The 276,083-nt window shown below is 37.9% G+C and overlaps 3 protein-coding genes across 3 annotated transcripts; all 3 read left to right on the top strand.

Annotated features, from left to right (window-relative positions):
• Window positions 1-77,181: 77,181 nt before the first annotated feature.
• LOC134841733 (telomerase protein component 1-like) lies at window positions 77,182-203,549 on the top strand. Its single transcript, XM_063857769.1, has 35 exons — window positions 77,182-77,224; window positions 79,849-79,909; window positions 79,973-80,137; window positions 85,049-85,288; window positions 85,347-85,689; window positions 85,859-85,996; window positions 87,469-87,630; window positions 88,040-88,219; window positions 88,432-88,594; window positions 89,339-89,547; window positions 89,810-89,906; window positions 90,073-90,347; window positions 90,708-90,977; window positions 92,449-92,900; window positions 93,594-93,767; window positions 95,177-95,410; window positions 100,912-100,998; window positions 101,074-101,155; window positions 101,231-101,488; window positions 129,952-130,130; window positions 138,499-138,679; window positions 141,238-141,507; window positions 148,338-148,470; window positions 156,142-156,462; window positions 156,819-156,934; window positions 183,089-183,203; window positions 184,757-184,871; window positions 191,288-191,465; window positions 191,910-192,005; window positions 192,256-192,380; window positions 192,585-192,846; window positions 197,185-197,365; window positions 202,270-202,519; window positions 202,757-203,152; window positions 203,312-203,549. The coding sequence occupies exons 1-35, from the start codon at window positions 77,197-77,199 to the stop codon at window positions 203,547-203,549; spliced, it is 6,774 nt and encodes a 2,257-aa protein (XP_063713839.1). The 5' UTR covers window positions 77,182-77,196.
• LOC134841400 (alpha-1A adrenergic receptor-like) lies at window positions 113,497-122,385 on the top strand. The gene is made up of 4 exons (XM_063857364.1): window positions 113,497-114,595; window positions 116,451-117,204; window positions 121,163-121,505; window positions 121,710-122,385. Exons 2-4 carry the CDS (start codon window positions 116,786-116,788, stop codon window positions 122,295-122,297), a joined length of 1,350 nt encoding a protein of 449 aa, XP_063713434.1. The 5' UTR covers window positions 113,497-114,595; window positions 116,451-116,785; the 3' UTR covers window positions 122,298-122,385.
• A 5,620-nt stretch (window positions 203,550-209,169) lies between the features above and the next one.
• LOC134841399 (uncharacterized) lies at window positions 209,170-223,398 on the top strand. The gene is made up of 11 exons (XM_063857363.1): window positions 209,170-209,415; window positions 209,653-210,048; window positions 210,209-210,341; window positions 214,047-214,328; window positions 219,357-219,540; window positions 219,866-220,149; window positions 220,427-220,746; window positions 221,090-221,412; window positions 222,416-222,600; window positions 222,752-222,886; window positions 223,129-223,398. The coding sequence occupies exons 1-11, from the start codon at window positions 209,174-209,176 to the stop codon at window positions 223,261-223,263; spliced, it is 2,619 nt and encodes an 872-aa protein (XP_063713433.1). The 5' UTR covers window positions 209,170-209,173; the 3' UTR covers window positions 223,264-223,398.
• Window positions 223,399-276,083: the final 52,685 nt, after the last annotated feature.

The raw sequence follows: 276,083 nt of genomic DNA, 5'->3' as shown, positions 1-276,083 counted from the left end.
AAAATTGAGGTTCAAAATAGTAGTTTATCCAGTTTTAATCTGGGTTTAATCTGGTTTGGGTATCATGAGATTTTTCTGTACATGCGGCTGTTTTGGCGGTTTAAGTAAGCTTGGTTAGCTTAAGCTTAATTTTAATTCCTTCCAACAAGGTTCAGGGAAAAGTTGATAACGCGTGAAAGGAAGTTAGAGTTGTTATCAGTTAATTTGCCAAACTAGAAACTCCTTTCTAAAACAATTCTAAAGTGGCGAGTTCCTTTGAATTATGCGGAAAAATGGCTTGGAATGTGAGCCAATAATACAACAAAGCAAAAATTACAAAAATGAACTTACATAAAAATGTTAGTGTTATTCAGTTTTTGCTACTTAATAATTTAGTGCTTCGTATTGGTATTTGACAGCAATTTTATTACTTCCTTGCTATTTATCAATCTTATTGCAATTATAGAATTTATAACAAATAGTTAGAATTTTGGATTGAAAGTGTTTTTAGATTTTTTTCATTAATTTTCAGAGAATTTGCTGGTGAAATCTCAAAAGAAATGGTGGAATACATGTGTACAAATAGTAAGTGATATATTGATAATTAACAAGTAAGTTAAAAAATTCATATTTACTGTGGGTCGGGTTCTAAAATTCATTGGGAAAGTAATTCTTTAATGTGGGTCATAGTTGTAAAAGGTTAGCTAGCATTAAGATTACATTTTTAAAGCGTAAAAAGTAGCCAAAAAAGTTCGAGAGTGCGGATGATGTTAACTTGAGTTCTTATTTAAATGAGTTCTTATTTAAGTTTTATATTTTGTGATTGAACTTAAAAATTGTCAATGTTTTCTGAAAGGGTATCTTCAACTGGTTGGATTGTTTTATGCGCGATTATTTTGGTGCCGAAGTCTTCATGTTGGAAATTTTTAGTAAAGGGGCAGAAGATATACTTTTGTCGAACGGTATCATAGTTGCGGAGGATGCCGTGAAGGTTAGCCGTTTTTATGTAATAAGTAAAGAGAAGAAAGTATGGTGATGTGTATTTAGAATTGATGAATATGTATCATTGATGGGTGTTTCTAGATGTTGAAAAGTGAAGGAAATGGCGCTGAATAAATCTGTAACAAGTAAAAGTATGTGTGAGTGTAGTTGAAAGTTGAATAAATTTGAATGTTAGTTGAAACTGTTCAATTTTGATTAAATAAGATTCAGGAGCCTTTGTGCTTTGGATTCCATGGTCAATTAAATGGTCAACTTTTTTGTTATGCTGTCTAGATCGAAGATGTAGTCAGTTCTGATGAAGAACTTTTCGGTTAGTTGGAAATTAATTGCGGAGTCAGTCTCAAACGGTGAGTTTTCTTATGTATCAGATGACTGTGGGGTCATAGTGCGTTTTTGTAAACTGATTTGATTTCCGTGCAATGAAACGGTTATGTGCTTGTGATAAGCCAATGTTAGTGAATTGATTTAAGTAAGTGCAGTGGCGAGTTGATGAATGATGTGGTCTCGAACTTCATTATCGTCAGCTGTTTTTTTAATTGAATTTTAAGTGGGTTGGTAAAACTTTTAATGAGATCAAACAAAGGGTGGGGGAAAGGAAAAGTCGTCAATGTACTGGGCTCGTTTGGCTTGGTTTTCTGCGTTATTATACGCGCACTGGGGGAAGAAGGGAGGTTTTTAACTAAAAGCGACGGTGTATTTTTTTAACGGGTTTGAATATTTCAAAGGAATCAGGATGACGCTGGGCGATTAATCAAAAACTGAGGTGGTTTGTTGGTGAGTTTTTGCTTCATAAAGTAACGTTATGCGCGAATGGGGGCATTGTGGATAGATGATGGAGATGACTCGGAGGTTGAAGTGGAGTGAGTTAGTTGGTGAATTGTTAGTGGATTCTTAGTGTTGTGGATTTGCTGTTGGTAGTAATGAAATCGTCAAGATCATGCTCAAGCTGGTAATCAGTAATTGGGCTAGGGACATCGGGTGCATGGCTGGAAACAGGAGAAGAATGGTAGCGTCAGTGTGTGAAGAGTTGGAAGCGGAATTTATAAAAGGGTGCGGGGAGCTTTTGGTTGGAAAATTGGTTGTGAAAAATTAGTTGGAATTGACACGGAATCTAAAAATTCATCGGGTGTGCCATATGCTGGTTTATTAAAATTGGAGTTAGTGTCAAATACAGTTTGGATTAAGTCATCAGAGTTCATGTGTGGTGAGTTAGATGAAAAATTGGGGCTAAAAAGGATAGGGGGAAGAGATAAGGTCTGAGATGGAAGCAATAGATTTTTTTTGGTTGAGACTGTAGGGACATGAAAGTGAACGATTGAGGGATCCAATCTGGCGGCTCACTGTGGGCTTAAAAGATGATTGTTCTGAGAACGATTTTTTTTGTGGTTGTTCCATTAATTTTCGTATGTTTCATCAGTATTTTGTGGCTGAAAATTATATATGATATGCGGCTTTGTTGAATATCGTTATTTTGGTGAATACGTTCTGCTACGCAGGTTGCATTTCTATAACTTTTTGATACTATTTGTAGGGGCGATGATTTGATGAATTAAATAAATGTGATGGTGCTGTGGGTGTAGTAGTTGTGTTGCCTAGTGGAGTGTCGTATGTGTTTGGTTTTGTTGATAGTTTCTTATTATATTCGCTAATTTGTGCATTGAAAAAACTGATCTGAAGAAAACTCCAAAAAATCCTGCGAATTTTGTCCTTGCTAAAAAATCCTGCGAGTAATGTCCTCTTTACGCTGGCTTGTCCTTTTGTGAGTATTGCGCATGTGTTATAGATTCCTTTAAGTAGTGAGAATAGAAATCCTATCAAAATAAACATCGCCTATAAGATAGTCAATATTTTAATATGTAGTTCCCGAACTTTTTGTGTGCTGTTGTGATGTTCTATACCTAATTTTGTGTTTATATTTATAGATTCTAGATATACATTGGGAATAGAAGCTATTTCTCGGATGCTTTTGGGTTAAATTTTTTTTATAGGTGGAATTAAAGTGGGGTATGGTGTGAGAAGATAATGTTTATCTTTGTCTGGATTTAGCTGTACTACATTGTGGCTATTTTTTGATCCACATGGGACAGCTGTATCGCAAATTTTTGATTTTCGTGATAAGGTGGTTACAAAATGTAATTAATTTGATTGAAACTTTGGTAATCTTTGGTAGCATCTTTTGTCTTCAAAAACATATAGTGGTGAAATTTTTTAGTTCAAGTATATTAGAAAAGGATGTTTTTTTTGTTACCGATGAAAATTGAGCAATTTCTTGATAGTAGGTATCCTGCATAGGGTACTTTTAGAAATGGTAATACGAGAGAGGGATCCCAACAAGTGTTTCCAATTGATTTGTATTCGTTCTAGTTCACGTAAATGATGAGGTGTTTCGAGTTCAGATAGTGACATTTCCTGTATAATCCTGCTGATTGTATAATCAAGCTTCATATCAAGAAGAATGTCATTGTGAATTGCGCCACAGTATGTTATGGGATAACCTGTGATTAATGCCAATCAGTTAGGAAAAACTTTTTGCTCAGGGAATGTGAACGAAAATAATTATCTTCAGATTGTTCATTTTGACGTAGAATTTCTCCTTATCACCATTTTCCACACGTATAAAAGGTTTCCGAAAAATCTAATAACCTAAAAGACTAGTTTTTGATTGGTTTGATGCTCAATTGCACCAATATTGCCAAAAATTAACCTTTAAAGTACTGCCAATAAATAATATTTACAACAGTGAAAAATTTCAAATAAGTCACATAAGATTTGCGGCAGCAACTCGAGAGAGAGCGCTCTAGAAACTAATGCAATCAATTTTATGGAATTGAAGGAGAAGAAACCGAATTACTGAAATGTAACAGATCGTAGCCAATTTGTTGGAGTTAACAACGAATTTTCTTGGGAAAATAAAGTAACAAGTGTCCGAATACCGTTCACTGTTTTTTTTTTTAAATTTTCTGATGAAAAATTTTTTTGAGCTGCAGACGTTGTTGATTTAAATTTGAATGTTAAAGGAATCAAATATCAAGTTGTATGCATTTTACGATTGCGATTATTAAGACATTTTTTTTTCGGTGTAACAACAAAAATCAATTGATATTCTTATGATCCTGCTATGCCGCTGAAGTTCTCATTTTCGTGGCAATTGAATTTAAACTACTTGCTACTAGTTAACACTGAATGCTCAATTTTAAACTCAAAAGGTTGCTTGTATGACTTTAGTTTGTTGATAGTATTTTTCTACTGAGTGTTTTTCGGCTTCACGGAGGTTGACCTAAGCTTTTTTGGCTTAGTTTCTAAGATATGTAGTCTTCTTTGGACACACTAATAAGGTAACTGTCTTGGATCCTATGTGGGGTTGGTTGTTAATGGTTTGCTTAATACAAATTTTTGTCTCCGTTTCTGCTTATTGCACGTCCGCAACCATTTTCTCGGATCATCTCGTCCTCCGCCTTAATACATAAGTAATAAAAAAATCAGTTCCAATTTGAATATAACTGTGAGTATTATACGTGTGGAAGTTCAGTTTTTTAATGCTCAAGTTCAAACTCAACAGGATTTTTTTGGAAAACTTAAGTAAATTCAAATACAAAAAACATAGTTTTTTTTGTTTTTTATTTTACAGAACGATCAAAGATCTGAAAATCAGAAACATGTCTAAAAATGCTCTAAAACTTTTTGACCAATCAAATTTAAACAACTGTAATTACATAATAAAGTACGCAATCATTAATAACATTTTCTTGTAAAATTCTGAGATTTTTAAATTTTTTGTTCTTTCATGGTTACGAATTTTCTGTTTGGGAATATTTTTGAATCTGACATGTTTTACATAGGCTGTAATTTTAGTGTAAATTACCGGCCCCTGAATGCATCGCGTGTTTTGTTCCACGACCTTTCCCTCCAAATATGCAAAGCCTCTAGTGTGAGTACCTTATGAGTGTTGGCTGTTTGGTCTATAATCTCTGACTTCAGCTCAGCAGTACCGCCTACCTCCTTATTACATTCTAACAACTATTGCCCTACTGGGGAGTCCCCTTAGCGGTGTTCATCGACCCTCGTGGCTAAATATCGGACTGTATGGTCGACATAAGTGGAGTTACATCCCCTACACGTAAGCTTATACACCACTTTGGATCTCAGTTCACCAGCAAAGAAAGATTTGAGGGATGGCAAGCAAGTTTTCAAATTTCTTGTTGTAAAAACTATTTGTGCCCCGGATATTTGCTGAACCCGTGCAGCTAACAGTTGAGATGGCTTGCCTCGATATTGCATTGTAAGGGGGGCTGAGTCTTTTAACCATTTATTGTTTCTCGGTTCTGATACTTTCGTCTCTAAATGTTCTTTCCCTCAGTGATTTTGTTTTTGGTACCACCCACATGTGACAGTTTTTTGAAAAGCTAAAAGCTTCTACTTTAGAAAACTTTAACAACATTCTCAGTCCAATCTGATTCCTGTTGCTTTTTGCAAGTAATTCAATACCATAATGTGTTTCAGCGATTTCTGCGCGTTCGGATTCCGATATGTTACCACACCCTAAATGGTACCAATTCAAACAAGCTTCGCATTCAACCCTTTTTGTCCGATATGTCACCTTTTTCTGACATCCAGGGCAGACCTTCTTTGGAAGTCAATTTTGTTTCTTGTACTTCTTTCTCTAATGCAGGTTCGTATTCTTTGAGCCACAAATTGGCCAGTATTACTACAAGGGAGGCGCCCATTGCTAAACCGTCTTTTTTTATACCACAAACCCGGAGGGTTGACTTGCTCATGTAATCTCCTCAGGGTTGTTTCAACCGCTTCCTTGAGTGGGACCTTAGCTTAAAAACTCTTTAAACCAAGGGAGATTATACTCTCATCAGAGTCCAATTCAGTTTTCCCCAAGATTTCCCTGGCCAATTGAGTGTTCGTTTCTATGTTTGCCCCCTCAATGTCATCAAAGTACTTCGCCAATGTCTTTGTAAATGTCGCCTTCTTAAGTCGCAGATGAAGTTAAAGAAAAATAGACCCTATAACCATTGGCTCAAGAGTCGGGGACACTATTTCTTGTGTTTTTCTACCTCAAACGGTCGGAGCCAATTCGGTTCACTTGCTACATGAGACTACAAACCGCGTAAGGGCTTAAAAGCTACTACCAAAATACCCCCATCACTCTAGAAATAAGAAACCCCACATGCTCAGGTCTCAAAATGCAAAAAACAAACGAGCACCGTTAAAACAGCGCCGGAACCTTACGTATACAGTTACTTTTTATTAGACAGTGGACCTTTGATGCATTTCAGATGGATTAACCTAAAACTCTCCTTAACTCAACATAATAATATTAAGAACACTAAAGAAATTTAAATTGGGTACTTAAACACCGACACGACTTTTAGAATTGAGTAACCTAAATAATAAGCAACTCTAGAATTAATGCGGTAATCAAGTTTAACTCAAGAAGTTTGAAATGAAGAAGTTTTAACTCAAGACACAAGTTTTCTGTTTGGACCATTGGGTAGCTTCAGCTGTCCACCTTTCCACCGAAGGTTCACTCTGGTCCACTCGATCTTTTTTGTTTGTTCCCGTCACGATTTTTTCCTTCTCTAAGAACAAGACTGCTCTACTCTCGTTCGATTTATACGGCAAAATTGCGAATAGCAATTTCACGCTCCTATTTTTTGGACTACTTTCCGGCGATTGTAGTTCGATTTTTCTGATCCTTTTTTTCTCGTATTTTCAGTTGTCGCGAGAAACCCAAGCATGACAGGCTCAACTTGATTTTTTGAAAAAATGAATTTCACCCCAGAATCAAGACTAAACGTTGCTCAAGGTCAAACTTCCAAACTTGACCGACTTGTACATTATCCCCGGACTCAAGATCGATGTCCTCATCGCGTCTTGTCGTCTGTCAGTGAGCCCCCAGAAAGTTGAGTGCGTCTCAAGATACAGTGCCAGTGGTCATTTACAGAAGTTTGCAGCAGATTCATTTTTAACTACACCCCAAAATTCACAGCCATGCAAAATTGTCTCATTATCGCTAAAAATCTGCATTCACTTGCACGCTGAATTTCTGCTTTGAAGCTATCATTAAATTTTTTTTTTGTTTTGCCCGTTCAGAAAATTGTCATGCAGCATTTTGATTTATATAGTAGATATAGTATACTAATAACAATAACTCTTTTTTCAAAAATTTCTTTTCCATGCCCTCAGATTTCATCTGAGTTCATACTCAAGCCCCTTTTTCTTTCCCCTGCTCCCGACTCAAGAATCAATCCCTGAACACTCTCTTTAGTTCGTGCCCCTTTTCGTCGAGGAACTGGGTCCTGACTCAATCGACATCGTAATCTGCCTTGCCAGTTCTTCTGCATCATTGGAACTGATCACGATTTCTTCCCATGCCTTCAGCTGATCCTGGCCTCGCATCCATTCCTTCTGATCTTGGAGTCTTTTCGCTTGAGTCGGTAGACCCTTCACTTTTGAATCCCTATTCAAGCAAAAGTAGTTGTGCAAGTCCTCCTCCAATATCGACTCCCTCGCCTTGGTTTTATCTCTAGACACTCTACCAACCCTTTTCCAACCCGTGGCTATTGCGTTAAGATGAGTTAGCAAGGGTCTCCTGGAGGGCTCTGGCCCGATTTTGGCCAAGAACTGTCGATATTGTTGTTTCTGATGCTTCTTCATTTGATTCTTCGTCACCGTGTACAGCCAAGACGTCAGCGTCGCCCAAAACCATGAAAAGAATCTTATGCGACTCCACACGTGCGTCACCTCCTTCGGCACAGCTAATACTTTACACGCAGTCTCGAACAACTCAAGCCTCCGGTTGTAGTCGATGGCATGTTTTGACTGCACTATTGGTGCCCTCGACTCTCGATATTTCGTCACGCTCTACTCGATCCATAGGGGTAGCCCTATTGACCAAATTTCTTCCACATCCCATATCAGGCATTCCCCGTGTGTCAAGTTGATGCTCCAGAGGTTGCGCTCTCTCCCAAAGCCTTCAACAGAGGTTCAAACTCCATCATCTTCTCATGCGTCACGTCGTTTTCTTCCATGGCTGAGGCACAATTTATCGCTTTCTCAATCGTATTCTGCCTTTCAAAGTCACTCGTATTTTTTTTTACACACCAGAGTTCTTCCCCAGATCTCACTCAAGTCCTCTCTTCGATCTCCAGGCACTGCTCCTAGTATTTTCCGCAACAGCCGATGCGAGTGATGCGATATTTGTGCCAATTGCACACACTTAGGAACCGAAAAAATTTATCGATTAACACCCTCTGACTAAATGCTTCCACCATTGCCATGTGTATTGGATGATGGCTTCCACACAGGTTGGCCATGACCGATCCCATCAGAGACTTCGCAATTGTTGGTAAACTGTAGGCCTCGCTCACGGGAAATCCCATCTCCGCCTCAACACCGATCTTTCATCCCCTGATTTGCTTCTGCATCATTTGCAACGCACCTGGCCAAGACTCCACGCTTAACGCTGTCACCAAATGGTGTTCGGACTCTAGCATCTTATGAAATTGTAAACTGCACATCCTCGAGAACAATGCCAATGCTGTCGCTACATTTACAGTGGTGCTCGCGTAACACTCAGCCACTATCTGCACCTCGCTCTTCTCCTCCTCCGTGATGTCACCGAACCAAGTGGCTAAATCCTTCCTCCGGAAGGATTGTATTCTGACACAGGACTGCCCATCACAAGAGTGCTCTCCTCCTCCACATATCAGGTCCAGACAACTGCCCGGATCCATATTCTTCACTAGCTTATCCAGCTTGATCGTTGCTCTCTCCGATTCCCCTTCTTCTCTAGTCTTTGCACTTCCTTCTTCCCCTGTCAAATGCCGGTTCTGCATCAAGAGATACTGCACCAGTAGTCCAAGAAAGGGTTGTAAGCTATCCCCATCACTCCAGACACATATTGATATTCTCCTTGTTTCGTGGGCCTTGAGTAGTATTCTGCCAGAGCCAGGTTGCGATGCACGTCATGATACTCGCCGAATTTCTTGTTGGAGAACCTCCGTTTTTCATCAAGTTTTCCATGGTTCTCTAGAGACAGCCTTGAGCCATCTCCCCAGGCAATCCAATGTTCTGAAACACATTCAGGATGGCGGTGGAGACTCTCCTCTCCATTGTCTTGTTTCCTATTGCTCTCTGGTGGCACGTCTGGACGGTGGTGTTAGACATCACTGACATGATCCATCTCAAGAAACAGCTGGCATCTTTCCTCCTCGCAAGACTCAATCCCGAGTTATCTCGAGCAATATGCTGCACCAAAATCTGGTACACATGCAAACCCTGATCGCCCAGTTTGAGTTTGTCGTACAAAGTCAACGCTTCTAACGCCACTCCAGCCAAGCTCCATGAGAACAGCAAATGACCTGCTGTTCTGACAAAAGGATTCGCCATTATTGATGGTGCCGAGGAGGGTGCTCTCATCGCATCTTCAAATTACTCCAGCAGCGTGTTTTCCCAAGTTCACCCGAGCTGGCTCTGCAACTCTAGTTTGTTAATTTCAGCCCTCTGTTGGGTAGCCCAATTTCTGCGCTTCCGGGATGCTCCGCGATCAAGTCCTTTCAGGCAATTCTCCCGTTTGTGGTCTCCAGGGCTATCAACCCAGGACGAGCGGTGTTCCTCGTCGCATCTCTCTCAAGACGGTCACTTGCCATTCGCTTCCCAGTATCCTGGTATTGTGTCGAGATCAATTCTTTACGGACATCCACTTCCCACAATTGTCCACTGGTGGAGCCCCTCTTCGCATTCACCTTCTGAGGTTTGAAGTTTTCTTCCTTGCCTGGAGTCGTTGAGGCCTCCACTTCGACCAACACCGCAGTCAACCTCCTGGCTGCCTCCTGGGGTTCCCACTGACAGAAGTGAAGGTGTCGTTGGATCCGCTAAATTATATTCAAAGGGTGGTACGTACAAAACTCCTGCTGCATCTAACTTCCGTCCCTCCTGTTGCAACTCCACTTCTTGCAATCCATAAGGTGCCAGATGTTTTCTCGTGCTGAGCTTCTTTTCATCCTTCAGGGCTAAGTGACATTCCTCCACGATCATCCTTCAGTCGTCATAGATGGGCAACCTACTCTCGAACCCTGCCTTCTCAAGTTTCTTCAGAACTTCTCGAACCTCATACTTTGGAGGCATCGAACCCTGCATCTTTTTTGCTTGCATAGTCTACGAAGTTATTTTTATTTCACAGGTACGGAAATATACTGCTGCCGAAAAGCCGATGAACAAGGGGTACCAGCTGTCCGTGAACATATTCTGCTACTATTCCACCGTCGCTCTCGCTTGTAGGGAAGGGACTACCATGGGGCTATTCATTCCCAACGTCATCCGCCTCACCGTCGGGAACTCGGGAATCGCGGCGGGTAACACGTCCCGCTCGAGTAATGTTTCCAGCTCGCTCTTTGCGATCTCGAAGCTCTTTGTCACGTCGGGATCCCTCGTGTCTCTTGCTACTAGATTCTAGTTCTAGAATGTCGGATATACTTCGATGGAAAACTCTCGTTTCTCCCCATCATGCATTGCAATTGATCCCTGAAGTTCAGCAGTAGTAGCTCTGGGTACTTTATTTTCCCGAAAAGAACTGTTTCACTCATTCGCGCTCTCAAGTCCTCCTGTCTTCACCAGTTCAGTTCTGTTCGATCCAGAACGCTGATTTAACTCATGTGCACTACTGAGTGTCGGTACGCTGCCGCAAGCGGGTCCGGGAAGGCTTACGTCACAGCTGGCCCGTAGACACAGGTCGCCACCTCTCCCAGCCCCATGTTCATCGACAAGGGATCAGATCTCACGGCCAAGCACAAGATGTTTTGGAGAGGTATGCCTAAATTTGCTTCCCTCACTTCTTCTCTAGTCTTTGCACTTCCTTCTTCCCCTGTCAAATGCCGGTTGTGCATCAAGAGATACTTCGCCAGTAGTCCAAGAAAGTGTTGTAAGCTATCCCCATCACTCCAGACACATAATGATATTCTCTTTGTTTCGTGGGCCTTGAGTAGTCTTCTGCCAGAGCCAGGTTGCGATGCACGTCATGATACTCGCCGAATTTCTTGTTGGAGAACCTCCGTTTTTCATCAAGTTTTCCATGATTCTCTAGAGACAGCCTTGAGCCATCTCCCCTGGCAATCCCAGTGCTCTGAAACACATTCAGGATGGCGGTGGAGACTCTCCTCTCCATTTTCTTGCTTCCTATTGCTCTCTGGTGGCACGTCTGGACGGTGGTGTTAGACAGCTGGCATCTTTCCTCCTCGCAAGACTCAATCCCGAGTTATCTCGAGCAATATGCTGCACCAAAATCTGGTACACATGCAAACCCTGATCGCCCAGTTTGAGTTTGTCGTACAAAGTCAACGCTTCTAACGCCACTCCAGCCAAGCTCCATGAGAACAGCAAATGACCTGCTGTTCTGACAAAAGGATTCGCCATTATTGATGGTGCCGAGGAGGGTGCTCTCATCGCATCTTCAAATTACTCCAGCAGCGTGTTTTCCCAAGTTCACCCGAGCTGGCTCTGCAACTCTAGTTTGTTAATTTCAGCCCTCTGTTGGGTAGCCCAATTTCTGCGCTTCCGGGATGCTCCGCGATCAAGTCCTTTCAGGCAATTCTCCCGTTTGTGGTCTCCAGGGCTATCAACCCAGGACGAGCGGTGTTCCTCGTTGCATCTCTCTCAAGACGGTCACTTGCCATTCGCTTCCCAGTATCCTGGTATTGTGTCGAGATCAATTCTTTACGGACATCCACTTCCCACAATTGTCCACTGGTGGAGCCCCTCTTCGCATTCACCTTCTGAGGTTTGAAGTTTTCTTCCTTGCCTGGAGTCGTTGAGGCCTCCACTTCGACCAACACCGCAGTCAACCTCCTGGCTGTCTCCTGGGGTTCCCACTGACAGAAGTGAAGGTGTCGTTGGATCCGCTAAATTATATTCAAAGGGTGGTACGTACAAAACTCCTGCTGCATCCAACTTCCGTCCCTCCTGTTGCAACTCCACTTCTTGCAATCCATAAGGTGCCAGATGTTTTTTCGTGCTGAGCTTCTTTTCATCCTTCAGGGCTAAGTGACATTCCTCCACGATCATCCTTCAGTCGTCATAGATGGGCAACCTACTCTCGAACCCTGCCTTCTCAAGTTTCTTCAAAACTTCTCGAACCTCTTACTTTGGAGGCATCGAACCCTGCATCTTCTTTGCTTGCATAGTCTACGAAGTTATTTTCATTTCACAGGTACGGAAATATACTGCTGCCGAAAAGCCGATGAACAAGGGGTACCAGCTGTCCGTGAACATCTTCTGCTACTGCTCCACCGTCGCTCTCGCTTGTAGGGAAGGGACTACCATGGGGCTATTCATTCTCAACGTCATCCGCCTCACCGTCGGGAACTCGGGAATCGCGGCGGGTAACACGTCCCGCTCGAGTAATGTTTCCAGCTCGCTCTTTGCGATCTCGAAGCTCTTCGTCCACGCCGGGATCCCTCGTGTCTCTTGCTACTAGATTCTAGTTCTAGAATGTCGGATATACTTCGATGGGAACCTCTCGTTTCTCCCCATCATGCATTGCAATTGATCCCTGAAGTTCAGCAGTAGTAGCTCTGGGTACTTTATTTTCCCGAAAATTACTGTTTCACTCATTCAAGCTCTCAAGTCCTCCTGTCTTCGCCAGTTCAATTCCGTTCAATCTAGAACGCTGATTAAACTCACGTGCACTACTGAGTGTCGGTACGCTGCCACAAGCGGATCCGGGAAGGCGTACGTCACAGCTGGCCCGTAGACACAGGTCACCACCCCTCCCAGCCCCATGTTCATCGACAAGGGATCAGATCTCACGGCCAAGCACAAGATGTTTTGGAGAGGTATGCCTCCATTTGCCTCCCTCACTTCTTCTGTAGTCTTTGCACTTCCTTCTTCCCCTGTCAAATGCCGGTTCTGCATCAAGAGATACTGCACCAGTAGTCCAAGAAAGGGTTGTAAGCTATCCCCATCACTCCAGACACATATTGATATTCTCCTTGTTTCGTGGGCCTTGAGTAGTCTTCTGCCAGAGCCAGGTTGCGATGCACGTCATGATACTCGCCGAATTTCTTGTTGGAGAACCTCCGTTTTTCATCAAGTTTTCCATGGTTCTCTAGAGACAGCCTTGAGCCATCTCCCCTGGCAATCCCAGTGCTCAGGATGAAGGTGGAGGCTCTCCTCTCCACTGTTCTCTTCCTATCGCTCTCTGGTGGCACGTCTGGACGGTGGTGGTGTCAGACATCACTGACATGATCCATCTCAAGAAACAGGTGGTATCTTTCCTCCTCGCTAGACTCAATCCCGAGTTATCTCGAGCAATTTGGGCACCAAAATTTGGTACACATGCAAACCCTGATTGCCCAGTTTGAGTTTGTCATACGAAGTCAACGCTTCTAACGCCACTCCAGCCAAGCTCCATGAGAACAGCACCTGTCCTGCTGTTCTGACAGAAGGATTTGCCATTAATGATGGTGCCGAGGAGGGTGCTCTCATCGCATCTTCAAAATACTCCAGCAGCATGTTTTCCCAAGTTCGCCCGAGTTTGTTAACTGCAGCCCTTTGTTGGGTAGCTCAATTTCGGCGCTTCCGGGATGCTCTACGATCGAGTCCTTTCAAGTTTGTGGTCTCCAAGGCTATCCATCCAGGACGAGCGGTGATCCTCGTCTCACTTCTCTCAAGATGGTCGTTTGTGTCTTGCTTCCCAGTAGCCTGGTGGTGTGTCGAGATCCATTCTTTACGGATATCCACTTCCCACAATTGTCCACTGGTGGAGCCCCTCTTCGCGTTCGCCTTCTGAGGTTTGAATTCTTCTTCCTTCCTTGGAGTCGTTGAGGCCTCCACTTCGACTAACACCTCAGTCAACCTCCTGGCTGCCGAGCCGCCCTTGTAGGCCGCTGTCTTCCATCGCGCCAGAATCATGGGAGCCATTTACTTCAAGTTCTTTTCTGAAACCACTTCCGCCGAAGGACTTGCCTCTGCTGCTTCCCGTTTTCTCTTCCTAGACCTTACTCTTCTACTCGGGAGCGTCGTGACTACCATTACAGACTCGACTGCTTTGTCCAGATCTCCTCTCTCCGACTCTTGCCTCCTCTTTCTCTAGCTACAAGAATATTAGTATCTTTAATTGTATTATTAGTTTTGTTTTTATCATCAATTTCGACACTAACTTTTTTAGCATCAAATTTTTTTGTTCAGAGTTGAGCTATCTTTACATGGTCGGCCCCTGTATTCGGCCGATCATCTTCTCAAGCAGCTCTTTCCTCACTTTCTGATCCAGTCCAGTGCCTATCAGGACAGGTTCTCCAAACTTCACCACTATGTCCCTCAGTTCTTCCTTGAATTTGTCCACTTTAGCCTTGTTCTCCACTCTCTGGTTGAACTCGCTCAAGAAACTATGCCACGCCTCCTCGTCTAGCGTGCTCAAGAACGTTTTTTATTGCCTTCAAAGGTATTCTTCTCCCTTACATCGGTCAGGAGCACTATTTCCATGTTGGATGGTTCACTCGCTAGTGGCAGCTCAAGATTCTTCCGGGCAGACCCCAAATGGGGTGGCCATGTTCGCCCAGTCATCCCCACTCAAATCTTGCAGTAGCTCATGTGCAGTGCCGGGACTGAAATCCATGTTCGTTGCCCCTTCCTCGGGCGTAGTGTCCTTTTACATTTCTTCTCCAGCCTCGCTGAAGGTTTCGTCCATGCTTTCTCCCTCTCCTGACTCGGCTTGATGCCTCTCAGGTGCTTCTGTGAATCTGTGAAGATTTTTCTTGTCTCCTGGGGTTCCCACTGACAGGAATAAAGGTGTTGTTGGATCCGCTACCTTATATTCAGTGAGGAGTACGTACAAAACTCCTGCTGCATCCAATTTCCGTCCCTCCTGTCGCAACTCCACTTCTTGCAATCCATAAGGTGCCAGATGTTTTCTCGTGCTGAGCTTCATTTCATCCTTCATTCTTCCGTCGTCATAGATTGGCAACCTACTCTCGAACCCTGCCTTCTCAAGCTTCTTCAGAACTTCTCGAACCTCATACTTTGGAGGCATCGAACACTGCAACTTCTTTGCTTGCATATTCCACGAATTTATCTTGATTTCACAGGTACGGAAATATACTGCTGCCGAAAAGCCGATTAACAAGGGGTACCAGCTGTCCGTGAACATCTTCTGCTGCTGCTCCACCGTTGCTCTCGCATATAGGGAAGGGACTACCATGGTACTATTCAATCCCAACGTCATCCACCTCACCGTCGGGAACTCGGGAATCGCGGCGAGTAACACGTCCCGCTCGAGTAATGTTTCCAGCCCGCTCTTTGCGGTTTCGAAGCTCTTCGTCCACGCCGGGATTCCTCGTGTCTCTTGCTACTAGATTCCAGTTCCAGAATTTCGGATATACTTCGATGGGAATTTCTCGTTTCCCCCCATCATGCATTGCGATTGACCTCTGAAAGTCAGCAGTAGTAGCTCTGGGTACTTTATTTTACCGAAAAGTACTGTTTCACTCATTCGCGCTCTCAAGTCATCCTGTCTTCACCAGTTCAGTGCCGTTCTATCCAGAACGCTGATTAAACTCACGTGCACTACTGAGTGTCGGTACGCTGCCACAAGCGGATCCGGGAAGGCGTACGTCACAGCTGGCCCGTAGACACAGGTCACCACCTCTCCCAGCTCCATGTTCATCGACATAGGATCAGATCTCACGGCCACGCACAAGATGTTTAGGAGAAGTATGTCTCCATTTGCCTCCATCACTTCTTCTCTAGTCTTTGCACTTCCTTCTTCTCCTGTCAAATGCCGCTTCTGCATCAAGAGATACTCCACCAGTAGCGTCTTCAGTCCGGCAGAACACTTGTAGGAGTAAGTCTCTGCACTAGGGTGGCCTTCCTCGCCGATAGGGGTTCCCCATATTTCATTAGTCGAGTACCCGTCGACTCGGAGCGTCTCCACATCTTTGCTAAATATATATGCCGGGCCCATGTTGAACAAGTACCTGGGGTATACCAGGTACAAGCTCAGTAAGAGGTTGTTTGGCATACTCAAGAGTTCTCGAACAAACGCCTCGAAAATCGTATTTCCCGCATAGAACACTTTGTCCATGTACTTCATCTGCCAACATGGACTCAAGAATCTCAAGATCTCGTGCGACAGACGGGTCCCCAGTTCGCCTTTCGCATACTCCCTTCAGAAGCCTCCGATAGCGACCTCATTTGCTGCCGTGACGAATTTCCTCACCGTCATCTCTCTCTTTTCTGCCACTTCCAGCTGTTCCTCCAGAAACTCCCATCTTTTCTTCTTCACCAGCGGTGGAGCACTCTCTCTCGTTTTGTCCGTTACGTTCTCAAGTTTCGGGGTCAGGAAGGGCCATCTCCCTCTCTCTTGCGTTAGACGATATGCCATCGACTCCACTTGCTTTTCGGCTGCAGCCACATTCGTCCTCTCGTTGTTTGGTCCCCCTCACCCTACTAGTGGAGCTCGTAATTGTCAGGTCCATACTCCGAAACAACAGGCTGGCTGTCAGATGAACTATCACAGGATGGTCATCCCCTACCTCTGGGTTGAAGGTTCGACACCTTCAGACAAAGGACCTCATCCAAAACGATCAAGATATCCGCAAGCTCGTAAAAGCCCCTTAGAGCGTGGGACACATCCGCCCACGCTGCTGCCACCTCCGACTTTAGAAGTCTCAAGTTCACTGGCTCTAGCTCACGATTCCGGGCCGCCATCAGTATCTGCCATCCATTTCCCTCCGCAATCAGAATCAACTTGGCATATACGAACTGCAAAGCAGGTGGCATGCCTGCTTAGCCTGGTGGTGACGCGAATACCACTTTTGTTTTCCATCCCAATCGGGACGCTACCAGTTCCTGCACCTCATTCATTGCTGCAAACGGTTCAACTCTGCTCCCGGCAGTAAGTACACCAAGTTCTCTGGTCAAAGCAACTTCGGTGACGACTCCTCGAAGTCCGATCCCGCCACAATGATTGCTCTCGCAGCTCCACGATCCGATTGATCATAAACTGTCAACATCTTGCCCAGCTGTGAAGTTCCACAGGGTGTCCCATACCTTGGGTCTTCCACAAGTTTTGCACCCATGTACGCCGTGTCAGGAAGCCCCATGCTCATCGGCTCAAGAAGCTTGTCCACCGCCCTCAGCTGCGCGGGAATCGCCACTCTGATACTGGATATACTGGTTCGATGCTTGGGAGGCTCCACTATGAGGCCTGGACTTTCCAGTTCCTTGAGAGGTCTGTAATTGATTGGTCCCATTTTAGATTTTTGGGGAATCTCCGTCAAGTCCGTCGTCTCCAGTGACTTGGCTCGAGATAAGTGCGCCTTCAGCCAATCCACACAATACCGATTACTCAAGTCCTCGTGTGACAGACTCTTGAGCCCCAAGACCTCCGTAAACTCTTGCCTGCAGGCCAGATCCTCGAGGTCCAGATCCTTCACTCGTTCCAAGTATCGGGTTCTGCCTGCTTCCACTTTCTTCTTGTTGTCCATCTTCACTACTGACGACACAACCGAGCTCTGGGGTGTATAAGACTCCGCCTCGTCTTCCTCCATGGGTGTCGACCTCAACTGTCTGGTTTTGCTGCTGGTTGAGTTCCCTCTAGAGTCAATCCTTCTCCCCAAGCGATCAGCCACGGACCTGGCTGAGAAGAAGGAAGATATCGGGGTGGACCAAAGTTGAATTGACAAGTCTCCACCAGATCCGACTCAAGGAAATCTATGTGTCTCTGGAAGACGCCGTTCAGCCACTCCGAGCCTCAAGGCCTATCGAAGTGGATGCCATCCGAGGATGATTTCTCCGGAAGGGATTCTTTCATCACTCTTGCTACGTCAAGCACTCTCATGGGCAGTACACTTCTCTGTTGAGTTTGCCTGATTATCTCATTGATATTCCGCACTCTTTCAATCATCTCCCTCGCGTTCTGGTCGGCCATCATGTTGTAGGGGACGGTGCATATGGTATGTACTGCTGGTTCCAGATAAATTCTCAGCTCCTCAAGAATGCAACTCACTTTGTCTTGTAGCCTCATCATTTTTCTTGACTCGCCCCTGGACACGTCGATGGTTCCCATCATCACTATGACCGTGTACATCTTTCCCATCTCCAGCATCTCTAGGGACGCCAAAATCTGGGGCATCGCTGCGCCCGAGAAACTCAAGACTCCCACTTGCCAATGGGCCTGGATCCTCGTCAAGACCTGGACGAGACTGTCCACTATAATCAAGTGCACTGTGCATTCGGGTATTCTCGCCTGCACGAAGTATTCTGTCCAAGCGGCGTCGTGGAAGGCATCCCTTCTCTCTCGTTTCTCTCTCCCTTCTCTCTCTGGAAGGCGTCCAGTCCTCCCGATTATGTCGGTGGTATGCGCCATCAGTGTTCTTCTTGTATTTCGAGATCATGACGCTCCTCACTGGATTTTCTCTCCAGGTGATTGGTTGTTCCTCACGCGCTGCGTTCTCAAGAGCCTCCCTTAGTGGTCTGATTTGACATGCCTCTGGAATCCTCATGGAAGGGACAGGCTCCTTGCCTCCAGAACTTCATTCATATGATCTTGGGCCACGCTCTTGGGCATATGCTCATGGTCACTACTGTCTCAGTCGTCGTCCTCTTCTTCTCCTTGCCACTCGCGACTGCTTGCTGCCTTCTTTGTAGTCGTTCAATTTCCGACTTTATCTGATCGCAATTTGCCATACTTTCTTGTAGTCTCTGCTTTTGCTCTCGTTCTGCCCTCAGCAGGTCCCGGTCAAGAATGGCCTTGTATCGCTCAAGTATTGCCTGGTCGCGGCCAAGCTTGGCTTGATCCCTATCGAGAACCGCTTGGTCTTTATCCAGATTTGCCTTTTCCCGTTCCCTTTGGGCCCTTTCTAACTCTCTTTTCATGCTGCTGAGATCTGGGTATGACTCTTCCGTTTGTTGTGACCGGAACATCGATGTTGGTTTGCTGGTGGATTGGGTCCCTGCCCCTGCTGGTGGTCTGGTTGGAAGGGGAAATTCCCCCGCTCCTTACTCCGTAGTGTTACTCAAGCCAGGACTTCTCGCAAAGTCAAATCCTCTCAGGCCTCCATCCACAATCCAGGATAGCCATCTGGTCTGCTCCTGGTTCGAGACTCCATCCGAGGTGTAACCCGCCATTAACACGGCTTCAGTCGCTGATTCCCTGCACTCCCCTTGCGCCTCCAGTTGCAGGATGGCATTAAGCATAACCGCTAGCCTCTCATCCACCTGCGTGTAAACGAGGTCTCTCAAGCGCTTGTACAACTCGTCGAGTGCGGGTTTCCTGAACGCTGCTGGCACAGACTTCGAAGCGATCTGTCATTGCTGCTTTTCTTCATCCCACAAACCACCAACTCAAGAAGTACCTTACCTAGTCAAACTCAAGAGATACATTACCTAGTCAAACTCAAGAAGTGCCTGACCTAGTCAAACTCAAGAAGTACCTTCCTCTGGCACCAACAATGAAGAACTGTGTGAAGTTTCTTCTTTCCCTTACTCGTCCAACTGTGATTTAGAATTCAGTTTTAAACCAAGATATCTCCCACTCGTGTCTAATCCTAAACCTCCCCCCTCAATACCTTTAAAACATTATCCTAATAACTCCAAAAAATTGTTCAATTTAGACGTGAAAAACATGCAGATTTATATTACGTTTTAGCACCATCAATCCTTTATAAGATTCAATTGTCATGCTAATCACATTAAAACCCATCTGCCTGACTCGTGTTCCCCTCTTACCTAGCTCAAGACCCTTACGTCTATCCAAAGCTCAGGTGATACTCAAGTAGTACTTCTTGTGTAGATGTACCATTATTTCCGTTTCCGCGAAGACCACGTGAAGGATAGCGTATAGCTCCCTAGGATTCAATCTGCCCATGTTCGGATTGTAGACCGGCATTGAAACCTCTCGTATCCCTCTTTCGACCAGGAAGTCTCTCAACCTTGTTAGTGCTAATATCACGTGCTCGGGGTCTATCATGTTTCTTTCACTGACTGTCGTCACCAAAAAGTACAGGTATTTACCGGGAACTTGTGAAACTGAAGGACGGTGTGCTGCCATTCCCCCAACCCCGGTCTATGTCTGAACAGAAACTCCATGTTCTGGTATGCTCTTTTGAAGTCGGCAAACAGTCTAGTATTGAAGCTCATGTCCGCTGTTATGCGGATCGCGCTGGTCTTATCTGACAAGATGAAGTCGCTGTCTGTGATCAGGATGTTCTCCGAATACTCATTTCGAATCTCGAACTAAGTCTTGAAAATTCTTCCAATGGTAGGCTCAGCCCCCTCCTGATCCAGCTCCAGGCCGTTGGTCTCTCTCATTTCTCTGAGCTTCTTTATCATTAAATTTTCGGCGTGGGTAAGTCCTACCCCCACTCCCCGGACAAAAATATTTATCGACGTCCCCGTCGATGGTACTTGACTCAAGTTATCCGGTAGTATTTCCAATGGCCGGTCAGTGGCTGTCCAACCGATCAATGGTTTCTACGATTTGACATCTTTCTTTACGAATACGTCGACTTGCTGGATGCTTTGCGCCTCATGATCATCAGCCTCAAGGTTATGCATCCACTCCAGTATCCTCAGGTTGGTGTTTTCCCTTCTTTCAGTCTCGCTTTGTTCTAGGTCCACTTCCCTTTCTGGCGTGGTGTAATTTTCTTGCAAGGAGTGCTCACTGTCGTTTATGATCTACCATTCCTCATTGGCTACCAGCTCACCCATATTCACCAACTCTTCTCCTATCTCGTCCGGCTGTATCTTGTCGATCAAGAAGTCATCACCATATCTGTTGTATCTCATGACTGTCTTCTTACGCCCACCTTTTCTGGTTTCTTTCGTCATTTGTAAATCCGGTTCCGTCCATTTTGGTACCTCGTTTTGCTCTGGTTCATTTCAATTTTGATCGGCAAAAGCTCTTTCGTCCGAATCCAACTCTATTTTTTTGTTGTCATCCATGCTCACGTTCTCATTGACATCATTCTTTTCTCTGGTGCGTTTCTCGTTTACCTCACATGCTGGTTCTACCAGTAGATACTCGAGTCTTTCCATGTACTGTGGTACGCACCAGTCTTCCGGTGATGGGACGGGAAGTTTCAGGTTTTCGTAGTGCGCCGCACGCCCAGTACTCAAGCGAAGGAACCGACCCTGCTGGTGCACTTCCGTTATCATAAACAGCCCACTCCATTTCTTCAATAGTTTTTTTGTCCCTTTTAGAGGTACGATGTTCTTGAGCACCCAGACGTATTGTCCCACAGCATGCGGCTCTGCTTGAAATATTTTTTAGTCGTACTTTTTCCGCTGTCTCATCTGTGCCTGTGCTGTGTTCCTTCTGCACAGCTCGTTCAATTCCTGTTGTCTCCTGACTGCTTCCTTCACATAAGCCTGAGGCGACGTTTTCTTTCCCTCATATTCCGGATAGAAGAAGGTCAGGGGCATCGCTCTCTTTCTTTCTCTCTCTCTCTCTCTCTCTCTCTCTCTCTCTCTCTCTCTACCTGTTAACATCATGAAGGGACTGATCCCCGTTGTCGAATGTTGCGTGCTTTTATACGCTCCTAACACATGCGGCAGATATTTCTCCCAGTCGGTCATATATCTCGAGCAATACACCCGGAGCATTTTAACTAGTGTCCTGTTCTGTCTCTCAACTAATCCATTCATTTGTGGAAGGTAGGTCGTTGAATGATCCTGTGCAATGTGGGATCTTCTCATTGGTTCTTTTTTCAGGTCCTCCACGAATGCCTTCCCATTGTCCGATTGGAATGTCATCGGACAACCATATCGTGATATCCAGTGCGTTATCAAGAAATCATAAGTGTTTTCCGCCGAGCCCGTGTGACATGGTACAGCTTTTGCCAGTTTCGTAAAATGATTTATAGTTGCTAGTATCTGGTTATATCCCGAGTCGGTCATGCAGATCTTTTGATGGTCTATCTGCACGACCTCATTAAACTTCGAGCTTTCCACAGACTCAAGAGGGAACTTCATTTTGCTAGGATCCTTCACCTGCAAGCACGACAGAAATGCCTTCACCCATCTTTCACAAGTCTTTCTCAGCCCTGGCCAATCAAGACTGTGTAGTATTCTTTGTTGTACCTGGTTTATCTCCTGATGTCCCATTTGGTCATGCGATCTGAACAACACTTCTGTTTGGTATAGATGAGGTAGAATGATGAGGTTATGATTGTGTAGAATTTTTCTTCGTCTTTTCTCCTACAGGCTACCACGCCATCAGCTGTGTGATAGAGTAATTCCTTTCTCTTTGTAGAACTGGCTCAAGATCTTGTAACTATCCTCCTCCAGGTCTCCCTTCTCTTTCACTCCCTCTGTAATCCATTTTGAGAGGTTACTCGTCAATTTATTAATCTCCTGGGCTCGTATCAGATCCGACAGCCTGTGTCTCGTTTTGACGTGTTCCTTTAATCCCATCATTTGACCATTCAGCTCTCCCGGATTGTGGATGTCGTCATTAAGCTTCACACAAACTATCCTTCTCAAGACCTCCCTGTCGTCCTCTGGTTCTAGATTCGTCCTGATGCTCAAATTGCAGGATAGCTCCCTGAATGGTTTTCTTTACACTGCTATCTTCTCAAGCTCTAACCCTCCATACGCGTCATCATGTTCCAGGTTGTACGTCCCCGACGAGGGGTCTGTTTGCAACTCCCTGTCGTGGTACCTCATTTTTTCTTCAGCTAATATTGTGCAAAAACTGTCTTGCTCATCGTCACTCTCCTCCGAACCATCATCCCATACGTCCGGCTCCCCGCACAAATTCTCTTCCTCGCCATCTCTTCCTGGTTTTGGTCACTCCCCAGACTCTTGATCTAGTCCACGGTGTTCAACTTCCTCCTTGAACGACACTCTCTTTTTTCTTATCGTCGTCCGCCTGAGTACTTCTTCCGTAATTCTCTCGACTATTGTCCGCACGACCTCCTTATTCTCTGGCTCCCTGCCTTTAATCGTGTCTCCGTCGTATTTCACTTCCCCTCTTTTCAATATGGTGACTTCCGGTCTGTCATTACCACTTTCCGAGACCAGAGGATTGTCGTCTGCTAGTCTCTCGAGTAGTCTCCTTAGATCATCTCCTACCGTCACTTTTCCTGCTTCCACTTCGTCGAGGTCGTAGCCTTTTGTCTTCAGCGTTTCCATCTTGGACTTGAGGTATTATTTCCATCGGCACCCCCAAATTTATTTTGATAATTTGTTTTTTGCTTTGTGTTCAGTTGGTAACTCGGGATGGTTCTCTTTTGGTTTTCCTGACTTATTTAACCATCTCGTGAGCGGTAGGCTGTCACATGTTTCCTTGTCCACAAAAGAGAAGCCATCTTTGATCTCCGGTCTATCAGCCTCCCTTTGCTCCTGTCTCTTGTAGAATTCCGTCTTCTTGCTCAAGCTGTCAGCATTTTGGTGCTTGTCCCTTGTTCTGTGTTCAATGATCATGTTGTAACCATCCAGCCGCACTATCCATCTCCCGATGTAACTCTGGTTCATTGAACAAGTTTTCAACCAACTAAGTGATCTGTTGTCAACCCGTTGCTTGAATGGTTCGCTACCCAGGTATGTCCTGTATTTTTCCTCAAAACTGACGACCGCAAACATCTCCGCTTTGAGTGCTCTGTACTTCATTTATTTCGGTATCACTCAAGACTTTTCTCCCGTAGGTGATCGGTCTCAACACTGTCTTTCCGTTCCACTCTCGTTCTTGATGGAGTATGCCAGAGATCGCTACTACTGATAGATCGGTATCCCACACGTACATTCCTTTTTTTGTCAGCATGCCTAGCACAGGTGCTTCACACAGTTCTTTCTTTATTCCTTGAAATGACTCTTCTGCCGTGTTATTCCACGTGAATTTTTTCCCTTGTGCCTCATGAGTTGTTGCATTGGATATTCTTTGTCTGCATAGCATTTGATGGACTCCCTGTAGTAATTCGCAAAACCCAAGAAGCTCATCAACTGGTGTTCTGTTTTTAGCGATTTCCAAGGTAGTACTGCATCTACCGCGTCCGGGTCTGGTCTTATGCCATATTTATCCACCATTCTCCCCAGGTATTTAATCGAGCCCTTCAGAATCTCACACTTCGATGGCTTGCATTTGAGTTCTGCTGTCTTCATGCAAGCAAAAACCTCGTCTAGTCGTTCAATGTGGCCCTCCAGGGTAGGTGTTGCAATCACCACGTCATCTACGTAGCACATTACCAAATTGCCGTTTTTCTTTGTTACGCTTGTCAGTGCTTGTGCCATCAGTCGTTGGAAGGTGGCTGCCGCATTGCAAAGGCCAAAGGGCGTCCTTTTTTCTTGAAACAATCCCAGCTCGCATGCGAAACCCGTCTTGTCCCTGTCCTGTTTCCTCAATGGTACCTGCCAAAAAGTCGACCCTAGAAAATTGTTTAAAAAATTTGGCGTCACTTATTTTTGAAAGAATCTCATCTATCCTAGGTATGGGATAGGCATCCTTCACCGTGACGGAGTTCAGATATCGAAAATCACAACAAAACCTAAGTTTGTCTTCTTTCTTATTAGCCATCTCTGCTCCACTTCTCCACGGTGATTTGGATGGTTCTATCATGACATACTCTAGTAGGGTCTCTATCTCTTTTCTACATGCATCCGATTTGTTGCGGGTCATATGCCTCATCCGATGTCTGCCTTATGTACCATACCAAAAAAACATCCTGAATCGTACCTAAAACATCCTTGATGGCTTCGAGCTGTTCGTCTGTTAGTTTTCCCTTTAGGTGTCAATTTTCTGGTAATACTGGTTTATCCATTTCCGATTCCTCTAGTGTGGGTCTTTCTGGAAAATTAGAATAGCTCGAAAGTCCATCGTCTGCCGCTGACTTAAGTGACTTCTCAAGACCTGATGAATATTTTATTTTCTTCAATCTTCTCAAGATACAAATTTTATCCCTATGATTTGGGCAATCAAGAACTTCATTTTCTTTCACATTTTCAGTCCTTTTATGTCTGGTTTTCACGGGAAATGCGTATTCCAGCTTCCTCCCCCTCTGGATTGTGATTGGTATAACAAGGGTATTCAACAAGACACTGACGCAGAGGACACTCTTGGTTATCGAGAAGGATCTTCTTAAAATAGCAGCACTTTGACTGTTTGGGTTCGGTACCTTAAATACTTGTTTATTGTCACTTAGTTCATTATAGTTTTTCATACGCAAACTTACTATTGACGCCTCATTCGCTTTCAGCCTTACTCTCCTACTCAACAAAACTGGAGCCTTATTTTCATTCGCCATTATCAAATTTAGCGGTTTAATTACGTACTTCCTTTCCGGGTTTCGAATCCTGAACATCGCATTGTTAAGATCAATTGGTACATCGAAATTCCTGATAAAATCTCTGCCTAAAAAGAATTGGTCAGACTCATTTAGATTCTCCACCACCAGAAAGCTCATCCACAAAGTGCTTTCCCCCAGATTTAGGGCTATTATTAGTGTGCTGCCTTACCCTTGTTTGATGCTGACAGCAGTATTCTTGAGTCAATCAAGTCGTCTTTGTCGAATCCCATTTTTCTCCAAGTTTCAATTGGTATTACATTCAAGACGGCTCCCGTGTCCAACGACCCACGCAGTTGCGTCTTCTTCCCGCTTATGTCCAAAACATGTGCAGATACGTCTGCTTTCGTTCCCAGATGCATGGCATCCTCTTCCAGCATAGCACAGTGCCCAATAGATCTCACGTTTAGTTCCTCTCTGCCAACATAGATTTGTCCGGCTAGATCTTCGTCACATGTTATCATCGTCTTCGTAAAGATGTTTATTCCATCTAACATCTATGTTCAACATGACCTCATGCGGACCATAGGCTTCTGTGTATTTGTTGTCCTCAGCGTTTCCATCTTGGACTTTTGCATTATTTCCATCGGCATCCCTAAATTAAATTTCAAATTTTTTTTTGCTTTGTGTTCAGTTGGTAACTCGGGATGGTCCTCTTTTGGTTTTTCTGACTTATCTAGCCATCTCGTGAGTGGTAGGCTGTCATATGTTTCCTTGTCCATAAAAGAAAAACCATCTTTGATCTCCGGTCTATCAGCCTCCTGTCTCTCGTAGAGTTCCGTCTTCTTGCTCAGGCTGTCAGCATTTTGCTGCTCGTCCCTCGTTCTGTGTTCAATGATCATGTTGTAACCATCCATCCGCACTATCCATCTCCCGATGTAACTCTGGTTCATTGAGTACGTTTTCAACCAACTAAGTGATCTGTTGTCGACCCGTAGCTTGAATGGTTTGCTACCCAGGTATGCCCTGTGTTTTTCCACAATACTGACGACCGCAAACATCTCCGCTTTGGGTGCTCTGTACTTCATTTCCGTATCACTCAATACTTTTCTCCCGTAGGTGATCGGTCTCAACACTGTCTTTCCGTTCCAATCTCGTTCTTGATGCAGTATGCCAGAGATCGCTACTACCGATAGATCGGTATCCCACACGTACATTTTTTTGTCGGCATGCCTAGCACAGGTGCTTCACACAGTTCTTTCTTTATTCTTTGAATAGATTCTTCTGCCGTGTTATTCCACGTGAATTTTTTTCCCTTGTGCCTCAAGGGTTGTTGCATTGGATATTCTTTGTCCGCATAGCATCTGATGGACTCCCTGTAGTAATTCGCAAAACCCAAGAAACTCATCAACTGGTGTTCTGTTTTTAGCGATTTCCAAGTCAGTACTGCCTCTACCGCGTCCGGGTCTGGTCTAATGCCATATTTATCCACCATTTTCCCCAGGTATTTAATCGAGCCCTTCAGAATCTCACACTTCGATGGCTTGCATTTGAGTTCTGCTCTCTTCATGCGAGCGAAAACCTCGTCTAGTCATTCAATGTGGTCCTCCAGTATAGGTGTTGCAATCACCACGTCATCTACGTAGCACATTACCAAATTGCCGTATTTCTTTGTTACGCTTGTCAGTGCTTGTGCCATCAGTCGTTGGAAGGTGGCTGCCGCATTGCAAAGGCCAAAGATGGTCCTTTTTTCTTGCAACAATCCCAGCTCGCATGCGAAACCCGGCTTGTCCCTGTCCTGTTTCCTCAATGGTACCTGCCAAAAGCCGACCCTAAAAAATTGTAAAAAATTTGGCGTCACCTAATTTTGAAAGACTCTCATCTATCCTAGGTATGGGATAGGCATCCTTCACCGTGACGGAGTTCAGATATCGAAAATTACAACAAAATCTAAGTTTGTCTTCTTTCTTATTAGCCATATCTACTCCACATGTCCACGGTGATTTGGATGGTTCTATCATGACATACTCTAGTAGGGTCTCTATCTCTTTTCTACATGCATCCAATTTGTTTGGGGTCATACGCTTCATCTGATTTCTGCCTATGTACCAAAAAAACATCCTGAATCGTATCTAGAACATCCTTGATGGCTTTGAGCTGTTCGTCTGTTAGTTTTCCCCTTAGGTGTCAATTTTCTGGTAATACTGGTTTATCCATTTCCAATTCCTCTAGTGTGCGTCTTTCTGGAAAATTAGAATAGCTCGAAAGTCCATCGTCTGTCTCTGACTTAAGTGACTTCTCAAGACCTGATGAATATTTTATTTTCTTCAATCTTCTCAAGATACAAATTTTATCCCTATGATTCGGGCAATCAAGAACTTCATTTTCTTTCACATTATCAGTCCTTTTATGTCTGGTTTTCACGGGAAATGCGTATTCCAGCTTCCTCCCCCTCTGGATTGTGATTGGTATATCAAGAGTATTCAACATGACACTGACGCAGAGGACACTCTTGGTTATCGAGAAGGATTTTCCTAAAATAGCAGCACTTTGACTGTTTGGGTTCGGTACCATAAATACTTGTTTATTGTCACTTAGTTCATTATAGTTTTTCATCCGCAAACCTACTATTGACGCCTCATTCGCTTTCAGCCTTACCCTCCTACTCAACAAAACTGGAGCCTTATTTTTATTCGCCATTATCAAATTTACCGGTTTAATTACGTACTTCCTTTCCGGGTTTCGAATCCTGAACATCGCATTGTTAAGATCAATTGGTACATCGAAATTCCTGATAAAATCTCTGCCTAAAAAGAATTGGTCACACTCATTTAGATTCTCCACCACCAGAAAGCTCATCCACAAAGTGCTTTCCCCCAGATTTAGAGCTATTATTAGTGTGCTGCCTTACCCTTGTTTGATGCTGACAGCAGTATTCTTGAGTCAATCAAGTCGTCTTTGTCGAACCTTTTTTTTCTCCAAGTTTCAATTGGTATTACACTCAAGACGGCTCCCGTGTCCAACGACCCACGCAGTTATGTCTTCTTCCCGCTTCTATCCAAAACATGTGCAGATACGTCTGCTTCCGTTCCCAGATGCATGGCATCTTCTTCCAGCATAGCAGTGTACAATGGATCTCACTTTTAGTTCCTCTCTGCCAACATAGATTTGTCCGGCTAGAGCCTCGTCACATGTTATCATCGTCTTCATAAAGATATTTATGCCGTCTATGTTCAACATGACCTCATGCGGACCATAGGCTTCTGTGTATCTGTTTTCTATGCGAATTGATTTGCCACTATCTCTCGTGCTGATGCTCTTAGTTAGTTCTCTAAAAGGGCTTTGCGGGGTTATTGTTCTCAAGTAATCCGCATATACGTCAATGTGCATCAATGTTTGATCACTCGGTTCACTCAAGTTCCTCATTACTTCATGACCGCCCATTGTGATTTTTGACATGATTCTCGCTCCAATCTTCGTGATACTAAATGGTTTGCCGGTTACAATCTTCAAGGTGTTGGAATTACTCCTGTTCACTAAGTTTGCTCCTGTCCCTAGTTCTGGCCTCGTCATCAAGAGTGTCTCATTCATGTTTTAACCGTTGCTCAATCTCTTTGGTCGCCAAGTCTTGCTTACTTCTATTGATAGCATCTGCAGCTGCTTTCTCATAGTTTATCACAAGTGGGCTCCTTGTTTCTGCCCCTGCAGCATCGTTGACTTGTGCTACGGCCTTTACTGTCTTCGTTGGTAACTCACCACTGGCTGCCTCTTTGCTCTGCAAGTTATTTTCAGCTTCTCTGTTCCTTGTGTTCTACACCGCTGCCAATGCCAATTTAAGTTTCGGGTGACCTTGATTCTATTTTCTATCCCCCAACCGAACCGGTCAGGTTACCTAACTTAATTTTATTTCGCTATCGAGTACCTTCGCGTTGCTACTCTTGTTGTGAGTCTTCAACTCAGTTGTTCTAAGGTAACTAAATCGACGATGTTGATTGTTTAGTTACTATAAAAAAGCCCTCTTTTTACAATTTTCAACCACCAACCTCTATCTTAACCAGCCCCCCTGCTAATCTCCACCCTGACTAGCCCCCCACTTAAACCGAAAAATACCCTAAGCGCGATGGGTGCTAAACCTCTCGAGAAAAATACGTAAAACCTGTTTCCAAGCTCTGCTCAAGAAAAAACGTTTCCTCAAAACAGTGGGTATTCGCTTATTCAATTTTACACTTATCTCCTATAATGTAAAATGGATTTTAACGATACCCGTTTAACCAAACAGAACACCTCCGTAAACTTTCCTCTGTTTGCTCTGTTCTGCTTTGATCACACTGCTGGATGTCTCTTTCCCAGTAGGGTGTGCTCTGTCTCTGAGGTCTCTATCTCGAGTACCACTTTCCCACTTGGCTGGTCACCTGTTCCAGTCAAGTCTCCCAGTGGACCGCTTTTGTCACAAGCTATCTGAAAACCCTTTCAACGCCCCTAGCTCGGGCACCTGTTCAATGTTGCTGGTTTGATCGAGACGATCGGTCTTTTTGAAAACAGTATACGTACACTATTTTAATTAAAGTTAAGGTTTGATCCACCTTACCTGAAATTCGAAGCCACTGGACTTTTTGTATTTTATATCGTTTTTTGTTTCTACTTCTAATCTTTTTTTTGGTTTTTTGTTTCGATTTTTGTCTTTTACCCGTTTTTCCCCCAAATGGCCCCCTTTACTCGGTTAGCTACGCTCCGTTGCGTAAAGCGTACTGGTAATTTTCCTCGAAATTTCTTAAAAAGTTATCACGGTACAACCAGAAGGTGAATACGTTCCCGTTGAACCGTACCACTGGTATTCTAGAATGGGCATGCATCCCGAAGCTGCGTCAAGTGGAATCGATCATGTAGTCATCTAGTCGTGAAAACACCCAGGAGCGCCATATAAACACTATGTAACAGTCGCCTACTTAGGTCACATTTGAGATTAAAGAGAAATAGGCCCTATAATTATTGGCTCAAGAGTCAGGGACGCGATCTCATGAGTTTTTCTACCTAAAACGGTCGGAGCCAATTCGGTTCACTTGCGACATGAGACTACAAACCGCGTAACGGCTTAAAGGCTACTACCAAAATACCCCCCTTCACTCTAGAAATGAGAACGCCCCCATGTTCAGGTCTCAAAATGCCCAAAACTCACGAACGCCGTTAAAAACAGCGCCGGAACCTTACGTATACAGTTACTTTCTATTAGACAGTGGATTTTTGATGCATTTCAGATGGATCAACCTAAAACTATCCTTAAATCAAAATAATATTGAAGAACACTCTAACGAAATTTAAATTGGGTACTTACATAACGACACGACTTCTAGAATCGAGTAACTAAATTAGAGAGCAACTCTAGAACTAATCCGGTTATCCAGTTTAACTCAAGAAGTTTTAAAGTTTAAAGTTTACAAATAAGTGCTAAGTGAGGGTAACAAGGAAGTGTGCCCCAGATGTCAGAAAAAGGTGACATATCGGACAAAAGGAATAGAATGCGAAGCTTGTTTCAATTGGTACCACTTAGGGTGTGGTAACATATTGGAATTCGTATACGCAGACATCGCTGAAACAGTATGGTTTTGCATGACTTGCAAAAAACAACAGGAAGCAGATCGGACTGTTATTGGCGTTAAAGTCTTTCTAAGATATGTGGACGACATAGTTAGAACGGTCAAGGGCGATCCTGGTGTAGTTTTCGAGGCTGCCAAAAAGTTGCATCCAAACTTGCAGTTAACCATAGAAGAACTCGATAGTAACGGTAATTTGGCCTTTTTGGACTTAAATGTCAACGTGGATTCGGCAAAAAAGGTCACATGTGGTTGGTACCAAAAACCCACTGATACCGGCACCATTCTAAATTTCAGAGGCTGTGCACCTTTGCAGTACAAAAGAAACGTTATTGAAGGGAGGGTTCATAGGGTTTTCAGAAGTACCTCAACATGGGAGTATTTTGACCAGGCATTGGATAAAAATCGGAAACAATGGATTGAAAATCAATATCCCAAAAATTGGTCTGACAGGGTAGTGTTTGAAACTCTTAACAAGATCATTGAGGGAAAGAAAAATTTAGAGGTGAAGGCATTAGAACCGAGAAATGACAAATGGTTGAAAGACTCACCACCCCTTCTTACAATGCAAAATCGAGGCAATCCATCTCAACTGTTAGCTGCAAAGGTTCGGCTAATATCCGGGGCACAAATAATTTTTACAACAAGAAAATTGAAAACATGCTTGCCATCCCTCAAAACTTCCTTTGCTCGTGAACTGATATCCAAAGGGGTGTACAAGCTTACATGTAGTGGATGTAACTCCACCTATGTTGGTCAGACAGTCCGACATTTAGCCACGAGGGTCGATGAAAACCGCAAAGGGGACTCCCCAGTAGGACAACACTTGTTAGAATGTAATAAGGAGGTAGGCGGTACTGCTGAACGAAAGTCAGAGGTTATAGACCAAACAGCCAACACTCAAAAGCTACTGACACTAAAGGCTTTGCTTATTTGGAGGGAGAGGCCGAAGATCAACACACGCGATGAATTCAGGAGCCGGGAATTAACACTAAAATTATAGAATATGGCTAAAAGTTAAAAAACTGACATGTCAGAATCAAAAATGTTCCCAAATCGAAATTTTATAACCAGAAAGGAAAAAAAACTAAAAAAAATCTCAGAAATTTACAGGAATATGTTATTCATGATTACGTAATTATATTATGTAATTACAGTTGTTCGAATTTGATTGGTTAAAAATTTTTAGAGCTTTTTAGACACGTTTCTCATTTTTCAGATCTTTGATCGTTTTGTAAATTTTGTAAAAAAATTTTGAATCCTGATGATGAGAATGTGCGAAAACGTTTGAATTAACATTTAAAACTTCTTATTTCCACCGAAGGTTCACTCTGGTCGACTTGATCTTCTTTGTTTGTTCCCGTCACAATGTGTTCTTTCTCTAAGAATAAGACAGCTCTATGCTCTACTCTTTTTCAATTATACGGCGAAATTGCGAATAGCAATTTCAGGCTCCTATTTTTCGGACTACTTTCCCGCGATTGAAGTTCGCTTCTTCTGGTCTTATTTTCTCTTATTTCCAGTTGTCGCGAGAAACCCGAGCATGACAGGCTCAATTTGATTTTTTGCGAAAACGTATTTCACGCCAAAATCAAGACCAAACGTTGCTCAAGTTCAAGCTTCCAAACATGAACGACTGGCACCTTTATTTAGGTTGTCATGTGAGTTACCAGGTAAAGAAAGGACGGGAAGAAGTGGTGTGACTTGTTTGTGTTCTTTTGCTAATCCATACAGCCTAGCCGGCTGCACCCCCGTTGATCTCAACCTAGTATTCAGCTGCTTTTTGAGGGAAATCAGCAGCTGTGCCAACTTCAGCAATGCACCTTCAGCAATGCCAACTTGAGGGAAATAGTGCAGATCTTAATTGGGAAATTATAGATAGGTCAAACAACCAAACAAAGTTGCTAACACTAGAGGCAATACATATCAGGAAAGAGAAACCGGGCTTGAACACGCGCGATGAGTTTAGGAGCAGGGAGTTAACACTGAAAATTTAGTCCCACAATATTTTTGATTTTTTATTCAAAACGTACATGTCTAAATCAAAATTATGACTCAGAAACTTCCAGACAAATTAATTTTAAAATTTTAAATTAATTTCAGTGGTTAAAAGTATTTTAATCTTAATAGTAATTTAGAGGTCAACTGTGATTGGCTAATTTTTTATCATGATAGTTTGGAACCAAATTGTATGTGATTCATTGTAAATAACATTTGTAAATTGATGTTTTATTGTCATTTAGAGTAGTTTATTGTAAAAATCCTAACGATGCACATAGTTGCGAAAACGTTTGAAATTTAATTTTTAGCGAAAATTTCTTGTAGTATACAGCGCTTCGCTAATCTCGTCCTTCTTTTTCATGGCGAGAAATTCTTTGTTTGTCTTTTTCAATTTTTGTTGATCACGCTGTCTGAACCGGGATTTTCTTTTATGCCCAGTTTATATAATTGCCTAGTTATTTTATGTTTTGACTATTTTGGTATCTCTTTTTCGTTATGCTAGTTTCCCGGTTTCTTACAAATTTAGATAAAAGGAAATCAGTTCAAAAAAACATTTTCATGTGTAACATTCTCCGGGAACTTATACAGTGACTTGTTGTTGTTGTTGTTGTTGTTGTTGTTGTTGGGGATTCACAGCACTGCTGTTGGGATTCTTGGTCCCGGCGTCTTCTCTAAAACAATGTCCACTTGTTTCTGCACGTGATACAATCACAGAATAATTGCCACGTGCACGTTGTCATTTCTGAAAATCTCTCGTTTACAAATTTCCACATCGTGTTTAAAATTCTCGTCTTGAGGCCGATTCGTTTATCAAAATGAATATATGGTTCTAATCGATATACAATCCTACTGGTTCTGAAAACAAATTCGTTTCTCGCTTTTTCCGTTCTCACTTTTCGCATCTCAAAAATTTCTGTATTTCTAGCCCGTGTGGTTCGCATGTTTAACACTATTTCATTTCGTTCATTAGAATCAAGACTGGCAAGAAGTAAGATGTTATTTAGCTGGATGAACATGGGCAGGGGTAAAATGTTTAGCAAGCGTAGTTCGTTGATGTACACTCCCGTTTTATTTCCAGTGATCCAACGGATTACTTTCTTTTGAAATCGCTCCAACTGCAATTGATCCCCCCTCGATATATATGTACATGAGAGTCCGTATAATAACACTGGGAGTATTAGTGACTTATACAGGGCTAACTTTACAAACGTATTTATCTTTGCTGATAGGTTTCTTCTCAGGAGGTACAGTACTTGGTTTGCCTTCTTTAATCTTGTTTCAATGTGTACCTTCCAACTTAAATCGCCCGACACAAAAATTCCCAGATCTTTCACAACCATCGATGTTCCAAGCACTACACCAAAAAGCATAGAGTTAGCGTCTCCGCCCCTAAAACTTACTTTTGCACATTTATCTAGTGCTAATTCCATTTTGTTTTCAGTTACCCACTGCTGAATTTTGTCCAGATCTTCTTGAATTTCAATTGATGTTTTTTTGATGGAAAGTATTTTAAGATCATCCGCAAAAATATATGGTTCAGAGAATTTGAGTACTTCAGGTAGGTCGTTAATAAAAATGCAAAAGAGCAGTGGTCCTAAAAGTGATCCTTGGGGAACACCACTAGTGACTTCTAAAACTTTTGAGCTGATATTGTCTACTCGTACAAACTGTTTCCTGTTTTTCAAATAGTCATAGAGTACCTCTAACATGCAGCCTCCTATTCCTATAAGTGCAACTTTCTTAAGTAGATCAAAATGCGGAACTTTATCAAAAGCTTTTGCAAAGTCAGTGTAGAATGCTACAATTTCTGCGTTTGAGTCATTGTCAAGCGCTTCATATATTTCTTTCAGGAAAGAGAGCATGTTTGTCAAAACTGATCTACCTTTAGTAAAACCGTGTTGATATTTCGTCAAATACCAGGCAAAGTAAGGGTACAGGTCTTTGTATATACATTTTTCAAGGACTTTGCTGTCAATATTTAATAGCGATACTGGTCGATAGTTGTTCACCATTTTTCGGTCACCTTTTTTGTGAACAGGAGTAACTGCAGCTGTTTTCCATGAATCAGGTATTTTTCGTAGGCGTTTTACATTTCTCAAAAGTTTGTTCATCGGTTTGCATATATTGCGGTTCGTTTTCTGAAAAAAGCTAGGTGGCAACCCATTTGGGCCGCGTGACTTTGTTACGTCCAGAGTTGATAAAATCTCACTTACTGTCTTTTTCGATATATCAAAATTCGTTAACAAGGGATTTTCAAATTGAATATCTCTAATACTAAAACTTTCTTTAGGATTAAAAACTGAATGAAAGAAGTCGTTTAGCATGTTGACTTGTTCGTTTGGATTTGTGCTTTCAACTTCATCTTTTATGAGTAACTTAGGAAGACTTGTATGTTTATTCAAGTTCTTTAGGTGTTTAAAAATTACATTAGTGTTCCGTGTTCTAAACAATTCCTCTTGGTAGGCTTTCCTGTCCAATTCCGATGATTCAGTTACTAAATTTTCAAACAGTTTAACTTGTTGTCTTCTGTAGTTGGTCGGTTTGAGTAGACATGATTGCCGTTTTGTTTGTAACTTTTTGATCAAATTTGAAGTGCTACTTGTTATCCAAGGTGGAAGTGATTTCCTATGTCTTGTTCTGAGAGGCACAAAACTCTTAATGATTTCATCCAAATATTGGGTGTACTCCTCATGCATTTTGTTAATGTTTGTGTGGCATACTGGTTCAAATGGGTTCTCGTTTATAAAATTGGTTTTTCCTTCAAAATCGGCATTTCCAAAACTTCTAAAATTTTCCAAGTATGGTTTCGGCTCTGATACCGTGCATTCAATAGACAACATTACGGCATTGTGATCTGAGCAGTCATAAATCTTGGAAACGTTAGAATCTTGTTCGGCACTTGTATAGCAATTCCGATAAAAGGCTACGTCTAGTATGTTCTTCACACATGTTGGGAAATCTATCGCCTGCCTAAAGAGTCCATTTTCAAAAATTTGCAGTATTTGGTTTTCTTCCTCGTCAGTACTGGTGAGGGTGTTCCAGTTTGTTTCTGGGAAATTTAAATCCCCACATAAGAGAAGCGGTTTGTTTTTAGGAATGGCTTTGATCAGTTGTTCAAATTCATGCACTTTGTATCTGTAATTACTGTTTTTTGGCGGATTGTAGAATGAGCCAATTGTCATTTCAGTTTGATGAAGTTTTATACTACATAGCACACATGAATTAGGAATGTCATGTTTGGTGGATAAGTCCTCGGTAATTAGACTATTCTTGACAGCTATTAGGCTGCCTCCGTGACAGTTTTTACCACTCACAATAGCTCTATCAGATCTATAGATGTTATATTTACTTAGAAAAAGCTCTGATGATTGAATATTCTCGTTAAGCCAAGTTTTGCTTAAGCATATGACATTAAAATTTCCAACTGCAATTGCATTTGCTAGCTTAGTTCTTCTCTCTATGTTGATTAGGCTTCGAGTATTTAGTTGCAGAATGTTGAGGAATCCTAGTCAATGCTGGGGTTCCTGAACTTCAGTGTCAATAGTTACTTTCACACCATCATTGAACAATTCTAGATTCCTTATTTTCAGCTTTTCGCGAGGAACGCCTTCATCTAGTAGTTGTCTTCGTTTCTTAAGGATTTCGTTCTCTTTAATTGCACTCTCTTTGGTCAATGCTGGTAGCAGGTAGACCTCTTTTTCGACCAATTGATCTCGCTTTTCTCGGCTTTTTGCTAGTACTAGTCGTGCTTCATGTTCACTAGGTACAGTTACCAGCAGTGTTCTTGGCTTCATTCGATTACGATCAAATTTTCCCAGTCGTTTTAGTTCTATTATTTTCGGCTTCACTCCAATTATGTCTAGTATTTCGTTTACTTCGTCATTTGTTGGGACAAGGTTTTCTCCTTTTCTTTTCTCAGGGTCCTCTTTGACCCCTTGTATCCTAAAACTTTGATTTATGTTGTGATCAGAGTTAGATCTGGCAGCATGTTGAGTGGTTTGAGCTTGATTTATCCGGGTGGTGGTTTCAGCAGCTACAACGGCTGTGCCATTCTGCCAGATGACACAGCACAACCTTCCGGCGACGTAAAAAAGGACGGCTAAAGGCCTTATGAACGAAAAAGTGTTGTGAGGGAGGGTCAGAATGTTCTAGAATTTTTAATTTTAAAATTTCGATTGAAGAGTGAACATTTCTGAGAAATAGAAAAAAGCGGCCATTTTGACTGAAAATGTGACGAAAAAGAAGAACGACGCCAAATATTGTGAAAAACAGTCGTACCAGAGACAGAAAATTACGAAGCCTCTTATCGTGGCAATAACACACGATAAGAACCTTGGCGACGGATATTTGTGGAGAAGGAGGCTTCAGTGGGGGAAGAAATATACCACGGGACCCTCCCGGGACACGAATTATAAGAGATAAGAGTGTTATCTCAAGAATATTACGGGAACGGAGGCTTGGTCCCCCAGAGACTGTCTATGTGAAGGGACTATATAGACTGACTATATAGCTGCTATAATGTCATAGATCTTAATTAACACCGTTATTATTTAATATTTCAGAGCATGAGTAGCTAAGAAAGGGAAAGGGTCAATCCATCTCCAATGGATTTAATATAGAACTGTCACATAAAAACATATAAAAATAGGTTGTTCGAGCCGTGTTTTTAATGACAATCATGTAGTCTGAGGATCCGAGACTCAGCTATGTGGTTGTGTTCGCATGTAAACGAAAGCTGATCAAAAGTCGTTTGACTGATGGCCTAAAAATGGTAACTTTTTACCTTGCCCTAAACAGACCAGAAAATCAACTGGCAAGGTCGAGACGGTGAAAAACGAGTAGGATTAAGGTAACTGACGCCTGCCAGTCGTTAATAGGTACTTTTTCTACGCTCCGTCGCTGTGTGATATTTGGGCGAATGTTACATAGACGTTTTTATGGCGCTCCTGGGTGGGCCTGTTAAAGGCATGAAACCATCATGATCAGCAATCGTTTCAGCGACGTACCCTCCGCTCCGAGCGTATGCCCGAGTTAGAGGCCTTAATGACCGTTATTGTACTAGGGGGAAGGTGCGTACCCTCCGTCTAGTGCAATTTAGTTTTTTAACTTAGTTAACACCGAAAATTCCGGGGGCCGGAGGGTTAGGTGGGAAATCTAGAGCCCGCTTGTCCTGAGGTCCCAGGACCAAAAACAATTAAAGAGAAAGCGTAAAACCAAACAAAAATAGTGTATAACCAAGAAAAAGCAAAAAATAAATTTATTTGAAAACAAAAAAGTACAAAAAACAGTAAAAAATCCAAGAAAGACCAAAAACAGTAAAAAACGTAAAGTGACAGTTTATATGTTTTTTCCGGACGAGATGTGATCTGACCTTCCTTCTTGTTGTTGTTTCAGATTGATTTATATCGTTTCTGATAGAAAGATTGTGTGTTTTGGCGAAGGGTTGGATACCCTCCCTCGAGTGTAATTTGAGTGTTTAAGCACGTTAATGCTGATTTTGCCGGTGGCCGGAGGGTAGAGTGGCAAGCTGATTAACGTGTTCCACACTCAACAGGGACATCAAGGACAACATCCGCAACGACTGTTGGGTATCGTTGAAGCAATTTTAGTATCGTTCGGGTACTATTTCATTAAAACTTGAGTGGTGGGGGGCACGATTGGCGCGGTCCGATTGTACCCTCCATCGATTACAAATTTCCGAGTTAAGGGTCTTAATTCGGATATTTTGGTGCAAAGGAGGGTATAGTACTATTCATTAACGACTATTAATAGATTATTATCCTTATTATATATTACTTATCTCCTATTTAGACCCAAGAAACACCCATTTTTTGTCGAAAATTACCAATTTTCGACCAAACCCGACACCCCGGACACCTGAAAGTGGACGGACATTATATCGATGTCCATGGCCCTTACCCGATCCTGATGAATGTGGATGGCATCAATATCTACACGAAAGCTCACATAACTGATGCGAACGATCAGGTTGGCCGGATATACATTGGTCAAGAGGAGCTGAAGGTCAGACGAATCGGACACAACGCGATGCTCGAACAAGATGCGGTGCATATTGGTTGCGAGGCCGATCTGGCCGCACACGTTCTGGACGTGCAAGGCAGACAACTTTCAGTAAAGGGACTGCTAGACACGGGAGCAGTGGTTAGTGTCATGCCAGTCAAAACTTGGACCGACATGGGTTTCGAAAGGTCGGATCTCATACCGACAAACATCAGGTTGGCAGCTGCCTATCAGGGAGCGATCTATGTCGCCGGACGAACCCCGATCATCTCACTGCAGCTCGGAGGAAGACATCTTTGGATGAGCTTCCTAGTAGTAGAGAATTTGGACGAATCCGACCAGTTCATCCTAGGAAGGGATTTCGTTCGCAACTTTGACGTCAGGATCGATCTCAATGACGGATTGATTAGGATCAAGGATCCTGAGAGAAAGTATGAGAAAAGACCCCTTAATAAGATCTTAATTAATCAGGCCAAGGTGCCGATTTTTCTGGATCGAAAAGTTAGATTAAAACCGAACCAAGCCGTAGTAGCGACGTTTAGGATGAGGAACTTGAATGAACTCAGCAATGACAGACAGGTGTGTCTGGTACCAAATCCAAACAGTAAAAGCTCGGCTATTTTAGGAAGAAGCTTCTCACTCACTCAGAGCAGACTGTGTGTGAGTGTGTTATTGAACACAGAAGCAACAACAGTGACAATACAGAGGGGAAAGAAACTTGGCTACGCTTTGCCTCTGAACACAGACTTTCTGAGTGTGGAGAACTTGAAGAAGTTTGATGTCACTAAATGTCCATTGCATGCGAACCAAGAATGTATAATGAAAAGAGTAAATGAATTGAAGTCTTCTAGGAAATTGTTTTCAATGAAGTCGGAAACAGATGATGGGCTGTCTAGTTGTTCCAACTTTCCTGGGAGGCCGACGGAGGCAGAGTTAGCAGCGAATAAGCCTGTCCTACCTGAGATAGAACATCTGAAGGGTAAAATATCAGACAAGGAACTAGATTCGCTCAGGGCGGTGCTAAATTGGAACGCAGACGTTTTTTCGAAACATAAGGCCGACATAGGTTGTTGCAATTTTGTAGAGCACGAGATTGAGATAGAAGAGGGCTCGGTACCTCATAGGGAAGGGGCGAGAAGAATGACCCCAAACAAGTCAGAAGCGTGTAGGAAGGAAATCGAGATGTTAATGGAGTACGACATGATCGAGCCGTCGAAGTCCCCATGGGCTTGTGGCGTGGTCATGGCGAAAAAGAATGGGGCCAACTCAGATTTTGTTGTGATTTCCGTTATCTGAACGCAGTGACTATAAAGGACGCATACCCGATTCCCCGCATCGATGAGAGCCTATCCAAGCTGGGAGACGCTAAGTTCTTCACGACATTGGATTTGGGCTCCGCATTCTGGCAAGTGCCACTCAGAAAGCAAGATCGAGAGAAAACAGGTTTCGCGTGTGAGCTGGGACTGTTCCAGTGGAAGAGGATGCCATTCGGATTGTGCAACGCGACGGCCACATTCCAGCGACTGATGGCCCAGGCACTCACGAGCGTCACTAAGAAATATGGGAATCTCATCATGTGTTATGTCGATGATGTCGTGATTGCAACACCAAACTTAGAAGACCACATAGAGAGGTTGGAGGAGGTGTTTTCTTGCATGAAGCAGGCGGGTCTGAAATGCAAACCCTCTAAGTGTGAAATCCTCAGGGATTCCATAAAGTATCTGGGCCGCCTGGTTGACAAACATGGAGTGAGACCAGATCCCGAAGCGGTTGAAGCGGTGCTGACCTGGAAGGCACCTAAAACAGACACACAGCTGATGAGTTTTCTGGGATTCGCAAATTATTATCGAGAGTTCATCATGGGGTATGCTGATAAAATATACCCCATGCAGAGGTTGATGAGAAACAAGGGCAAAAAGTTCACCTGGACTGATGAGGCACAAGTCTCATTTGAAAATATCAAACGTGAACTTTGCGAGGCACCGGTCCTCGGCATGCCAACGGAGAAGGGAATGTTCGTGCTGGACACGGATGCATCAGTGGTTGCGATATCGGGCATACTTCACCAGGAGCAGGAGTGGAACGGGAGAACGGTTCTTCGTCCGATAGCCTACGGGAGTAAAGTCCTGAGTGATACTGAAATGAAGTACGGCGCACCAAAAGCGGAGATGTTTGCGGTGATCACTTTCGTGGAAAAATACAGGGCCTACTTGGGGAGTGCTCCCTTCAAGTTACGTGTGGATAATCGTGCCCTTGCCTGGCTGAAAACCTATTCGATGGACCAAAGCTATATTGGTCGTTGGATTGTGCGCCTGGATGGATACCACATGATCATAGAGCACCGTACCCGTGACAAGCACCAGAACGCAGATAGCCTCAGTAAAAAGACAGAATTTTTGTGAGCGCCTCGAGGAGAAGCAAGCTAACCAATCAGAGATCAAAGACGGGTTTTCCTTTCTGGACAAAGAAACCTACGACAAGCTGCCACTAGGTGGTTAGACAAATCAGGACATCCTATACCTGGACACCCTGACCTTCCAGTGGAGACGGCCGCGGAGATAAAGCTGCTAGTCCGATCCAACTTGGTACAGCAAGAACTAACCAGGCTGGGTATAAACAGTGTGGCTCTATTGAACAGGACGGTGAACGTGGCGCCGGACGTCATGGGAAAACTCCGTGACTTGTTGGACAGGGAAGTGGATAGGCATGATCGTGAATGGATGGAGACCATGCAGCGCTTGACTGTCACCGAGAGAACAGAGAAGAGGCCAGTGTCCATTCGCAGCCGAGGCGTTGAACGGGATTGCAGGTCGATCGTCAACCAGCTGGTGACCTCGATGCCGAAAGAAGTCTTGTTGAGAACTTCGTTCACTGAATATGGAACATTGAACCAGAACCAAACTACTGAGGAAGTCAGGATCAGATCGAAATCTAGCTTCACGAGGAGAGTGCACTTCACGGATGCAAAAGAGGAATACGAGCCAAGCCCAGATTGTTCGTCCGTGGACGAGACAATGTCCGGGGAGTCTGACACCTTCGAGCCAGTCAAGGACGTCTCCTCTGAGGAGTCAGACACCTTTGAGCCCGTTCAGGACGACTTGTCCGGGGAGAGGTTGACTAGACCACCTAGGGGCAGAATTTTGTCCGGGGAGTCGGGTTCAAAGCAACCGATGGACAGAGTTTTGTCCGGGGAGTCAAGAAACATCTCAGACAACTTGGAATATGATGTTGAGGAATCAGTCGACTCAAGAGTTGACTCGAGACCCCAGTCCTGGGACAACACGTCTGAAACAGCTTCCAACTCCAATATTTCAGAGATCGCAATCCACTCCTTATTGGTAGACTGGAAGCAGCGTGGGCTGGACCGAGAAACACATCAGGACCCAGACAGGGACAGATACACCTCAGATGAAGAGGGCACTGTGGTAGATAATGCCGCAGACGAGCTCGAGCTGATAGCAGTTTCGAAGCGCCCAACCAGATTGCTGCCACATGGTACGGTCGTCTGTACCAATCTGGAACCATCTGTGCAGGAAGCGACGCCTTTGAAAAAGATATGGTGTGTCAAGTTGATGGACGATGCTCATGCTCCGGAGATAATGAGTGGGCAAATGAACGTGGTGAAGACGTATTTGAAAGCCAGGTACAAGCTGTCGGATCTCCTAAGGGCTCAACGAAATGATAGGATGACGAGCAGTCTCAAGAGATGGATTGAGAATGGAGCACCTGACAAGGGAGACTTGGAAGAAGACAGCTACAAAATCCTGAAGCAATTTTACCTGAAGCGAAACGATTTGTTGTACCTGAATAAGGACGGAATAGTAGCCTGTAAGCGCAAGGAGGAGGACAAGGTCCTTTATAAATACAATTCAATAGTGCTACCACAGTTGTACCAGACCGAATTGCTCTTTCGTTCACATGATCAGATGGGTCATCAAGGCGTGGACAAAGTGTATAACAGGATACAGAAACGATTTGAATGGCCGGGATTGAAGAAGGCTTGTGAGAAGTGGATCGCAGCATGCCTGTCATGTCAGCAAGCGAAGGATCCCAGGAAGCTAAGGTTCCCCCTACAGTCAATAGAGTCGTCAGGTTTCAACGAAGTGGTGCAAATTGATCATCAGAAAATCTGTATGACAGCAACGGGCTATAATCAGGTGCTGGTAATGATCGACCATTTTACGAAGTATGTGGAGGCAGCACCGTGCATAACAGCATCGGCAGAAGAAACATGCGATCATTTGATAAATGTGTGGATAGCAAGGCATGGCTGCCCCATCACGTTCCAATCGGACAATGGCAAAGCATTCGTAGGTGATCTCACGAAAGAGTTAATGAAAAGGTCGCAGGTAGCGCAGGCCCACTCGACCACTTATCACCCGCAAACGAATGGCCTAGTCGAGAGGCAGAATCGCACACTGGTATCCATGTTGAGAGTCTACTGCTCACGCTACATGGATGACTGGGACAAGCACTTGCCGCAAGTGATGGGTGCTTACAACAGCACGGAGCATTCCACCACGGGAATAAGTCCGCATATGATGCTGACGGGTCACGAAAAAGCACTCCCGTTAACGTTCTTCTAACCCCTGAATATGAAGGGAAGAGGACAGCACCGCAAACGTACGTGCGGGACGTTATTAGAAGACAACAGGACCTCAATGACTTATGCAGGAGGAACACGCAACAGGCGCAAATTAGACAAAAAAGGAGGTTTGATAAAAGGACAGCCGATGCAAAAGCCTACTCAGTTGGCGATTACGTCTGGGTGTTCCAGGAAGTGGTTCCACCAAAAGGAACCAAGAAACTATTAAAGAAATGGCGTGGTCCATTTCAGATAACAGAGGTGCACCAAGGAGGTCGTTTTTATCGACTGAGCACTGGAAGAGCGTCTCATTACGAGAACATCAAACCACACAATGCCTCGTCAGAGGATTGGTGCATCCCAGCGGACATGCAAGAGGGAGATTATTTAATAGTGGATCCTGCTTGTGAAGTGAATGAAAGGGGTACTCGCGACAAGAACGACGGGAATGAGGTGGTGGACGATTGCGATCTACCACTGGATCTCGAGTTGACTGAGCGAGTAGAGGTGGACGATGAAACTCTACCCTATGCCGAAGAAGACTGGGATTGCCCGGAACCAACCGAAATTGACAAAGGAATAAAGCCTGACTTTCCTCTCACTATGGAAAAACGCCAAAGCAAGAGAGGAAAAAACCAGAAGAAATACAATCCGTATGGCGAGGACTTCGTTGTAGACAGGATAGTAGTGAGTGACGTCATAGACTCGCTGGTGGGACTGGACGAAGTGGCGATGAAGAAGAAATCGACCTTGTGAACGATATGGATCGAGATTGGATCGACGATCGATCAGAACCGGAAGTGGAGTTCGAACCAGAAGCGGAACAGACTCATGAGCAAGAACTAACAAACTTGCGCGTGCTCGAATGGCTCCAAAAGAGACGATCCTGACGATTCAGGACGTCGATAGAGACGGCGTCAAATACATCAGTCATGACAATACCGAGTCCAACTGGGTCGCCCCAGATGGTCCTCTACGTGTTCCACAATCCAACCTCGGTCTCCTAGACTTTGGGCGATCGACGGGGACGTCGATGGATATTTTTGTCCGGGGAGTGGGGGTAGGACTCACCCACACCGAAAACCTCATAATAAAAAAATTGAAATCGGCAAGAGAAACCGGAGAACTAGAGACAGAGGGCGAGAATGCTAAGAAACCACCTTTTGGACGAATCTTTGAATCGTATTTTGATCTACCGAACCATTATTCGAACAATATCGTCATAACGGACAGCGATTTCATACTCACGGAACGCACGTGCGCCATAGCGATAACGGCGGATGTGAGCTTCAAAACAGCACTAGCAGCTGACTTTAAAAGAGAGTACAAGAATATAGAGTTTTTGTGGAAACAGAGGCCTGGTGTAGGAGGAATGATAGCGTTGCCCCCTTTTGCATCACAGATACCAGGGAAATATTTGTGTTTTTTGGTTACGAAAGCTACTGATAGGCAACACGTGAATCCGGAGAGCTTGGTATTGGCCTTGACTCGACTCAGGGATTTCCTGGTTGAGAGAGGTGTGACCTCTCTCTCGTTACCAGTTTATGATCCCAATAGAGGGAAGCTACACCCGAGAGAGTTGTACGCTCTTGTGCATGTGATATTTTCAGAGACTGACATAGAAGTCTACTTACATAAAAAATACTATCTGAGTATATGCTAGGATTGCGCTCGGTGATAAGTGGTTTTTATTAGGTAACTTGACAGAGATTAGGATTAAGTTTAGATTAGGATTAAGTTTTTATTAGGGATTATGTTTTTATATGATAGTACAGATGTGTGATGTTCATGTGTCTATGTTATGCTATTGTTATGATAGGTTTTATGTTTGTGTCATAAAAGACCTGGGGCACTCCAGGTCATCAAGGTGACAGCGCACATTCGTGCTACTCTGACAAAGGCAAAGGTGGACGATCCACCTTGGTGCTAAAATTTTAAATCAGAATTGAAAAAAGAATTTCAATGGAGAATTTTAAAGAATTGATTGATGTTGTATCCAAAAATGATGGTTCTAAGTCGCGACTTGTTTTTTAGATCTTGATTGATCAGAAATTGTTTATTGAATCCATTGAATCGAAACGACACAAGAAGACACTACACGACAGCAAGAATCAACACGATAAGAAATGGGTGACACGAACGAACTCATGGAATTCCTCTCAGCGAGTCTAGGAGCGACTCTAGACGAGATCTATCAGCGGCTGATCGATTGTGATTTCACACGAGAAGACCCGGGGTTGGCGATGTTTGTGGTCGCGCTCCTTAATGCACTAGGACGAGAGGGTCGAGGGAATCGCCCTACGGAAGTGTTGATGTTGGCCTTCGGTGAGTCCGGGACCGCCGAGAGAGGCCGAAACCGAGTGATGAGATGGAGGCGTGGAGAAATGTCTGGCCACGACCTGGCTCGTGAGCCAGGACTAGGTGAGCAGAGGGACCACCGGCTAGGTGAGATGCCCTTACCAGTCCAACCGGCGCAGCCACTCATCGGAGCGAAGAGACAACGTGATGGGCCAGGCCCGTCACATTCGGTCGACTCTCCTACAGCTGCTCCTCCTTTGAAGAAAGTGAGAGTGAGCGAGATAGAGATCCAGATGTCAGAGACGATCGAGACGCTGGAAAAGAAGGAGAAAGATCAGAGCGAGCTGTGTGCCAAACTCCAGGAGTATAGGGCAATAGCTCGAGAGAGGGACGAATGGAAGAAGAAATACGAAGATCTTCAGGTGGCTTATAAGGAGGATGAAATAAAGCACCTGAAGGAGCTGTATATGGCGAAGGTGAGCCAAGTGTCACCGGAAGTCCTGGCGAGCATGAGATCCTCGGAGGGATCCAACGACACACGCCCCAGGACAACAGCGCAGGAGCTATGCGCATCGAGAGGACCTGAGGTTCTGGATTTGCGTGCATCAAGGGGGCCCGAGGCTCCTCAGCAGACACGACCGTCTGCTTCGAGTCAGAGGTTCACGATACCAGACCCTTCTGACACCTATCTAGCTCCTCAATTTCAGGAATCATTTAACCAAGTGGCCAGAGCCGCGATGGATGAGATCAACAGAGGCACTGAGCGGACACTGGTTAGGATCGTTCCTTCCCAACGTCGTGATCATTCATCAAATAGCTCGGAGCGAACAACCCGCACGATAGCGTGTTCTGCGCCTGGTGGAGTCTTTGAGAAGTCTCGCGTGGTAGACATCAGGAAGAATCTGATGGCACGTCATCAGTTCACGCAAGTGCCAGCCGAGCATCCTCGAGCCTGCCTGAATGACATGAGCTGGAACCCCGCCACGAACGACCAGGTAATTCCCCCAGGGAGTCGCCATTTGATCATTGGAGACAGTTTGGTGAGAGATCTGAATGAGATCTTCGTCTATGGTCAGACTACCATTCTGTCCTTTGGAGGAGCCTCAGTGGCTCAGGTCATCAAAATTCCAGAGCGAGGATCATTTGGATACATTAATAATAATGCTGGGGACCAATGACGTCTCGAGAGCCCCCGTGACTCCGGAGAACAAGTGGGAACCTCTATTGGTGTGTCTCTTGAACGAATTGAAAGAAAATTACAGACCCAAGCTCGTGATCCTGTGCACGATACCACCAAATCCTTTGGTGGGCACCATAGCTGCAGATTTCATGAATAGTATGGGACGTGGAGGAGTTGTACTCCACGGGGTTGCCCGATCAGAATCAACAAGTGTCAATCGTGGTGGTTAGCGCCATGCTAGCAGTGAGATGGCTGGAGGCTAACGCGGACACAAGTCAGCAGGAGACGGCCGTGCCGACTCCTGAGCAGCTGAGCAACGTGAAGATGAGTCATGAATTGGATCTTTTGAGAACCACCTGCAAGGTTCTGAGGATACCTAAAGCCCTTGAGAGAATATGGTCAAGGCAAAGATTGATGCCTTGGTTCCGTGCAGTGATGACATCTTGGATGTATGAACGCGCGAAGCGTCACATGTCAAGGAACACGGAAGCCTATCAATCTTTCCAGCTAGATATAGGACCAGGAGCCTATAAACGAGCATTCCTGACGCACAGAAACGCGGTCACCACAGCGGTGAAGCGGGTAGCTGGAGCGCCTTGTGTTACTGAAGAGGAGAAGAAAGAGGTCTTAAGAGCTGACCTAGAACGAAACGTGAGCCTATGTCTTCACAACAGCTTTTGCAGGAACCGGGAGCAGAAGGTGAATGTGGACTTGCTACCTTGCTGCAAACCGAGGCTGTTGGAACAGGAGAATTGGGGCACGGCCCGCAACTCCATGGACATGCTGGAGAAAGTGTTGGAAGACAGCGAAGATCAAGATGGAGAAGTGATGGAATGAAGATGACCAAAGAAGAGAAGAGAAGGAGATAAAACTTGATTGTCTTTGTGTGTAAAAACTTGAACAAATCAACCAAGTTTTGATTATTGAACTTGTGAAACTTTTTGTTTTGATCTAGTTTGGTCAGACCAAACTATAATGTTGCAATTGTTAAAATTGTTGAAATTGTTGATTTTAGTTATGGCTATTTATGTGTGTATATGAGGAACCTAGGTGAGTATATTTACCTATTTATTCACGACTGAAGTTTTAAACCTGTGTAAGACACAATTTCACTGTGTGGCGACATGATAAGTTTGAGTAAACTCGCTCTGGAAGGGTGGGTAACTCAAGAACTTTCCTAGCCACAGAGTTTCTTAGTTTTAATATTGAAAGGGCCGCATAAATGACTGATTATACTTGGTGAGTAATGTGAAGTTAATTTTAACGGGTGCGTGGCCGTGCCACGTCCCACTTTTTAATCACAAAGAGCGAAAAGAAGTTTTATGGCAAGACGAAGTAATTAGTCAGAAAAGAAATTTTATCTAGGACACTCCTCATGGTGCAAATTTTGTGAAAATGTTGAAAGGCAGTGAGATGTAGTACAATGCCATTTGTGAACACGTAGTGAGTTGAGGTGGAGTAGATAAATTTCATTTTCTTATGCAATTTGTAAGATTGATTACAGAAAACTGGATAACTACTTGATGATAACCCGGTGTTATGCGATCAATAGGGACATTGATGGAGACTTGTCCGGGGAGTATGTGCCATTCTGCCAGATGACACAGCACAACCTTCCGGCGACGTAAAAAAGGACGGCTAAAGGCCTTATGAACGAAAAAGTGTTGCGAAGGAGGGTCAGAATGTTCTAGAATTTTTAATTTTAAAATTTCGATTGGAGAGTGAACATTTCTTAGAAATAGAAAAAAGCGGCCCTTTTGACTGAAAATGTGACGAAAAAGAAGAACGACGCCAAATATTGAGAAAAACAGTCGTACCAGAGACAGAAAATTACGAAGCCTCTTATCGTGGCAATAACACACGATAAGAACCTTGGCGACGGATATTTGTGGAGAAGGAGGCTTCAGTGGGGGAAGAAATATACCACGGGACCCTCCCGGGACACGAATTATAAGAGATAAGAGTGTTATCTCAAGAATATTTGTGCCAGTCGGTCATATTCGGAAGTTTGACCTTGAGAGAAGCAAAAAACACTTGATTTTGGAGTGAAATTTAATTTTTCTAAATTTCGAATGGAACCTGTCATGCACGATTTTCTCGCGATAACTGAAAATCAGAAAAGAGAAGTCAGAACGTTCGAGTGAAAAACGCGGGAAAGTTGCAAGAGAAATCGGTAGGAAATTGCTATTCGCAATTTCCATCATAGTGAACAAGAGTAGAGCTGTCCCATCTGAAATAGAAGACAGAGTATTCCCGAGAGAACGATTATTTGAGCTGGACCAGAGTGAACCTTCGACGGAAAGGTGGACAACTTGAGTGTCCCAATGGTTCACGAGAAACTATATCCTAGAGTTAAGACTTGTCCTCGTTATTGAAACTGATAAACATTAAAACTCATTTAGTTACATTATTTAATTCTTGAGTTAATTACCGACTGAAGTACTTCCCCTTCTTGAGTGTGCTACAATGTGAGTACTAATTTAAATTTCTAGAGTGTGTTTTATAACTGTTATGTTGAGGTAAGGCGAGTTTTAGGTTGATCCATCTGAAATGGATCAAAGTTACACTGTCTAATAAAAAGTAACTTAACGGATTGTTCCAACCCGGTTTTTAACGGCGTTCATGTATTTTGGGTATCTAGAGACCTAAGTATGGGGACGTTTCTAATTCTAGAGTGGGGGGATATTTTAGTAGTAGCCTTTAAGCTGTAACGGGTCGTAGTCTCATGTCACAAACGAACCGAACTGGCTCCGACCGTTCTTGAGGTAGAAAAACACAAGAGATGGTGTCCCTGACCCTTGAGCCAGTGGTTATAGGGCCTATTTTTCTTAAGCCTCATGTGTGACTGCAGTAGACGAATGTTACATAGTGTTTTTATGGCGCTCCTGGGTGTTTACGACATCAAGACTACGGAGTCGAACCCACTTGAGACAGCTTCGGGCTGAATGCCCATTCTAGAGTACCGGCGGTACGGTTCGACAGGAATGTGCAAACCTTCCGGTTGTACCGTGATAGCTTTTTAAGAAAACTCAAGAAAACTTCCTGGTACGCTCTCCGAACGAGGCTTAGCTAACCGAGTAAAGAGGGAAACTAGGGGGACAAAAACACGAGCAAAAAGACAAAAAGCGAAACAAAAACCATAAAACGAAAAAAGACAGTGACTTTGACACCAGATTAGTTGGATCAAACCTTTATATTAATTAAATAGTATACCCATACTGTTTTACAAGTTCGATCGTTTCGATCAATCTAGCAATTTAACCCAGTAACCTCAATAAAGAGCCCGAGTGTGGGGCGTTGTCAAGGGTTTTTAGATAGCTTGGAACTTAGCTGGACAACAAGGAGACTTGACTGGAAGAGGTGACCAGCCGAGTGGGAAAGTGGTTCAGGAGCACTTGAGCTGAACCAATAGGAGACTTGACTGGAAGAGGTGACCAGCCGAGTGGGAAAGTGGTTCAGGAGCACTTGAGCTGAACCAATAGGAGACTGGACTGGAACAGGTGACCAGTCGAGTGGGAAAGCAGCCAAGAAGGATTTGGCAATTCTCGAGTTCTCAAGTTGGGCAGAACGGGTATCGTTAAAATCCACATTACATTATAGGAGATAAGTGTAAAATAGGATAAGCGACATCCCCCGGTTTTGAGGAACGTTTTTACTTGAGCAGGTCTGGAGACAGGTCTACGGTTTTCTCTTGAGAGGTTTAGCACCCGGAGCTTAAGGTAATTTTAGGCTTAAGAAGGGGGGCTAAAAAAGGGGGAGGTTAGAAGGGGGGCTGGTTAAGTTAGAGGTTGGCGGTTGTAAATTGTAAAAAGGGGGAAATTAGAGTAACTAACTAGTCGACATCGTTGACTTATTTACATTAGACATTAACACGCGTTGGTAATATTAGGTGGATATCGAAATTTGAACCCGAGTTAAGGAAGGTACCCTGGTCGGATAGGTAGGGGGGAAGGGACATAGACAGTTTTTGTAATATCCCATAAGATCGCTAGCAGGGGGGAAGGAAACGCGTGACAATTAGGTACCAGACATTTTTTTAGATAGGAGGTAGACATTTGTCACCTTTAAATTTTAGGTGGGCTCATCTTTCTGTTTTTATTACTTTTTCTTGCTTAGATTTTTGTTGCATTTTGGTGAGGATTTGTGTTAAAATTTTGTACGAACAGGTGATCACAAGTTCTGCGCACAGGTTTTGGTCTCAAGTTACTTGGAACATTGAAATAGAGGTAGCCAAAAAGAGAAATAAGAAAAAGGGGGGTCAGCATTTGGCTTTTAAGAGAGGATTTTGGGAAAATTTTACTAGAGCTTGAGTGGTGGTACAAGGTACGGCGAATCAAGAAGTCCCCATAACGAAGAGGAAAGAAGTCCCACCACCCAGACACTTGTCAACAGTCTTGGGACAGTGCCGAAGAAGTCTTAGGACAGAGCAGTCTGGGGACAGTCTTGGGACAGTACAGTCTTGGGACAGTGGTCTTGGGACAGAGTCTTGGGACAGGGTCTTGGGACAAGGTCTTGGGACAAGGTCTTGGGACAGGGTCTTGGGACAAGGTCTTGGGACAAGGTCTTGGGACAAGGGTCTTGGGACAGGGTCTTGGGACAGGGTCTTGGGACAGGGTCTTGGGACAGGAGTCTTGGGACAAGGGTCTTGGGACAGTAGTCTTGGGACACTAGTCTTGGGACACTAGTCTTGGGACACTAGTCTTGGGACAGTAGTCTTGGGACACTAGCCTTGGGACAGTAGTCTTGGACAAGAGTCTTGGGACACTGCCGGAAAGTACTGGGACGGTACCGAACAGTCTTGGGACAGGAGAAAGAAGCCTGGGACGGTACAAAGAAGAGTATGGACGGCAATTGGAAGTCTTGGGACAGTATAAAAATTGAAGTAAAATTACAAGAAGTGTTTTAAGACAGAATTAAGATAGAACAAGACTAATTGGAACCAGGTACGGTTGGGACCACAAATAAGGAAAGTTTCTCGAAAAGTTAATAAAGAGAACTGAAACAAGGTTTTCACCACGTTGTATATTTTTTTTTAAGAATTTTTTTTTTCTCGAAAGATTTTATTTTTAGAATAGGATTGTGTATATAGTAAAATTGTAAATAAGAGCAATTGTAAATAGAAATAATGAGGCGGAGCAGGGTACCGGTAGCTGAAAAAAGACCTACCGAAGCAAAGTATAATTCGTCGCTACGCAAAACAACATCAATGGGCCCAAAGATAACAAAGAAGAACTTTTCAGTTAACATGGTCAGCACAAGGAGTACAACGGAGAGAGCAAGAGAGGGCATGGAAGGGGAACGAGTAGAACCCACCATCGAGATTGATCTAGAGACACCTGATCAAAGTGTTGATGAAACAAGGAAAATAGCGACGGAGTCAACTCCAATGCCCAATGCAGAAGAACCAAACTCGAAACCCATAGAATTCTCACCAATAGACAACGTGGAAGATGCAATAGGCAACACCGAAGAAACGGTGAAAGAAGACTCTCAAGTAAAAAAGACATCTTTTACAGAAAGGTTGGCGATGATGGTCGGAATAAAAACGAAAGAGAACGTGACTGAAGAACCAAAAGCTGAAAGAGCACGAACATTTGGAACAGTGAGCACGAAGAAGACAGAAGCCAATCCGAGAGAGGAGCAAACTAGAGCAGAAGCGACGGCCGAAGAAAGACCGACGGCTGACCATGAAGAGGCTACTCTTGAGCTAGGTGACTTGATGGCGAAACTGAATCAGATCGACAAAAAGCTGAAGCACAGCGAAGAGGACAGAGAAGTGATAAGAAAAGAATTAAGATACAACAAAAACGAGTATCTGGATAGTTATTTTAACCTGGCCAAGGCAACAGAAGAGAGACTCAAGGAGATGTCAGATAATGTAGAAACCACCAATGAAGAACGAGATAAGAACAGTTAAAAAACCGATATGATGATGTCAACAGCCAATTAGGTAGCCTGGAAAAGAGAATGGACACAATGAGCAAAAATCAGGCCGAGAGTTCGTGTGCAATACAGGCGAAATTGGATGCAATCTTGAGTAATTCTACCTCACAAGAAAGACCGGCAGCGGATCGCACGCAAGGCACCAGAGTTGACTTTGTGGAACCACAAAGGAACAAACGGCAATCGACACCGTTGCCCTTAACCCGGGATACGGTGAGCATAGCACCAACAGCTGCTAAAACAATCATGAAGAATGGAATGTCAAGTACAACGACTGGTCCGGGGGACTCAACAGCTAACAGCAACGCAGGTCCGGATGCTATGACATGGGCAAACACTTGGGAGATGATGAACAGGACTCTAGAGGCCTTCGCCACGAGGAACACTAACTCGAGCGATAGGAGAGATGGGAAATCAAGAAAAACATTCAAGAAGCCAAAAGAATTCAAAGACGACTCAGATGGATGCATTGACACGTGGGTGGAAGTGATGAGATTACATCTAGAGCAAGACAACTTGAACGATGAAAGACAAGCATGCACAGCCATACTCAGCAATTTAGAAGGCACAGCATTAAAATGCGTGGTTGCGAAGAAAGAAGAAGAACGCGATACCGCGGACAAGATCTTCGAGATATTGCTGAATCGATTCGGGTCAGGCATGAAGGGTCACCAAGCGATGATGCGATTTGAAAAGAGAAGGCAGAGGGACGAGGAGTCAATAGATCGGTTCCTAGATGATCTCGAGAGCTTGAGAAGAAGGAGTGACCCAGAGGAGTCGACAAACAGAAGAAACTTTAGCATTGCCTCGAAGTTCATTGATGGGGTAAAAAGTGACGACTTAAGGACAATGTTAGCAACATACTACACATTGTCGAAAGACAGCGCACCAACCCCAGAAGAAATGAGACAGAAATCAAGGGAATACATGCTGATGAAACTCAAGAAATACTCGTATTCAGAAAACAGGAACACGCAAGGGGGAAGTCAACCGCAGAGGTCGTCATGGTACAAACCTAGAGATGACATGGACAAGCGCAGATCATGCGCGAACTGCGGGTCGGCGGATCACCACGTGGCTGACTGCACAACATACAAACAAGGCATGAAGAGTCTAGGATATGCACCAGATGAGGAGGACATGAGCCAGATGGAGGAACACGAGTACTATAGTGGCTTAATCATCAAGATAGGCGCAAGATGCTTCTTCTGTAACCAGGAGGGGCACTTCCGAATGGATTGTCCCTTGTTCTGGGAAGCGGTCAAGGACCAGAGTCACCCTAAACATAAGTTGGCATTAGCGGCGGTGCAGAATCAGCGGAACAGGCAAAACGAATTTGAATCGAGGAACTTAGGAGCACCAAGCACGGAATTGCCGACGAAGACAGTGAAAGCTGTATCACATGTTAATGATGCCATAGAATCCGCGGCAGGGAACTCTCTAGAGATAAATTATGAGAAAGCGGCCACGGAAGCAATTGCCAAAGTGAAACAGGATCTGGCTGCGAAAGAAATAGAGCAACGACTAAAGCTGGAGATAGAAAGACAGAATTTTAACGAAGCATTAACCGGATCAAAACAAATACCAGAGGCTGTACCGGGCTCAACAAAGACCGGGAATTGCAATACTGTGAAAATGGTGACAGGTAAGCCTTTTGGCATATCGAAAATCGGCGCAAGGATAATGTCGATAATCACAGTGGGCGGCCACGAGGTAACCAGAAACTTGAGCGAGCCGAGCGACCAGACAATAATGCACATTGACGTGTATGCAGACTATTTGAGTGGTATAAGCCCACAAACGACTTCCAGAGCACTGAGAGCACTACTCATGAGAGGGGGCAGCAAGTCGGTACGTGTTGATAGCAGATATACTGAAGCTTACGGTCCACACGAGGTGATGCTAAATATAGATGGGATTAACATCTATACCAAGACGATGATAACATGTGACGAAGACCTGATTGGACAAATCTACGTAGGGAAAGAAGAATTGAAAGTGAGATCGATTGGACACTGCGCCATGCTTGAGGAAGATGCAATGCACATCGGGACGGAGGCAGATGTGACAGGGCACGTGCTGGATATAAGTGGCAAAAAGACTCAGTTGCGTGGGTTGCTTGACACGGGAGCAGTCTTGAGCGTTATACCAATCGAAACTTGGGAGAAGATGGGCTTTGACAAAGGTGACTTGATAGACTCGAGAATACGGCTGTCAGCTGCAAACAAAGGGGCCCTACGGGTGCTGGGCAGGACGCCGATAATAGCCCTCAATTTGGGGGAACGTAACCTGTGGATGAGCTTTATCGTGGTAGAAAACCTAGATGAATCTGACCAATTCATTTTGGGCAGAGACTTCATCAGGAATTTCGACGTAACGATTGATTTAAATAACGCAATGTTCAGGATACGGAACCCGGATAGGAGGTACGCAATCAAACCGGTAAATTTAATAATGGCAAATGAAAACAAAGCACCGGTATTCTTGAGTAGGAGGGTGAGGCTAAAAGCTAATGAAGCGGCAATCGTAAGTTTGAGGATGAAAAATTACAATGAACTAAGTGACAACAAGCAAGCGTGCATAGTTCCGAATCCTAATAGTCAAAGTGCTGCTGTTTTAGGAAGATCATTTTCGATAACGAAGAGCGGCCTCTGCGTCAGTGTCTTGTTGAATACCCTTGATATACCGATCACGATACAAAGAGGGAGGAAACTGGGATATGCTTTACCGGTTAAAACTCGATATGAAACAATTGAGAATTCAAAACAAAATGAAGTTGTTGATTGCCCCAATCACAGGGACAAAATTTGTATCTTGAGACGATTGCAGAAAATAAAAGATTCTTCAGGTCTTATTAAATCACTTAAGTCAGAAACGGATGATGGTCTTTCGAGCTGTTCGAACTTTCCAGAGCGACCCACACTAGATGAAATGCAAAATGAAAAACCGGTCCTGCCGGAGATTGAACATTTGAGGGGCAAACTGAAAGATGAACAGCTCGAAGCCATCAAGGACTTACTAGAGCGGAACGAGGAAGTTTTTTCGAGGCATAAGGCGGATATCGGGTGTTGTAATTTCGTTGAGCATGAAATAGAACTTGAGGAAAACGCGGTACCACACAGGGAGGGGGCGAGGCGCATAACCCCACACAAATCGGACGCGTGTAGAAAAGAGATCGAGACGTTACTAGAGTATGACATGATAGAACCATCCAAGTCACCGTGGGCGTGTGGAGTAGTAATGGCCAAAAAGAAAGGCGACCAGTTGAGGTTTTGTTGTGACTTTCGATACCTGAACTCCGTCACGGTGAAGGATGCCTATCCCATACCTAGGATTGATGAGAGCCTCTCGAAGTTAGGTGATGCAAAATTTTTTACGACTCTTGATTTAGGCTCGGCCTTTTGGCAAGTACCACTAAGGAAGCAGGACAGGGACAAGACAGGGTTTGCCTGCGAGTTGGGTCTGTTTCAATAGAAACGGATGCCGTTTGGACTTTGCAATGCCACAGCCACATTTCAGCGGTTGATGGCACACGCGCTGATAGGCGTAACGAAGAAGTATGGCAATCTGGTAATGTGCTACGTGGATGACGTGGTAATAGCGACGCCAACACTGGAAGACCACATTGAGAGACTAGACGAAGTGTTTGCATGCATGAAGAGGTCGGGGCTAAAGTGTAAACCATCAAAGTGCGAGATACTCAAGGACTCAATAAAATACTTGGGCAGGATGGTAGACAAGCACGGCATCAGACCTGATACGGACGCCGTGGAAGCAGTCCTGACCTGGAAATCACCGAAGACAGAGCACCAGTTGATGAGCTTCCTGGGTTTCGCTAACTATTATAGAGAGTTCATCAAAGGCTATGCAGACAAGGTATACCCGATGCAACAATTAATGAGACACAAGGGCAAGAAGTTCACGTGGAACAACGCAGCAGAAGAGTCATTCCAGAGGATAAAGAAAGAGCTATGTGAGGCACCAGTACTGGGTATGCCGACTGAGAAAGGGATGTACGTGCTAGACACGGATGCGTCGGTAGTCGCGATTTCTGGGATTCTCCACCAAGAACAAGAATGGAATGGGAAGACAGTCTTGAGACCAATAGCGTACGGGAGCAAAGTCCTGAGTGACACGGAAATGAAGTACGGAGCACCGAAAGCTGAGATGTTCGCGGTGGTTACCTTTGTCGAGAAATACAGGGCGTACCTGGGCAGTGAGCCATTCAAGTTGCGAGTCGACAACAGAGCACTGAGCTGGCTGAAAACGTACTCAATGGACCAAAGTTACATTGGGAGGTGGATAGTTCGCCTGGACGGATACAACATGATAATTGAGCATAGAACGCGAGATAAACATCAGAATGCCGACAGCTTGAGTAAGAAGACGGAGTTCTATGAGAGACAAGAGCAAAGAGAAGCAGACAGACCTGAAATCAAAGATGGCTTCTCATTCATGAACAAGGAAACGTACGACAGTCTTCCACTCACGAGATGGCTGGACAAGTCAGGCAAACCGATAGAAGATCATCCTGAATTGCCTAAAGAGCCTCCAGAGAAGACCATCTTGAGGAAGAGCAAGAGGATTCCGATTGAGATTATACTCAAGTCGAAGATCGTGAAGGAGACGCTCAAGGCAAAAGGCTATGATCTTAGCCAGGTGGAAGCAGGAACTGCACAGATAGATGATGACTTAATGAGGTTGCTCGAGAAACTATCAGATGATAAGCCAGTGATCCACACGAAGGGTAAAGAGAAACCGGAATTCACTATACTTCGGAGAAAAGAGACAGTGAACGATACTGACTCATCAAGAGGAAGCGTCACTGACAGCAAAGATGTCGTGCGGTCACTAGTTGACAAAATCCCCGAAGACATTCTGGAGCAGACCAAGGTTAGGAAAAAGAAAGTGACGTTCAAGGAAGATACTGAACACCTGGGACTAGGTCAAGAGTCCGGGGAGTGTTCCAGGTTCACGGAAGAAGGAACCGGAGAAGGAAAATTGTCCGGGGAGCGTGAAGGATAGGATGAAGACTCGGATGAGAGCAGCGAAAACCAGGACAGTCTGTGCATGATACTGGCGGAAGAGAAGACAAGGCACCACGACAGGGAGTTACAGACGGATCCATCTTCAGGAACATACAACATGGACATACAGGAGATGCGAGGTGGTGAGGAACTTGAGAAAATTGCGGTCGCAAGGAAACCATTCAGGGAACTATCATGCAACTCAAACATCAGAACGAATCTGGTGCCAGAAGATGATATGAAAATCGTGAAAAGGATGATATGCGTGAAACTGAGTGATGACATCCACAACCCTGGTGAGATGAATGGACAGATCATGGCGCTAAAGGAGCATGTCAAGGCAAGATATAGGCTGTCAGACCTAATAAGAGCCCAGAAGAATGACAAAATGACAAGTAACCTCTCCAAATGGATCCAGTCGGGGGTCAAGGAGAAGGGGGAACTTGAGGAAGACAGCTACAAGATCTTGAGCCAGTTCTACAAAGAAAAGAAAGACTTACTTTATCACACAGCTGATGGAGTGGTAGCGTGCAAGAGGAGAGATGAGGAAAAGATATTACACAAACACAACCTCATCATACTACCACAATTGTACCAGACAGAGGTGCTTTTCAGATCACACGACCAGATGGGTCACCAGGGGATAGATAAAGTACAACAAAGGATACTTCACAGATTTGATTGGCCAGGAATGAGAAAAGCTTGCGAGAGATGGGTGAATGCCTGCCTGGCATGTCTCCAGGTAAAAGACCCAAGGAAGATGAAGTTTCCCCTCAAGTCCGTTGAGAGCTCGGAGTTCAATGAAGTGGTGCAGATAGACCATCAAAAAATCTGCATGACAGAGTCGGGATACAACCAGATACTGGTTATAATAGATCACTTCACAAAGTTGGCGGAAGCGGTTCCGTGCCAGACAGCCTCGGCCGAAGAGACATGTGATCATCTGATAACGCATTGGATATCGCGGTATGGTTGTCCAATGACTTTCCAGTCGGACAACGGCAAAGCTTTTGTGGGGGACTTGACAAAAGAATTGATGAAGAGATCGCACATTGCTCAAGCACACTCGACGACCTATCACCCGCAGACCAATGGGTTGGTAGAGAGACAAAACAGGACACTGGTCAACATGTTAAGGGTGTACTGCTCAAGATACATGACGGACTGGGACAAATACCTGCCACAGGTAGTAGGAGCCTACAACAGTACACAGCACTCAACTACGGGCATCAGTCCTTTCATGATGTTGACGGGCAGGGAGAGAGCAATGCCTCTGACATTCTTTTACCCGGAATACGAGGGGAAAAGGACGTCGCCTCAGGCATACGTGAAAGAAGCGATCAAAAGACAACAGGAGTTGAACGAGCTATGCAGGAGGAACACGGCGCAAGCGCAAATGAGGCAACGCAGGAAATACGACGAAAAAATATTAAGAGCAAAGCCATATGAAGTGGGCCAATACGTGTGGGTCTTCCAAAATGTAATACCGCCCAAGGGAACAAAGAAACTACTCAAGAAGTGGAGGGGACCATTCATGATAACGGAGGTTCATCAACAAGGACGGTTCTATCGCTTGAGTACTGGGCGAGCGGCACATTATGAGAATCTGAAGCCTCACGTCCCGTCCCCAGAGGATTGGTGCATACCGAAGGACATGGAGGGTCTTGAGTACCTGGTGGTAGAGCCAGCGTGTGAAGTGAATGAGAAAGGTACTCGAGAGAAAAATGATGGTAATGAGAACTTGAGTTTGGACGACAATGAAAAGATAGGAGTGGGGTCTGATGCAGGATCATTTGTAGAAGAAGACTGGAACGACCCGGAGCAAGACGAGGTGCCGAAGTGGATGGAGCCGGATCGACCAACACCACCGGAAACCAGGACTGGCAATCGTAAACGCACCGGCATGAGGTACAACAGGTACGGGGATGACTTCTTGATCGATAAGATACAGCCAGACAATTTGGGCGAGGAATTACTGAAAGCAGGCGAACTGGAAGCCGGAGAGGAATGGCAGGTCATTGACGATGGTGGTCATTATCCGCAGGATGATTACTCGACGCCAGAAGTAGAAACGGATCTCGAACAGAGTGAGATAGAGAGGAGGGAGAACACGAACTTGAGGATTCTAGAGTGGATGCGTGATGTCAAAGACGAGAGCCGCGAAGGACAAAGCATTCAGCAAGTCGATGTATCAGCAGCAAATTACATGAAGACAGAGGACCCTCTTTTCGGATGGACGGCAACAGACAGGCCACTGGACATTCCTCAGGACAATTCAGACCCGACAACATCGACGGGGACGTCGATAAATATTTTTGTCCGGGGAGTGGGGGTAGGACTTACCCACACCGAAAATTTGATGATAAAGAAGCTCAAGGAAGTGAGAGAAACGAGCGAATTGGAACTGGAGGAAGAAGAGCCCGAGCCTACTATAGGTCGGAATTTCAAAACGAAATTCGAAATACCCAATGAATACTCGGAGAACATCATGATAACAGATAGCGACTTCATCCTGTCAAACAGGACCAGCGCGATCTGCATCACGGCGGACATGAATTTCAAATCAAGATTGGAAGCTCACTTCAAAAGAGAGTACCAGAATAAAGAGTTTCTGTTCAGACAGAGACCAGGACTGGGAGGGATGGCAGCGCTTCCACCCTCAGTGGCACAAGTCCCGGGCAAATATCTGTGCTTCCTAGTAACGAGGGTCAATGACAGGAACACAATCGATCCCGAACACGTGATATTGGCACTAACAAGATTACGAGACTTCATGATTGAAAGAGGGATAACAGAAGTCTCAATGCCGGTGTATGACCCGAACAGGGGCAAACTGAGCCCGAGGGAATTGTACGCTATCCTACATGTGGTCTTTGCAGAAACTGAGATAATGGTGTATCTTCATAAGAAGTACTACTTGAGCATCGCCTGAGTCGGGTACATGGGGGTATCGAGTCGGGTGTGAGGGAGGAGTCTTGAGTTAGGTACTGGGGTGCGGCGCAGGTAAAGGGATCTTAAGATATGATTGGCATGACAATTAAATTTTAAAACGAGTTAACGGTGCTAAAACATAAAATGAATCTGCATGCTTTTAAGGGAATTCCAATTGAATTGTTTTAAGTGATACGAAAATGATAAGATTTTAACCATACTGGTAAAAGGGGGGTCTCTAGGTTAGGAACATGACATGTCAAGTTTCAATATGCTTTCTGTTTTCAGATCAAGTTTGAAAAACAAAGTTGAAAATCCAACTATACTCAAGCGAGAAACAGAGAGAGAAACCTTGATTGAACTCGCGATAATTGGCACTTACGACAAGTATTTGCAAGGGAACATTTCGAGAGAATTCTTGAGTTGGGTAATACTTGAGTCGGTAAGGTAATTCTTGAGCTGGTAAGGTAATTCTTGAGCTGGTAAGGTAATTCTTGAGCTGGTTAACACATACCTGTATACATCCCGAAGTCACGAAGAATGGCAGACCGATTATGGAAATCCGTGCCCGTGGCCCTGAAGAAGCCCACTCTTGATGAGCTGTACAGACGCCTGAGGGACTTGGACTACACCCAAATAGACGAGAGAATGGCGGTGATGCTGAATGCCATCCTCCAGTTGGAGGACCAGGGTGAGTGCAGGGAGTCTGCAACGGAGGCTGTCTTGATGATTGGCTACACCACCGAGGGAATATCGAACCAAGAACAGACCAGATGGTTGTCTTGGAATGTGGATGGAGGAGTAAGGGGTTTTGACTTGGCAAGGAATCCTGGCCTGAATAACAATACCGAATATGGCGCAGGGGAATTCCCACTACCGACTAGGCCAACTGTAAGATCCACAAGCCAGAGCTCGAGTAGGGTGCCATCGATGTCACGAACGCAACAGACGACCGAGGCATATCCGGATCTAGGTGTTCTAAAGAAAGAGCTCGAGAAGACGCAGAAAGAAAAGAATAAGGCGAACCTCGATCGGGATCAGGCAAAGCTGGATCGGGAGAAGGTTCAGCTGGAAAGGGACCAGGCGGTCAACGAGCGAGACCAGGCTCTGAGGTTGCTTGAGATGCAAAAAGCTGAACATCAACAGGAGTTAAGGGTGCGGGAGAACGCCGCAAATCGTGATCAACTGAGGTCGGAATTGGACAGAATAGAACAACGACAACGCGAGCTTGATGCACAGAAGGGAGCCAGGCCGAAGGAGCGAGTGGCCACCAGCTCGAGGCCAGAGTCACGTATGGAGGTGGATGAAGCCCCCAGAGCAAGAGCACGGTTCAACCTTGACCGCGAGGCCCGAGAACACATGAGTGAAGGGTTGGAAGTTTGGATACCGAATGACGCAACGTCTTCCTTGCGTAGCCTAGAGACGCAACCCATACGCCCACTGATGGATGTGGAGCTGCCGGGATATACCCCAACCTCGACCTCAAGTGACAGTCAGGTGAGCGGCGGCTCATCGCGTCTGAGAGAACTGGGCGAGAGATTGCGACAAAAGAGTCGTGAGAGTTCGGCAAGACCGGAGCTTCCCCCGACGTGGAGGGAACAGCCGGTTAGAGTGTCGTGATCTCGAGTTATAAGAAGAATACAGAGGGGAGGTACCACAGGCATAATCGGCTGGACTGGAGTGCGGAGCAGAAAGCTAGGAGAGACTGCTTTCATGATGCGGCCTGGGTGCAGTACTTGGCGCCACCCCGGGTACCAGAAGGTGCGGTTCACCTAATCGTAGGGGACAGCCTGGTGCGGGTGTTGAACCGGATCCGATCGCACTGGCAGACGGGAATCTTGAGTTTCGCTGGAGCTGCCACGCCACAGATGTTGGCAACGCTTGACATGCTGGGGATGACCAAAGTATACACGGTGACCCTGATGGTCGGGCCAACGATGTATCAAGGGGTGAAGCGAGGAAAATAACAAGGCTGCACGATAAGGTGAGCTGCCTTCTTGAGGAACTGAGGATTCAGATGGACCCCATCCTGTTGACGATATGTACTGTCCCCTACAACATGATGTTTGATCAGCACGCCTTGGAGATGAACGAGAAGGTGCGGAACCTAAACAAGGTGATAAGAGACATCCACCGGAAGAGTGTGCTCCCTGTCAGACTGTTGGACGTGGCAGAGCGCATGGAGAAAGAGGGATTCCCTGAAGACACCTCCACTGATGGAATCCATTTTGATAGACCGAGGGGAGCAGAGTGGCTAAACGACGTCTTCCAAGAACACATAAACGCGCTGGAGGCGGATCTGCTAGAGACAGCCCAATTCACATTAGGACCACCTCCGAACCCACCATTCCTTGCCTCAAGGGCCTTGTCTGGTCGCTTGGGACCGAGAGTTGACACTAGAGACAGTTCAAGGAGCAGCCAGACCAGATTGCAGAGTGCCACGCCAATGGAGTCTGAGGAGGTGACATCATCAACACCTCCAGGCTCGGCGATATCCTCAGTGGTAGTGGCAGAGAGCAAACGGGAAAAGAAGTCTATGGAGACCGCTCGCTTGAGATATCCTGAGAAGGTGAAAGAACTGGATCTAGAGAGTTTGGAATGCAGGCGAGAATTGGCGGAAACCCTGGGGATCGAACGAGTGTCACACGAGGATTTGAATAGGCATCATTGCGTGGACTGGTTGAAAGCTCATGAGGCGCACTTCTCGAGAGCGAAGTTGATGGAGACCACAGACCTGACTGGAATTCCCACAAAAGCGATCATGGGACCCATTAACTACAGACCTCTCAAGCTGCTGGGGAGTCCTGGACTTATAGCAGAACCTCCCAAGCACCGAACTAGCATCGCCAGGATCAGGTTGGCAACCCCGGCACAGTTAAAGGTGGTAGACAAGCTACTCAATCCGGGAGGAACGGGATTGCCAGATGCCGCTTACGAAGGCTCGAAATTGGCGGAAGATCCCAGGTACGGGAAGCCCTGTGGGAGTACCCAGCTGGCCAAAACCCTGACAGTTTATGATAGAGCAGATCCAGCTGCTGCGAGAGTAGTCATTGTGGCGGGATCAGACTTCGCAGGAACGTCTCCCAAGTTGTTCTGGCCGGAGACTTTGATATACTCTTTGCCAGGAGCTGAATTAAATCAGATGTTAACTCTGGTGGTGGCAATAAAGTCGGAGATGCCCTGTGAACCTGAGCTGCTGTTGTTTGCAGGAATGAATGATCACCTGCACGCGATGGGACTTCTTGAGCAACTAAAGGGCGATGAAATTCCGACATCGAGGAAGATATGGGAAGCCATTCAAGCGTTGTTTGCGGCGATGAATGAAGTGCAAGAGAATGTTGTCTCGAGATTCGGGTCCAAGACGAAGGTGGTGTTTACCACATCCCCTGGATACGCGAATATGCCACCCGCCCTACAGTTCGTGTACGCGGTCTTGATCCTGATAGCAGAAGGGAATGAATGGCGGATTCTAATGGCAGCTCCCAATCGGGAGTTGGAGCCATCGAACCTGAGGCTTCGCAAGTCAGAATTGGCGGCGGCATGGGCGGACATATCTCATGCACTGAGGGGCTTTTATGGACTAGCCGACATCCTGATCGTATTAGACGAGGTGCTCTTGCTAGAGATATCGAACTTTGCCAGGCAACTCAAGTTCAGCCCAGTCATCGGGGACGATCACCCGGCGATAAGCAAATTAACGGCCAGCCTGTGGTTTCGGAGTATGGATGTGAAGATCACAAACTCCACCAGCAAGTCTAGAGGTCCCAGTAACGAGAGAAGAAATGTGGCCGAGACGGAAAAGCAATTAGAATCGATGAAATATCGTTTGACTCAAGAGAATGGCTGGTGGCCATTTTTGACACCAAGGCTGGAGAACGCCACGAACAAGACAAGGGAGGAAGCACCACCCCTCGTGAAACAAGTCTGGAGTTTTCTGGAGAAACAACTGGAGCTGGCCGAAACAAGAGACATGACGGTGGCTAGATTTGTCTCGGCCGCCAATGAAGTGACGATTGGAGGGTTCTGGAGAGAGCACGCCAAAGGCAAGTTAAAGACTAGGAGGGATTACGAGATTCTCAAGTTCTTGAGTCCTTGCTGGGAGAAGGAATTCTTGGCAGGAATATTCGGTACCACGGCGACTATCTTTGGAGCCTTCGTGCAGGAGATACTGGGCATGCCCATCAGCCTGCTCTTGGCCCTGTATTTGGTCTACCCCAGATACTTGTTCAACATGGGCCCAGCATACATGTTTAGTCGGGGAGTGGAGACACTTCGAGTTGATGGGTACCTGGCACTAGTACTCTTGACCCATGGGGAATTGGTGTCGTTTCATCGATTAATGGAATATGGAGAGCCTCTGTCTATGGGGAGAGTCCACACGAGCATTGAAACCAGCTCCTACAAGTGTGCCGCAGGGTTGAAGACGTTGCTAGTACAATACCTCATGATGCAAAATCGGCACATGACGGGTGAAGATGAGAATCCAACTTCGAGAGAAGAATGGAAGAAGACGAACAGAGGGATGCCTCTGCTGACGGACCTATGCCTGGCAATGAGGTCGGACCCAATGGGGATAATCCGGGGCCTAGAGGAGGTGGTGACCTGCATTTATGGTCCAGCAGTGACGTACGCGTTCCCAGACCCCCTGGTGACAACGTATCGTCACTCTGTAACGCACTTGAGTCTTATCAGTATACTGGATGGGACGGCGTTAAATTGGTGTCAGCAGGAGGTGCTCAGAGGGCGAATGAGCAACACGGTACTCTTTGGAAAGGTGAAAGATGCCGAGCTAATAGTGTACAACTTCAGGGGGCAAATGCAATGTAGAATGGGAGGCAAGCGAGAGGGTCCCATCGAAATGTATACCAAATTCTGGAACTTGAACCCATTGACGGCGGACGGACGAGAAATCTTGAGAATTCCTGCCTGGAAGGAGTGCTTCGCACTGGTGAAGAGGGAGCTGGAGACCATAATGGAGAAAGAAATCCTCCCAGCCACCATGCCTGAGTTCCCAATAGTCAGGAGGATGACCTTAGGAATGAATAGTCCCTTGGTAGTTCCCTCCATAATGGCGAGGATGACGACGGAGGAAATGCAGAAGGATTTCACTGATGGCTGGGACCCCCTGTTCATTGGCTACACGGCGGCGGTCTACTTCCATACCAGCGAGATGAAGGTAAATTCGTGGACGACGCAAGCGAAAAAGAGTAGAGGTTCGCAGCCCCCAGGGTATGAGGCGCGGAAGGTCTTGAGAACTCTAGAGAAGGAGGGACTTGAGAACATGTTACCCATATGGGATGATGGCAGGATGATCGTGATGGAGGGGCACGTCGCATTGGTGGACGACATGAAATTTGCCACGAGAAAATATAAGGCACCCTATGGCTTGGAACAGGTGGAAATAAGACAGGAGGGAACAGAACTAGATGCAGCAGGTCAACTGCATGTAGCACTGACGGAATACAAAAAGCTGGATCCTACGACACCATCACCACTGTCCGTGGACACGCCTGGAGACAAGAGGAGTGGACCCGTCGAGGACCGATTTAAGAAAATTCTCGAGAGAAGGAGACATGAGTCAGAAGAAGAGAGTATGGATGAAACTCTCAGTGAAGCCGGTGAAGACATGGAAGTGGGGAATACGCCTGAACCAGGGCCATCAGGGGAGGAGCTCACCACTCAAGAGCTGTTGAAAGACTTGAGCGAGGAGAATTGGGCAGATACTGCCACACCACCCCTGATTCCGTCCCCCCGGAAGGATCTGGAATTGCCATTGGCAAGTGAGACCTTCAATATGGGGATGATACTCTTGAGCTCGGAGGAAAGGGAAAAGAACACTTTCGAAGGGAACAGGGACATATTCCTGGGATCACTGAAGGACGATGCTTGGCAGGAGTTCTTGGAAGAATTCAATCAAGAAGTGGGCAGCGAGACGACGCTGGACAAATTCAAGGAGGAACTGTGGGACACAGTCGTAAGATTTGGAGAACCGCTTCTGATAGGGACGGGCCTGGATGAGAAGGCGAGAAAAGAGCTACTGAGCAAGCTGGTAGAGCTGAGGAATTCACGATCGAAGACTAGAGAAGAAAAATGTGAGGACAGCTCTACTCGGAGACAAAAAACTGTAGATAAAATGGTTGATGATATAAAAAGGGATAAGGTTGGGACTAGTAATATGATTAAAAGTACTAATATCCTTAAGGCTCGAGCAGGGGGGAGGCAAGAGTTGGAAGGAGTGGATGGAGAGGTCGAATCAGTGATGGTAGCCACAACACCCTCAAGTAGAGATGTGAAGACTCGCAAGAGGAAGAGAGAAGTGGAAGGATTGGGTAGTCCTTCAGTGGATGCTGTTTCGGAAGGAAACTTGAGAGAGACGGCGCCCATGGTTTTGGCTCGATGCAAGACGGCGGCATACAAGAGCAGCTCGGAGCTCAGAAGACCACTTGAAGTAGAGAGGGAAATAGAGGTTTCCACCAGTTCGACATCGGGGGAAGACTTCAAGCCTCAGAAGATAAACGTGAAGAGAGGTTCAACGAACGGACAGACATGGGAAGTAGATGTCGGCAAAGAATGGATCTCGAAGGCACACCAGGCCACGGGCAAGCGAGTGACAAGTGATCCATTGGAAAGGAACAAGACGAGGAACACCTCCCGGACGTGGTGGGTGGCCCTTGAAACATTGAAAGAAATGGAGGACTGCTGGAAGAAGTTGGACAGTGGAGTAGCTCGCAAGCGACGTAATTGGGCCACCCAGCAAAAGGCCGAGGTTAATAGAATAGAAATGGCAAATCATCTGAAGAGGTCCTAGCAGAGTTTGTTGAAGGATCATTTTGAAGAAGCAATGAGGACACCCTCATCAGCACCACCATTAATGGCGAATCCCTTCGTTAGAACTGCAGGACAATTAATGTTCACCTGGAGTCTGGTGGGGATAGAGTTGGAAACACTGACCTCGTATGACAGGCTGAAGTTGGGAAGCAAGAAGCTAGATGTGTATCAGGCACTGATGCAACACGTAGCCAGGGACAACTCAGGCTTGAGCCTGGCCAGAAGAAAGGATGCCACGTGTTTCTTGAGATGGATAAGGTCGATGATGTCTGATAGCACCATCCTGGCATGCCAACAGAGAGCAAGCGTAAGCAAAACCATGGAAAAAAGAGTCTCAACGGTCATCTTGAACGTGTATCAGAGCACAGGAATAGAAAAGGAAGAGGGTTCCAGACTATCCCTACAGAACCATAGGAAGCTAGACGAGGTACGGAGGTTTTATAATAAGAAGTTCGAAGAAGAACATGATGTTCACCGTAACCTGGCCTCGTCAGAGCAGTACTCGAGAATCAGCGAGAAGGGGGAATACCAATATGTGTCTGGAGTGATGGGAATGGCCTACAACCCCTTCTTAGACTCGGAAGCTGGAGGCGCCCACAGGAACCATGAGGTAGCGGAGCTACTGAAGTTTTGGACAGAAAGAATGATGGAAATAGACGCGGTGGAAACAGAGGGGCCGAGCCTGGGCCTGATTCTTGAGAAAACACCAGAGGTGGTGAGCATACCGCATTCAAACAAGAGAGTTGAAGTGAACATGGGCGATGGAAATGGCTTGTTAACCACGAACTTGGGAGTGGTATGGAAGCTATTAAGACCCTCCTGGTGTCCACATCCCCACGCGAGTCTGATCGAAGAAACCACCGAGCGAGTGAGGTTAGCACCAACGGAAGATGAAGATCTGGCAAAGTTGAGTGTGCTGCATAAGCTAATTTCACCTCAGATGCAAGAGCCAGGCGAAAAGACTAGTAATCCCGGGTCAGCAAAGAAATTGGAGCCGGGTAGCTGTCTGGATTCGACGTGTGGAAACGGAGAGCACACCTGCGATGGACGGTCATGCGTTAGAATACTGTCATTTCAAAAAGAAGACCTGGTCACTTGGTTCGAAGACATAACAGAAAGGGAGAAAAGTGAAGTGCAAATAGTAGCGGAGTGTTACGCGAGAACCATGGTGAATATAGCGACAGCTCTCGGATTCTTCTCGAGAATGTGTAGTCTGCAGTCACTGGAAAGACTAGAATCTGAACATCATTTAGTGACGGCGTTGAGCGTAGAATCATGGCCCGGGGTGTTGCAGGTGACTCAAAAACACATCCGGAGCTGGAAGGTTGGTCTCGAGGCGGAAATGGGATTTCCCATGAGCGAAGCTTATGGCTTGCCATTGAACGCGAAATCGCTGATAGGGTCAATGATGGCCAACTTGTGCGGAAGTCACTACCCACTGCACATGGTGATGGTGGAAGCATCCAGCCAGAGAGTACTGGTGGACAAGGCCTTCTCAGTGCCCAAGTGCGTGAGGTTGGCTCGGATATCGCATCACTCGCACAAGTTGTTGAGAAAAATCAGAGGGACAGTACCAAAAGAATTGAGAGATGACTTGAGTGAAATCTGGGGAGAAGAACTTTTGAAGTTGGAGAGAGAGAACACAAGCGATCACGAGAGACAAAACGTGATCGGAAAACCTGTGGGAAGTGCTCCAAACCTGGAAGATAACGACACGATGCATGAGAAAATGATGGAGCTTGAGCCTCTCTTGGAAGCCTCGGGGGAGCGTAACCTCAGGAGCATTGAAATCACCCATGGAGAATGCCCATGCCACTGTTTAGCGCAAACGGTGTGGTATCCAGATCACAAGAACCTTTGCCTGGTGTGGGATATGGAAGAAATCCGGTCGATCGGACTACCGGATCACCGACAGAAGGTGACGATCTTGGTAGTGAGTACGATCTTGGCTCTGAGATGGATAGAAGAGAATATAACGAAGTATCGGGAAGCGGGGACGCCAACGGCAGAGTCAATATACGCGATAGACTACAGTAGGAGACTCGAGTTGTTTGAGACTGCGTGCAAGGTATTCGCCATACCAACGGAAGTCAGACATGTCTGGAGCCGTTTGAGGTACTTCCCATGGTTTCGGGCGACGCTGACGTCCTGGTTGTACATGACAACGAAAGATCACATGAGAAAACATCAAAAGGAGTATCGACAGTTCCAGGCCGAGATTGGGCCGGAAGCTTTCAAGAGACCCCTGTTAACCCATCGTAATGCAATCACGACAGGATGGAAGAGAGTGGGTAAAATGTCTAGAGACAATACCAAGGCGAGGGAATCGATACTAGAGGAGGACCTGGCGAAGAACGTGAGCTTGAGCCTGCACAACTCCTTTTGTTTGAACCGGGAATCTAGGGTGAAGGCACTACCCAACCAAGCAAAGAGGTTGCAAGAGCAAAGAGAATGGATGCGATCCTACGAGCAGCTGAAGGCTTGGGAGGAGATTGTGATTAGCTCCGATGATGAAGAGGAGCTGTTGAGACAGTTTGCCGTATCTAGTACTTCAGGGTGTAGTACCTCCAAGGCGAAGAGTGCGAGATGAGTGGGTGGCTCGTATGGATCTTGAGTCTTGAGAGGGGAAAGGGGGCTTGAGCGTGGATCCGGGTGAAACTTGGATTCACGAAAAAGAAGTTTTAACAAAGCAAATATTGTTATTAATATACTATATTTATTATATGAATCAAAATGCTGCATGACAATTTCCTGATTGAATAGGACAAAAGAAATTTTAAATGATTGGCTTGGAAAGCAAGAATTCAAGGGTGCAGGTGTGTGCAGATTTTGATTGCTGTTTAGCGATAGTGTGAAAATTTTACATGGCTGTGAATTTTGGGGTGTAGATAAGCTTAAGTCTGCTGCAAACTTCTGTAAATGACCACTGGCACTGTATCTTGAGTAACACTCGGTTTTCTGGGACTCACTGGCAGAAGACAGCACGCGATGAGGACATCGATCTCGAGTCCGGGGAGTATGTGCCAGTCGGTCATATTCGGAAGTTTGACCTTGAGAGAAGCAAAAAACACTTGATTTTGGAGTGAAATTTAATTTTTCTAAATTTCGAATGGAACCTGTCATGCACGATTTTCTCGCGATAACTGAAAATCAGAAAAGAGAAGTCAGAACGTTCGAGTGAAAAACGCGGGAAAGTTGCAAGAGAAATCGGTAGGAAATTGCTATTCGCAATTTCCATCATAGTGAACAAGAGTAGAGCTGTCCCATCTGAAATAGAAGACAGAGTATTCCCGAGAGAACGATTATTTGAGCTGGACCAGAGTGAACCTTCGACGGAAAGGTGGACAACTTGAGTGTCCCAATGGTTTAGGAGAAACTATATCCTAGAGTTAAGACTTGTCCTCGTTATTGAAACTGATAAACATTAAAACTCATTTAGTTACATTATTTAATTCTTGAGTTAATTACCGACTGAAGTACTTCCCCTTCTTGAGTGTGCTACAATGTGAGTACTAATTTAAATTTCTAGAGTGTGTTTTATAATTGTTATGTTGAGGTAAGGCGAGTTTTAGGTTGATCCATCTGAAATGGATCAAAGTTACACTGTCTAATAAAAAGTAACTTAACGGATTGTTCCAACCCGGTTTTTAACGGCGTTCATGTATTTTGGGTATCTAGAGACCTAAGTATGGGGACGTTTCTAATTCTAGAGTGGGGGGATATTTTAGTAGTAGCCTTTAAGCTGTAACGGGTCGTAGTCTCATGTCACAAACGAACCGAACTGGCTCCGACCGTTCTTGAGGTAGAAAAACACAAGAGATGGTGTCCCTGACCCTTGAGCCAGTGGTTATAGGGCCTATTTTTCTTAAGCCTCATGTGTGACTGCAGTAGACGAATGTTACAATTACGGGAACGGAGGCTTGGTCCCCCAGAGACTGTCTATGTGAAGGGACTATATAGACTGACTATATAGCTGCTATAATGTCATAGATCTTAATTAACACCGTTATTATTTATTATTTCAGAGCATGAGTAGCTAAGAAAGGGAAAGGGTCAATCCATCTCCAATGGATTTAATATAGAACTGTCACACAAAAACATATAAAAATAGGTTGTTCGAGCCGTGTTTTTAATGACAATCATGTAGTCTGAGGATCCGAGACTCAGCTATGTGGTTGTGTTCGCATGTAAACGAAAGCTGATCAAAAGTCGTTTGACTGATGGCCTAAAAATGGTAACTTTTTACCTTGCCCTAAACAGACCAGAAAATCAACTAGCAAGGTCGAGACGGTGAAAAACGAGTAGGATTAAGGTAACTGACGCCTGCCAGTCGTTAATAGGTACTTTTTCTACGCTCCGTCGCTGTGTGATATTTGGGCGAAAGTTACAGGCACTATAAGTTTTTTCCACTTTATCGCATGTCGTTTTCATTGCATTTCCAATTTTTTGATCTACTAAATCGGCAAGTCTTCTTTCCATGCTTTTAAGGCTTTCAGTTACATCAATGTTTGAGAGCTTTTCGTCTATGTTGGCCAGGGTTTTGCATCTTATAAAGTTGTCTCGTTCATTATTTTGCACACAAGTATTACAAAGCAACATGGCATTCGGCCCTAGTTCTTTTATTCCATTTATGGCCACTAGAGACAACCCAACACAAGTTGGTTCCAAATGCATTTGAGCGCTGCATGCGGCACAAGTGTATGTTTTCTCGTTGCCGGCAAAGCCTCTTTTACATGTTTTGCAGTTTTTGCCCATTTTTGCTTATACTATGGCTAGAAAAACAGTTAAACCTGGTGGTTCCCGAAAAGGGGAGGCCTGTGGCTCACTCAGGGGAAAAAGAAAAAATAGACAAACCTGGTGGTTCCCGAAAAGGGGAGGCCTGCGGTTCACTATTTCTACTTACGTTAATAGGGGCACTGACAGTTCTTGAAACGACACTCGTAATATACCAGATGTCCTTCTGTATTGCAGATGTTCGAATGTTTATCGTATAAGATTTTATTCTTGAGAATACTTTTAATGCCCTTCAGACCTTCTTCACTGAGGTGCACTTCGTCAGTTTTCAAATGATATGAGCTGTGGATTTTTTCACTCACTCCTCTAAACTTCCAAGTTCCTTTTATCTTTCTTATGAATTCGTTTATTTTTGCAGATCGAGCTCGGTTCTCACTACGATGAGGGATTCCGATGACGAAAACTTTTTTGGCTCGTTCACACAGCTCCTCGGCTAGCTTCGACAGTTCTTCAGCAATGTCGGCTGCAGGTATACTGGAGGGGTCTTTTCCGTTGAAGGCGTCGTTTCCGCCGATGAGCAGAGCGATGATGTTGAATTTGTCTTTCTCGGGTAAGAAGTTTTGGACCGCACTAATCCGGGCCCCAGGTAGGGACAAGATATTGAAATTTGGAAAATCAAGATGGCGTGCTTGAGAATCCGCAATCAGGAGATTTTTTGAAGATGATGTCTTGAGCAAGTGATATCTTCTGTCGGACATTTTATCGCGGGGCAACCATTGCTACCCCGGTAAACATTTCAAGTATCTGAAACTATTTAATACTTTGACTGAAGGCGAAACAATTTCATTTGATAAACGTCAAATAACTTTAGTCCTTATCTTTTTCACTATCTCGACCTATTGAGATACTTTTGGGATACAAAGGACAAAAATTGTGTAGGAACTGCCGAACGTTTTTTTTCTAGCTTTCGTGTACATTCAGAATAACTGCATGGCTGGGGCTCGATTTCCCTAGACCACTTGGTTTTCTACTAAAAACAGACTGAATAGCATCATTACGATTGCGATAGTAAGTGTCTTGTAATCAGGAACTAGACTTTGTTTTTCCCCTAAACAAAATATCTTACAAATGTTACTTGCTTTTTTGACTTGTTCATTTTTAAAGCTCAAGAATTTAGTTTAATGCTCGGTTTGTGCATTGATGTAAAATTAATGAAGCAAAAGCGTGAGGTTCGCAAAATTCTATTTTTAAAATATGTTTTCTGTTGAAAAAAGTGACCTGTTGATTATTGAAGCCTAAAAATTTCTAAGTTAGATTGCTATTGGTTTTGAGTTAACGTTGTTGCCTTTGCTCTCTAATTGGCGGACCTTCGTTTGTCCTCTCAATTCCAGTCAGCTCAATTGCTTTATTGTGGATTTTGCCTGTGCTGTAAGCAATTATCAATGTAGTTGCAAGTACACGTGTTCAAGGTAGTTTCAGGGGGGCTTGAAAATTTAGAAAAGAATATATTTATTTAATTTTTTTTTCGGCAATACGGATTTTTCTTATTCTGTAACAAAACTCTCATTGAATACAGTGCAAGTACATGAAAATATTTTTAAACAATTGCAAGTGTTGTTCAATGTAATGTTTGTGGGGACTTGAATATTTAAAAATTTTTCCAAAAAAAGCTCCCCTCGTAAATTTTGTTCTGCTGTTATTTTAATCTTCATTGATCCAAATCAAATTCTTCAGAAGAAAGAAAAACAAATTCTTGCAACTTTTTAATTTGTTTCAGATTAAAATTGCAGATACTTTGGATTGAATAGCCCTTTCTAAGAAGGGATTTCAGAGGCCGGCATTTGTGTTTTTTTTGTATGAGAGCAAGCTTACTGAAAGGCACAGTCAAGTCTTTTCGTATTTTGATATGCGAGAGTTACTAAGACGAAAATTGGCCTTAGCTTCAACGCCAACCAAGAACTTCCTTAAAATCCCTCAGAACCTGCTGGTAAGCGGGTAAACGGGAGACGTGAAAAAATTAGAAAGATTACTATCGGAAGAACTAGCACGACGTCATTAATAACTCAATAAAGAGACATCAAAATATCATTTTGCTCCCTATATAAGCTGAAAATATTCTCTGTCGGTTTGAAGAAACAATAAAAAAACTTCAAAGAAGGAGAGACTACGTAGACAGAAACAACCGTTTTCAAATTTTCTCTAATTTTTGCAACTAAATCTGGTGCCTTCTAAATCCCTTATTTGTAAAATGGGCTGAATTGTGCGTGGATTCTATTTTGCGAGGAAACAGAAACCAACACCATATTTGAATTTATATTTTGCTGCTAAATCAAACCAATTTTTAAACTCTGTTTGCTGCAACTCCAAATTTTGTCAAGTCAAGTTTTTTTATGACCGTTAGGCAGTGCCTCTTGTGGTCATTTCAAATGTTCTTTCCTATCTCCGTTCGAATTCGTACATGTCAATTCCAATCGCTTTCCAATGTTTGTCCAGTTTCCACTTGAATTCGTCGATGGTCTTGCTTTGCACTGTTTCCTGTGGCAGATTAATCCAGTCGAGAGGTGCTCTTACCGTGAAGAAATTTTTTCGCATTTCTAGATTTGCTTTACGTACTACTACTTTACATGCGTTACCTCTAGAATCCCTATCATTCCGCTCGAATAGTCCCGCAGTGGCATTCCTATCATAAAAACCCTAGCAGATTTTATACATTTCTATCATTGTCCCTCTTTTCCTTCTGTATTCCAGCGATGATATATTCAGTTCTTTAAGGCGTTCGTAATAGGATAGATTTTTTATACCACTAACTAGACGCTTTGCTCTTCTTTGTACGTTTTCCAAGATCTTTTGATACTTGATCAACCTTGGGTGCCAGATTAAGTTCGCAAATTCGAGGTGTGGCCGTATCAAGCATTTGTAGATGTTTAAAAATACTTGTTTCGTGACTTTAGTGAAGCTTTTCTTAATTACTGCTATCATGCCGTTTGGCTTATTGGCTTTTTTAGTGATGTGTGTTTCGAATGTCAGTTTGTTGTCAAGCCAGATACCCAGGTCTTTTTCGAGTTGCACTTCTTAAATGTTTTCGCCATTGATTTTATAGTTCCTCTCCTTATCCAATTTCTTGGTTCCTATTGTCATATGAACACATTTGTCGATATTAACAGACAAAAGACTTTGGCCAAACCAAGTTTCTAGTGACTGTAAATCTTCATGTTTGCGTTTATCCGATTTGTCTTCAATTTGACGGTATAGTTTCGCATCGTCAGCAAATAGATATATTTTTGTCGCTATTTTGTCCGGCATTGTGTTGATGTATATTAAAAACAGTACAGGGCGGAGTACTGAACCCTGGGGTATCCCACTTTTTACTGGCTACCATGAGGATCTTGAATCGTTAATTACCACTCTCTGTTGTCGTCCCGAAAGAAAGTCTGTTACCCAGTTCAAGGTTCTTCCAATTACTCCATACTGTCTAAGAACTCCGATCAGTCTTTTGCGTGGTACCGAATCGAAGGCTTTCTTGAAGTCTAAGTATATCACGTCGACAATTTCATGTTTGTCTATTGCCCTGGTGAAGTCATCAATTACTTCCAGGCCAGGAGTTGTAAGTTCAGTGAACGTTCAGATCGAAAACCGTATTGTGCATTTGTTATTAGCCCTTCTTCATTGAAATGATCCATTAAATGCTTTCGAACAACTTGCAACATATTGATGTTAAACTGATTGGTCTGTAGTTATCTGCCATCGATTTTTTTTTACCTTTTTTTGAATATTGCAGAAAAGTTAGCCAACTTCCAGTCTTCGGCTAATTTGCTTGTCTCCCAAGAGGTTTGGAAAATAATCAAAAGTGGTTTTAAGATGAACTCTGGTAATTCAAATAGGACCTTAGGATGAACTCCATCTGGTCCAGGCGACTTTGAGGTGTCTAACTGATTGAGTTCTTCTCAGGTGTCATTCATTGTTAGCTCCAGGTTGTCATCAATGCTGGCGGTTGGTGGAGGGCTGATCTCCCAGTTACCTGGGGGTTCGTCAGTGAAAACCGATGCAAAGAAGTCTGAGAGTACTTCTGCCCTTTAGTCGTCTGTGTCAGCTAGCATACCATTTGGTTTTATTAAAGCGGGGATTGATTCTCTTATGGTAGTTTTTTTGGCGTACGTAACTCCAGAACTTTTTCGGATAGTAGGGGTCAAATTTTGAGCATTTTCTAAATCTTCCTAGGGCGAGAAAAACAAGACGTCACTCAACAAAGTACCCCTAGAGGGAATGTGGGCAGAATGTGGAGAAGTTCAAATGTAATGAAGTTCAAATTTTATTTACACGGTGCGTGGAACAGTTGGTCGACTCGAATAACGAAAAACTATTAACGATCAAGAGGAAAATAAATGAGTTTCACTTCGTAACACACGAATCCTTTTGAGCCTATAAAGATGATTGAAGTTTGTAGATTTTGTTCATCGCAACAAATGTAAAAGCCTGTTGAAATTACTGAAATTGAGCTCAATTATCAAATTGAAAAAGGCTGATGTTGACTTATTTTAATATAGATATACACAAGTAGACCAACTGCAAACGAAATATCGTGTGATGTTGATGTGGTGGTTGTAGTTAAAACGCCAAACAAACTTGAAATTTTGAACATCCATTCGCCGTTGGAATCTGTCGAATCTTGATTTTGAATCCTTAAAAAATGTGATTCAAACCATATTGCATTTTTCTACAATCAACCATCAGGCAGTCTATGCAGAATAACTCAATCAGATATGAAAAACAATTTCAAATGTCTAAAAGGGGTTCAACCCTGTGAACCTAATATTGGCCAGGAATTTTAACTTAGCCGAAATCGAATGGGACACACATGGAACGATTAGCGAGAAAAACGAAGAGTGAGTTTCCTCATTTTTTTTTTTCAAATTAATCTGACTGTTAACTTTTTGACTGTTTTGGACTACTAAACCCTCAAAATTTGACCTCATCTTACCATCAGATGAAACTCTTAGTCCATATGAGGCTTCTCAAGTCTTTTACTATATCTTTTCACATTATAACAAACCAACTAATTGCTAGGAACCAGTTAGAGAATTATTGCAGCTCTTTCAAGTGCAACTACCATGAAATGTTGTCACAAATGAGCAGTCACAAGTTTCAATCTTGCTGCTAAATTAATATCGATGTTACCACACAGGTGTGGTATGACTAAATAATCGAACTTTTTGAAAGGCACACACCGAAGAGGACAAAGAAATGTCAAAAAACAATCAACCGTGGATAACTCCCCCAACATTGCACTTAATAAACAAGATTTCGACAAACCATAGAAAAGTACAAAAAGTGGTATTAACCCAAATTAAGATGAAAAGTGATTACATTTTGAAACCTATTGTGACAAAAGGCAGTAAACTGATAAAAACAGAGTAGAAAAAACTCTGTGGGACAAAACATGAATGTTAGCTTCAAATATCCTAAAATTCTTCAAAAAAGTAACCTTCTTTTCAAAATGCATCACAAAGAAACCCACAGAGAAGCAATTACGGATGAGACTAAAGCGGATCTGATAAAGAACTACTTTATATTGACTGTTAGCGAAGACGTTTTTGACAAAAAGAAAGTCAAATAATCGATGACACAGAAAAAGAAATTTTATCTAATTGAGAGTTAAAGTCGAAAACGTGACGAATTGCCAAAGTTCCGTTAAAACGAGCCTAGACAATCGCCTCATGTTCCTTGAAAAATCTGTTTCTCAATATTAGAAGGCCCAGAAAACTTCCAACCAAAAAATTGAGAGGTATTGTTTTGCCAATGGCTTAAGACAGAGATAGAAACGAAGTATCGGATTCAAAACCAAACATTCTCCTAATTTAAACATCGATTTTTTAAAAAGAAAAATTCATGTTACACGCAATAACTAACCGTTTTTAGAAACAGTGTCTGTTTACCAGCTTGGTTTTCTGCCAAAAAAGTCTGTAAATGTAAAATTTTTGTTAACATAAACGAAGATAAAGGTGCAAAAAATCAGCACTGTCTTCTATTATTTTTTGATTTCTCCAAGTTTTTCGATTGGCTAAAACATAACAAGCTCCACAGTAAACCCTTCAACCTGACCGGTAAAGAAAACTTTTGAATTCTGTTGAAAACTATTTTTATGGGGACAACGCAACCAGAAAGAAAGATAGCTGGTCACTGTGCAAGGAGCACAGAATGTTCCAACCATGGTTTAGAAAACTACGTTTTAGAAGTTTTTTTTTTCCAAAATAGTGTAGTTTCTTCTGCTTGATGTGATAAAAAAGATCTCACATAGAATTATTTTTAGGCATATTAGACAATCAGAGTAATATAGGCAAATTGGACAAAAACTTTTTTTTAAAAATCACTAGAAAAACAAAATTTTTTATAGAAAATTTCTGGTTCCCAAAATGAAGCTAAAAAAACTCTAAAACTAGTTTTTTTGCTCAAATTTAAGTTTTAAGGCCTTAAATTAGACATAATTCAGCTGTTGTAAGCCTGATTGCTTGATTTATTTGCTCGAATTAAGACGAAAAATCAAAAATTTGTTCGAATCACATCAAAAATTTGTTCGAATCACAATGTTCGAATTCCAACTGAAGTGGCTTTGATGTGATATATCTTTCGCACCAGTCCGATGATTATTTGTGGTACTTGATTTTCCGTGGTAATTAAAAAGAAAATGAAACTAAAACACACCCGAATACAAAGTTCCTCACCTTTTTTCAAATGGTCGGAACAAAAAGTAAATCGAGTGAAAGAGCTATCGAATCAGGTGTTTTGCAAGGTTCCGTCATGATAACAGTCCTGTTTCCTTTTTACGTTAACGGCCTCCCGATTTTTTCATCGCTAGCGTTTTTTTGCAGACGACCTGGAGCTTGTTTTCCGAAGCAAGGAAAAGATTTTGGGAAACTTAAGTGCGACCTCAACTATCTACCTAGCTGGACTGTGCAAAAATGCATTACTATTCAGCCTCAAAGAATGTTTTTCCTTTCCAAATTAAAAACAGAAAGCAAAAAAATAACCTTGAAAACCTAGTTTTTGAAATTCCAATTGTTTTTTGACTGGGTGAAATGATGAAGGACTCGTGAAGTAACCCCAGTTACAACGATAATCTTTTATACATTCTTTTTTTTATTAAAAAATTTCTCAAACATCTCACTGAAATTTCTACAAAAAAAAAGAAAAGAAACATTATTTTATTCATTAAAAATCATAGGTTGAAAAGGAAGTGTAAGTACATTGCTACATTGTGCGTACATTGCTAACTTCCTTTGGCTTCTAAACTTCCTTTTCCTTCTAGAGCCATTTTCTCTCGAATTTTCAGATCACGCTCTCTCTTCTTTGTCAATTTTTGCTCTGAACCGCTTCTGTTCGTTATTTTCGGGCATGTCAATTCTAACACATTGACACAATGACTATTCAAGTTTTTAAACAAAACTTAATGTTAAAACTGAAACACATGTTAAGACCAAACCAGTTCTTTTAATGTAAATGTATTTTCCAGAAAATCCAATGGTAGTCCTGACGCAGTCAAACTTGCAACTGAGCAACCCATCTCTCAGAAAGTATGAATCTTTAATCTATTGATTTGCCTAGGAAGTGTTTAAATATATTTTTTTTAAATTTAGAAATCTGACCTGTGATCCCAATATCTGCACGGAATCAAAATTGAGTAATGCCAAAGTATTGCTGACTGCAAATACAAACATTGGCTCAAAGATTCTGACAAAAACAAACCCGCTGAAAGCTACCTTAGATTATCCTATTGGACGAAGTTATACACTGAACCACAGGTGAGTCTTGGGAAGAAGCCCTTATTAATATTGTGACCGAGAATAGCTCAGTCACAATTGAAAGTTGGGAAATCCTAAATTCATTTTTCGTACTGATTCTGTTTTCCCAAAATAACTAAGTTAGCGGAAGTAGCGTGGTCATTTTACAAAACGACTAAATATTTTTTGGAGGAAAGTGGCAAAGGTACAGTTATCATGTAATTTAGCTGCCCAATTTATTATACCTCGAACTGAATAACTTCAATTCGTTGTCAGAATTACAGTTGCTGTATCGTTGTCAGTTGCTGTATCGATTGAGCGATATTATGAAAAAAAGCTGTTTATCATTTCAATTAGCAAAGGTCTTGCAACGCGTTATTAGAGGTTTTTTCCCGGAACAAATCTGCTCTCAGGGTGACTTTGTTGAATTTCCAAATTTGTTATTTCGGCAGCCAACAGATATAATTTGAACATGTCTGCATTTTAATAGTAAAATCACAGTGCGGAGGGGATATATTTTTTTTACTACCAGGCAGGCGGGGCCAGCTATAATTAATCCAGTCAATAGTTTTACCCGAGAGATTAGTTCATTAGCATATCACGAAAATTGGTGTGAAGTTGCTATGTTTGTGATACTAGGCTGGGGGATGTAATGGTAAAGATCCGATCCAGCTGCGAATTTTGCCATGGATATAGAGGTATCGCACATGCTTGGGTCAACAAAATTTAAATGTCGGACTATCGATTCTTTGCTTATATTTTATCGGCATAGTTAATGCAGCAAATGCAGCACGGATTTTGTCATCTTCTGGCTGAAGCAATTTTAATCTACGATCTAAGAATGATTTTTTCTGAAATAACATTTGTTTTCTTATATTATCTGCCTTACAGCCGTTTTCATATTGTTACACTTGCGAAATCAACAGTCCTGTAACCGTGAACTAGGCTGTAACCGTAAACTAGGTCCTGTAACCGGAAACTAGGAAATCAACAGTCCTGTAACCGGAAACTAGGCTGTAACCGGAAACTGTTAAGCTCAATTTCTTAAAATTTCAAATAAAACTAATGGTAGTAGTTTTTTAAGTAGTAAAGATTTATTAGGTAATTACCATATTAAGCAGAAATCAATATTTTGAGAAAAATTTTTGAATAATTTCTGAATGAAGTTTTTTGTCCTAATTTCCGTCGTCTCATTCTCCGTTCCTCTCCGTACGGTAATTTGTAAAATCATCAACTCTGATTTTGCATCATTCTCTCACTTTTTACAAAGAAAATTTTGTTTGAAAAACGCTTAAGTCAACTAGTATGGCGTAGTTCAGAGCGCAGAATAATTTCTTACGTTTGTAGCGATTCAAGAGGGATTAGTTTAAAATTATATATAAGAACAACTTTTTTTCGGCTTAACGGGAGTCGACCCAAGTTTTGTGGACTTGATTGCCGCTTACTAAATGATTATCAATGGCCACTTAATTTGAGAAATCAAAATAATTAATCAGAAAGTCCCGGTATCTGTTAACCTATGTCAGGCAACAATCAGTGGGCAAACAAAAATGATAAACTAGCCACAGTAAGATAAAAAAAATGGGCATAATTAATGTCAGTATATGTAAATATTTAAATCTATTTTTTTGCAGATGTATCAACGTAACTAAAATAAACTTATGCTTCACAACGCAATTAAAATAAATTTATGCAAAGAAAGTTAAGATATCGGAAGACACAGGGGTGTTGAGTCGATAGATATTGTGTATTTCAGCCACATGTTTGTTTGAGGTGGGGATAGCCTGCGTCATTACAGCCTTCTCTCATCGACCTCTGTTCTTATTGATGAGTCAAATGTATAAGAGTTTTATTTTAGGGATCATGATCCTCTGATACATATAATTGTACTTTTTAAGAGTGCAAAACTTATTTTGGTTCTGATGAAGGTGATTGCATTTGCGTAGGAGTCATCTCTCTTGGCGCTTAATTTAGATGCAATTCTTCTTAAAACTTTGATGGCAGAAGGCCCCGTTCCATCAGTGCATGCAAAAATTAATGGGTCGAAGGTGGCATTGTCGACTTTGATGATTCTTTGTTCTTATTTTCAGATTTTCATCATTTTTTCAGATTTTCATCATAACTAAATGAATCTTTTATTGTTTTCGGAGAACTTTTTGCTAGGGGATTGAATTCTTCAACATCAAAAAATGCTTGTTAAATCTGGACTCTCATAGACCGTTCGATTTGATGTCTAATCTTGCCTCATCTTCAGTGATCGTTGATTTTTAGTCGTAGTGCTCACCTTGTAACGGCTGAAGACTGGGCTCGATTTCAACATCATAACATTCATCATCTAATAAATTGCAAATGTGTCTCATATCTCGTTGTGCCTGATGATGGAGTAGCCCTCTTTTCGACATTGAAGTGATTGTGCGATTGTGAACTGTTCGCCGCATGCACATGCCATTGTCATATTCTTAGGTTCCCATCCGTATCTGAAAGATATACCATATCTGAATTCAGATTTGGTCAGATTCAAGTTCTAACGTTTCAGTGGGAGTGCATTAGGTCAACTCGATGATGCTTTCTTCGAGGCTAAGCGAGTATATATATATCTCTTTGTCAGTTAATTTGGCTCTTAGTTGCTAATTCTTTTATTTCAACATCTTCGCTTTTTCATTTTTTAATTACCTATCAATTTTTCTTGTATACTCGTAGTTGGTTTGCAAACAGCCTGATATCGCGAGTTTTCATATTCACGATCTTTAGGTAACAGCAGATTCAGGCCGCCGTCTCTAACTGGACGGGAAAAGATTTACGGTATTTCATGTCGTATGCGGAGTGGTCTAGTAAGTTGGACATTATCTCTTTTGATAGTATATAATCAGGAGTCTCCAAGAGATTGTTGCAGTTTGAAGTATTTCTTCATATAAATTTTAGGTTATTACCGATGTTTTGCATGTTCCGCTAATTTCGTCTAAATATTGGAATGTTATTCAGCTTATTCATATATGAAGCTTTCATGCGAATCTTCAGAGCCTATAATGCGAATGCTTTCTTGCGAATCTTCAGAGAATCCTCGGAGCCCAGAACACAATTATCGTTAATTTCATTGACGTCAAGATTATCAAAAGGTTTTTAAAGTTGTTTCTAAAGCAACGTTTTGTTTTTTAGCGCGAGGTCGCGGTTTAAACGGTTAAAAACGTTTTTTTTTTGCATCCATTAAAAGCATTGCGTGTGATTCCTCCGTATTGAAAATTTTTGAGTGAATGAATTGCATATTCGATACCCGATTTTTACTTAAGCAGAGCTCAGTGTTTCTGCAAAGTAGACTGAGATTTTTTGTAAGCATTGTATAATACTGCGCGCAATTGTTCGTCGAATCACCTACCCGACACTAATTGGTCGTACTCCGCGTTTTTTGTCAAGCGCTGTAAAGCGGCATGCGTTATAGCAGTATAGGAATTCAAAATTTTCCTTGGCAATTCTGATTGATAACTATGCAATAGTTTCGCAGAGGTCACTAGTAGATGTTGTAAAGCTCGTTAAAATGTCTCTGTTCATTTGCATCTAATCCGTATCTAATGCATGTTTTTGTCGTATCGCAAGTGATGCGAAGATTCGCTTGGTCTCTGTGTCTAAAAGTGTGCATTTATTTGTTACAAAAGTCCGATTTTTTTGGTTGCTTACGCTATATAGGGCCTTTTTCCGGTTAGCGTATTAACTCAGTTGAATCCCCTGCTGACCATGCAGCTGATTTCTTTTCACTTCTCTTCTTTTCTCTTTACATCTTTCAGGTTGCTTCCCCCTTGGCACGGAGGTAAAGCAGTTGCCTTTGCACCCTGAGGTCTGGGGTTCGAGTTATGGCCGGACCTTGTTTTTTTTTCAGTATCAAGGAAAATGAAGAAAAAAAGTCGGAGAAAAGGGAAATTTTGGTTGTTCGTTTGTTCGCTTAATTTTTTTGCCTACATTGCCACAACGGATTTTGCTTGTGCTGTAGACAGTTTTCATTGTAGTTGCATGTGCAAGTGTTGTTTATTCTATTTCAGGGGGGACTTGAAAGATTTGTGAAAAACCTTAAAAAATATTGTTTTCGGTTTAAGTGGTTTCAGCTCAAATATTGTTGGCTGAGTTGCCCCATCACTGATTTGGCTCGTGCTGTAAAAATTTTTCCTTTTACTTGCAGTTGCAACCGTTGTCCATTGTTGTTCAAGATGATTTGTTTAAATCATAATTTAAATTATAATCGGATCAAAGATTGTCGGCTTAGTTTCTTATACGTAAATTTTGTTCCGTTGTTGCTGATTTAAATTTCAAATGTCCGGCGTGTTTGCTTGGTATTGAATACAAACTTATTTGCTAAAAGGAAGGCAGGTTCCGCTCTGGCAGAATGGTGCACAAAAATTGTTGGGTTCAAATTTTTTTTTATGAGAAACCCCAGCGGAATGAAAAGTTGTGCATTGACCCAGCTTTCTCTAAGATAATTGTCTGAAAGAAGTTTCAATCATAAAAGATTTTTGAAATTGAAAGAGCTGTAATGTGAGGTATTTCATCATCATTGAATATGGTTAAAAAAAGTCAATCATTTTTTATCTCGGTTGCCCTGAACTCATTAACTTATCCATTTACTTGTTGGCTATAATTTGAAAGGTATATTGCAATTTTTCAAATCATTTGATTGTTTTTAAATAGCATATAGTTTTGTTATGAAAGTGATGCGATGACGTGCTGCGCCTCTGCGCACACTAGATTGCTTCGCATAGGTTGAATTTAAATGAGCTATTATGAAATTCTCTTGTTAAATGGTTCGGTTGTTGTTGGTCTTAAAAACAGCAAAAGTTAACTGAAAAATAGGAAAGATCTTTCATTTTTCTCCGTTAGTTTTTTGTTTTTACTTTGTTTTTTTTTCACATAGCTTATCTTTTTATGTCTTAGTTTTGTCTTTTTTAGGCTATCTGGAGGCCTATCATCCAACTTGCCTGGAAAATTTTCAGTTAAAAACAGTACAGTACTGAGCAGCGGGGATAGTGGCTTGAAGCATCAACTCGAGAATCCTTTGCTTTCCAGCAGCAAAGCGGCTCCCGGACTAGCTGGGATTGAGAACAGTTCAAATAAACTGAAATCGAACTTGAACTCGAATTTGAAACCAGAGTTAAAGTGTTTTCAATGCCGATCAGCCTTAGAGACAAGGTAAAGTTTTTATACACTAATTGATTCGAGCTGCTGCTTATTATACGCTCTATTTTAGATTGAAAACGAGGGCTCTCGAAACGCGTGTAGGTATCGAAGTAGTAACTCATAGCTCTCTGGTCTCAGGGAACCTACAGGGTTCCAATCTTTCCGATGGGAAAACCACTACTCAGAATCTGCCGACGTCGGTCTTGTCGCATGAGAAACTGATAGAGAAACCTCGCGTGTCATTCGGTGGTCCTAAAGATGCTCCCGTGTTAGTGGATTTAGATGATTTTTCATCGGATGCTGTTCAAATAGACGAGGAACGCAGGTTCCAATTTGAGAAACCGATCTTCCCTCCTTTGAATGAGTCGAGGGACGCAGATGAATCACCGATACAGGCTCTTGATAAAATCAAGGTAAAGACAACTTTATCATTGGTTGGCTGCATTTCAAGCCGAGCTATGATTGTTACCGTATTGCATATAAATAGGTGAAATGAAGGATATTTCCAAGTGAAGGAATTAAAGGGATTTTCAATTTTTTTTGTTCTAATAAATTGTTGAATGAAGTAGTGTAACATTTTAGAAAACGCTGATAAACACAATCAGCGGAGCTCTCATTGCTGCTCCAAACTTCACAAACCCAGCTGATGAGGCTGTGATCAATATAACACAGCAGTTGAACAAAATTGCGAGAAGTCAAGACCCTGAATTTATCCTCAAGGTTCGTCACCACAAAAGGAAAAGACCGTTTTCAAGAAAAATTAACCAGAGCGATTTGCGTGGAAAACCGAAAAAGTCCTATAATTGATAACCGAACCAAGTTTTTTGATCGGTTTTGGTTATCATAACGCATTTTAATACACATCTTGTTTCTCTGATTTGTGAAGATGTTTCAAAACTGTAAGATTTAAGTCCTAATCAACTAAAAACTATCAATTTTTAAACTACTTTTAAGAGTAATGAACGTAGTCTTAAAAAGTCTTAAAATTTGTTCACGCTCAGTTTTGATTTTTCGCGGTTTGACTTGTTTTTTTTCAGTTCAGTGCATTTCTATTGTTGAAAGGAAGGCATACTCCACTATCGAATAGCAAAATTGTAAAGGTCACGAAAAACGTGATCAACTTCTATTTTCGAAAATGGGAATTAATTATCAGATTTCCCAGCGAAATAAAAGTTTTACCTATTGATCCAGTTTTCTCAAATTGGGGAAATTTTAACAAAAAGGTGTCCATTATAAACTGTTCTACGAATTCAAAGAGTTTTAAGGCCATCTAATTTTTACTTCGAAGTTCAAAAGTTGAAGATTTTTGATAAAAAAACAAGCGTTTTTTTTTTGTTTTCTTGCGTTCATTACCATTTGCCAACTGTAAGTTGGCTATGTTTTGAAAGTCTAATTTTGTTTATAGTCATGAGCGTAGTGAATACTCTGATTTCTGTGTTGGTGATTTTTTTTTACACTAGCGACCTAGTACGAACCTTCTTTTTTTTAACTCGCAAATTAAAGTGTTCACTTATTTGGCACTTTTGCTATAATCACGATATGTAGCATTGAAAGTTTCATAGCATCTGTTCTCAGCTTTTTTTGGCTAGTGTTTGTGATCAGTTAAGCAACAGTGGCTGAGTGGTTAGTGTGTTTTACTTATAATCTATAGGTCACAGGATCGAGCCCGAAACTGAAAAGAATTTTGAAAACTAATTCGAGGCTTGTTTCAACTTTTTTATTGCTATTTATTGAGATACTTTTTGCCGTGTTCTCGCTGTTTTTTATTTTGAAAAACATATAAAATTAATCACGCTAAAATTTGAATTTTCGCGGTTTGACTTTTGATTTCTTTTTAGTTCATTTCTTTTGTTAAAAGGAAGCTAAACTGCACTGTCGAACAGAAAAAGTTTAAAGATCCCTAAAAACGTGATTTACTTCAAGTTTCGAAAGTGGACTTTAATTTTTGGATTTCACATCGGAATAAAAAAAATCAACCTTTGAATCCAGTTTTCTCAAATTGAGTTAATTTTATCAAAAAAAGTTAATTTTATTTTTGTTCATTAATTTCAAAGTGCTCTAGGGGCCTATATTTTTTCTTTGAAATTCGAAAGTTGAAGTTTTTTTTCCCAAAAACAAGTCAGTTTTTTGTTCTATTTCCTTGCGCTCATGACTCTTTTCCAACTGTCTGCTGGCTACGTTTTAATTTTCAGCTTGCTTTGTACTCGAGACAGCAGTTGAATCTGAGGACTGTGAGCAACTTCTTGCTTGCCTACAGTTCCTACGAACCAGCATGCAGACCCTACCTGAAGAGATACTTCAAGAAAAGTATCGTCCTACCAACAGACTGGATTGAAGTGGCAGAACTGTACCAGGTAATGTCTGATTCTATTTGTGTTAACGCTTCCTTTTAGAGGTTAGATTTTTAAAGAAGTGCTACCTTGTAAATGCCCAAACTGAGACTGGACGGTGACATGCGTCGATTGATCTAAATGTTTAAGTTGGTAGACGATGAGTTGGGTTTCACTGTTATGTATAGAATCATTCTTTGGAGAGCGACTTGAAATGAAATATGGCAGAAATTTTTGGAGTTGCGGGTAGTGAATATTGTGAGTGAGAACTACTGAGGATGTTTACAAGGACATTTTCTTTTAGGGCCTTTCATTTTGGGGTATGATGAGTTATGTTGCTTGGGTTGTAAAAACGTGCATAAAGCTGTTTTATATACAATGCAATAAGTGCAAGATTTAATCGACTGTTCTCATACGATAGTTCTGTTTGCAGAACTATGTGAGTAGTCCGAAGGCGAGCAAACATGGAATGGTGTCGGCAGCACTGAGGAAGGCTCTTATTGAGAAGTTCCCGGATTTTGACGAATACCAACTTGGAAAGTACAACAAACAGAAGAGAGCAAAGAAAGTGACTACCAAAAAAGTCAAGGGGAAAGTGGTCAAAATTGTGCAGGTATATTTTTAAAATGGTCTCAAATTAATTGATCATAGCGTCACTACTACTTGTAATGAGTAAAAATTAGCAATTCAATCAAAAATAAGTTGTGACAAGCGCAGCGAGATGATTGAACAACCAAGTATGTCTTGAAAAATAGTTTTTGGGTTGAAGAATGGAGTTTCTGGCGCTTTTATTTGGTATCTGGTGTTGATAGCTTTTATGTTCAGACCAGTAACAATGGACAGAAGAAGAAGTTCACCCTGAAGCAGTTGATAAGAATGACTCACATCACGAAGCCAGTGAATCATGTCATGAGCATCCTCGGCAAGAAGTATCCAGACAGTCCAGAGGAGTTCAACAAGCTGCAAATGACAGGTGTCTTTGATTCAGGTGTGTAAGGTTTTCGCGTGAGGCGACGGCAGATCGTAACAGGTTGCACTTAGTAACATTAGATCTAGCGGCAGTACCTGATTCTGGCTCACAATACCAATCGTGGTGAATGAAAGTAGAGCGAAGTGGAGCAAGCGATCGCTACTTAACAATGCCTTGTTACGATTTGTCGCTTGTAGCTTGTCACGAGTTGTTGCCTTTAAACTATAGTAGTTTATGACAAATTGTCGTCGGTTACGAATAGAGGCACAATAGGCTTTTGTTTCTGTTCATGTCCGAATCTACCGCATCGGGCACGGACTCTTGCGGCTGCTCCACCGCCTCCTGGCTAAAATTTGGTGCCATATCATGCCATGAGTTTTTTGTCGTGATGATATGAAGCCATTCGAGCTAAAAGAATTTCAATGGCTATTGCGAATGCAAAATTGTCTGGCATATTTAATTCGTTGAAATGATTGTCATTCAAAATTTTCATGGTGCCAGGGATTCATTATCACTGAAGATGGGGAGCCATGTTGTCCAAATATAAATAAGTGTCTTATTTATTCTCATAGCGCACTATGTAGATGGCTATCAAAGCAATCCAGCAAAATTGATAGTATTTTGCATTAAAGGGGTCCAGCAGCGGTTGGCAGAATTCTAGCTGAATTATCTTCACTGTATTCATAATGCGAGCAAACTACTAAGACTGGTTTAGCTAATGTGATGCTTATTTAAAGAGTTTGATGTGCTATATGGTTTCAGAGAAGGCCGGGAAAAGGATGCGACTGGCTACTCCCGAAACTTGGGAGACACAGGTGTCCGCAAGAGGAAACAAAGCAGCGGTGTGGGAGGAGCTACTCGATCATAACAAACTCCCATTTATGGCTATGTTGCGTAATCTTCGTAACCTGATCAAAGCGGGCATTTCAGAGCAACATCACAAGAAGGTCGTTCGAAAATTGATGGACGAGGTGATCATCGTAAAATGATTTAGGGTTGACAATGAGAACACCAATTTAGCATATAAAATTTTTGCCGGCCCAGTTGGAAGTTGAATTTTGAAATGTTTTATACAAGCTTTTAACTACTCCATAACAACCAACCTTTATGCAAGAAAATTTTCATCTGAAAAATCAAACTATGATGAAATTCAGTTTTTTATCCAGATACAACTCATACTAACGATGAGATTAAAAAATCTAAACCACGTTAAAATCATGTTTATTGTTTCAGAAAACCATTATCAGGAGCCGACAGTTTCCTTTCCGATTTTTCTCGGCTTTCGTGGCTCTTGATGATCTGGTGCAGGAACTCGAAAAGGCCGAGAAGGGTAAGTAGCGTCCTTTATTTCAATCCTCAAATTGATCTACTTTATTATGAAGGACCAGTGGTGCAACACATGAAGAGCTGACCTCTTTTGCGTTCATTTATTAGTAAACTATGGATTAGATCTTTTAAATAAAATTGAGACTTTATCTTGTATGTGATTTAAATAGAGCAAGATGCACCGCCTGCGCCTAAAAAGCCGGTAATCAAGAAAAAAGTATCAAAATCGCACAAGAAGAAAACGTATGTGACCAAGAAACCCAAACCACTTCTCTACAATCGAACCCAAATCGCAGCTTACAAGAAGGCTTTGGGCAAAAGTGTGAAGATCGCCACCATGTACAATGTCAGCCCTATTCCGAATAAGACGTGGATCTTCTGTAATACTTCAGATATCATGTACAAGCCATGTACATCTGCAAGGGCATTCGGAAAACCCAAGGAGGTGACTTTTTAAACCTTAAATAAGCATTTTTAGTTGTTGAAAAAGGTTCAAGATAAATTGGCGCGCAAGTCACAAGGTTTACTTGAAATCGTTTTAATGTTCTTATCAACTTGGGAAATGAAAAGCATATGTTGTGGCCAGGGGCGGATCTAGGATTTTCTATAGGGGGGGGGGGGGGCGGATTTTGAAAATCTACTCCTGGTTGTGGCCTATGTAACGCATGTCCTAAATTTTTTGATGGGAAGATCGACGCTTGGTTTCTACGGCGAATGTCACTGTTATTGAAAGCCAATTGAAAATTATGTACACGTGTTTTTTGGACGATATTGTGTATGAGTTTTATGTTGATTAATTCTCTAGATGATTGAAGTTGGAGTTCTTCTGGGTCTAATGTGCCAACATGCATGTGAGAGCAGCTCATTCAACATCTTCCACGAAAATGGACTCGAACACATCCCTCTTAGCAAAGACAACATCTTGGAGAGGACCCAACGGATATTGAAATTGGCAGCCACGGCGAGTGGAAAAGCATTGAATGATGATGCATCCACGGCTGTCTCCGTTCCTCAGAGGGAAGAAGCGAAGTTTCCGGAAGAACTCTTGTGGGATCTGATCAAAAAGAACCAAAAGGTATTGGAAGATTTGCCATTAAATTTTGCTGATCTATTCTTTCCATTCAATGGTTCTCTGGGCTTCAAATTGTTTCAACCAGGCAATACCAGAAACTAAAAATAAATATGAGAAATCAATATCAAAATTACGCTATTTACACTAGCGATCAGTGTAGTATATTATTACAGAACTTCTTTTTTCTAACCTAACTCGCAAATAAAAGTTTTCATTGAAAGTCTTCACTTGTATGGAAATTTCACTGTAGCATTCGAAATTGCTTATCATCTGTTCTCTGCTTTATTTTTGGCTAGTGTCTGATGCCTATTAAGCGTCCGCCGTGGCTTAGTAGTTAGTGTGAGACTCAGAAATTCTAGGTCGCAGTAGGTCAAAGGTTTGAATCCGAGAAGTATCCGAGTTTTTACTAATTGCAGGCTTTTTTCTACTTTTTCTCATTGCACTTTATAGACCTGCTTTTTGTCGTGTTTTCGCTAGTGTGTCGTGTTTTCTCTAGCTTTTTGTCGAGCTTAGTCTCTTTGTTTACAGTTCACTTTTGTCTTTGCTCCACTATATCAATCATTTCAACAAGAAGCAGTCATTATGTTCCGACCGTTGTGTCTTGTAAGTTTTTTTGTTTTCCACGCTAAATTAGGTTACACGTTTATTCATCGGAATGGGTCGAGTGATGGCTCTTTTCTACTTTCACCGCCTCTCAAATTATCGTTTTTCTTGTCTGTTTTACGTATTATCACGGATAAATTCGTGATATTTATTACGATGTCAGATATCAGGAACAAATCTGTCCACAGTTGTCAGTTAGTTCACCATGCCAAATTTCATTGCATGGTGACTACGTTAAATAAGCTTTTCAAAATTGAATTTGAAAGGGTAGAACTGGGAAAGAATCCGAGTGATAAGTCATATTAAAGCCCTTTCAGTGGTATCCCTTTCTTTTGTGCCATTTCGCTTGTGTCCAATGCACTATTGTTCTACGCGTCACACTACGCACAAAAAAGGATACTAATTTGATTCGCTTCTGTTTATATATATATATACACACACACACACACACACATACATACATACACATGCGCGGATCTAGGAATTTATCGAGGGGGGGGGGCGATTTTTGTGATTTTTTTTTAGGCCGACAAAATTGATTTTCTGAGCTCTCCCAAATCACTATAAAAACCCTTAATTGACCAAATTTTCTGGGCCGCAGGCAATTTTTCGAAAAAAGACCAAAAAAGCGTTTTAGGCACTTTTCGGAAAATTTCGACCGTAAAATTGCGTTTTTTTTGGCGCGAGCTCCCCCTCAAATTAGTATAGATTGGCGCCAAGGGCACCTTTGAAAAATTTTAAGGTCAGTCAGCCAAAAATAGATATCTTAAAATAGTACAAAGGGGGAACCCTTTGGGTCGAACAAGCCCCCCCCCACTAAATCCGCTACTGTATTTATATACTCTATAATTTTCTCTTGGCTTTATTCTAGATAGACAACCTGGTCATTCTCACGCGTGATATCTCGCAAGAAAAAACCCAGGAAAATGTGATCAATAGTTTCTTAGTGAAATATAGACGATTGGTCAATCCTAACTTACTGTTCGTAAAAGTCGATCTCTCTGGCGCATCAACCAAAATGAAACTAGGTTCATCTGAGAGTCCTCTAGATTCCAACTACGGCGATGGCAACGAGGATGTGCTCTTCGAGCATCCGAATGATATTTGCATTGCTGGGTTCTCGGAACAGTTGTTGCAATTCATAGCAGAGAGAGGAAACAATGCACAGTTGCAACACGTGTCGGCCATTGATAAAGCGTACGAGTTGCACAAGATCAAAGTTCACATTCAGGATTTGCCGACCGAGGGGTCGGAAATTGGCGAGTCGACAAGCACGGAATTGTCGAGTCGCGTGCAGATTGCTAATGTTCCCAAAATTATAGGGTAAGTTGTTGTTATTCGGAAGCAAAACTAATTTCAGTTTTTATAGCTAAACCAATCTGAATTATGAGCTTCGCAAAACGTAGTTTTGCTTTTTGAAATCTTACTGAATGAATTCTGATTCTGAAAGAAAGCGGTCTTGTGAGTATTAAGAGATTCAGCTTGTATAGCGCAGTGAAACTGAATCATTTGGTGCTCTTTTAGAGTGAGAAGAAAGGTTCGACCTCCAGTGGAAGTTCTGTATCTACGTTCTATGTCTATGTGCTTTAAGTGTCAAAGAACGCAGTGAAGACATTTATATAGGTCGTGTTTTTTTTTCAAAGTTTATCACTTAGTTAGGCCTTGGTGCAAAAAAGTGTTCTTCAAGTTTTAGGTTTGCCTCTGGAATTTTAAAAAATACCTTTTTTTTTCTGAAAGTGGGTTCCCGGTTTTCTCAAGGTGAGTTAAACTTATGAAAAACGTTTAAGTAGTAAAAGCTTCTTAAAATTCAAAGAGCTTCAAATCAAAATTCGGAAGTTGTATATTGGTATAAAATAAGTCTATCATTTGTTGTCAGTTCCTTGCTTTCTTGACATTTTTCCCCTTGACTTTTGGCTTTGTTTTTTCTCTGCAGTTTTTGAACTGGCTATCCAGACTAGAATGATAAACTTTAGAACATGCTTTTGAATACGATGAAATTAATCTACTTTTGTGTAGATTCAGAAAGGTGCGTATCTTCATTTCGTCCACTTTCAAGGACATGCAGATGGAGAGGAGTCTCATTGTGGAGTCCTTGATGCAGGAACTGAGGAAGAAGTTGTCCCATCGACTCCACCTCATTCTGGAGGAGATCGACCTCAGATGGGGAGTGGTGAATTCTGAAAACTCCAGGTAGCTGTTCTTTCTGTTTACAGTCTGTCTGTTGTTATTGTGCTCATTGACACGTCTGTTGCTTCCGTTCTTTCAAAGAGGATGTTTGGATACTTTTCACCAGCGTAAATTTTTGGCGGCGGCTTTTTAAAAAATTTTAAGGCCAACGAGATAGATTTTCTGGGCTCTCCAAAAACACTACAAAATTTTAGGGTCGGTCACCCGAAAATGGATTTCGTGGAATATTACTAAAAGGAAGGACCTTTCGGGTGATCAGGCAGTCGAATACTTTAGGGGAGGCGTTTGAATCCCCATAACTCCGCTTCTGATGATTTTTTTGCCAACATCAAACGAAGGCTGTTTTTCATCTTGTGTCGAAAATTATGATTGGTAAAATGTTTTTTTTTGGTCTGAAAAGTCGGTATTTTGAGACTTTGTGGTGTCAGTTTTTTTTCTGACCCTGATTATGGTATCTCGAGTATATTTTTGTACTGATTATATATTCTTTTTCTTAGAACTTTCATTTTTTTGCAAAAAATGCCATGTAAATAGTTTGCTATTCAAAGCAAAAATCTATCTGAAATATTTGTAGATTAAAGAAACCTGAAGGCAACAATTTTAATGATGCAGTATGTTGGTTTTGCCGTTAGGCAACTCTGTTGAAGATTATAACTGAATTTTTTAAGTTTTGCACCACAGAGTTTTTGAACTCACTGTGTCAAGGCATTTTTGGACTTCGAGAAAATCGTTTTTCATTTAATAGCCAAATTATTCTTAAAATGTACGGATTTGTTTTCTTTTAGTTTCCTAGGTTTTCCTGTTTTTTTTTGTTTGTGTGGATTAGTCTTAGTCGACGTTAAGCGATTCAATTTAAGGCGCCATTTTAAAAGCTGATATATAAAATATGAGAATTTAAATTCTCTCAAATGTAATTTCCTATTTGGTTTTTGGGAATGAACTCGATCGTGAACTATTTTTCGCGATTTGCCTTTTTTTTGTTATCTTAAGAAAACATCGCCTTATGTTCTTGCTGGTGGTTCAAAGGTACATTTCGCATGTAAGCCTTATCTATTGTTGATCTTCATAAAAGATAAATTGCATAAAAGGTTAATGGATTTAGATCAACTTAATCGACCTTCTTGAAATAATGATAATGAGAGTAGAATAAATTGACTGCAAAGAAAGGTTACTAGCCTGAGGAAGAGAAAAATTTTAGCCCAATAAAGGGTGCAAAGGGAACCCCATTGTTTGAGACTCATTATCGAAGCTATCGTTAAAAGAATTGTACCTTTGCTTAATGCCCCTATTCTATTGCTAAATCGGGTATTTAGACATTTTTTCGTCTAATGAACTTCCAATTTAAAACCCCTGTCACATTGAATGGGTAGGTTCAGAACCTTTCGAATTAAAACAAAGTGTCAAATTTTCAGCTCACTGGCAGTCTGCTTGGACCACGTGCAAAAGTGTCACATTTTTGTCGGACTGGTCGGCAACAGGCTTGGCTTTTGTCCCATGCACTACGACGTGCCACTTCTCCAGCAATTTGATTGGCTGAGAAATGAACCAGTAGGGAAATCAATAACAGAGCTAGAGTTCTTGCAGGCGCGTCAGTTGAACAAACCGATGGTTGTGCTCATGCGTGACAGCGATGGAGACGATTCAATGTTCTTATATTTTAGTTATTTACACAAGCAAAGCTTGTGTTTTAGTATGAACTTTCTGTTTTTCCAACCTTAGTCGCAAATATTGTTGCGACGCGAATATTGTTGCGACAAAACGTATTAATTTTGAAAGTGTTCATTTTGATCAAGAACCAGTAATTAAGTACAGCCAATGGTAAGGATATTAACACAGACAATTAAATTACAAATAGCTTTTTAGCTTCAAGGTATCATGGATCTGTAGCGTAGAAGTAGGGAAGGAGACCAGTAACAAAAAAAGAGGGTTCGAACCTGGGCAGGGTCGAATGTTTATTATGAACAACTTTTTCGTATACTAGTTAAAATGCGTCCGCTCTTTAAATTGAGGCATGTTAGTTGTTTTTTTTTTTCAAATCGACTGGTACTGCTAAGGCGTCATAGTTGGCTTGCATCACTTAGCAATTAGGAAAACTCATAATTGGGATGCGTAACTTAAGGAATTATGTAGACTCAAAGTTTTACTTATTCAGTTTTTCCCAGTAGCGTTATCGGTCATATTTTTGCTTATGTATGCGAAGTCAAATTTATATATGCGAGGTCTGTACTCTAAGGTTTTCCAAACTATATGTTATATAGGCTTTCCTCTTTTCAACTTAACTTTTCGAACGGTTTTTGATTAGGCAGTAATGAACAACGAACTGTACCTATTTATATTAAGTGAACCACATGTGTTTTGGACTGATAGATGGGGCGCATTTTGTAATCAGGCTTATATCAATTTTTTTATGCAAGCGAGTGTAGTGTTATATTACGAGTTTTGTTTTTTCTAACCCAAATAGCAAATACATCGGAAATTTGGTCGTGATGATTATATAGGTCGTGATGATTGTTTGTTTGTTCAGGAAAAGTCTAAAAAATTTGTTTATGCTCTAATTTGATTTTTCGCGTTTGGAAATTCAAATATCTTTGAGAGCATCTATTTTTGTTCATTTATTTTGACTTTCAAAGAAAATAGAAAATAGTTTTGCTCGGTGTGGTTTTCTTTATTCAGTCGATTTGCGCCTGAAATTTTTTATACCCCATTGAAGATATCTTGAAGACTTTCTGAGTTCAAAAGTAAAAAGATATTTTACTTCAGATTATTTTTGTAAAGTTTTGGGGGTTTAAAAATTGTCAGATTGGCCTTGTTCTGGACTAAATTATGCTCGCTTTGAAGAATTTGTTCACATTGCTGATAGCGTAACGCGAATTATTAATGTGTGACAATTTATCCTGCACAACAAAATCGTTCCAAATTGAATTGAGGGTAGCTAATCAGATCGGTCGTATTATTTTTGTACGACTCAACATTTCACACTTTGATACTGTCCAAAATTTGTAGGTTTTCAGTATATTCTTTTCCCAAAAACTTTTCGATATGAATTAAGAAGGGGTAGTCGGAACATTCAGGGTTTTGACCTGATATACGAGGCGTCTTGTTTTCTCGGAAATTTGAAAGTTGAAACTAAAAAAAACACAAGTTATTGTTTCTGTTTACTGGCGTCCATTGACTCTTTTCCAACTGTCGGTTGGCTTTGTTTTTCCAATTTGAAAAAAGTCAAATTGTGAAAAATAAAACTAAGTTTCGCCTTTTGTCTGGTGTATGTTCTTTGATATGATTATATTTTAAAATGGCCAAAGCTTTAGGTGATTTAAAGATCTTCTTTTCTGTACAATACATTTGTATTTGATCTTTGTTTAAAACGTTGATCAGTCAATATGTAAATTCCAATGATAAGCAACTTAAGCTCACAAAGTTAACAATAAGAGTGATCGTATTTGTCAACCAAGGGTGACAGACAATACCAAGGGCAACACCTGCCAATAGATTAATTAGCACCACATTTGACAATTGATGACAGTTAGAAATGAAACTCTCACGAACTGTTTTAGCACTATACAACACTCCACCTTCGATAATGAAAACTTTAAAACGATTGAAAAATACTGAAAGATGGTAGTTGCACAATTAATGAAAATGTACGAAAGTTACTGACGAAATACTGACTGATGAATGTATGGTTGATGAACTAATTTTAAATGTAACAACGGTTTTAGCAACTAAAATAATCACTCAGCGGTGATAAACTAATTGAGTTTTTGGCCAATGTAAGTCAACCCTCTCCCTGGGCTCAGGCTAAGTTTTCTTAAAGTTTTTAAGTTTTCAACTACTTTTTCTCGTCGCGATCCGGTTTGTGTGTAATGCAGTCAATCATCACACCCCCCATCTTCGTTACAGCTGTCCTGATTTCTTTTTGTGTTAATTCTTTTCCTTTGTGAATAGAAAAGCAAGTATTACTATAGAATAACAAAAGTGTAAAGATTATGAAAAACGTGATCAATTTATAGTTTTGATTGTTCTTGAAGTTCAAAGACCTGTAAGGTCAGATATTTGTTTTACCTGAAGCTCGCAAATTGAAGTTTTTTAAAGACTAGTCAGTTTTTTTCTGTTTTCGTGCATTAGATTAATTGTAAGGAATAAGACAGCCAGGGTGGGCGGCTCAGTCAGAAGTCGAATGCTCCATCTCCGCAGTTTTTTTTGTGTTGTTTCGACTCCTTCCCCTATTTTAAGGGGTTGCGAAGAAAATATGACGTAAGGTTTGTTTTTGTTCTGATTTTGACTACCTCAAAAAATCTTGTAGGTTCAAATGTGACACAATTTTAAAGCTTTTGGTCGTGATTTGGCCGTGATATCAAGTCAGACTAAATTAAGTTAAAGGTTGACCTCCAACAGTTTACTTCCACTACAATTGTAATGGTTGTTTTGGCTATTTTCTCTTTCATTTTTTTTTTTCAATTAATTCAGTCGCCAATTCAGTTTTACAAAAAAAATAACAGTAGATTGTGCCAAAAATTGTTTTTAAAATATTCGTTTTTTTTTAGTTTTTTTTAATCATTGTGGTCAAAAGGTTCTGTGCTATTTGCACATCAGTAGGCTCTCCTTGTTTTTAATAACGATAATTTTTATGTGAAAGTGTCAATCATAATTTATAGAAACTCCAAGAGCTCTAAGGTGATGCGTTGTTGTCTATGAAGCTTAATATTTAAATCGAATTCCTTGTAACTGTTCATTATTACTTTTTACTTTCTGTTGGTGATGTTTTTGTTGGTAATTTTATCTTTCATCTATCTATTTATTATGTATTTAAATACGGGCTCCACTATCTCGCCATTTTGCAATGTATTGGTATTGCATGTTCAACGAAAAAATGTTTGCACGTTTAAGCTATATCGTATATTGCAATGCTTAAGAGTTTTTTTTTCAATTTTCCAGCTTGAGTTCAGTGTTTTCTTTTCGCCGATTTGTAATTAGCAACCCAAAACAGGGATCCCATCAGGGTTACTCTTGGGGTTGCAAATTGGGCCTTCAAATATGAATTTTTTTAGTTAACGAGATATGTCGTTTTTTATGATGGTTTCAAAAAATTGCAAGTGTATTTATTAATGCTTGGCGATTTATCCCGCACAACAAAATCGTTCCAAATCGAATTGAGGGTAGCTAATCAGATCGGTCGTATTAATTTCGTACGACTCAACATTTCACACTTTGATATGGTCCAAATTTTGTAGGTTTTCAGTATTTTCTTCTCAGTGTATTTTCAGGCGTTGCTAATTGTGCCGCCAAATATGACTGCTCAAATCTCTGAAGTTTCCGGGTTGTGACGTTTTATATGATTTTTTTTTCACCCTAATAACCTTAAATTTGACAAAAGTTGAGATTCTCAACCCTGTAATTGGGTGCTGTCAGAGTGCTTTCAGGGGCTTCAAATCTTGCTTTAAAGTGTGACTGCTCAAATCGTTTAGGTTTCGAGATATGGCGGTTTTTAAGTTTATTTCAAAATTTAACAAATAATTTATGTATGAAAAAACTGAACAAAAGTTGAAATTCTCTATAGTGTGAGGTGGTGGTTCCTCGAGGCGTTGCAGCTTTTGCACCCAAATATGACTGCTCAAATCTTTTTAATTTCTTATGCCTGGCGGTTTTTGATTTTTTCATAAATTTTCGTAAAATTCAGATTTGAAAATTTCACAAAATTTGAAATTGCCCACCCTGTTGTCAGGTGCTTTCGAGTTACTCTGAATGTTTGCTAATTTTGCTATCAAAGTTCACTGCTCAAATACTTTGGTTTTCGAGATATGATGTTTTTTCAATATTTTTCAAAAAAATGATTTAAAAAATGATGCTTTAAAAAATTTTATGCTGTTGCAAAATTTTTCTAAAAACTTAAGATCTAAAATAGTTTCCAGATCTTAAATTTGATAAGTTTGAAATACTCAACACTATAGCGGGGTGCTCTCAATGTACTCCCAGGATGTTTGTCTGGAATCCTATACTGACTGTTTAACGCCTTTTGCTTTCTTAGATATGACATTTTTATTAAGAGTAGTGAATTTAGTGAAGACTCTTATACTTGCTGATTATTTTTGTTTTTTTTTCTGGGAAAAAGTCTTAAAATGTGCATAAAAGTCTCTATAAACTACATATGTGCTTTCATACATATTGATGCATTGATGAAATCACTTCGGTATTTATTCAGTTTTTGAGTTAAGTTGAAATTCATCTTTTGAAAGTGACGTAAATAGCACTCTCCAAATACGAACGTGGAAATGGCGCAAAAAACGTGAACGATTTTTAGTATCGATAGTGAAATTATTTTTTTAAGAGTTCCTGTGGATTAAGAACTTTTCTTGTTGCTCCAGTTTTCTCAAGTTGGCTTGATGTTATCAAAAAAGGGCCAATCATAAATTGTTCTAGAAATTCAAAGAGGTTAAAGGGAATCAATTTTTTTCTTTGAATTTTGAATTTTAATGTTTTTTTTAAAAAAAAAAATATCATTTTTTGTTTGTTTGATTGCGTTCATTACTCCTTTCCGATCTTCGATTGGTAATGTTCTATTTGGAAATTTTTCTAAAGTGTAAAATTTGAAATAAATAATTTTCAAATTGTTGACCCTTTGGTGGTGTGATGTCAGATTACTCCCAGCGGATGTATAAGCGGACTCTCATTCTGATATTATCGCTCAAATTTTTGCCTTTAAGGTACATTTAAATTAAGAAAAAATAGCCGGATATTTTAAAATTAAATACGTTGGATTATGAATCCCATTTACGAATTTAATGGTTTTGCAATTGAAGTTTTTTTTCTACGGAAAAGGCAGTTGTATTCTGTCGTCCATTTTAGGGGAAGATTTGAAACCCAGTAGTTTTGGAGATGAGACCATTTCAGTTTAAAAATCTATAAGTCAAATTTTTATAGTTCGAATTATGAAATCAAAATCGTTGTTGGATTCCCCTCAACAGCGATGTCTTTTTTCCGGTTTCAATAATTTCGCTGTTTTTTTACATATATTTTATTTAGAGGCAAATTCACGTTCACTGATCTTTTTGAAGCACCGGATGTGCGTTTCACCTTAGTTTCTTTTTGAAGGATGATATTATTTTTTCTAGGTTTCTTTTTCGAGTGTGTTTGAATAAGATTGTCTTAGATCTGCTCTCGATGCGGAAGTGAAAAAGCAGTATGAATTTCGGGACCGAGTGCTGAATATGCACAATGAGCTGGTGGAACTACGCAGGTGAGCTACATTTTAATAATTTTGCCAAATGCATCCAAATTATTGCGTCCTTTTGTAATTCGTTTGAAGTTGTAGCTACGTAGAGAGGGATGAGAAGAGTTTTGGGATGTATTTCATCAAAGCATTATCGGACTTGATCGAAAGTGAATACTCAACGGTAAGTGCAGAACTTTTGAATGTATTATATTCAATTTTTCCTTCACCAAAAATAATTTGAGGTATTCGTTATCAGAGTATCGAATATGAGCAGAAAGATTCCCATGCAAAATCTAATGAAGAACAAAAACTGGTCTTGGAACACAAACGCCTAAATGCAGTGGGAAGAAATCAACTTGTGAAGGATGCTAAGAGGGCTATAAAGAAACTAGCTGCATCTGGCAACCAGAGAAACACTGCACTGGCCACGAGTGAAGATGAAAAGACGTGGGAACCAAGAGGGGCAGTGTTGTTGATCAAGGGAGAAGCTGGCATTGGGAAGACTACGTTTATGGTAAGTACAGGTTTATGCGAGTTTTTGATTGAGCAGCCCTGATTTAAGACTCAAGTACGAATTGGTTCGTAGGAAGGTAGTATCGTGTTCGTTCCGATTATTACATTAGCATCAGCTTAGTGTACTATTAAGACCCTTCTTTTTTCTAACCTAAGTCGCAAATATTGGTGCCTTTTTTCGAGCTCCTTTACAGTTTTTTGATAGTATCTGCTTTGACATTCGAACAGTAATAAGTTAACACAGTTGATGCATTTTCAAATCATCAAATGAACCGAAAAAAGCTATTAATTTCAAACAACATAACAAAAACTCGATTTCAGAAATTTTCTTTCTCACTATATCTAGCAATTTCTTAAAATGCAAAATTTATACATAATGTGACTTTATGCTTACCAATTTGTATACACAGGCAAATCTAGTGTGATAGTATGAACTCTCTTTTTCCAACCTAAGGATATTAGCACAGACTATTATATTACAAATTGGCTTGCGTCATTTAGCAATTATATCTGTGCGTCACAGAAGAAATTTTGTAGACTCAAAGACTTACTCATTCGTTTTTTTCCAAGTAGTGTTATCGGTCATCTTTTTTCAGTTGAAAGGAAGACACTTTAGAACGGCAAACAAATAAAGTTGAATTAAAGTTTGGTTCTTCGAGGTCTGTACTCTAGGGTTTTCCAAACTATATGTTATACAGGCTTTCCTCTTTTCAACTAAACTTTTCGAACGGTTTTTGATTAGGCAGTAATGAACAACGAACTGTACTTATTTATATTTTAAGCGAACCACATGTTTTTTGTACTGATAGATGGGGCGCATTTTGTAATCAGGTTTATATCAATTTTTTATGCAAGCGAGCGTAGTGTTATATTACGAGTTTTTTTTCGAACGCAAATACATCGGAAATTTGGTCGTGATGATTATATAGGTCGTGATGATTGTTAGTTTGTTCAGGAAAAGCCTCTAATTTGATTTTTCGCGGTTGGAAATTCAAATATCTTTGAGAGCATCTGTTTTTGTTCATTTATTTCGATTTTCAAAGAAAATGGAAAATATTTTTGCTTGGTGTGGTTTTTTTATTCAGTCGATTTGCGCCTGAAATTTTTATACCCCATTGAAGATATCTTGAAGACTTTCTTAGTTCAAAACTAAAAAGATATTTTACTTAGATTTTTTTTGTAAAGTTTTGGGGGTTTAAAAATTGTCAGATTGGCCTTGTTCTGGACTAAATTATGCGCGCTTTGAAGAATTTGTTCACATTGCTGATAGCGTAACGCGAATTTTTAATGCGTGACAATTTATCCCGCACAACAAAATCGATCCAAAGTGAATTGAGGGTAGCTAATGAGATCGGTCGTATTATTTTTGTACGACTCAACATTTCACACTTTGATATTGTCCAAAATTTGTAGGTTTTCAGTATATTCTTTTCCCAAAAACTTTTCGATATGAATTAAGAAGGGGTAGTCGGAACATTCAGGGTTTTGACCTGATATACGAGGCGTCTTGTTTTCTCGGAAATTTGAAAGTTTAAACTAAAAAAAAACAAGTTATTGTTTCTGTTTACTTTTTTTTACCCCATTGAAGATATCTTGAAGACTTCCTCAGTTCAAAAGTAAAAAGATATTTTACTTCCGATTATTTTTTGTAAAGTTGTGGGGGTTTAAAAAGTCAAATTGGCCATGTTGTGGACTAATTTATGCGCGCTTTGAAGAATTTATTCATATCGCTGATAGCGTAACGCGAATTGTTCAGTTATTCCCAAAGACTTTTTCGGTCAATGTTTGGCATTATCGGTCAATGTTTGCTTGTGTATGCGAAGTGCAACTTCGCCTCTGTGTACATTACATGCAAAGTTAGTGTGGATTTGAGCGTCTGATAAATTTATTAAATTTAGTGGCCAGAATTTAAAGATCTGGGTAAAATATTTACAAAATAAAACTTTTGAGCCGACAAGTTCTATTAAGTCATGAGAATCAGTTTTAATGATCAAGCATTAATTGAATTGTCAATGACGAATCAGCTGTAACTGCTTCAAAATGTTTTCACGGTCGTATCGTTGACGTTTGGCACACTGATGCTGGAGATACATATTAATTGTTTGGTCCGCCCCATTGCAGGTTCTTCTTGTTCGTCGATTCCTTTTTGTTCACATTGCTTGGTTTTATCTTTGATTTTTACTTTCTCCTATTCAGAGATTGTGATGGCGCTGTTATTGTAGACGTTGAAGATGCTGTTGTTGTTATTATAGTCAATTTTAAATGCTGCACTTTTATAAAATTCTTGTCAGCAATTTAAATTTTGCCGAAGATTTTCGTTTGCATTTGAAAGTGTTCGCGTTTTTTTTTCTACTGAAAACCTTAAGCAATCAATTGTACTTTTCACAGAGCACTAGTTGATGGATTTATAATTGGTTACTTTTTCCCATTGAGAATTTTACATCTCATACTGGTGCTCTACCCTTAAAGAAAGCAATATTGCAAGAGGTTTGTAACCAGAATGTTCGTTGCACTGGTATTTCCTCAAAATCTAGACGAATTGGAATATCTAATTGTAAAAAGTGGCTGAACTGGAATATCTAGCTGAAAATAATATTTTCATCTAACTGAAAGGTAATATTTGCCGTTTTTTTTTGTTTTTTCATTTCACGACTTTAAGTATTGAAAGTATTATTATCCTTGTTTTCTAATGTTTGGTAGTTTTCGCTGATTGAGTATGCTGATTGGAGAACGAGAAGCGTTTCTGTGATTGTTAGGAATGGCAATTGGAACTCGACTGTAACCTGTTTTGACGGTAAGTCGCTGTCGTCCTGCCATTCGCACTCTTTTGAGAATCGGTTTCGCGAGTTTAAGTGGTCGGAACAACATTTCTTTCGTAAGCTCATCAAACGTTTGTTTTGATATCAAGCATGCACAAGCGCCTGTATCTGTGAGGGCTCTTCGCTAGGCTTGAACCAAAGCGTGTTTGGGTAAGTTAAGACTACCCACTGCTGGAATTAATGCATAAAGGTCGATTATTTCATCTTGAAATTTAGTAAATAAAAGTCATTTGCTTGGCTTAGATGATTTGGCTTGGTTGTTCTGTTGCATTTGGGTAGTACTGCGGTTTTTGAGGATATTGTTGCGTTTGGGGGTACTGTTGCTTTTGACTTTTGGATCGAAATCTCTAAGTGAAGTTTGGCTTCTTGGTTATAATCTTTGATAATTGTATCCACCCATGAACCGTGGTTGCCAATTATTCTTGCATTCTTCAACTCTATCTTCTCGAGCTGGTCTGAACCAGGTGTTTTGGTTTGGATGTTAAATTGCTGATAACTTTTTCCAATTTGTGGAAGGGATTACTTGAAGTAGCGTTATGTTGCTGACTGCATATTCCCGTGATTTTGCGGTGCTGGCGATGGTTCATATGAGGTCTTCTTATGTTCTTCCAAAATCTGAGTTCTTTCTTCTTTCAGCTGTTCTTCATTCTAATACTGAGTATTGGTCAGCGTAGTAAATTTTCTGAGATCTTCGTACTAATTACGTCGAAACCATCTACTGGGTAGTCCTCGTTGCGGCAAATCTCGAGGATGGTAATTTTTTCTCGTGCAAGGCTACGAAGTTCTCTACCGTAGTTTTTGGTTACTGTTCCGTCAGTCGCCAAAAAAATTTTCCCGTGCAAGGCTACAAAGTTCTTGCACCGTAGTTTTAGCTTTGGTCACTGTTCCTATATCGAAGCCAAACTGCAATTCTTTAAAAAAAAAATAACCGTTTAATTTGGTCATTGCTATTGTCGTTTACTGCGTCGAGCCTTTCCTGTCTTTGCTCGGTTTCTCTATTGAAGCGCGCTGCCTTTTGTCGCATCTGCTGCTGCTGTTGTATCTATTGGCTTTTTTGACTGGTAGAGGAGTTGTTAGATAAGTTCGGTGAGCCTTTTCTGTCAAATGAACCAGATAGTTTTCTGGTGTATTCTTTTTCAGGCCGAACGGTAGCTGTTCGAATTTAAAGACGTGAGCGTCATGTAGACGAGGTTCGCAAATATAGTCCCTTTAAGCTGTCAAGCTTGCAGATACGTTCACTCGTGTAGCTGTTCCTAGCTTCTGATGAAACATCAACTAGTCTTTTCGCAATTGTAACTGGAGAAAGTTCGCTTGTCGTCCGGAGTGGATCCCTGCTACGCGGACACTCCCTTGGAACATTTGTTCGAAATGTGAAAAGTCTTCTTTTTCTGTTGCTTCGATCGGCGCTTTGAGATTAAGGCCTAAGTCAGTTTATTGCAAATAGAAGTCTTTCAGTTTGTTGCCATTTTTGATTTCAGCTAGGAATAGGAAAAGCCCCAATTTAAAGTCAAGAAACTTTTTCTAATTAGTTTCTGTAATTTTGCTTGGAATCTTAGTGGCCTTTTGACGCTAAAGTCTCAAGTGTTACGTACTTGAATAGTTTAAATATGGTATTTTTTTTCTACTTTTGAATCGGTGTTCCACGGCCCTAATTTTTTTCTACTCATTTGTTTTGGTAAATCTGCTGCCAATTGGTTGGTTTGGCTTTCCTGGACTGAGCACCTATTAGTTTCCTGGGATAATCAATTTACTGCGCGGAAAGTTTTGGATTGAGTAACTGTTTTTTGAAGTTTTTGTGTATTCTTCAAGTGAAGTTGGAAAATGAAGTTTGCCATCCGATCAACACCAACACCTAGTCCGTCTCCCATAGACTGTTGTTCTCACAGTTGTTCTTATCTGTCTACCTATGGTCACTGCCTGCAACGCTGCTAGAACTAGTGAACTTGTCTCAGTTGATCGTACCAGTTGTCATCGGGTTGTTGTTGTGTTAGTAGTTGTCGTCTTTAGCCTTTAATCTCATTTCATCAATGTCTCTAAATCCATTGGTACCATCTTCCACGTCCGTCACGATATTCCCTCAATGGCCTAATGTCATTTGCTTATGGCTTTTCCTTTAGATATCTTTTTCTGCATGAATTATTGTGCGGTTGGGCGAATCTTTCACTGAGGGATGCTTGAGTTAGATGCTTTTTCTGATTCTCTGATTATCTTAACGAAAGAGAGTTCTATTTGTTTTAAATTTCACTTGCAGTTCAACTCTGACTTTATTCAGCTCAGGATCGAAATGCTATGTGTGAGCTATATCCTTTTTACAATAATGGCATTGTAAACAATGGTTACCTGGATTTTTGTTATGTAACGCTAATTTAGGGGCGTCAAATTGATATTATTGGAAAAAGCTTTGGTCATGGTCTTCGAGCTAAGTTTTCAAGTACCGAAAAATGCAAGTATACTGTGCAAGTATCGCTTGATTTTCTTACCTTATTTATCGAAGCAGAATAATTTTTTCGTTTTTTTTTTGTGGTGCTTTAACTCACCGATTACATCGAAATAAGTTGAACGCTAAACAAGTGTTTTGTTTGACTTTTTCATTTAGTTTTCTCGATTGCTACGTTTTGTTAACTCAATCGCTTTCAAAATTGTCATAAGCAAAGTTTTGTACCGTTGTTTCTCAACAGAACTTTTACGAAATTTTAGAACAAAAATATTTCAAATCGAAGCGAGACTTAATTATGATACATCTATAGCACTCACTCAGCGCTATGGGGCTTGTTTTTGGTACCTGATTAAGCATTTAAAAAACGTCCGAGTTCAAAGTTTGGACGTGTTCGGAACAACAGGTTTCTGGTTTCATTTCACAATGCTGCAAATAAACATCTCAGTATAGTTATAGTTGCTATGGAAATATTTGTAAGCGTGGACACTTCAAATGCTAGTTTAACTTTAAATAAAGTTCAAAAGGTTATAATTTAAGTTATTAGAGCAAATAAGTTTAGTTTGATAGTCAAATATCAAGAAGAATTTTGAAAAGATTGTTGCTTGTACAGAAACTCATGTTATATGCTAAATTAATCATCTTTTTCCATGATGGCGAAAAGCATTTAGTTCACTTTTGGAGGTATTTTTTTTTGAGATTATCAGGTTGGAACTAACTCGCATTAATGACACTTTTGAGAAGTAATTATTTTAAGCTGGTGTGATTTTCAAAAACTTTCTTTAAAACAAGATAAGGCATTATTTGTTGATTTGGGTTATAAAATCATCGCATTTGCGAGGGGTACTCGCTTAGCTCTCAAGGTTTCCTTAGTCTAGTATCAACATTAGTACACAAGTCAATTGATTTCAATCTTATTCAAATGCAGACAATTCAGCCAAAAAATTTGGTAGAAATTGGCCAAATCAGAGTAAAAAGACTAGTCCGAAAAAATTGAAATGGTTGTAATTTGGTAATAGTCAACATAGTTTCATCATGGGAACTATGAAATATCAGAACCGTTTTTCAACATCAAAAAGTGGCTACGTACTTCTCAAATTGGGTTATTTTAAACAAAAAAGCACCAATCATAATTTTTTCGTGAAATTCAAAGAGCTTTAAAAGGGCATATATTTTTTTTCTTTGAAATTCGAAAATTAAGTTTTATCAAAAAACATATCAGTGTTTTTCCCTGTTTCCTTGCGTTCGTTACTCTTTTTTAACTGTCAGTTGCCGATGTTTTTAATTGGCATTTATATTATCTTGTCCGGCTTTCTGTGGGCATATTTTCCAAAGCATGGATTTTACTTTGATGTGAACAGTTTTTATTAATTGAAAATTCTGTAATTTATGAGTTCACTAAATCTGATTGCGAATTAATTTGTTTATTTAATTTCCAAATTGATTTAACGGTTTTGGTTTTTCTTATGTCGGCTTTTTCAAATTATATTGCGGAGTTGCAAAATATTTTTATGTATTGAGTACGGTTGGGTCGTAAAAACGTTTAAAACTTATTACCTCAAAACTTTTCATGAAAACTTTTTTTCCGGCTCAATGACAGTCGACTTCAGTTTTTTAGCCTTTATTGCCGCGTGTTAATTGATTCCCATTGTTTTTCAAGGCTGTTTATGAACATCATCTAATACAATTATGAAATTTTTGTCTGTGTAATTTTTTACTCAATATTTGTACTCTCAGTAATTTTTTCTCACAATTTTCTTCTTTTTCTGTTCACTATCTAATAATGCAATGTTTTAACCTATGTCATTATCAAGGGTATTCCAATCGGTTTTCTACTATTTTTCTCATTGGTCACACTTCCTCATTTAGTGAGTAATAAGGTGTAAGTAATAATTTTTTTCAAATAATTTTCTCGAAAAAATGTTGATTTTGTCGGATTTGTGATTTTCGTCCTGGATTCCGTCGGTTCGTTTTCCGTTCAACTTCAATGCCATTTTTATCTGCTACGGTTTTTTGGTTTACTTTATAAAGCATGAATTTTGTTTTATTTCATATTTTTTAAAATATAATTTGAAGTAAAATGCACATTTACCTAGTCTGATTTTAACAATTTTATTTTTGAATTGAGCATTTTCGGTTTATGCTATATCAGTTTAGTCAAATTATATTGCGTAATGTCGAGGGCATATTATGTTCTAATTCGATTGTTTGTTTCAGTAGGTTTTGTTCAATAGGTTTTAATCAGTAGGTTTTGTCGGTATATGATTTTCATTGCTTTTTAAGGCAATGAAAATCTCTAATGCAAACATGAAGTTTCTGGTACGTGTAGTGTTTTTCGGTTTTTTCAAATTATTTATCCTCATGATCATCAGAAAAAATTCGTCTTTTTTCCATTCACTATCTTAGAACACTATTTTTGGTATCGCAAGTGTTGCGAAGCTCTGCTTCGCCTCTGAGTTTATTTTCAATACTTTGTTTCATTTTTTTGGTTGAAGTACTTTTTCAATAATTTTTCAGTTTCTGTTTTTAATTTTAACTCGCAATTTGTAAAAGCAAAGGAAAGCATTGTCATATATCTGGAGACTAAAATATCTGCACCATAAATTAAAAATGACATTCCAATACGGCGATTTCTTCTCTTTCAGTTGCTACCAGTGAACTTTTCTCGTATTTCAAAATGGTTCCAATTTAAAGAAAGTTTTGGATTTACGTTCAAGGGTACACTTTGTTCGAGTTTTCAGTTAAATTTAACTATATGAAGTTTTTCTGGGTAAAGTTTTTCAATTGTTTTCCAATCTTTTTAGATTCTTTTTATTTTAACCGTCTCTGATTTGAATATAAATATGATTTCTTTTAAGAGATTGAAAAGAGGATTGTTACGAGCTGATGAGAGTTGTGAATACTGTTGTAAAGGTCTTGGTGACTATTTTCCAGGAAAACAAAGTCTTGAAATGCTCTTTTAACTACAGAAGTGCGTTCATATTAATGCGTATAAGAATGCACTTCGGTATATGTGCTCATTTTGAGTTCAATTCAAGTTCATTTGTTTAGTGGTAGGTTAATTTCGCTCTCCAGTTGCCAAAAAGGAAATGACGCGAAAAGACGTGATCGATTTGTAGTTTCGAATGTGGAATTTAATTTCGAGACTCAACGAAATAAAATAAATAGTCCATTGATCCATTTTTCTCAAATCTGTTAGTTTTTTTTTTATATAAAAACCGTGTTAATCATAAATTGTTGTTGTTGATGTGTAGTTTCATAGCGTTGATTGACTCTTTTCCAACTGTTTGTGGGCTATTTTCTTGAGTGTTAATGTTCCAAGCAATTAAAGTGGGGAGGAAGTTTGTCTTCGTGTGTGTTTTACTTTTTCACACTAAAACCAGATATCACAATTAATCATCACTATGGGCTGAGTGATATATCATTTTACAGCATTTTTAGTCGTGATTGAAGCGACATTTATAATTTTCACAAAAGTTTTCTCGGTGTCGAGAAATACCGGTTTGACTGTTTTGCTTTATTTGTTCTGAGCTATTAAAGCGGGCAGCTAGGTGTTATCTTAGGGCAGGAGTACACTATGCAGAAAGATAAGTTTTTTTGTTTTAATTTTGAAAACAACTGTACACAGTTATGCGTTATGCTAAAGTCACTAGTTACTCTTGAGACAAGCGAGGATATTGCAACATACTACCAGACTTTTTTCTGGCAAACAACTCTGTACAAGACTTTTTTCTGTAAAGAATACTATTAAGATTTCGTATCTGTTTCATCTTGCTTCACCCAGAGCATCTGCCTTAGAGGCAACACAGCTAGTTGAGACGACAGAGGTCTTTGGTGCTAATCCGACCTGCTGCCGTTTTTTAAAAACTAAAATCTTTCTGCTTGTTCAGACTATCGTCCGTCTATTAATGTTTGTTTTTGTCGGCTTAGATCCCAAAGCAAGGACTCTTTTTGAAGATTCAGTTTTCTTCTAAATTCCTTAATTCCTTCTAAATTCCTTTATTCCATTTTAAAGACCCATTGGTGGAGGTAATTGAGTTTCATGATTTTTTAATGAAGTCTTATTTATTTGAAAATTTTTCACTACAAACGTTTTTTTCTTAATTTTCTGTCTGCTCCGTTCACTGAATTATTACGTGGGCAATGATCTATTACGTGTGCGATTATTGTGCTTGCGATTAGCAAGTCTTATCAATTCCGAATCCCTGAATCATTTTCTGAAATATGCGTTTTTTCAACCAAAGAAGCTTCTCCATATTGCTCGTCAAGTTTTTGAGATTTCGATCGTTTTTTGGTATTTTCTTTTTTTTCTCAAACACTACCCGCAAATTCTGAGGTTAATGATTCAGTTCGAAGAATATGATGTAAAGATCTTCCCTGCACAGATGGTTACACCCTAATTTTTTGTGTAGAAAAGCAGGTATGGTTCATTTCTTGAAAACTACACAGCCAAATCTGGTATTCAGTTCTCTTTAAAGAATGTAGTTTCTCCCCTACATAGGCGACTAATGTCGTATTTTAATGCCGTAAACCACTAAGGGTATGAGTTGAGACCATTAAAAAATTTTAAGCTCAAATTTTCTTTTGGTGTTCAACCAGAATTGTTTGCCTTAGTTGCCGCCTGATTGTCATTTTTTCAATTTATCTTTTCTAGTGATTTTTCAGCTTTACTTTTCAAAAAAGTCCGACTTTCATATCTTTTTCTAATCATTGCAAGTGTTGCGGAGCTCTGCTTCGCCTTTGTGTTTATGTTAGTTTTACTCAGGTCTGGTATACTTGTGGTTTTTGTTTTCTTAAATATTTTGGTTTACGCAGTAAGAAGTTTTGAGCCATGATAGTAGTGAATGGTCTTATACAGGTCTTTACCCTTGCGATGAGCAAGGGTATTGTAATCGGGTACTAGTTTTTTTTCCCGTAAACAACTTTGTCCACAAGATCGGCACTTCTAAGTAGTATCTTCCGCAAGAAGAAGTTAAGTAGTAATAAGTTAAAACCCGTTTCAGGTGGTGATTATCTTTTCAATTTTTTTTTTAATTTTACATTTTGTGTTCGTGGTTTTCGTCTAGTTCCTGTTGGTTCTTTTTCTGGTCTTTTAAACGTCATCGATTTTTTATTTGGCAGGGTTTTAATATTGCTTTTTTTTAAAGCATGGGTTTTGTTTCAGTTTAAACAATTTTTATAACCGGAACTTCACAAATTTGTAAATTTACCATGCCTGGTTTTGAGTTTTTAAAATTTTTTCTTTCTTTTTATAATGAAAAAATTTCAGTTAATGAAGTATTGACTTAGTCAAATTATTTTGCGTTATTTCGAGATATATATATATATATCAAAATATATATCTGTTTTGCATTATGTGTTTCAGTTCGGATGGGTCGTAACTATTTTTAATTTTTATGAAATTTTTTATGACAACAGTTTTGTTTTCGGCTAAACAGGTTTCGACCCAATTTTTGTCAACTTTGTTGCCGCTCGGTAAAGGATTCCTATTTATTAAGGCCTGTTTATGAACTTTGTCCAATACAAGTATGAAGTTTTTGTAGCTGTAATTTTTCAACTTTTGTCAAGTAATTTTTCCAAGTAATTATTTCCAACATAATTTTCAGAAGTATTTTTCATTTTGTCCATTTTTTCATTCACTATGTGTTTTTTTTTGCATCGCAAGTGTTGCGAAACTCCGCTTCGCCTCTGTTTTTAATTTGTTTTGTTTTTCTGGAAAAATCTTGAAATTTGTTCGCTAAAATTCGATGAAAAAAAATCGTTAGTGAAACCGCAACATCGAGTTTTAGCGATCAAGATTTTTCCTGAAAAAAAAACTTACAAAAAAAATTTACACAGAGACGCAAAGAAAAATACACAAAGACGCAAAGATGCAAAGAAAAAACAAAGTGAATGAAAAAACCACAAAAGTCAAAAATGCTTCTGAAAATTATGTTGGAAAAAATTAGTTGGAAAAATAACTTGACAAAATTGAAAAACTACAGCTACAAAAACTCCATTTCATTTCCCTTGTTCAAAGGAAGGTAAGCTATAGTATCGAACAGCAAAAGTAGTAAGGTCGCCAAAAACGTGATCTACTCTAGTTTCGATAGTGGAGTTTATTTTTCAGTTTCTTAGCGGAAGAAACATTTTATCCATTGATCCATTTTTCTAAAATGGGATATTCATTCGTAAAAACGGTCAATCACAAATAGTCAAAGAGCTTTAAGGCCAATATTTTTCTTTGAAATTAGTAAATTGAAATTGTTTCTAGAAACAAGTCATTATTTTTTGTTTCCTTTTGTTCATAACTGTCTGTTGGCTATATTTGGTTTATACTTAATCGATTGAGTGGAATCATATGATCGTTGGACAAGCGAAACGATTTTTCTACGCTTGTGATTATTGAAGGGTGTAATTTAAGATTTTGAGACTCAAAACGTTTTTTATTATTATTAAATCATTTATTTTGGCTCAACGGGTGTCTGCTCGAAAATCGTCGGCTTCAATACCGCTTTGAATCTTTGTAAAGGTAACTTTCATTTTTCTTATTATCGTTTTTTTAAAATTGAACTTTCAATACCGCTTTGTATCTTTTTAAATGTAACTTTCATTTTTCTTATTATCGTTTTTTGAAAAAAAAAGACAGATATGAAAAATTTTGGCTTAGCGGCTTTCAATATAATCAGATTTCTCAAAAAAAATTATCCATGAAAAAATTCTGCATTATCTGCATCATGATAAATAATAAAAAATGCTTTCTATTCTGATAGTTTTTATCTTTTCGCCATCTATCGTTCAAACTCTTTAGCAGTACTGAGTGATTCCGATTTTATTAAAATTTTGGATTTAATCTTAACGATACTCTATCTAATCGAGTTTATAACAACGGTTCAATTATAAGTCTGATTGACAATCATGCTGGACTGGCAACCGTAAATACCTGTCCAAGTCACATGTACTGTTTTTAGTTAGCAGCGTTGTTATTGTGTAGTTAATGCCAATGTGAACACAGTAAAGTACTCCTGAATGCCTTAATTGGGCAATTTTGCTAGATTTTTGGTTGCTGCATTCTTATTTGACTTGAAATTGCTGCGTTGTTGGTTGATTGGATTTTTGACACCGTTTAATTCCTCAGTAACTAAAATTTTTATTCAAACGCCATCTTTTAAGTAAAAAATCTCTGTGCGGGATTCATTTCCTGTAATTGAATTTTCCAATTTACCCTATTTAAGTACCTAGTAATTACGATGCTTCGTATTCATTCGATTCACCTTATCTAATTTGATCATTTGATTTTGTATGATTTCTCACCTTTTTTTAGCATAGCTGTTGAGGAAATTTTGGTCTCAACTTGATATAGGGTCTTGCTTTTCGTAATTCAATGACCTGTACTCGTAAATTAACTCGGTCAGCCTCGAAAAAAATTGCCGTTTTTTGTAAATCTGTGCCCTCGTAAAATCCCAGAACGCTTCGGTTGCTATCGTTGTTTCATAGTCGAATCGACGTCAGACAGTAAAATTGGCAATTAGGAGCAACAGTTTTGTCGACACCAAAGTGCTTATTAACTCGCCAGCTGATTATTGAGACGAGTTGATATGAATTATATTGAATTTATTGGAGCAGTCAGCTGAAGTTATTGAAAGCTTATCGGACCAAGTTTTTTTCATTCAGTAAATTCAACTGTAGTGGTTTTTGGATGTTTTGGAAATGATTCTTCGTTCAGCTTCCCAACGTTTTAAACTTTGTCAATATGACGTCTATTAAATGATACGCAGTCTATTTGGCTGATTTTGATGCCATTTTCTGTTCGCAATAATACACTGAAGTTATTCATGAAGTCTTTCCGGTGAGCTGGCCAAAAGAGATAGAAATTGTTAGCTAGCATCCGACAGTTGTTTCAGCGTCATAACCAAAAGGCGATGTCTTGAAATTCATTTTGATTGTTTAAGATCGATACACTTCGTTGATTGAAAATAGACTGAAATTTTTTTAAATAAGTTCGGCCTCTTATTTGGTTATAAGAAGTGATGCTATCGTTTGTAGTCAGCCGCATTTGAAAATTTTATTATTTATATATTTATATTATTTTATATTTTATATTATATATATATATATATATATATATATATATATATATATATATATATATATATATATGCTGGAGTTGAGATTTTTTGTATCAGTTAAAACATGTTAACCTGGTTTTCTTAAATTGTGCCAATTTTAACAAAAACTCATTTGGTTTCATGAATCAACTTACAATGATATATATATCGCACAAATTCAGAAATAGGCAGTCATCATTCGAAGTTCAATATAAGGCGAAACTCATAAAGTTCAATTTAAGGACAAACTCAAAACACTTTCCTTTTTCTAAGTAAAAATGACGCTGAAATACATTTATAAAAGTTGAGAGGCGCAATACATAATAAAATTTCCCCCAGTTTTTAAGAGGATTGAACGTAGCTAAGACTTTTTTATAGATCTTCGTGATTTCTTTCAGGAAAAAATTCACGCTCAATTATAATTTCTGTTTAATTTTAGTTCATTTCCAGGCAAACTTCACTATGGCAAAAGTGTAAATGGCACGAAAAACGTGTTCTGCTTCTAGTTTCGAAAGTGGATTTTAATGTTCGGATTTCCCAGCGGAATTAAAAATATACCTATTAATCCAATTTTTTTCAAATAGGGTATTTTTTAAAGAAGCACTAATCAAAAATTGTTCTTGAAATTCAAAGAGCTTAAGGGGCCTATAGATTTTTGTTGAAATTCGGAAATTGAAGTTTTTTCAAAAAATATATTTTTTTGTGTTCATTGCGTTCATGACTATTTTCCAACAGTCGATTGGCTGGCAATATTCTGTAATTGGATTTTGTGAGTGAGTAGTTGGTGTAATTGGTGAGTGAGTAGTACATATTAAACTAATGCAAATCAGAAATATACGCTAATGGTTATGATGCCACGATGATAATAAAAAAAGTCCATTTAGCTTTAAGTGTTGGCCACAACAAAAAGCTTGCTTCTAGCACAGTGGCGGTTTTAGGATTTTTTCAAAGAAGGGGCTCACTTTCTAGCAAAACGATCAATTATAGATTCAGTTTTCACATCCAAGTCACTATGTATATAGCAAAGTGCTAGCGCACTTATTCGCTGCTCTGACATCGTTGCACGAAGGTAGCTTTTGAGTAACTTCAGGGCAGAGAAACTTCGCTCCGCAGTAGCCGTTGACACTGGTATAGTCGCAAAGATGCGGAGCAAAGCCTCCTCGGAACATTCTTGCATACTTCGTAAAAGCCCTCGTGAAAAAGAATATGTCTCTCGAACCAGTTTTCTGTGCTGCCGTAATATCCCCAAATAATACACACACTTTGCAAAAAAGACCTTTCTTTTCAATCGAATATGCAAGATATGGGTGCTTAGTCAGATGATCTTTGCTCAGAAAACGTTTAACTAATCGCTCACCATCTTTGCGCTCTTCGTATGGCTATTGAAAGTTGGCTGGAGGAAGTAAATCGTCAGTTAAAAGAAAGTATTTCTCCTCCTTGGTAAGAGAATGTGACGAAGCAATACCGATATCTGGTATAATTTTTATTAAAAACCTCAAAGGGTCCCCCCTTTGCTCGTTTTCACTGTTAAAATCCGTAAGGGGGGGCTCGAGCCCCCCCAGCCCCCCCTCTAAAACCGCCACTGTTCTAGCAGCTTTCGAACTTTTTAAAATTTGTTTGTAGTGGTCAAGATCCTGATTATTTAAGATGAAAAATATATATATTCATTTTTTTGAGTGATGCAATGTTGAATTCCACGCAAGTAAATGGAAATAAACATAATTTTCCTCCAATATGCTTTGCGTAAATTCGCCCATCGCCTCTTTAATTATGTGAAGACGGTACGTTTTTTTGCTCCTTTCTATTGGAGGAAAATATTCAACTGACTTATGAAAGTGATATTTTATGAGACTCGTTTTACTTTTCTTTTCAACGGTTGCCAGGAAAGTAGTTATCTCTTTATTATATTGGCATAAATTTATCTTCATAGCAGTTAATCTTCAAATCTAGAAATCAGAATGAACGGTTCATCTGTTGACCTTTTCTTAGATGAAAACTCAACTTTCGATGAAGATTTTGAAAGGGAAGACCAGAGTTCTCTTTTCGAGACCACTCTCTGCATTGTGATTACAATCACTGTTATTCTATTCAGTTCCTTCTGCTTGATCATTTTTCTCTTCTCGCCCAGGCAAATTCGATCTAATTTCAAAAACCCAACTGGTTACATAATGACATGGCTAAGTATCATTGACTTCGTAAGTGGCTTTATTCTTCTCATTCCCATGTCAGTGACAGTGACACTTGACCATAAATGGCAGTTTGGTCGATCTTTCTGTGGAATTCAGGGAATGGTTTTGCAACTTGTACAGAATATGGCCAATACATTGCTAATGACAGTAGCAGTAGACCGGTTTTGTGCGCTGGTCACGCCAATCAGGTATAGTTATTTACAGAATGCACGTATAATTCAGGTCAAATAGTCAATTTCCAATGCCAGTCAATTTTTCTAAATGGAGGAAAATTGTATCTTAATTGCTCCACCACTAAAGGCAATTCTTTAAAGCCAATGTGAGATATTAGTTTTTAAAGAGTAATGAATGTAGTGAGTACTCTTATGTAGGTCTAAGTGATTTTTTTTGGTTTTTTTTTAGGAAAGATCAGTTCACGCTGTTTTGATTTTTCGCTGTTTGACTTGTGATTTTTTTTAAGCTCAGTGCTTTTTCCTTGTTTAAAGGAAGATAAACTCCTTTATTGAACAGCGAAAATGTAAACGTCATGAAAAACGTGATCGACTACTAATTTCGAAAACGGAATTTAGTTATCAGATTTTTCAGCGAAATGATTACTTTACTTGTTGATACAGTTTTCTCAAATAACGTTATTTTTATCAAAACAGCAACAACCACAATTGAGATGAAGCACCATTCGTGAATTTTAAAGAGCTTTAAGTGTTTATTTTTTTCTTTAATTTTCGAAAATTGAAGTTTTTTCAAAAAACAAGTCAGTTTTTTTGCTTCTTTGCTTGCATTTCTCTTTTCCAACCGTCAGTTTGCTACTTAAGAGTCGTGAACGTAGTAAATGCTCTTATATAGGTCATCGCCATTTTCTTAAAGTTATTATTTTCCATATTGTCAACCTTGAAAACGCTTAATGAAGTACTAAGCTAACTGCGTAAAAAACTCCCCGAGTAACAAAATAATTGTCAAAGTTTTGGAATCAATGTCAAAAGGACATCAGTTCACAGACACGATCTGAGATAACTAGGAATTGAGATCACCAACACAAGTTGAGGCTGAAACATTCGTTCCTTAAACAAGGCAGAAACAAACGGCTGTGAACAAAAAAGGTATAGAACAACTTAACCATCACTTTTATTTAACCTATTGTATTGACCTAAAAGCAAGCTGGGAGGATTCCATCGAATTCCGTTTTTCTCACTATTATTTCATGGATGTCATGCGTAAAAATGCTATTGCTTTTCTGAGAAACAAGTTTTCAATATGAAAAAAACTTAAATTACGAAGTTTTTTGCCACTTCAAATAGTTGATATAGGCGTTTTCTATGTCGCCCGTGATATCAATTTTCAAATCTCTAGTTTTTAATTACATTTTAAATATAAATATGTTAACATAAGGGTAGGTAGTGTCGTATTGCGAAGGAGTCTAGCTTCATGTCCAAAGTGATAACGCTCGCTTGTTTAAACAACCCATAAACATAATTTTAAATTATGGTTTGCTTAAACCTCTCATGTGAAATTCATGAGTTCTTTACACAAGCGAGTGGTATACGATCAGTCTTTTTTTTCCAACCAAACTTTAATGCGCTCCCTCAAAACTGAAAATACAGTAAGCGTGAAAATCCAGATCAAGCCGCCATGGGTAAGTGATTACACTAGCGATAATTACGAACCTTCTATTTTTCTAACCTAACTCGAAAAAAGTGGTCATTAATAGTGTTCATTCGTATGAAAATTTCACTGTAGCATTGGCAATTGAAATGAATCTGCTCTCTGCTTGATTTGTGTCTAGTGTTTTGACCTATAAAGCATCCGTGGCTGAGTGTGTAGTGTTTGAGACTCTTAATTTCTAGGTCGCAGTCTCGAATCTAATATTTTGCCGAGTTTTTACTAATTCGAGGCTTATTTCTATTTCTTTATTGCACTTTATAGAGCTCTTTTTTTCGTTTCTCGTTACTGTTTGCGAAGCGAAGTTTTGCCTATGTTGTAAGGTCTGAGACTCCTAGTTTGGCGGTCTTGATTCGAATCCCGTAGTATCCGAGGCTTTCTCTATTTAATGTTTTAGGGCATTTTCTGAGCTCGTTTTGGTAGTTTTCTTTGCTTTTTGCGAAATTCATCATCACTCAGTGTTTAATTTGTTGGTCGACTGTTTCATTGCAGTAAAAGAATACTGAACTCTGTTATTATCTATTGGCTGATTTCTTGATAATTAAAATCAAAATTTCGTGTCTATGGACGATGTGATTGATGTATCACTTGTTTAGATCCTGTATTTTTTGCGGAAAACTTTTAAATTTGATTTTTGCGATTGGTAAATTGATTACTGCAATTCAAATTGAAATTCTAAGGCAAATTACTAAGGCAAATTTCCTCGAGCTCACTGGTCCTTTTTTACACATGCAAAGCTTGTGTGATAGTATGAACTGTCTTTTTTCCAACTTAAGTCGCAAATATTAAGTTCATTTTGAAAGTGTTCATTTTGATCAACAATCAGCTATTAAGTACAGCCAATGCTAAGGATATTAACACAGACTATTATATTACAAATAGCACTTGAGCTTCAAGATATCATGGATTTGTAGCGTAGAGGTAGGGAAGGAGACGCGCAACAACATAAGAGGGTTCGAACTTGTGCAGGGTCGGATATTTTTACTGAACTTTTTGATAATATTTAAATTTGTCCGCTCTATAAATTGAGGCATGTTGGTTGGTAAATTTCTTTTTTTTTTTTCAAATTGATTGGTACTTCTTATGCGTCATAATTGGCTTGCGTCACTTTGAAATTATGTAGACTCATAATTGGCGTGCGTCACTTCTGACGGACTGAGTAAAACTTTGAGTCTACAAAATTTCTTGGTTTTCCCAGTAGCGTTATCGGTCGTATCTTTGCTTGTGTATGCGAAGTGCATCTTCGCCTTTGTGTTAATGTTCTGTTAGCTATGCGTATAGGCGGTTTTTCATTTGATTTGTATTAAAGCTGATTTTTCGAATTCTTTTTTTTTGGTGGAGCTCGAAGTACGCTTTCAGGTAACCAAAATGGAATTGCTGCTCGGCGTTTAATTTTGAAAGGAGAGTTTGTAGGAGTTTCAATAGGAGGGGTTTGTTTTGTTTTTCTTTTGTGTAACATCGAATGGACTGATAGTTTTTCTGTTTAAAGAGGCGGGGCTAAGGATGTGTCTTCTGAGAACGTTAGCATTAGTAATCACGTTTCCGTCTGATTCTCAAAGGAATTTTTGTTTGACGAGTCAAAATTAGGTATAAGTAGAGTTTTTCAACTAAAAATCTTATATGCTCATACACTTGACCGATCGTAACAATCTTGTTTGCGAAATGTGGCTAATTAGATTAAAAGCTAAAATTATGTTCTTCAACTACAAGGAATTATTTTAAAATTTTGAGGATTGTCTAGCTGTGAATCAAACCCAGCCTAGCTTGTTACAATTGGATTTTACTCTTAAACTCATAAGAAAACTTTTTTGTTATCGATAATTTGAGAATTTCAATGCCAAATTTGGTAGTTGATCAGGGAAGTTACAGAAATTGCTAAATTACCTTGAAAAAATTCAAAAGTTCGCCGTGCAATGTCATTTAAATGAAAATTAGAATATTGAAAAAGGTTTCTCTAAGCAGAATGGAAAGTACTGATTAATTGAAAGCCTCCTAAACTCTGAGGTTAATATGCCCTTGTTCCCTATTTCTGAATCGCTATAATCCCACTAATGAAAATTGCTAGGCAAATATAAGTTTCGAAGCTAGGCTAATATAAATTAAATCTTCATGCTTTGAGCGAAAGGTTTATGTCATAAATTGAGACAAGATGAACGGAGCGTTGGTAATAAAAAGTGAAGTCGATCTTTTTTATGAACTCAAGTTCGTTTTCTAAGCTGAGCGAACTTTTTTGATGCTTTCGTGAATACAAACTATAGATATTGAACCAGTCAATTAAGATTTTTTAAGTACTCATATTTCATTTTTTGACAAAAATGTAAATTCAATCAATATTAGATATAACGGAGTAAAAGGATTAAATCCGTTGTTTGTTGTCAACTTGTTTTGAACTTCAACCTGAGACGTGATGTGTTGAGAAAAAGTTTTAAAGCGTGTTCCGTTTTCTGCGAACAAAATGAAAGTGCATTCTGTAACGTGTAACTATCTAAGATACCTCTACTTGATGTCAACGCTGACCAAGAAGACATACTTGCTCTTCTCGCTCTTCGTCGTCCTCTATTCCTCCTTCTTTCCCGTTGCTTCTGCAATCTACTTCAACGCGCCCAACTTCGACGGACAACTCCTGTGTTTCATATACTCACCCTCTCTGCAATTCACTCTGTGTAATTTTGTGATCAATGCAGTCATACCTTTGGTGATTATGGTCACCTGTTATGCGGCGATTATTGTGGCGTTGTGTCGCGCTAAGCATGGAGGTGCATCTGCTAGTCAGGGTAATGCGCAAAACTTGATGGCACAGACGGCATCGTTGACCAAACATAGGGAATCAAACGTTAGTCAAGTCAAGTCATTATTGTTTTAGGCCTCATTTTTCACTGTTTGGGACATCTGTCGCTTCAACTTAACAAATTAAGAATGGAATTAATGAAGAAAAGCATCTAAACGGAAAGAGTTCTGATAACTTGTATTTACTGAATTAGCGAGTTCGACATGTTTATGTTCTCAAGCATCGATAATTAATTTCTTTTTTGTTTAGGAAAGCGCAGCCTCGGTACCTGGAACTAATTACAAAATGATTGCATCCAACTCTGTTGAACGTTTCTCGGTTACCCCCGAGTCCACTTGTAGCAGACGACATGTATCTCACGCGAAGGAACAAGAGGAACGAAACGTGATCAAACGAGCCTACAATCTGTTCCTAACTATCACTGTCATCTTCATTCTCACCTGGGTTCCTTACATGTCTGTTGATTTTATATACAAAAACCCCCCTGCGATTGTGTACAAACTGACGACCTACCTGATATTCACAATTTCCCTGTCTAATTTCCCGCTTTTTCTGACATACAACCGAAGCTTCAGAAGCGCGTCTGCAACTTTAGTAAAAATGTGGCTATGTCCAGGGGCTATTAGAAATGAAAGGGCGCGAAATGTGAGGAATATGAGCCAGAATACAAGAAGACAGCAACCAGGATGCACAGGTACACCAAGAGATTCTTCGAATCGGCTCGGAAATCCGAATGGAGGTGTATACTTGCAGGAAACAACGAGAACCTCCCTGACCACCAGCTACTTGGCAGTTCCTAGGAGAGTCAGCGCAGACCAAGCTGAAAATGCATGCTAAAACTTATTGATGATTATAATCGGACTCAAATTTGGCAAATAATAAATTTTAGTTTGTATTGTGAATTTAATTTATTTACATTTGGGAACGAGTCAATTTTTGAAGAGGAATTGAACGCAGTAAAGACTCATATAAATGAATGAAATTTTTCGAGGTTTGACTTTAAATCATATTGAGGTTCATTTTCAAGCTCAGATCATTTCTTTTGTTAAAGGGGGACTCAACCTCTACTAGCGATCAGCAGCAGTGTAATTGTCTCAAAAAACATGATCGATTTCTTGTTTCGAATGTGGATTTTAATTTTCTGATTTCCCAGCGGAATATAAATTTTACCTATTGACCCATTTTTATCAAATTTGGTTAGTTTTATGAAAAAGTGTCAATCATAAATGGTTCTTGAAATTCGCAGAGCTTATTTTTTTTCTATGAATTTCAGTATTTTTATCAAGTCAGTGTTTTTACACAAACATAGCTTGTGTTATAGTATGAACTCTTTTTTTCCAACCTAAGTCGCAAATATTGTTGCGATGCAATTGTTGCGACAAAATGGGTTCATTTTGAAAGTGTTCGTTTTGATCCAGCTATTAACTACAGCCAATGCTAAGGACATTAACATGGACTATTTTATTTCAAATAGCATTTTAGCTTCAAGGTATCATGGATCTGTAGCGTAGAGGTAGGGAAAGAGACTAGCAACAAAATAAGAGGGTTCGAACTTGTGCAGGGTCGGATATTTTTACTGAACTTTTTTGTACTAGTTAAATTTGTCCGCTTTATAAATTGAGGCATGTTAGTTGTTAAATTTCTTTTTTTTTCGAATTGACTGGTACTGCTAATGCGTCACAATTGGCTTGCGTCACTTAGCAATTATGTAGACTCAAAATTTTAATCATTCAGTTTTTCCCAGTAGCGTTATCGGTTATGTTTTTGCTTGTGTATGCGAATTGCAACTTCGCCTCTGTGTTAATTTTTCTTTCCTTGCATTCATTGACTATTTTCGAACTCTTTGTTGGTTTTGTTGGCTATGTTTTCAATTCCCGAACTAAATTAGTGATTAATTGTCAACTTGATTGATAATTAGAAGTTTTCTGGGCAAAGGTGCTGAAAACTTGGTAGCGTATATTTTTGAACGAGAAGGAGCATTGAGCCGAGCCAGGTCAGAATCTGTATTTTTTTTCTATTATGACACAATTTAATTTTTGAATTATTGTCTACTTATTTTTTATCGGCCCACTAGACAGTAAATTTTTCCTAAAAAAATTCAAAAAGCAGTTCAAACAAGGTTGGAATCTTGTTTTTATATTACTTAGGGTGCGTGAGATTCAGTTTGCTTTTGCAAAAATTAGTTCATTTCTAAAAATATTGTTGAACTTTTTTTTTTGGAAAATATTTTTTTTTGGAAATATTGTTGTTGATTCGCTTGCCTGGATTACTTCCCTCAATTGCAATTGATAGCTGAACTTGGGTAGATTTTGTTTGTGAGCCTTTTCGTAATCAAAATTTGTTAATAAAGAATCGGTTTGGTGTTGTGGAATATGTTCAAGAGTAATGAACATAGTGAAGGCTCTTATATAGGTCTTGCTGAATTTTTTTGTTTTTTTTTTCAGGAAAAAGTCTTAGAATAATGATGCACTTAGTTATAATGCACTTTTTGAGTTCAATTGCAATTCATCTGCTGAAAGTGACATAATTAGCCTTCTCCAATTACGAACGTGCAAATGGCGCGAAAATTCGCGAACAATTTCTAGTTTCGAAAGTGGAATTTAATTTCATTTTCAGCGGAATTACAACTTCACCTGTTGATCCAGTTTTCTCAAGTTGGGTTAATGTTATCAAAAAAGCGCAATCATAAATCGTTCTAGAAATTCAAAGAGCTTTAAAGGCATCTATTTTTTTTCTTCGAAAGTTGAGATTTATTCAACAAAGTCAGTGTTTTTTTCTGTTTACTTGCGCTCATTACTCTTTTCCAATCTTCGATTGGTTATGTTTTTATGGGTTAATGAGCAGCGTGAAAGCATTCTGGCATTTTTCTCGGAATAAGTCTTAGATGTTTACGCTCAGTTTTGTTTTGTCGGCTTGAGTTTTGATTTCTTTTAAGTTTCCAATTTAGTTGCCAAATGAAAGGGAACATATAATTTCTATAAAATTTCAAATGGCGACCAAGAAATGAATATTTTTCCAAAGTGTTTTGTTTTCAATTTGAGGGCGGAATCAAAGGTCATCCGTGAGGTAGTTTTATAAAATGGGGTCAGTTTTATCAAATAGGTGTCAAACATAAAAGATTTAAAAATTGAAACGAGGTTTGAGATAATGTATGTGTTCTTTTTTAATTTTATTTTTTTTTCAGAAAATTCAATTCATTTTTTGGGTTCCTGGAGTTAATGGACTTTTTTAGAACTGGCTATATTCGGTCGGCCAAAATTGGATTTCTTAAAAAGTACCAAAGGGGGGACCCTTTGGGTTGGCAGGGGTTCGAATCCCTGAGGGGGGGGGGGGGGCGTCCGCCCCCCCCCCCCCCCCTAAATCCGCCCCTGTTCTTAGCCAATTTTTGCAGTTTGACTGTCTCCTGTCCAATATTTTCAAAATTATACCTAATTGTATTAAGTAACCGAGTATTGCTGCTGAAGACGAAGCACAGATTTGAATAGAATGTTTCAGTTTTTTACTGGCATTAATAATTTTGGCTTGGTTGTTGTCAAACTTTGACATCTAAATGTGTACTTTTTTATTGCCAATAGTTGTAATGAAGATACTTATACAGTGCTACTTATGCTACTTGTGCAAAATCAGAAATATAAATGCGTTTTTGCAATTGATTTAACTCCGTTTTAAGAAAGACAAAGTTTTTCGCTTTTTGAGAGTTTAGCCTTGTATTAATGTCGTCAATTTGGAGCGCGAATTTCTGGTCCGAGATAATGTACCAAAATTGATGTCAAATTTACCGATTCAGTCGCTGAGCAGTTTGTATCAAAGTGAGCCTTCTTTATAGCCAGCTAGTTAAACAAGGGTATAATCTCAATAACGTTGCGCATAACATGAATTAAGAATTTTTTTGAGTTTAAACTAATTTGAACAAAATTTAGACGATTATACTCGTAGGTTTTTTTTGATTTACCTTAGAAGCTTAATTTGATGAGTTTTATTGAGTAATTGACTCGGTAGTTCTGAAATATTCAAGTGTAATTTATCGCAGATAATGTGAAATTATCGTAAATTATTTCACTTATATATGTGATATTTTTGAAATTTTTCCCTGAAATTTTTCCCTGCCTAATTTCGATTTTTCACGGTTCGAATTTTTTTTTTACTTCTATTCCTTTGTTGACAGGAAAACAAGCTCTCTTATCGACCGCAAAGTGTAAAAGTCACGAAAACCGTGCGTGCATGACTTCTTGCTTGAAAACTAGTTTTTTTTTCTGAATTTCCAGCTGAATAAAAAAACTGACTGAATCCTTTATTCTCTAAGTTCTTTTTCAATAGATGTACAAAAAGGTGCCGAAATTGACCCTTTTTGGGCTTGAATTTTGCAAAAAAAAGGTTTCACCATATAATATTTGGTACATTTAGAGCATTTTTTCTTCCTATCACTTTTTGAGTGTCTATAAACCCTTTAAAGACACTTGAATAGGTCTTGATAATCTGATTTGTTTTAAAGGAAGGTAATTCATGCTATCCAATTGTGAAAGCTCTAGGAGCGCAGGCGTGAATAAGTTCAAAAGTTTATTTAATTTCTAGTTTTCCCAGGGTAATGAAAATTTAGCCCTCCATTCAATGTTCTCAAGTTGGGTTAGTTTTATCACAAAATTGTCAATCATCGTATGTTTTTGAACTTCGAAGAACTTTAAGGCCAAATATTTTCTTCTTGAAATGCGAAAAGTTTTTATTCATAAGTCATTTTTTTGGTTTCTTCATTGCGTCATTTTTCTGTTTCCTTGTTGTGTTCGTTTCCAATTTTCTGTCGCTCGCTTCGTCCATTATCTCCCTAATTTAAGACAAACTGTTAAATTAAATTTCTAAAAATATAGTTTTTTCTGTTTTAGTTGATAAATCAGCATATAGGCTGTTTTGATTTTTCTAAAAAAAAATTTTCAAGCTAGTCTGAAAAGTTGTCCACGTTCAACTTCAGCTTTTTGGGGGTTGATTTTTTTCAAGTTTAGCTTAAATTAATTTGCGCTAATTATAGCTAATGACGCTCTCTAGTCACGTCTGCAATTAGCAGGCGTTATCAAATCGGAATCTAGACTTTTTCCAGGTTAATAGCATTTTGTTCGATAAAATCAGTTAAATTATTTGATAGCTTGGTTTTTAATAAATTCAAAATTCTTGGTTTCTCCGCCACACTTGGCTTACTGGGAGTTACCAAAATGTAATAGGCTTAGTTGCCGTTCGATAGATTTTTATGAATACTTATTTCTCACCGGCAATTGTATGCTGGTTGTGTTTTTGTCAAATTAAACATCGTGACTAAATTGTGAAATTTTTTTAAAAGCGGTTTCTTAACATTTTTCATTTGTTTTAGACTGTGGCTTTTGTTTCATTTTTTCCCGGACTTTTGAAGAAAACGGAATATTTATTCTCGTTGTGGTTTTTTATTCAGTCAATTTTCACCGATCGAAATAATAATTTTCAACAAAATTTTTTTATACCCCATTGAAGATATGGGCTTCCTGAGTTCAAATGTAAAAAGATATTTTACCTCCAATTATTTTTTGTAAAAATTTGGGGGCTTGAAGTCAAGTTTTTTTTCGGTTTCGTTCTGTTGACTATCTGTTGGCTAAGTTGTGTTTTGTCATATGGCACTTTATCTTAAACGTTTAATCGTGTCATATTTATGTGCTCATAACGGATAATCCTAAATAAAATGGAGGGTGGGCATATACCGTATAACAAGAAATTTTACCAAAAAGCTCCGACTTGCTGGTCATTTTTTTGAGAAAAATAGAGCTTTTGAAGCATTTTTAAAACCTTCAACCAAAAAGAGCAATCAGTTCTATAAAAATGCAGCCTAAAATTTTTTGTAATGTTGCTTCTCAGCCGTTTTCTGCTTCCCTCTGCAGTTTTAATTGAAGATAAAGAGCTTTCAAGTTGATAACGCATGGAATAAATGTGCTGGTGTACATTACGTATATCAAATAGGATTATTTTATGTAATATGTATAACGTGGACAATTCACTGGTTATCACTATCTATATCTATCTATACTATATTTAAATGCGAGTGACAGCTATCTCCCATGTTTAAGCATAATAATTTTGCATGTTTAACGAAAGAATTTTTTCATGTTTAAGCTATATCATATATTGCAATGCTTAAGAAAATTTTTCAATTAGTTATCAGTAATTTTTTTTTCGAGGCCAAATTAGGTCTGTCTGTCTGTATACCTGCTTTTTCATTTAATTTGATTATGCCTGTCTACCCGTCTCCTAATTTTTTAACTTTCAATTTGGTTTCGACGATTCAGTTCAAAATAATACTACTGTCAAACTGTTGTCTCCAATTCTTTCTCTTTATCTTTAGTTGGATTTACTATATTTTTTTTCCTGTTTCTTTATCCTTATTTTTTCGATCCTTCTTTTTCGATCTTTTCTATCTTTTTTCTAAGTTTTTTTTCAATCCTTCTTTTTCGATCCTTCTTTTTCGATCTTTTTTCTCTCTATCTTTTCTTTGATCTTTTTATCTTTTTTTAATCCTTCTTTTTTGATCTTTGTTTTCGATCTTTCTTTTTCGATCTTTTTTTTCAATCATATTCGATGTTTTTTTCCGATCCTTCTTTTTCGATTTTTTTTCTTATCTTTTTTTTTCAATCCTTCTTTTTCGACTTTTTTTTCTATCTTTTTTTTCAATGTTATCGATCCTTCTTTTTCGATCCCTCTTTTTCGATGTTTTTTTTCATCTTTCTTTTATCTTTTTTCGATCTTTCTTTTTCGACCTTTTGTTCTCTTTTTTCTATTTTTTTCTGTCGTTTCTTTTTTCAATATTTTTTTTCGATGTGTTTTCCTATCTTTTTTTTATCTTTATCTTTTTTTCGATCCTTTTTCAATCTTTTTTTCAAATCTTATTTTTGTCTTTTTTCGATCCTTCTTTTTCAATCTTTTTCTATCCTTCTTTTCGATCTTTTTTTTCTATTTTTTGTATTTTTTTGATTCTCCTTTTTCTTAAATTTTTTCAAGCCTTTTTCGATTTCTTTTTCAATCCTTCTTTTCGATCTTTTTTCTATTTTTTTAGTATCTTTTTTTATCTAAATTAAAACTTAAATTTTCAAAAAACTTGATTTAATTGTTTTCAAAATTTGAAATGCCTTACCCTTTGGTTGGGTGCTGTCAGGGTACTCTCATGAATTGCGAGTTTTGCCTCCAAATATGACTGCTCAAATCCTTGTAGTTTTCGAGATATGGCGTTTTTTTGTGATTTTTCACAAAAATTTCAGAAAAGTTGAATTATTATTTTTTTCAATTTTAAAATTCCTTACCTTGTATCTGAGTGCTGTCAGAGTACTCTCATGAGTTGCGAGTTTTGCCTCCAAATTTGACTGCTCAAATCCTTGTAGTTTTCGAGATATGGCGTTTTTTTGTGATTTTTCACAAAAATTTCAGAAAAGTTGAATTATTTTTTTTTTCAATTTTAAAATTCCTTACCTTGTATCTGAGTGCTGTCAGAGTACTCTCAGAAGTTTCGAATCTTGACTCCAAAGTTGACTGCTCAAATCTTTGTAGTTTCGAGATATGACGTGTTTTGTGATTTTTCAAAAAAATTTCAGAAAACTTAACGATTTTTTTTCTTCAAAATTTGAAGTTCCCAATCCTGTAATTGGGGGCTATCAGAGTACTCTCAGGGGTTGCGAACCTTGCCTCCAGTTATGACTGCTCCAATCTTTGTAGTTTCGAGATATGACGTGTTTTGTGATTTTTCAAAAAAATTTCAGAAAACTTAACGATTTTTTTTCTTCAAAATTTGAAATGCCTTACCCTGTAGTTGTGTGATTTCAGGGTACTCTCAAGGGTTGCGATTCTTGCCTCCAAATATGACTGCTCAACTTCTTATAGCTTTCGAGATATGACGTTTTTTTGTAATTTTTCGAGTAAATTTCAGGGTACTCTCAGGGGTTGCGAATCTTGCCTCCAAATATGACTGCTCAAATTCTTATATAGTTTTCGAGATATGACGTTTTTTGAGAATTTTCGAGTAAATTTTTTTTCTTGAAAGTTTGAAATTCCTAACCATGTAATTGGGTGCTGTCAGAGTACACTAAAAGCCTGCAGATCTGGTTTCCATTATTTGCGATTTTTCCTGAGTTGTCAAAAGTTCGAAGCACCGGTGGTGCGTTACACGCTAGTTATTATTAAATGGTTTCTTTTCTTGGGTTTTTTTTTCGAAATACCAACCTTAGGTTGAAAAATCTGCATTTCTTCTATGTTGGAATATTTTGACGCTTGGGCCTTGACGCATGTTGAAGCGCTCATCATTTCCTGTCAAATAGTTTTCAGATTGCAAAAATACGTTTCCATTTCCGATTAGTTGTTGAAATTTGGGTTCAAAAATGTCAATTTGAAAACATGGCTATTTTTATAGACCTTTGCAGGCGTCAAATTGAATTTTAATTGTCAATTACAAATTGCAGGTGTTCTATTGAATTTTTCATCGACTTCATTTCAGGCTTCGCTTATTAAGGAATTCGAAGGAACAGGAGGGGATGAAACATGTTCAGTGGAGACCGGGTTGTTCTACCATTTTGTGGGGGGTGCAGAAAGTGTGGAATCAATTTTGACCCGCTTGTTGAAGAACTTCAAAATCGACTTCCATCTTGATGACATGGAAGTTCCACTGAGCTCCAAGTTAGTCTGATAAATATATAATTATAAAAACTTCGGCAATTTCTGTCAATTTTCAACAATTATCGTCACAAATATACTCACGCAGAACGTCAACAGTCAAATTTTACAAAAACAAAAAAGACCTGTATGCCATTTGGAATGGCCTCTTAGCATGCGTGTCAATCAGCATACGCATGTCGAATCAAATTTGAACAGCATGCACTTCGCCGAAATAGGTCGAAAATGAAATTTTACATGTCCTTGACGAATAAAGAGATTATCAAAACGAAATTTAAATTTACGCTTATTTGTTTTTTTATCTCAATCAAAGCAATTATCGCTCGCGTATAGACACAAAGCTTATAGCTACGTCCTCGTCAGGTTTCACCACTTTGCGATAATTTTTTTAACAAACAAAGTTGTGCTTAGTAAAAGATTTTTTCATATACTGAGTTTTTGAGAAATGGAATCATTATGCCAATTACCATGAAGCCAAGTTTCACTTTGAAATTTCAAGATTGTTGTTTGCTGGGAATAAAAAATGGTTGCTTCTCTGTTACCAACAGTTGGTGGACGCAATCGCTGAAAACAGGCAGGAAAATAATCTCTACGGGACCATACATTGAGAATTCTCTTTCTCAATTAAAATATCTACTCTGCGATGATTTAACATTGCGTAGACGGTAAAGTTCAATTAATTATAAGTTTCTAAAGTGCAACAAGGATAGCAGGTAAACTTCCTTCACGATAATTATTTGAGGAACCTGATTTTGCGTGAAAAAAAGAACAACCAAAACACACCCGAATACAAAGTTCCTCTCCATTTTCATTAGTTGGAACAACAAAAGTCGCAAAAAGAGCGGAATCAAAACAAAAAAATCTTCTTTTGGGTTCGACTTAGTTTCAAAAGGAACTTAGCAGAAAATTCCGTAAAAAGTCAGCGCTCATCTCATTGTCAGATTTTTAGTTCAATCTCAATTTAAGTGAAGTTATATCAAAGCGGGATATATTTGAGAATGTTGTGGGAATTATTTCTAACAAAAGGCTCGCACTATTTTTAGGCAGATTTAATTAATTTTCAAAGATTTCATAGAACACTAAAAGACTCAAAAATTAAAAGCTCAGTCCCGCTGAGTTGACTTTGTTGTGTTGCTCACATTTTAATCAACAAGAAACCATTTTCACTCTTCGGAGGAAACGAGTTCGCAACGTAGAATAATTATAGTTTGAAAATTAATCAAAAATGGATTTGGCCGTTTTAATCTCCGTGGAAACGCCTTCATACTGAAGAAATATGAAAACGTTTAATCGAGAAAAGGTTTTTAATCAAATCAAGTTCTATGCTAAATTTTCGTTTTTATTTCGAATGATGGCCAGCTCAAGTTAGTTTGCTAGTAAACTCGAAATAATTTTGCTAGAATTTTTTAATGAAAAAACATGGGTGACATGTTGGTTGTTTTCACTCGATGAAAAAACTCTTATCTCGCTGCTTTGTTGATATGTAGCCATAACCAAGGAAAAACATAACGTGGCAATTGCGTTGATCAAATTTTTATCACTGGTTCGAACAGTCGAGTGTTTTAACTTTACTGTGAGATCATAAACTGTACCAATTTGCGATTGATGTGGAACTATTCTTGCCAGCTGCGCATGAATGAGAATATCAGCGTAACTTTTCATCTTTACGCTTTGAAGGCATCACTTAACTCTTTTTGATGCCTTAAAAATCGTATCATTAAGGGGCGCTCACTATCTTTCCAGGGAGCGCTTCCTTCATGTCATTTCATGAATCTTTTTGCTTTGAAGGTTTGTTCCATGTTTTTTTTTATACGATCATTGTTGTCGAGCCAGAATAATGCCAATGAACCAACTGAAGACATGATTTTTCTGGAAACAATTGAATTGTTTGGGCTCAAATTTGATTTTGTGGTCAAACTTTTGATTTCTCTTTCAAAGTTCTTATCAAATGCATTTGCTAAATGGAAGGCAAATTACGCTCTTCAAAATAGTACAATTGGCGCATTAGTACATTTATCTTTCAGTATCCCCAAAGACTTAAAAGGAACAAAAACAATAATTTGTCGGAACGAAAATTCGTCAAAACAAAAAATTGATTAAAACAAAAAACTGAGTAAAAATCATGAGAATCAATTTTGTTGTCGAGGTACGGTAAATTCTTTAGCGATTTTGTTTTCGAGCACTAGGTACTCGCCGTAGCCAATTCACCCCACTACAATTTCACTCCATTTAATGCCGGTTTTGTAATTGATTTTTTTCAATTTACGTCACCGATGACGCGATCCAACTTAATTGAGGCCATCGTCCTTACTCGTAATTCAATCTACGTATTCTGTGACACAAAACTAAATGCTTTTAAATAAAGTATAACTTAAGCCATCATTAACACTATTAGCATTTACCGTCTAAGTTTTTTCTGCAAAAAATCTTGTAACAGTCACGTCACGTTAATTATTTTAACTTCTGTTTTCTATGCTGTAATGATCGAAGCTTCCTCTCTCCACACAGTATATTCCAAAGGGCAGCATATTTTAAAGTAACATCAGGTCAAGAGTCGAGAGTGAAAACTAAAACAAGACAAGTTTGAATACTTCCAAGCAAAAGTAAACTACAGTAAGTACACAGGAGGGCAAACAATTAATTGAAACTAATGACGAGCGGGTTCACAAAAAACTCGGCATCCGATCCCTACAGTTGCAGACGCACTCCGCCATTCAAACAATCTATACTATAATTAACTGGTGTTTCACGTGTCACATGTTTAAGAAGTCCCTATGTTGACATGCTATAAAGGCAATATAGTGTTAAAATGTTTTTTGAAGTCGACGATTTGAAATATACTGTACGAGTGTTCAAGAAAGCTTTTTATTCATATAAACTACTGATTGCAAACTTCTAAAGTCAACATTTGTTTTCACCATACAACTCGTGGAACGCGAATGTCTTAACAGTTTTTTCTTCATTTCCAAGGAAAAACTTTGAAGTTTTTCGTTTCAGCATTGAAATCATAAAATTCGAAGCTAGCTAACCTGTGGTGGTATGCACTGAGTGCTTTCTCAAAGGTTGCCATTTTAGCCTAAAAGTATGAATGCTCGCCTTTTTGTATGATTTTTCAAAAACTTTTAACTAACTTAGATATGAAAAAACTGTAATGGTCAACCCTATGGTAATCTCAGCAAACGTTGCAAATCTTGCCTCCAAATATTTAAATTAAAAAAATAATTTAGCTGCTCGACCCTATGGTTGGGTAATTTCAAAAGGTTGCAGATGTGGACTCAAATAATGATCGCTCAAATCGCCTTAGTTTCCGAGATATGAAATTTGTGTTATGATTTTTCGAAAACAGTTTAAAAAATACTATTCAAAAGTTCAGCCCCATGATGTGATGCTTTGGTGCTTTCTCGGCCGTTGCACATTTGGTTTGAAATTAAGTCTTTCTTAGTTTCTGAGATATGACGATTTTAATAAACAGATTTTTCAAAAAAAATTCTGATATTTATTTTTAATTACGCTGAATCAAACTATTGATGGCAGTAAATTATAAATAAAATCAACCCTAATAATAACTTAATCTAATAATTTGAACAAGAATCCTTGTGAAGAAATAAGGATTTTTACAAAAAAAACTAGTCGTTGTAGAACTTTTTCTCAATTATGGAATGTGCAGTTGTATGCTGTCGGCATTTTACGTCGTACTTCATAGTTTAAGTTTGGAATATCTGAAAACCACTAGATAAAGCTTGAACGTTTTGAGTACTGAGCCTGAACGTTATTTTGATATCTTACTTTAAATTGCAGGTTTAGCCTATCGGTTTACGGTCAGTTTTTTTGCTTAAAATGCTCATTGGGCTGCAATGGTTTTGGTTTAGTTGTTATTTGGTTAAATATGGCTCTTTTTTTGTCATATGATGTGCAAATTTTGGTTTTCCTGCATGTTTGGTCTTGAGAAGACTTCAACAAATATTCACTGCTCAATTTTTTTTATGTCAACAATTTAGTTTTTGTGAGTATTATCGTTTTCGTTAACGCCCGGTTTTTTTCAATGCTAATTGAAAGCTGGCAATAGTGTTTTTGACGCTTAATTTCATTCGAGACAAACTTGTGAATGTTTTGGTTAGCGTTACAATTTTTTTTCAATTCATTTTTTCATTTTATTTGCTTTTTTTAATGTCTTTTTTGTGCCATTCGAAGTGTTTTTTGCACTAGTTGCTGAACAAGAAGAAGCAAGTGGAAATTCATTCGACATTTTTTTCGGAATTTTTTTCCAAGATTCGATATATTATAGTTTTCTTGCAAAAAGTTACACCTGTTGAAGAACTGAACTTTTTTAACGCGTGAGTGAGCATCAGTTCGAGAAACATAATATCACTATGCCAATCAAAACGATGCAAAACATAATGATGATCAAAGGAGAACAAACCGAAACACATTTCTGATCAACAGCTACGTCATTTTTTAATGTTTTTTCAGTTGTTTTTTTTTGTTTCAAAAATTCATTCCGTCAAGTTTTTCTGAGGAGGTATCTGTATACAGTGCTGATTTATATTATCCGGACAAAACGAACAAAACATGAATTTTCAAACGCGTTTTTCTCAAATTGGGTAAAGATTAGACAAAAAGTGAAGAGAACAAAAGCTGCTTAGAATTTCACCAGAGTTAATATGGTGCCATTTTTTATCCGAAATTCTCAACAAACTCAACAAAAATTTTACCCCAAAAATGGGTCACGCTGAAACTACTTTGTTAGTTGATAAGAAAATTATATCACAAGAAGCCTCTTACGCAGCTCAACAAGGTTTAAGAAGGGTTAAGTCTACAAAAATTTGAGCAAATTGTTTAAAATTTATTTTTCAACAGAGATTCTGGGTTTTATATAGTAAAAATCACATTTATTGACTATCAATGAAAATTTTTTCTCATATACTGGTTTTTGGAGACTTAACCCTTCTTAAACCTTGTTGAGCTGCATAGGAAGCTTCTTGTGATATAATTTTCTTATCAATTAACAAAGTAATTTCAGCGCAATTCTTGATTAATTGAAAAAAGCCAAAATGACCCATTTTTGGGGTGAAATTTTTGTTGAAAATTTCGGGAAAAAATGGCACCATATTAATTCTGGTGAAATTCTAAGCAACTTTTGTTCTCTTCGCTTTTTGTCTCATCTCCACTCAATTTGAGGAAAACGCGTTTGAAAGTTCAAGTTTCGTTCGTTTTTTCCGGATAATTTAAATCAGCACTGTATGAACATGTTTATTTTTTTCGCTCACTTTTAAAATAACTAGGTTTGTCAGCAGTTTATTCTCGGAACATTTGCCTTTAAGGTAGGATACTACGGTCTGATGGCTCTTTAAATATAACGTTTCTGTTCTCCTTTATTTCGAAGAAAAAAAATTCAAACTTATGCAGATAATGTAATTTTTGATGCAAGTGTTATCAAATCGGAATACAGATTTTTTTTCGGGTAAAGAACTTAGTTAACAAAAGCTTTTGAATCATTTGTGATGCTGCTGAAATGCTCAATGTCTTAAAAATTAAATTTAACTAGTGTCTGCTAGTATAGTTTTTTTTAAAACTCAATAGCTAGAATTATAACCATTGTGTGCATAAGTATACAATTTCGGTATTAGTTTCTTGCTGTTGTTTGTCGACTTAAGCTTTGTCGGTTTAATTTCCGAATTATGTTTAATACCCTGCGTATAAAACATATATAATTCTTGTGGATCGTATGTGGTTAGTTCATGCATTTTTTGTTCCAATCTGGTTTTGCCAAAAGGTTTTAATTGATATTTAGCTTATTGGCTGTCGGCTTTATTTCTGTCGGAATAATTACCTCTTTTTGTATTTCTTGTTGTATTTCAGATCGTTAAGGCTCTAGCGCCGAAATTTTGAATGCTAAGAATCAACCCCACGAAAAACTTCAAAATACGTTATTAAATATCACCATGAAAAAACTGATGTAAAAGGATGTCTGATCTGAGAGCGACTGGAAAGATCATTGAAATTTTAATCAAATCTGCATTTCAATTGAAAGTGCGGCTCCTTGTTCAATTTTTTTTGCTCTCTGACTCGACTTTTTACCAATGATGTGGCGGTGCCTTTTTTGTGTCCTTTTAACTCTAACTGCAGACATGTTGATGGTTTTCGTGTTAAAAGGTGTTGCCTGGAGTTGAATTCTTTTGTAAAATTTGTTTTGAGGCAAGAGAACTGGTTGAAAAAGAAATTTTTAGCTTTCGAATTGCCTCTTTTGCGAAACTCCGCAAAAATCTCCCCTTGTTTTTGAAGGTAAGTGTTTAAGGCAGGTGTCTCCTGTTCGGGTGGTCCTTCACTTGCATCTCCTAGTCTTCACAAGCTTTTGTTTTTCAAAGATTTTTTCTCGGCTTATTTTCTCTAATTAAAGGAGCTCTTTTTTTGTTATTTGTCGCTTGTGTTTGTGAAGTGACAGCTTTGCCTTTATGTAAAAAGCCCATTTTTGTGAATAATGAACGTAGTGAAGAATAATAAACGTAGATAGGTGATTTTTTTATTTCAGGAAAAAAGTCATGCTCTAATATATAGATGTGCATTCATTTTTGGAGACTTAACCGTTCTTAAACCTTGTTGAGCTGCATAGGAAGCTTCTTGTGATATAATTTTCTTATCAATTAACAAAGTAATTTCAGCGCAATTCTTGATTAATTGAAAAAAGCCAAAATGACCCATTTTTGGGGTAAAATTTTTGTTGAAAATTTCGGGAAAAAATGGCACCATATTAATTCTGGTGAAATTCTAAGCAACTTTTGTTCTCTTCGCTTTTTGTCTCATCTCCACTCAATTTGAGGAAAACGCGTTTGAAAGTTCAAGTTTCGTTCGTTTTTTCCGGATAATTTAAATCAGCACTGTATGAACATGTTTATTTTTTTCGCTCACTTTTAAAATAACTAGGTTTGTCAGCAGTTTATTCTCGGAACATTTGCCTTTAAGGTAGGATACTACGGTCTGATGGCTCTTTAAATATAACGTTTCTGTTCTCCTTTATTTCGAAGAAAAAAAATTCAAACTTATGCAGATAATGTAATTTTTGATGCAAGTGTTATCAAATCGGAATACAGATTTTTTTTCGGGTAAAGAACTTAGTTAATAAAAGCTTTTGAATCATTTGTGATGCTGCTGAAATGCTCAATGTCTTAAAAATTAAATTTAACTAGTGTCTGCTAGTATAGTTTTTTTTAAAACTCAATAGCTAGAATTATAACCATTGTGTGCATAAGTATACAATTTCGGTATTAGTTTCTTGCTGTTGTTTGTCGACTTAAGCTTTGTCGGTTTAATTTCCGAATTATGTTTAATACCCTGCGTATAAAACATATATAATTCTTGTGGATCGTATGTGGTTAGTTCATGCATTTTTTGTTCCAATCTGGTTTTGCCAAAAGGTTTTAATTGATATTTAGCTTATTGGCTGTCGGCTTTATTTCTGTCGGAATAATTACCTCTTTTTGTATTTCTTGTTGTATTTCAGATCGTTAAGGCTCTAGCGCCGAAATTTTGAATGCTAAGAATCAACCCCACGAAAAACTTCAAAATACGTTATTAAATATCACCATGAAAAAACTGATGTAAAAGGATGTCTGATCTGAGAGCGACTGGAAAGATCATTGAAATTTTAATCAAATCTGCATTTCAATTGAAAGTGCGGCTCCTTGTTCAATTTTTTTTTGCTCTCTGACTCGACTTTTTAACGATGATGTGGCGGTGCCTTTTTTGTGTCCTTTTAACTCTAACTGCAGACATGTTGATGGTTTTCGTGTTAAAAGGTGTTGCCTGGAGTTGAATTCTTTTGTAAAATTTGTTTTGAGGCAAGAGAACTGGTTGAAAAAGAAATTTTTAGCTTTCGAATTGCCTCTTTTGCGAAACTCCGCAAAAATCTCCCCTTGTTTTTGAAGGTAAGTGTTTAAGGCAGGTGTCTCCTGTTCGGGTGGTCCTTCACTTGCATCTCCTAGTCTTCACAAGCTTTTGTTTTTCAAAGATTTTTTCTCGGCTTATTTTCTCTAATTAAAGGAGCTCTTTTTTTGTTATTTGTCGCTTGTGTTTGTGAAGTGACAGCTTTGCCTTTATGTAAAAAGCCCATTTTTGTGAATAATGAACGTAGTGAAGAATAATAAACGTAGATAGGTGATTTTTTTATTTCAGGAAAAAGTCATGCTCTAATATATACAGATGTGCATTCATACATAATAATTCATTTATGAATGCACTTAGGTATATATGCACTTTTGATCCAGTTTTCTCAAGTTGGGTTAATTTATCAAAAAGCGCCCATCATAAATAGTTCTAGAAATTCAAAGTTCGTTTCTCTTTTCCAACTGTCAGTTGACAATGTTTTATGTTTCAGTGAGCTGAGAAAGGAATTCCTGAAGTGGCTGCAGATAGTTGTGTCACTGTTCTCCCTAAAGAGACAGAAGAGACCTTTCCTGCTTTTCTTTGATGGACTCGAACGGATGTGCTCAAAAACTACCAAAAGCGGTGGCGTCACATATTGTAATCTAAACTGGGTGCCCAAAGTTCTTCCTAAAGTGAGCAAAAAATAATATGGGATAAAAATCATTATTTTTTCAACAAAGTTGTTGAATCAGAGAAAAAAGAGCCCAGTCAAAACAACATGCATTACACAATAGAGACTCGAATCGGTCTATATTTTTCGGATCAACCATACAATGTCTCACCCTCTGTTTGACCTACCGTAGAATGTCCTGCCCAAGCATGTATTAATTCTGAAATTTAATTCCGCATAAGATATTCATTTCAAACAAGTGCGCAGAATCAACGAGTTGAGAAATTTTTTATACGGAGCAGCTCTTTTATACTTTTAATAGCTGATATATTTCAATAAATGGTAGATTCAAATTGAATAGCTGGATCGCTTTTTCTTTTACTTCGCACATAATTTATAATTCGCTTCAAAGGCCAAACTTTTTTGCAGAAATGTAAATTTTGAATTTTTGAGTAGCATTTCATCTGCCAGAAAAATGTATTTACAAAAACTATCTTAGTAGTTGCATAATTGATTGAAAATGAAATGACTAAATTATGTATTATAATTCTCAAATTTTAATACTTGCTTTACACTCAAAATTACCAGCTATTGTAACATATCACGTTTTAATAACCTAAAATATTAATCATAATTTTCTATCGATTACGTTTTTTGATCAATTAGACCAATTTATTTTGCCTTCGAAGAAGTTAATTTCTGAAAAACAGTCATTTTATCCGCCCTCCCCTAAATCGATTGGGGGTGTTTATTTTTTTTTGAATAGTAATTAAAAGTCTAATTTCCAAAGGAAACTTCGGCAACAACGAATCTCGAACAAATGGAACTGTCGTGATGTTACTATGAAACAAGGCTAGCAAGTTGCTGTGCAAGTAGCACAGAATGTTCTGCCCACCACCAAAGGATTTTTTTGGGGGGGCTTCAGGGATTCGATCCCTGCCGATGCAAAAGTTCCCTCTTTGTACTAATTTGAGACATCCATTTTTCTGGTCATAATTTTCCAAAAAGTGCCTAAAAACGCTTTTTTGACCTGTTCTTTCGAAATTTTGCCTGCTGCTGAAAATTTGACCAAAACAAGGTGTTTGTAGTGCTTTGGGAGATCTCGAAAAATCATTTTAGTCAACCTATAAAAAAGTTTATTTTTCAGTTAAGTATTTTTTCCAGTAAAGGGTGACTCAATTAGATAAATTCACGTATGTTTGCAGTAAAGGTTGATTGAATTAGGTAAAAGAACCAAAGAATTAGGAGTAATAATAGTTAAAATAACGTTGAAATTGTAGACGTTGAAATAGAATTGGGATATCAGTCAATTTCGCTAAAATCCCACTACCAAAAATGCTAATCATACAACTTTCATATAGGAAAAATGCTACTCATACACTTTTTTTTGTAAATCCATACCTACGGAAAGCTGCATGAAAGGTCTATGATTAGTGATTTTTCATATATGGAAATTGTATGACAAGCATTGTCCCATTAACCAAAAAATTGTTTTTTTTTTTGTTTTTTTTTTTTTTCAGTTTAATTTCTCGTGAACACAAGTTACAAAAACCATGGTTTACTCAAAACTAGGGTCACCAAAGGTTCCATGGTCTTGCAATTACAATGCATTGGAAACGACCTGAATTGTATAAGAGTTGTCTTACACAAACTATTTACTGAAAGCATCAAACTTTTAAGTTTTGGCAAAAATTTACCAGATGATTTCTTTCAAATATTGAGTTTTTAATTTATCAGTCATTGATCAAGGCATGCATAAGCATGCCATACAAAAGAAATGGGAATTTTTAGCATTTTTGAAAAAGTTTATCCAGAGAAATGGAAAAAAAATCAAATTTTGGTGTATCCAGGACTACGTTATGCACACAAATTGATTTTGCTTGCAAAAGTTTTTTTTGAAAATGTTTGTTTGAGTACAAAATTCGAGTTGTTCGGTGAAATTTTAAAACTAAAATTTTTGTTCGCCATCAAAAAAAATGCTAGTCTTACAATTTCCTTATATGAAATTGGTATGATTAGTACTTTTTTTTTGACAAAAAGTTGTTCTTTTATATTTATTACAATACACTGACTTTTATGCCAAAGCAAGAAAAAAGTTCTTTGAAAATTCGATCAGACTATTTTAGCAAAATGTATGAAATTTGTATGATTAGAATTTTTTCATAGACTTAGTTTATGGAACTGTATGATTAGCATTTTTTGTCTATTGAGGTCAACCCGGGATCGTCAAATTTCGCCTGATTTAGTCTGAAAATTTTTGAAAACATTCAGACGAGTTTTTCTCGACACTGAGACAAATTTTTCAAATTCGAATAACGATCAAAAGGGCTCGAATTTAATACCGCTTTGAGCTTTCCGTGAGGTAGTCAAAATTGGCTGGAACAAAAACAGAGAGTGGAACGGAATTTTGGATTCGGGGTCAATTTTGGGACAACAACAATGAGCAAAAACGGAGAGTGGAACGGAATTTTGGATTCGGGGTCAATTTAGGAACAACAACAATGAACAAAAACGCAGAGTGGAACGGATTTTTGGATTCGGGGTCAATTTCGGAACAACAACAATCATAATTTTGTTTAGGGTTGTGTCTTTGTGCTCAGCGTCAGCTCCTCTGGACCTCTTCACAAGCGAGCCGAGGAATTGGCCGATGACGTCATTTCAATAGGGGAACTAAATGTCGTGGACAGGAAACACCTGGTGCAAAGTCGTCTTAGTAACTTTGGCAAACACCTAGACACGGCTGCTTTTAATAACCAACTGGGACAGCTGGTGTCTAAGAGAGACGCCTCAAATCCGTTGTATTTAACATACGCGTGCGACGAATTGCGGATGTCCGGAACCTATGAACAGGTGTGCTGTTTGTTACCAATACTGTTTAATGATCAGGCTTCGCCGAGGAGTAAATATGCTCGGATTTGATCGAAGAGTAAATAGTCGTTGATTGATTCGCGGTATAAAAACGCGTGGATTCGTGGAGTATAAAAACCTTTTTTATTATTTTGTGTGGCTAGCAGTATCAAGTTAGAACAAGTTTGTTTGTTCGTGTAAACAAATTGTCCCACTGAATTATTGAATGATTTGGTAGCCTCATTCATAATCATTCAAGTTCCATGCTCATTTGGGTGCGGAGGTGAGGTTTTTGTTTAGGACAAACAAACTACCGGGCTCTGATCCGGCCAGGAAATTCAAGCAAACTAAGAGTATTTAGTGAGAAAGGCATAAATAGATTGTTTCTAACTCACAGCATCACTCACAAACAGTATCTAACGCATAAGGTTTACGCACAAACTAAGGCGCGTCCCTGAAAAACTAGAAACAGCAAAGAAAAATAGGAAAATTTAATTCGTATAAATAGGAATTATCTTTGAGAAAACAGTTTTTGCTGTAAAAACGGTATTAATTAATTCCATTTATAGTTAATATTTTTTCGTGTCAAGTAGAAGTTTGTTTGAGGGTAAAAGATTTTAAGTTTTTTTTTTACTCCTATGGCTGAATGAACTCTGCAAGGAGTTTGTTCTAATTATTTTTAAATTAAGAATTTTTGGTTTGTGAGCTCTCGTAGATCACCTTTAAGTTAACTCATCTCTGTTTAAAATTTTCAGATGTGATTTTCATGGTAACTGATCAACGATATCTTTGAGTAAACGTAGTTTTTTCTTTGCAAAGAAATTTTTGAGGCGCAGCAACATTAAAAAAGCCATAAGATATAATGGGTTTGGCAGGAACACGATAAAAACCTAAGAAGTTGTTTTTGTATTTCAGAAAATTTGGTTTATTCCAGAAAAATTCCTTTTTATTTTTAATCCTGAAACATATGGTCCTTATCATCCGACTTTGCTCAAAAACAAGTATTTGCAAGACACATTTTGATGAAAAGTCATATGTAAAAACGCCATAAGATATATTGGGCCTAGTATAAACTTGATAAAACCAAAAAAAAAATAGTTTTCGAAGAAAAACTTGTATTGCTTGATTTTCAATTTTTTTTCGCCAATTGAAAACTACCTTACACTTTTTTTCATGCACCATATGTTCTTTTTTTCCTTTATCTGAATTGTTTTTTGATAAGTTTTTTAAAAGTCCATGAACGTGGTGCAGATTATTATATAGGACGCGATGATTTTTTTCTCTTTTTTTCGGGAAAGTATTAAAATTTGTTCAGGCGCAAATTTACTTCTTCGCGGTTCGACTTGTGATTTCTTTTCAATTCCAGTTCATTGATTTTGGAGAAAGCAAACCACTATCGAATAGCAAAAGTGCAAACGTCCCCAAAAACGTGATCGACTTCTAGTTTTGAAAGTGGAATTTAGTTTATAGATTTTCGAGCGAAATAAAAAGTTTGCTTATTGATCAAGTTTTCTCAAATGGAGTTAATTTTATCAAAAAAACTGCCAATCATAAGTTGTTCTTAAAATTCAAATAGCCGTAAGGGCATCTAATGTTTAATTTGAATTTCGAATGCGGTTAGTGTTTGATATTCATTAAGCTTCCGTAGCTGAGTGGTTAGTGTCTGAGACTCATAATCTCTAGATCGGAGATCGGTTTCTAGGCGTTGCCGAGTTCTTACTAATTCGAGGCTTTTTCTTTTGCTTATTGCTTTTGTAGAGCTGCTTTTTGTCGTTTTCTCTCTGTTTTTTGCGAAGCACAGCTTCACCTCTGTTTTACCCTTCATAACAGGATTTAATATTTTCCATGTTAAACAAAGTGATTCATCTTTCTTTCTCGACACTTTGAATATTTATTTTACACTTATTTTTTTTGGTGGAATTGAATCATATGTTACCTAGTGTATCACGCGTATTGTAAAATTGAGTGTTTTTTTTTCGATTCATCCAGGACATGCTTTTCTCCGGCGGATTAAATTTGTCGATTCTACCCGATTTGAAGTATCCAGCATTTCAAAAAGTCTTGTTCCACATATATCATGATGAAATAAAAGCAAATTTTTGCAAGGAGTGTTTTTATTTTTCAAACGATTTAAATTTTTTCGGGAAGCAGTGTTTCAGATTTTTTCCGCCATCTCAACATTGAGACCCACTTTAAAATTTTTATTTGCTTTAAATTATACTTTTCACTTTTCCCCTAAACAATTTTGTTGCAGATCTTCGTTGCTTTATTAGTGAACCGTAACATTTTTCAGGCTCGTTACCAGTAGGACGAGAGGTATCATGGTTGCCTTTGGACTTTAAAGTGTGGTGTTTGAGTCCCGACTGGGCCTTGTTTTTCATCATGTACGATATTAATTTTTTTCCGGTAAAAATCAAATTTTCGGATTTTCGTTTGGCTGCTTAGTTATGTCGACTTAGTTGTCGCATCACGGATTTTTTTTTTGCTGTCAGCAATTTTCATTGTACTTGCAAGTGTTGTTCTTTGTAGCTTCAGGGAGGACTTGATACTTTTTTTACAAATCGAAATAACTCCGGCTCAGCTACTTTGGTACACCTAGTGTTTTTCAACATTTATCATTTTTTTGGCTGTTTTTTATATTTTTTTTTGTTGATTTGCAAGTGATGCTAAGATTAGCTGCTTCACCTCTGTGTGTGAGCACTACCTTTTAAACTAACTGTTCTTCTTTTTTGGTTGATTATTTATTGACTTGTAGGAACCGAAAGATCTCTATGAATTTAAGAAGATCTCTATGAATTTAAGAAGATCTCTTTGAATTTTGTCCATGAATTTAAGTAAGTTGTCACCAATATTTAAAGCGACTCTTAAAGTTTCGAGCTTCAGTATGAGTTTTCCAATTGTTGGTGTTTGTGGTCGTTATATATTGCTAAGTTTGCGCTAAGCTATCCTCTTTTTTGAAATCATATTGGAAAGAATGTCGTTTTGAAGAGTTTAGAATTTATTTGTACAGGAGAAATCATATTTGTAAATTGCTTAGCAGAAATAATCATTTTTTGCCGCATCTTTTCGATTTCAGTTTATGTTTTGTTTTATCTTTTCGATTCTCCTATAAAGCTCAAATATTTTCTTCTGGAAAAGCAGCGAATCCATTGATATTGTGGTATCTATTTCTTTTGGTTCAAAAACGCAGCATGCATTAATGTTTTCTTGGGTTAAATCCTTCAAATTTGGAGAGGAACTTCGTCTTTGGGCGTGCTCAAGCTTTTTTCCACGCAAAATCAGTTGCCATATAATCGCCGTATTATGTTGGGTAATATCTCATATTCAAGTTTTTTCATCGTCGAGCGGGTATAGGGAGCTAGTAACGTTCATGAAATGAAAATTGGCTCAAGTTTTGTGGGCTTAGTTGCCAATTTTGTCGGCTTAGTTGCCACATCACGGATTTTGTTTTGCTGCAAGCAATTATCATTGTTCTTGCAAGTGTTGTTCTTTGTAGCTTCAAGGAGGACTTGATGTTTTTATACAGATCCAATTAACTTCGGCTCAGCTGATTTTGGTACACCTAGTGTTTTTCAATATTTATCTTTTTTTCGGCTTATATGTTTTTGTTTGTGAAGTACCGCAAGTGATGCGAAGCTCCGCTTGGCCTCTATGTATAGTCAATGCCTTTTAAACTAACTTTTCTACTTCGTGTGTTGGTTATTTTTTGAATTGTAGGAACCGAAAGATCTCATGATAACAAAATTTTCGAATGTAGATTTTGAGTGTTCATCAAAATTACTTAGTATTTTGTCTCATGATTTAACAGAATTTTACCAATATTCAATGCGATTAATAATTAGTCCAGCTTCAGTTTCAGTTTTCCCCATAGTAGTTTCGGTGGTTGTAATTTTTTGTTAAGTACTGGTTTCCCTGTTTCATCGCTCAAAATATCGGCTTTCCCTAAAATTTTTTTGTCAATGTTTGTGACTCTGCGAGTAGAACCTCCATTGGCACGCCGCAAAGCTGCAACTTTTTTCTCTTTGTCGAAAATGTGTTAGTCGAAAATGTCATCTGCAAAAAAAACAGTTCGTACACTAAAGATCTGCTTCTGGTAGCGAATCTAAGGGCTCTAATCTATTATCTATTATATATTTAAATGCGGGCTTCACTATCTCGCCATGTTTAAGCTTTTTCAACGTATTATTTTTTGCATGTTTAAGCTATATCGTATATTGCAATGGTTAAGAATTTTTTCGATTTTCCAATTTGATTTTCAGGGTTATTTTACCGAGTTTAAATTAAGCAGTCCAATATCGAATTAGGGGTTGCGAATTTGGCCTCCAATTTTGAATGCCCGAATCATTTTAATTAACGAGATAAGACGATTTTTGAGTTTTTTCAAAAGTTTTCAGAAATTTCAAATAATTAAATCATTTACAAAACTTGAAGTTCCCAACCGTGTAGTTGGGTGCTGTCAGAGAGCTCTAAGGAGTTACAAATCTTGCCTCCAAATATGACTGTTCAAATTATTGTAGTTTTCGAGATATGACGTTTTTTGTGATTTTTTTCAAAAATTTTCAGAAAACTTAAGTTATGATTATTTTTCTATGAATCTGAAATTTCCAACCTTGTAGTTGGGTGCCGTCAGAGTACTCTAAGGAGTTACAAGCGTTGCCTCCAAATATGACTGTTCAAATCTTTGTATTTTTTGAGATATGACGTTTTTTGATTTTTTCAAAAAGTTTTCAGAAAACCAATGTTAATTTTTTTTTGCAAAATCTGAAATTCCTAACCCTGTAGTTAGGTCCTGTCAGAGTACTCTCAAAGATTGCAAATCTCGCCTCTAAGTTTGACTGCTCAATTCTTTGTAGTTTTCGAGATATGACGTTTGTGATTTTTTCAAAAGTTTTCAGAAAACTTAAATTATTTTTCTTCAAAAGTATGAAATTCCCAACCCTGTAGTTAGGTCCTGTCAGAGTACTTTCAAGGATTGCGAATCTTGCCTCCAATTATGGTTGCTCAATTCTTTGTAGTTTTCGAGAGGTGACGTTTTTTGTGATTTTTTCAAAATTTTCAGAAAGTTTATATTAATTAGTTTGCACAATTTGAATTTTCCAACGGTATAGTTCGGTGTTGTCAGGGTACTCTAAAGAGTTGCAAATCTTGCCACATACGACTGTTAAACGCGACTGCTCAAATGCTTTTAGTTTCCCGAGATGTGACGTTTTTTGATTTTTTTCAAAGTTTCTCAAAAAACTTATCTACAAAGAAATTCAAAAAAGTTTGAAACTACTAACTTGATGAAAATGCAACCTTATTGTCATTGTACACCCAGGCGTCTCAAATCTTGCCTTTTAATACGAATGCTCAAATCCTTTTAGTTTTCGAGATAAGACGTTTTTTTTCAATTTTTTTTTTCGGGAAACTTAGGTTTAAAAAATTCACAAAATTTTGGATTCCTAACCCTATAGTAGGGTGCTCTCAGGGACTCTCAGTGGTTGCAAATCTGGCCTCCAAAGTTCTCCAGAGGCCCATTAAGTTTTCGAGATGACGCTTTCAAAATGGTAATAAAAAGAAAGTTTAAAAGTTCGAAATTACCAACCCTGTAATTGGGTGCAGTCACAGTACACTAAAATTTTGCAGATGTTGTTTCCAATATATGCGGTTTTTCATAAGTTGTCGAAAAACTTCGAAGCACCGAAGGTGCGTTAAACGCTAGTGCATGTTTATAGCGGTTAAAATGGCATCGCAAGCATCTTCCTTTATGAAAAAACGTTTTATTGTAACCCCGCTTAACTTTGCACTAAACTACCATCTGTGTTAAAATCATATCAGAAACATTTTTTTGAACAGTATAGAGTACACATGTACAGGAGAATCTACAGCGGTGAGTGATATCTCAAATTTAAGCTTTTTTCATCGTCAAGCGAGTACAATGAGCTAGTAACGTTCATTATATGAAAGTTTTTTTTAGATATGGAAAACTTAGTTTTATTTAAAAAAATTATTTGTGAAGATTTGTGCTGCGCCTTTTTGGCATTTAAAACTTAGAAAATTTGTTTAAAAAAACTTTATTTTTAAGAAAAAATTGTGTTTGATTTTTTTTTGTTTTTCGTAGTCGGTTGAGGCCAATGCTATCTGAGCGTTCTTTTTTGATTCATTTTCTCCAATGGCGAACAAAAAACGGCCTAAATAGAAAAAAAAAATTTTGAAAACCTCTTTTTAAATAACTCTCGGAATTTTTGTGCTTCTTGCACAGCAACCGGCTATCTAAGTAATTTTATCTTTTTTTCCATAGCATATTGAAAAACCCAGTTTGCAAAATTTCAAAAATTGTATGCCTGGAAATAGAGGTACTGTTTGATATGAGCGTATAGTTGTACTTTTTAGTCATTTTTTTCACGTACTGATGTTTTTATTTTGTCACAGTCAGTTTTTGATTCTGTCCCATTTTAGCCCCTCACCGAGTAGCTTGAAAATGTCAATCCTATTTTTTTGACGGTATAGAAATTTCAACCAATTATTGCCCCCAAGAGAAAACAGCTCAAGAGACTTTACTTCACACGAACCTACTTTCAATAATCCGATTTGAAGTTAGATTGAAAATCTTTTTTAGCTGATTGCGGTGATCAGTTGGACAAATTTTCAAGGTCGCTCATTTGACGATTTTCTGAGTTCAAAGTATCCGGTTGACTCAGTATTGGATTCAGTGGTGCATTTAATTTGATTGCTTTCCAAAATAGTATGGGTTTCAGGTTACCTTCAAAGCATCCTCTTAATTCATTGTTATATCAATCTTGTCCTTACAAGGAAGGAAGGTTATATGATTACCATGTCTGGTCTATTTTCAGCTGAATGCGAGGATCAAGGCCCTTCCGCAAACTGTGAATGCTCTTTTGGAGTCATTTATCAAGACAATGGAGGCAAAATTTGGAAGTTATTTTACAGCCGCTGCTCTTTTGCTGCTTCATTTGTCTCCCGCAGGTACAAATAAGTCAATCAAAAAATTCAATCAACTTCATTTAAGTTGCCTTCTTTTTCAATTTAACAGTCACGGGGCATTCACGATAAAGAATACTGTTCTGTTGTGATGCAATTCAATAAAGAGTGTCAAAACTAGGTTGTTCAAATGCTAATCAGTCTTTTGGCTTGTAGATGATTTATAAGATAGCTATGAAGAAGCATAGACTCGGCCTTTTTCTGCTTATAAGAAAGAATCCACGCAGTTATTTGGGTCTAAAATGCTTCTGAAAGAAGGGAAAACTTACAGCAAACTAACTCTCTCTTTTAAAATATGAATCCTGTATCATCATAATTAAATGTCAATGAATGTAATGAAGACGCTTATATAGGTCGTGTTGACTTTTTTACAAGAAAAAGTTGTTCACGATTTGTTAAATAATTCAATTAAGTGGTTTGACGTTTGATTCCTTTACTTCGATTTAAATTCATTTGCTAAGAGGAATGCAAATTACTTTAACTGTGAGGAAAGCAAAATGACTGTTAGCTTCAAAAGGGGTTTTAATTTTTGTTGATTTGAAAATTTAAATATTGATCTAGAGTTCTCCAATAGTCATCTTCATAGAAAAAAATACTATTATACAAGATTCTTGAAATGCAAAGAGCTATTACTTGGTAATTTTTAAACCAAAATTTAGAAGTTGAAAATTAGTTTTAAATAATTCGATCATATTTATCGTTTTTTAGTTCCAGCTATCTGTTGGCTGTTTTAAAATGTCATGACATTCACTATTTACCGACCTGCCCTAAAATGATTACCTCTATCTGTTTTTGGTACACGCATCTGTTAAATATCTACATTTACCTGTTCAGCGCTAAAATTTACGCATTTTTAAGAGTAATGAACGCAATTTTTAAGAGTAAGAGTTTTTTATGTTGACTTGCGGTCATTACTCTGATCCAATCTTCGATTGGCTATGCTCTATGAAGTAGAAGTTCAAGTGAATGATTTTGACTTTTAAAGATCGTGATATTTTTTGTTTTCTTTTGCAGGAAAAAAGTCTAAAATGCTCTAACAACGAAAGAAGTTGATTCACACAGATTGACGTATTTATGAATGCCTTAAGGTATATATGAACTCTGTGAGTTGAATTCAAATTCATCTTCTATAATTTAGATAAATTGCGCTCTCTCTCTCTCTCTCTCTCTCTGATTGCGAAAGCGAAACTGGCGCAAAAAATGTGAACGACTTCTATTATCGAAAGAGAGATTTAGTTTTTCAGATTTCCCAGTGGAAAAAATTAACCTATTGATCCAGTTTTCTCACTTTGGCTTATTTTTTTTAAATCAAAAAGTGTCAATCATTAAATGTTCTTGAAACCTAAAGAACTGCAAGGCCCTATTTTTTTCTCTGAAGTTCGAAAGTAAAAGTTTATTTTCTTTTTACAAAAAACAAATCAGGATTTTTTTCGTTTCCTTGCGTTCTTTCCCATCTCTCTGTTGGCTATGTTTCTTTAACTGCTTCGTTTTTGATTTTTTGGTGTTCTTTTTATTGCTCTTGTTTTCAGATAACAAAGGTTGCAAGTTTCGCTCAAGAGTTTCATGAAACGTTAAAAAGCACCCTAACAAGTTACGATGGGTATTGAATGATTGACATTTTTTACATCTGTCATTGCCAAATTGCTTAGCAACATTAGTTGAAAGGTCTCCTTGTTTTCACTGAATCTGAGGTCAAATTGTTTGTCATATTATACTTGCGAGAGCATGTGTCTTTTAATCGGGAACTTTATTTTTTTGCCATTTTACAACTTTGTAAGAATTAGTCAATTCTGAGAGGGTGACTTCACGTACATATTTTCCGCTTGTCAGTATTTTGAGTCTCAAATCTCGTCAATGTTTGTGTTCATGTTGGTTGTAAATTAGCTCAGATTTTATCTACTTTCCTTTTTTCCTTTGAAACAGTTCTAGCGTAAATAAAGGATCCGGCTACTTTTATATGTGTTTAACCGCTTTTTGTTGTTTGAATGACATCGTTATTTTTTCCATCGCGTGCGTAAGAGGGTAATGTGAAATTTGAAAACTTCGAGTTAAGAAATTTTTTTGTAGCTTGAAATTTTATGACAGATATTTTCGACTCTACGAGCGTCTACCCAAGTTTAATCGGCTTAGTTACTGATTCAGATTTTTTTCAATGCTTTTTTACTTACTACTGGCTGTTTTGTTTCTCGGTTTGTTTTCTTTGTCGAGCTTTCTTCATAACAAATCTCTTATTTTTATGGGCCTAGTTTGCGATCGTTTCTGACCGTTTTTTGACTTGCACCTTTTGTGTCGACTAGCTTGTTTGTCCTGCTCTAAATGAGATCTATCACAAGTGATGCGAAGTTTTCCGCTTCACCTCTGTAATACTATTTATTAAAACTTGAAACTATTGATCTGGAATTAAAGTTTTATTAAATTCAATTTTCTTCTGATTTAACTTTTCTCTGACTTTTCTTCTGATTTAACAACTTTTGGATGATCGTAGTTCAGACTCTTTTATAGGTCGCGATGAATTTTGTGTTCGTTTGTTTTTTTCAGGAAAAGTGCTAAAATTTTGCCTTTCAATTTCTTTCGCGGTTTGACTTTCAATTTCTTTTTAAGTTCAGCTCATTTCTACTATTCAAAGAAAGGAAAAATCCACTATCGAACCGCAAAAGTGTAAAGATCACGAAAAACGTGATCGGTTTCTAGTTTCGAAAGTGGAATTTGTTTTTCAGATTTCCCAGTGGAAAAAATTAACCTATTGATCCAGTTTTCTCACTTTGGCTTATTTTTTTTAAATCAAAAAGTGTCAATCATTAAATGTTCTTGGAACCTAAAGAGCTGCAAGGCCCTATTTTTTTCTCTGAAGTTCGAAAGTAAAAGTTTATTTTTTTTTTACAAAAAACAAATCAGGATTTTTTTCGTTTCCTTGCGTTCTTTCCCATCTCTCTGTTGGCTATGTTTCTTTAACTGCTTCGTTTTTGATTTTTTGGTGTTCTTTTTATTGCTCTTGTTTTCAGATAACAAAGGTTGCAAGTTTCGCTCAAGAGTTTCGTGAAACGTTAAAAAGCACCCTAACAAGTTACGATGGGTATTGAATGATTGATATTTTTTACATCTGTCATTGCCAAATTGCTTAGCAACATTAGTTGAAAGGTCTCCTTGTTTTCACTGAATCTGAGGTCAAATTGTTTGTCATATTATACTTGCGAGAGCATGTGTCTTTTAATCGGGAACTTTATTTTTTTGCCATTTTACAACTTTGTAAGAATTAGTCAATTCTGAGAGGGTGACTTCACGTACATATTTTCCGCATGTCAGTATTTTGAGTCTCAAATCTCGTCAATGTTTGCGTTCATGTTGGTTGTAAATTAGCTCAGATTTTATCTACTTTCCTTTTTTCCTTTGAAACAGTTCTAGCGTAAATAAAGGATCCGGCTACTTTTATATGTGTTTAACCGCTTTTTGTTGTTTGAATGACATCGTTATTTTTTCCATCGCGTGCGTAAGAGGGTAATGTGAAATTTGAAAACTTCGAGTTAAGAAATTTTTTTGTAGCTTGAAATTTTATGACAGATATTTTCGACTCTACGAGCGTCTACCCAAGTTTAATCGGCTTAGTTACTGATTCAGATTTTTTTCAATGCTTTTTTACTTACTACTGGCTGTTTTGTTTCTCGGTTTGTTTTCTTTGTCGAGCTTTCTTCATAACAAATCTCTTATTTTTATGGGCCTAGTTTGCGATCGTTTCTGACCGTTTTTTGACTTGCACCTTTTGTGTCGACTAGCTTGTTTGTCCTGCTCTAAATAAGATCTATCACAAGTGATGCGAAGTTTTCCGCTTCACCTCTGTAATACTATTTATTAAAACTTGAAACTATTGATCTGGAATTAAAGTTTTATTAAATTCAATTTTCTTCTGATTTAACTTTTCTCTGACTTTTCTTCTGATTTAACAACTTTTGGATGATCGTAGTTCAGACTCTTTTATAGGTCGCGATGAATTTTGTGTTCGTTTGTTTTTTCAGGAAAAGTGCTAAAATTTTGACTTTCAATTTCTTTCGCGGTTTGACTTTCAATTTCTTTTTAAGTTCAGCTCATTTCTACTATTCAAAGAAAGGAAAAATCCACTATCGAACCGCAAAAGTGTAAAGATCACGAAAAACGTGATCGGTTTCTAGTTTCGAAAGTGGAATTTGTTTTTCAGATTTCCCAGCAAAATAAAAATTTTAATAATTGATAGTTTTCTCAAGTTTGGTTACTTTTTTCAAAAAGCGCCAATCCTAAATGGTTCTAGAAAATCGAAGATTTTGAAGGGAGTAAATTTTTTCTTCGAAAATTGAAATTGTTTCAGAAATTCACTAGTTTTTTTCTGTTTACTTTTTCTGTTTCTGCTTATTTTTGATCGGTATGGTCGGCATAACGTTGTGTATTTTGATTGACAAAAATAGATGTGCATGTGTTTCGCAGGGGCTTTTAAAAAATCCAATTTTTTTGTTATGGTCACACTTTTTTTCGTTTCAACGGGCCTTTTCTTGGCGATGTTGTTGTTACTAGGGCTTGGTTTATTTCGTCTAAATGCTATTTTACTTTAGTGATTGTTGATGATTTGTAACACTTGTTGATGAATGAAATGAACTTGAATTATCATGCATTTACGTCTTTTTTTGAAGAAATCTCTTGCTAAATTTAAAGGAGGGTTAATGAACGAAATGATTTATCCCTTATGAAGAGTAATGAAGGTAGTGAGTACTCTTACATAGATTTTCTTTATTTATTTTTATTTTTTTTTCAGGAAAATTTGTTCTCGCTCAATTTTGATTTTTCGCGGTTTGACTTCTGATTTCTTTTTAAGTTCAATGCATTTCCATTGTTAAAAGGAAGGCAAAAGTTAAAAGTTTAACTTTTATTGATTCCTATTGATTCAGTTTTCTCAAATTGGGTTAATTTTAACAAAAAATTGTTCTTTAAAATTTGTTCTGCAAGTTCAAAGAGCTTTAAAGCCATCTATTTGTTTTCTTCGAAATCCAAAAGTTGAAGGTTTTTGAAAAAAAAGTAAGTTTTTATTCAGTTTTCTTGCGTTCATTATTCTTTTCCAACTTTCAGTTGGCTATGTTTTAGGTCATGCAGTTTTTTGCATGAAAAAAAGTTTGTTAAATTGTTCTCGGTCACATTTGAATTTTCGAGGCTCACATTTGAATTTTCGACACAGTGCTCTCTGATAACAAAAGTGGAGACTCAAGCAAACCAATGTGAATGAGCTTTATTTTTAAAATAGGTTTTTTGTTGTCAGCAGCATACAAAAATTCTCTTGACTCAGTATTGTCTAGGTGGATTACTTTTATGTAGAAAAAGAGTCAGTCATGAAATTGTTATTGAAATTCGAAGAGCTTTAACGTGATGCATTTTTTCTTCGAAATCAAAAAGCTGAAAAAATCTCGATCTATTTAATTGTTTATTGACAGTACGGCAACTTCCCGCGGACTTTTTTGCCAATGAATTTCATTTGATGGAAACGTAGAAAACTTTTGGTGTGTTATATTTTTGACATTTTAAAACCACATTTTTCACGTATTTATGTCTTGTGGTTGTTTGATTTTTTTTTTTCAAATTAATCTGTAAGTTAAGTAAGTTGCGCTCTACAATTACGAAATCGAAACTGGCGCAAAAAAAATTGAACGACTTGTAGATTCGAAAATGCGTTTTATTTTTTTTTTTAGATTTTTCAGTTGAATAAAAAATATACCCATTTTTCCAGTATTCTTCATTTGGGCAAAGAGCGTTAACTTGATTTACTATTATTTTTCAAAATTTGAAAGTTGAAAAAGTTTCAATAATTTTCAATCATTTTTTAAATTTCTTTGTTTTTGTAGACTTTTTCCACCTTATTTTTGGCTATGTTATTTTGATCAAATTTTTGTCTAGTTTTTTTCTTCAGTGAAAGTCCTACTTTTTACCTTCCTCTAAATTACACAAGCAAAGATTGTGTGATAGTATGAACTCCTTTTTCTAATCTAAGGCGCAAATATTAGTGTTCGTTTTGAAAGTGTTCTTTTATTGCAGAATGTATAAATTCAATAACCTGCTATTAAGTACAGCCAATGCTAAGGATTTTAACACTTTATTATATTACAAATAACACTTTAGCTTCTAGGTATCGTGAATCAGTAGCGTAGAGGTAGGTAAGGAGACACGCATCAAAATAAGAGGGTTCGAACCTGGGCAGGGTCGGATGTTGTTATGAACTTTTTCGTATACTAGTTAAAATGCGTCCGCTCTATAAATTGAGGCCTGTTAGTTGGTAATTTTTTTTTCAAATTGAGTGGTACTGCTAATGCGTCATAACAAGCTTGCATCACTTAGCAATTATGTAGACTCATAATTGGGGTGCGTAATTTAAGGAATTTTGTAGACTCAAAGTTTTACTTATTCAGTTTTTCCCAGTAGCGTTATCGGTCATATTTTTGCTTGTGTATGCGAAGTTCAATTTTACCTCTGTGTTTAAAATGCAATACTCTTGTGTTTTTAATGCTATCAAACAGGATCAGCGATCTATTTAATTGAATAAGGCTGGCATGTTTTTAAATAGCTGTTTTGAATCCCATATCTGGGTTTTTCCTGGGGATGAGAACATGAGCGGAGCCTGAGTTGTATTACCACACTACTCGCCTTGTAAATTCATTTTTCCTGTTGTTCTTTGTGGCATCGCTCTGTTCTACTTTTTGCGTGATTGACACATTTGTGTTGTATAGATGTTCAAGAGTCATGAAAGAAGTGAATACTCTTTATATAGGTCTTGGTAATTTTCTGTTTTTTTTTCAGGAATAAGTCTTAAATCTTGTCAGTTTATTGACATGACAGTACGGCAACTTCCTGCTGACTTTTTTTGCCAGTTGAATTTCATCCGAAAGAAACTAGAAATTTTTGTTATCTTACATTTTTATTTTTTCAAATATTTGTTTTCTTTTATTTAGGTCTTGTGGTTTCTTGATTTTTTTTTCTAGAAAAATTTGTTCATGCTCGAGTTTAATTTTTCGCGGTCGAACTTTTGATTAACGAGGAAAGCAAATTAAGCGGTTGAATGACCTAAGTTCAATTTGCCTAAAAACGCTAAAAATTTGCCTAAAATAAAAAAGTTACCTATCGACCCAAATATCTCAATTAGGTTATTTTTTTATCAAAAAAGTGTATATGACAAGAATTTCGGAAAGTCCAACGAGGTTTTTTATGGTGATATATATATTTCTTTGAAACTCGAAAGTTGAAATTTCTTCAAAAAAGTCAAAGGTTTTTCCTTTTTTTAGTTCATTGACACTTTTGCGATTGTATTCTGGCTATGATCATTAAATGGCTATCATATTTCTGTCGGAGATTGACACACATACCGGCCAATGTACATGTTTTTTGTCAGTCTGTTGTGAGTCAATAAAATGCCTTCCCACGCATTATTTGCTCCCGTACGTCATAATTTCTTGTCGCTTTTATCGATATCAAGAGAAATGCTGATAATTGTTATAGTAAAATTGCAAAATGATTTGCTAGAAGCAGCTTTAGCTGCTGTTCTAGATTTTCCGGAACCTTCATTTCGTGAGATGAATAAAACCGCTTTGCTTTTTCCTTGGGTTTAAAAGTGAATGAAATGATTGAATCGTGTTTTTTGTTTAATTATCGTAGGTGCGCATACCAAGGATCTGTGGCACATTCTTAGTGTGTACAGAATGGCGGATTTCGACCTGAGCTCAAAATCAGTGGCGGACTTGCATGAGCTCTTCGCGAAACGTGTCTCATCTATATCATACTTGTGGTTCTCAAAACTAGCAACCTACCTGAAATTACTGCTCGGAACGTTCGGTTCTGAGCAAACGGAATCGGATGAAAGCAGAGTTGATTGGATGCAAATTGATACCACGATGTTGAGCGATGTTATCGAAAAGAAATATCTCTCAAAAATGGACAAGTTGCCAAAGCGTGTTATGTTCAACAAAATCTTAGCAGGTTAAAATTTATACAATCTATAAATCTTTACTTTTTACATTGATTGTTTTGGTTTTACATTGAAATTGATTATTTTATGGAGCTGCAAGTTTGAACTAGAAGTTTTTATAGATTTTTCATAATAAAAACGTTCCATTATTTGTCATCTTCTTAGATTATTTCAAATCCGATGCTTCTTAGTTGTCATTCGACCTGTTTAGTTTTTCCAATTTTTTAATGACACGAAGAAGCCGGGGTGGCGCGATGGGATTAACGGCGGGCTATTCTTTTACAGTAGAATAACTTATAGTTTCACGCTAAGGTTTAAATTTCTAATTTGAATAAAAATGAATATTAATTAAGCTCTCCTTGTCTAGCTTTCCATCTCTTCCGCGCATCAAATGGAAAATCAGTCGAGGAAAACGAGGAGGAACGGGGGGATATCTGGACGATGCCGGAAGGGTCTTGTTACTCTCTCATCTTGCACCACTTGGTAATATTTTTTATAGCTGCTGATCGATGGTGGTCTAGTAGTAAAGCCGGAAAAGGAGCTTGAATTAATGATCACTGGTGTGTAAAGACATAATTTTTGCAACTAGTATGTAAAAAAAAGAACAAAATAGTACTGAAAGTAATGAAGACTATTTATCGAAAATGTTTCAAAAAGGTCATGTTTTAAAGCATTTTATTTGAAATAAGGATACAGCCGGCTAAAAACACTATCATACGCAAACTTTTCTAAACGCATTCTTTAAAAAAGAATGATTTAAAATCATGTAATATTACTTGTCTTTACCTACATGAGCTACACTGCTTGGAAATACTCCATCTTGAAAGTAAGGTTATCCAGCTTACGAACTGGGAAGAAATAATGAGCTATGTATAGTTTCTCAGTTGAATCAGGTATTGTTTCTTTTTTTAACGCGTGGCCCACTTGAGGCTTTATAAAAATTGAATTTCTGAACAGAGGCGTGTTTTTGCAAGTTGAAATTACTTTCATCTTTCTGGGATGCGTGCCACTGAAATATGATTATATGTTATAATGTTCAACTGCATTTGTTTTTCTGGCCCAGCCGGATGATGCAGCGTCTCTTTGATTCCATAGTGAAGGGAAAATAGAACCTCTCGATTTGGACGAGCCTTTTAACAGTAATAAACGTAGTGAGTACCCTTATATAGGTCTTAGTGATTTATCTTTTTTTGTTTTTTTTTAAAGAAAATCTTTTCTCGCTCAATTTTTGTTTTTCGCGGTTCGGCTTTTGATTTGCGGGTAAATCAGAGGGTTTTATTCAGGGGCGGATCTAGGATTTTCTCGAGGGGGGGGGTCGGATTTTCAAAAAATTTTCCAAACTTTTGACGACCTTTTTTTTTTTTTTAGGTTGACCAAATTAATTTTTCGAGCTCTCTCCAAAGCACTGTTTTGCGCCTATTTTGGCAAAATTTTCTGCGCCGCAGGCAAATTTTTGAAAAAACAGTCGAAGAAGCCGTTTTTGGGCACTTTTTGAAAAATTTTGACAAAAAAATCGCGTTTTTTTTTGGCGCGCGCTCCCCTTCAAAAATTAGTATATATTGGCGCCGAAGGCGCCTTTAGAAAAATTTTAGGGTCGATCGGCCAAAAGTGGATTTCTGAAAAAGTATCAAAGGGGGGACCCTTTGGGTCGGCAGGGGGTGGAATCCCTGAGGGGGGGGGGGGCGTCCGCCCCCCCCCCCCCCTAATCCGCCCCTGGTTTTATTTATACTCCTATTTTACACTAGCCAGCGTAGTGTATTAGTATGACTAAATTACTTTTTCAACCTAATTGGCAAATAAAAGCGCTCATTCGGTCGGTGGCATTTTGTTATAGCCACGATCTGTAGCATTGGAATTTTCATGGCCCCTTTCATGGCTAGTTTTTGCCGTAACCTAAGTGTCCGTTGCTCAGAGGGAAGGTCTTAACATTCCTATGTTACTTGTCCGAGATTCAACTTCGTGCTTAGCAGCAATTTTATAGCATCTATAGCTGCATCATTGGTGACTAGTGTTAGCAAATCTCAATGGCCCGTGGCACAAATTCAATAACGTGAGACTCCCAATCTCGAGGTTGCATGTTTGAATCCGACACTTGGCAAGAATTTTACATTTTGGTGAACTACTTCTAATTTTGCTCAGCTCATTTGATAAGTTCGTTTTCTCGCTTGTGTTTGCGAAGCATTTGAGAAAGAAGACAAAAAAACGCCCAGCCAGCTTGGACTGGTTTGTTTCTCTATTACTGCCAGGGTGTAGTATTTTCAGGGCTTTTCACTTTTTTGCAAGAACGCAAATTTTCAAGCAGGTGCTCTTTTTGACAGACTTACTTGCACGCAGTAAAGTTCATAAAATGTTTTAAGAAAATGCCGTCAGCCAACCAAAGTTAAATTTTTCTAGTATGCTTAACTTTTTAGGGTCGCTGAGCGAACTTATTTCTTTCGGCGACCTTCATTAGGTTTTTTCCACTGTCGACCTTATTATAAATATCTAATAGTTTAGATGTTTTGAAACTGCTGGTTGCTTGAGAGACTGGTACATCCTGTTCTCGTGGCTTGCTCATGTGTTTTTAGAAGTTTGAACTATTGTTTGTGTTGCTGGTAGGGCTAAATGCGTGGCAAAATGGCAAAATGTTCCGCGAATCGATTGTAGAGATAACACTATAACTCAAATACTTGATATTTTTGAAATTAGTCTCATCGGTTTCTTTTCGTGAAAATGTCGTGATAATGTTCACCCCTGGTTTCAAGAATATCGTCTTTCGTAATTGTTGTTTCACGGCATTTGTGTTTTATACTATAAGCAATTTCAAATGGCAGTTATTTTGTTCGAGTGTTTTAGATAGTCCTTGTGGGCTGATACCTTAAGTATTTGTTTTTCTTGGACACCAACACTTCAATTATTATAATGATAGAATTATTTAACAATGATGTAAGTGTTTGTTTTTTATCAAGTAAGGCAGTATTTTTTCAGTTGAAATCCACAAACGTCTCATGATGCCTTCATTGAGCACCATAGACGTTATCTGCTTCAAAAGCTTGAGTGAGCGACTATTTCTATTGCTAACTGAAACGCAATCATCTTTGTGTGACTAAGTGCATCAAGTGAGTTATATACTCATCTGGCGTCAATCAGTATACTCAATTTGATAACTATTTGGTTTGAGAAGAATTTTAATTCGCAGCGAATTTTCAAAATTAAAAGGGGTTAACTTGAAGGTGGTTATTATGTTATCGGATGATAAAAAAGGGGCGTGTAAAAATAGGAGGTAAATGAAGTGAGGTTAAAGCGTTCGAATTTCAAACAAAGCTGATCTTACATTAACGAATGGCTTGAAGAGAGATTGAACTCAGTTTCTAGATTCTGTTAGACAAAGCACGAAGGGTTTGAAAGAAATAGACCTTTTCGATACCTTATTCGTTGTTACATGAACTTCCTAAGATTATACATTGCGGATTGAGTTTAGTTTCAAATAGAAGCTCTTGTTGTTGTGAGATGGGTTCCGGTAGAATGCAAGGTCGGTTAGATACTACGGGCAATTCCATTTCAAACTTTTTTGTTCTTGTGTTGTAGTACTCGTGGCCCCATACCACCAGTTTTTTTATGTTTTAATAATTCCATTTACATTCTTCGAAATTGTAGTTGCTACTTCTTGAGCGTCATGCTGTTCTTATCTTAGTTATTTTTATTGCTAGTGGAGTGAAAATCAGTTTCGCCTCTGTGATGATTTTATTGTAACTTACTGCAGGCTAGTGGATAATAACTTCCTTTTGCTGTTACTTACAGCTGTTAAGATTTTTTGGACGGTCATTACTCACTTTTGGATAGAATTTTTTGTGCATTCCTTCTACTTGTGGAAAATTAGAGAAAACGCTTCTTTTTAAGTTTTTGTTCATGAATTGTTCTGATCGGAACCTTATGTTCTTGTGCAGCGACCAGTTTGTTTCTTTTGTGCTTATTACCCTTGTTAACAGGATTCGCGCATGAAAATTTTACAAATGCTGACTTACTTTATTATTAATTCAAATTCAAGGAGTATTCTGCACTTTTGGCGCAGTGGTAACACCCATGATTGAAACGAGGAAACCCTGAGTTCATTTCCAGTCTGGACCTGTTTTGTTTGCAAACTAAAACTTTCCGGCAATTTAATCTATCTTATATCTGCTGATTTTTGTCAGCATAGTTTCAGCGGGAAATGTTTATTTTTAAAGATTGGCCTCTTCTCTGCGATTTTTTTTTGATTTTTCAAGAGTAATGAACGTAGTGAAGAGTCTTAAATAGGTCTTGCTGATTTTTTGTTTTAGTTTTTTTCGGGAAAAAAGTCTCAAAGTATTGATGCACTTAGGTATATATGCACTTTTAAGTTCAATTGAAATGCATATGATGAAAGTGACGTAAATAGCACCCGTGGAAATACGAACGTATAAATGGCTCAGAAAAAACGTGAATGATTTCTAGTTTCGAAAGTTGAATTTCATTTTTAGATTTCAAACGGGATAAAAAACTTACCTGTTGATCCAATTTTCTCACGTTGGGTTTATGTTATTAGAAAAGCGCCGATCATAAATTGTTCTAGAAATTCAAAGAGCTGAAAGGGCATCTATTTTTTTCTTTGAAGTTCGAAAGTTGAGATTTTTTCAAGAACGTTTTTTTTATGTTTACTTGCGTTCAATACTCTTTTCCAATCTTCGATTGGCTATGTTGTAAATTTTTTATTTGCTTTTTAATCGTAGTCATGTTTGCATCGCAAGTGACGGAAGTTCAGCTTCGCCGTTGTTTTAATGCAAAAGCTTTTATTGCAAAGTGCGCCGATCTGTGTCATTTATATAATTTTTTGAAATTGAGCTTCAGACATAGAGAAATTACTATTCAAAAAAAGAATAAACACCCCCCAATCGATTTAGGGGAGGGGGATAAAATGACTGTTTTTCATAAATTAACTTCTTCGAAGGCAACATAAATTAGTCTAATTGATAAAAAAAAAGTAATCGATACAAAATTATGATTAATATTTTAGGTTATTAAAAGGTGATATGTTACAATAGGTGGTAATTTTAACTGCAGTGCATGAATTAAATTATAGAACTGTATTGCATAATATAGTCATTTCATTTTCAATCAATTGTACATGCTGCTAAGATTGTTTTTGCAAATACATTACTCTGCCAGATAAAGTGCTATTGAAAAACTCAAATTTTACACTCTTGCTTAAAAAAATTGGCTTTTAAAATAAATTGTATATACTGTGCGAAGTATAGCAAAAAATGATCCATCTATTTAATTTAAAATTACCACCTATTGTAATATATCACCCATAATTTAACTGTTTTCTGTGTCTTTAATTTGATTAACTTTTTCCAGTGACTTGTGGTCATGCTTCTTATTTATCCTTTGCTGCGTCAATCATACAGTTTTCCGAAATTGAGCTCTTGTATAAAAGTTTCTCTAAATAAATATAGGAAAACAAAGTTTGATTGATTTCTGTTCTTTGATTTAAGTAACTCTTGTTCCAGTAACTTGCGGCCATGCTCAATGTTTATCATTGGTTTGGATCTTGTCCCCTTCCCCGTCTGGGAAGTTAATAAATATTTGCTTAAAGAGTATTTGACCACCAAAGAACTTTTGATCTATTTAGTGACTCTAGAAGGAGAGTCCAGGTTTGAGATTATATAAAACTCTCTTTTATGAAACTCTATTTTGTTAAAGCCACGTATTTTGGAAGATACAAATTGTGTATTTTAACTTGTGATGTTTCGTTTTTTCTTGTTATACAACTTGAGATATTTAGCTTTTTTCTCGATTTTGTTATCTCTTATTTGTTAAATATAACAACTCAAGAAAAAACGCAACATCTCCTTTTAAAATACAGTTTATATCTTAAAAACTATGTGACTTTTACAAAAGAAAGCTTCATATGTTCAAGTTTCAGTAAATTTAGAGGATGCAAACCTAAGTTACTTGGAATTTTATCAACCATAGTATGATGCAAATTGTTTTAAGAAATTGGAATTCAAAACCTGATAAACAGGGTATTTTTCCTACAAAATGGCTAGCCTTAATTTTGAAAAAAATTTCAAAAAAATGGCCAATTTTTACGCATTGTGCTTATATTCTTCTGATTCATTTGGCTGATTCATTGTACTCATTTTCTATCAAATCATTAAAAGGATGACCTAGTAATTTTGCGTATCTTTTTGATTAAACAAAACGACCCAGTTTTACTTTGTGACTTTTTGAATCTGATTTTATAAAAAACTTTTGAGGTTTATTGAGCAGTAATAACAAAAAAAAATTAAATATAATAGAATGAAATGAAGTTTTTTTTTTAATTTGAAATTTTTTATGAAAATCATCCCCCCACTTGCCATATGAAGTACAACAGGATAGATTTCGCTCCTTGTAACAAATCAATTATGGCAAATAAGCTTCTTTCAACTAATTTGGAACGACTTCTAAGACGGATTAACTCTCCGCTTACGGGTTGATAGCGCGAAATATATCGCGCGGTAATTGTCCCAAATTGGCCAAAATGGCAATCTTTAAACCCCCATAACTTTACGAAAATTGGTCACAGGTGAAATATCTTTTCAAATTTAAGCTCAGAATAACAATAGCTTTCGAATGATATTTTAAAAATTCCGTCAAAAATGCCTAGTTAAAAAGTCGAAATTTGTCTGAAGAAAAAAAACCCACCCGAGCACAAATATTCCGTTACTTTCGTATCGAAAGTTGGAACAATAAATATTTTATTAAGTCTGGTTTAATTTTGAACAACTTCGGTTTTCATTGCTTTTTTTTCTAAAACTAACCTGTTTTGAGAATAATTATTTAAAAATTTCAAATGTTGTTCGTTAGTCAGTTTAATTTAAATCAGAACTGTAAAATGAAGGGCTGAAAAGCGCAGTATCGGCTGTAATCTGAAGATGTCTTCAGCAAAAAACCTACTTCTTCGAAGGTCAAATATTTTACTTACGTAACAAAATTTTTAATCGAGTTTTTTTATAATTCATGGTTTGGTTAAAACGTGGTGCTTTAGCGTTTCAATTTTTCCGAAAAAGCTAGAGCTTGTAAGAAATAAATTAATGAATCGGACACTCAGAAAAACCAAACCTATATAGCCGATTTAGGTGGGTTAGTTAGTGTTAGGGTGACTTCAATTCCCTGACCATCAACTTTTGGCCAACCGACCTTAAAATTTTTCTTAGAGTGATTTTGGCGCCATCGTACATTGATTTTGAGACAAGAGCCCTCACCGAAAAAGGGAGATAATGATCAGAGTCTCACTAACCGAATGGAGTCTGAATTTTGCTTTATACACGTATTAATCATCCATTGTCGCCGAAGTTTACTATTTCCCTAATTCGAGTTTCCTCCTTTACCGTGCTTGAAGTCTATCGGAAATTTCCGTAAACGTCATGCTATTTTTAAATTCAAGAGTAGTGTTGAATTTACCGAAGTTGATTGAGCTGGAAACGTCAGCAAAATTCTCAAATCTTTTCAATTTTCTGGCTTTTTTTGCTGAAGAATCAAAAATCAAAATTTTCATCAGACTAATTTTCAAAAAACGAAGAAGCTTGACACAGCATAGACAAAGTTGAGATATTCAATAGCTTTTCTCATTCAGGATTTCAGAACCATAGAATGTCTCGTTTTTTTGGCATTGCGAGCGTTAAAAAAGTTTTTTATTCAGATATCCTGCGAGCAAAGTGCGTGCTTGTATTGGTTTTTAATGTGCTTGTCTCTTACAATGCTTCCTACTCGGACCATTTGTTTATCTTGTCTTTTCAATTACCTCAATTTTTTTTGCTCGTGTGGCCGTCTTTCGGAAAAACTTCATATCTCCAATATACAGTGCTGATTTAAAGTATCCGGACAAAATGAATAAAGCTTGAAATTTAAATACCGTTTTCTTAATTGAGGTTGATTTTAGACAAAAAATGACGAAGACCAATCTGGCTTAAAATTGCCAAAACTTTGATGTGGAGCAATTTGTTTGGCAAAGTTCGGGCCGAAAAATTTACCCCAAAAAAGATCATTTTTGGCTCTGTTAAGTCAATCAAAAATTACTCCAAACCTATTTGTTCATTTACTGACAGAACTATAACACTGCAAGCCCAACAATATTTGAGAGGGTGTAATCTCCTATTGTGGGTGCAAAAGGTTTACAGCATGTTTTTATTTTAAAAATAAAATGATGTTTTTATAGTAAAAACGACATAGGTTGGCTTTCAAACGAAAGTAAATATTTATACAAAACTGAGAAAGTTATACCTCTGTCAAGTTTTGCTGGGTTGTATAAAAGGCTTGCAGTGACATACTTTTGTAAATTAATGACGAAATAGGTTTGGAGTAGTTTTGATATACTAAATGGGGGCTATTGTCATGCGCGAAGGACCAAACGCGCGAAAAAACTTGTGAGCGAATGACCGAAAATAAAATTAGCCGAAAGTCAAATTTTGAAAAGAAGCAATTGCCATTCAATTAAATGAAGCAATAGTTCGCTTCTTTTATAACGAAACCCTTGAAATATGAAATTTGTTCCAATGCGGCGGCGGTCAGTGACAATTCGAAAATTTTGCATATTCTGCCGTTTTTATATTCGGCCAATATCAATATTCTAGTCCCTGGAAATGTTTGCTTTCTTTGCAAATTTTAGATTACTGGAATCTGATTTGTATTTTCGCGCATTCGATCCTTCGCGCATGAGGGATTCCGCCATACTAAGCAAAACCAAAAATGATTTTTTTTGTGCAATTTCGGGCCCTATTTATGCCAAACAAATTGCGAAATTTTAATTCTGCTGAAATTTAAAGCAAAAAATTTGTTGTCATCATTTTAATTTAAAATTAAATCAATTTGTCCGGATAATTTAAATCAGCACTCAACAAAAAAGAGAATAAACCGTCAGCTAAAAACTATTGGCCGATTTCAATTTTACCTCAGTTGTTTTTCATCTGATTTATTTTTTTTTCATTTTTTCTATTCCTTGATCGAAGCTGAGTTTTATGATAAGCATTATGTAATCAAAAAAGGTAGTTCATTTGTCACACAGTTTGGGATGTTGCTTGAAGTTCTTGACTGTGATTGTGACAATTATGTTAAAGAGCCCATTTTATCGATTGGAGTACAAGTTTATTAAGGGTCGTCTTGAAAATTTTCATTCTTACGTAGTTAATCGAGTGCAGCGTGTCAAAGTAAATGGGTGTTCATCCAGTATTTTTCCTAAAATGAATAATAGCGCCACATGGAAGCGTTAATTTGCCCCTGCTTGTAAAGGTTGATGGATGACAAGCTTGATCTACTGTTTGATTCAATTTGTGTTCATCTCAATTTGCAGGTATTTTTGGGTGTACTTAAGCTCGGGTCATTTAAGTTTGAACTCATTTCTAACTTAACTAACAATTGGTATCTTACGAATCAAGAGAAAAACTAAGTGAACCTCCATCTCGGTAATCATGAGCTCCAAATATTTGCCCGTTCTTCTGAACTAAGCTTGAGAAATATCCTCAAATCAGAAATTGAGTTTCCATGGGAGAAGCAAGTTGCATGAGGCGCGAATAATCGTTGGATATTTATGCCATTAGCTTAATCACTCGGCAAAATTTCGAATCATTCATTTTGGTGGTCTGAATTGGCGTTAAGAACCAAACAAATTCAATTTCAAGCAGGCTGTCTGTTTCAAACACGCTGCGAATGGCTTATTATTTTTGGAGGATATCTACGATGATGCACTAACATTAGAGACTTGACAAACATTTTTTGGAAACCCAGGAGCCTGATCAGACGTACAGATTTTACAGTCTCAAAAGTTTACAGATCTCCAATAACTTCATTGAGATATCCGGTATTATCATAATTGAACAGCCAAATGCTTCAACGGTTTTTCTCTAGGGCTTTTCCTCGGTAACTTATAATTTATTGTTCCGACTTTCGATACGAAAGTAACGGAATATTTGAGTTTAGTTTCAAATAGAAGCTCTTGTTGTTGTGAGATGGGTTCCGGTAGAATGCAAGGTCGGTTAGATACTACGGGCAATTCCATTTCAAACTTTTTTGTTCTTGTGTTGTAGTACTCGTGGCCCCATACCACCAGTTTTTTATGTTTTAATAATTCCATTTACATCCTTCGAAATTGTAGTTGCTACTTCTTGAGCGTCATGCTGTTCTTATCTTAGTTATTTTTATTGCTAGTGGAGTAAAAATCAGTTTCGCCTCTGTGATGATTTTATTGTAACTTACTGCAGGCTAGTGGATAATAACTTCCTTTTGCTGTTACTTACAGCTGTTAAGTTTTTTTGGACGGTCATTACTCACTTTTGGATAGATTTTTTTGTGCATTCCTTCTACTTAGAATTTTTTTTGGAAAATTAGAGAAAACGCTTCTTTTTAAATTTTTGTTCATGAATTGTTCTGATCGGAACCTTATGTTCTTGTGCAGCGACCAGTTTGTTTCTTTTGTGCTTATTACCCTTGTTTACAGGATTCGCGCATGAAAATTTTACAAATGTTGACTTACTTTATTATTAATTCAAATTCAAGGAGTATTCTGCACTTTTGGCGCAGTGATAACACCCATGATTGAAACGAGGAAACCCTGAGTTCATTTCCAGTCTGGATCTGTTTTGTTTGCAAACTAAAACTTTCCGGCAATTTAGTCTACCTTATGTCTGCTTTGGCTCTGTTAAGTCAATCAAAAATGGCTCCAAACCCGTTTGTTCATTTTCTGACAGAACTATATCACTGCAAGCCCAACAAAGTTTGAGAGGGTGTAATCTCCTATAGTGGGCGCAAAAGGTTTAAAACATATTTTTTTAAATAAAAATAAAATGATGTTTTCATAGTAAAAACGACATAGGTTGGCTTTCAAACGAAAATAAATATTTATACAAAACTGAAAAAATTATACCTCTCTCAAATTTTGCTGGGTTGTATAAAAGGCTTGCAGTGATATAGTTTTGTAAGCAAAATGACCAAATAGGTTTGGAGTAATTTTTGATATACTAAACAAAGCTATAAATGATTTTTTTTGTGCATTTTTGGGCCCTAATTATGGCAAACAAATTGCGACATATTAATTCTGCTGAAATTTAAAGCAAAATTCGTTTTCATCATTTTAATTTAAAATCAACTCAATTTGTTCGGATAATTTAAATCAGTACTCAACAAAAAAGAATAAACCATCAGCTAAAAACTATTGGCCGATTTCAATTTTACCTCAGTTGTTTTTCATCTGATTTTGTTTTTTTCATTTTTTTCTTTTTCCTTGATCGAAGCTGAGTTTTATGATAAGCAATATGGGATCAAAAAAGGTCGTTCATTTGTCACGCAGTTTGGGATGTTGCTTGAAGTTCTTGACTGTGATTGTGACAATTATGTTAAAGAGCCCATTTTATCGATTGGAGTACAAGTTTATTAAGGGTCGTCTTGAAAATTTTCATTCTTACGTAGTTAATCGAGTGCAGCGTGTCAAAGTAAATGGGTGTTCATCCAGTATTTTTCCTAAAATGAATAATAGCGCCACATGGAAGCGTTAATTTGCCCCTGTTTGTAAAGGTTGATGGATGACAAGCTTGATCTATTGTTTGATTCAATTTGTGTTCATCTCAATTTGCAGGTATTTTTGGGTGTACTTAAGCTCGGGTCATTTAAGTTTGAACTCATTTCTAACTTAACTAACAATTGGTATCTTACGAATCAAGAGAAAACTAAGTGAACCTCCATCTCGGTAATCATGAGCTCCAAATATTTGCCTGTTCTTCTGAACTAAGCTTGAGAAATATCCTCAAATCAGAAATTGAGTTTCCATGGGAGAAGCAAGTTGCATGAGGCGCGAATAATCGTTGGATATTTATGCCATTAGCTTAATCACTCGGCAAAATTTCGAATCATTCATTTTGGTGGTCTGAATTGGCGTTAAGAACCAAACAAATTCAATTTCAAGCAGGCTGTCTGTTTCAAACACGCTGCGAATGGCTTATTATTTTTGGAGGATATCTACGATGATGCACTAACATTAGAGACTTGACAAACATTTTTTTGGAAACCCAGGAGCCTGATCAGACGTACAGATTTTACAGTCTCAAAAGTTTACAGATCTCCAATAACTTCATTGAGATATCCGGTAATATCATAATTGAACAGCCAAATGCTTCAACGGTTTTTCTCAAGGGCTTTTCCTCGGTAACTTATAATTTATTGTTCCGACTTTCGATACGAAAGTAACGGAATATTTGAGTTTAGTTTCAAATAGAAGCTCTTGTTGTTGTGAGATGGGTTCCGGTAGAATGCAAGGTCGGTTATATACTACGGGCAATTCCATTTCAAACTTTTTTGTTCTTGTGTTGTAGTACTCGTGGCCCCATACCACCAGTTTTTTATGTTTTAATAATTCCATTTACATCCTTCGAAATTGTAGTTGCTACTTCTTGAGCGTCATGCTGTTCTTATCTTAGTTATTTTTATTGCTAGTGGAGTAAAAATCAGTTTCGCCTCTGTGATGATTTTATTGTAACTTACTGCAGGCTAGTGGATAATAACTTCCTTTTGCTGTTACTTACAGCTGTTAAGTTTTTTTGGACGGTCATTACTCACTTTTGGATAGATTTTTTTGTGCATTCCTTCTACTTAGAATTTTTTTTGGAAAATTAGAGAAAACGCTTCTTTTTAAATTTTTGTTCATGAATTGTTCTGATCGGAACCTTATGTTCTTGTGCAGCGACCAGTTTGTTTCTTTTGTGCTTATTACCCTTGTTAACAGGATTCGCGCATGAAAATTTTACAAATGTTGACTTACTTTATTATTAATTCAAATTCAAGGAGTATTCTGCACTTTTGGCGCAGTGATAACACCCATGATTGAAACGAGGAAACCCTGAGTTCATTTCCAGTCTGGATCTGTTTTGTTTGCAAACTAAAACTTTCCGGCAATTTAGTCTACCTTATGTCTGCTGATTTTTGTCAGCATAGTTTCAGCGGGAAATGTTTCTTTTTTAAAGATTGGCCTCTTTTCTGCGATTTTTTTTTCATTTTTCAAGAGTAATGAACGTAGTGAAGAGTCTTAAATAGGTCTTGCTGATTTTTTGTTTTAGTTTTTTTCGGGAAAAAGTCTCAAAGTATTGATGCACTTAGGTATATATGCACTTTTAAGTTCAATTGAAATTCATATGATGAAAGTGACGTAAATAGCACCCGTGGAAATACGAACGTGTAAATGGCGCAGAAAAAACGTGAATGATTTCTAGTTTCGAAAGTTGAATTTCATTTTTAGGTTTCAAGCGGGATAAAAAACTTACCTGTTGATCCAATTTTCTCACGTTGGGTTTATGTTATTAGAAAAGCGCCGATCATAAATTGTTCTAGAAATTCAAAGAGCTGAAAGGGCATCTATTTTTTTCTTTGAAGTTCGAAAGTTGAGATTTTTTCAAGAACGTTTTTTTTATGTTTACTTGCGTTCAATACTCTTTTCCAATCTTCGATTGGCTATGTTGTAAATTTTTTTTTGCTTTTTAATCGTAGTCATGTTTGCATCGCAAGTGGTAGAAGTTCAGCTTCGTCGTTGTTTTAATTATTTTCATGAAAGCTTTTATTGCAAAGTGCGCCGATCTGTGTCATTTATATAAGTTTTTGAAATTGAGCTTCAGACATAGAGAAATTACTATTCAAAAAAAGAATAAACACCCCCCAATCGATTTAGGGGAGGGGGATAAAATGACTGTTTTTCATAAATTAACTTCTTCGAAGGCAACATAAATTAGTCCAATTGATCAAAAAAAAGTAATCGATACAAAATTATGTTTAATATTTTAGGTTATTAAAAGGTGATATGTTACAATAGGTGGTAATTTTAACTGCAGTGCATGAATTAAATTTGAGAACTGTAATGCATAATATAGTCATTTCATTTTCAATCAATTGTACATGCTGCTAAGATTGTTTTTGCAAATACATTACTCTGCCAGATAAAGTGCCTTTGAAAAACTCAAATTTTACACTCTTGCTTAAAAAAATTGGCTTTTAAAATAAATTGTATATACTGTGCGAAGTAAAGCAAAAAATGATCCATCTATTTAATTTAAAATTACCACCTATTGTAATATATCACCCATAATTTAACTGTTTTCTGTGTCTTTGATTTGATTAACTTTTTCCAGTGACTTGTGGTCACGCTTCTTATTTATACTTTGCTGCGTCAATCATACAGTTTTTCGAAATTGAGCTCTTGTATAAAAGTTTCTCTAAATAAATATAGGAAAACAAAGTTTGATTGATTTCTGTTCTTTGATTTAAGTAACTCTTGTTCCAGTAACTTGCGGCCATGCTCAATGTTTATCATTGGTTTGGATCTTGTCCCCTTCCCCGTCTGGGAAGTTAATAAATATTTGCTTAAAGAGTATTTGACCACCAAAGAACTTTTGATCTATTTAGTGACTCTAGAAGGAGAGTCCAGGTTTGAGATTATATAAAACTCTCTTTTATGAAACTCTATTTTGTTAAAGCCACGTATTTTGGAAGATACAAATTGTGTATTTTAACTTGTGATGTTTCGTTTTTTCTTGTTATACAACTTGAGATATTTAGCTTTTTTCTCGATTTTGTTATCTCTTATTTGTTAAATATAACAACTCAAGAAAAAACGCAACATCTCCTTTTAAAATACAGTTTATATCTTAAAAACTATGTGACTTTTACAAAAGAAAGCTTCATATGTTCAAGTTTCAGTAAATTTAGAGGATGCAAACCTAAGTTACTTGGAATTTTATCAACCATAGTATGATGCAAATTGTTTTAAGAAATTCGAATTCAAAACCTGACAAACAGGGTATTTTTCCTACAAAATGGCTAGCCTTAAGTTTGAAATAAATTTCAAAAAAATGGCCAATTTTTACGCCTTGTGCTTATATCCTTCTGATTCATTTGGCTGATTCATTGTACTCATTTTCTATCAAATCATTAAAAGGATGACCTAGTAATTTTGCGTATCTTTTTGATTAAACAAAACGACCCAGTTTTACTTTGTGACTTTTTGAATCTGATTTTATAAAAAACTTTTGAGGTTTATTGAGCAGTAATAACAAAAAAAAATTAAATATAATAGAATGAAATGAAGTTTTTTTTTAAATTTGAAATTTTTTATGAAAATCATCCCCCCACACGCCATATGAAGTACAACAGGATAGATTTCGCTCCTTGTAACAAATCAATTATGGCAAATAAGTTTCTTTCAACCAATTTGGAACGACTTCTAAGACGGATTAACTCTCCGCTTACGGGTTGATAGCGCGAAATATATCGCGCGTTAATTGTCCCAAAATGGCAATCTTTAAACCCCCATAACTTTACGAAAAAAGGTCACAGGTGAAATATATTTTCAAATTTAAGCTCAGGATAACAATAGCTTTCGGATGATATTTTGAAAATTCCGTCAAAAATGCCTGGTTAAAAAGTCGAAATTTGTCTGAAAAAAAAAACCCACCCGAGCACAAATATTCCGTTGCTTTCGTATCGAAAGTTGGAACAATAAATATTTTATTAAGTCTGGTTTAATTTTGAACAACTTCGGTTTTCATTGCTTTTTTTTCTAAAACTAACCTGTTTTGAGAATAATTATTTAAAAATTTCAAATGTTGTTCGTTATTTAGTTTAATTTAAATCAGAACTGTAAAATGAAGTTCTTATGCTAATTTTTGGTAGTACTTAAATCTTTTGAGGATTCAAATGAACTAATATTGTATCTCTTTCTCCATATGGGATAAACCCGATATTAACATCTTCAGTTTAGGTATTAGCTCGCAGAGATATGAAACCTTATCCTGGATTAACCTTAAATTGAGACCAAAAGGGCTGAAAAGCGCAGTATCGGCTGTAATCTGAAGATGTCTTCAGCAAAAAACCTACTTCTTCGAAGGTCAAATATTTTACTTACGTAACAAAATTTTCAATCTAGGTTTTTTTTATAATTCATGGTTTGGTTAAAACGTGGTGCTTTAGCGTTTCAATTTTTCCGAAAAAGCTAGAGCTTCTAAGACATAAATTAATGAATCGGGCACTCAAAAAAAACGGAGCTATATAGCCGATTTAGGTGGGGTAGTTAGTGTTAGGGTGACTTCTATTCCCTGACCATCAACTTTTGGCCAACCGACCTTAAAATTTTTCTAAGAGTGATTTTGGCGCCATCGTACATTGATTTTGAGACAAGAGCCCTCACCGAAAAAGGGAGATAATGATCAGAGTCTCACTAACCGAATGGAGTCTGAATTTTGCTTTATACACGTAATAATCATCCATTGTCGCCGAAGTTTACTATTTCCCTAATTCGAGTTTCCTCTTTTAACGTGCTTGAAATCTATCAGAACTTTCCGTAAACGTCATGCTATTTTTAGTTCAAGAGTTGTGTTGAATTTACCGAAGTTAATTGAGCTGGAAACGTCAGCAAAATTCTCAAATCTTTACAATTTTCTGGCTTGCTTTTTGCTGAAAAATCAAACTTTTTATCTGACTAACTTTTAAAAAACGAAGAAGCTTGACACATTATAGACAAAGTTGAGATATTCAATAGCTTTTCTCATTTAGGATTTCAGGACCATAGAATGTCTCGTTTTTTTTGGCATCGCGAGCGTTAAAAAAAGTTTTTTATTCAGATATCCTGCGAGCATTCAAAAAAGTGCGTGCTTGTATTGGTTTTTAATGTGCTTGTCTCTTACAATGTTTCCTACTCCGACCATTTGTTTATCTTGTCTTTTCATTTACCTCCATTTTTGATCGTGTGGCCGTCTTTCGGAAAAACTTCATATCTCCAATATACAGTGCTGATTTAAAGTATCCTGACAAAATGAATAAAGCTTGAAATTTATTACCCGTTTTGCTTAAATGGGGTTGATTTTAGACAAAAAATGACGAAGACCAACCTTGTTTAAAATTGCCAAAAAATTGATGTGGAGCAATTTGTTTGGCAAAATTCGGGCCGACAAATTTACCCCAAAAAGATCATTTTTGGCTCTGTTAAGTCAGTCAAAAATTACTCCAAACCTATTTGTTCATTTACTGACAGAACTATATCACTGCAAGCCCAACAAAGTTTGAAGGGTGTAATCTCCTATTGTGGGTGCAAAAGGTTTACAGCATGTTTTTATTTTAAAAATAAAATGATGTTTTTATAGTAAAAACGACATAGGTTGGCTTTCAAACGAAAGTAAATATTTATACAAAACTGAGAAAGTTATACCTCTGTCAAGTTTTGCTGGGTTGTATAAAAGGCTTGCAGTGACATACTTTTGTAAATTAATGACGAAATAGGTTTGAAGTAATTTTTGATATACTAAACAAAGCCAAAAATGATTTTTTTTTGCAGTTTTGGGCCCTGATTATGCCAAACAAATTGCGACGTATTAATTCTGCTGATATTTAAAGCAAAATTCGTTTTCATCATTTTAATCTAAAATCAACTCAATTCGTCCGGATAATTTAAATCAGCACTCAACAAAAAAAAAGAGAATAAACCATCAGCCAAAAACTATCGGCCGATTTCAATTTTACCTCAGTTGTTTTTCATCTGATTTATTTTTTTTCATTTCTATTCCTTGATCGAAGCTGAGTTTTATGATAAGCATTATGGGATCAAAAAAAAAGGTCGTTCATTTGTCACACAGTTTGGGATGTTGCTTGAAGTTCTTGACTGTGATTGTGACAATTATGTTAAACAGCCTATTTTATAGATTGGAGTACAAGTTTATTAAGGGTCGTCTTGAATTATTTCATTCTTACCTAGTTAATTGAGTGCAGCGTGTCAAAGTAAATGGGTTTTCATCCAGTATTTTTCCTAAAATGAATAATTGCACTCATGGAAGCGTTAATTTGCCCCTGTTTGTATAGGTTGATGGATGACAAGCTTGATCTATCGTTTGATTCAATTTGTGTTCATCTCAATTTGCAGGTATTTTTGGATGTACTTAAATTCGGGTCATTTAAGTTTGAACTCATTTCTATTTTAACTAACAATTGGTATCTTACGAATCAGTAGAAAAACTAAGTGAACCTCCGTCTCGGAAAACATGAGCTCCAAATATTTGCCCGTTCTTCTGAAAAAGCTTGAGAAATAGCCTCAAATCAGAAATTGAGTTTCCGTGCGAGAAGCAAGTTGCATGAGGCGCGAATAATCGTTGAATATTTATGTCATTAGCTTAATCACTCGACAATCAAATCATTCATTTTGGTGGTCTGAAGTGGCGTTAAGAACCAAACAAATTGTCAATTTCAAGCAGGCTGTCTGTTTCAAACCCGCTGCGAATGGCTTATTGTTTTTGGAGGATATCTACGATGATGCACTAACATTAGAGACTTGACAAATATTTTTTTGGAAACCCAGGAGCCTGGTCAGACTTATAGATTTTACAGTCTCAAAAATTTACAGATCTCCAATAATTTCATTGAGATATCCGGTAATATCATCATTGAACAGCCAAATGCTTCAGCGGTTTTTCTCAAGGGCTTTTGCTCGGTAACTTATAATTTATTTGCTTTATGCACGTGGTCACTAGAGCGCCGTTGTTCATTTTGTTTTGTTTCTCCTTAATTTTTTGATTGGTTTTACATCGGAAATAGGATTTTTTCCCACAAATTTTCTGAGCTAAAAAACGATTTGCAATTTTTTGTTCTCTATAATCGTTGGACATTTTGGACATGTTTTTCGGCTAAGTTTTTTTTTCTCTATCGGAAAAAGAAAAATAATGATCAGAGTCTCACTAACCGACTAGAGTCTGAATTTGGCTTTATACACGTATTAATCATCCATTGTCGCCGAAGTTTACTATTTCCCTAATTCGAGTTTCCTCTTTTAACGTGCTTGAAATCTATCAGAACTTTCCGTAAACGTCATGCTATTTTTAGTTCAAGAGTTGTGTTGAATTTACCGAAGTTAATTGAGCTGGAAACGTCAGCAAAATTCTCAAATCTTTTCAATTTTCTGGCTTTCTTTTTGCTGAAAAATCAAAAATCAAAATTTTCATCAGAGTTATTTTCAAAAAACGAAGAAGCTTGACACAGTATAGACAAAGTTAAGATATTCAATAGCTTTTCACATTCAGGATTTCAGGATCATAAAGTGTCTCGGTTTTTTGGCATTGCGAGCGTTGAAAAAGTTTTTTTATTCAGAAATCCTGCTAGCATTCAAAAAAGTGCGTGATTGTATTGGTTTTTAATGTGCTTGTCTCTTACAATGTTTCCTACTCGGACCATTTGTTTATCTTGTCTTTTCATTTACCTCCATTTTTGCTCGTGTGGCCGTCTTTGGGAAAAACTTCATATCTCCAATATACAGTGCTGATTTAAAGTATCCGGACAAAATGAATAAAGCTTGAAATTTATAACCCGTTTTTCTTAAATGGGGTTGATTTTAAACAAAAAATGACGAAGACAAATCTTGCTTAAAATAGCGAAAAAATTGATGTGGAGCAATTTGTTTGGCAAAATTCGGGCCGAAAAATTTACCCCAAAAAGATCATTTTTGGCTCTGTTAAGTCAATCAAAAATGGCTCCAAACCTGTTTGTTCATTTTCTGACAGAACTATATCACTGCAAGCCCAACAAAGTTTGAGAGGGTGTAATCTCCTATAGTGGGCGCAAAAGGTTTAAAACATATTTTTTTAAATAAAAATAAAATGATGTTTTCATAGTAAAAACGACATAGGTTGGCTTTCAAACGAAAATAAATATTTATACAAAACTGAGAAAATTATACCTCTCTCAAATTTTGCTGGGTTGTATAAAAGGCTTGCAGTGATATAGTTTTGTAAGCAAAATGACCAAATAGGTTTGGAGTAATTTTTGATATACTAAACAAAGCCATAAATGATTTTTTTTGTGCATTTTTGGGCCCTAATTATGCCAAACAAATTGCGACATATTAATTCTGCTGAAATTTAAAGCAAAATTCGTTTTCATCATTTTAATTTAAAATCAACTCAATTTGTCCGGATAATTTAAATCAGTACTCAACAAAAAAGAGAATAAACCATCAGCTAAAAACTATTGGCCGATTTCAATTTTACCTCAGTTGTTTTTCATCTGATTTTGTTTTTTTCATTTTTTCTTTTTCCTTGATCGTAGCTGAGTTTTATGATAAGCAATATGGGATCAAAAAAGGTCGTTCATTTGTCACGCAGTTTGGGATGTTGCTTCAAGTTCTTGACTGTGATTGTGACAATTGTGTTAAACAGCCCATTTTATCGATTGGAGTACAAGTTTATTATGGGTCGTCTTGAATAATTTCATTCTTACCTAGTTAATCGAGTGCAGCGTGTCAAAGTAAATGGGTGTTCATCCAGTATTTTTCCTAAAATGAATAATAGCGCCACATGGAAGCGTTAATTTGCCCCTGTTTGTATAGGTTGATGGATGACAAGCTTGATCTATCGTTTGATTCAATTTGTGTTCATCTCAATTTGCAGGTATTTTTGGATGTACTTAAATTCGGGTCATTTAAGTTTGAACTCATTTCTAACTTAACTAACAATTGGTATCTTACGAATCAGTAGAAAAACTAAGTGAACCTCCGTCTCGGAAATCATGAGCTCCAAATATTTGCCCGTTCTTCTGAAAAAGCTTGAGAAATAGCCTCAAATCAGAAATTGAGTTTCCGTGCGAGAAGCAAGTTGCATGAGGCGCGAATAATCGTTGAATATTTATGTCATTAGCTTAATCACTCGACAATCGAATCATTCATTTTGGTGGTCTGAAGTGGCGTTAAGAACCAAACAAATTGTCAATTTCAAGCAGGCTGTCTGTTTCAAACCCGCTGCGAATGGCTTATTATGTTTGGAGGATATCTACGATGATGCACTAACATTAGAGACTTGACAAACATTTTTTTGGAAACCCAGGAGCCTGGTCAGACTTACAGATTTTACAGTCTCAAAAATGTACAGATCTCCAATAATTTCATTGAGATATCCGGTAATATCATCATTGAACAGCCAAATGCTTCAACGGTTTTTCTCAAGGGCTTTTGCTCGGTAACTTATAATTTATTTGCTTTATGCACGTGGTCACTAGAGCGCCGTTGTTCATTTTGTTTTGTTTCTCCTTAATTTTTTTGATTGGTTTTACATCGGAAATAGGATTTTTTCCCACAAATTTTCTGAGCTAAAAAAACGATTTGCAATTTTTTGTTCTCTATAATCGTTGGACATTTTGGACATGTTTGCTGGCTAATTTTTGTTTTCTCTACTGGATAACTATTCCTTGAGAAGCTGTTGCTTTTTTAGTGGACACTGTCGCTTGGGAACAAACGCTTAGAGTGTAATACCAGTCCAATTCTATCCGGATTAGAGTCTGGCAAACGGAGTTTTTTTCAGACAGAAGTTTCCTCTAAAGTTGTAGTATCACCATCAAGAGTGTTTCGCTGGATGTCGGCGATTCCTCCACCTCAGTAAAACGCTCAGTCAATAGTCCCGGGGTTCACGATGAAATACTGTCAACCATGAGGTCGTCTGTCCACACCACTCATGCTGTCACTAGGTCCACCAGCAGATATACCTGGCTTTCTTTAGCCAACGAAATTATTTTTGCCTATCGGATTTTATTTCCGACTGCTGCCGCTGTCTAGATAATTCGCCAGGCGTGCGATCATACGAAGGTACCCAACGTTTGATTAATTACCAAATTGCATCTCCATCTGTGAAATGCACTCCTTTTTGCTCAAGTTGCTGACCTTCTACGCCTTGCCTCGGCCAGTAGACACTTAGTCTCTGTAAGGCTCTGCTGCAAGGTCTCAAGCTTTCTGGACTCTTGCTTTCCCTGTTATTTTCTAGAAAACCGAAATAATCGTGATGAATATTTTTCTCCATTATCAGTTTGTAGACTCTTCGGAGCTCCTGGCTCAGCTGCAAACACTTGAATGTCAGTTGAGCATCACTTCTCTTCACCTGGTACTTGACCCCTTCGAGAGAACCCAATGCATAGGGTACCCCATGCCTGCTCAGAAGTTCGAATAGTGTCTAGATGTCACTTCATAACCACTGCCGGTGCCGTGTAGTCAGCCTTCTTTGCCACTACAGCTGTATGCATCTTCTCAGCTATGAGCACTTCGCAGTGCTCCAGCTCGTCCACATTGCCAACTGATATTATATCGTCTGTGTTGAGGCGCCTCAGTCGGTGGCGCGACAACTTTGCATTACCAGACTCCCGATTTGGTTTCGGCGCTCGAGTCAATGGCTTCCACTTGACCTAATCGTGAAGAAAGCAAAGCTTGTCACCTTGCTTCACAGGTAGTTGCTCACCATCTAGTGCCTGTAAATGAAGTGCCTGCAGCTAATTTGTTGCTCATAAGCTCGACAGAAACTGGCCTCCTTGATATTTATGCCTCCTTACAGTTAAGTGGCGGTCTCTTATCTCTACTTCGTATGACCCCTTGACCCTGGATAGTTCTGTTTGGGTTTTCCACTGTTCTCCTCTCTTCCAGCTCCCGAAGATAGAAGACATCTCTGTGGTGCTCTATATGCCCTTCATCTAATACCTTCTACAGCAACAGAGATACCCTGATTTCCCCTGTTGCAGTATCTTGCAAAGTTTTCACAGGTTGGCAGCAAAACTAGGTATAATCAACAGTTTTATTAGAGAGCGATAAAAGAGTAGTAAATCAACTTCTATATATATGGAAAGTTAACCGCCTGTTGAGATCTGATTTCTTGATATGACATCGCGCGATATCGCGTGACATCGTGCGATATCCAATCATGTTCTTATTTTGAACCAAAAAGTGGGAAATGACTTCTCTATAAAGTGAGAGGTCATTTCTCCGAAACTTAACACTCCTTTCAAATTAAGTACTAAATCATAGCCTACACTGGTCTGGAGGTTCAGTTTTACCATGTCCCATACGATGTTTGTTAAGAGCAATATCACTTTTTTTATGTCCTAAGTCAAATATCCGTATCAATTTGCCTGCTCTGCTTTCAAACTTCTTACGCTCCCTTAGCTTTGAACCTAACTTCATGTCCATACTCTGAAACTTCTCAACCTCGCATAAGTTTCTCGACTCCTCCTTACCTCGTTCATCTAATGACGTTTTAGATTTTGGATGGGCTCTAGGTTCATTTTTCAGCTCAACTTCTTTCCTTATATCATCGTCTTTTATCAAGTTCTCATTTTGCTAAATAAAACTCTTCTCTTCTGTTTCTCTGCAAAAATAAGTCTTATTGACTCTGAACTCTGAATTGCTTTCCACTTTTTCAACACCTAATTTTGTGCGATTTCTAAATCCTATTATTTTCCAAATGAAAAGATTACCTCGCTCACTAAGTGGATAAACAGTCCCATTTCCTTGCTCAATACATCACTTTTCTCCAAAAACTACATTTGCTCCTCCTCTAGTAAGTTTTGAGACGGACACTAAATTTTCTGAGTTTTCTGGTACACAGAAACAATCACTCATAGAATTTTTTTCGAATTTCCTTGAGAATCTTTTACGAAAAACTCAACTCATCCTTTACCTAAAACCTTAGACTCCGTTTTGTTAGCGTTTTCAACAGTTTCGCTAAAACTCTGGTCAAGCTCAACAAATAAATTCTTATCCTTTATCATACTGCAAGTTGAGCTTGAATATATAACTAGGTTACCGTCGACTCTCTCAGCCGAGTTGTAAAAGCTAAAATGAGTTTCATTTGTTTCAGCTAACAGCTGGTCTTCTCTCACGCTTTTTCTCTCAAATTCCTTCTTACAATCCCTAGCTATGTGTCCTATTTCTAAGCACCTGAAACATTTCACAGGAGATCTATCACTAGATGACTGGTTAACCTTATTCACTAACTTAGTTCTACAATGAGCTGCTATATGTCCTGTCTTATTGCACCTAAAACATGTTTTCGTTCTCGAAATAAACGAATGTTCGGTCTCCTCCTTCTCATTTCTATGATCACTTTCAAATTTTAACAAATCATTCTTAATTTCGTTCAAACTCTTATCATCTTTGCTGAACTTAACCAAAGTACAAAACGTATTGAACTCTTTTGGTAGGCCTTTAAGAATGATTGACACAAACATATTTTCACTTAAACCCTCGTCTACTTCATCTAAATTATACTGCAACTCTTCAGCTCTAGTGATATAATCGACTACACTCTCATTAGCTTTCATTCTTATCGAAGTTAAATCTGAAATCAATTGCTGCAGTCTAGGTCTCTCGGCGCTTTTGAACCTTTTGCACAAAATTTCCCAAGCCTTACTTCCCTTGCCTTTAAAGGGTCTTAAAAACAAAACAGATTTTTTGTCTAAACATAGCACCAACTCATACCAAACATGCAATTCTTTTTCACCTAAAATTTATCTCCATTTTCTCAAAGATGCCTCTCTCTGTTCTACAGTAGCATTTTTCCTAACACTGGGTGCGAAATCTTTCTCATCTACTTCTCTATTGATAACTTTATTCAGTTTAAGATGAAAAATTCTAGCCTCAAATTGCTCTTCAAAATACAAAAAGTCTTCTTCTTTTCCTGAAAACACTATTCTCTCTGACTTAGACATTTTTTCACCTAAGCCGTATTGCTCTGAACAAATATATCTTATGTTCCACGTACTTCTCAATGACCCAAAATTCAGACTAAATTATATCAGCAATCATATCGCAGCGCATAATATAAGTAATCATGTATCTCATTACCTAAGTCTGATCCAAAACCTAACGGTAAGCGTACTGAATAACACATCAGCGATGTAGCAAAGCTAAGGTTACTTCACAGACTTCATACATAGCAATATATATTAGCACAATAGAAATTTTGGAGTGTTTTTTTATTTGTTGAACTTCTATTTTTTAAATCTGGTTGGAGGTCAGATCTCGCAGCGACGGAATACGATCCCCCAAGCAACAACACATATCTACAAATATATAAAACACCACATCAACTGAGTTTATCAAATTGAACAGTTTGTCAGTTTCTATCTATCGCTGTTTCTCTCTCTCTCTCTCTCTGTCTCTCTCTTTCTATCTCTCTCTCTTTCTCTCTCTCTCTCTCTCTCTCTCTCTGTGTGTGTGTATCTCTTTCTCTCGTGTGCTTCTTTCAGCTTTCCTTGTGACTCCAGACTTCACTGATCACTGAATTGTCTCAATGCCCTGTCTCAATGACTCTTTGTATTGCTCTGTTGTCTATCTGCCAGTTCACTATCTTCTTTGTGACTTTTTCCACGGTTGTCTGTTTTTTGTGACTTTAACTGTGTCAACAATTTACAGCTTGCTCTTTCAACGTTTGTTGTTAAGTCAGTCAATCTTGACTTCTGACACGTATTTTACTGCTGGGCCCATAACCTTTCACAGGTTAGCAGCAAAACTAGGTATAATCAACAGTTTAATTAGAGAGCGATAAAAGAGTAGTAAATCAGCTTCTATATATATGGAAAGTTAACCGCCTGTTGAGATCTGATCTCGTGATATGACATCGCGCGATATCGCGTGACATCGTGCTATATCCAATCATGTTTTTATTTTGAACCAAAAAGTGGGAAATGACTTCTCTATAAAGTGAGAGGTCATTTCTCCGAAACTTAACAAAAGTAACCAAGTTGCCCACACGTGAAGCACCCTTCTTTTCTTTGAAGCTGACCCATCGAGTTCTTTTGGCTCACTGCCTCAAGCATTAAATTGACCCGGCAAATCTCGATTTGCACATCCTCGCCTCTTCCGACTGACAACAGCTCACTTATCTTCCTCGTATACCCAGTCTTTCCTCCGCAACGAATCCTCGTAGATACACAGCTTTTTCAGCAGCCAGACAGCCGAGTAAGACCTTTCAGGCAGATTATTGCAACCGAGAGCAACGAAGAATGTGTCGCTGATAATGTCCACACTTCGTTCAACCGCGTCTTTAGCTCTTGTTTTTGAACGAACCTTGTTTTTGAATTGGTTGTCATCGCCTGGTTCTAGGCAAAGCATCGCAATTTGGTCTTCTATGCTGACCACTACGAGCCTCCCCTCGCTGAAAAACTTCTCTTGAAGTAGCCACCAGGTCTTCGTCACATCGCAGGAACCATTGTTTGCATATTGAGTGATTGAGCTGTTTACCCGCTATATATTTTTTTCAGTATGTTGCCTGTGTGTGACTTGGGGTTTTGAGAGATGTTGTCGATGAGTTTGTTTGGCCAAAAGAAGACGTCGTTGTGATAGATGAGGTTCAAAAATTGACTGATAGTTTGAACATAGTTTTCAATTCTTTGAAATCAACCTAAGGTGACCCGTTTTAGAGTGAATTTTTGGCAAACATTGTTAATTCTGGTAAAATTCGAGCCCTTTCTGTTTTTATATCTTTTGTCTAAACTAGGCTATTTGAGAATAACGTGCTTGAGGTTATCAGTTTGAATAGTTTTATCCGAAGAGCACTGTATATAAGCCAATAAATTTTTTTAGTGACGCTAGTCAGTTTAAGAATAATTGAGGTCGACATGGTTAAAAAACGAACAGTTTTAGCTTTCAATTGGTCTAAGTATCCTGTATTTTTACAAAACTCACTCTTAGAGTAATTCTAGTTGTTTAGGAGGTGTTTCATTGATATTTGAACGTATTTTTGCTACCCTTGATTATTTATCAAAATAAGTTGATAAAGTCTTTCACATCCTACTGAATGTCTCCTATAATCTATTTTGAAATACATGTTTTTTAAGCAAAGTTGTGGTGATTGGAAGCTGCTGAAGTCATTGGTTGTGGACCTGAACTTTGTAAAAGTGTGCTTCGAGACGGACAGTCATCATAAACTGGTCCAGTGCCTCAACTCGACGGGTGAGTATTTAAAAACAAAAATATACTGTAACAAGACTGCTCGTATCAGGGCGAAGCCCTGAATGTTTCGACTGCCTTTTAATGTTTATGGAGCAGTAATAACATTTAAAAACTAAATGTAAGAAAAAATACAATGAAAATTTTTTTTCTAAAATTAGAAATTTTTTATGAAAATCATCCCCCCACACGCCATACAAAGTACAAAAGGATAGATTTTACTCCTTGTAACAAACCAATTATGGCGAATAAGCTTCTTTTAACCAATTTGGAACGATTTCTAAGACGGATTAATTCTCCGCTTACGCGTTAATAGCGCGAAATATATCGCGCGTTAATTGTCCCAAATTGGCCAAAATGGCAATCTTTAAACCCCCATAACTTTACGAAAAATGATCACAGGTGAAATAATTTTTCAAATTTAGGCGCAGGACAACAATACCGCTTGAATGATATAAAAAATTCCGTCAAAAATGGCTAGTTAAAAAGTCGAAATTTGTCTGAAGAAAAAAAACCCACCCCGAGCACAAATATTCCGTTACTTTCGTATCGAAAGTCGGAACAACAAGAAGACTCCTTAAATGTAATGGGAAAAGATCGATGACGTCCCGTTTTAGAAAGAATTCAACAAATAGACCTGCTAATCAAATATCCCGTGTTTAACATTTGGATTAATGTATTGGTTCGAGTAGTTTTGACATTTTGTGAATTGTTAACTTAAGTATCCCTGTAAGCCGGCCGCAAAACTTAACTATCATGGCTAATGAAAGATAAAAGCCTTTTAGTTCGTGATTCTTTGTGAAACAAATCAATTCTTTTTATTGACTAGCCGTCGTATTTGATATGATCATTAAAATTTGGCACCCCTTTTAACTTTTGTCTGCTTTGAGCTGATGAAAATTAGTTTCAAAAATGATAAGCTTAAACTTTGAGGTACTCTATCGAGTTTTAAACAAACAATGCGCACGATGATTTTTCAATTCGATAATATCGGTGATCAAATTGATTGTCTTTTGTGTTTTGTGGATTTTTTTATTGCCTATATTTGCACCGTGTTCAAAAACAAAAATATGTTTTGTTTCTTATCATTTTTTAGTAAAGTTAGTGGATTTGCGCTGTCTCTTTCCAGTATGTATCCATTTTTGTATAATCATCCCTGTAATAATCTCTGAATGCTCTATTGTGATTTAAGTTAATTTTTCCAATTTTTGAAACAAACTAATGAGTGTGAAATTGGAGTTGCACCCTGATATGAGCAGAGTCGTTCTATTTTGATTTTAGATGAAAAATAATCATGAGCGCAAACTTTTTACGTCAAAATAAAGAGATGTGGGCTGCTGTGAAAAATGGACCTGCAGTTGTCAGTTTTTATACCTGTATAAACCTCAGTCGTATCAACTTATTACCGACTAATTTTTTATACTGCCGATATCTCTACCTTTTGATAATCATAGTTTCTATATCATAGTTACTAAAATTAGTATATTGAGGATTAAGCCTTGATTATTATAGGGAAATGGCCATCAATTGGCTTGAGTTAATTGTTCGTGTTTTAGAGGACAGTGCTGCATTGACGAGGCCGATGGCCAAAGAGGCAGATGCGTTCTTGAAGGACCCAAGTGTAGTGGCCGTGCGAAACTTTGTTGCCAGCAATCTACACATTTTTACTCGGTTAGGATTCTTTTTTGGTGATAGAAAAGAATAATCGAACCAATCTTTTTTCGGACTTTCTTACAAAAGGTGCTAGAGTAATCAAAGCCGTTCTTAGTATTAATAGTATTTTTGTTAAGGTACCTGTGCTCGGCTTTAGTTCAAAAGACAATAGTACAACTGCATAGTTCCTTGTTCGAAAAATTTCGTCAGAATTTTTTCTGCGTTAGGTGAGGGAGATAGCTCTTTAAGGTTGATCCGGTTGGCATATTTAAGTTTAGTTAACGTAGTGACTTTTCACTTAGGTACGTCGTATGTTATAGAAAAATCTTAAAACCTGTACTCGCTCATTTTTATGTTTTAGTGGTTTGAAGTTGAATTACGCTGTCTAATTATAAACTTGTATCCAGCGCAAAAATGTATCTTAACTGTTCATGTCAACCGTGAATTTAAAATTCAACATTACGAGGCCAAACTGTGCAACTTGTGAATTTTAAGCGGATTTCGCAACAGGCCAAAATCAAGTTTGTTGCGGAATTCGCAACTTTGTTTTTTTTTCTTTGATCTTCTTTTTTGTTTTGGGTTCCACAAACAAATAGCTAATACAGAGTATCACTCAAATTCGCTCTAAAAACCGGCGACTTAGCGGAATTCACAACAGAATTTGCGGAATCCGGAACAGTCTGTGGAATCCACTAACAAAAATCTTGTTTGGTAAAAACATGTATAAGAAAAATGTAAGGGGTTGAGTTTTTGTATATTTTTTGTTTTTTCAGACGCTTTGGAATTTTTTTTACCTTTTTCAAAAAAATGTTTTTCTCAAAAATTACTCAGCCGATTTTCAAAAAAGTGGTACCATTGGGAAGTCTGCCCAGTCCCCTGCTCGCCTGCATAATTCCCTAGTCTTTTCCCTTTAATCTACCTACAGCTACAGGATGTCAGAAGCTCCCATGCATAAGCGGCTATGTCCAAATTTTTTCTATACAAAAAAGTTATAGCCTTCAGCAAGTCAAATTTTCGATTTTTGACCGTTTTTTCAATCTTATTGACTTTTCTCGAAAACTACCCTCCCAAATCTGTTTTTTTTTGTTTCAATGGGTCGAACGGGTTGTGGAAAGCGCTCCTGTATAAACGGTTACGCCCAATTTTTTTCACACAAAAAGGAATGACCTTCGGATTTTTTGACCGTTTTTTGAAACATTTTGACTTTTTTCGAAAACTAATCTCCAAAATATGAGATTTTGAATTCAATTGACTGAATGATATGTGAGAAGCTCATCTGCATGGAGAATATCCACGAAATTTTTTACTATAAAATTTACGCCCTCGGAAAACCAAAATATGAGATTTTTTGAGATTTTTTTTCTTCATTTTTTTGACTTTTCTCAAAAACTACCCTCCCAAATCTGAGTTTTAGTTTCAGTGGGTAGATTGGGTTGTGGAAAACTCTCCTGCTTGAGCGGTTACGCCTATTTTTTACACAAAAAGTTATGACCTTCGGAAAAGTCAAATTTTTGATTTTTCGACCCTTTTTTTAAAATATTTTGAATTTTTCGAAAACTGCTCTCCCAAATTTGAGATTTTGAGTTCAATTGATTGAATGATATATAGGAAGTTCCTCTACATGGAGGCTTCGCACGAGGTTTTTAACTGAAAAGTTTACGCCCTCAAAAACAAGTTTTTTTAACTTGTCTCGAAAACTACCATCCAAAATCTGAGATTTTGGGTTCAATGAAAAGAATAGGATGATCGAAGCTCCACTGTGTAAGCGCGCACATCCAAATTTTATAACAAAAAATTATGGACTTCGAAAAAGACAAAGTTTACGAGAAATGAACGTAGTGAAGACTCTTATATAGGTCTTGCTGATTTTTATTGTTTTTTTTTCAGGAAAAAGTCTTAAATTATTGATACAATTAGGTATATATGCACTTTTTGGGTTCAATTGAAATTCGTAAATGGCACTCTTCAAATACGAACGTGCAAATGGCGCAAAAAATTCTAGTACGATTTCTAGTTTCGAAAGTGGAATTTAATTTTTGGATTTTTAGCGGAATAAAAACTTTTACCTGTTGATCCAGTTTTCTCAAGTTGGGTTAATGTTATCAAAAAAGCGCCTGTCATAAATTGTTCTAGAAATTTAAAGAGCATAAAGGGCATTTTTTTGAAGTTCGAAAGAAATAAATTCAAAATAAAGATATTCCATTTTTTCAACGAAGTCAATGTTTTTTTTCTTCTGTTTACTTGCGTTCATTACTCTTTTCCAATGTTCGATTGGCTATGTTTTGATTTCTTGTCCGTTTTTTTGAAACTTTTTGACATCTCTCGAAAACAACTCAATCTGATATCAAGGGTTTAATCGAGGCGACAGGCAATAAGATGCTTTTCCCTAGAGTTTGTTCAAAAAAATTTTCCCGGGGAAATTTCCGTACTGACAAAAATTTCACTCATGTTTTATTAGAGCAATAACTAATATTTGATGAAGCCCACTTTTTCAGTTTTTGAAATTACCTTTTTCATCCCGCATCAGTTGAACAAAATCAAAAAATTTTGCAGATATAATTCCAGCTTTAGCTGGGCCTCTACTAGAATACGCTTACATATGAAGATACCTGTTTCAAATTTTGCGGATTCCCTTTACATTTGCGGAATCTACCAACATTGTGCGGAATCCGTATACAGTTGCGGTATCTGGAACAACTAGTTATATTCGCTTCTTGCGGAATCCACGACCAAACAATTGTGCCGACAGCTTACGTTACAGGCTTTTACACGCGGAATCCACAGAAATTTTGTTACAGGTTTAAACACGCTGAATCCACGGAAATCTCTTCAGTGAAATTGGCTTACATTTTGGAACATGTTTGAAGACTTGTCTCTGGGTTCCACTGACATACAGACACCAAATTGTGCTCCATTCTGGTGCACAGTTTTGCCTCTTAATGAAATAGTTTCGTACTCATGAAATATTTTAAAGGAAATAGGCGATTTGATAGAAAAATCTAAATAACTGATTGGTTTTTTTATCTCTGTCTTTGAATTGGTAAAACTATTTGTCTGTTGGCTGAACAAATATTAGTGAACAAAATGATGTCAAAATTTTTGATCGTTCGTGTTTTTTTTTCGTTGTGTAATTTAATGTTCGCTCTTCAATTATGAAAATGTAAGTTGTGCGTAAAAAACGCGAACTTTTACTTTAAGTTTTGAAAGTGGATTTTTGTCTGAAGCTCAATTTCAAAAAGATATTTCACCTGTGCTTTGTAGTTTACAATACGTGTGAGCTAATGAATGAAAGAAAACAATGAAAGAAAAAAAATGGAAACAATATTTTTAAATTATTTCGTCAACTTTTCCGCCAAAGTTTTTTAATTGGCCCGAAAGTACCGTCGGAACATTCAGGACTTTGCCATGATATATGAGCAGTCTTGTTTTGTTTCTAGGTTATTATATATTTTTCTCTAGTGCTTGAGATAATTTTTTTTGATAGATTGGCGATTGGAACTTTGTTTTAAATGTGTGCTTTGACAATTTTTTCCACGCAATTTTGAATAATGTAACTATTATGTTGAATTTTGGCATTTGAAATAATGCGTTTCTCAAAGGATAACCTTATACTTGATTTTTGCTGTATGTGGCGCGGGAAAAAAATACGAGACAAGTTACAGGGCAGTTGGAAAATGTAGGGGTATGCTCTGATTCGAACAGTCTTGTTAAATGTGAATGAACGATGTGATCGTTCAAGTTGTGTGATTAATGATTTTTTTTGGAAATGCTTGCTCAATTTATCAGTTTTGCGGCTTGACTTTTGGGTTGCCTCGGTTATAAAAACTCAGATTTGTGTAAAAGTTCAGATAAAATGGCTGCCCGATTTTACTCTGAGCTATATTTTTCAAAGAATATGTAAATAAATAATATGGCAAAGAAGTGAATACTGCATTTTTGCTTTAAGCCTTTCTTTTTGTTCCGACTTTTGAATAAAGTGAGGAATATCTAAACTCAAGTTTTTTTTTCATTCAGACCAATTATACAAACTTCTGGTCCCTCTGAGGATCGATTTCTTGATCTGCTTGGGCCCAGCCGGATGTGCACACCACTATAGTAACCTGTCACTGGTCTGTCTAAACTGCTCGTTTTACAATTTACACGCTTGGCAAATTATCCCGCACTTAATCATTTCAAATTGAATTGAGACAGCTGGTTGATTTTAATGATTCCATAAACGAACCTAAGCGTAAAATTCACAGTTTTCCCAAAACTTAATTTATCAAAAACTGTTCGAGACCAATTAAACGGCAGTGGGATCATTCAGGGCTTTGCCCTGATATGAGCAGTCTTGTTATAGTGTAACAATTGAAAGTTAAATAAAAATTTAACAATGAAGCGGTTTTTAAATGGATTTGCTGAAATTTTTTTTGAGAATAGTCATTTTTGCTAAGAACTACAGCTCTCGTTTAAATGAGCTTTCGTTGAGGCTTAGACTGATTACAACTTTAAATGAGCTTTCGTTAAGGCTTAGACTGATAAAAGTATCGTTTCCGCAAAATATTCATAGATTGAGTTGAGGTCTTAGGGATTATTATTTATGTAATCTCTCTTGATGACATGATTGCCTGGATAATCAGTAGTATAAAGATTTTTTCGGTTTGTTGCTGCAAAACAGGTATCTGGTTTTCTAATGAAGCCTTAATCTGAGTCGAATTTCTTCTTTGGATTGATAAGAATGACAATTGGGTTTTTGCTCCGACTATTTTCGAAGAAAATGACGGAATATTTGTGCTCAGGGTGGTTTTGCTCCCTAGACAAGTTCCGATTTTTTAACTAGCCATTGACAAAAATTTTTTAAATAGATTATTTAAAGGTAATCTTGTCTTGTTCAAATTTAAAAAGATATTTCACCTGTGATAAATTCATGTTCAGTTATGGGGGTTTAAAGATTGCCAATTTGTGACAATTAACGTGCGATAAATTTCGCGCTATTAACGCGTAACCGGAGATTTAATCCGTTTTAGAAATTGTTCCAAATTGGATTGAGGCATCCTCTTTGGTCTATGTAATACTTTGATATATGCGAAATATATCACTTGGTACTTGTGGGGTATTCATTTTTTTTTTGAAATTTTCATCAGTTATTTTAATTTCAACTGCTCCATAGAAATCAAAATGCAGTCGGTATTTTCGGGGCTTCGCCCTAATACGAGCAATTTTGTTTAGATTCAATTTAAATTACTTTTCCGTTATACAATGCTCAATAGAATTTGCAAAGCTGATGGTATGTTTTGCTTTTCGTGCTTCTGCGTGCTATTTTTTTTTTGATTCTGTGGTGATGTTTTTCATTTTTTTTTGCCATGATGATGTTATTTTTATGACGCCTCTGATGCTTTTTATAGATAAGACAAATTGCTTATGCCGACTTTGATTTGCACTAATTTATTTTGAAATTATTATGGCAAATTCGTAATTAGAACTAGAGGCACTTTATTCAAACTAAGATGTTCATGTTTACAAATTTGGTATGGGTAAGTTGGAAATTACACGACGCGGCATATTAGTTTTATGGAGTTAATTAAGAGTCATAAACGTAGTGAATAGTCTCATATAGGTTTTCAAAATTTTTTCTGTTTGTTGCTGTCAGAAAGAGTCGAAAATTTATTTTTTTGCGGTTTGACTTAAGATTTTTTTCAGTTCAGGTCATTTCTTTTTTAAGCGGAACGTAAACACCATTATCGAAAAGCGAAAGTGTAAAGGTCACTACAAATGTGATCGACATCTAATTTCGAATCCGGATTTTAATTATCTAGCGAAATAATAAACTATAAATCCAATTTTCTGAAATCGGGTGAATTTTATCAAAAAAAAGTTTTATCATAAAATGTTCTAGAATTTCACAGAGCGTTTACTATTATTATTATTTTTTGTTTTGTTGGGCGACTTTTGATAGGGTTTTGTAGGGCGCCTGCTTCAGAAATTCTTGATGAGATGAGCAATTATTTTCAACGAAATTAAATGGTTTTTTGGGGGCCTAGGAAATTAGACGAAAAGCAAATTAGACGTGGCCAAAAAATTGAATTTAGACGTCGATGCAAAACTACAAATATGGGGAAATTAGACGTAAATGTATTGTTCGCGTGTGTGAATTTTTAAAGGGTTTATAAACTCTTTTTGTAATTGTGAAAGTTTGTTTCAAGCAATAACTTTTGTTAGCCCTTTGCTTTTCTCCCAAAATGCTGGTTTTGCTTAAAAAAACTTTAACGTCTGGATTCAGTTTTATTGGATCCGTCTAATTTCTTGTCGCCTATTTCGTTACCCCCGGTTTTTGGATTAGAACTTGAGTGTTTTTGTTTTGTAAAGCCTAAACCAATAATTCTGAATTTTTCACGGAATAAACTTTTTATAGCTAAAGCAAATTTGCAATATGCTGACCCTGATTTCATTTTTAGGGTTCCTCATCTTGTGTATCAACAAGCTTCGTTCTCGCGCGAATTGCAGGCCCGCGGAGAAGTTGATGTTCGTTGCTTCGAGGCTCCTTCTCTCGATTGCTCATTTTATAGCTTCGAGTGGATCAACAAGCCACTCAGTGGGTCGGACCGAGTGTTCTCTGTCAAAGACTTCTCAGTGGTAAGTGGGCTAGGTTTAAATCTAGGGTTCTTAGCGCTTCTTCAGGTAATTGACGCCCACTTTAAGTTTTCATTTGCTCAAAACACTTCTTTTAAAAAATCAAAACCTGACCAAACATACCTGAACAAAATCACTTTGGTGGACCCATAAATGTCGACAAAATTGGAATTTTTTCTTAATCCATCCCCATCCCGAGAAAGACCGAAGTCCTCTGTCTGAAATAGACTAAGCTGGTTTGAGTAGTTTTTCTACATTTGTAGGCTAGTAATGGCGAGTATAACGTATCTGAAAATGACAACGTAAACGAAAAATACTCAGTTGAAGTGATTTGCTTCTGATTGAGCCATAATGGGAAAACTTTTATTACAAAACTTTCGATATCTTCCCAGCTGGAATAATAATGAGCAGAGATAAAGGACACGACACAACATGAGTTATTTTCAGCCTATCGTATCTCTCGATGTTCTGGAAGGGACCAATACACTAGCAGTGGGAGTCAAGGATTGCCGTGTGCTCATCTATGACACCGAAACAGCTAAGGTATTCTAAGCAATCACGGCTTCCCATCGCAGTTTCACAGTCGGTGAAAAAATGGTCCAGTATTGGGTTTAAATTTAGGCTACGATATACAGGGCTACCCCATCAACAACAATATTCACTTTTGGACGCTGAAGTTGGTGATTTTAAAGCGGTGGCTATTGTTTCCCGTAGATCATTTGGTCAAAGAATGTTTTTGGAATAGCTTATAACTATATTGTCTGTAACTATTTTGATGCTGTTATGTTGCTAGATGACGAATGAGCTGAGTGGCTTCATGAGTCCTGTCTCCGTGGTGAAGTTTGTCTCCCGGGACAAGATGGTGGTCGGAACAGACGGAGGACAACTGCTAATGTACTCAGTGAACGACTGGCACAAGTAAATCAAAACTAATTTTTTTCTCAATCAAAAACTACCACAGGATTATCCTCGGATTCTAACACTAGTTTTGAATGTAAGCGGCTTGTAACCGGTTAAATATGAACAACATATAACCAGAGGTGTAGTTGGCCTATTGAATCCAAAAGCTTAAAACATTCTGGGCAGCCTGCTTTGTGAACCCGGGTAGCTTTGTTCATTCAGGTTGTCATCGTGGAAGAAACACGAGCGCAAAGTAGTCTCGGTAGCCTGTGACCCTGCCGGTATGACATTCGCAACAGTGGGATGGGACTGCACTCTGATGTTGTGGAATGTATCTGATGGGAAACTAGAGAGTGAAGTGGAGAGGGCGTCTCCGTGTGCCATTAACTCAGTAGACTGGCATCCCAATAGACCTCTTTTGGCCATTGCATGTTGGGACTCGACGATCAAGTTGCTCAACACTACCTCCAAAACTATGGAATATGTAAATATATTTTCAGTTTTACACTAGCTGACTTAAGTGAGCGTTAATGTTATTCTACGACTATTTTTTTCTAACCTAAGTCGGAAATATTGGCGTCTCTTTTGGGGAACCGTTAAGGCTTTTTGATAGCATGTGCTTTGAAATCCGAATAGTAATAAGTTAACACAATTGATTACACAAGCAAAGCTTGTGTTATGGTATGAACTATCTTTTTTTCCAACCTAAGTCGCAAATATTGTTGCGACAAAATGTGTTCATTTTGAAAGTGTTTATTTTGATCGATAACCAGCTACTAAGTACAGCTAGTGCTAACGATATTAACACAGACTATTATATTACAAATTCTGTTTGATAAAAAAGGTATTATGACAATGTGTGGGATCGGTTTTTTTTGAGACGCTTTGGAAAATTTTCGTTTTTCTCAACAGTACTCTAACGAATTTCAAAAGAGTAGTACTAATGGCGTAATGGCGATTCCGGCCACTCCCCTGTTTGCCTGCATACTCTTCTGGTCTCTTTCTACCTTACCCCACTTTCTACAGCCTTCGAAAAAGTGTGTGGGGTGGAATTTTCGAACCCAATTTTGGATTTTTTTTTGTATTTTCTCAAAAGCTACCCACCCAAAACTGAGATTTTGGGTTCAATGAATAGAACAGGTTTATGAAAAGCTACCCTACATCAACAACCACGACCAATTTTTTAACGCAAAATGTTATGGCTCTCAAAATAGTCAATTTTTCGATTTTTTGACCATGTTACGAAACTTTTACACTTTTCTCAAAACTCAAAAACTACCTTCCTAAATAGGAGTTTTTAGTTTCAATCGAATGGACAGCTTGTGAGGAGCTCCCCTGCTTTAGCAGTTACGCTCAAATTTTTTCACACAAAGTTATGATCCTCAGAAAAGTCAAACTTACGATTTTTTTTGTCGTTTTTTGAAATTTTTCAATGTTTCTCAAAAACTACCCTCTCAAACCTGAGGTTTTGGATTCAATGAGTAGAATGGGTTATGAGAAGCTCCGCTGCATAAATCATTACGCCTAAATTTTTTTACACAAAAAATTATGACCCTTCGAAACGTCAAATTTTCGATTTTTTGACCGTTTTTTCAAAGTTTTCGATTTTTCTCAAAAACTACCATCCCAAATCTGTGATTTTGGTTTTAATAGGTAGAATGGGTTGGTGTAAGCTGTCCTGCATAAGCGGTTACGCCCAAGTTTTTTTCCCAATACTTTATCACCCTCGGACCTCGGAAAAGTTGAATTTTAGACTGTTTTTTTTTGAAAAGTTTTGTTTTCTCAAAAACTACCCTCCTGAATCTGAGATATTGGTTTCAAAGAAGAGAGAAAGGGCTCTCTGTGTAAGTGCTCAGGTTTAATTTTTTTGACGCAAGAAAATTGAGTGCTTTCAGAAAAGTCAATAATTTGATTTCTTGTCCGTTTTAAACTTTTGACTTCTCGAAAACAACTCAATCTGATTTCAAAGGTTTAATCAAGGCAACAGGTTGTAAGAAGCCTCCGTGCATAAACTTCTACGCATTTAAGTTTGAGCAATAAATATGTTTTTAAGAAAATTCCAGAATTAATTTTTCACTCATTTTTCAATAGAGCAACAACCAAGGTTTTGAGTGAAGCTCAATGGTTACGTTTTTTAAATAACCTACTTCATCCCGCATCAGTACAACAAATTCAAAAGATATCAAACAGGTAAATCCAGCTTTAGCTAGGCCTCTGGTAGCTTTTTAGCCTTAAGGTATTATGGATCTGTAGTGTAGATGAAGGGAAGGAGACTCGACCCGCAACAAAATACGAGGGTGCGAAGCTGGGCAGGGTCGATGTTTTTATGAACTTTTTCGTTTACAATGTTTACACTCTCCAATTACGAAAGTAGTTGAAATGGAGAAAAGACAATGTTGATTGCATTTTTTTATTCATTTGATTTTTGAACAAATTGTAAAACATTAGAATTACATGTTATTGAGAAAAGCTTAAACGTGGTAGTTTTTGTGCGAAGTTCTAAAGTTATTATCTGATTTGGCCTATAAACAAAGTAGGAAACAAAATTATTGCATGCGATTAAAAGAGTTTCAGCATGATTTTGTTTCTTCAAAAATCTAAGTTGCTTAATCTAAAAATGTAAATCTAATTTTTTTTTACTTTCTTGAGTTCCTTAAAAAAACACAGGCTCTTGCGCATTATTTCCGGAAGTCTCCAATGCATGTTTAATTTAGAAGCGAAGGGTTGCTATATGGTTTCCGAGGAATCCGGATATCAAGAGCTCATCAACTCTTTTTATGGCTGTTTTTTTTTTTTTAGCGCAGGGTTAAAATTGTATTACATTCCTTGTAAATTATATTACTTGCAAAATTGTGTCTATTTCTTTTGGTGCCTTTTTCGCTGAATAGCATTGGCATTTGTTTAGCATTTGTAGCTGATTTGTTCTGACTAGTGTTTGCTGGTTGTTAAGCGTCCGTGACCGAGAGGGCAGGATGTGAGAATCAATTCTCGAGGTCGCAGGTTCAGAGCCCATACTTAGCAAACTTTTACTAATTCGAGGCTTATTTCTATCTTTTAGCTGCTTTTTTGTCGCGTTCTGACTAGTGTTTGCGAAGTGCAACTTTCGTATAAACCTAGGCTATCGTGAAGTCTTCAGGTTTCTTTTTCGTATGACGGACGTGTTACCAAACTCTGGTACCATGACATTTATCCACTTTATGTGGAAAAACTTAAGTGTTAAAGCACTAAGTGAAGCGACGCTGCGAGGTCGTGTGATTTTTTGTTTTTTTTTCATAAAAAGTTATAATTTGATGATGCTCAAGTTAGATTTTTCGCGGTTGGACTTACACTCTCTAATTACGAAAGTAGTCGACATGGAGCAAAAAAAAATGTTGATTGCGTTTATTTATTCATTTGGTTTATGAACAAATTGTAAAAACTTAGAAATACATGTTATTGAGAAAAGCTTGAACATGGTATTTTTTTGTGTGAAGTTCTAAAGTTGTTATTTGATTTGACTTATAAACAAAGTAGGAAATAAAATTAATGCATGCGATTAAAAGAGTTTCAGCATGATATTTTTTTCTTCAAAGTTCTAAGTAGTGTAATCTATAAATTTCAATCATTTTTTTTGCTTTCTCGAGTTCCTTGACACTTTTCGAACTTGTTTAACAACTTGTTCAACAAGTTGTTTAACTGAATTTTTTGTCAGTTTCTCCCGTCTGTACTTCCTTCAATCGACAGATATATTTTGAGCACGTGTGAATTTTGAAGACCCGTTGTATTTACACTTGCGAAGCGAGTGTATTAATACGAACCTTCTTTTTTCCAATCTGAGTCGCAAATACTGGTGCGGCACCTTTATGGTGCTGCACCCCCAAATTGGTAGGGTACCTTTACAGCTTTTTGATAACATGTTCTTTGACATTGGAATCGTAATAAGTTAACACAAATGATGCATTATTAATTCATCAAATGAACCGAAAAAGTGATTTGTTGCAAACAACAACAATGCTGAAAACTCTTTTTCAGAAGTTTTCTAACTCACTTTTGCTTTTTTTTATGTGACTTTATGCTTTGTAATATATATTCCAAAGTATTAATTGCAAATTTGTGTCTATTTGTATTTGGTGCCACTTTTGCTGAAAGGCATTGGCAAGTTATTAGCATAAATAGCTGCTTAATTCGTGACTAGTTTTTATCGGTTGTTAAGCTAGTGTGGCTGAGTGGATAGTGCGTGAGACTCAAAATCTCTTGGTTGCAGTATGTCGCAGATTCGAATCCTACACGTAGCCGAGTTTTTGCTAATTCGAGGCTTATTTCGACTTTTCTTGTTTTACTTGATAGAGCTGCTTTTTGGTCGTGTTCTCGCAAGTGAATGCGAAGTGCAGCTTCGCCTCTGTGTCATAACTTGTTTGTCATGCTAGCTTAAAATTTTTTCAGTCAGATTTGATTTTTCACTTTTTTCTTTTTTTTCTATCAACTTAAGCTTTTTTTCCAGGCCTGTGTGTGATGGGAGTTTTAACCTGGTTTCACCTGTTTTTCGGCTCAAATGGTGTCTGCTCAGGTTTTGTTGGCTTTGTTATCGTTTCGGGAGTGTTTTCCAATGCTAATTTAAGGTTCAATAGCCTTACTTGGTATGTTATTTATAGCATATATTCAAGGCCGAAAACCGAGAGAAACATGAAAATTTTGCTAGCTCTAGCTTTTTGACCTTATTGAATTTTGACATCAGTTCATTTTCTCTCCGCGTGTATCGCAATTAGCGTGAAGGTCCGTTTCGCTTCTTGTGTTTTCTGTTTTTTAATCTAATTATTGTTTACATTGCTATTTTGTTCTGTAGAGCTACAGAGGCCACTCAGACTCAGTGAGGTCAGTGGTGTTCACCCGTCCTGATGGGTCAAGACTCATTTCTTCATCCCTGGATGGGCAACTCAGACTGTGGTCTGTGACCGAGAAGTGTCTCCTCTGTATCATGGACTATATTCCTAATGTGACAATTACACAGCTGCGAATTGTTAGAGGTCAGGTTACAGTTTCATCGAAAACAATGTATCTTTTCGAGATTAATTGATAAGTTGTTCAAATTCGATCGATTTTATAATGGGTCACCAATCATTTTTCCGGTACATGATACCATTTCAATCTAAACTAATTGCAGAACCCGTGGCTGTTCTTGTTTTTCCGACCACTTTGTCTTCGAACGTATCGCAAATAGTCATCAAAATTGGTCGATTAATGAAATTAAGCAATGATAAAATCTAGTGGTGCTACTTTTGTTCAAATATAGACTTCCAGTGTTCGTCAAAAGCATTAGAACATTCGTCGAACATCAGTTATTTCATTGGGTTTTTCAGTATTCTTGAGAAGAAAAAAATTGAATCGAAGTTCAATCAAAATTTAATTGAAAATTTTTCAATTTTTCTGCTGAATATTTTGCATGTTCACACGATCTCCATTAAGTTTTGCTCTTCTTTCGGTAACCACGTTTCCAGCAGTGCTGAAAACGCGAAAACGCTCACACGGGGTACTCGAGAGAGTTATGCTGAAAATTTCCCTCGCCAAAGTAGTGAGCGTTGGGTACTTACTGTAAACAACTCAGTAACACGCAGGTCAAATGGAACCGAATATTCGCGAGAACCTTCGAAAGTTATTTCTCAAATGAACGTTCGAACATTCGGTTGAGCACTTACAAAATCATTTTGCGAGCCTTCATATATGGTTCAAACGGTATTAAAGAATTTTCAAAATGTTTTTCCAGTGCAGCAAAAACGGTGTAAAGTTTTTGAACGTTAGTCTATTTTTGAGAGTTACAGCGAGCGAGTAGGTTTTATAAAAAATTAAGTAGTGAAAAAAAGCGCTTCCTTGGCAATTAAAGGTTTTTTAAATTAAAAAGTGTTAAAATTCTTCTATTCATTTTCGGAGGACAACTGTTGTCGATTGTGCCTAATTCACTTACGTTCTAAGGGTTCCTATAGTCCTCTAATCGCACCACGCACAAAAATGAATATTTTTTGAAAACTAAATGGTCGAAACAATCTGTGCTACGTGTACAACAACCGTTTATCCGTGTTTTTTTTTCTGATATTTGTAAGATTCGATGAACGTAGTAAAGACTTTTATAGGTCGTGTTTTGTTGTTTTTTTTCAGGAAAAGTTTGAAAATGCTTTATGATAACTACAGAAATGCATTCATACTTTTTAATGCATTTATGATTGCGCCTAAGTCTATAAGAGCTTTTTGAGTTCTATTAAATTTCATCTGCTAAAAGTTAGTTAAATTGCGCTTTTCATGTAGAAAGCGGAAATGGCTCAAAAAAATTGACCGACGAAAATTACTCATTGATCTAGTTTTCTCTTATTGGGTTAATGTTATCAGAAAAGTGTCAAATATAAATTGTTCTTGAAATTTAAAGAGCTTTAAGGTCATGTTTTTTCTACTTTGAAATTCGAAAGTTGAGTTATTTAAAAAAAATTGTTTGCTTGTTTTTATCGAATATTTTTCAGCTGTATGTTGGCTATGTTTCTCATGGTGAATGAATATAATATTTTAAGTAATTGTGCCCGTAATTACGCCTCTTCTTTTTTGAATTAATCTAAAACTTGTTAAAGTTTCTGTTCTAGTGTAAGTGAACGAAGTGAAGTGATTATGTTTTTTTATACGAAAGAGTTTTTGGTATGGTAGAAGTTGTTAAAGGGTAAGTTCAATTTTTCTAGGTTAATTTTTATGTTTAATGTTCAATTAAATTTTAATTGCTAAAAAAGGAAAATTATTCTCAGAGAGATGTTCAATTTTTTTCGGTTTCTATGGTTTTATTATGTGTGTGGGAATTTTTGTGTTCTTTTCAAAGCTCCAGTTTTAATTTTTTTTTCGATTGTACATCTTTTTTTTTCATTATCCTTTTGCATCCATCGAATTTTTTCCGACTTTCTTCTGGCTGTATTTTGTCTTGCATCCAAAATTGATCCAACTTGTGGATTTATGTTAAAAGTGTTCTCGTCATCGGAGTCGAATTTTTCCGTTCAGGTTCTCGATAAAAATTTTTCGAGAGTCGATGAACGTAGTGAAGACTCTGAAATAGGTCTTGAAGATTTTTTCAGGAAAATTCTTGAAAAGTGCTCACGCTTAACTTGATTTTTCAAGGTTTGACTTGATTTCTTTTTCAGTTCACTTTATTTCCTTTGTTAACAGAAAAACAAACTCCACTATCGAATAGAACGTGCAAAAAAACGTGATCGAATTCTATTTTCGAAATTGCGTTGAAGTATTCAGATTTCACAGCCGAATAATAAAATTACTTATTGATCCATTGTTCTTAATGAGTTTTTTATCAAAAAAAAAGAGTCAATCTTAGTTAGTTCTTAAAATTAAAAAAGCTTAAAAGCCATACATTTCTTAATTTTTTGTCCAAACAATTCTAACTCAGTTGTTTAAAAAGGAAAATTACGCTCTCCAATAGCAAAAGTGCAATTCGCGCAAAAAACATGACTGGCCTAATTTCAAAAACGAAATCCATTGTAATAATTCCCAGCGAAATAAAAAAGTTATTTTTTTGGCCTAGTTTTTGTAAATATTTCTTGATAAATTCTGACGAAAAAAGTTTCGGACATTAAATATACTATATATCTTCTCCGAAATTCCTTATTTGGAAAAAGTTCAATCATTTGTTCGGTATCTATGGCTCTTCTGTTATTGCGAAATTTTGTGTTGTTTAAGCTCTTTTAGAGTTATTTTTTGATAGTACATTGGCCTTTTTTCATTCTCGTTTTGCGTTCATTGACACTTTTTTAAAAGTCTGTTGACTATTTTTGAGTTTTAAAAGTTGGGTTGGATCGACATAAAAAGGTTCAATCATGACTCGAAGTTGAACAAAATTTCTCATAGAAAAACGGCCTTTTTTGTTTTACTTGGTTGTTGCTTTTGCAAGTGTGCTGCAACCGGGTACGAGACTTTTTTCCTCTAAATAACTTATTTCACAGAAAGGGAAAAATTGGAAATGGTAATTTCATGTTCAGTTCATGAATTCAATTTTTTTCCGTCTCCGGCACAATTGGTTTGGAGGCAAGGAATAATCTGCGACGGCAGAAACTCTGGGTTCGAACCTGACTGCTTTTTTTTAAACTGGAATTAATTCGCTTAAAAAAAATGGCGGCTTATGATTTGTCTGCTTATGTTTTGTCAGCATAGTTGCGACATCGCAGAATTTGTTTTGCTCTACGTTATTTTTATTTTATTTGCTTTTAGTGTTTTGATTTTTTCTGCGGTTTGTAATTTACTGACTGACGTTGACTTCGTATATTCTCTTTTTTTTTCGCTCACAAATTTTATTCTGCTCAAATGATTTTGGCCTATATTTATCGGCTAAGTAGTGTTATATTGCGTCGTTTCATCAGCAAAGAAAGTGTTCGTTTGCGCGTGTGTTTTGACGAGAAGGGGGCTCCAAAACTTTGTATTTTTTGAAATGGTTTCTGCTCAGGTACTTTCTGCTGTGTTGTATTTGGAATTTTCTGTGCTTCTTGCAAAGATCTTGCTTCTTTTTGCTTTTTTGAATTTGAATTAGAACCGAAATTGCCAATGAAAGTTTCTGTTAGTTTTGTTATTAAAACTTGATTCGTCAAGTCTTACCTTTTCTCGCCATTACATCAAAATTTAATTTCAGAGATTGATTATTTCATCTACTATTTTTTGAGTCGACTAAACATAATTTTGGAGCTCTCTGGACACTCTATAAAGCAGAGGCCAATTTAGGGGGTGAAACGGCTTTTTTAAACCTGTTTTTCAAAATTTTGCCTGCGGTGCTGAAAATTTGGCCAAAACAGGGTTTGGCCAAAATGAGTGTTGCAAGAGTCCCTGTGGGCGTTGAGAGTGTCCAACATCCTCCTCCATCCCTTCCCACTAATTAAAATCTGCGTTGGATTAAGTGAATGCTAAGAATTTCTGCAGGAGCTGATGCAACGGAAAAATCTGATGCTTATTTCTTAATTCGAATTTGCTAAGTTTAGCAATCTAGATTTTATTCAGGTGTCAATCAGGATTAAGCGTGATTTTAATCGATGTAATCTAGTCGAACAGATTCCTCTGTCTTGCCTGATCTGCTTAAATCGGACATGATAATCTTTTTGAGCAAGATCTTAAAGTCTTTCCAATTAATTCTTGCAAAATCAGTTTGAATTCTTTTCTATGCTCGGATCAGACATAATTTTCGATTTAATTCTAGGAAGATGTTGATATGATAGAAATTTGATCCTCTGCTTTTTCAAAAGAAACTGGTATTTATAAGATACTGCCCATATTATTGTATCATTACAAGAATTCGAAACAATTACAGCTCCGTTATCCATACGGCTGAAAAACACGCGATATGAAGTAAACAATCAAGAATAATGCTGCCAACAGGCTTGGCAAAAATCAGCGGGCATAAGTAGTTAAATTATGCAGTTCGGACTGCGGGTAGTTTTTATTAATTATGTGGGCATTTCTACAAATATAAAATTCCACGGGAAAAAAGTATGAAAATTTTAGCCAAAAAATTCAGATTTTTGCCAAATAAGTATTTTGACCACCCTCCCAACAGAATTAAACCCAAAAATTTTCCTTTAATTTAATTTTGATTTTTTTTGGGTACTTGAGCTTTTTAAGCGTCGAATTTTTTAAGCGTCAAAAAATTCAATGCCATCTCTATAAAATTTTCGGAAAAATTCGAAAAGTTTGCTCGAAATCCTTCAATTATGCAAAATTTCTGCGGTATTCTTCGATTTCGAATTGAAGGCTAATTATGCGGGGTTATGCGCCGCATATTTATGTCAAGCCTGGTGCCGCTGCTGAATTTTTGTTTTATCATCACGATGCATAGTTAAATTCATGATTTTTCTACAATTTGTTGCCTCGTAGTTTTTGCCCAGATTGTTCATTTTTTAATCTATTTCAGGCGGCCAAATGTTGGTGGGAACTGGCAGTGACGGTCAATTAAGGGTATGGAGAAGTGACCTGGGCAAAGAGATCACAGCTCTAGACGTGAGACAACAAACTCTGACTGAAGACAATCCGTCTAATGCGGTTGTTTCGAAGAGTAGTAGACGAGAGGACACTCAGGATGTCTCCGTGAAGAGTGTTGCATTTTGTAAAAACCAGACGCTATTTGCTGTGCTTCTAGCTGACGGGAACATTTCAGTTGCATGGTACAAACTTAGCAAGAGAAATTTTCCCTGCTTTTCAAATGTTCATTTTCTGTGTTTTGATCTGACATTTTTTAAGTCTCAGCAAACAGGATTTTGCAATCAGCTGTTATAAATTAAACGCTTCGCAATTTCATAAATAGCCTGTAAAAGGTTTAACTATAATAAAGGTTGCATAGTTGACTAGACTTACGGTTGACATCCAAAATACTTGACTTAAACTTACATTTGTGTTTTTAGTGGCTCAACTTACAAGATACTCAAGTCTACCCGATTCCCACAGGATTTCAAAGCCATTCTTCAATTTATAGAGTGGATTGATAACTCGCTTTTAATCGTAAGCGAAAGACGTCTCTTCATTGCATACTGTTATCCTAAAACCGCTTCACGGCCTATTTCTACGTGGCCTTTCAACTCAGATGTTGAGTTCACTGTTGAGAAGATAGGCGTGGCTACAGAGAAAACGAAGAAAAAAAGCTCCTCCAGTGGTGTCCAGTATGATTTCTACTCCTCTGAGAAGCAAACTTGTCTGGGTGTTGGAATAGTACCAGTTAAAGAGAAAATTTTCTGGGTTGTGAGTGTGGGATCCGAGTATGGAAATGTGGACTTGTTCAAAGTGGAGTCTAGCCAAATTTCGTAAGCGTGCAGTTCTTCTTAGGGTTCGCTGGACTAGGATTGTTGTCGAGCATCGTTTTTTTATAGACTCTTTATCGGTCATTAAACTCCTTTAAATTTGACGCTATAACGATAATCTATGGAAGGATTATGGACGATTAATAGTTAGTTTTTGTGCAGAAGTCGCGATGCGAGTGATCATTTTGCACCTGTACACCTCGAGAGACTGTTCACTGTGCAGAGCGCCCATGAGGGACCCCTCACCCATTTAGCATTTGTGGACCGTACTCTCTTCTCAGCAGCTAAAGACAGGGTAAGTGCAAATTTCAAGCGGCTCGGAGGAGCCGGCAAACCGCCTGAAATTGATAATAGTACACTAGGTAAAATCAGCCGAGAAAAGAAACGCCGGGTTTCTTGAAGTGGCTTGATGCCTACCGCCTGAAGTTAAAAAATCCGGGAAAAGTCTTAAGTTTTAACCAGAAAACAACAACGGTACTCTGTAAATAGTTGAAAATTTAATTTTAAGTTGTCTACGCTTGCGATTAGCAAGCGTGATAAAGTTGGAATATTGACTTTTTTCGAAAAAAAAATTTGTGAAATAGAATCACTGTATTATTTGTGCTGATATGCACAACTTCTGGAAAATTCAAAATTAGCTAATAGTTGTTATTACTGTTATTTACTGGTACTATGTTCTTTTTTCATTGCCTGTAAAATTGCTTTGACCGATTTCTTTGTTTTGATTTACTCAATGACTTGAAAGGTTTCCGATTATACTATATTGGCTTAGCTGCCTCTTATTGCCTTATTTAACGGGCGAAAAAGTTTGTTGGCGTCTCTGTGTTGAGGAGACCTAAAAACTTGGAGTTTTCAAACGTTTCATAGCTTTAACATAAGCGAAGCGTAGTGTATGATTACGAAGAATTTTTTATCACCTAAGTCGCTAATAAAAGTACTCACTTGGTCGCTTTTTTGGTATATTTGAATTTAATCATATTTAAGCGTAACCAATTTAATGGCATATGTTGCTGCTTTTTTTGGCTAGTGTTAGTTTCGATTTGAAAAAAAAACATGTATATTGAACATAAGTGGGATATGTTGTTTTTCGTTTTTTTTTTGCAACACTTTGGAAAATTTTTGCACTTTTTGCAGAAGTTTCAATTTTTCTCAAACCACTACCGATTTTCAAAAAATTGGTAACAATGGAAAAGCCGGCTGCTTTTCTTTGTGCCTGTATATTTCGCTAGTCTTCTTTTATGTTACCTTACTCACTGCAGCCTTCGAAAGTTTCAATAGGGAGATTTTGGCCTATTTTTTGATTTTTTTCTTTTCATTTTTGAACGCAAATATTGAACGCACAAACTTGAGATGTAGGTGTCAATCAAAAGAACAATGTAGAGGGATCTCTCAAGAGGCTAATCCCTAAATTCGGTATGCCTCAAACAAGCCCATTTTTGACATGTTGGTTTATTTTTGAAACTTTTTTGAGTAGTTGTGTTTAACCAAAAAAAAATCAGTTAATCCGATCTTATCTGTGCAAACGGCTATGCCCTGCAATTTGAAAAACAGTATGCCCGTTTTTTGGAAAGCTTTTCTTTTTTCGAAAAACGAATTTGCTGATTCTGATGTTAATAGATCAATAAAACTGACATGGTGCTTAGACTTTCCCTGCGTTATCTGTTTTACCCTGTTACTCTTCTGTAGAAAAGCTGATATGGACTTCGGAAAAATTCGTTTTTAAGTTTTTACCCTTTTAGAAAATTTGTCACTATTATCGAAAACTTCTAGCTAAATCTGATATTAAGGGTTCCATCTAAAAAATCAGGGTGCCGAAATCTTCTATCTGAAAACCAGGGTGTAGAAATAAGAAGCTAGTTCCATGCTTATTTAGCGATTTTTTTTTGGATTTAGGAAAAGTCCGATTTTTGAATTTTCGATCGATTTATGGAACCTTTTTCACTTTTTTCAAAAACTACCCAGCTTAACCTGAGATAGACTTCAATTGGAAAAGCGAATAGTATTTTTTTCTTTTAAATTTGCCTTTCATCCCATAGATAAGCAGAGAAACTCTAGGGTTAACATAAAGTCCCTTATTTTGAAAATTATGCATTTCCGTGTCCGTAAGATATGTGATTGAATTATTAGAGCTGGTAGATCCAACATTAGTTTGGCCACTAGTTTACTTCCGAGCGACCGTAGGGCAGATGCGAGGACGTGAGACTCCTAATCAACAGGTCTGATATTCAAATCCAGAACATTTAAGTATTTTTTTGGTCGAATTTTTGCTGCATAACATTGGCAATTTGCATTTGATAAAAACTGTAGCTGCTTTATTAGTTGCTAATGTTAGAAAAATAACAAACGGTCGTAGAGCAGATGTGAGAAAATAAAACTTCTACTCTCAACAATTTTTTTTCAAGGTGTATTTTGAATCTGTCTTATTTCACTTTGATTTTCCCGTTCAAAGCTTTTTTACATTTTATCAGAAAAGTGTCAAATATAAAATGTTCTTGAAATTTAAAGAGCTTTAAGGTCATGTTTTTTCTACTTTGAAATTCGAAAGTTGAGTTATTTAAAAAAAATTGTTTGCTTGTTTTTATCGAATATTTTTCAGCTGTATGTTGGCTATGTTTCTCATGGTGAATGAATATAATATTTTAAGTAATTGTGCCCGTAATTACGCCTCTTCTTTTTTGAATTAATCTAAAACTTGTTAAAGTTTCTGTTCTAGTGTAAGTGAACGAAGTGAAGTGATTATGTTTTTTTATACGAAAGAGTTTTTGGTATGGTAGAAGTTGTTAAGGGTTAAGTTCAATTTTTCTAGGTTAATTTTTATGTTTAATGTTCAATTAAATTTTAATTGCTAAAAAAGGAAAATTATTCTCAATTATTCTCAGAGATGTTCAATTTTTTTCGGTTTCTATGGTTTTATTATGTGTGTGGCAATTTTGTGTTCTTTTCAAAGCTCCAGTTTTAATTTTTTTTTCGATAGTACATCTTCTTTTTTTTCATTATCCTTTTGCATCCATCGAATATTTTCCGAATTTCTTCTGGCTGTATTTTGTCTTGCATCCTAAATTGATCCAACTTGTGGATTTATGTTAAAAGTGTTCTCGTCATCGGAGTCGAATTTTTCCGTTCAGGTTCTCGATAAAAATTTTTCGAGAGTCGATGAACGTAGTGAAGACTCTGAAATAGGTCTTGAAGATTTTTTCAGGAAAATTCTTGAAAAGTGCTCACGCTTAACTTGATTTTTCAAGGTTTGACTTGATTTCTTTTTCAGCTCACTTTATTTCCTTTGTTAACAGAAAAACAAACTCCACTATCGAATAGAACGTGCAAAAAACGTGATCGAATTCTATTTCCGAAATTGGGTTGAAGTATTCAGATTTCTCAGCCGAATAATAAAATTACTTTGATCCATTGTTCTTAATGACTTTTTTATCAAAAAAAAGAGTCAATCTTAGTTAGTTCTTAAAATTAAAAAATGTTAAAAGCCATACATTTCTTAATTTTTTGTCCAAACAATTCTAACTCAGTTGTTAAAAAAGACAAATTACGCTCTCCAGTAGCAAAAGTGCAATTCGCGCCAAAATTATGACTGGCCTAATTTCAAAAACAAAATCCATTTGTAATAATTCCCAGCGAAATAAAAAAGTTATTTTTTGGCCTAGTTTTTGTAAATGTTTCTTGATAAATTCTGACGAAAAAAGTTTCGGAGATTAAATATACTATATCTTCTCCGAAATTCCTTATTTGGAAAAAGTTCAATCATTTGTTCGGTATCTATGGCTCTTCTGTTATTGCGAATTTTTGTGTTTTTTAAGCTCTTTTAGAGTTATTTTTTGATAGTACATTGGCCTTTTTTCATTCTCGTTTTGCGTTCATTGACACTTTTTTAAAAGTCTGTTGACTATTTTTGAGATTAAAAGTTGGGTGGGATCGACATAAAAAGGTTCAATCATGACTCGAAGTTGAGCAAAAATTCTCATAGAAAAACGGCCTTTTTTGTTTTACTTGGTTGTTGCTTTTGCAAGTGTGCTGCAACTGGGTACGAGACTTTTTTCCTCTAAATAACTTATTTCACAGAAAGGGAAAAATTGGAAATGGTAATTTCATGTTCAGTTCATGAATTCAGTTTTTTTCCTTCTCCGGCACAATTGGTTTGGAGGCAAGGAATAATCTGCGACGGCAGAAACTCTGGGTTCGAACCTGACTGCTTTTTTTTAAACTGGAATTAATTCGTTTAAAAAAAAATGGCGGCTTATGATTTGTCTGCTTATGTTTTGTCAGCATAGTTGCGACATCGCAGAATTTGTTTTGCTCTACGTTATTTTTATTTTATTTGCTTTTAGTGTTTTGATTTTTTCTGCGGTTTGTAATTTACTGACTGACGTTGACTTCGTATATTCTTTTTTTTCGCTCACATGTTTTATTCTGCTCAAATGATTTTGGCCTATATTTATCGGCTAAATAGTGTTATATTGCGTCGTTTCATCAGCAAAGAAAGTGTTCGTTTGCGCGTGTGTTTTGACAAGAAGGGGGCTTCAAAACTTTGTATTTTTTGAAATGGTTTCTGCTCAGGTACTTTCTACTGTGTTGTATTTGGAATTTTCTGTGCTTCTTGCAAAGATCTTGCTTCTTTTTGCTTTTTTGAATTTGAATTAGATCCGAATTTGCCAATGAAAATTTCTGTTAGTTTTGTTATTAAAACTTGATTCGTCAAGTCTTACCTTTTCTCGCCATTACATCAAAATTTAATTTCAGAGATTGATTATTTCATCTACTATTTTTTGAGTCGACTAAACATAATTTTGGAGCTCTCTGGACACTCTATAAAGCAGAGGCCAATTTAGGGGGTGAAACGGCTTTTTTAAACCTGTTTTTCAAAATTTTGCCTGCGCTGCTGAAAATTCGGCCAAAACAGGGTTTGGCCAAAATGAGTGTTGCAAGAGTCCCTGTGGGCGTTGAGAGTGTCCAACATCCTCCTCCATCCCTTCCCACTAATTAAAATCTGCGTTGAATTAAGTGAATGCTAAGAATTGCTGCAGGATCTGATGCAACGGAAAAATCTGATGCTTATTTCTTAATTCGAATTTGCTAAGTTTAGCAATCTAGATTTTATTCAGGTGTCAATCAGGACTAAGCGTGATTTTAATCGATGTTATCTAGTCGAACAGATTCCTCTGTCTTGCCTGATCTGCTTAAATCGGACATGATAATCTTTTTGAGCAAGATCTTAGTCTTTCCAATTAATTCTTGCAAAATCAGTTTGAATTCTTTTCTATGCTCGGATCAGACATAATTTTCGATTTAATTCTAGGAAGATGTTGATATGATAGAAATTTGATCCTCTGCTTATTCAAAAGAAACTGGTATTTATAAGATACTGCCCATATTATTGTATCATTACAAGAATTCGAAACAATTACAGCTCCGTTATCCATACGGCTGAAAAACACGCGATATGAAGTAAACAATCAAGAATAATGCTGCCAACAGGCTTGGCAAAAATCAGCGGGCATAAGTAGTTAAATTATGCAGTTCGGACTGCGGGTAGTTTTTATTAATTATGTGGGCATTTCTACAAATATAAAATTCCACGGGAAAAAAGTATGAAAATTTTAGCCAAAAAATTCAGATTTTTGCCAAATAAGTATTTTGACCACCCTCCCAACAGAATTAAACCCAAAAATTTTCCTTTAATTTAATTTTGATTTTTTTTGGGTACTTGAGCTTTTTAAGCGTCGAATTTTTGAAGCGTCAAAAAATTCAATGCCATCTCTATAAAATTTTCGGAAAAATTCGAAAAGTTTGCTCGAAATCCTTCAATTATGCAAAATTTCTGCGGTATTCTTCGATTTCGAATTGAAGGCTAATTATGCGGGGTTATGCGCCGCATATTTATGTCAAGCCTGGTGCCGCTGCTGAATTTTTGTTTTATCATCACGATGCATAGTTAAATTCATGATTTTTCTACAATTTGTTGCCTCGTAGTTTTTGCCCAGATTGTTAATTTTTTAATCTATTTCAGGCGGCCAAATGTTGGTGGGAACTGGCAGTGACGGTCAATTAAGGGTATGGAGAAGTGACCTGGGCAAAGAGATCACAGCTCTAGACGTGAGACAACAAACTCTGACTGAAGACAATCCGTCTAATGCGATTGTTTCGAAGAGTAGTAGACGAGAGGACACTCAGGATGTCTCCGTGAAGAGTGTTGCATTTTGTAAAAACCAGACGCTATTTGCTGTGCTTCTAGCTGACGGGAACATTTCAGTTGCATGGTACAAACTTTGCAAGAGAAATTTTCCCTGCTTTTCAAATGTTCATTTTCTGTGTTTTGATCTGACATTTTTTAAGTCTCAGCAAACAGGATTTTGCAATCAGCTGTTATAAATTAAACGCTTCGCAATTTCATAAATAGCCTGTAAAAGGTTTAACTATAATAAAGGTTGCATAGTTGACTAGACTTACGGTTGACATCCAAAATACTTGACTTAAACTTACATTTGTGTTTTTAGTGGCTCAACTTACAAGATACTCAAGTCTACCCGATTCCCACAGGATTTCAAAGCCATTCTTCAATTTATAGAGTGGATTGATAACTCGCTTTTAGTCGTAAGCGAAAGACGTCTCTTCATTGCATACTGTTATCCTAAAACCGCTTCACGGCCTATTTCTACGTGGCATTTCAACTCAGATGTTAAGTTCACTGTTGAGAAGATAGGCGTGGCTACAGAGAAAACGAAGAAAAAAAGCTCCTTCAGTGGTGTCCAGTATGATTTCTACTCCTCTGAGAAGCAAACTTGTCTGGGTGTTGGAATAGTACCAGTTAAAGAGAAAATTTTCTGGGTTGTGAGTGTGGGATCCGAGTATGGAAATGTGGACTTGTTCAAAGTGGAGTCTAGCCAAATTTCGTAAGCGTGCAGTTCTTCTTAGGGTTCGCTGGACTAGGATTGTTTGTCGAGCATCGATTTTTTATAGACTCTTTATCGGTCATTAAACTCCTTTAAATTTGACGCTATAACGATAATCTATGGAAGGATTATGGACGATTAATAGTTAGTTTTTGTGCAGAAGTCGCGATGCGAGTGATCATTTTGCACCTGTACACCTCGAGAGACTGTTCACTGTGCAGAGCGCCCATGAGGGACCCCTCACCCATTTAGCATTTGTGGACCGTACTCTCTTCTCAGCAGCTAAAGACAGGGTAAGTGCAAATTTCAAGCAGCTCGGAGGAGCCGGCAAACCGCCTGAAATTGATAATAGTACACTAGGTAAAATCAGCCGAGAAAAGAAACGCCGGGTTTCTTGAAGTGGCTTGATGCCCACCGCCTGAAGTTAAAAAATCCGGGAAAAGTCTTAAGTTTTAACCAGAAAACAACAACGGTACTCTGTAAATAGTTGAAAATTTAATTTTAAGTTGTCTACGCTTGCGAGTAGCAAGCGTGATAAAGTTGGAATATTGACTTCTTTCGAAAAAAAATTTTGTGAAACAGAATCACTGTATTATTTGTGCTGATATGCACAATTTCTGGAAAATTCAAAATTAGCTAATAGTTGTTATTACTGTTATTTACTGGTACTATGTTCTTTTTTCATTGCCTGTAAAATTGCTTTGACCGATTTCATTGTTTTGATTTACTCAATGACTTGAAAGGTTTCCGATTATACTATATTGGCTTAGCTGCCTCTGATTGCCTTATTTAACGGGCGAAAAAGTTTGTTGGCGTCTCTGTGTTGAGGAGACCTAAAAACTTGGAGTTTTCAAACGTTTCATAGCTTTAACATAAGCGAAGCGTAGTGTATGATTACGAAGAATTGTTTATCACCTAAGTCGCTAATAAAAGTACTCACTTGGTGGCTTTTTTGGTATATTTGAATTTAATCATATTTAAGCATAACCAATTTAATGGCATATGTTGCTGCTTTTTTTGGCTAGTGTTAGTTTCGATTTGAAAAAAAAACATGTATAATGAACATAAATGGGATATGTTGTTTTTCGTTGTTTTTTGCAACACTTTGGAAAATTTTTGCACTTTTTGCAGAAGTTTCAATTTTTCTCAAACTACTGTACCGATTTTCAAAAAATTGGTAACAATGGAAAAGCCGGCTGCTTTTCTTTGTGCCTGTATATTTCGCTAGTCTTCTTTTATGTTACCTTACTCACTGCAGCCTTCGAAAGTTTCAATAGGGAGATTTTGGCCTATTTTTTGATTTTTTTCTTTTCATTTTTGAACGCAAATATTGAACGCACAAACTTGAGATGTAGGTGTCAATCAAAAGAACAATATAGAGGGATCTCTCAAGAGGCTAATCCCTAAATTCGGCATGCCTCAAACAAGCCCATTTTTGACATATTGGTTTATTTTTGAAACTTTTTTGAGTGTTTGTGTTTAACCAAAAAAAATCAGTTAATCCGATCTTATCTGTGCAAACGGCTATGCCCTGCATTTTGAAAAACAGTATGCCCGTTTTTTGGAAAGCTTTTCTTTTTTCGAAAAACGAATTTGCTGATTCTGATGTTAATAGATCAATAAAACTGACATGGTGCTTAGACTTTCCCTGCGTTATCTGTTTTACCCTGTTACTCTTCTGTAGAAAAGCTGATATGGACTTCGGAAAAATTCGTTTTTAAGTTTTTACCCTTTTAGAAAATTTGTCACTATTATCGAAAACTTCTAGCTAAATCTGATATTAAGGGTTCCATCTAAAAAATCAGGGTGTCGAAATCTTCTATCTGAAAACCCGGGTGTAGAAATCAGAAGCTAGTTCCATGCTTATTTAGCGATTTTTTTTTGGATTTAGGAAAAGTTCGATTTTTGAATTTTCGATCGATTTATGGAACCTTTTTCACTTTTTCAAAAACTACCCAGCTTAACCTGAGATAGACTTCAATTGGAAAAGCGAATAGTATTTTTTTCTTTTAAATTTGCCTTTCATCCCATAGATAAGCAGAGAAACTCTAGGGTTAACATAAAGTCCCTTATTTTGAAAATTATGCATTTCCGTGTCCGTAAAATATGTGATTGAATTATTAGAGCTGGTAGATCCAAAATTAGTTTGGCCACTAGTTTACTTCCGAGCGACCGTAGGGCAGATGCGAGGACGTGAGACTCCTAATCAACAGGTCTGATATTCAAATCCAGAACATTTAAGTATTTTTTTGGTCGAATTTTTGCTGCATAACATTGGCAATTTGCATTTGATAAAAACTGTAGCTGCTTTATTAGTTGCTAATGTTAGAAAAATAACAAACGGTCGTAGAGCAGATGTGAGAAAATAAAACTTCTACTCTCAACAATTTTTTTTCAAGGTGTATTTTGAATCTGTCTTATTTCACTTTGATTTTCCCGTTCAAAGCTTTTTTACATTTTCCTCGCTTGTGTTTGCGAAGCGCAGCTTCGCCTCTGTATTGAACCTTAAATATTAAACTAATGTTATCGGCATAGTTACCCTTGCGCAATTTTGTTTCGATATTAATTCAACTGTGGATACTGGAAATTGTTTTCCTGGTAATGTTTATCTCAAAATTAACTTCTTCAAGACTCATGTATAGGCGGTGAGATTTTTTTCGGGATGATTTTTTTTCGCAGTTTGGCTTTTGATTTTTTTTTAATTCAGCTCATTTCCTTTGTTAAAAGGAAGACCAACTCCGTTATCGAACAGCAAAAGTGTCGTTTATCCAACAGCAGTACTTTATCGAACAGCAGAATTTTCGAAAATGGAATTTAATTTTCAGGTTTCCAAGCGAATTAAAAATTTTAGCTATTGATCCTGTTTTCTCATTGTGTTAATTTAATCAATCTGTTTTCCTGGAAGTTCGAAAATTGTTTTCTCTTTTTTGCGTTATTGGCTTTTTTTCCGACTGTCTGTTGGCTATGTTGCTGTTTTGAACGTTTTTTAAACTTGCGAACCCATGTGTATTAGTGCGAACTTTCTTTTTTTTTCCAGCCTAAGTCAGAAATATTGGTGCCACTTTTGGTGACGCCTTGACAGCTTTTTCATAGCATCTGCTTTGACATTCGAATGATGATAAGTTAACACAGTTGATGCATTTTTAATTCATCAAATGAACCGTAAAGGTGATTTGTTTCAAACAACATAACAATAATGAAAACTCGATTTCAGAATTTTTCTAACTTAATGTATCAAGCAATTTTTTGAAATGCGTAATTTATACATAATGTGGCTTTGTGCTTTGCGATTTGTTGTGGTCGTGATTGTTGTGATGCAAATTTAGTGTGGTTGCCTTCAGTTTTTTATATTCCAAATTATTATTTGCAGCATTGTGTCTATTTGTATTTGGTGCCATTTTTGCTAAATGGCATTGGCAATTTATTAGCATATGTAGCGGCTTTATTCGTGACTACTGTTTCTTGGTTGTTAAGCTTGCGTAGCTGAGTGGATAGTGCGTGAGACTCAAAATCATTTGATTGCAGTAGATCGCAGATTTGAATCCGACACGTATCCGAGTTTTTGGTAATTCGACGCTTATTTCTACTTTTTATAGATAGAGCTGCTTTTTGGTCGTGTTGTCGCAAGTGTTTGCGAAGCGCAGCTTCGCCTCTGTGTTCATTCATTTTCTGTCGACAACTTGCCTTGTATCGCAAGTGTTGCGAAGCTGTCTCGCCTCTGCGTCAAACATCGAATAAGCATAAAAGACCCATCGATTTTCAAATCAGTGATTAAGAAATGATCACCTATTTTTATCACCTAAATTTTTATGAAAAAAAAACCGTAATAAAAACGTTTCATTAACCGCAAAGACGTATGTCGGCATTGAGTTTGATATCAGCTGCCGGGCATCTAAATTTCGATATACTTTTGCAATTTAGGTTAATAAAGTACCTTAATGCTTGGATATCCTTTATACCTTAACTGACTTAATAATAAATGTGCTAAATGATTGCAGAAAGTGGCTCTTTGGGACATGAAGAAAATCAAAAACGGCAAAGGACCAGTGCAAGTGATCCAAAATGCTCATGAAGACTGGGTCACGTGTCTGGATGCCAGTGAAGAAGTAGTCGTCACTGGCTCGGCAGACAACTCAATCAGAGTTTGGAAGAGGATAAACCACCTGGTGATGAAAGAGGGCGACAAGAAAGGGAAAGAAGAAAGAGCAGTGATTGATGCTAATTGTGCTGCATACACATTGACAGGCCACAACTCGGCTATACAATACGTCAAGTATTTTGTTAGTCCAAATCTTACCCAACTAGTTTTGTTGAATTTTTATTTTAAATGTTGAAGTGTTTGATCTGACTAATATTGTAGAAATAGTACAGAATATGCGGACCTCAGCCATTGGAGTAAAGCAAATAAGATACAGAACATTGTTTTTCTTTTGCTGAAATATTTGTCGTTTATTTTTTACCTAAATGCGATTGAGTTACGTAAAACGCTGCCAAATGAGAGGTAATAATTACTAGATTAATGAAAAAATTGCAGACTTATAAAATTGTCTAGTTCAATCTCTCGTTTTTTGGTATCCGAATTACGATTATAGGGATTGAATATGATGCAACCCTGGACTCCCTTCAAACTTTTTTTAGCCGTCAGAATTGAGAAGAAAACATACAAAGCACATAGTTCCTTACCACTTCGTGGTCGATTAATTAGCCTATCAAATTTCTATCGAAAAAATTCTGTTTGTTGAAAGTTCATATCACTTCTTTACGCTCTGAAAATTTGTTTCCTTGAATCGTGAATTTTACTGGTATATGAAGATTTAAACGTCATTAATGAACTTGACTACGACGTTTTTATCTTGATTGATCCTAATTGTTCTGACTTAAGAAAGAGACGGAATATTTGAGCTCAGGGTGGTTTTTTCTCCAGCAATTTTTTTACGGAATCTTTAAAAATCATTCAACATGTATTGTTGTCTTGAGAAATTGAAAAAGATATTTGACTTCTGATCATTTTTTGCAAAGTTATGGGGGTTCAAAGTTTGACCATTTGAGACATTTAACGTGCGATCTATTTCTTGCTAATAAAGCGGAGATTTAATCCGTCTTAGAAATCGTTCGAAATTGAGTTGAAGCTTTCTATTTAGTCTATTTAGTACTTTGCTATATGCGAAATATATCACTTTGTACTTTTGTACTTTTTATAGAATGTGAAGGGTGTTTTTCAAAAATTTATATTTCAGAAATTTTTGTTTTAAAAATTTAATGCTGATTTGCATATTTGGGACCATAAACACGCGCTGCACTTCGTCGTGTTCACACGTAAACCGGCTATTAAATATGGCGCAGAAATTATTGTGAAATGTCTTGACGCAAGCTATTCGTTCCGATTTTTCAACAAAGTGACAGAATATTTGTGCTCGGGATTTTTTGTTCTCCAGACAAATTTTAATTCCAGGTTTTTTAGCTGATCTGTTTCGATTTGTGTTAAATTTTTCTAGCAAATTTTGGTTCTAAGGTTATTGGGGATTGAATTTGGGGCTACTTTGATCATAATATGTCAACGTGAGATAATAAACGCGCAATATATTTTGCCCTTTCCAATGTGTCACCAGCAAATCAAATCATTTCAAGTTGGATTGAAATCACTAAATTGCTTTTATTAATCAATTACCATACCAACTTGTATCACTCTGTACTTAACATAGCGTGTAGAAGGATAAATTAAGAGATGGTACTGAAAAAACAAACATTTTGAAATTTTTTCATGTTTCCCACAGTTTTTTCTAAGAAAAACTTTTTCATCGACGCTAAAGATCAGTTCGAACAATCAGGTTTTCATTCCTATGCAAATTGAACGCCTTACCAGTTCGACTTAGTATAGTGGCTAGGCGTTCAATTCGTGTAATTGATTCACTGCCATGGCAATGATAGATGAAGAGGACGAGCTCTCACTTGACCTCTAGCTGCAGGTCTACCACAGCTTGACCAATTCCGGCTGTAATAGTGCTACCACATGTAAATTCTAGACGCAAAAATTGACCCATAATCCACAATCGCAAAAAAAAGGACTCCGCTCAACGAAATAACTCAGTCTGGAATGTGAGGAAATAAGAGAAACGGACTACGCTTACACAGGCTGCAAAGCCTATCATAGAGCCTCTGCGAATCGCAGAAACTTACATTTATTGTTCCGACTTTCGATACGAAAGTAACGGAATATTTGTGCTCGGGGTGGGTTTTTTTTCTTCAGACAAATTTCGACTTTTTAACTAGCCATTTTTGACGGAATTTTTTTATATCCTTCAAAAGTTATTGTTGTCCTGAGCTTAAATTTGAAAAGATATTTCACCTGTGATCATTTTTCGTAAAGTTATGGGGGTTTAAAGATTGCCATTTTGGCCAATTTGGGACAATTAACGCGCGATATATTTCGCGCTATTAACGCGTAAGCGGAGAGTTAATCCGTCTTATAATCGTTCCAAATTGGTTAAAAGAAGCTTATTTGCCATAATTGATTTGTTACAAGGAACGAAATCTCTCTTTTTGTACTCTATATGGCGTGTGGGGGGATGATTTTCACAAAAAATTTCAAATTTTAGAAAAAATTTTCATTTTATTTTATTTTATTTTTTTAATGCTTTTACTGCTGCTCCATAAACCTTAAAAGGCAGTCGGAACATTCAGGGCTTCGCCCTGATACGAGCAGTCTTGTTATTATTATACGAGCTTTTTTGGTCTTACTAATTGGTTAGAAGACGCTATTTACACCACTTCCTACCCAACATAACATGATATGATGTTGATAATTGAAATCACGTGTGAATCCTTTTTTCTGAATCTTATCTGAATTTAATTCCACAGATAGTTGAATGTAACCAAATAGTTTTAATTTGGTTGAAAAATACCGATGATAATATCTAAATAGCATTAGTCAGCGCTAGGACTGTTTGCAGACATTTGCATAAATCTCCCTCATGGGCTAAATGCGATAAAAGGGTTTAATTAGTCATGGTAATTTGGTTTCAGTTGGGTTGAATCTGTTGATCCAAATCTAGAGAGAAGTTTTTAAAGCAATGAAATGACGTTGAGCTTAAGGGCACTTAAAGTACAGAGTATCGCTATCAGACTTATGTCTCTAAGTCAAAATCACATTGACTATTTTTTAATTGGAATTTAACATCAATTCGCTCAATCGAAATTTCATAGGGACATATTGCTCCTGGGAAAGTGAGGATTATAATTTAGGGAATTAGAATATCATTTGCTAGCTAAATGATTTTTCTGAAGCTTTGCACGCTATTTGTTTACAAAATAGATATGTATTAAGCCCATTATGCATTGTCGCTGAAATAAAATTTCAAGTCTGTAATGCGAATGATTTAGCCGCCGTGATTTGCAAAAAAAAATTAACTGGAGGGCATTTACATAATGGACTGCACTTCGAATGAATTATGCAGTTTTGAAACTTAATAAATAGAATACGATTGAATTCATTGAGCCAGTATGATGAGGCCAAAAAAAAATAAAGTTAGCAGTTGTTGTCCGTTTTTTGGAAACATTTTATCAAAAAAAAACTAAAATAGACTGTTTCCGAGCAAGAAGCTTGCAAAGGTCTGGCTGCGGCGTGGAATTTTATTGACTTGAAGCGGTTTTGGCTGGCGTTGGCCTTAACTTCGTTTTTTTGTGGAAAATATAACCAAAAATTGTTACTCGATTTTTCTTGACATCGGATAAACTTTGAAACTACTGCTCAAATTTGGTTGAAATGATTTTAATATGATGATGCATCACTCGATTTCATCTGATAATCATTTATGGTTCCAGATTTGAAAGTAAATAAAGAAAATACGCTTGAATACGAAATTTTTTTCTGAAATTTGATTTGTCGGTGGCCCGTATGTTAATTAATACTGAAGCTGGATTGTAAAATGTGCGTAAACAAGCTAATTGAGCCAAGCTTAGTGAAAGTTTGTCTTACAAAATGTCTAAATAGTGAAGTGTTTCAACTTTTTCTCGTCAACCCTAGTTGTTTATATTTTAGCTAATCGAAATTATGGTGGTCAGCTAACAAGCCGAAAATAATATTACCATTTCAACAAGCTGAACATAAACATTTTTATGTAACATAACAACAGATTGTCACTGGTGTTATGCATTTGTTACATAATTTTGATGTAATTTCGGCTCCAAGATATGGTATGGCGGTTTGTAAATATGGCGTCTTGCCTCATTTAAATAAATAATCAAACATTTAATTTTTCCGTTCAACAAAGCGAAGTTTTTTCAAGAGTCGATGAACGTGAATGATTTTTATTTACGTTTTTTTTTTCAGAAATAGTTCAAATTTTGTTTTTGTTTAGCTCAAATTTAATTTTTCGAGGTTTGTCTTTTGATTTGTTTTTGAGTTCAGTTCATTTGTTTTGTTAAAAGGAAGGCAAACTCCAGTATCAAACAGCAAAAATGTAAGGGTCACGAAATGCGCGTGATCGACTTCTAGTTTCGAAAAAGGATTTCAGATTCCCACATTATTTTGCCGACATAAGTATATTCCCTGTGGTTTTGAGATGCTTAAAATAGCGCTGAAACAATCGATCCTATGTCTTAGTTCCTTCGCTTTATTGGGTATGGGCGGACTAGCAAGAAGCAAATTACTGTGATTTAAAAGAGGTAATTTCCAATATCAGTTGATGTTTTATTTTCTCAACGCCTGACTATTGCATAAACGAGCCATTGCATTGAAAAAAAGATTGCAAAAAGGAACTGAATTTTTGTATTCATTATCTAATTAGCTCCATTTTATTACACAGATCTAGGTAGTTATAAATGATGGTTTTGACATCGATAAGAGCGGTATTTCGAGGATTAGGTGGCGCAAGCGGAAAATTTGGCTAGTTTATAAGCGGAAGTGAACTGATTCTTTGACTTCCAGGTCAGACAGTGGTAAGGAATGCACATGAAGCTCTCCAAGAAAAAAAGTGTAAATAGTGCGCAAAATATGGGTCAGTTTTTATCAAAAAAGTGTCAATATTGCGAAATTCAACGAGATTTACCGTGATATGCTTTCCCTTGAAATGATCAGAAAAAAAGATATATTTTTTGGTTTCTTGTAATTCATAAACACTTTTCCAGCTGTCTCTGTTCGCTAGTTTTAATTTGATTAGTGCTTTCACTTTGCACGGCTGAAGCATTTCGCATTTCGTTTCCTTAAAATGTGACAGCTGCTCTGTCGGGTTGGAAAAACAACATAACAAGCATTTTACAGATGTTTTCAGCATATGTTTGTTGATGGGTCATTCTGAAATGTTTTTTAGAACGATGCTGATTTGATTGTATCGAGTGACAGCGAAGGCGTTGTGAAGTGCTGGAGATACTCCACAGGGTCCATATTGGCGTCCAATCAATTCACTTCGCCGGCAAGTGCAAGCATATCTACGCTTGTATGTGAGGCCAGAATAAAAGCTGAGGCAGATGAGGACTCACCTGTTATGAATCTGGGTGAGTTCAAATAAGACTTAATTATTGAAAGTTTTCAGAAAGCTCCAAAAATGTTTCAAGAATATCTTATAAATGCCATATTTTCCAACAAAAACAACATCAAGCGAAGTTTCCCTAACTCGAAGTCCGCTCGAGTTATTATTTCGAAAAGCTGAGACATGTTTAGTTAAATCCATAAACAAATTCAAAAATTAATCCACTCCAGAGTAGCACGCCTATCGGCTAAACTTGACTGCCCTTGAAGTTACTAAAAATTTAAAACTGCTTTTGGTTAATCGGAACAAAAACACTGTTATCGAAGTCCGAAACATGTTTGTCTGTTCAGAGATTGCAGATTGGGCTGCTGAAGTAGAAAAGGATGAAGAAATTTCTGCTCAGAGCAAGAGAGAAATCCCGACTAAGAAAGAAGAGTCGAAAAAAGAAGTGCATTTGGTGATTGGACACGAAGATGGACACACGACTGTCGTTGACCCCATGGTCGGGGATCAGACCTCGTCTCTTGTCGGTCACTCAGAAGTGGTCAATTGTGTATGTGAACAGAGCAAGGATTCGAGCGTGTTTTCAGGCGCGAGTGATTCGAACGTGATCAAATGGGACCTGAAAGTTCAGGTATATATCATTAAATAATAACAACGAATGATAAGACTGAACAAGGTTTTATGAGCACTTCAGACTGAACAACGTTCACTGCCATTCATTTAGTTGGATTCAATATGATTATTACGAAAATCTGTTTTCAAATGTCTTCAAAGCAGAAAGAGTGTTGTGGAATCAGAAAATGAAGTTCAAATTCTAATTTGATGCTGATTATCTTTTAAATTGAAAACAAAGATTAAAAAAAGAATATTAAAAAATTCCAATTAAGGTTGAAAAAAATTTCGTATAGAGTGACAGTGCTAAAAGCGTGAATAAATGCTGTGACGTCACGATCTCCGCTATTGACTTCTACGTCGTCAGCTCACTTGCACGTGTAGTTGTGGGAGACGTGGCTGGTGAATTACAAGTAGTCGAACACTCCTCGGGGAGACGGCTCACAATGAACCATTCGGTCCACCCGAAGCACCACAAGGGGTTTGTGAGTGGGGTGAATGTGGCTGTGCACGCAAAGAGAGTGTTCGTGATGAGTGCGGGACGTGATGGCAAAGTGCACAATTGGGAGATAACGGAAGCAAACAATGGGGCCTACGGGTCCATTGCATCACTGAGGTTTGTTCTCATTTCTACTGTGAGTCTGGAATGTTGAAGAAATGTTCGAGAGGTTTTGTGAGCAATAAAATGAGACTGACTGGAAGTATACTTAAACTATAAGCGATCAACCTGCGAATTGAGTGTGTCGTTCTTTCTTCGAAAGTGTTTCTTTTTTTACAAAAATTCTTTTATTCTTTCTACTCGGGGTGGAATTAGGGGGAGATTGAGAGAATTATAGATCAACTCCATATTAAGCATCATGAATTCAGCCTTAAAAGTTGCCTAATTTAATATTTTTATTTTAATGAAGCTGAGTAAGTGTCTGAAATTTTTACGAAAACTTGATAATGTTGCGTTCTAGTTTGTTGTCGACAACTGATCTAGGATCTCCAGTGGCCAATATACGCAAAGTGTCGTCCCTTATTGACAAAAAGAACCCAATATTGTTCTGTTGCTGGGACGGTTCATTGACTGCATTAGCTCGAAGCGTCTCCAGACCAGAGAACGTAATGAATCTGTGGAGCACAGCCTCTCCATCTTTGAAAGATGAGCCCTGGCGTACTGATTGGCTGGTAGTGAAGGGGCCAAATAAGACTTTCTGGAACCTGCACTGTAGTATGGATGAACGCGATTGTTTTGTTAGCTCATCGAACGCTTTGTTCCAGACTCCGGACCGAAGAGCCGGTAAACTATGGTTGACGACTGTGCAAAGCAATGATAGTTCAATCAATCTGATCAAATTTAAATGATTAAGAGTAATGAACGTAGTGAAGACTATCATATAGGTCCTACTGATTTTTTTTCAGGTAAATCTTAAAATATTGATGCACTTAGGTATAATGCATTTTTTGAGATCAATTGAAATTCATCTGCTGAAAGTGACGTAAATAGCACTCTCCAAAAACGAACGTGCAGTTGGCGCAAAAATTCGTGAGCGTTTTCTAGTTTCGAAAGTAGAATTTGTTTCTAAAGATTTCCCAGCGGAAAAAAACTTTACCTGTTGACAGGGGCGGATCTAGGATTTTCTCGAGGGGAGGGGGGGCGGATTTTCAAAAAATTTTCCAAAATTTTGACGACCTTTTTTTTAGGTCGATCAAATTGATTTTTCGAGCTCTCCCAAAGCACTGTTTTGCCCCTATTTTGGGCACTTTTTGGAAAAACTTTCACAAAAAAATCGCGTTTTTTTGGCGCGCGCTCCCCCTCAAAGTTAATATATATTGGCGCCGAAAGAGCCTTTAAAAAAATTTTACGGTCGGTCGGCCAAAAATGGATTTCTGAAAAAGTATCAAAGGGGGGACCCTTTGGGTCGGCAGGGGGTCGAATCCCTGAGGGGGGGGGGCGTCCGCCCCCCTAAATCCGCCCCTGCCTGTTGATCCAGTTTTCTCAATTTGGGTTAATGTTATCAAAAAAGCGGCAATCATAAATTGTTCTAGAAATTCAAAGAGCTTAAAGGGCATCTATTTTTTACTTTGAAATTCAAAAGTTGAGATTTTTTCAACAGTGTTTTTTTATGTTTAATTGCGTTCATTAGTCTTTTGCAATCCTCGATTGGCTGTTCTTTTTTTTGTCAGATAAGTTAAAATTTTAAAATTAATGAATTGTTTTGAGTGTAACCGGCTTAAATCTGTTTTTTAACGCTCTGTCATCTTATTTGGCCCCAGTGTTGAAATATTTATTTTTCTTCTAGGTTACAGAATAGAAACTTGTCACGAATTCTCTTCTTCTCAGTGGACTTGTTTTGAAGTGGATGCACGAGAACAGGGCTTGTTCTACATTGGAGATGCGAATGGATTCGTCCACATGATCTGCCCGAAGGAGTACGAAAAGAGAAATAGTTCGGTGTGGAAAGTTGAACAAACAATGGCTACCAAGGTACCTGTCACGAGTAATCTTTGTTCATTGTCTCATAGTCACGTTTACTATTTCTGGTCATTGTATTTGTAGTGTGCTCTAATTTGCGTGTAAGTTTTTTTGAACTTAACGGTTGTTCGAACGTGCGGATTTGAGATAATAATTGTTGCAGGCACACGAGGGAGCAGTTAGGTGTATTTCATTGGCGCATGCCCTGCTAGTAACTGCTGGGGACGACTGCGAGATCAGAGTGTGGAGAAAAGAAGAAGTTGACAAAGATGGTACAAAAGAAAGACGTCTGATACAGGCAAGCTCCTTAATACATTTCGTGCATGTAAAAAAATGGAGAAGTTAGTAAGAATGAATTAAAATTCAGCTTACGAAAGATTTCAGTTGCTTTTAGATTTAACTTCTTGAAACAAAACTTGCAAACTTTTATTTCCGATTTAAAAAATTGATTTTTTTAAAACAAGTGTTAAATCTAACAGTATGTAAGATGGTTATTTAAGGCTGTTGTTCTAACTTGTCTTTATTTACGTTGTTTTTCAGGTTGGCCAATTTTCATGTAGTGGACCTGTCTCCTGCCTAACAGTTTCAAGAAACGAAGACACGCGTGTGAAACTGTCGAACATATCTGCTGCAGATAAACTGGGAAATGTATACTCCCTCAAGATTTATCTATAAAACATTCTTTATCTATTCATTAACTGGACATTAACTGCTATAGAAATGTTAATTTGAAATTCAAAGATTAATGCATGGTAAATTAGGCATACCTTTAATTGATGAAAGATTAATAAATAATTAATAAAAATTTACTGCACCATTTTTTTTCTAACCTTGGACTCAAATATGCATATCTGAGTGATGAGGGACACTTATTTAGGTAATAATTTTTCGCACTTACTTTTTTAGGTTATTGGCTTGAGTTTTCACGGTCGCTTTAATCAGAAAATTTTCCTCCCCCATAATTTTTTTTCTGCAAAGTGTAAGTGACATCAAAATTTTTGCTTCATTTAGTTTCAAGTTGGTTCAAGAATTGTTGGGTTACGTATATTGTATTCTCGCATATTGTTGGGTTACGCTTACGCATATTGTTGAGTTCTCGCATGTATTCTCAACTCAACTCCAGAAGCCACAAATAAACTTCAGATAGAGTTCATTGATTTGTCATATTGAAGCCTTCTCATACTTGATTTGAGCTGCAAGGTAAGCTCATCTTGTTGAATTTCTGATCAATTTAAAAAGAAGGGCAAAAAACACATGAAATCCGTCAAAAGTGCGAATAGGCGACTAAAACTTACTTCGATTGAGATAGTTCTGACTATTATTAAGGTCATGATGTTTCTTTTTTTTTTTCAGGAAAACTGAATTGATTTCTGAACTTAAATTGTTCATTTTAAAGTTCCCTTGTTAAATCAACGCTAACTCCACTATCGAACAGCAAAAGTATAAAGGTCAAGATAAATGTGATCAACTTTTAGTTCCGACGTTGGATTTTCGTTTTCAGATTCGCCAGCAGAATGAAAAGTTTGCCGATTGATAGTTTTCTTAAACCGGGTTATATTTATCAAAAAGTGTCAATCATAAGTTAGAAATTCTAAGAGTTTCAAGGACATCAGTTTGTTTTCAATTTCATAAATTTCAAATTTATCTGGAGAAACTGATTCACATGCGTGCCTTTTCTTCCTGGAGTGCGAGCCAACAATTATATATTTAACTATCGATCTAAATCCGCCGCTGACTCAGTTAAGAAAAGACTCGATTTATTTTCTGGGGGGGGGGGGGGGGGGGCAAGCATGCATTTAACAATCCTTAATCAAGATATTCTGAATTAAGTTTACGCCACCAGTCACTCTTGGCCATAAATATCGCTTAATGATCATTTTTGGTCTGTTTGACTAAAAACTTGAAAGCTGAAAACTAAAAGCTGAAAAACTATAATCTGACTAAAAACTAAAAGCTGAAATTTGCACAAACAGTTTGTCAGTCGCTCGAACTACTAAAAGGTTTGATTTTTTATTAATGTTATGTACACAAACAAGCTTTCTAGTGTAAAATTACACCTCCAGATTGTTTATTTTTGTGAAGTCTAACCCACAAGTTAAAACAAATTTGTGCAAAATTTACTGCAAGAATGTGGACAATTCTATACCTCTTAGAAAACTTCAATTTAACAATGAGAGCCATGAAGTCAAGAGAGTATAACCGGCTATAACTTTTTGTAAAATTCAGGAGCTTTTAAGTCTGACAATTATTAAATTCTTTCGATAAACTAAACTCATCTGGTTTCTCAAGCATGCGATTAGCAAGCGTTATCAAATGAAATCCAGACTTTTTTCGGGTTATCAACTAGTTTAAAAAAGTTAGTCGTATCACGTATGGGTGGGTAATTGCTGAGTGTGTTAAATTACTATTAACTATTGGTTGGGTAGTGCTATTACAGGCAGTTTTAGGGGGTATGAAATTTTTGAAAAGACTTACAAAATCATTTTTGGCTCAAAACTTGTCGTATTCGCGTGTGTTTTAATATTTTTTACTTTGTTTTTTTTTTCTATAAAAAATCAAGTACCACAAGTAATTGTCTTATGAATCGAGTGGGCTTATAATACGCAAAAAAAATGTAAAAACTGAATTTTTCTCCAATAGTATGAGTTATTGAAGTTTTTTGAACTCATTTTTAAAACTTTTAAAAAAACTGCCAAAAAATGGAATTTTTTTTTTTTGATAAAAATTTCGAAAAAAACTTTATCAGAAACGCATATTCTACATTTACTACAAAATATGCTTATTTTATAGGTTTTTGTTTAGATCCGCTCATAACCTAACAGAAACAACTGTTTTCAAGTTTTTTTGTAGACGCAAATTTTCTGCGGAATTGCTTAGTTTACTTGCATAACTACCGGCTAGCCTTGCTATTTACTGAAGTTAATTATTTCGAAGTATATATAGTTTTTCAAAGAAAGCACACTTTTATAAAAAAATTAAGAAAATAAGAGAAAAGTGCTAAAGAGTCACGTTAATTTATTTCATTATAAAACTAAATTCAAAATTTCATTACCAAATTTCAAAAAAAAACAACAACAATTGCGCTGAAACATAATACATCATGGAAAAATATAATGAGAGCCATAAAAAACAATACAGCAGTTTGGTGTTTTATCTGGATTAATTTGCAGTTAATCCGAAATAGTTTTAGTAGCTACTGGCTGGGAGTTTTTCAATCGAATTGAGTTAAATTCACGCGGCTTTGCAGCAAAAATTCAGAGTAATGTAATTATTTTTTATTCTTTTTGATGGGAAACATTGAAAATAAGAAAGATTAGGAGTTTTAGTTGCAATCGGCTGGGAGTTTTTCAATTGAACTGAAATAAACTCATGCGGTATTGTAAAAGATATTTTTCATTTTTCAATTTTTTTCAATTTAATGCTTACCAAATTGTTTTTTGTAGTTAATCTGAAATAGTTTCAAAAGCTACTGGCTGGGAGTTTTTCAATCGAATTGAGTTAAATTCACGCGGCTTTGCAGCAAAAATTTCAGAGTAATGTAATTATTTTTTATTCTTTTTGATGGGAAACATTGAAAATAAGAAAGATTAGGAGTTTTAGTTGCAATCGGCTGGGAGTTTTTCAATTGAACTGAAATAAACTCATGCGGTATTGTAAAAGATATTTTTCATTTTTCAATTTTTTTCAATTTAAGGCTTACCAAATTGTTTTTTGTAGTTGTTTGTTCTGCTTTTAAAACTTACGAATTTACCACAAAGCATCGTCTAAATTTTAAGCAAAAGATAGTTAACATGATTATAATGCTAAACGTTTTTTTTTGCAAGACCACGAAGAAATTGCAAATTTAGAGTAGTCTGAGTCAATTTATATTTTTTCAAAAACTCTGTCAGACAATTTATTTAGATGTAGGTCTCAACTTATTTAGTTGTAAAATTCTAAAACTCTACGGCGTTGAGCCAAGTCTCAATTACAGTCTCTCCTACAAAGAATTGTAAATTTAATTTTTCCTTTGGATTTTTGGTTTTTTAAAAAAATGTTAGAATTGAAATGGTCTACATTGTAGCGGCTAATTCCTTCTACCACAGCCTGGAATATCTTAGCAACCCGGAGAAGGAACAATTTCTGCCCAAAATATCGGCTATTCCGTGACTTTCCTTTAACTCGAACACCACGAACTCGCAGAAAAACCTCTCAAACCCACTATGCAGGGCATCTCTAGCAGAAAAACGTCAAGTGGTGTTGTGGCACGATATTATCAGTAATTCTATCAACAACCATCGCACAAACATTTACAGAGCTTGCACTCCAGAGGAATTGACAGAAATCCTGAAGACACTGACAAATAACGCTTGTTCCGGAGATTCTTTTCCGCTAGCAGATCTTTTTGCACTTCATCGTTGAACACATTGCCTGTGAATAGGTCTCTGTCAATTTCTGCCTCACGTTCTCCGTTTTTCTGACTTGGAAGTATCCACTTGTATTTTCGTACACGTGATTCCATCCGAAAGGATTTGTCGCTTTGTGTTCTTCTTCGTATCAGTTGTTTGGGTGTCTTGGTTTTTGTTGGTCTCGTTGGGCATGTTGTTATGCGTGTCGGTTTCCTCGATGCTGCATACAATTATTGCGGACATTTTCGATTCCGACATTTGGCTAATCGGAAGGAGATTTTCTAGTTTTATGGTGAGTGCGCTTTTTCTAGTCCTAGGAGAACGTCTAGATTCTGATGACTTTTGTTCTGGGGTGCTTTATGCCTAATCTCTTTGCGGCCGGTTTCTGTGGAGATTGCGTTTTTCTGTTCTTTTCAGAATCTGAAGATAAAGTCTCTGTCAATTTCTGCCTCACGTTCTCCGTTGCTACAAGTTGTGCATTTGAAGTTTCCTATTACTACGAGTTCTGTTAAGCCGCAGGGGATCTGCTCCAATGTTTCCGTTTTTCCCTGCTTGCGCGTGAACGCTTCATACCTGTCAAATGATACATTTCTCGGTTTTTTAAAGACACTGTTTCTCGTCTGTCCATAGATATCTAGTTGTTAGGTTTTGTATGTTCAGGTTCGAGTCAGGTTTGTTTAGCCGCCTTTGGCCTCTGTCCCTAGACACAAATAAAAATAGCTGCGATTTTTCATGTCCGCTCGTTCCCACGGTAAATCGTCTACAGTTGGTCCTAGATTGTCCAGAAGTTGACATTGATTCTCCCCTTGTATTCTTTTTTCCTAATTTCTCAGGTCTCAATCTCTAACTTGTGTTTTGGTTCTCCTTTGACTGGTAGTTTGTTACCTGGTTGCTGAGGTTTTTGTGTTGGTGTTGCTGGTCCAAGAAGGTTCTGCAGATTACTACCATCTTTGGCTATGATTACCAGAGATAACAGCTGATTGCAAATATCCCCCACGGTTAATGGTTCTACCGAGGCTTTTTGCCGAAATGGAGTAATTTCGAGAGTGTTTTTCGAAACTGCTGGCTGCGCCATGTTATACTCTCATCAGTTAGGTGAGGGTAAGCCACAGTTACGTTGGCAACATCTAACGTTGATTGAATGAAACAGGTTAAATAGCAATTTAAACTCACTTCTCTGCTTAAGTCTGGGTGACACTGACCTCGACTCATTTGAGAGACAGTCTCTTACAAGAACTAGTACATTTGTCTATACTTCTTTATTCATCATACTTCTATACGCTAATCAATAAAACCTATAAATAAAGTATGGGTTACCAATTGGTTGTTTTAGTATGGTTAATAATCATTAGTTGTATTTCTGTAAAATCGGGATGAACAAGATTTCCCTCTTTTTGAACAATTGAGTCTATCAATTTTGCTCTCTTTTCTTCGTTGTGTCGTTATATGTTTTAGCGTCTGACTTTTTTGCCTCGTTAATTGGGGCTCTATTGATGTTTTTTGTTCGATGTTGTTCTCTTTCTGGATACATTGTTGTCCTGCATGAGTTTCACGTTCTCTTTGGAACGTCATCGAGTTACCCCGGACCGGGGAGATAAATTGCAGAATATTCATTGCTGTTTCGAAATTTTTGCTAATTGGATTTTCTGTCGCTTTCGGTCTGTCGAGAATGTAAAAAGAATTTGTTGGTCTTTGTGGTGAGAGAGTGACTATGGTTTGCTGCGTATTTGGTTCTTTGGATCTTGTTTTTTCTGACTTGGAAGTATCCACTTGTATTTTCGTACACGTGGTTCCATCCGAAAGGATTTGTCGCTTTGTGTTCTTCTTCGTATCAGTTGTTTGGGTGTCTTGGTTTTTGTTGGTCTCGTTGGGCATGTTGTTATGCGTGTCGGTTTCCTCGATGCTGCATACAATTATTGCGGACATTTTCGATTCCGACATTTGGCTAATCGGAAGGAGATTTTCTAGTTTTATGGTGAGTGCGCTTTTTCTAGTCCTAGGAGAACGTCTAGATTCTGATGACTTTTGTTCTGGGGTGCTTTATGCCTAATCTCTTTGCGGCCGGTTTCTGTGGAGATTGCGTTTTTCTGTTCTTTTCAGAATCTGAAGATAAAGTCTCTGTCAATTTCTGCCTCACGTTCTCCGTTGCTACAAGTTGTGCATTTGAAGTTTCCTATTACTACGAGTTCTGTTAAGCCACTGGGGATCTGCTCCAATGTTTCCGTTTTTCCCTGCTTGCGCGTGAACGCTTCATACCTGTCAAATTATACATTTCTTGGTTTTTTAAAGACATTGTTTCTAGTCTGTTCATAGATATCTAGTTGTTAGGTTTTGTATCTTCAGGTTCGAGTCAGGTTTGCTTAGCCGCCTTTGGCATCTGTCCCTAGACACAAATAAAAATAGCTGCGATTTTTCATGTCCGCTTGTTCCCCCGGTAAATTGTCTACAGTTGGTGCTAGATTGTCCAGAAGTTGACATTGATTCTCCCCTTGTATTCTTTTTTCCTAATTTCTCAGGTCTCAATCTCTAACTTGGGTTTTGGTTCTCCGTTGACTGGTAGTTTGTTACCTGGTTGCTGAGGTTTTTGTGTTGGTATTGCTGGTCCAAGAAAGTTCTGCGGATTACTACCATCTTTGGCTATGATTACCAGAAATAACAGCTGATTGCAAATATCCCCCACGGTTAATGGTTCTACCGAGGCTTTTTGCCGCAATGGAGTAATTTCGAGAGTGTTTTTCGAAACTGCTGGCTGCGCCATGTTATACTCTCATCAGTTAGGTGAGGGTAAGCCACAGTTACGTTGGCAACATCTAACGTTGATTGAATGAAACAGGTTAAATAGCAATTTAAACTCACTTCTCTGCTTAAGTCTGGGTGACACTGACATCGACTCATTTGAGAGACAGTCTCTTACAAGAACTAGTACATTTGTCTATACTTATTTAATCATCATACTTCTATACGCTAATCACAAAAACCTATAAATAAAGTATGAGTTGCCAATTGGTTGTTTTAGTATGGTTCATAATCATTAGTTGTATTTCTGTAAAATCGGGATGAACAAGATTTCCCTCTTTTTGAACAATTGAGTCTATCAATTTTGCTCTCTTTTCTTCGTCGTGTCGTTATATGTTTTAGCGTCTGACTTTTTGTCCTCGTTAACTGGGGCTCTATTGATGTTTTTTGTTTGATGTGGTTCTCTTTCTGAATACGTTGTTGCCCTGCATGAGTTTCACGTTCTCTCTGGAACGTCATCGAGTTACCCCGGACCGGGGAGATAGATTGCAGAATATTCATTGTTGTTTCGAAATTTTTGCTAATTGGATTTTCTGTCGTTTTCGGTCTGTCGAGAATGTAAAAAGAATTTGTTGGTCTTTATGGTGAGAGAGTGTGTATGGTTTGCTGCGTATTTGGTTCTTTGGATCTTGTATTTTCTGACTTGGAAGTATCCACTTGTATTTTCGTACACGTGATTCCATCCGAAAGAATTTGTCGCTTTGTGTTCTTCTTCGTATCAGTTGTTTGGGTGTCTTGGTTTTTGCTGGTCTTGTTGGGCATGTTGTTGTGCTTGTCGGTTTCCTCGATGCTGCATACAACTATTGCGGACATTTTCAATTCCGACATTTGGCTAATCGGAATGAGATTTTCTAGTTTTATGGTGAGTGCGCTTTTTCTAGACCTAGGAGAACGTCTAGATTCTGGTGAGTTTTGTTCTGGGGTGTTTTATGTCTAATCGCTTTGCGGCCGGTTTCTGTGGAGATGGCGTTTTTCTGTTCTTTTCAGAATCTGAAGATAAGGAACTCAATTTGACTGAAGAGTACTCTGGATTACTTCTTGGGGCTCATTTTTCCTGGTAGTATGGTTTGTTGGTGTTTTCTTTGTCACTCGTTGTTCTTGGGTTTTTTTGGGCCCGTTTTGTCTTCGATACAAAAGATTCGAACAACTTTTGTGGATCCAATGCCCTGCGGTTAATCGATTGCTGAATGACTTCTCAGATAGATTTTGGGGGTGGTCGCACAGGACTGGTGGTTGTGGCGGTCTGTTTGGAGGGTCACCTGTCAGCAAGTTTGCGCTCTCCTAAGACATGAGGTTTGGCTCTTGGTTGATGTTTATAAACTACAAAATCCTTCAGCGTCGCAGGTCTTCACTTTCCGTAGACGCTTGGGTCTCGTATGAATGCAAGACCATCGTGTCTAATTACTCGCGGTTGGTTGCCGTCTGCCCTGATCCACGCGGTGTGTTGAGTAGTTAATTTTGACCCGTTTGGATAATTTTAATTTGAGCCCCAAATTTGCCTTGATTTTTCGTTTTTCGTGGAACTGGTCTCGTTTTCCGGGCTATTCAATGTCCCGTTTTTGGGTCAATAGTGTGTGCTGGACCTTTGAAGCGGTCCTGTAGGAAAACTAGTGGTGCTCTTTCGAGGTTTTGCTTTTCTTGTTCTGTGAGTGTTTTATTGGTTTGCGCCCTTTTGGCTTTTCTAGGTCATTTGTCGTGTATTATATTTTCACTTGAGAAGGCGTGCTTAAAATTTTTCAGGTCTTAGGGCTGGTTAGAAAATGGAAGCTGCGCACCCACCGGAAATTTTTTGAGGTGCGCATTCACGTTTTGATAGGTCCTTTGCCTTCTTTTTTCCCAGGTTTCGTTGTCGCATTTGTTTTGTGACTGTTTTCAACTGTGTCCTCCATAGTAGTTGTGGCAGTTTTGTCATTGGGTGGGTTATATGTTGGCTCTGGTAGGTATGTACGCTCTCTGGGTTCTGGCGCGTATGTATCTCTGTACATCAAGTTTAGCTCGTCCTCGCTGTTTTTCTCTCGGTCCCGCCTGCCCTCCGCTGGTAATGCCGGCTTTATTAGTTATTTTTGAATGTAATTATGAAAGTTTCTTGTTTTCGCATGAAATGTTTGAAAGTTTTGGTGATGCGCTGATGTTACTCAGTGGTGTGTTTTATGACATTTTGGGCTTCAAATGGCGTAATCTTAGTGGTCGCGTAATTTGAAGTGTTTAAATCCGCTCGGCCACTTCCGACGCAAGTTTATACGACCTGTTTGTTTTGTCGATTCTTATTACCTATAATCTTGGTTTCAGAGTTCTAATAAGCCCTTCCACCAAACCCATGGACTTGTGGTTATCTACTGGTATATATATTAGTTTTGTTATTGTTAATTTTACAGCGAAATACACATTTGTTGGCCCTATAGTTTTGTGCTTGGTCGCACCGTACGTTTTGTGCCTGTTCACACGATGATTGATAAGGTGATTTTGCATAAATCAGATGCTTGTATCCGCTTTATTATTTTTAAGCACCTTGACCGAATGGAAACAGGAGAATTATTCTACAACCACTATAAATCCTTTTCCTTGTTTCGGATAGTGGTCCCGCGAAATCCAATTGGTATTCTTTGTTAGGTTCTACCAACATATCAAGCGTGGTATAGTGTTGCTTGTCTGATATCACTTCAAAGTCCTTACCCTTGTCTCGATATTTTTTACAGTTTTGTGCGGTGGAGACTAGGTCGCGGTGTAAGAATGGCTACCACACGTGTTTGGCTGCCTCTAACATGCAATTTTTTCCCAGGTGGGTTGAATGCATTGCATCCACTAGTGTAGCCCTCGGTATCACGACCCTATAGTCGTTAAGTAAGATGTTGTCCCTAAACGACAGGCGGTGCCGCACGTTGTAAAAGTAGGTTCTATAACAAGCTTTGGTTGTCCCATTTCTGCTGCTTGACCATGTTGACGATTGGAGAAAAAACTCGAGCTTTTTTGTGGCCGCTGTAATTAAGTCTATGTCTATTACTCTTCACATGTTTTCCGGAAGAGTGGAATGCCTTCTTCCTTAAAGCGCTCCCCTCCTCTAATCTTTGGCAAATCGCGTCCGCTTTCTCATTCTGGACTCTTCGGAAGGTGAAGGTTCCGACCGATGTGATCGCTTGGTGTTTGACCTCGCTGATTGTTATTTCGGGGGGAGGTGATTTGACAAGAGACTCAATAAAGAGGCGTAATTGGTTTGTGCGAAGGATAATTGTGCTTGACTGCCTTTGTGGCATTTTAATGTGACTCTTTTGAACGGTGTTAATGGCAATCATTGTATAAAAGGTCTGTCCATTTTATCGCTTTTTTAGAATTTCAATTGAACTTGGAACGGAATGTTGCAAGTCTATTGAACGTCTAGTGTGTAAAGATTGAATTTTAACGGTGAATGCTGTTTGCATTTAAATCGAATGTGAAGATTTAAATATTTCGTTCGGGTTGAGTTCTTCGTGCCAAAATATCCGGTTGGAGAATTGTTCAATAATATATTTGCAGCACTGCTATTTTCAAACTTTATGCAATTGACAAAGTCGTCGATTAATGTAATGACAAAATGTTCTTCCCAGTATGCTGGGGAGAAGTTTTCCTCACGTGTGTCGTGAAAGCTACCCATTTTACTGCCTCCTAGCTGTTTTTATATCAAAGTTGAACAAAAAACGTCTGTCGGTCAACCTGATTCAACGGTTTTGATAGGTTTTATTTCCCCCGTTACTTTGTAAAGCATTTACTATTGCTTAGTGGTCTGTATTTAGTGTGAAACATCTGCCAGACTGCTGCCAAGAGTTCCACTTCATTGATTGAATGTTTGTGTTCATAAGAGTTTAGTAAACGCGACGCATATGCAATTGTTGCCCAGCCGTGCGGTGTAATTTGTTCGAGAGCCGCCTCTCTTTCTTCTCGACTTGCGTCGCATACAATACGCGTTTCCCTATCGCTTACGAAAATTCTGTTTTCGGTGATATTTTGTACTGTAGGTAATGTTTTTTTAAATGCTTTTGTGCGATCAGCGTTTCATGCACAGTGGAATTAATTTGTTGTAGGTAAAAATGGCCCTACACTATTGGGCTAAGTTTGGTAGGAATTATTTAAACGATGAATGGAGCCAATGAAGCTTTTGGGCCATTTGAAGGTTGTAGGGTTTTGTAATTTTAATATGTTTTCTTTTGCATAGGGATTGTGTCGTATTCGTTTTTCACAATTATGCGCACATATCTGTAAGCCCGCAGGGTCCCGTTTGGAACTGAGAGTTTTTTGTAGCTCTACCACTGATAAAACTAAAATTACAATGTGTATGTGTTTTTTTGTCTGATGGCAGCCGGCTGTCATTGTCTATTGTCGGTTGTCTATATTCGTAGCATACGTCTACTGTTGAAAAAGTATGTTGTATTTGGTTTGTTTCAAACTTCTTGGGCAAGTGTTCAATTTTATCAAGCAAAACGTCAATGTTAGGCATTCGATGCTTGTTTTCATAGAACGATTTGCTTACTTGTTTTGAATTCATTGCCAATTTCAAGGTTTGATCTTTTTTCACAGTTATTACAATGAGACTAAGAAACTGCTGGTCACTTCATTTTTTCAGCGAATCATGTGTCCCTGGTCAATCAGAGACCGTACTTCGTTTTCTATTTTTTCTTGAATGTGGAGCTAGGATAAAGCCGTCCACGTTGTTGCCGCGCTGTTGTCCACGTTTCAAAAAATTCTGTGTGAACTGTAAGATTTTTTGATCCCTCTATTCTTGTTTGGAGCCCTGGTTAGAATTGTGATTTGTTAGAATAGCCTGTTAGAATTGAAATGGTGTACATTGTAGCGCCTGGAGCAACTTAGCAACCCTAAAAACGAACAATTTCTTCCCAAAAAATTGGCTAATCCGGGACTTTCCTTAAACTCGAATACCACGAACTCGCAGAAAACCTCTCAAACCTACTCTGCAGGGCATCTATAGTAGAAAAACGTCAAAAGGTGGTGTCACACGACATTATTAGTAATTCTATCAACAGCCATCGCACAAACACTTACAGAGCTTGCACTCCAGAGGAATTGACATAAATCTTGAAGACAATGACAAATATCAGCGCAAATGTATACTGTCAGAGAAACGGTACACCAGATATCAGGAACCAGCTCATCAGCTCGGGTATTCTTGTCATTTCTATTACGAGGTGTCTGATTTCAAAGGGATGAGAAGAACGGAGCTGGTGAACGAATATCAGGGACTACACCAGGACATCCAGCTGGAGCTAAAAAAATCTTTGCGGATTGTGATCGAACACAGAGACAACCTACCAGCTGATTCGTCGAAGCTTCGTTCATACAAGAAAAAGAACTAGCAAACGAGAAGGAGGGTGGAGAAAAAAAGACAGTGGACAGAGGAGGTGAAATTGTTGGACGAACTGACGAGGAGACTTCAACGGAGCAGGTGAGTTAAACTTGTGTTATTTGGGTTGAATTGTGTCACATGAGGTTTATTCCTCGAGGCCTCGAACCTCCAAACTTGATTTGGACCTTAAAAAGACACGCACTTGGAAATTAGTCTGTGATTATGCATCCATATATTTTATATTTATCAACTGCCACCAGCGTGGTAAATTTCCAAGAGGATGTCTCGAAAACGACAATATACATAATTTTTTGAGGTTGAGGGTACCGCAAAATGGGATGTTTTCGGACCAAGCGGTACATAATTTTCAGACAAGAATTTTAGGAACGGAGATTAACCAAGGCAAGGACAGATGAGAAAAACTTCAAGGGAAAACTGGAAAAGGCGAAAGGCGCAGTACAGAGGGGTGTAGATGAGAAGTTTTGGCCTTCGGCAATAAAATACCCAAGTCTCAGGGGACAGAAAACAACAACAACACCAACAACAACAACAAAAGCAACAACAACAACAACAACAACAACAACAACAACAACAACAACAACAGCAACAACAACAACAACAACAACAACAACAACAACAACAACAACAGCAACAACAATAACAACAACAACAACAACAACAACAACAACAACAACAACAACAACAACAACAACAACAACAACAACAACAACAACAACAACAACAACGTCAACAACAATAACAACAACAACAGCAGTTACAGAGAACCATGAAAAAAAAACTAATATGGTAGTTAGTCAAGTCCATTTCAAGTGCAGTGAAACATAGTATGTTCAGAAAAAATGGTTCGGCAAAAAGGGCAACTATTGTCGTTTTATAGCAAACCTTTGGCTGAAGCAGTACGAAACTGAACTTTCGGGGGGATGTTCGTGAAAGGTTTTTGCCCGAAAAAGAACTTAATGGAATATGTCTCGAGTGCAATAAGAAGGTCACGTACAAGTCAAAAGGTGTGGGATGCCCATGCTTTTTGAACTCGTATTACGTAAAATGCGGTGATATATCATTTGATGAGCATCGAAATATAAGTGAAACCGACTGGTACTGCAGAAAATGCACCGCGATAAGGGAGAAAAATAAATCAGTGCAGCAGGCTAACTTTTTCTCCGTTACATTAAAGATATTATGAAAACAGTAAAGGGTGATCCTGAAGAGGTGCTGCTGGCAGCAAAATTACTACATCATATTATACAGTTCACAATAAAGACACCAAACACATCTGGAGAACTGGCATTTCTGATTGCACAAACTAGTAGTGTAACAATAGGAATGGGAGACCAGCAATTCTTGCGCGCGATGAGTTTGAAGTAGGGAGTTTACACTATTTAAATCACTTACTTGATAGCATGAAATTAGCAACAAAAAGAAATTGTAAATTATTGAAATTGTTACATCATGCTTCTAACAAAACTTTAGTTATATCTGTGAAATTTGATTGCTTAAGTTTTTTAAATTTGAAAGAAATGACTCGAATGACACTTTTTAGGATTTTTGATCATTTTGTACAGAGTAGTTTAGTTTTTTGAAATCTGAAGATGCAAAAAAAATAAGCAAAAGCGTTTGCTTGACTTTACAATTTTAACGCTTTTTAGAAAAAGTTAAGCGAAAATTTGCCAGATTATACACTCTTAGTTTAAAGTCAGTTACTCTGCATCTCAGTGAAACAAAAATTGAATTCAATTATGTTTTATTATGCTTATTACGGTCAAACTCTCGACCTAAGAATTAATATGTTTTTCGTTTTTTTTGTAATTAATCAAACAAATTTTCTAAATATACGGAAAATTTTTGACTCTTTTTTGTAAATATTAGGGTTACTATGAGTATTTTTATCATGATAAATGTGATTATTTTTAATATTACTATTTTTGTGATATTTATTTTTTTATTATTATGATTATTGTTTTGATTATTATTATGATTATTATTATTATGATTATTATTATGACTTTGTGGATATGCCAGTGGGGTGTTCAACTCACCGTATTAAATCTAGAGTTTGCACGACATTTTTTACGAATACAAATAAAAGTCCATCTGCCAGGGTTAATGCTTCGGGAAGAGAACAAAATGGTTTTTCATCTGAATCTAGGGTTAACTGCTGATCAATTCCTCACATTTCAAGATGAAATTAAATTTATATTAGGAAAAATGGCCAGCGTTATCAAAGCATTACCTCCATTGACCGCTAACAATTTGAAACAAATACTATTTAAGAATGCTTTTGTCATATGCAATTTGTGTTACCCAGCAATACTTCTGAGTGGTATAACAAAGTAATTGAAAATATGACTTGAGAAACAACTAAACTGGACAATTAAGCCCTCTTGTGTATCGGAAATAAAATGATGCATCAGCTGATCTGAGTTTTAAGCACTATGCACTACCAATTTCAAGGTTTCGTAATTGGTAATTAGTATGTCATCTCTAGAAAATTGAAGACAATCTACTACCAGCAATACGAGAATCAGTGACGAGAACCTCACAAGTGATGGGAACAGGAGAGCCATCAAATTACTCTTCCTTGAAAGATTCAGCGTTCATTTTATCGAAAACTGTGTTTTCAAAATATTAGTCTTTGTATGGAATCAAATTGAAAGTACAAATGCAATCCTTACCAACAGCAGTTTAACTTATTTGACTGTGAAATTAAAGTTAAAGAATTTTTTCTACCAATCTTCAGTGAAAACCTCCTATGGCAGTCTATGGACAAACATCGCAGAAACAACTGAAGCTTTTTGGAAAATAAAGTTTTTCTTATTCATAAGTCAGTAAAGTTTTAATTATAACTAGCATCATCAAGTCTATACGACTGAAAGTCAAAGTATTTACAGTTAAAAAAACTTTTTTAAATCAAATTGATTGAGATTAAAGCTTATGAGTATCTAAGAGTATTACATAATCATTAAAACGTTTTTTCGGAAATTCGTTTTTGGATATAGTTTGTCATTGACGAATTTTTTCCCAATTTTATCACCTTTCTAGGATTGAATTATTTAGTTAAGTCAATCTGTATGTTTCAATTCGAAACAATAAAACTTGAATCGAGCTAAAATGCCTAATGTTCACATGGCTTGCGTTTACATATCTTATTATAAGGTTAGTGATTTTTCAACATCATTGCCTTTGTCAATTAATCTCCATTCAAAAGCCTTAGATTGTCCACAGCATTCTGCGACATGCTGTCTTTCTGGCGAATCATTCTTTTGATGCTCTGTTATGCGTATGGTTAGATGTCGGCATGTTTGCCCAACATAAGTGGAACTATGTTCATTACATTTTGTTTCATAAACCACATGAGACTTCAGGTTGCAATCAAAAGTTGACTTAAGCGACGGCGGGCATTTTTTTTGCGCGTCGTGAAAATGATCAATACCGGGCTTGATCTTTGAAATTTTTCTGTCGATTTCAAACTTAAGTTTCCTCGACGCTGTAGAAAAAACATCATTTTGTCAATTTTCTCGCGACTGCTTTCTGTTTTTGCTTTCTGTGAAGTTTATGATGTTTCGTTTGTGATTTCTTTTCAATGTAGTTTTTATTTTTTTGATGTCCAGGCTTCTGGGTACTTATTTTTCTTCTCAATTTCCTCGTTGGTTTTTAACGCTTTGTAAAATTTCTTCCAGTTAATGGTATATCGAAACAACCTATGTTATTTTCCTTCCGTAAGGTTCTTTTTGTACTGGAGGGGTTCGCAGCTATGAAAGTTCAAAGTAGTTTCAGTATCAGTTGTTTTTTGATACCATTTGCTGGTGATCTTCCTTTGAACAATATTCATGTCCAAAAAAGCAAGTTCTTCTTTTTCGTTGGCTTTTTTATAGTAAAAGGTAAGTTCTAATGCAACCAGTTCACCCTATTAATTTACGTGTTTGAGTCCCCTTTGACTGCACAAATTTTGTCGTCTTTGTATCTTTCGAACGGTTTTCTTTCCTTAACACAAGTTGAAATGTCTGGTAAATTACGACAGAATTCCCAGTACCAATATATATCACCCATTTTTTGGTATTCGTCTTTACTGATGTTTTGACAATTAGCATGAAACCATTTTTCACATTTTTCACTGTTCAACACCTTTGCTGTTTCATACAAAATTTTTGCTGCCTCTTGGACTTTTTTGAGTTTATTTATGTTATTTGCTTTATGCCATCGTTTTTATCGTTCATTCTTTGTTCGTACAATTGCATCCATAAATTAGCCGAAATTACTGCCAGTGATGCACCCATGGCTAACCCATCCTTCTGGCAATACCCTTTTCCATTGCTTTTGAAATAAACTTTTGTCACTGCTAACTTAAGCAGCACTTTAAAATCTGGTGCGTAATCAGTTCTATACAATATACGTAATGCAATCTCAATTGCTTCCAATACGGGACTCTTAACGTCTAGTGAAACAGTTTGTTCATTTTCGTCGAGTATTAATTTTTCGAGTTTTTCTCGAGCGTCTAACGTAGATGTTTCGATGTTTGCGCCAGAAAGTTTTTTTTCAAAAAGGAGGGTCAAAAAGCTCTTCAGTTTAGAGAACTACTGCCAAAAATTGATAGAACCGGACGGAGTGGTATTTCTTTTTTATGTACTCTACTCAAACCGTATAACTCAGCAGGCTGAGCTCCGTTAGTTCTGAGTTTTGAAATAAATTTTGTCACTTATTTTTAAGTTAGTTCTGCGTTTTTTTCCAATTCGAGTAGTGTGTTATTAATATCTTCTTCTACTTTCACAATCAAAATATCAGTGCCAGTTTCTGTAAACTGTTGACTATTCAATATTTGTTGTAGTTTTTTGTCTTAAGTTATCCTTTTCATAACACAAATACTCTTGCCTTTATCATAAGGTACCTAAAAAAAATCATTTTCATTCAAACATTTCACCATTCCTAGAAGTGCACGATCAGTTGGTGTTTCTCTGTTGTTCCTTGCGTAAAAATTTTAGGAGGCTACTATTCCCCCGAGTTTTTCCTCCTCTATTCCATTCTCACGCAGGTTTCTAGCTAATTTGTCAATATCGGCTACGAAATGAATTTGATTAAAAATATCCTTAATCGCATGTTTTGGGACATACGAAAAAAATTCTTCGTCAAAATTGGCAATTTAATATCATCCAACTTTTTTAACGAAATTTTCCCTAGAAATTTGACAATTTTAGCAATTTAGCATTCATTTTTTTTGTTTGTTACAATGATTGTGCTGACCTTTTGACGTAAATTGAAAACTACCGATGGCAGCCACTTTTTATCAATTTTTTGGATAAAACGATATTTTTTTTCAACAACTTTTACAGTAGCTGAACTAAATTAGCTTTTGCCCTTCTCATCTCGGCTTACTAGAACGGCTTGCTCAGGGAAAAAAATCAGTTTTGGGAACATGGAACTCAAGAAAATGGGGAATTATATCATTATTCAAGCATTTATCAAGAAAAAAGCTCGACAAATGCCATTCTTACTTTTTATTGAAGTAATTCAAATATTTTAACAGAGATTGCCATACATCAGTTCTTGTAAGAAGTGTGCGTAGCCATCTCCTAGGTAGAATTAGCGCAGCGATTCGCGCCATGGTTTGAAAAGTTATCAGAACTATGGACAACTACGTCCGTAAAAATTAGTAGTAGTAGTAGTAGTAGTAGTAGTAGTAGTAGTAGTAGTGGGATGGCTTCTGTGTTTCCACATGGGGTCCTGGCCCCTTCATTGTATCGTCACATGTACGTCTTGCTGCGGCAGTTGTTCGCCGCACAATCGCACCCAATTTTCCACGTGCACTTGTCATTTTCATTAAATTCTCCAAATTTCAACCAGAATTTCCTCAGTAGTAGCTGTTTGAGACCACAATAAACCCTCACGTCTATCTTTAAAGTATTGACCAGTATGCAATTTTGATAGAAGAAATTTTGTTCAGCTTTCAGGCGTTTAGGTCGTTTCAGCTGAAACATTACACCGCGAGAAGACTCTGTTAGTATGGGCACATTTACATGCATATCGTCGTATCTTCCTAATCTGAAAATCTAATACGCAAAAAAAATGTAAAAACTGAATTTTTCTCCAATATTATGAGTTATTGAAGTTTTTTGAACTCATTTTTAAAACTTTTGAAAAAACTGCCAAAAAATGGAAATTTTTTTTTTTTTTTTATTTGTTTTTTTTTGATAAAAATTTCGAAAAAAAACATTATCAGAAACGCATATTCTACATTTACTACAAAATATGCTTATTTTCTAGGTTTTTGCTTAGATCCGCTCATAACCTAACAGAAACAACTGTTTTCAAGTTTTTTTGTAGACGCAAATTTTCTGCGGAATTGCTTAGTTTACTTGCATAACTACCGGCTAGCCTTGCTATTTACTGAAGTTAATTATTTCGAAGTATATATAGTTTTTCAAAGAAAGCACACTTTTATAAAAAAAATTAAGAAAATTAGAGAAAAGTGCTAAAGAGTCACGTTAATTTATTTCATTATAAAACTAAATTCAAAATTTCATTACCAAATTTCAAAAAAAAACAACAACAATTGCGCTGAAACATAATACATCATAGAAAAATATAATGAGAGCCATAAAAAACAATACAGCAAGACCACGAAGAAATTGCAAACTTAGAGTAAACTGAGTCAATTTATAGTTTTTCAAAGTCTGTCAGACAATTTATTTAGATGTAGGTCTCAACTTATTTAGTTGTAAAATTGTAAAACTCTACGGCGTTGAGCCAAGTCTCAATTACAGTTTCTCCTACAAAGAATTAAAAATTTAATTTTTCCTTTGTTTTTCGGATTTTTGGTTTTTTGAAAATTATGTTAGAATTAAAATGGTCTACATTGTAGCGGCTAACCACAGCCTGGAACGTCTTAGCAACCCGGAAAAGGAACAATTTCTGCCCAAAATATCGGCTATTCTGTGACTTTCCTTAAACTCGAACACCACGAACTCTCAGAAAAACCTCTCAAACCTACTATGCAGGGCATCTCTAGCAGAAAAACGTCAAGTGGTGTTGTGGCACGATATTATCAGTAATTCTATCAACAGCCATCGCACAAACATTTACAGATCTTGCACTCCAGAGAAATTGACAGAAATCCTGAAGACACTGACAAATAACGTTTGTTCGGGAGATTCTTTTCCGCTAGCAGATCTTTTTGCACTTCATCGTTGAACACATTGCCTGTGAATAGGTCTCTGTCAATTTCTGCCTCACGTCCTCCGTCGCTATAAGTTGTGCATTTGAAGTTTCCTATTACTACGAGTTCTGTTAAGCCGCAGGGGATCTGCTCCAATGTTTCCGTTTTTCCCTGCTTGCGCGTGAATGCTTCATACCTGTCAAATGATACATTTCTCGGTTTTTTAAAGACATTGTTTCTAGTCTGTCCATAGATATCTAGTTGTTAGGTTTTGTATCTTCAGGTTCGAGTGAGGTTTGTTTAGCCGCCTTTGGCCTCTGTCCCTAGACACAAATAAAAATAGCTGCAATTTTTCATGTCCGCTTGTTCCCACGGTAAATCGTCTACAGTTGGTCCTAGATTGTCCAGAAGTTGACATTGATTCTCCCCTTGTATTCTTTTTTCCTAATTTCTCAGGTCTCAATCTCTAACTTGTGTTTTGGATCTCCGTTGACTGGTATTTGGTTACCTGATTGCCGAGGTTTTTGTGTTGGTGTTGCTGGTCCAAGAAAGTTCTGCAGATTACTACCATCTTTGGCTATGATTACCAAAAAAAACAGCTGATTGCAAATATCCCCCACGGTTAATGGTTCTACCGAGGCTTCTTGCCGCGATGGAAATGTTTCGAGAGTTTTTTTCGAAACTGCTGGCTGCGCCATTATATACTCTCATCAGTTAGGTGAGGGTAAGCCACAGTTAATCAAACAAATTTTCTAAATATACGGAAACTTTTTGACTCCTTTTTGTAAATATTAGGGTTACTATGAGTATTTTTATCATGATTAATGTGATTATTATTATTAATACTATTTTTGTGATTTTAATTTTTTTATTATTATGATTATTGTTATAATTATTTTTATGATTATTATTATTATGATTATTATTATGACTTTGTGGATATGCCAGTGGGGTGTTCACCTCACCATATTAAATTTAGGGTTTGCACGACATTTTTTTACGAATACAAATAAAAGTCCATCTGCCAGGGTTAATGCTTCGGGAAGAGAACAAAATGGTTTTTCATCTGAATCTAGGGTTAACTGCTGATCAATTCCTCACATTTCAAGGTGAAATTAAATTTATATTAGGAAAAATGGCCAGCGGTATCAAAGCATTACCTCCATTGACCGCTAACAAATTGAAACAAATACTATTTAAGAATGCTTTAGTCATATGCAATTTGTGTTACCCAGCAATACTTCTGAGTGGTATAACAAAGTAATTGAAAATATGACTTGAGAAACAACTAAACTGGACAATTAAGCCCTCTTGTGTATCGGAAATAAAATGATGCATCAGCTGATCTGAGTTTTAAGCACTATGCACTACCAATTTCAAGGTTTCGTAATTGGTAATTAGTATGTCATCTCTAGAAAATCAAAGACAATCTACTACCAGCAATACGAGAATCAATTACGAGAACCTCACAAGTGACGGGAACAGGAGAGCCATCAAATTACTCTTCCTTCGAAGATTCAGCGTTCATTTTATCGAAAACTGTTTTTTCAAAATTTTAGTTTTTGTATGGAATCAAATTGAAAGCACAAATGCAATCCTTACCAACAGCAGTTTAACTTATTTGACTGTGAAAAAAAAGTTAAAGAATTTTTTCTACCAATCTTCAGTGAAAACCTCCTATGGCAGTCTATGGACAAACATCGCAGAAACAACTGAAGCTTTTTGGAAAATAAAGTTTTTCTTATTCATAAGTCAGTAAAGTTTTAATTATAACTAGCATCATCAAGTCTATACGACTGAAATTCAAAGTATTTACAGTTAAAAAACTTTTTTAAATCAAATTGATTGAGATTAAAGCTTATGAGTATCTAAGAGTATCACATAATCATTAAAACGTTTTTTCGGAAATTCGTTTTTGGATATAGTTTGTCATTGACGAATTTTTTCGCAATTTTATCACCTTTTTAAAGTTATTTCTAGGATTGAATTATTTAGTTAAGTCAATCTGTATGTTTTAATTCGAAACAATAAAATTTGAATCGAGCTAAAATGCCTAATGTTCACATGGCTTGCGTTTACATATCTTATTATAAGGTTAGTAATTTTTCAACATCATTGCCTTTGTCAATTAATCTCCATTCAAAAGCCTTAGATTGTCCACAGCATTCTGCGACATGCTGTCTTTCTGGCGAATCATTCTTTTGATGCTCTGTTATGCGTATGGTTAGATTTCGGCATGTTTGCCCAACATAAGTTGAACTATGTTCATTACATTTTGTTTCATAAACCACATGAGACTTCAGGTTGCAATCAAAAGTTGACTTAAGCGACGGCGGGCAATTTTTTTGCGCGTCGTGAAAATGATCAATACCGGGTTTGATCTTTGAAATTTTTCTGTCGATTTCAAACTTAAGTTTCCTCGATGCTGTAGAAAAAACATCATTTTGTCAATTTTCTCGCGACTGCTTTCTGTTTTTGCTTTCTGTGAAGTTTATGATTTTTCGTTTGTGATTTCTTTTCAATGTAGTTTTTATTTTTTTGATGTCCAGGCTTCTGGGTACTTATTTTTCTTCTCAATTTCCTCGTTGGTTTTTAACGCTTTGTAAAATTTCTTCCAGTTAATGGTATATCGAAACAACCTATGTTATTTTCCTTCCGTAAGGTTCTTTTTGTACTGGAGGGGTTCGCAGCTATGAAAGTTCAAAGTAGTTTCAGTATCAGTTGTTTTTTGATACCATTTGCTGGTGATCTTCCTTTGAACAATATTCATGTCCAAAAAAGCAAGTTCTTCTTTTTCGTTGGCTTTTTTATAGTAAAAGGTAAGTTCTAATGCAACCAGTTCACCCTATTAATTTACGTGTTTGAGTCCCCTTTGACTGCACAAATTTTGTCGTCTTTGTATCTTTCGAACGGTTTTCTTTCCTTAACACAAGTTGAAATGTCTGGTAAATTACGACAGAATTCCCAGTACCAATATATATCACCCATTTTTTGGTATTCGTCTTTACTGATGTTTTGACAATTAGCATGAAACCATTTTTCACATTTTTCACTGTTCAACACCTTTGCTGTTTCATACAAAATTTTTGCTGCCTCTTGGACTTTTTTGAGTTTATTTATGTTATTTGCTTTATGCCATCGTTTTTATCGTTCATTCTTTGTTCGTACAATTGCATCCATAAATTAGCCGAAATTACTGCCAGTGATGCACCCATGGCTAACCCATCCTTCTGGCAATACCCTTTTCCATTGCTTTTGAAATAAACTTTTGTCACTGCTAACTTAAGCAGCACTTTAAAATCTGGTGCGTAATCAGTTCTATACAATTTACGTAATGCAATCTCAATTGCTTCCAATACGGGACTCTTAACGTCTAGTGAAACAGTTTGTTCATTTTCGTCGAGTATTAATTTTTCGAGTTTTTCTCGAGCGTCTAACGTAGATGTTTCGATGTTTGCGCCAGAAAGTTTTTTTTCAAAAAGGAGGGTCAAAAAGCTCTTCAGTTTAGAGAACTACTACCAAAAATTGATAGAACCGGACGGAGTGGTATTTCTTTTTTACTTACTCTACCCAAACCGTATTACTCAGCAGGCTGAGCTCCGTTAGTTCTGAGTTTTGAGTAAACTTTATCACTTATTTTTAAGTTAGTTCTGCGTTTTTTTCCAATTCGAGTAGTGTGTTATTAATATCTTCTTTTACTTTCACAATCAAAATATCAGTGCCAGTTTCGATTTCTGTAAACTGTTGACTATTCAATATTTCTTGTAGTTTTTTGTCTTAAGTTTTCCTTTTCATAACACAAATACCCTTGCCTTTATCATAAGGTACCTAAAAAAATCATTTTCGTTCAAACATTTCACCATTCTTAGAAGTGCACGATCAGTTGGTGTTTCTCTGTTGTTCCTTGCGTACAAATTTTAGGAGGCTACTATTCCACAGAGTTTTTCCTCCTCTATTCCATTCTCACGCAGGTTTCTAACTAATTTGTCAATATCGGCTAGGAAATGAATTTGATTAAGCATATCCTTAATCGCATGTTTTGGGACATACGAAAGAAATTCTTCGTCAAAAATTGGCAATTTAATATCATCCAACTTTTTTAACGAATTTTTCCCTAGAAATTTGACAATTTTAGCAATTCAGCGTTCATTTTTTTGTTTGTTACAATGATTGTGCTGACATTTTGACGTAAATTGAAAACTACCGATGGCAGCCACTTTTTATCACTTTTTTGGATAAAACGATACTACTTTCATCAACAACTTTTACAGTAGCTGAACCAAATTAGCTTTCGACTTTCTCATCTCATCTCTCAGTAGTCTTTTCTTAAAATTTAGAACGGCTTGCTCAGAGAAAAAATCAGTTTTGGGAACACGGAACTCAAGAAAATGGGGAATTATATCATTATTCAAGCATTTATCAATAAAAAAAAGCTCGACAAATGCCATTCTTACCTTTTTTTGAAGTAATTCAAATATTTTAACAGAGGTCGCCATACATCAGTTCTTGTAAGAAGTGTGCGTAGCCATCTCCTAGGTAGAATTAGCGCAGCGATTCGATGCATGGTTTGAAAAGTTATCAGAACTATGCACAACTACGTCCGTAAAAATTAGTAGTAGTAGTAGTGGGATGGCTTCTGTGTTTCCACGTGGGGTCCTGGCAGTTGTTCGCCGCACAATCGCACCCAATTTTCCACGTGCACTTGTCATTTTCATTAAATTCTCCAAATTTCAACCAGAATTTCCTCAGTAGTAGCTGTTTGAGACCACAATAAACCCTCACGTCTATCTTTAAAGTATTGACCAGTATGCAATTTTGATAGAAGAAATTTTGTTCAGCTTTCAGGCGTTTAGATCGTTTCAGCTGAAACATTACACCGCGAGAAGACTCTGTTAGTATGGGCACATATCGTCGTATCTTCTTAATCCGAAAATGTAATACGCAAAAAAAATAAAAAAACTGCATTTTTCTCCAATATTATGAGTTATTGAAGTTTTTTTTGTTTTTTTTTTTGTTTTTTTTTATTTGTTTTTTTTTTTGTTAAAAATTTCGAAAAAAACGTTATCAGAAACGCATATTCTACATTAACCTCAAAATATGCTTATTTCTTAGGTTTTTGTATAGATTCGCTCATTACCTAACAGAAACAACTGTTTTCAAGTTTTTTTGTAGACGCAAATTTTCTGCGGAATTGCTTAGTTTACTTGCATAACTACCGGCTAGCCTTGCTATTTACTGAAGTTAATTATTTCGAAGTATATATAGTTTTTCAAAGAAAGCACACTTTTATAAAAAAAATTAAGAAAATTAGAGAAAAGTGCTAAAGAGTCACGTTAATTTATTTCATTATAAAACTAAATTCAAAATTTCATTACCAAATTTCAAAAAAAAACAAAAGCAATTGCGCTGAAACATAATAGACCATTGAAAAAGATAATGAGAGCCACAAAAAACAATACAGCAGTTTGGTTTTTTATCCGGATAACTTTGCAGTTAATCCAAAATAGTTTTATGAAAGCTATCGGCTAGGAGTTTTTCAATCGAATTGAGTTAAATTCACGCGGCTTTGCAGCAAAAATTTCAGAGTAATGTAATTATTTTTTATTCTTTTTGATGGGAAATATTGAGAATAAGAAAGATTAGGAGTTTTAGTTGCAATCGGCTGGGAGTTTTTCAATTGAACTGAAATAAACTCACGCGGTATTGTAAAAGATATTTTTCATTTTTCAATTTTTTTCAATTTAATGCTTACCAAATTGTTTTTTGTAGTTGTTTAGTTCTGCTTTTAAAACTTAGGAATGTACCACAAAGCATCGTCTAAGTTTTAAGCAAAAGATAGTTAACATGATTATATTGCTAAATTTTTTTTGCAAGACCACGAAGAAATTGCAAAAATAGAGTAAACTGAGTCAATTTATATTTTTTCAAAAACTCTGTCAGACAATTTATTTAGATGTAGGTCTCAACTTATTTAGTTGTAAAATTCTAAAACTCTACGGCGTTGAGCCAAGTCTCAATTACAGTCTCTCCTACAAAGAATTGTAAATTTAATTTTTCCTTTGGATTTTTGGTTTTTTAAAAAAATGTTAGAATTGAAATGGTCTACATTGTAGCGGCTAATTCCTTCTACCACAGCCTGGAATATCTTAGCAACCCGGAGAAGGAACAATTTCTGCCCAAAATATCGGCTATTCCGTGACTTTCCTTTAACTCGAACACCACGAACTCGCAGAAAAACCTCTCAAACCCACTATGCAGGGCATCTCTAGCAGAAAAACGTCAAGTGGTGTTGTGGCACGATATTATCAGTAATTCTATCAAAAGCAATCGCACAAACATCTACAGAGCTTGCACTCCAGAGGAATTGACAGAAATTCTGAAGACACTGACAAATAACGCTTGTTCGGGAGATTCTTTTCCGCTAGCAGATCTTTTTGCACTTCATCGTTGAACACATTGCCTGTGAATAGGTCTCTGTCAATTTCTGCCTCACGTCCTCCGTCGCTACAAGTTGTGCATTTGAAGTTTCCTATTACTACGAGTTCTGTTAAGCCGCAGGGGATCTGCTCCAATGTTTCCGTTTTTCCCTGCTTGCGCGTGAACGCTTCATATCTGTCAAATGATACTTTTTTCGGTTTTTTAAAGACATTGTTTCTAGTCTGTACATAGAAATCTAGTTGTTAGATTTTGTATCTTCAGGTTCGAGTGAGGTTTTTTTTGCCGCCTTTGGCCTCTGTCCCTAGACACAAATAAAAATAGCTGCGATTTTTCATGTCCGCTTGTTCCCACGGTAAATCGTCTACAGTTGGTCCTAGATTGTCCAGAAGTTGACATTGATTCTCCCCTTGTATTCTTTTTTCCTAATTTCCCAGGTCTCAACCTCTAACTTGTGTTTTGGTTCCCCGTTGAATGGTAGTTTGTTACCTGGTTGCTGAGATTTTTGTGTTGGTGTTGCTGGTCCATGAAATTTCTGCAGATTACTACCATCTTTGGCTATGATTACCAGAAATAACAGCTGATTGCAAATATCCCCCACAGTTAATGTTTCTACCGAGGCTTTTTGCCGCAGTGGAGTATTTTCGAGAGTGTTTTTCAAAACTGCTGGCTGCGCCATGTTATACTCTCATCAGTTAGGTGAGGGTAAGCCATAGTTACGTTGGCAACATCTAACTTTGATTGAATAAAACAGGTTAAATAGCAATTTAAACTCACTTATCTGCTTAAGTCTGGGTGACACTGATCTCGACTCATTTGAGAGACAGTCTCTTACAAGAACTAGTACTTTTGTCTATACTTATTTAACCATCATACTTCTATACGCTAATCAATAAAACCTATAAATAAAGTAGAGTTACCAATTGGTGTTTTAGTATGGTTCATAATCATTAGTTGTATTTCTGTAAAATCGGGATGGACAAGGTTTCCCTCTTTTTGAACAATTGAGTCTATCAATTTTGCTCTCTTTTCTTCGTCGTGTCGTTATATTTTTTAGCGTCTGACGTTTTGTCCACGTTAATTGGGGCTCTATTGATGTTTTTTGTTTGTTGTGGTTCTTTTTCTGGATACGTTATTGTCCTATATGAGTTTCACGTTCTCTTTGGAACGTCATCGAGTTACCCCGGACCGGGGAGATAGAAGGCAGAATATTCATTTCTGTTTCAAAATTTTTGCTAAATGGATTTTTTTGTCGTTTTCGGTCTGTCGAGAATGTATAAAGAATTTGTTTGTCTTTGTGGTGAGAGAGTGTAAATGCGGCGTATTTGGTTCTTTGGATCTTGTATTTTCTGACTTGGAAGTATCCACTTGTTTTTTTTGTACACGTGATTCCATCCGAAAGGATTTGTCCTTTTGTGTTCTTCTTCGTATCAGTTGTTTGGGTGTCTTGGTTTTTGTTGGTCTCGTTGGGCATGTTGTTATGCGTGTCGGTTTCCTCGATGCTGCATACAACTATTGCGGACGTTTTCGATTCCGACATTTGGCTAATCGGATTGAGATTTTCTAGTTTTATAGTGAGTGCGCTTTTTCTAGTCCTAGGAGAACGTCTAGATTCTGGTGAGTTTTGTTCTGGGGTGCTTTATGTCTAATCTCTTTGCGGCCGGTTTCTGTGGAGATGGCGTTTTTCTTTTCTTTTCAGAATCTGAAGATAAGGAACTCAATTTGACTGATGAGTACTCTGGATTGCTTCTTGGGGCTCATTTTTCCTCGTAGTATGGTTTGTTGTTGTTTTATTTGTGATTCGTCGTCCTTGGGTTTTTTTGGGGCCGTTTTGTCTTCGATACAAAAGATTCGAACAACTTTTGTGGATCCAATGCCCTGCGGTTAATCGATTGCTGAATGACTTCTCAGATAGATTTTGGGGGTGGTCGCACAGGACTGGTGGTTGTGGCGGTCTGTTTGGAGGGTCACCTGTCAGCAAGTTTGCGCTCTCCTAAGACATGAGATTTGGCTCTTGGTTGATGTTTATAAACTACAAAATCCATCAGCGTCACAGGTCTTCATTTTCCGTAGACGCTTGCGTCTCGTATGAATGCAAGACCATCGTGTCTAATTACTCGCGGTTGTTTGCCGTCTGCCCTGATCCACGCGGTGTGTTGAGTAGTTAATTTTGACCCGTTTGGATATTTTAATTTGAGTTTCAAATGTGCCTTGATTTTTCGTTTTTCGTGGAACTGGTCTCGTTTTCCTGGCTATTCAATGTCCCGTTTTTGGGTCAATCGTGTGCGCTGGACCTTTGAAGCGGTCCTGTAGGAAAACTAGTGGTGCTATTTCGAGGTTTTGCTTTTCTTGTTCTGTGAGTGTTTTATTGGTTTGCGCCCTTTTGGCTTTTCTAGGTCCTTTGTCGTTTAATATATTTTCACTTGAGAAGGCGTGCTTAAAATTTTTCAGGTCATAAGGCTGGTTAGAAAATGAAAGCTACGCACCCACCGGAAATTTTTTAAGGTGCGCATCCACGTTTTGATTGGTCCTTTGAATTCTTTTTTCCCAGGTTTCGTTGTCGCATTTATTTTGTGACTGTTTTCAACTGTGTCCTCCATAGTCGTTGTGGCAGTCTTCTCATTGGGTGGGTTATATGTTGGCTCTGGTAGGTATGTATGCTCTCTGGGTTCTGGCGCATATGTATCTCTGTACATCAGGACTAGAACGTCCTCGCTGTTTTTCTCTCGGTCCCGCCTGGCCTCCGCTGGTAATGCCGGCTTTATTAGTTATTTTTGAATGTAAATATGAAAGTTTCTTGTTTTAGCATTAAAGGTTTGAAAGTTTTGGTGAGGCGCTGATGTTACTCAGTGGTGTGTTTTCTGACATTTTGGGCTTCAAATGGCGTAATCTTAGTGGTCGCGTAATTTGAAGTGTTTAAATCAGCTCTGCCACTTCCGACGCAAGTTTATACGACCTGTTTGTTTTGTCGATTCTTATTACCTATAATCTTGGTTTCACAGTTCTAATAAGCCTTTCCAACAAACCCATTGACTTATGGTCATCTAATGGTATATATATTAGTTTTGTTCTTGTTAATTTTACAGTGAAAAACACATTTTTTGGCCCTATAGTTTTGTGCCTGGTCGCACCGTATGTTTTGTGCCTGTTCACACGATGATTGATAAGGTGATTTTGCACAAATCAGATGATTGTATCCGCATTATTATTTGTAAGCACCTTGACCGAATGGAAACAGGAGAATTATTCTACAACCACTATAAATCCTTTTCCTTGTTTCGGATAGTTCCCGCGAAATCCAATTGGTATTCTTTGTTAGGTTCTACCAACATGCCAAGCGTGGTATAGTGTTGCTTGTCTGATATCACTTCAAAGTCCTTACCCTTGTCTCGATAGTTTTTACAGTTTTAAGTGGTGGAGACTACGTCGCGGTGTAAGAATGGCTACCACACGTGTTTGGCTGCCATCAATTTTTTCCCAGGTGGGTTGAATGCATTGCATCCACTAGTATAGCCCTCGGTATCACGACCCTATAGTCGTTAAGTAAGATGTTGTCCCTAAACGACAGGCGGTGCCGCACGTTGTAAAAGTAGGTTCTATAACAATCCTTGGTTGTCCCATTTCTGCTGCTTGACCATGTTGACGATTGGAGACAAAACTCCAGCTTTTTTGTGGCCGCTGTAATGAAGTCTATGTCTATTACTCTTCACAAGTTTTCCAGAAGAGTGGAATGTCTTCTTCCTACAGCGCTCCCCTCCTCTAATCTTTGGCAAGTCGCGTCCGCTTTCTCATTCTGGACTCTTCAGAAGGTGAAGGTTCCGACCGCAGGGATCGCTTGGTGTTTGACTTCGCTGATTGTTAGTTTGGGCGGAGGTTATTTGGCAAGAGACTCAATAAAGAGGCGTAATTGGTTTGTGCGATTGATAATTGTGCTTGACTGCCTTTGTGGCATTTTTATGTGACTCTTTTGAACGGTGTTAATGGCAATCATTGTATAAAAGGTCTGTGCATTTTATCGCTTTTTTAGAATTTCAAAAGAACTTGGAACGGAATGTTGCAAGGCTATTGAGCGTCTAGTGTGTAAAGATTGAATTTTAACGGTGAATGCTGTTTGCATTTGAATCGAATGTGAAGGTTTAAATATTTCGTTCAGGTTGACTTCTTCGTGCCGAAATATCCGGTTAGAGAATTGTTCAATAAAATATTTGCAGCACTGCTATTTTCAAATTCTAAACAATTGACGAAGTCGGGGATTAATGTAATGACAAAATGTTCTTCCCAGTTTGCTGGGGAGAAGTTTTCCTCTCGTAGTCGTAAAAGATACCCTTTTTACTGCCTCCTAGCTGTTTTTATATCAAAATTGAACAAAAAACGTCTGTCGATCCACCTGATTCAACGGTTTTGATAGGTTTTGTTTCCCCTGTTACTTTCTAAAGCATTTACTATTGCTTAGTGGTCTGTATTTAGTGTGAAAAATCTGTCAGACTGCTGCCAAGAGTTCCACTTCGTTGATTGAATGTTTGTGTTCATAAGAGATTAGGAAGCGCGACGCATATGCAATTGTTGCCCAGCCGTGCAGTGTAATTTGTTCGAGAGTCGCCTCTCTTCCTTCTCGACTTGCGTTGCATACAATACGCGTCTCCCTATCATTTACAAAAATTCTGCTTTCGGTGATGTTTTGTACTGCATGTAATGTTTTTTTAAATGCTTTTTTGCGATCAGCGTTTCATCCACAGTGGAATTAATTTGTTGTAGGTAAAAATGGCCCTACACTATTGGGCTAAGTTTGGTAGGAATTATTTAAATGATGAATGGAGCCAATGAAGCTTTTGAGCCATTTGAAGGCTGTAGGGTTTTGTAATTTTCCTATGTTATCTTTTGCATAGGGATTGTGCTGTATTCGTTTTTTACAATTATGCGCACATATCTGTAAGCCCGTAGGGTCCCGTTTGGAACTGAAAGTTTTTTGTAGCTCTACCACTGATAAAACTAAAATTACAATGCGTATGTGTTTTTGTGTCTGATGGCAGCCGGCTGTCATTGTCTATTGTCAGTTGTCTGTGTTCGTAGCATACGTCTATTGTTGAAAAAGTATGTTGTATTTGGTTTGTTTCAAACTTCATGGGCAAGTGTTCAATTTTGTCAAGCAAAACGTCAATGTTAGGCATTCGATGCTTGTTTTCATAGAACGATTTGCTTACTTGTTTTGAATTCATTGCCAATTTCAATGTTGGATAGTTTTTTACAGTTATTACAATGTGACTAAAAAACTGCTGGTCACTTCATTTTTTCAGCGAGTCATGTGTCCCTGGTCAATCAGAGACCGTACTTCGTTTTCTATTTTTTCTTGAATGTTGAGCTAGGATAAAGCCGTCCACGTTGTTGCCGCGTTGTTGTCCACGTTTCAAAAAAGTCTGTGTGAACTGTAAGATTTTTTGATCTCTCTATTCTTGTATGGAGCCCTGGTTAGAATTATGATTTGTTAGAATAGCCTGTTAGAATTGAAATGGTGTACATTGTAGCGCCTGGAACAACTTAGCAACCCAAAAAACGAACACTTTTTTCCCAAAAAATTGGCTAATCCGGGACTTTCCTTAAACTCGAATACCACGAACTCGCAGAAAAACCTCTCAAACATACTCTGCAGGAGTGGAAAAACGTCAAAAGGTGGTGTGGCACGACATTATTAGTAATTCTATCAACATCCATCGCACAAACACTTACAGAGCTTTTTGTTTGTTACAATGATTGTGCTGACATTTTGACGTAAATTGAAAACTACCGATGGCAGCCACTTTTTATCACTTTTTTGGATAAAACGATACTACTTTCATCAACAACTTTTACAGTAGCTGAACCAAATTAGCTTTCGACTTTCTCATCTCATCTCTCAGTAGTCTTTTCTTAAAATTTAGAACGGCTTGCTCAGAGAAAAAATCAGTTTTGGGAACACGGAACTCAAGAAAATGGGGAATTATATCATTATTCAAGCATTTATCAATAAAAAAAAGCTCGACAAATGCCATTCTTACCTTTTTTTGAAGTAATTCAAATATTTTAACAGAGGTCGCCATACATCAGTTCTTGTAAGAAGTGTGCGTAGCCATCTCCTAGGTAGAATTAGCGCAGCGATTCGATGCATGGTTTGAAAAGTTATCAGAACTATGCACAACTACGTCCGTAAAAATTAGTAGTAGTAGTAGTGGGATGGCTTCTGTGTTTCCACGTGGGGTCCTGGCAGTTGTTCGCCGCACAATCGCACCCAATTTTCCACGTGCACTTGTCATTTTCATTAAATTCTCCAAATTTCAACCAGAATTTCCTCAGTAGTAGCTGTTTGAGACCACAATAAACCCTCACGTCTATCTTTAAAGTATTGACCAGTATGCAATTTTGATAGAAGAAATTTTGTTCAGCTTTCAGGCGTTTAGATCGTTTCAGCTGAAACATTACACCGCGAGAAGACTCTGTTAGTATGGGCACATATCGTCGTATCTTCTTAATCCGAAAATGTAATACGCAAAAAAAATAAAAAAACTGCATTTTTCTCCAATATTATGAGTTATTGAAGTTTTTTTTGTTTTTTTTTTTGTTTTTTTTTATTTGTTTTTTTTTGTTAAAAATTTCGAAAAAAACGTTATCAGAAACGCATATTCTACATTAACCTCAAAATATGCTTATTTCTTAGGTTTTTGTATAGATTCGCTCATTACCTAACAGAAACAACTGTTTTCAAGTTTTTTTGTAGACGCAAATTTTCTGCGGAATTGCTTAGTTTACTTGCATAACTACCGGCTAGCCTTGCTATTTACTGAAGTTAATTATTTCGAAGTATATATAGTTTTTCAAAGAAAGCACACTTTTATAAAAAAAATTAAGAAAATTAGAGAAAAGTGCTAAAGAGTCACGTTAATTTATTTCATTATAAAACTAAATTCAAAATTTCATTACCAAATTTCAAAAAAAAACAAAAGCAATTGCGCTGAAACATAATAGACCATTGAAAAAGATAATGAGAGCCACAAAAAACAATACAGCAGTTTGGTTTTTTATCCGGATAACTTTGCAGTTAATCCAAAATAGTTTTATGAAAGCTATCGGCTAGGAGTTTTTCAATCGAATTGAGTTAAATTCACGCGGCTTTGCAGCAAAAATTTCAGAGTAATGTAATTATTTTTTATTCTTTTTGATGGGAAATATTGAGAATAAGAAAGATTAGGAGTTTTAGTTGCAATCGGCTGGGAGTTTTTCAATTGAACTGAAATAAACTCACGCGGTATTGTAAAAGATATTTTTCATTTTTCAATTTTTTTCAATTTAATGCTTACCAAATTGTTTTTTGTAGTTGTTTAGTTCTGCTTTTAAAACTTAGGAATGTACCACAAAGCATCGTCTAAGTTTTAAGCAAAAGATAGTTAACATGATTATATTGCTAAATTTTTTTTGCAAGACCACGAAGAAATTGCAAAAATAGAGTAAACTGAGTCAATTTATATTTTTTCAAAAACTCTGTCAGACAATTTATTTAGATGTAGGTCTCAACTTATTTAGTTGTAAAATTCTAAAACTCTACGGCGTTGAGCCAAGTCTCAATTACAGTCTCTCCTACAAAGAATTGTAAATTTAATTTTTCCTTTGGATTTTTGGTTTTTTAAAAAAATGTTAGAATTGAAATGGTCTACATTGTAGCGGCTAATTCCTTCTACCACAGCCTGGAATATCTTAGCAACCCGGAGAAGGAACAATTTCTGCCCAAAATATCGGCTATTCCGTGACTTTCCTTTAACTCGAACACCACGAACTCGCAGAAAAACCTCTCAAACCCACTATGCAGGGCATCTCTAGCAGAAAAACGTCAAGTGGTGTTGTGGCACGATATTATCAGTAATTCTATCAAAAGCAATCGCACAAACATCTACAGAGCTTGCACTCCAGAGGAATTGACAGAAATTCTGAAGACACTGACAAATAACGCTTGTTCGGGAGATTCTTTTCCGCTAGCAGATCTTTTTGCACTTCATCGTTGAACACATTGCCTGTGAATAGGTCTCTGTCAATTTCTGCCTCACGTCCTCCGTCGCTACAAGTTGTGCATTTGAAGTTTCCTATTACTACGAGTTCTGTTAAGCCGCAGGGGATCTGCTCCAATGTTTCCGTTTTTCCCTGCTTGCGCGTGAACGCTTCATATCTGTCAAATGATACTTTTTTCGGTTTTTTAAAGACATTGTTTCTAGTCTGTACATAGAAATCTAGTTGTTAGATTTTGTATCTTCAGGTTCGAGTGAGGTTTTTTTTGCCGCCTTTGGCCTCTGTCCCTAGACACAAATAAAAATAGCTGCGATTTTTCATGTCCGCTTGTTCCCACGGTAAATCGTCTACAGTTGGTCCTAGATTGTCCAGAAGTTGACATTGATTCTCCCCTTGTATTCTTTTTTCCTAATTTCCCAGGTCTCAACCTCTAACTTGTGTTTTGGTTCCCCGTTGAATGGTAGTTTGTTACCTGGTTGCTGAGATTTTTGTGTTGGTGTTGCTGGTCCATGAAATTTCTGCAGATTACTACCATCTTTGGCTATGATTACCAGAAATAACAGCTGATTGCAAATATCCCCCACAGTTAATGTTTCTACCGAGGCTTTTTGCCGCAGTGGAGTATTTTCGAGAGTGTTTTTCAAAACTGCTGGCTGCGCCATGTTATACTCTCATCAGTTAGGTGAGGGTAAGCCATAGTTACGTTGGCAACATCTAACTTTGATTGAATAAAACAGGTTAAATAGCAATTTAAACTCACTTATCTGCTTAAGTCTGGGTGACACTGATCTCGACTCATTTGAGAGACAGTCTCTTACAAGAACTAGTACTTTTGTCTATACTTATTTAACCATCATACTTCTATACGCTAATCAATAAAACCTATAAATAAAGTAGAGTTACCAATTGGTGTTTTAGTATGGTTCATAATCATTAGTTGTATTTCTGTAAAATCGGGATGGACAAGGTTTCCCTCTTTTTGAACAATTGAGTCTATCAATTTTGCTCTCTTTTCTTCGTCGTGTCGTTATATTTTTTAGCGTCTGACGTTTTGTCCACGTTAATTGGGGCTCTATTGATGTTTTTTGTTTGTTGTGGTTCTTTTTCTGGATACGTTATTGTCCTATATGAGTTTCACGTTCTCTTTGGAACGTCATCGAGTTACCCCGGACCGGGGAGATAGAAGGCAGAATATTCATTTCTGTTTCAAAATTTTTGCTAAATGGATTTTTTTGTCGTTTTCGGTCTGTCGAGAATGTATAAAGAATTTGTTTGTCTTTGTGGTGAGAGAGTGTAAATGCGGCGTATTTGGTTCTTTGGATCTTGTATTTTCTGACTTGGAAGTATCCACTTGTTTTTTTTGTACACGTGATTCCATCCGAAAGGATTTGTCCTTTTGTGTTCTTCTTCGTATCAGTTGTTTGGGTGTCTTGGTTTTTGTTGGTCTCGTTGGGCATGTTGTTATGCGTGTCGGTTTCCTCGATGCTGCATACAACTATTGCGGACGTTTTCGATTCCGACATTTGGCTAATCGGATTGAGATTTTCTAGTTTTATAGTGAGTGCGCTTTTTCTAGTCCTAGGAGAACGTCTAGATTCTGGTGAGTTTTGTTCTGGGGTGCTTTATGTCTAATCTCTTTGCGGCCGGTTTCTGTGGAGATGGCGTTTTTCTTTTCTTTTCAGAATCTGAAGATAAGGAACTCAATTTGACTGATGAGTACTCTGGATTGCTTCTTGGGGCTCATTTTTCCTCGTAGTATGGTTTGTTGTTGTTTTATTTGTGATTCGTCGTCCTTGGGTTTTTTTGGGGCCGTTTTGTCTTCGATACAAAAGATTCGAACAACTTTTGTGGATCCAATGCCCTGCGGTTAATCGATTGCTGAATGACTTCTCAGATAGATTTTGGGGGTGGTCGCACAGGACTGGTGGTTGTGGCGGTCTGTTTGGAGGGTCACCTGTCAGCAAGTTTGCGCTCTCCTAAGACATGAGATTTGGCTCTTGGTTGATGTTTATAAACTACAAAATCCATCAGCGTCACAGGTCTTCATTTTCCGTAGACGCTTGCGTCTCGTATGAATGCAAGACCATCGTGTCTAATTACTCGCGGTTGTTTGCCGTCTGCCCTGATCCACGCGGTGTGTTGAGTAGTTAATTTTGACCCGTTTGGATATTTTAATTTGAGTTTCAAATGTGCCTTGATTTTTCGTTTTTCGTGGAACTGGTCTCGTTTTCCTGGCTATTCAATGTCCCGTTTTTGGGTCAATCGTGTGCGCTGGACCTTTGAAGCGATCCTGTAGGAAAACTAGTGGTGCTATTTCGAGGTTTTGCTTTTCTTGTTCTGTGAGTGTTTTATTGGTTTGCGCCCTTTTGGCTTTTCTAGGTCCTTTGTCGTTTAATATATTTTCACTTGAGAAGGCGTGCTTAAAATTTTTCAGGTCATAAGGCTGGTTAGAAAATGAAAGCTACGCACCCACCGGAAATTTTTTAAGGTGCGCATCCACGTTTTGATTGGTCCTTTGAATTCTTTTTTCCCAGGTTTCGTTGTCGCATTTATTTTGTGACTGTTTTCAACTGTGTCCTCCATAGTCGTTGTGGCAGTCTTCTCATTGGGTGGGTTATATGTTGGCTCTGGTAGGTATGTATGCTCTCTGGGTTCTGGCGCATATGTATCTCTGTACATCAGGACTAGAACGTCCTCGCTGTTTTTCTCTCGGTCCCGCCTGGCCTCCGCTGGTAATGCCGGCTTTATTAGTTATTTTTGAATGTAAATATGAAAGTTTCTTGTTTTAGCATTAAAGGTTTGAAAGTTTTGGTGAGGCGCTGATGTTACTCAGTGGTGTGTTTTCTGACATTTTGGGCTTCAAATGGCGTAATCTTAGTGGTCGCGTAATTTGAAGTGTTTAAATCAGCTCTGCCACTTCCGACGCAAGTTTATACGACCTGTTTGTTTTGTCGATTCTTATTACCTATAATCTTGGTTTCACAGTTCTAATAAGCCTTTCCAACAAACCCATTGACTTATGGTCATCTAATGGTATATATATTAGTTTTGTTCTTGTTAATTTTACAGTGAAAAACACATTTTTTGGCCCTATAGTTTTGTGCCTGGTCGCACCGTATGTTTTGTGCCTGTTCACACGATGATTGATAAGGTGATTTTGCACAAATCAGATGATTGTATCCGCATTATTATTTGTAAGCACCTTGACCGAATGGAAACAGGAGAATTATTCTACAACCACTATAAATCCTTTTCCTTGTTTCGGATAGTTCCCGCGAAATCCAATTGGTATTCTTTGTTAGGTTCTACCAACATGCCAAGCGTGGTATAGTGTTGCTTGTCTGATATCACTTCAAAGTCCTTACCCTTGTCTCGATAGTTTTTACAGTTTTAAGTGGTGGAGACTACGTCGCGGTGTAAGAATGGCTACCACACGTGTTTGGCTGCCATCAATTTTTTCCCAGGTGGGTTGAATGCATTGCATCCACTAGTATAGCCCTCGGTATCACGACCCTATAGTCGTTAAGTAAGATGTTGTCCCTAAACGACAGGCGGTGCCGCACGTTGTAAAAGTAGGTTCTATAACAATCCTTGGTTGTCCCATTTCTGCTGCTTGACCATGTTGACGATTGGAGACAAAACTCCAGCTTTTTTGTGGCCGCTGTAATGAAGTCTATGTCTATTACTCTTCACAAGTTTTCCAGAAGAGTGGAATGTCTTCTTCCTACAGCGCTCCCCTCCTCTAATCTTTGGCAAGTCGCGTCCGCTTTCTCATTCTGGACTCTTCAGAAGGTGAAGGTTCCGACCGCAGGGATCGCTTGGTGTTTGACTTCGCTGATTGTTAGTTTGGGCGGAGGTTATTTGGCAAGAGACTCAATAAAGAGGCGTAATTGGTTTGTGCGATTGATAATTGTGCTTGACTGCCTTTGTGGCATTTTTATGTGACTCTTTTGAACGGTGTTAATGGCAATCATTGTATAAAAGGTCTGTGCATTTTATCGCTTTTTTAGAATTTCAAAAGAACTTGGAACGGAATGTTGCAAGGCTATTGAGCGTCTAGTGTGTAAAGATTGAATTTTAACGGTGAATGCTGTTTGCATTTGAATCGAATGTGAAGGTTTAAATATTTCGTTCAGGTTGACTTCTTCGTGCCGAAATATCCGGTTAGAGAATTGTTCAATAAAATATTTGCAGCACTGCTATTTTCAAATTCTAAACAATTGACGAAGTCGGGGATTAATGTAATGACAAAATGTTCTTCCCAGTTTGCTGGGGAGAAGTTTTCCTCTCGTAGTCGTAAAAGATACCCTTTTTACTGCCTCCTAGCTGTTTTTATATCAAAATTGAACAAAAAACGTCTGTCGATCCACCTGATTCAACGGTTTTGATAGGTTTTGTTTCCCCTGTTACTTTCTAAAGCATTTACTATTGCTTAGTGGTCTGTATTTAGTGTGAAAAATCTGTCAGACTGCTGCCAAGAGTTCCACTTCGTTGATTGAATGTTTGTGTTCATAAGAGATTAGGAAGCGCGACGCATATGCAATTGTTGCCCAGCCGTGCAGTGTAATTTGTTCGAGAGTCGCCTCTCTTCCTTCTCGACTTGCGTTGCATACAATACGCGTCTCCCTATCATTTACAAAAATTCTGCTTTCGGTGATGTTTTGTACTGCATGTAATGTTTTTTTAAATGCTTTTTTGCGATCAGCGTTTCATCCACAGTGGAATTAATTTGTTGTAGGTAAAAATGGCCCTACACTATTGGGCTAAGTTTGGTAGGAATTATTTAAATGATGAATGGAGCCAATGAAGCTTTTGAGCCATTTGAAGGCTGTAGGGTTTTGTAATTTTCCTATGTTATCTTTTGCATAGGGATTGTGCTGTATTCGTTTTTTACAATTATGCGCACATATCTGTAAGCCCGTAGGGTCCCGTTTGGAACTGAAAGTTTTTTGTAGCTCTACCACTGATAAAACTAAAATTACAATGCGTATGTGTTTTTGTGTCTGATGGCAGCCGGCTGTCATTGTCTATTGTCAGTTGTCTGTGTTCGTAGCATACGTCTATTGTTGAAAAAGTATGTTGTATTTGGTTTGTTTCAAACTTCATGGGCAAGTGTTCAATTTTGTCAAGCAAAACGTCAATGTTAGGCATTCGATGCTTGTTTTCATAGAACGATTTGCTTACTTGTTTTGAATTCATTGCCAATTTCAATGTTGGATAGTTTTTTACAGTTATTACAATGTGACTAAAAAACTGCTGGTCACTTCATTTTTTCAGCGAGTCATGTGTCCCTGGTCAATCAGAGACCGTACTTCGTTTTCTATTTTTTCTTGAATGTTGAGCTAGGATAAAGCCGTCCACGTTGTTGCCGCGTTGTTGTCCACGTTTCAAAAAAGTCTGTGTGAACTGTAAGATTTTTTGATCTCTCTATTCTTGTATGGAGCCCTGGTTAGAATTATGATTTGTTAGAATAGCCTGTTAGAATTGAAATGGTGTACATTGTAGCGCCTGGAACAACTTAGCAACCCAAAAAACGAACACTTTTTTCCCAAAAAATTGGCTAATCCGGGACTTTCCTTAAACTCGAATACCACGAACTCGCAGAAAAACCTCTCAAACATACTCTGCAGGAGTGGAAAAACGTCAAAAGGTGGTGTGGCACGACATTATTAGTAATTCTATCAACATCCATCGCACAAACACTTACAGAGCTTGCACTCCAGAGGAATTGACATAAATCTTGAAGACAATGACAAATATCAGCGCAAATGTATACTGTCAGAGAAACGGTACACCAGATATCAGGAACCAGCGCATCAGCTCGGGTATTCTTGTCATTTCCATTACAGGGTGTCTGATTTCAAAGGGGATGAGAAGAACGGAGCTGGTGAACGAATATCAGGGACTACACCAGGACATCCAGCTGGAGCTAAAAAAAATCTTTGCGGATTGTGATCGAACACCAAGACAACCTACCAGCTGATTTGTCAAAGCTTCGTTCAAACAAGAAAAAGAACTAGCAAACGAGAAGGAGGGTGGAGAAAAAAGACAGTGGACAGAGGAGAGGAAATAGTTGGACAAACTGACGAGGAGACTTCAACGGAGCAGGTGAGTTAATTTTGTGTTATTTGTCTTGAATTGTGTCACATGAGGTTTATTCCTCGAGGCCTCGAACCTCCAAACTTGATTTGGACCTTAAAAAGAAACGCACTTTGAAATTAGTCTGTGATTATGCATCCATATATTTTATATTTATCAACTGCCACCAGCGTGGTAAATTTCCGAGAGGATGTTTTGAAAACGACAATATACATAATTTTTTGAGGTTGAGGGAACCGGAAAATGGGATGTTTTTGGACCAAGCGGTACATAATTTTCAGACAAGACTTTTAGAAACGGAGATTAACCAAGGCAAGGACAGATGAGAAAAACTTCAAGAGAAAACTGGAAAAGGCGAAAGGCGCAGTACAGAGGGGTGTAGATGAGAAGTTTTGGCCTTCGGTAATGAAATACCCAAGTCTCAGGGGACAGAAAACAACAACAACACCACCACCAACAACAACAACAACAACAACAACAACAACAACAACAACAACAACAACAACAACACCACCACCACCAACAACAACAACAACAACATTAACAACAACAACAACAACAACAGCAACAACAACAACAACAACAACAACAACAACAACAACAGCAACAACAACAACAACAACAACAACAACAACAACAACAACAACAACGACAACAACAATAACAACAACAACAGCAGAAGTTACAGAGAACCATGAAAAAAAACTAATTAAACCATCAGAAAGGCAGGATCGACCTCATTAAAAGGGTTCATTAAAAGCTCTTGATGATGTTGGATTACCTTATTGGGTACAACAACTGTTGGAATTAGAGCCGAAACATCCTGTCAGGGATAAATTTAGTGAGACACACTTTCTCGCCGATGTTAACATCTTTCTTTCGGATCTCAAATATCAAAAAGTCCCTGGGAAGGCTCTTTGTGAAATCGAAGCAGTGGCAAAAGCCTATTCTAAAAGCGGGAAACCAACACCAGCTGACAAGGGCGTTCGGAAGGCCCGAAATTATCTGAGGAGTAATGGATTGGTTGGGGTACCGTATGACATGGGCGTTGGTTTTTGCGTAATGAGGAGGGTTACCTACGAGAAATAACTATCGGATTTGTTAGATTTAAATCAAGGTCAGCGAAAGCAAAGGAACATGTGATTCGATCATTATGAAGATAGAAAAACATATCAATAAGGATTTGTTGGCTACGAGCAAAAAGACGAAAAAAAGTGAGAATCTCTACACAAGAATGAGGTGTACTCGGAGGCAGCCCGCCAGGCTTTTTGGGTAAACCAAGGTGCGTAAACAGAGAACCCTATTAAGACCGGTCCTCTCATTGCCTGGTAGCTGTTAGTTTAACCTGAACAAGGTTCTTGCAAAAATTTCCGAAAAAATTGAGGGCGCAAACATCAAAACCAACTCACTAGAAGCAAGAAAAATCTGAGAGATCATTAGTCTTGAGCTAAAGGAAATCTTGCTATCTCTAGATGTGAAGAGTTTGTATACAATTGATTCACTCAAAGAAGCACTAAACATAGCTCTGAGAAAGCTGTATCAGCAAGATGAACTGCCGTCAGGTGCTAGGAAAACCATGAAGAGACGGTTGAACATGGTAGTTAGTCAAGTCCATTTCAAGTGCAGTGAAACATAGTATGTTCAGAAAAAATGGTTCGGCAAAAGGGGCAACTATTGTCGTTTTATAGCAAACCTTTGGCTGAAGCAGTACGAAACTGAACTTCCGGGGGGATATTCGTGAAAAGTTTATGCCCGAAAAAGAACCTAATGGAATATGTCTCGAGTGCAATAAGAAAGTCACGTACGTGTCAAAAGGTGTGGGATGCGAATGCTGTTTGAACTCGTATCACGTAAAATGCGGTGATATATCAGATGATGAGCATCGAAATATAAGTGAAACCGACTGGTACTGCAGAAAATGCACCGCGATAAGGGAGAAAAACAATTCAGTGCAGCAGGCTAACTTTTTCTCCGTTACATTAAAGATATTATGAAAACAGTAAAGGGTGATCCTGAAGAGGTGCTGCGGGCAGCAAAATTACTACATCATATTTTACAGTTCACAATATAGACACCAAACACATCTCGAAAATTGGCATTTCTGATTGCACAAACTAGTATTGTAACAATAGGAATGGGAGACCGGCAATTGTTGCGCTCGATGAGTTTGAAGTAGGGAGTTTACACTAAGGCCATTGTTCTAGAATTGATAAAATTCGGCTGAAACCAAAAGTATTTAAATCACTTACTTGTTAGCATGAAATTAGCAACAAAAAGAAATTGTAAATTATTGAAATTGTTACATCATGCTTCTAACAAAATTTTAGTTATATCTGTGAAATTTGATTGCTTAATTTTTTTAAATTTGAAAGAAATGACTCAAATGACACTTTTCAGGATTTTTGATCATTTTGTACAGAGTAGTTTAGTTTTTTGAAATCTGAAGATGCAAAAAAAATAAGCAAAAGCGTTTGCTTGACTTTACAATTTTAACGCTTTTTAGAAAAAGTTAAGCAAAAATTTGCCAGATTATACACTCTTAGTTTAAAATTCGTTACTCTGCATCTCAGTGAAATAAAAATTGAATTCAAGTATGTTTTGTTATGCTTCTTACGGTCAAACTCTCGACCTAAGAATCAACATGTTTTTCGTTTTTTGTAATTAATCAAACAATTTTTCTAAATATATGGAAAATTTATGACTCTTTTTTGTAAATATTAGGGTTACTACGAGTATTTTTATCATGATTAATGTGATTATTATTATTACTATTTTTGCGATATTAATTTTTTTTTATTATGATTATTGTTTTGATTATTATTATGATTATTATTATTATTATGATTATCATTATGACTTTGTGGATATGCCAGTGGATATAATCTTTTTTTATTATTATGATTATTGTTAAGATTATTATTATGACTTTGTGGATATGCCAAATTTCAAGGTGAAGTTAAATTTATATTAGAAAAAATGGCCAGCGGTATCAAAGCATTACCTCCAATGACCGCTAACAAATTGAAACAAATACTATTTATGAATGCTTTAGTCATATGCCATTTGTGTTACCCAGCAATACTTCTAAGTGGTATAATAAAGTAATTGAAAATATCACTTGAGAAACAACTAAACTGGACAATTAAGCCCTCTTGTGTTTCGGAAATAAAATGATGCATCAGCTGATCTGAGTCTTAAACACTATGTAATACCAATTTCAAGATTTCGTAATTGGTAATTAGTATGTCGTCTTTAGAAAGTGAAAGACAATCTACTACCAGCAATACGAGAATCAATTACGAGAACCTCACAAGTGATGGGAACAGGAGAGCTATCAAATTACTCTTCCTTGAAAAATTCAGCGTTCATTTCATCGAAAACTATTTTTTCAAAATATTAGTCTTTGAATGGAATCAAATTGAAAGCACAAATGCAATCCTTACCAACAGCAGTTTAACTTATTTGACTATGAAATTAAAGTTAAAGAATTTTTTCTATCAATCTTCAGTGAAAACCTCTCTATGGCAGTCTATGGACAAACATCTCGGAAACAACTGAAGCTTATTGGAAATTAATGTTTTTCTTATTCATAAGTCAGTAAAGTTTTAATAATAACTAGCATCATCAAGTCTATACGACTGAAATTCAAAGTATTTACAGTTAAAAAACTTTTTTAAATCAAATTGATTGAGATTAAAGCTTATGAGTATCTAAGAGTATCACATAATCATTAAAACGTTTTTTCGGAAATTCGTTTTTGGTTATAGTTTGTCATTGACGAATTTTTTTCCAATTTTATCACCTTTTTAAAGTTATTCCTAGGATTAAATTATTTAGTTAAGTCAATCTGTATGTTTTAATTTGGAACAATAAAATTTGAATCAAGCTAAAATGCCTAATGTTCACATGGCTTGCGTTTACATATCTTATTATAAGGTTAGTAATTTTCAGAATCATTGCCTTTGTCAATTAATCTCCATTCAAAAGCCTTAGATTGTCCACAGCATTCTGCGACATGCTGTCTTTCTGGCGAATCATTCTTTTGATGCTCTGTTATGCGTATGGTTAGATGTCGGCATGTTTGCCCAACATAAGTGGCACTATGTTCCTTACATTTTGTTTCATAAACCACATGAGACTTCAGGTTGCAGTCAAAAGTTGACTTAAGCGACGGCAGGCATTTTTTTGCGCGTCGTGAAATGATCAATACCGGGCTTGTGATCTTTGAAATTTTTCTGTCGATTTCAAACTTTAGTTTCCTCGATGCTGTAGAAAAAATATCATTTTGTCAATTTTCTCGCGACTGCTTTCTGTTTTTGCTTTCTGTGAAGTTTTTGATGTTTTGTTTGTGATTTCTTTTCAATGTCGTTTTTATTTTTTTGATGTCCAGGGTTCTGGGTACTGATTTTTCTTCTCAATTTCCTCGTTGGTTTTTAACGCTTTGTCGAGTTTCTTCCAGTTAATGGTATATCGAAACAACCTATGTTGTTTTCCTTCCGTAAGGTTTTTTTTTGTACTGGAGTGGTTCGCACCTATGAAAGCTCAAAGTAGTTTCAGTATCAGTTGATTTTTGGACAATATTCATGTCCAAAAAAACAAGTTTTTCTTTTTCGTTGGCTTTTTTATAGTAAATGGTAAGTTCTAATGCAACCAGTTCACCCTATTAAGTTACGTGTTTGAGTCCCCTTTGACTGCGCAAACTTTGTCGTCTTTGTATCTTTCGAACAGTTTTCTTTCCTTAACACAAGTTGAAATGTCTGGTAAATTACGACAGAATTCCCAGTACCATTATATCACCCATTTTTTGGTATTCGTCTTTACTGATGTTTTGGCAATTAGCATGAAACCATTTTTCACATTTTTCACTGTTCAACACCTTTGCTGTTTCATCCAAAACTTTTGCTGCCTCTTGGACTTTTTTGAGATTATTTTTTGTTATTTGCTTTATGCCTTCGTTTTTATCGTTCATTATTTGTTCATACGATTGCATCCATAAATTAGCCGAAATTACTACCAGTGATGCACCCATGGCTAACCCATCCTTCTGGCAATACCCTTTTCCGTTGCTTTCGAAATAAACTTTTATCACGGCTAACTTAAGCAGCACTTTAATATCTGGTGGGTAATCAGTTCTATACAATTTACGTAAGGCAATCTCAATTGCTTCCAATACGGGACTCTTAACGTCTAGTGAAACAGTTTGTTCATTTTCGTCGAGTATTAATTTTTCGAGTTTTTCTCGAGCGTCTAACTTAGATGTTTCGATGTTTGCGCCAGAAAATTTTTCAAAAAGGAGGGTCAAAAAGCTCTTCAGTTTAGAGAACTACTGCCAAAAAATGATAGAACCGGACGGAGTAGTATTTCTTTTTTATGTACTCTACCCAAACCGTATAACTCAGCAGGCTGAGCTCCGTTAGTTCTGAGTTTTGAGTAAACTTTGTCACTTATTGTTTTGAGACATACGAAAGAAATTCTTCGTCAAAAATTGGCAATTTAATATCATCCAACTTTCTTAACGAATTTTTCCCCAAAAATTTGACAATTTTAGCAATTAAGCGTTCATTTTTTTGTTTGTTACAATGATTGTGTTGAGCTTTTGACGTAATTTGAAAACTACCGATGGCAGCCACTTTTTATCAATTTTTCGGATAAAACGATACTACTTTCATCAACAACTTTTTACAGTAGCTGAACCAAATTAGCTTTCGCCTTTCTCATCTCATCTCTCAGTAGTCTTTTCTTAAAATTTAGAACGGCTTGCTCAGAGAAAAAATCAGTTTTGGGAACACGGAACTCAAGAAAATGGGGAATTATATCATTATTCAAGCATTTATCAAGAAAAAAGCTCAACAAATGCCATTCTTACCTTTTTTTGAAGTAATTCAATTATTTTAACAGAGGTCGCCATACATCAGTTCTTGTAAGAAGTGTGCGTAGCCATCTCCTAGGTAGAATTAGCGCAGCGATTCGAGCCATGGTTTGAAAAGTTATCAGAACTATGGACAACTACGTCCGTAAAAATTAGTAGTAGTAGTAGTAGTAGTGGGATGGCTTCTGTGTTTCCACATGGGGTCCTGGCCCCTTCATTGTATCGTCATATGTACGTCTTGCTGCGGAAGTTGTTCGCCGCACAATCGCACCCAATTTTCCACGTGCACTTGTCAACTTCATTATATTCTCCAAATTTCAACCAGAATTTCCTCAGTAGTAGCTGTTTGAGACCACAATGAACCCTCACGTCTATCTTTAAAAAATTGACCAGTCTGCAAGTTTGATAGAAGAAATTTTGTTCAGCTTTCAGGCGTTTAGATCGTTTCAGCTGAAACATTACACCGCGAGAAGACTCTGTTAGTGTGGGCACATTTACATGCATATCGTCGTATCTTCCTAATCCGATTTTTCAAAGCAGCAAAACATTATTCATCCGTATATACATAGGAAGCGGTAAAATTTGCAATTGAGCAATTTTTTCTATGTATGCCAATGTTCCCGGAAAAATCCATTTGACGACTCTTTTTTGAATAGTCTCAAGTTCATTTGTGACATATTTGCTTAATTCATAGCAGGGGCTGGCGTATGTTAAAACTGGGACTACCATAGATTTATAAAGGTTCAATTTTGCAGTACGACTCAGACTGTGTGTATTCCGTTTTATAAGGAAAAATACACGGTTTGCTTTCTTGCATGCATTCTTTATGTGAATACTCCAGTTTAAATCACTTGATATTGTCAAGCCGAGGTCTTTTTGTACCTCTATTTCTTTGATCTTGTGTCTGTTGAAGTAATAATCATTTGCATTTTTTCCTAATTTTAGATACGTACAATTGTCTAAATTGAAGGGCATATTATTGTCAATGGTCCAATTGAACACATTATTTAGGTCACTTCGGATTTGCTCTTGTGCCTGAACAGAACTGATGAATTTAGCATCGTCTGCAAATTACATAGTTTTAAGATTTACCCAGTAATCTGGTAGGTAGTTAATAAAGACAAGAAAAAACAAAGGACCCAGTATGCTACCCTGTGGCACTCTACTGGTAACTTTTTCTCTTGAAAATTCTTTGCCATTTATTCGAACAATCTGATGCCTGTTGGTAAGGTAGGACTTGATCAGTTTTAAAAGTTTGCCCCTGACTCCTGTTGATAACAATTTTCGTAACAAAATTCCATGATCAACTCTGTCGAAAGCTTTGCTAAAGTCTGTAAAAATAATTTTTATTTCTTCTCCATTTTCGATTCCTTTATATGTTTCATTTAGAAAGGTCAGGAGTTGTTGAATTGTTGACCGGTTCTTTCAAAAACCGAATTGAGAATTGTTAAAAGTCTTATTGTAATAATCATATAGTCGAATGAAGACAATTCTTTCAAAAATTTTAGAGGGCAGAGTTAAATAAGAAACAGGTCTATAATTTTCTAGGTCTGCTTTTTTACCCTTTTTAAAAACCGGACTGATTAATGCCTTTTTCCGCATGTCTGGAAAAATAGAAGTTTGTAGAATTTTAGTAAAGATTTGAAAAAATGAATGGGAAATAGTTTTTCTACATTTCCGAAAAAGCACTGGTGGTAATTCATCGGGCCCTTTACTTTTGTTGACATTTAGTTTTTCGCATATGCTTTCAATTTCAGTTTCTTCGAATGTTAGGTTGCTTAGAAAATGATTCTCTGAACCATGTTGAAAAGGCTCGTAAAATTCAGAAGATTGTACGTAAACGGATGCAAAAAACTTCGAAAATAGTTGGGCTTCGTCACTGTAATTTTCTAATTTTTCATTTTTATAAAAAACAAGGCTGGAAATATTTGATTTTTTGAAGTCCCTGAAATACTTAAAAAGCTTGCCAGTTGATCTCTCAGCTGCTAGATTTTGTTCATATTCTATCTTGTCATTTCCACAGCATTTTTCCAGCCGTGATTTCAGTTTCAGAACCTTTGTATGCATATCTTTATATCTTCTTCTTGCTGTGTTAAGACATTCAATTAGATGAGATGTACTCTGGCTTATCCAAGGTGACAGAAAAGCTCGATGCTGGGTTCTTTTCGGTATAGTTTCATTCAGAAAAACATTCAGCCAAAGGTACCAATTTTCAACAATGCAATTTGGGTTTGACCAGCAATAGGAATTGAACGGATTTGTTGAAATAAGGCGCATTAAATTTTCATAGTTTCCACTACAAAAACTATACACACCATTTTTTACATAACATCTTTTTATATTGTTCTGCCCTATAGCCGAAAAACTAAGATGAATTGGGTAGTGATTTGGTGTTTTGACATTCGTCCCTGGTCTTTTGCTTCAAATTTACGCACTCTATGTTATCGCTAACCAAAATGAGATATAATACACCGCTTCCTGCTTTATTAAAATCGACTTTTTGTTGAAAATTGTTTTCTTCGATTATGCTCAAAAACTCTCGTTCCAAAAAAAATTTTCTGAAGATAAGCTACACCAGTTAATCGTGGAAAAATTGAAATCGCCGTAAATGATAATATCATCGCAATTTCCTGTCAGCTGATTTTTGTTATTGAAAAGTCTTGCTAGGTCTTCACTTGTATATGCATATTTACAATTTGCCGGAGCGTTATAGCAACATACAATCAGAATTTTCTTTTGATTTATATTAACGTAACAAGCAACTGCAGAACCATTTGTTTCACAATCGAAAAAGCCTTGTTCGGAGTTATAGCTTGATTTAACGCGTATCATGGTACCACCATGGGCTGTAGTTTTCAATGGAGATTTACGATTTGAGCGAAAACATTGGTATTCTGGTAAAAACAGCTCTGAACCCGTTTGTTCATTTAGTAACCAAGTCTCTGCTATGCAAACAAAATCATATGGGCTAGCTATTAAAAAATTTGAAATTTCTTGACTTCTTGATAATTTAAACAAACTCCGGATTTTGTAAAACATAGCTGAAAATTCGAATTTTGAATCATTTAGTCGGTTGGAAATGTCAACTGGCCTGTTTTTCAAGTATAAAACGCCTTTTCGTATCTTGATATCAGTGTACGCTGTTCCTTCGTTAAGTAGCTCTCTGCGTTTTTTCAATAATGATTGCTCTTTTGCTTGCTCTTCTTTATTTAAAGATTTCGAAATAAAAATCGCGTATTTGTTTGCCATATACTCCGGTTCGTACATTTTTAAGTTGTGGGCGCGTGCGAGAATTTTTTCTTCTGATAAAACGTCACGAAAGTTTACAAGGATCTGCCTGGGTCGTGTTTTCCCAAGTTCGAACTTTCCGAGTCGCCGAAAAGATGAAATTTCAATTGAGTTTAATCCCAAATTTTCAAAAGCACTTCGTATCAGTTTTTCGTCATGCTCAAAAATTTTTGAATGATCAACCCTATCTGTATTTTCATTTTCCGCATCCTTATATTCAGGTATACCACTGAACCTTAACTCATGGTCATAATCAATTTTCGTTTTAACATTATCGCTATACTTAGCTACGGTTTGCTGGGGCTGTCTACATGAGAGAACTTCCTCCACCATAGTCCGAGTTTTTTCCACACTCTCCTTGAGCTCCGTGACATCCCTACTCAATTCCTTTGTATCAATTGCATCAATTGGAGGGTTCTGTAGACAGCTGTTACATGTAAAGGTCACATTTGCCCTCTCCAAAAACTTGAACTCATCCTTCGAATATCCCATGCAAGTATTATGTGTCCACCTCTGACACTTCTCGCATAAGATCCATTTCTCCCCTTTCGACATGTTACATATGGTGCAGCACTCCTGCTGCTTCGATGCTAGTCGAGTTCTAGCTGATGATCCAGGCATAGCGTTATATGAAACTATTTAATAAGTTATATGGAGGGTTTAATACGTTATATTTAATAAGTTATAAGTTATATTCGATTAGCCTCTCTTGCCAGGCGCTTTTGCCTTGGCTTTCTCTGTTTCTTAATTAGTTTAGGTTTCCCTCTACTTTTTGTCAGCAACTCTGACCAATTGTCTCTGTGTCTCCCGATGCAAGGGCGTGCAGATCAAGTTCCACAGCTTGGTGCAGTTCACGGTACTGCTTCGCCACCCAGCTGTACTGCTGCTTCCGTCTGGAGATGACGTTTTTTGTAAATTGAAAACCCGAAAAGTTTCTGGAAAATTTTTTGAGTGTTTTCCTCCCTGACAGTTGACAATCGCTTTGAACAGGTGGTGGTTGTCAGTAAAAATTGAGAGAAAAGAATGGTAAATTACCTTGTCTGAACAGTAACAGGAAAACAGTAAGAGGATGACGTACAAAACGGGTGGAAACCGGAAACCGCGTCGGGAAGGATTATTTAAACAGGTTGTCATTAAAATTAAAATCAGTGCATATAAAATATTTAGGTTTCCTGGTGCCACGGATGCACAATAAGATGCTTTTCATTAAAGAAAAATTTATGCGAATGCGTAGCCACTTTATGGCTTCAGATTGGGTAGCATTTCTTTTGATGGCAATTAAAAAGGCTAGTTGGGATAGCATCATTTAGGTAAGAGGGGAGGCGCCGCCCAGACTGCTGAAAACTAATGGTGTAAATGAGCCGTTTTCGATTTTCAAAATACGTTGCTGGTACATATTGATCTTTTCGCGTTCATGTCTACGATAAATCTGCGCGAGTTCGCCAGCATTGCTTAGGGCTAGAGGATTAAAAACTCTAACATCAAAAAATGCCCGTTGGCCATGCTGCCAAAAACTCGAAGCAGAAACATCCAGTCTGGCGCCGTCATTCAAGTTCCCTCTGACGTTATCGTTGTCATTGAGGGGATGAAGATGAGGTTCAACTTCCGTATCCGGACAGACTCCACGCAAGACGCCAGCTAAAAGGTCACGGAGGTCGTTGTGTCGCCGTCCGACAAAGCCTCCGGCAGCGCACTGAAGGGCGTGCTGAATACTGAAGTCTGCGCTACAGACACACTTCGTGGGCAAGTGTTCGAGGTTCACTCCGCATCGCATCCTTGCAAGATCATGGAATTCATGGCGGCTGAATAAGAAACCGTTATCTCTGTCTGGTCTTGCCGTTAGCCAGTGAGAAGCGCCCTTTTCACAAACTCCAGAGTTGATGAGTTTCAGCTCTTCATTGACTGTAGACATCAGGTCAATGTGAGTTGTTTTCTCCAACTCTCTTTTCGCGCGCTTAATGGACTGCGCTCCTTCTCTATAGCTATTAGTCTGGAGGGTACTTTCCTGCGATATTATTTGCGTGGCTAATGACGCTGTGGCTGCCTGTGAGCCGGTAAACCGAAACCGCTCGTAAGACGTCGGATTCTCGATAACCATCCCGCCTAACTGAACAGGTAGCGACGTCAGAGTACGTGTTTCGTCGGAAATCTCGCATCCGAAGAGAGAGGGGAGCTTCTTATCCTTGATAGAGGATTCAAGGGGGGTCCAGGTATCGGAGGGAGTGTCAACGACCCGTTGGATGTATGCCCATTTTCGCTGTAGACTAATAGTATATCCAGCGAAAGCACAGTGTGGTTCAGTCTCAGCCACTTCGGAGAGTCTCTCAACGAGAGTGCAGTATTCCTGGCATTTCTGAGTGGTATAAGCCAGTTTTTCGCTCTCATCGCCGACAAATCCTCCAAGATACTTACGGCCAGTGGCGATCTTAACACCAGTATCTTCAAAAAGGAGAGTGGCGGCATCGAAAAATTCAGGCTTGACGACAAGGGAGGTTTTGCCAGCGTTAGGGTAGAAACCGTATCCAGGCCCTTCTTCCGCGAGGGCGTTCCACCAGCTATGGAGGGTCTTAAGTCTGCCGGCACCAGCTCCGTCGTCGGCGTAGAAGACACGCTTAGTGTCGGACTTCATGTATACCAGAGGAATGGTGGCGATGCCATACAGGCACATGGCCGCAGCATCTCCCTGTTTAGTCCCTTCCTCAGAAAGAAACATCTCGCTACCGGCAAACATCATGGAAGGCTGTCTATAAGTGTTCGAGAAGAAGTTGGCCAGCTTGGGACACAAAACCTGGACATTTCGCAGAGCAGCGGCTCGATTCATTTTATTGAACGCGTTCTCGGCATCGACAAAGAGGATGCCCTCACATTCGGTGCTCTGAAATATGGTGTTCATGGAGTGAACAGCGGCTTCGATGCCGCCGGGGTGCCCAGCACAGGTCTGAAGAGGGCCCACGGTGCTACGGATTTCATCCTTCCTTATGCTCATGATAGCAGAAGTGATGATCCGTCTGAAAACGTCTCCTATGCCGATAGGCCTGATGCCTGGGTTTTTGTCCAGTGCAATAGCACGGGAAGCAAGGAGGGGAGCCAAAGCATTAGGGTCGATGTTGGATCGCATCATGGACTGACCCAAACTAGAAAGCTCAGTGCAGAGGTCATTTGTTCCAGTGAAGCTTCTGGAGCAAAGGATGCGACGAGCGTTGACTGAATCTACGCCGGATGGCCCGGCCCCTCCACTACACCTGAGTGCCGTTTTTTGGATGAGCTCGCCCGTGAGATTATAGCTAGCGGCTATTGTGGGCCTGTCGACAGGTCCATGAAGAATTGTACCGGGCTTGATGTCTGCTCCAGCTGGATGTTTCTGTTTAAGCGCGTCAAGAACCTCGGTCGTAATTTTTAGTGGCTTGCTATTAGTTTCCAGCATGTTGGTAGCGGTGCTGTATTTACCATTTAAAATAAGGGAGCTATAACGTTTAGCGTCAATTTTATTGGGCCCAGTGGCCCGGTTAATATCGATATCAAAACGTTGCTGTATTTCCCTCCATTCTTTCAGTAAGATACATAAATCACCGTCATGCCAAGAGTTGATTCTACGTTGCAAAACTTTCAAGTGGTCGAGGCTTTTAGATTGCTTAGCTGGTTTTTGTAACAGGAGTGGGGGAATTACGGCAAACGCAAAAAGAGCACTTTTAGCACCTGGCACATTGCTGTTAAAGGTATGCAATAAGCGCAACAACTCTGCGACGAATTGGTTCCCGGCATTGCCAGTCGGTAGGGCAAATAGATTTTGTCGCAGTTTTCCGATTGAGTGAAAACATTCAACCAGCTCATCATGTGGCAAATTCATACCTCTCGTTGTCTTCAGGTTACCATCATTGATGTGCTGGTAGGGTGGCAGGTCCCTGAACGTCCAAGGATTCGTGTCCTCCTTTGTTGTGTCCGGTCGCAGTGTTAGATCACTCATCGCCTGCGTTAGTCCCGATGGCTGATTCCGGCAGGTCGGGCACACGAAGTGTTCTTCTCGTGGGATGTTGTTCACGTATCTTTCTGTTGTCCCTGCACAGGAATAGTGGAACCAGTGAAGGCAGATTC

Source organism: Symsagittifera roscoffensis, chromosome 3, assembly GCF_963678635.1.
Source record: "Symsagittifera roscoffensis chromosome 3, txSymRosc1.1, whole genome shotgun sequence".
Classification (NCBI taxonomy): Eukaryota; Metazoa; Xenacoelomorpha; order Acoela; family Convolutidae; genus Symsagittifera; species Symsagittifera roscoffensis.
Note: the sequence above shows the minus strand (reverse complement) of the source record. Positions and strands in the feature narration are given on the sequence as shown.

What these genes read in the sequence shown, in the direction of transcription:
- LOC134841733 (XM_063857769.1), top strand. Translation starts at nt 77,197, where the DNA reads ATGGAACGATTAGCGAGAAAAACGAAGA. An exon ending in GAGCTGGTGGAACTACGCAG is followed by an intron (nt 100,999 to 101,073) that starts GTGAGCTACATT and finishes TTGAAGTTGTAG; the next exon opens with CTACGTAGAGAGGGATGAGA. An exon ending in CTGTCAAAGACTTCTCAGTG is followed by an intron (nt 191,466 to 191,909) that starts GTAAGTGGGCTA and finishes AGTTATTTTCAG; the next exon opens with CCTATCGTATCTCTCGATGT.
- LOC134841400 (XM_063857364.1), top strand. Translation starts at nt 116,786, where the DNA reads ATGAACGGTTCATCTGTTGACCTTTTCTTAGATGAAAACTCAACTTTC. An exon ending in GCGCTGGTCACGCCAATCAG is followed by an intron (nt 117,205 to 121,162) that starts GTATAGTTATTT and finishes TAACTATCTAAG; the next exon opens with ATACCTCTACTTGATGTCAA. An exon ending in CCAAACATAGGGAATCAAAC is followed by an intron (nt 121,506 to 121,709) that starts GTTAGTCAAGTC and finishes TTTTTTGTTTAG; the next exon opens with GAAAGCGCAGCCTCGGTACC.
- LOC134841399 (XM_063857363.1), top strand. Translation starts at nt 209,174, where the DNA reads ATGTTGGTGGGAACTGGCAGTGACGGTCAATTAAGGGTATGGAGAAGT. An exon ending in GTGGAGTCTAGCCAAATTTC is followed by an intron (nt 210,049 to 210,208) that starts GTAAGCGTGCAG and finishes GTTTTTGTGCAG; the next exon opens with AAGTCGCGATGCGAGTGATC. An exon ending in AACAAACAATGGCTACCAAG is followed by an intron (nt 222,601 to 222,751) that starts GTACCTGTCACG and finishes TAATTGTTGCAG; the next exon opens with GCACACGAGGGAGCAGTTAG.